This window comes from Aricia agestis, chromosome 3, assembly GCF_905147365.1.
Source record: "Aricia agestis chromosome 3, ilAriAges1.1, whole genome shotgun sequence".
Classification (NCBI taxonomy): Eukaryota; Metazoa; Arthropoda; class Insecta; order Lepidoptera; family Lycaenidae; genus Aricia; species Aricia agestis.
The window spans coordinates 21,355,888-21,626,740 of NC_056408.1; the positions used below are offsets into that span (position 1 = coordinate 21,355,888).

The following is a 270,853-nucleotide window of genomic DNA, read 5'->3' on the forward strand; positions in this document are numbered from 1 at the left end:
AAACGGGTCACCTGATGGAAAGCAACTTCCGTCGCCCATGGACACTCGCAGCATCAGAAGAGCTGCAGGTGCGTTGCCGGCCTTTTAAGAGGGAATAGGGAAGGGTAGGGATGGGAAGGGATGGGAAGGGAAGGGAATAGGGTAGGGTAGGGAATAGGGGATTGGGCCTCCGGTAAACTCACTCACTCGGAGAAACACAGCGCAAGCGCTGTTTCACGCCGGTTTTCTGTGAGAACGTGGTATTTCTCCGGTCGAGCCGGCCCATTCGTGCCGAAGCATGGCTCTCCCACGTATAGCTATACGCTATAAATTTTAATCATTAATCAGTTGTTTAACAACAGTTCTACTCAAAATGACTTGAGCATTTCACGCTTTGTTTCGATTTTCGATTAAAAAAAAATATATCTCTGAAAGATAGTTGGTATCATGGCGTACCGAGGGGGGGCAGGGGGGGGCAGCTGCCCCCCCCTGGATCATGTTGACGTCCCTACTAAGTATATTATCTAGTACTTTTATCTATAAAAATTAAGAATACGAATTTTTGCCATTTGTTTGCAATACAATATTTTTACAACTAAAATTTATTATTTTTTATTCTTTGTAACACCTAGCTTATGAAAAATCTGATTTGCCATGGGTCACGGATGTGACATGGGTCACGGATGTGGTGGTGATTTCGCTATCATTATCTAAAGTAAGACCTATAAGTCTTACATATTGTCTGAAAGTATTCGCCTTACATTAGGCGTCTAGAGGCTATGTGGTCGCTGGCATAACCAGTTGGTCCGACTAGAATATTTTATCCAAAAATAAAATATGGGAGCAATCACTAACCAGTCGGTTAGATTGGAATTATATTCCTTTACATCGAGTTCCATTCTGCACAACCAGTTGGTTAGTTTAGTTGGTCAAAGTGGAAAGACAGGCTGTGATGGGTTTGACGTAACGCGACCAAATTACTTGGATCCGCCATCTGCCTAGGAATCAACTTCTCTGATAGTGCATGCAGCGTGTTAAATCGATGTGCGATGCGACGTATGAATATTTCAATGAGATAGGTTAGCAGCTCTCAGTATCTAGCTGTAGGTCATCCGCTCTATAAGTGTTCCGTGATATAATTATAGTGCATGCAGTTAAGATAATGATTGTCTTAATTATGTAACCATAGCGTTGTTAATTCCACAAGGATTCGTCGTGTACCTACGTGGTAATATTTTATTATTATTTTATTCATGACCCTAATGATTTAAAAATTAAGTAAAAGCTTTTTCACCGGGGTTTAATATTAATAATACAAAGGGTAATCTAATATATTTTTAAGAATTAATGCAAAGATTACGATTTAAATGAATGAATTTTGAAAGAAACTTTATTTGCACCCATACAGTATTTTTATCTATATCTGTATTACCTATAAATCTTCAACGAGGGTTTTTTGTATTCTAGTAATATATAAATTGAAACTACCCGTATCTGTTAAAATATTAAAGTGAATCGCTGAATGTGTGTGTAAGCGCTAATCTCGAGATTTCGCTTAAATATAATTTTTCTACCTCGAAATACTTCCGGAACATTGTAAAATTCATGAGAAACCATCAAATTTTTGATCAGTTTTCAGTTTTTGCCATTTTTTACCACCAAGGACCTGTTTAATGGTAGAAGTCACTAGAAATTATTTTAAAGTAAACCAAATTTGCAACAAAATGAGAATAGTTGGGTCTCGATAAACTGGATAGTTTCAAAGATACAGCTGTTCAAATGTTTGCTCAAAAATATATTTTTTTCCAGTTTTTACTCATGTTTTTAAAAATTTGAACTCATGACTTATGGCATATTTAAGTGACATTTTTTTCTCCAACTGTTGAAAAAACAAATTTCTCTGGCTTCATACTAATCTGATCTTCATAAGAAAATCATTATAACTTCTAAACTATCTGACTTAGAGCATTGAAGTAAAGAATTTATTTAATATGAAAACCTCCTCTATATTTAAAAAAAAAAACAGTTTAATGCGCTAGATTTTTTACAAAAAGCTATTAATTAAAAAATATACAATTTTCTTTTCTTAAACTTTGGTTTTTCTATGTTTAATTCCACGAAATTTATAACATATTGCCTATGTAAGCGTAGTCCACAAGTTTAGCTATCAAATGAGACCTTTTTTATCTTCATAGGATATTTACATGAGAAGTACTGGTCAGATTAGTGTGAAAGCCCGGGAAAAACTAAAATGGCTGCCATTTCACAACCGTGAGAGAGAGAAAAAATTTGAGAGCCAATTTTACGATAAAATATGTCATAGATCATGACATCAAAGGATCGGACACCGGTGTCCGGACACATTGTATACCAAAATGCCCATGTTCCTTTGTAAATTTGTTTTTTTTTTAAATATTATTTACAGTTCCGTTTCTGCATCTGTTTCCGTTTCCGTTTCTGCTAAAATTTACTTTTCTGGTTCCGCTAAGACACTTCCGTTGCATCACTAGTATTAATAGATCAGTGTTGCCAGATACAAATTTTATTTTCCGGGAAGTATACCTATAAAAATCCGGGAGTCTTAAGGTAAGATTACAAAAAAAATCGGGAGATTTTTAATACATATTTTTATTATGTTTCTGTAAAATTTGGTCTTTAATTTCGAAACTGAAGCAATTAGAATTTTTCAAAATGTTTTTGGTATGCAGGACTCCCGATATTACCGAGGTAGAGAGTTGGTTCCGTAACTTTGTTTTCGTTAAATTTATTTGGGAAAACAGCCTTTCCACAGATGCTTGAGTGTGGCAAGCACATAAAACTAAAAACTGTCGAAGTTAAATTTGGAAACATTTTGCTGCCATCACCCAAATGCATCTGGGCTATCTTTTTCCAGAAAGCTCCTACTTCTAAATTTTCATCTTCAGTGTTTAAATTCGTATTCCGAAGTAGCCGCCATTCGGTGTCAAAGCGGACAAAACTTTGCTCACTTCACATGACGCAATCTAATGCTGTTCATTTAAAATACCTTACTTATCCTTACAATTACTAGACTGAACTATGTCTCTTAATTTGATCGTATAATAATGAGAAATACCGGTTTGTCTGGACTCTGGTGTTATCTGAATTCCAAAGTTTTGCTATTTGATATTCAACTTTATTCCATTCTGTCAAGGCATACTTTACGCTACATACTTTACAAACTCATTACTTTTGTTGAGTATTGCAACTTGTGTAGGGTATTTCGTTTCACACACTTAGACGCAGTGTTTTTTAGTAACTGTTCAAGATGTGGAAAAAATCGGGAGGTTTGACTGAGGATCCGGGATATCGGGAGACATTTACTAAAATCGGGAGAACTCCCGGAAAATCGGGAGACCTGGCAGCACTGTAATAGATATACAAGAGCCACTTCTCCTTTGATTGCGTGAATAATGTGAAGCAAATTTATAATTTTTAGGGTTCCGTAGCCAAATGGCAAAAAACGGAACCCTTATAGATTCGTCATGTCTGTCTGTCTGTCCGTCCGTATGTCACAGCCACTTTTCTCCGAAACTATAAGAGCTATACTATTGAAACTTGGTAAGTAGATGTAGTCTGTGAACCACTTTAAGATTTTGATACAAAAATTGAAAAATTATAAAAAAATTTTAGGGGTCCCCATAGGTACAACTCAAACAATTTTTTTTTTCATCTAACCTACTCGTGTGGGGTATCTATGGATAGGTATAACGTGTTTTTCATTATTATTTGAAAATATCCATAGTTCCATAATATCCGCGCTAATATTATTACTGTCTGTCTGTCTGGCGCAACGTGTTATTGTTTGTTGTTGTTTTTTTTTAATACAAGGTAATCTGATCTTAATAAATTATAAAAATTTAGTTTTATTTTTATTTATAAGTACTTATTACTACTAGTTGAAGCCCGCAGCTACGTTGCGCCAGACATACAGTAATAATATTAGTACGGATAGTCTGGAACTATGGATATTTTATAAATAATAATGATAAACACGTTATGCAGTGATTTAGTTTACTAAATCACTGCATAACGTGTTTATCATAAAGAAAAATATTTTGTAGTACGCGTGGTAATTCAAATATAATCTTCCATACCTATGGACGATTGATCAATCAAGAACAAATCAAGAAAAACGAATAGCATATATGAGCCACGACACGAATTTCGCGTTATGGTCTTTTTGTGATTGCCAGAACGCGTCGTGGCCGTTTTCATTAGAGCCACGACCCGAATTTCGCGTCGTGGCTGTTTCACTGTGACCACAACGCTTTGTGAGCCAGTTTTTCGCTCATTGAGCGATTTCGGTCTTTGAGCGTAACAAATATAAATTATAAGTGTATATTGATATTATACATATAAAAGAAACTTATTCCTTTTTATTTCACCACCCTTTCATATCCATTTCTTCTTTATAAATATGAAATTTCGGCGTGTTTCATACCGAACTTGCATAGGAACAATGAAATTTTGTCCGAGTGAATTTTAAAATTGGCGCGTTTATTGAACTTAAAGTGGAAAAGGAATCGGTTCAGGTCTGTACCATGCGTAAAATGTTTGGAACGAGTTTGGAAGTTTGGAACGAATAAACGAGTACTTGCACACATATCAATATTGCAATTTATATTATGATTTATTTAAAATAGACATTATCCTAAAAAATCGGCCAAGTGCGAGTCGCACTCGCGCACAAAGGGTTCCGTACCGTTATAGAGCAAAAATAGCCCAAAAAATGTGATTTTTGTACGGGACCCCCCCTTAAATATTTATTTTATTATCAATTATAAAAGTGCAAACATAATTAAGGACTTTGTAAATATTTCAAGTGCCTAGCTATAGCCATTATTGATATCGAGCAAGAAACAGCAAAAAAATCACGTTTGTTGTATGGGAGCCCCCCTTAAATATTAATTTTATTTGGTTTTTAGTATTCTGTGAAAATTTCAGAAGTCTAGCTATAGCCGTTCTTGAGATACAGCCTGAAAATCTTAAAGCGGTTCACAGTAGTTCAATAGTATAGCTCTTATAGTTTCGGAGAAAAGTGGCTGTGACATACGAACGGACAGACAGACAGACATGACGAATCTATAAGGGTTCCGTTTTTTGCCATTTGGCTACGGAACCCTAAAAAAACATCTTAAATAATTTCATTGGAAAAATTCTCAAAGCCAAGAACTTATTAAATTCTAACAATTCAATAGATGGCGCTATGTTAAAATGAGTGAGGAGGGAAGTGATTCGAATTTCACCAGGTCATCTAGTTGTTTATAATAGAAGATTAAAAATAGTCGCTACTAAAAATTTGCAATGGTGCAGGCTTCGGGGAGACTATTAAAAGATGTTAGGCCCATAGCACACGGCGTATTTTAAACGCGCTGACGACGCGCGTTTCAGGAACGCGCTTCTTCGGCGCCGTAAACGCTGATAGTTGCGTTTGCACTGATAATAGAAACGCGCGCATGAAGCGCGTATACGTGCATTTGAAGCGGTACAAACGCGCGTACAAAGGAGCGGAGTACGGGCAGAGGGGGTGGGGGTGCTCACGCCACCACTGCGCCCGCGCCTCAGTTGCAATAAGGTTTTATTGTGTGCTGCGCGTGTATTTCGTTTAAAATGGAACCCTTCGACACCGACCGCTTTATAACAGAAATAAACAATCGTCCAGCTACATGGAATTCACTACTGCCCGAATATTCAAACAAAGTGTTAAAAAGAAATGCTTGGGATGAATTGTGCCACATTTTTTATGACAATTTCAATGAAAAAACCAGTAAGGAAAAAAACCTGGCAGGTAAGATTTCTTATATTTATTTAAAAATAATGTATTATAGTTTATAGTTCGACGGTACATAGAACAGTAAAACAGTAGAAAATGTAATTAGGTAGGTACCCTAAATTTTAGAATCTTGCCATGGTACTGCACCTTCATCACTAATAAAATAGTCAGCGTACATATTTCGTATCATAGTTCCGCTTAGTTGTCCCTGTGACAGTCTTGCACCAATCGAAATCAAACTTGCATCTTCAGGAGGATCTTCAAAACCAGCTACACTCAAAGAATTATGAAAATTATAACCGTCACGTTCACGTATGAAATTATGCAGTACACAACAGGCTTTCACAATAGCCACACTGAAGTCCACGCTAACGTTCAGTGGCCGATTAAAGATTTTAAATTTGTTGCTTAATATACCAAATGTACATTCAATGTATCGTCTGGCACGTGTCAAGCGGTAATTATATATTCTTTTCTGCCGTGGCAAGATTTTTCCAGCATATGGTCTCTGTAAATGTTGAGATAATGCAAAGCCTTCATCTCCAACAAACGTAAATGGTATTGGTACCCCATTATTAGATATTGGTCTCGCATTTGGTATATTATAATTTCCTTGCCTTATCTTTTTGGTCCATTCACTAAATTCATGTATTGTTGAGTCTGCAGCTTTTCCATAGCATCCAACATCTATATCGATAAATCTGTAATTTGCGTCACATATTGCAAGCAATACGATGGAAAAATATTTTTTATAATTAAAATACTCTGATCCACTATGTTGAGGTTTTATAACTCTAATATGTTTCCCATCGATAGCCCCAAGTAGGTTGGGAAAATTTGCGTATTTCATAAATCCTTCAGCAGTTTTTAGATGTGATTCTTCGGTTGGTTCTGGCATACAGATGTTTTTTAATTTATCCCATATTATTTTCACTGTTTCACGGACTATAATGCCTGCCGTCGTTTGTCCACACTTAAAGTCATAGTGAATATCTGAGAAATAGCAACCCGTAGCTAAATACCTGAAAAGAATAACATTATTAAAAATCACTTATTATCGTAAATTTTACATATTTTAATTAAAATAAACCTACAACTACTTATTTCAAATGAATTAAAATTAACCTAAAAAACAACTAAACTATTAACATTATTTATCGTTTTCAGTCATTGAACTTCAAAGAAAATGGAAGAGTATTAAGGACGCTTATAAAAGAGACAAAGCGAAGAACAATAACTGTTCCAGTGGATCTGGAGCTAAACCTAGAAGACCCTACATATATTCCAATTTGCTAACTTTTTTAGACCCGCTTTACGAAATAAGATCTCCAAGTCAAAATGATGATGCAGCTCTGCGGAATAACCAAGACTGTGATTTTCAAAAACCACATTCACCAAAGAAGTCTAAAAAGACTCCAAAACATGAAGACCCACAAGACAAATTGTATGAAGCACTGACAGCAAATCTCAAACAGTCTAAGGAAGCAAATAATACAATTTTATCTGAAAATCCCGACAAACTGTTCTTAGTTTCGTTGGCTAAAGATTTTTCTGCTATCAAAGAGGAATTTAAGTTAGAGGCCAAAGCTGATATGATAAATTTAATTCGTAAATATAAAAATATGGGACAGTCATCGAGGACATTAAATGAAAATAGATACCAAGGTGCATTTCAATATGAACATCAGTATGGATACCAGTCTGGATATCAGTCTGGATCTGGATATCAGTCTGAATTTCAGCCACAATATCCAAGTAATCAATCAGCGCCAAGAAATGAATCTGTCAGTTCACTCCAAAATTTGGATAGCAATGAATCGGTTACAAATGACTCCGACATCATATCTGACATGTATGATGATATTGAATAAATCTTTTTCTCTTATTCATAATCTAAGTGCACTTATAACAATTTACGGTTGATTTTAAAATGTAACAGGTCAATAAATAAATAAATACATAATAAATAAATACTAGTTGTTTTCTTACCTCAATGTGATGAGCAAACGTTCTTCTGCCGATATACATGATCTCATTGCTGTATTTTGACGAGTTAACTCAGGTTTTAGAATCGAAAGAAGTTCTTGGAATGACGAATATGACATTCGATAACAATTATAAAATTTCTTCCATCTTCTATGTACTAACAATTTTTTAAAAGTTGTATGATAATGACCACCCAATCTTCTTTCACTCGTAAATGGGTCTATCCAATAAATTCGCTTTTTTTTACGTTTTTTACTTTTTAAAAGAAGTACTAAAGCCAACGTAAGCAGTGTTGTCTCAACCGACGCCATTGTACAACTGAAGAAGAGGAGTCTCTGATCAAAACGCAAAAGCTACGAGCGACTACAGCGCGTCTGTACTGCTGTATCTGCGCGTATACGCGCAGTAGAGGAACGTTTTACAATCGCCCCGTGTGCTTAATTACCTTGGTTGCGATCCAATCTCGTTTGAATCGCGTATAGGCGCGTTCTCTGCGCGTCGTCAGCGCGTTTAAAATACGCCGTGTGCTATGGGCCTTATCTTCACGGTTAACCTTTATTGAGTGCCCTTACTAGCTACTTAGCCTAACTTATATAGGGGGGAGGTGACACATACACTACACCTCCCTTGTTTTATTGGAAAAAAAATGATAATTAGAAAATTTATCATTTTTCATTATTTTTTTTCATTTAACTAATAAGTACATAAATCATCAGACATATATTATAATAATAAATGATTTATTATAATATTAAAATTAAACTTTTTATTCCTAGATATACTTAGGTAGGGAATGCAATCCCGCAAGATAATTTCAATCCCGGTATTTGCGGGACTGAACCATCACAATCCCGCTGGATCCCGGTATTTTCGGGATCCCGCAAGGTTGACATAAACTTGTAAAATAAATCGTTCTAATGACTTTGCTTGATAGAACCCGTTTTATTCTTAGAAACTCAATTAAAACAAACTTTGTCAGACACTTTTTTACAAGGGTTTATTAATACTTCATACTTTGGAATATACAGTGTGTAACAAAAATAAGTGATAATACTTTAAGGTGTGTACGTGTTCCTTGTAGAGAGTTCACTGTGAAAGTAGCAGCGCTGAAAGACCAAAATTTTTTTTCACTTTTGTATGGGGAAACTCGTGACGCTCGGGCCCTTGCCCATACAAAAGTGAAAAAAAAATTTCGTCTTTCAGCGCTGCTACTTTCACAGTGAACTCTTTACAAGGAACACGTATACACCCTATTATATTATTACTTATTTTTGTTACACACTGTATAAAAATAAAAAAATAAACTTTTTTTTTGGAAATGGCTACGTAATAATAATAGTTAAAAAAATAAGCTTATTTATTTTCAGCTTTTATAAAAATTATTCAGTTTTTCCAAATATACGGAAAATTGTGCTAAAAGACTCCGTTACATACATACAGCCCAAGCTTATAAAAGTATGTTAAAAAAGTTGTGTCTGCCAAACGACTCCTGATATTCGACACAAGGTAGCCAGCAGCTGAAAAAGTTGGCTCAGCTTCAACGCTGGTTGCAGGTTGCATTGAATTATAGGTGAATTGAAGGTAAATTGTTTAGTGGGCTGCCTGTAGCCAGTTCACGCACCCCCGCGCGCAGAGTTACACGTATGAATCACGCTTCTTTGTAATCCCGCCAGTCCCGCGGGATCCCGCTAGATTTTCGACCGGGATTAGTCCCGCAAAATGCATGCGGGATCCCGGTATCCCGGTATTGCATTCCCTATACTTAGGTATCTAGGAATAAAAAGTTTAATTTTAATATTATTATTTTTTATTCTATTTTATCAATAAATACAAATCTGTGCTTCTCTAATTAAAGTTACATTTTTTATTTTACTTCAGTGATGGGTGGTCGACGATGTAATTTTATAATTCAATAAACAAAAATATTGAACATTATACATTTTCTCAGTATTCAATTAAATATTAGACATTTTCCCAGTTTATAATACTTTTTCGCATGGTGAGTGGTGACACATACACTACAAATTCATCTTCTAATATATCGAATACTGGTTAGTACTAAATAAATAAAGTTCCACGTGATCTATTAGCCAACTAATAAGTGAGAAGTTATCTAATTAGATTAATCATTAATTATTATTATGGTAATTATACTGTCATTAATACAATATTATCTCTAGACTCTAACATAAACAATATTTCCATTAAGATAAATTAAACGTATTGAAAACAATGAGTTTCTAAAATACTAGAGTAGCAATGTCTTACAAAAGATTCTCAGAAATGCGTAACCACTTTTTTGTTCAAAAGACAATGTCAAGTCATATATTCGTTATGTCATTATGTATGTGAGATATGCCTGCAGGCATCTTCGAAGTGGCAACGCGTTGCTACCGTAAACTTCCAATCTAGTTACGTTAGTAACATAGAATATCATTGATTGAAAACGTCAATAATAATATTTATATAGGTACTAATAGTGGCGTGACCCTGCACGCTTGTCTATTCCGCGTATCCCGTGGCTCTGCCTTATGCGGAAAAGCAGGAACACCGTTGGGGTTTTAGTGCGTATGCCGGGCGCGGCCTCACCGCCTCCGGGGAGGCCTACATACCCCGGTGGCCCTCCCTAGACTGCTGGGGATGCGTAAATAGGGTTACCATCTGACCGGATAAATCCGGTCTAGACCGGATTTTTACGTGTTAGACCGGACTCCGCCCAGATTTTATGTCAGACCGGATTTTTGTCATTCTTGCATGTCCTCCCGCCCGCTCAAGCGATGAGTGCCGCACGCACTGAGCCCGGAAGTCCCGGAACGCAAGCAGTGGACTTCACAGAGGACCAAAGAGAGAAACAGACTTTCAGTGGAGTCAGTGAGCCATATTGCTTACGCAATATAACTATAAACATGTGACGTGTGAACAATTTTATTGCGAAATAGCTGGAAATAACAACTTTTTGTATGTAACGGTTGCTATGATTTTTAGGGTTCCGTAGCCAAATGGCAAAAAACGGAACCCTTATAGATTCGTCATGTCTGTGTCTGTCTGTCTGTCTGTCCGTCCGTATGTCACAGCCACTTTTCTCCGAAACTATAAGAGCTATATACTATTGAAACTTGGTAAGTAGATGTAGTCGGTGAACCGCTTTAAGATTTTGATGCAAAAATCAAAAAATTATTAAAAATTTAGGGGGTTACAATATTTTTTTTCATCTAACCTATGCGTGTGAGGTATCTACGGATAGGTCTTTAAAAATTATAATGAGGTTTCTAATAAGTATCATTTTTTTTTTAACCTGAATAATTTGCGAGAGAGACTCTTCCAAAGTGGTAAAATGTGTGTCCCCCCCCCCCCCCCCCCTCTAACTTCTAAAGTAGGGGCATGATAAGTCTCAATAAAATATATGATGTACATTACTACAAAAACTACCAACGAAAATTGGTTCGAACGAGATCTAGCCAGTAGTTTTTTTTATACGTCATAAATGGTAAACCTTAATTTACCTTTTATTAAATCAACTGATATATGAAAATAAATCAAAAACCTCTTAATTTCATAAAAATATACCTTACTGCTGCTGCGGAACCCTGCATGGGCGAGTCCAACTCGCACTTGGCCGGTTTTTATTTAGTACAGGTGTGTGACCGGACTTTTTTTTCAAATTCAGGATTTTTAGAAATGTCAGACAGGATTTAGCATTTTTAGGCCTGGTAACCCTATGCGTAAACGCATTTCCCCAACGGAAAAAAGGTACCAAATTAGCCACACTTGCCGCATATATTGAAAAGCATTTATTTTCTAAGACAATATATGGTAACATTGTAGCTCGAATTCTGTTGTATTTTGAGTTCTCACGGCATTCTTAACTCTGTGTATCTATGCATAACGTGATCATTTTTTTTGTCAGAGCGGGAAAAATACAGAATAATTTATGAATATGTATTTCAAAGTGCCTATCTTACATTAGTTATTATTATTATTAACCTTAAAGCGGAAGAGTTTGTTTGTTTGTACGAACGCGCTAATCTCAGGAACTACTGGTACGATTTGATTTTTTTTTCAGTTCTCGATAGCTCATTTATCGAGGAAGGTTTTAGGCTATATTTTATCAAGCCAAGAGCAATAGAAGCGAAGAAACAGAGAAAAATGTGGAAAAAACGGGAAAAATTATTTGAAAGGGCTTTTCTCACGAACTACTGGAGGGTTATTTGGCACACAAAAAAATAATATGGCAGAATAATCACGTTAGTTGTATGTACGCGCTACTTCCAGGCATTGCAGGCATTTCACACATAAAAATACTTTTAAATATACTCGTTTCAGAGTAGACAGAATTATCTCGTTTGGTCTATTTGCAGAAGCGGGACAATTTCGGCCTCGCGGGGGACAGAGAAACAGACTGCCTGAAAGCGGGACTGTCCCGCCCAAAGTGGGACGTATGGTCACGTTATGTATGCACCTATATTGATCTGAAGTACAGGGTCAAGTCAGAAAACTATCCAGAAGTTCAGATCGTGGAATGTCTATTTTTGAAATGTACCAAGGTTATTTAATCGTGGAATGCCTGTCTAGCGACTAAACACCAAGGTCTCGAAGTATTTCAGTACGTTCGTAGTTGAGGCATCAGTAGCAACTAGTAAATGCTAGTACTACGATAGGTAAGTCTTCTGTTGAACTTTTTGTAAATAAAGATTATGATTATGAACTATCGACCGTGTAGTGCAGAACTATCTCTCAGCGTGATTTTTAGTTGGTTCTTCTTGTCTCTTGTATACTCAAATTCTATAGCTACAAACCTTTTCTAAACATTAATAATTGAATGTATGTATGTAACTGTAGTCTGTATTTTGCACGGTTAATTATATTTGTCACTAGCTGTTGCCCGCGACTTCGTCCGCGTCAACAAAATGTGATAAGTTGGATAACAAAGACAGAACATTTTATACTCTATTACAAAGACAGCAGCAGCCTGTCTGTATGTCCGTCTCTAGGCTGTATCTCAGGAACCGCGCTAGCTAGATAGTTGGCATTTTCATAAAGTACATTTTTCTATTGCCACTAAAACTTCATTATAAAGAAAGTAACGTAAATATTTGAAGGAAGCTTCCATACAATCAATGCCTTTATTCACGGATTTTTATGCACTTTCACAGTTTCACTTTTAAACGTGAGAGAGCCATGCTTCGGCACGAATGGGCCGGCTCGACCGGAGAAATACCACGTTCTCACAGAAAACCGGCGTGAAACAGCACTTGCGCTGTGTTTCGCCGAGTGAGTGAGTTTATCGGAGGCCCAATTCCCTTCCCTATCCTCCCCTATTCCCTTCCCTTCCCATCCCTACCCTTCCCTATTCCCTCTTAAAAGGCCGGCAACGCACCTGCAGCTCTTCTGATGCTGCGAGTGTCCATGGGCGACGGAAGTTGCTTTCCATCAGGTGACCCGTTTGCTCGTTTGCTTTGTTTGTTTTTTTTATTTGTTTTTTGTTTGTTTTTTTTATTAAAATTGTAAAAGCAAATAAATAAATACTTGTAACTCTATTTTCAAGTTAAACGACTGATGTATATTATTGGCCTTGTTTGGAGCTGTGTTCCTTGCAAGGCCATTTGGAAGAGCTTAACAAAACTTAAGATTTTTAAATGGCTAGGTTAAAAGAGATTTATAATATGATACCTTATAAAACAGAGCAATACTTGATAATTTGTTTTCTTAATTTATTTAGTTATTAACTAAATAAATTAAGAAAACAAGCATTTTTCGTTAGAGTGGCCTTACATGGCTCAGGGTCCTTATTTCTATGAAATGAAATGTGATGGTATTTATATTATCAGAACGTCTGTCTGAGTGTTTTCGACATTGTAAAACACAATACTTCATCCTTTCCTTGTTAAAAAAGCAGAAAACACCAATTTATTGGGAGTCTCGTTACGTGTGCACCTGACAAACGCTGAAGGTGTACTGACTTAAGCCCCGCCCACAATGATGACGTCAGGACCTAATTGAAAATCACAGTGCACAGTTGCTTAGGCCAGCTCCTCTTTGTATTAGCTCCGTGCTCTATCTACACGGACTTCTCAAAAGCGTTTGATATGGTTAACCATTCAATACTATTGATCAAAGCACAGATTTTGGAAGTAATTCTGGGTCCGCTGTTATTTTTAATGTTTATAAAATATGACAACGAGAAATGTATATGCATCAGCATGGTAAAAATAAAGGCTGTTTTTTTTATTTCTTAGGAAAAATAAAACACCTCGTATTATTGCACCATTCGCTAGTATTGCTTATTATAAACAATTATAATAAGCAATACTAGCATAACAATATACGATAAAATCCAGGTAAAAGGTAAGATTTTTAAGGTTTTATTGTTTTCTCATACATTTCTTTAAAATATGAAACAATATACGAAAATACAATACTTTCCCCAAGTTTGCCATATACGATTAATTTCCATAAATTATTCCTTAACAGCAACACTATAAAGCGATGCAATAATACAGGATAGAATAGGATGATTTCTTTGTGATTTTGTCTTACCTTCTACCCTCGTTAACTTTTTTCTCCCATGGTTTAGAGATTTTATGTTTTACAATAAAGTACAGCTTTACAAGCGCTTTCATTTGATATATGTCTGGATGTGCTACAGCTTGGTACAGGCGCCATACAAAAATGCCTCTTGTTCTTTGGTTTTTAGTCATTAAAATGTATTGTAACTTGAATTTTTAAAACCATATCTCCTAGTTAAATACTGAATGATAAATTAAAAAAAAACATGTTAAATAATTTCACTGGAAGAATTCTCAAAGCCGAGAACTTATCAAACAGCTCTAGTAGTGACAATTACCTGTGAGCTCTAAAGGATTCTAACAATTCAACAGATGGCGCTATGTTAAAATGAGTGAGGAGGGAAGTGATACGAATTTCACCAGGTCATCTAGTTGTTTATAATAGAAGATTAAAAATAGTCGCTACTAAAAATTTGCAATGGTGCAGGCTTCGGGGAGACTATTAAAAGATGTTATCTTCACGGTTAACCTTTATTGAGTGCCCTTACTAGCTACTTAGCCTAACTTATATAGGGGGGAGGTGACACATACACTACACCTCCCTTGTTTTATTGGAAAAAAAATGATAATTAGAAAATTTATCATTTTTCATTATTTTTTTTCATTTAACTAATAAGTACATAAATCATCAGACATATATTATAATAATAAATGATTTATTATAATATTAAAATTAAACTTTTTATTCCTAGATATACTTAGGTAGGGAATGCAATCCCGCAAGATAATTTCAATCCCGGTATTTGCGGGACTGAACCATCACAATCCCGCTGGATCCCGGTATTTTCGGGATCCCGCAAGGTTGACATAAACTTGTAAAATAAATCGTTCTAATGACTTTGCTTGATAGAACCCGTTTTATTCTTAGAAACTCAATTAAAACAAACTTTGTCAGACACTTTTTTACAAGGGTTTATTAATACTTCATACTTTGGAATATACAGTGTGTAACAAAAATAAGTGATAATACTTTAAGGTGTGTACGTGTTCCTTGTAGAGAGTTCACTGTGAAAGTAGCAGCGCTGAAAGACCAAAATTTTTTTTCACTTTTGTATGGGGAAACTCGTGACGCTCGGGCCCTTGCCCATACAAAAGTGAAAAAAAAATTTCGTCTTTCAGCGCTGCTACTTTCACAGTGAACTCTTTACAAGGAACACGTATACACCCTATTATATTATTACTTATTTTTGTTACACACTGTATAAAAATAAAAAAATAAACTTTTTTTTTGGAAATGGCTACGTAATAATAATAGTTAAAAAAATAAGCTTATTTATTTTCAGCTTTTATAAAAATTATTCAGTTTTTCCAAATATACGGAAAATTGTGCTAAAAGACTCCGTTACATACATACAGCCCAAGCTTATAAAAGTATGTTAAAAAAGTTGTGTCTGCCAAACGACTCCTGATATTCGACACAAGGTAGCCAGCAGCTGAAAAAGTTGGCTCAGCTTCAACGCTGGTTGCAGGTTGCATTGAATTATAGGTGAATTGAAGGTAAATTGTTTAGTGGGCTGCCTGTAGCCAGTTCACGCACCCCCGCGCGCAGAGTTACACGTATGAATCACGCTTCTTTGTAATCCCGCCAGTCCCGCGGGATCCCGCTAGATTTTCGACCGGGATTAGTCCCGCAAAATGCATGCGGGATCCCGGTATCCCGGTATTGCATTCCCTATACTTAGGTATCTAGGAATAAAAAGTTTAATTTTAATATTATTATTTTTTATTCTATTTTATCAATAAATACAAATCTGTGCTTCTCTAATTAAAGTTACATTTTTTATTTTACTTCAGTGATGGGTGGTCGACGATGTAATTTTATAATTCAATAAACAAAAATATTGAACATTATACATTTTCTCAGTATTCAATTAAATATTAGACATTTTCCCAGTTTATAATACTTTTTCGCATGGTGAGTGGTGACACATACACTACAAATTCATCTTCTAATATATCGAATACTGGTTAGTACTAAATAAATAAAGTTCCACGTGATCTATTAGCCAACTAATAAGTGAGAAGTTATCTAATTAGATTAATCATTAATTATTATTATGGTAATTATACTGTCATTAATACAATATTATCTCTAGACTCTAACATAAACAATATTTCCATTAAGATAAATTAAACGTATTGAAAACAATGAGTTTCTAAAATACTAGAGTAGCAATGTCTTACAAAAGATTCTCAGAAATGCGTAACCACTTTTTTGTTCAAAAGACAATGTCAAGTCATATATTCGTTATGTCATTATGTATGTGAGATATGCCTGCAGGCATCTTCGAAGTGGCAACGCGTTGCTACCGTAAACTTCCAATCTAGTTACGTTAGTAACATAGAATATCATTGATTGAAAACGTCAATAATAATATTTATATAGGTACTAATAGTGGCGTGACCCTGCACGCTTGTCTATTCCGCGTATCCCGTGGCTCTGCCTTATGCGGAAAAGCAGGAACACCGTTGGGGTTTTAGTGCGTATGCCGGGCGCGGCCTCACCGCCTCCGGGGAGGCCTACATACCCCGGTGGCCCTCCCTAGACTGCTGGGGATGCGTAAATAGGGTTACCATCTGACCGGATAAATCCGGTCTAGACCGGATTTTTACGTGTTAGACCGGACTCCGCCCAGATTTTATGTCAGACCGGATTTTTGTCATTCTTGCATGTCCTCCCGCCCGCTCAAGCGATGAGTGCCGCACGCACTGAGCCCGGAAGTCCCGGAACGCAAGCAGTGGACTTCACAGAGGACCAAAGAGAGAAACAGACTTTCAGTGGAGTCAGTGAGCCATATTGCTTACGCAATATAACTATAAACATGTGACGTGTGAACAATTTTATTGCGAAATAGCTGGAAATAACAACTTTTTGTATGTAACGGTTGCTATGATTTTTAGGGTTCCGTAGCCAAATGGCAAAAAACGGAACCCTTATAGATTCGTCATGTCTGTGTCTGTCTGTCTGTCTGTCCGTCCGTATGTCACAGCCACTTTTCTCCGAAACTATAAGAGCTATATACTATTGAAACTTGGTAAGTAGATGTAGTCGGTGAACCGCTTTAAGATTTTGATGCAAAAATCAAAAAATTATTAAAAATTTAGGGGGTTACAATATTTTTTTTCATCTAACCTATGCGTGTGAGGTATCTACGGATAGGTCTTTAAAAATTATAATGAGGTTTCTAATAAGTATCATTTTTTTTTTAACCTGAATAATTTGCGAGAGAGACTCTTCCAAAGTGGTAAAATGTGTGTCCCCCCCCCCCCCCCCCCCTCTAACTTCTAAAGTAGGGGCATGATAAGTCTCAATAAAATATATGATGTACATTACTACAAAAACTACCAACGAAAATTGGTTCGAACGAGATCTAGCCAGTAGTTTTTTTTATACGTCATAAATGGTAAACCTTAATTTACCTTTTATTAAATCAACTGATATATGAAAATAAATCAAAAACCTCTTAATTTCATAAAAATATACCTTACTGCTGCTGCGGAACCCTGCATGGGCGAGTCCAACTCGCACTTGGCCGGTTTTTATTTAGTACAGGTGTGTGACCGGACTTTTTTTTCAAATTCAGGATTTTTAGAAATGTCAGACAGGATTTAGCATTTTTAGGCCTGGTAACCCTATGCGTAAACGCATTTCCCCAACGGAAAAAAGGTACCAAATTAGCCACACTTGCCGCATATATTGAAAAGCATTTATTTTCTAAGACAATATATGGTAACATTGTAGCTCGAATTCTGTTGTATTTTGAGTTCTCACGGCATTCTTAACTCTGTGTATCTATGCATAACGTGATCATTTTTTTTGTCAGAGCGGGAAAAATACAGAATAATTTATGAATATGTATTTCAAAGTGCCTATCTTACATTAGTTATTATTATTATTAACCTTAAAGCGGAAGAGTTTGTTTGTTTGTACGAACGCGCTAATCTCAGGAACTACTGGTACGATTTGATTTTTTTTTCAGTTCTCGATAGCTCATTTATCGAGGAAGGTTTTAGGCTATATTTTATCAAGCCAAGAGCAATAGAAGCGAAGAAACAGAGAAAAATGTGGAAAAAACGGGAAAAATTATTTGAAAGGGCTTTTCTCACGAACTACTGGAGGGTTATTTGGCACACAAAAAAATAATATGGCAGAATAATCACGTTAGTTGTATGTACGCGCTACTTCCAGGCATTGCAGGCATTTCACACATAAAAATACTTTTAAATATACTCGTTTCAGAGTAGACAGAATTATCTCGTTTGGTCTATTTGCAGAAGCGGGACAATTTCGGCCTCGCGGGGGACAGAGAAACAGACTGCCTGAAAGCGGGACTGTCCCGCCCAAAGTGGGACGTATGGTCACGTTATGTATGCACCTATATTGATCTGAAGTACAGGGTCAAGTCAGAAAACTATCCAGAAGTTCAGATCGTGGAATGTCTATTTTTGAAATGTACCAAGGTTATTTAATCGTGGAATGCCTGTCTAGCGACTAAACACCAAGGTCTCGAAGTATTTCAGTACGTTCGTAGTTGAGGCATCAGTAGCAACTAGTAAATGCTAGTACTACGATAGGTAAGTCTTCTGTTGAACTTTTTGTAAATAAAGATTATGATTATGAACTATCGACCGTGTAGTGCAGAACTATCTCTCAGCGTGATTTTTAGTTGGTTCTTCTTGTCTCTTGTATACTCAAATTCTATAGCTACAAACCTTTTCTAAACATTAATAATTGAATGTATGTATGTAACTGTAGTCTGTATTTTGCACGGTTAATTATATTTGTCACTAGCTGTTGCCCGCGACTTCGTCCGCGTCAACAAAATGTGATAAGTTGGATAACAAAGACAGAACATTTTATACTCTATTACAAAGACAGCAGCAGCCTGTCTGTATGTCCGTCTCTAGGCTGTATCTCAGGAACCGCGCTAGCTAGATAGTTGGCATTTTCATAAAGTACATTTTTCTATTGCCACTAAAACTTCATTATAAAGAAAGTAACGTAAATATTTGAAGGAAGCTTCCATACAATCAATGCCTTTATTCACGGATTTTTATGCACTTTCACAGTTTCACTTTTAAACGTGAGAGAGCCATGCTTCGGCACGAATGGGCCGGCTCGACCGGAGAAATACCACGTTCTCACAGAAAACCGGCGTGAAACAGCACTTGCGCTGTGTTTCGCCGAGTGAGTGAGTTTATCGGAGGCCCAATTCCCTTCCCTATCCTCCCCTATTCCCTTCCCTTCCCATCCCTACCCTTCCCTATTCCCTCTTAAAAGGCCGGCAACGCACCTGCAGCTCTTCTGATGCTGCGAGTGTCCATGGGCGACGGAAGTTGCTTTCCATCAGGTGACCCGTTTGCTCGTTTGCTTTGTTTGTTTTTTTTATTTGTTTTTTGTTTGTTTTTTTTATTAAAATTGTAAAAGCAAATAAATAAATACTTGTAACTCTATTTTCAAGTTAAACGACTGATGTATATTATTGGCCTTGTTTGGAGCTGTGTTCCTTGCAAGGCCATTTGGAAGAGCTTAACAAAACTTAAGATTTTTAAATGGCTAGGTTAAAAGAGATTTATAATATGATACCTTATAAAACAGAGCAATACTTGATAATTTGTTTTCTTAATTTATTTAGTTATTAACTAAATAAATTAAGAAAACAAGCATTTTTCGTTAGAGTGGCCTTACATGGCTCAGGGTCCTTATTTCTATGAAATGAAATGTGATGGTATTTATATTATCAGAACGTCTGTCTGAGTGTTTTCGACATTGTAAAACACAATACTTCATCCTTTCCTTGTTAAAAAAGCAGAAAACACCAATTTATTGGGAGTCTCGTTACGTGTGCACCTGACAAACGCTGAAGGTGTACTGACTTAAGCCCCGCCCACAATGATGACGTCAGGACCTAATTGAAAATCACAGTGCACAGTTGCTTAGGCCAGCTCCTCTTTGTATTAGCTCCGTGCTCTATCTACACGGACTTCTCAAAAGCGTTTGATATGGTTAACCATTCAATACTATTGATCAAAGCACAGATTTTGGAAGTAATTCTGGGTCCGCTGTTATTTTTAATGTTTATAAAATATGACAACGAGAAATGTATATGCATCAGCATGGTAAAAATAAAGGCTGTTTTTTTTATTTCTTAGGAAAAATAAAACACCTCGTATTATTGCACCATTCGCTAGTATTGCTTATTATAAACAATTATAATAAGCAATACTAGCATAACAATATACGATAAAATCCAGGTAAAAGGTAAGATTTTTAAGGTTTTATTGTTTTCTCATACATTTCTTTAAAATATGAAACAATATACGAAAATACAATACTTTCCCCAAGTTTGCCATATACGATTAATTTCCATAAATTATTCCTTAACAGCAACACTATAAAGCGATGCAATAATACAGGATAGAATAGGATGATTTCTTTGTGATTTTGTCTTACCTTCTACCCTCGTTAACTTTTTTCTCCCATGGTTTAGAGATTTTATGTTTTACAATAAAGTACAGCTTTACAAGCGCTTTCATTTGATATATGTCTGGATGTGCTACAGCTTGGTACAGGCGCCATACAAAAATGCCTCTTGTTCTTTGGTTTTTAGTCATTAAAATGTATTGTAACTTGAATTTTTAAAACCATATCTCCTAGTTAAATACTGAATGATAAATTAAAAAAAAACATGTTAAATAATTTCACTGGAAGAATTCTCAAAGCCGAGAACTTATCAAACAGCTCTAGTAGTGACAATTACCTGTGAGCTCTAAAGGATTCTAACAATTCAACAGATGGCGCTATGTTAAAATGAGTGAGGAGGGAAGTGATACGAATTTCACCAGGTCATCTAGTTGTTTATAATAGAAGATTAAAAATAGTCGCTACTAAAATTCATCTTCTAATATATCGGATATATCGGACCTAAATAAATAAAGTTTCACGAGATCTATTAGCTTAAGTCTTAAGTGAGAAGTTATCTACTTAGATTAATCATTAATTATTATTATGGTAATTATACTGTCATTAATACAATATTATCTCCAGCATAAACGATATACTACTGATAGTTGTTCTGACAGGGTCACGCTTATCTATTCCGCGTATCCCTTATGCAGGAAAGCAAGAACACCGTTGGTGTTGTAGTGGGTGTGCCCGGGCGCGGCCTCTCCGCCCCGGGGTGTCCCACATACCCCGGTAGCCCTCCCCACACTGCTGAGGATGCGTAAACGCATTTCCCCAACGGAAAAAAGGTACCAATGTTGGTTAGCCACAATTGCCGCATTTATTTTCTGACAATGTATGGTAATATTGTAACTCTAATTCTGTTGTATTTTGAGTTCTCACGGTATTCTTAACTATGTGTATCTATGCATAATGTGACCATTTATTTTTTTTGTCAGAGCGGGAAAAATACAGAAATCGTGAAATGTCTATTTTTGAAATGTACCAAGGTTATTTAATCGTGGAATGCCTGTCTAGCGGCTAAACACCAAGGTCTCGATGTATTTCAGTACGTTCGTAGTTGAGGCAATCACGTCGCATCAGTAGCGACTAGTAAGTGCTAGTACTACGATAAGTCTTCTGTTGAACTTTTTGTAAATAAAGATTATGATTATGAACTATCGACCGTGTAGTGCAGAACTATATCTCAGCGTGATTTTTAGTTGGTTCTTCTTGTCTCTTGTATACTCAAATTCTATAGCTACAAACCTTTTCTAAACATTAATAATTGAATGTATGTATGTAACCGTACTCTGTATTTTGCACGGTTAATTATATTTGTCACTAGCTGTTGCCCGCGACTTCGTCCGCGTCAACATAGTATAATAACAAAGATGGATAGTCCGCTAACAAATATGAAAAATGTAAAATATAACCTTCTGCTTTTTGGAAGTCGGTTAAAAAGTAGCCTAAGTTACACCTTACTACATCAGCTTTCTACCAAAAAAAGTCCCGGCGAAATAGCTCCAGCCGTTTCAGAGATTAGCCGGAACAAACAGACAGACTGACAGACATACAGACAAAAATGGTAAAAAATGTTGTTTTGGTGTATGTAGCGTATATAGATTCATATGCATGTAGTAAAAAACGGTTCTTTCAATATTACAAACAGACAATTCAATTTGATTTATATGTAGTATAGATGTTTAGATGTAAGTACTTATAGATAATCGCCAGAATAACATGTAGTCAATTTTTTATTATTATTTTCGGTCAATTTATATCTCCGTTATCTGGTACCCGTAACACAAGTCCTTCAGGTACTGAGCACGGCGTCAGACTGACGTGGTATGAAGCGTCCATAGATATAGATAGATATAGATTGAGAGTACATCCCTCAAAGATGTTGATTCCTAAGCAGATTGCGGATCTGCGTAATTTGGTCGCTTTATGTCCAACTCATCCAATAGTCCATAGCTAGTATTGAATTGAAATAATTCGACCGCATGACGTAGGTCCGTCAACTGCCTAGGAATCAATTTCATCGATGGTACATTATGCACAAAATGTTGCGTTTTCAATAGTTTCAAAATAATTCTTGATTTCAATCCTAGATGTATAATTTTGCGTTAAACATTCAATGTAAAGGTACAAGTTAGAAGCTGCCTACATGAAGTTGCAGCAGACAACATGTCGTCGCGACACGTAATTTCTATGTATTTCTATGAATATGTCGCTAGCTTCGTATCGCTAGCTGCACAGGGTATTTCATAGAAATACATACAACCAGTAGTGTCGCGAGGACACGTCGTCTGCTGCCGCTTCATGTCATCCGCTGCCAACCGGCACCTTAAAATAGTTATGCAATAATTGACCCTTCAGTGAATAACCAAATAAGCCTTCTTTTATTTTGACATAAGAAACTAAATTTATTTATACAGGCTGTAACAAAGGTAAGTGATAATACTTTAGAGAAGCCTTTCCCAAAGTGGGCAATAACGCCTCCTTGTGGGCGCTGAAGGTCTAAAGGGGGCTGTGTGGGACCCAGAAAAAAATTGGGGGCGTTGTGTTGAGGCGTGGAGATTTGTATTTCATCTGAATACATTTTAAATTGAAACAATGGGGGCGCTGCAACATAATTTGTTCACAAAGTGGGCAGTAGACAAAATAAGTTTGGGTACCTCTGCTTTAGAGTGTGTATGTGTCCTTTATATACAGAGTTAATTTGTTAACAGCGCTGAAAGAGCGCTGTGATTTGTATGGGCAAGCGCCCTGCGCCCCAGCGTCAGGAATTTGCCAATACAAAAGTTTAAAACACTCATACACTCCCTAAAGTATTATTACTTAGTCACTATTATTAATTACGTTTATTCCCGTGGTGCTTCCCCCTTCCAGTTCTTTGACTTTCGGTCACTGCAACTTTGTGCTGTCTCCCGCTTTATATGGGGAGGGAATCTGGAATTCTTCCTACTCCTCCTATTTTCTTCTGATTAATTTCGTTGCGGGTCCCAAGACAGCTTTAGCATGTCTCTCGGTCTCCCTGAGATCATATCAAAGAGTTTTCGTGGTTGGATACCGCTGTCGATCCTGGCGACACAGGAGATACAGTGGTGGGAATTTGTGGTGGGCTAAAGCCCGATTTAAAAAAAACACCATATATAAAAAAAATATTATTCCTAAAATGATACACTTGAGTGATTTCACCACAAAAAATGATAATACATTAGATTCAATTGTAATTTTAACAAAAACGAGTTTCGGGTGTGGTAGAGTAAGAGAGAAGGGTATAGGCGCGTATCTATACTTATTAAAATAAATATATATAAGCAATCGCGCGGTTAGTTTAAAAGTACTAAGTAATGTTTGCTTGGTCGAGCAAACATAGTTTAACTTATAAGTGATATTCATATAGAATAATCCATATATTTTTTGTTATACCAAACGGTAATGCATTAACTCATCTACAATTTGTTTCGGATCATCTGATTCATACAAAAACTACCATCTTAAATTTTATATTTTTTAAATAACCATTCGAAGCGCATACAACATAAATTATCGTAATTGCTGTAATTTAACTTAAATTAATATAATTGTAATACCATTCACGTTGAAGAATATGCGGAGAATTCTAATATTTTGTATCGAGTTCCTTGGAATATAAATGATTTCATTACATTTCCATTTTAAACAATTTGCTACTACGTACAATGTGGTCGAGTTCGTTAAGTATATTATCTATATTATTGTTTAAACAAATTATTAGTAATATGGTAATTATTGTTTCAGAAAACGATGAGAGATTATTTGTTTTTGTTGTGTGTGTTCTCCGTGAGCCACGGTTACCACATTCTGAGTATTCAAGGGGGATTGTCTAAAAGTCACTACAATTTAATGGTGGGATTAAATAAAATCTTATTACAAGCCGGACATGAAGTAAGTAAATCCATACTTCCGTATCCATACTAATATTATAAATTCGAAAGTGTCTCTGTTACCTCCTCACGATTAAACCGCTGAACCGATTTTGTTGAAATTTGGTATACTTAGGGCCGCCCTACACCTTTTCACCTTTCAGTGTCATATGATTTTAAACTTTATTACGATACTAAATATTAATTTATTGCAATAATGAAGATAAAGTTCAAAATCATATGACACCGAAAGTGCTCTCCTCGCCGCTGCCATTCTAGTGTGGCGCGGCCCTTGCGTGTACTTATTCCGAGAAAGGGCATAGGATAGCTTTCGTTGTCGAAAAATGTACGGTTTCTGATCAATTATAGTCAAATTTCGGCGCAATTGAGTTGCGAGTTCATAGTAATGCAGCAAAAAATGTTTTTTTTTTGTATTTGAAGATTTAAAAACAAGACTTAATTTTTTATTAGACTAGACTCACTTATTTAACGAGAGCATTCATTTTTTACTGAAACACCCAGCCACCCACCCAGCAGTCATGTCTTATTGATTAAAAATAACTATTAATTATACTTAAGGTGGAGTGCCCTGTCATAATCTATACCTAGATAATAATATACTAATAAATTATTTGCAATTTCAGGTCACTTTTATAACTACATACCCCGATCCAAAACCTATGAAAAACCTTAATAACGTTGATGTAAGCTCCGTTTTGGAAATAGACAAATGTAAGTAATTTATAGCTTGTCAAAAAAGAGTAGACGCTGTACACAATTTTGAAATCACATAAAAAATATAATATTTAAAGTGCTCTGTGGAAATACAAAGAGTAAAAACATATTTTAAGCGTGATTACGTTTAGAAAATTTTGTACTGCGTCTACGACTGTAAGCTTATTTTTAAGACGTTTCTCTCACATAGTAACTCGATTAACAATTGTGCGTTCGAATTAATGCTTAGTTTTTCTTGAAATACATTTCCTACTCATTTTTAATTTTGAACCATGAAGTTTAGCTTTACGAACACGTCGTTCGTTATTCTCAATCTACACATAGTTAGATTTTATCAAATCATCGAAGTATATTCTTATAATTCAATATATTTTCTAAATAATGGTATTTACATTAATATAATTTACTGTTTCCAGTTATAAACGTAACAGATCACAATACGATGGGTATAAAAATAGTTCTAGAATTTGGCAAAAATATTTCCGAAGCAATAGCAGCACATCCGGCGGTACGGAGCGTCTTGAGCGACACCCAATTTGACGCTGTTCTTAGCGAGTGGTTCTTTTCAGATCTCGATGCTGGGTAAGGACCTGCCATGAAGTCTTACTTTACTTTCGCCTCCGTGATCTAGTGGTATAGAGCGCGGCTCTTGACTCGGAGGTCGTGGGTTCGATTCCCGCGTTGGAAACATGTTATTTCCAAGTTTGGTTAGGACGATGCAGGCTGATCACCTGATTGTCTGACAAGTAAGTTGATCCATGCGTCGGATGGGCATGTAAAAAGTCGGTCCTGCGCCTGATCTCTGGCCAGTCGTGTCGGTCTTCCGTCCCACTGGGTTATGAGAGTAAAGGAACAGAGAGTGCTCTTGTGTACTGCGCACACACTTGGGCACTATAAAATTACTCCTGCGTAGCTGGCCTGGTTTCAATGAAACCGGCCACCGTCACCGAAACCGGTGTGGGAGCTATTATTATTACTTTACTTTAACAGCCGCACTCAGCGACATTGTGGTTTAACCATATCAGCAGCTTGTGGTTTAACCATATCAACAGCTTATGGTTTAACCATATCAACAGCTTCTCAAATTCATTAAATTAAGATTAAGTATGTATTCGTTAAATGTATCTGAGTGTGGCCGTTCATTTAAAATATCGTACAAAATTTCGCACTAATAGAAAACATCGTTATTTACAAACGGAAATCATGATTTTTGTATGAAATTCTGGAGCCGTGTTAATTACTGACTAATTACCTCATGGTAAGGCCTCCTCTTCTGGCAACCGCACTATTGACCTTTATTATAATTGGAACCTTGTATGACTTGTTTGACTCTCACAGCGAAAAAAGCCTGGCATGGTAATACTGGTATTGAAAATACCATAGGAAGTGAAATATGGATAGCCATTGTACAGTCTGTCAAAAATGAGTAGACGCTGAAATAAATTTTCTAATCGTAGTCAGTATCAAATGGTGGTTTTTTCGCCTCGTATTTCCACAACGTTTGTACACTTCAAATATTATCTGTCTGGCACTTTTTATATCTGAATTAGGTATAATATTTTTTTTCAATACTTAATTTAAAATTTGTGCTCGGCGTCATTTCTTCGTCTACTCTTTTTTGACAAGCTATACAATAGCAAGATAATAGCTATGTCCACACTGTGCACTTTCATCTTCAATTTTCGTCATCAACTTTCATATTGCCGCATTCAATAATTGAATTCGTCAAGGATCGCAACGCCAATATTGTCATTTTTGAAGTTTTCCAGATACGGTCAGAGGGCATGCGTCGCGGGCATGCTTCACATTCGCTATTGACTGCGCTATAACGCATGCCCTTGACGAACAGAAAAACGCACAGTGCGGATAAAGCTTTTAAGTACTATGTTCTGAGCACAGAATTTTTGTCTCTGTAATTAATTCGTACGTCAGGCGTCGTATTTACCCATGCGTGTTAGCAAGCAAATTAATATAATTAGAATTCTATTACCCCTGGGTTCAATTTATTCATTCTTATTCTAATTAAGTATATAATTATACGTGACAATTATGATAATTAAAAAAACGTTACTTAAAATTAAGTGATAATACTTCAGGGTGTGTATGGGTCCCCAAACTTTGGGGGCTTAGTAACTATTTTTTGTCACCTTTGTATGGGAAAATTCATGACGCGGGGGCGCTTGCCCAATAAAAAATTTGCTCATTCAGCGCTGCTACTTTCACAGTGAACACAATAAGGGACACAATACTCACCCTAAAGTATTATCACTTAGTTTTGTTACACGTTGTACCTTGTGCATTTTGCGGAAACCGTACATTTTCCCGAAAAAATAATTGCTTATGTCCTTCATTGTGGTCTACTCCATCAGTGCCATTTAGCATAAAAATCGGTCCAGTTGTTCGTAAGAAGATTAAAGAGTTCAATAATATTTTACCCCGTTTTTCCTCATTTTCCTATTCCGCTAACATCTTGGAGTTCTATAAGATATAAGATATTAACCTGCAAATAAATTATCCATTTAATTTTTTTTTCAGATATGCAGCCGTTCAAAACATTCCAAGGATATTGCTCTGTGGTACGATTCTCCATCCCCATATACAGCATCTAGTGGACATCGCAAGAGATCTACCCACCACGCCTGTTTTGATGGCGCCTTATCTACCTCCGATGAATTTCGTCGAGAGGGTCTTGAACAGTATAGCTCATCTTCGGTTATCATGGTAGCTGGCCTTCATATTTTTATTTTATTTTCGTTTATTGGGGTCTCCAAACAGTCTTACGTAAATAGTAATACATTACATTTATAAGATTTACTAAATGTAAAACCAACGGCGGTGACCACAGATGAATAATTTGCATAGGAAAAAATAGAGATCTAGAGAGCAGAGACTAGAGAGTAGATTATTATTATAGGAAAGTATATTATGTAAGTATATTATTTTCGGTAGTTGCTTAGGGCCTGTTTCACCGCTTCCTGATAAGGTACCAGATAGGCTTATTTGACAGATCTTCCATACTCTATGTGTCAAGTTAAGTGGTTGATAGCCTTATCAGGAAGTGGTGAAACAGGCCCTTAGTCTTTTAAAAATATAAATAATTAATTATATTTCTCGTATGAATCCAGGATGGCATATTTTGATACAAAAAACAGCTACGAGCGCTACTTTACGCCAATAGCAAAAGCGCGTAACGTAACTTTGGCTCCGTTTTACGAGGCTCGTCAGAACATCTCAGTAATTTTGGTGAACAGCCATCCGACGTTCTCTCCGGCCCACAGCTTACCTCCGAATGTTATTGAAATCGGAGGGTATCACGTGGAAGATAATGTGCCACCTCTACCAAAGGTAATTTCATAGGTTATGACATTAGGAATAAATGAACTATGTAGTTTAGCAGTTGCTTAAAAACACGTCAATTGAAAACTTATAATATTTTAGGACCTTCAAGATATTCTAGATTCATCTCCTGAAGGTGCTATCTATTTTAGCATGGGCTCTAACATTAAGGCAAAGGCTTTTCCTGAAAGGACTAAACGGGAGCTGATAGAGGTATTTAAAAAATTGCCGCAAACAGTTCTTTGGAAATTCGAAGATCCCTTGCCTGACACACCAAAGAATTTACATGTAAGGCCATGGCTCCCTCAGACGAGTGTACTGGGTAAGGTATTATAAAATAGCAATACGTCAGCTCCGCGATTGCACTGCTTAATAAATTGTACCCTTCTGCTATTATAAATGTAAAGTAAGTGGAGAGCAGGGGATGGATGAAGAAATTGCTGGATGAATGACTATTTACTTAAAACTAAAATTTAGAATCAATTTTGGTAGGTATACAATTAAATAATGGATTAACATAGGCAACTTTTATAGCAAGTATATTATTAGATACAAAGTGTTAAAGCGCAGGCGAATGCTAGTAAACACAAAATATATCGTTGTAAATATTTTTCTTGTTGTAATGTATTGAGAAGATAAAAAAGATCTCTTAATTCTTCAGCTCATCCCAACGTGAAGGCGTTCATCACTCACAGCGGTCTCCTCAGCACGATAGAGGCGACAAAGTTCGGAGTACCCACGGTCACAATCCCAGTCTTCGCTGACCAGCCCATCAACTCCGTCACCGCCGTGCGAGCTGGACGCGCGGTGCAGGTCCAATTCTCACCCGACATGGCCGGAAGCTTGGAAGATGCTCTAAACGAAATACTTACCAATAAAACGTTAGTAACAGCTTCGCAATCTCTCTATAATCAATTTATATTGCTCTTTTCTAACAAAAAAAACATAATATTATATTGCCATGTGTAAAAGTTAAATATCTTTGACAAAAATCATTCAATACACCTTAATTATATGTGGCGTTACAAGTTAAAACAATCTTTACGTTACAGGTACTATGTTCAAGCAAAGAAACTGTCGAAGCTTTTTAATGACCGTCCAGTCGAGCCGAAGAAATTGATTCTCCACTACATCAAGTTAGCTATAGAGAGTCAGGGTATGTATTACCTTGATTTTTACGTTTATTATGATTGATACGTTTACATTATCTTATATCTTTAAATGAGCAATTCTTGTATGTAGATAAAGATATAAGATATATATAATTCTTGTATGTAAACGAGAAATGTGATACTCCAGCACCAGCTCCAAAGACGCTGACACTTTATACTGTGGGATCTGGGATTGATCGCATTATGACAGATAATCACCGCCGTTGACTTGAAACCCGACTAACGGCCGTTCCCAACATTTGATCTATCTCTGGTTTTGCCCTACTAGAGATAGGAATAGCTCACATTAGACATTAGAGACATATATTTTAAATCAATTCAATGTTAGCTGCGATTGGTTGTATGTCAAACCAGAGATAGATTGAATATTGGGAACGGCCGTTAATAATGCAGGTCCGCCATCTGTATATGAATTAATTTATCTGATTCACAGCAATGTAATGTGTATTGTGTAATATTTTTTTGCAGGTGCGACACATCTTCGCCTGTCGTCAGACCTGGCCTGGTACCAACTGTGGATGCTCGACCAAATTGTATTTTTCCTCATTTCCTTGTACGCTATGTGTCACCTGCTCTACAAAGCCAAATACCTAATTTATAGAAAAAATATGAAACAGAAAATAAAAAATCAATGAAGTAATATCACGCGTTTCCATTTGTACCTCTTTATTTATTATATTAATTATTTTCGTATCCAAATGCAATAAAATTAAGTCAAAGGAGAGCGATCTCGTCTCGTCTGAAGAAAGTTTGTCACGATATCGTCTAGTCTAAATAACAACAGCCATGCAGCCACACAGCACTGGTGCGACACGACACGACGCGACACTTCACTTCTATACAGTGTATAACAAAAATAAGTGATAATACTTTAGGGTGTGTACCTGTTCCTTGTCGAGAGTTCATTGTGAAAGTAGCAGCGCTGAAACACCAAATTTTTTTTCACTTTTCTATAGGGAAACTCGTGGCGCTGGGGCACTTGCCCATACAAAAATAAAAAAAGAATTTGATCTTTCAGCGCTGCTACTTTCACAATGAACTCTCGACAAGGAACACGTACACACCCTAAAGTATTTTCACTTATTTTTGTTACAACCTGTAGAACTAAATCATGAATGACCGCAAAACGTCCGTTCCTTAAAAGTAAATTGTCGCGCCGTGTCGTGTCGCTCTAGTGCCGTCTTCCAACTAGCTTAGCAAAGATAAATTAATATTAGCAAGTTTTAATAATGATATTATGGAGTTTCGAGACGGCAAGCACGCATATTGACCGTTTATAATGTTTTCTTGATTTTGAGATTCACTGACTTTAGCAGCTACGACAAGCACACGTCCACTCTCGAGCGCTGTCGGAAGCAATATGATGAAATGCTTGATGCTTGAGTCAAGCATTTACGTGCTTGCTCCGCGCTTGATGTGGTTTTATATGTTTTCCAAACTACAAAAATCTACGTGCTCGCCGCCAAGCTGCTTGTTCGCCTCGGAACCACCTTACAGCATAGCCATATCCTTAAGTGTTAGGAAATAATATTTTCTATTTCATACGTCATTACTTCCACAGAGAGATCGAATATTGTCGAGCTTTGTTAGCTGAATTATCGTGCTGTACCAAATTAGTAATTTGAAATTTCCAATGAATAGAAGCTGAAAGTACTTTGTCACGCTTATTACGTGTGACGTGGGAGAGCCATGCTTCGGGACGAACTGGCCGGCTCGACCGGAGAAATACCACGGGCTCACAGAACACCGGCGTGAAACAGCGCCTGCGCTGTGTTTCGCCGAGTGAGTGAGTTTACCGGAGGCCCAATCCCCTACCCTTTTCCCTTCCCCTCTTCTATTTCCTTCTCTACCCTCCCCTATTCCCTTCCCTACCCTCCCCTATGACCCTATTCCCTCTTAAAAGGCCGGCAACGCACCTGCAGCTCTTCTGATGCTGCGAGTGTCCATGGGCGACGGAATTTGCTTTCCATCAGGTGACCCGTTTGCCCCCTTATTTCATAAAAAAAATACAATTTTCAACTACGACTTCCATTATATTTCGTACAGGTCCTCCTCACACGGTCAAAATATCTGTAGACTTGATTTAATGGGGCCGCTTCGGCGTGGTTATGTTATTAGAAATAACTTTTAAGTTTTTTCTTATGACTGGACTAGTTAGTTTACGGATATTTTGACCGAACTGTACGTGATTAGTAACTGGCCCTGCAGTATTGTAATTTAGGTTACATATAAATGGAAAATCACTTACGCTCACTCTATACTTTTATTCGTTGATACTAATATTTTCATTTACATTAAATAATAATATGTACGTTTAAATGTTCGTAAGTGTCACCTGTCTTATCGTTTAACGTTAATTTTCACAGCTTATCGCAACAATTAACCATAGCAGTTAAAAGTGGAGTTAAGACGCACACATAGGTAAGCATTGTGTTGTTTTTGTTGTATCAATATTAAAAAATAACTAGTTTTGATCGTTGTAGTAGTAGGATTTAGTTTGATTACTCTTTGTTATGTTAATAATATAATTGCGTTTCAATTTTGGTATTTGCCGTGTTTTTGTATTATTTTAAAGTTATTCCCATTTGACGTCAACTGTAAATATTCTTGTATCGTTTTAAGTAAGTACATTTTAATTGCTATCAAATTATTTATTCTGTTCTTATACTAAATCTTCTTCGCTATATTTGAGCTCTGGGGTATTTTATACTTGTAACTAATTACTTATAAAAATATTTACACACCGTGTTCACTGATATTTACAGTGATTGCTAGTAGTTCGTTATACGGATAATTAAAATAACTTAATCGTCTGATTATCGGAGGAATAAAATAATTTAATCGTCCGATGACATATATATTTATTGTCAGGGCCAACCCACACGTGCCACAACCACACCAAGTCGCGCGTCGCAACGACAAAATGCCGTCAAGCGGTGGTTACGTGTGAATGATGTCGCTGCAGCTTTTTGTAGTTGCGTTGTGGTAATGTCGACATGGTTGCGTTGTCGCCAGTAGTTGCGATGTGGTTACGTACGAAAGTCAATGAAAAGGAGAAGGGGAAGAGCGCGGGCGGTGTGCGCGCACTGTCATTGCATCGACGCAACGTGGTTGCGATGTGGTCGGCCACTAGTTCGCTTGTGGTTGCGATGTGGTCGGTATTACACAAGTGGTCGAAAACGACTGCAAAATGTGGTAGGTACGTGTGAATAGTCCAGTTCATTAAAATATTAAAATTGTTTTATTTCTGAATAGATTTTAAGAAAATGCTTTCAGAATGTTGATACTACGGTGCCTACCACCGGTTCGGGTACTATCCCGGCAAGAAGAACCGGCGTAAAAAACTCGCACGGGGCCCACTTTTTTACCAAAAAAAAAAGTGAGATAAAAAATTTATCTTTTAAAATAAAATTTACAATGCTGTAACTTTAAACTTTCAGAATAAAATGTAACATCAATAGGTTCTTTTGTATGTAATTGCGAAAAAGGTTACATATTATATCTATGATGATGATGATGATGACAATTAAAAAATACGTCGATTTTCGACACCCCTTGCTCAACAAACAGCTATACAAGTTATTTTATTCTAGGAAAGTTAACATGCAAATATTTCGATAGCTCCAAGAAACAAATGAATTAATAACTCGTTTAGAACAAGAAAAATAATACACCGTTTCTAATATATCTAGAAAATATATTTTTATTTCATGTAAGTACAACCAGTTCTAGTAAGATATCGCAAACCTAAAAATATATATTTTGAGGGTCATTTGATAACAAATCTATCACACGCTGAGAGAATGGTATATCAAGGAAAATCATCTGATCTTGCCAATTTTTTAATTAAATTATTACTTATAAGAAAAGTGGAATATCGCATCCTATACTGACTTTGATTTTTTTATTCTTCTGAACCTCTTCTGTGTCACATCAACAAATCTTATCACACGCTGAGAGAATGGTATATCAAGGAAGATCATGCCAATTTGTAAATAAAATTAATATACTTAAGTAAATTGGAATACATACTGCTTCTACTCTCTTCTGATTACTTTAATTATAAGTCCCAAGATAGTTGGTCTCCCTGAGATCTGAGTTTTTGTGTTTATTATTGAAATACCACCGTTTACAAGAGTTATAGTAGTTGGTGTGCAGAAGGACAATTCTGGTTAAAAAGAAATAATGTCGTATATTCTTCGCTTCGGCACGAATGGGCCGGCTCGACCGGAGAAATACCACGTCCTCACAGAAAACCGGCGTGAAACCGAGTGAGTGAGTTTACCGGAGGCCCAATCCCCTACCCTATTCCCTTCCCTACCCTCCCTTATTCCGTTCCCTTTCCATCCCTACTCCCCTATTACCCTATTCCCTCTTAAAAGGCCGGCAACGCACCTGCAGCTCTCCTGATGCTGCGAGTGTCCATGGGCGACGGAAGTTGCTTTCCATCAGGTGACCCGTTTGCTCGTTTGCCCCCTTATTTCATAAAAAAATAATACAAAATTACAATTTTTCGGGACGTGTGACCTACTTTATTAACTTTATATAGGTATGCATGGTACGCTTTATTCGTGAGTCTAACCTCAACTTGATGAAGTTGTTGGTTACCAGCAAACGCTTAGTCTACAATAAAATATCGGTTACCACGCATTCGCTATTGGGGCAGATTTTTGGGATAAGTTGTCTTTCTAAATATATTGGGAAAACTCATCTTTGTTATATATCGTGACATTTAGGTAAGTCGTACACAGATAAGCTTATCTTAACCGAATTTATCTAATTGTATTGCGGATTTAGGCAGATAAAAACGGGGAGAAACTCGAGGAGAAACTCGGGCTTGCTTAATCTATTGTATCTATAGTAATATTAGCGTCTAACACATAATATCAGTGATGCCATGTTTTTTTTGGTCAACAATAGTATTAATAAGGAAAATACGTTTTCCTCATGAGGTGATGTATACCTAAGGTAGGGTACGCTAAAATGAATTTACCAATGTCAATGACATTGTTAAGATTCGTGCAAGAGTCAGGGTCGATCGCCTGCTGAGGCAGGGGTTAATTATAACACCACGTCAGTCTGGGCACGTGCTAAGTACCTGAAGGACTTGTGTTACAGGTACCAGACAACGGAAATATATTTAATACTTTTATACTATACAGTATACATATTACATACATTTATGATTTTTATTATATCATACACATATTTAATACACATCCAGATCCGGGAACATTGAAAATGTTTTTATTCCGTCGGCGGGATTCGAACCCGCGACCCCCGGCTTGAGCTGCAACACACTCAACCAATTATTGAGCCGCAGAGGTCATCATTACTTCACATAATCCAGATTGATTGTAATGTGTGTCTCCTCAACACAGAAAACATAATATTACACAAGAAATTTAAGCTCGCACAGAAAACATCTAAGAATTTTCGGCTATAATATAAATAGGCTTATATCAAAGGAGAACTATATTTTAAAATATTTTCCTAGTCCGTGATTTTGGGAAAGTAATAAAAATATTCGAATAGCTAATATGCAAATATTTGCAAAATGTATTTCGAATGTATGTAATATATCCCTATGAAGCGTCGGTGACAATACGAGATCGAAGGTTAATCTCTCCGGTTGATCGACACCTCGCACCGACATCTCAGTACCAGTTGGTCGGCGCGGGAGAACGCTTTCCTGCGTCACGCGCCAATACGCGTGTGTTCCTTATGTTCTAATTTTGAATCTACTTTAGCTTTGTGTGGGTCTTTCTATGTTATTAATGGCTTATATGGGTCGCCAATTTAACAAAATAGTGTTACGATATTGGCTTCTATAGCTATCGTAACGTTTGTTTTCAGTGATTTAAAAAATCTCTTCTGATTTTAACATTTTATTAGGTAAGTTTTCATTTTTAACATGATATTTTCGTACATAATAACACGTCACGCATCTACGGGCATACAAACTTGCTTAAATACAGACACACATCGATTTTTGATACAGCAAAAAGGACTAAGAAACTATGAATTAAAACCAAATCAATAGTAGGTAATATTAAAATTTTAATTATAGTTTTATTTATATATCTTATATATCAGTATATTTATATGATAAGTATAGTTTATTACTTATATATTTTATTAGTATAATTTATATATTAAGTATGTTGTTTGTTTGTTTTTTTTTTTCCTCTTATTCTTGTAACTTGACAGGCACCTATACAATTTTGTTCCTGTATCGCCCAAAGATTGACTGATAGATAATGCCATAAGGCATTAAAGTCCACCTTTGTACTTGTATGTGCATAAAGTTTTGAATAAATAAATAAAATTGTAAATGATTTTGGTAGACGCCAGTGGCGAAGAGTCCATATAACCCGATTCCCGTCGGCTTCCCTTTTGGAAAATCGAATCTATGGGCCAAATACATTTTTATCTAATAAATATTTTACATTTTTCTCTCACTTGAAATAGTTTGAATTAATAATTAATCGCCTACAAATTGATATAGGCAATGCAACGTGCAGGCCATCTCCGATAGAAGCCGATAAATTAGCGGGTTATTTCTTCATACAACGATATTTCATAGTAAGCATCTGTCCTTTTCATTCCTGTGAACTGATCGTCATGTTCTGTCTCGTTCTACCACGCGCCAATATACTCGGAAATAAGCCGATACTCGGCGAGTTATTACGGAGAAAGGTTAATTAGCAACGCACAAGTGCGAGCGAGAAAGATGAACTTCATGAAGTAAAATTGTTACGAGTCAAAATATGGCGGATGAGTGTTTGTAAACAACTTGTTTGTTTTGTGTATAAATGTCGAATGTTATTTGTTTTAGCGTTAAGAAGAGTGCAGTGTCGCGAATTTAAATTAATTTGTATTGTGATTTGTTAATTTTGACTCGTACAGCTGAGACTGTTGTCTGACAGATTATTTGCTGTCGAAGGAAACTTCGTTTTCCAAAATTAGTTTTGAATGACCGTATGTGCCGTCACGCATACAACTTAACTCGCATTTTTCAAAAGCATCATTATGAAACTTGAAACTCGAACATTGTTGAACATCAGTGCTGAGCGTTTTGGTAAGTAGATTTTTTACTCCGGCTTCCCTTCCGAAAATATTCACCCTTCGCCACTGGTAGACGCCAAAACCATAAAAAATTGTAATATTACATAGGTATGTATTCCTAGTATTTGACGTCAACTTCATCAAAATATATGAGTCGAAAAGATGTACTCACTCATATAAACGGAACAAAAAGGGAACATAGATTGGATCAAAGATGTTAATCTAAGTAGGACATCATATCAGTATTTTTCCTGACCCTTTCTTTCATATTATGTGTATCTCCCCTCTCTGTGTTTTATTGATAAGGTTTTATCTATAATATAATAGTAAGTGTAATTATTTTAATAACCCAAGAAATCTATTACTTAGCACATTTTATTTCTTTATCTCATTTATTTTTATTTTTGGGTAAAATATCGCGTACGGTGATAACTGGCCAAAAATTCTACTCTTGCAATTTTTATCACATTATAATATTTTTGATCCTTGCTTTATGGAAAAATATTGATCGATTAAACTTCGAGGATAACTAGTAATTTAAATGATTTAATTAGAATACTAATGTCTTACTATGATAATTAATATCTATAGAGCTAACATAATTTTATGAATATATATAATATTATTTTTAAACAAATTTTTATTCTTATCTGTCACAGTATTAAATCAAACTAGTGCCGACTGATTTAACAAATAACCTGTTGACTTGTTGAGCTCAACAGGTTACCTTTTTTTTTAGTCAGTCGGCATCTCCATTAAACAAATACAAACATTTGTATTTGTTTAATGAAGATTTACTGACTAGGCTCAAATATGTGGCGTTTATGTGCTCATTCTTATTCGACACCTTCATACCCTAACCCTTATACTAATAATAAGATCCACTGTACTGTCCACTAAGACGTTGTAGTAACAGTGTTTTGACCACAGACATAGATCAAGATAGATACCGCATGTGTATGTACTTCGCGTGCCATTTCGCGTTTCCAAACGACGAGCAATGCTCGTCTTTGGAAAGTCTGTTCTTTAGTCTAAAAGTGCCGTATCGAGCTGTAGAAATTCAAATAGCAACGTTGGCCTAGGTAATGGACACGTTTCTTACCATCGGTACGTCACAGTAGTTAGGAAAAAAGTGGCACGCTCGTTTTCATACAAATGGAGCGATATGCGGTATCTACCTTGATCTATGTCCGTGGTTTTGACCCTATCTGAAACGTTAGAATGGTTGCTTGACAGACAAGGACTAAACATTTTGTAATTATTACGTCCGTGCAAATAATGTCGAAATAATTAACAGGCTGTTTAAACAAGAAGACCACAACAAGTCGGTGCGTAGTACTCGTATGTCATATACCGTTATTACTAGATTTTTATGAATATCAGCCTACAGGCCAATTTAGTCAGTCGCTTGTTATTTTAGTTGTGCTGACAATGCATCACCTTTTGCTGCTGGTTCTTTCGGTTGTGTCGTCGGCGTGCGGCTACCACATTCTCTGCGTCCACACAATACACAGCCGGAGCCATTTCAACTTGGTCTATGGCGTCGTTAAACCGCTTCTGAAAGCTGGCCACCAGGTATAGTTGCTTTACATTTTTCTTATTCCAATCTACATAACAATCTTTTGACGTTATTATTCTCGTTATTATTTAAATCTTTATTATTGTACCATCGAGGAAATTGATTCCTAGGCAGTTGATAGACCAACGTCATTTGGTCGTTGACTTCCTAGGCAGTTGATAGACCAACGTCATTTGGTCGGATCATGTCAATTCAATGTGGCTGGGTTTGACGTAACGCAACCAAACTACGTAGGTCCCCCATCTGCTTAGGAATCGACTGCTCCGATACTTCTTTTGCCAATTTCTTCCATAATATGGCCAAACTAAATCATTCTTCAGTCTTGTTGTGTTTGTTATTTAAATTGTCAATGACTTTGATAACAATTTTCTTTGTGAAAACCTGTATTTATTTGCAGGTAACGTTCATAACATCGTTTCCTGACACGCAAGCTCACCAAAACTTAAGTATAATCGACGTCAGTTCTACGCAGAAGTACATGGAAGGTTGGAACTGTTGATGTAGTTAAGATGAATTAATACTAAGTACAATTTTAAGACAAAGATAAAAGTAGTCAATCAATTCTGCATAAAGCAATTATCTGCATACGTTGGAAAAGCATACTTAGTCAACTTGCGCTTGCAGTTTCACAGCAAATTTCATACTGACTATTATTGTATTCCATTGAAATATTATTATAATAACTCCCACACCGGTTTCGGTGACGGTGACCGGTTTCATTGAAACCAGGCCAGTTACGCAGGAGGAATTTTATAGTGCCCAAGTGTGTGCGCGGTACACAAGAGCACTCTCTATTCCTTTACTCTCATAACCCAGTGGGACGGAAGACCTACACGACTGGCGAGAGATCAGGCGCAGGACCGACTTTTTACATGCCCATCCGACGCATAGATCATCTTACTTGTCAGACAATCAGGTGATCAGCCTGCATTGTCCTATCCAAACTTGGAAATAACATGTTTCCAACGCGGAAATCGAACCCACGACCTCCGAGTCAAGAGCCACGCTCTTTACCACTGGATCACGCAGGCATTAATATTAATATTAAAAATACTATAAACACACTACCTCATATATTTTGTCACATAGGTTACTATAGGGAATATTTATCTAATCGTAGCAGAAACGTGTGTATTGAGAAGAGTCAGATAGCGTCGATTAAAGAATCATGGCCAAATTTGTATAGGAGCTGGACTCGACTTTTATTTTTGATGTCCCAAAATAAACTATAGTTAGATTTGTTTGTTCTTATGCTCTAAACATAATTCCGTTTGAGAATTATGTCTAAATAGCCACGGTTTTTTACAATTATTTTGAGGTTAGACTTAAAAGAACTACCTTTTTCCCGACTGCGGTGTAGCCTACAAGTGTATATTTGGCGATCTCGTTTCTAATTATTTCAATTTTTCCTAGAGTATTACTCAAAAAATAAAACGACTGCGAATGATCGCCGGCTGTCAGAACATAGGAAAGACAACAACGAAACTAAAATATATTGATATATTTTTTTGGCAATTTAAAGACACATTTCTAATGTTTTTCGATGCCTTAAAATATTAGGGAATTTTTGCTACCAATGGTATATTAGGACGCCACCGCCCACATTTATTATTTATTATGGTAAGATTTGGCCTATGTTCTATAGCACAAAAAGCGAAGTGTGATAAGGTTTTCATCATTGAGAGAATTATCGGCATGTCACATTGACCTGTCTTCTAATCTTTATGTATTTCGGTTTAGTATTTAAATTAATTAAAGCATAATTATTAATTACATATAAGTTATAAAATTGATAACGAGTACTTAAGTGGTTCCTGTTTCAATAATGAACTCTTAATTATTGTTTTTATCAACAAAATTTTTATAAGCAAGTTAATTTAACATTTGCTATTGATAGATAACAACTCTATTTTTACCTTTAATAATGTAATTTTTACTTCGTATCAACATTATTTAAATGTTGTTATCGTCATCAATATTATAAATACGAAAGTATTTATCCATTTTCAATTCAATTAATTATTTCATTAAAAGACAAATTACTTTCACGACTTCGCATGATCAATAATTAATAACCACCGAACCTTTTAATGTTTCACTATAAAGAAGCCTATGTCGTACTCCTATGGCCCTATACCCATCAATATTTAATCAGTGCTTTTGAAGCCTAGTCGGCTCAAATAAAACTTTTTTTTCTAGTATCTCTTTTAGTCAGGGAACCCTAAAAATTTTTTTTTTTTAATGTTAGGTACCACTTTCAAGATTTTTCACAGATAAAAATGTTGTTTGTCTTATCAAAATGAAGCTACTCACAAAAATTAGCTTGATAGTAATAAAAAAATAGGGTACTATATTATGTATTCAATTTTGATCTATATGGGCAAGCGCCCCAGCGTCATGAATTTGCCCATACAAATAACAAAAAATCGCTCTTTCGGCGCTGCTACTTTCACAGTGAACTCTATATAAGGAACACAATCCAAAGTATTATCACTTAGTTTTGGTACATCCTGTAAGTATATAAAGAACGAAATCCCTTTCAGCACTTCACAGCAAGAACCACAGCGTGGAGTGGGAGCCGGTTAAACAGTTCGCTAGAGATGTGAACAGAGAGGTGTTCAACAAGCCAGCTGTCAGGGAACTCCTGCTCCACGGCAAGATAGATTTGGTCGTCACAGAGTGGTTCTTCTCTGATCTAGAAGCCGGGTACGTCCCTTAGAGCACTAATGAAAATATTTCTAGAGAATTCTTAATTCTCAGAACCTGTTTCGCTTAAAAGTTGTTTTTTTTGCGTTGTTAGGTTTTAAAGAGCGAAAAAGATGATTCTGCTAAGATTTATATTTTATCTGATGTGGCGATTGAGTCTTACAAAAAGATTCTTATTGAACCAAATAATAATAATAATTACTTTTATCAAGAGTCCCAGTTCGTTCAGTGATATTTATTTCCGACGTACCAACAACAACAAAATTAATGGCAACAAGAACAATAACCAAGTATGTTAATGTAATCGAAAACTTCGCTTCCAACAATAAGGACATCATCCTTGACATGGTTTTTAAAGTTGGCAATTCTGGTTTTGACGGCGGATAAAATTCACAGATACTCTGCAATAGTCCAAGCGCCATGGATCGTGGTTAGCGGCATGATCTACCACACGCGGTTGGAGTATCTCATGGACTCGGTGCGGTCCGTGCCCATAATACCCACCGGTCTGGGCCGCACCAGAGACTACCAGCTGCCTCTGGACTTTCGACATCGACTTCTTAACACGTTCTCCTTTTTATTTTACATATATGATTGGATGTAAGTATAATATTGCATTTAGGATGACAAAGGCGTATGAAGATTTTGGCTGACCTACTGTTCGCTATTGTGTTTGTATTAATGTTAGCTATTCATTTTTGAAAAAAATATTCGTGAACGCGGAAAAACACAATGGCGGACAGTAGGTCGGCGAGGCTCCATATAAAAATCTTCATACCCCTTTACTAATCCTACAAATATCAAAGTAGACCATTTCTAAATTTTGTTGCGACGTCTGGACGACTGACATGGAAGGTTATTTTACGAAATCGTGTGCGTCCAATGTAATAAACTGCAAATATTATATGAGTAATACTTGAAACTCCCACGTTAAAAAACAGCATAATTTCTTCTAAATTATTTACATACACAATAAAAACAATGTCTCCTTGTCCAAAAATACCAAATATCTCGAATTTCCAGCAAAGATTATCCAATCGACAAGGCCCAGTACGAGGAACACTTTCAGCCTCTCGCCCGACAGAAGGGGATAACGCTGGCCCCATTTTCTGAGGCTATCCACAACATATCGCTGGTGTTTGTGAACTCGCACACGACGCTAGCGCCAGCCATGAGCCTTCCGCCCAATGTGATCGATATCGGCGGATATTATATCGACGAGGAGGTGCCTCCGCTCCCACAGGTAAACTTACTAAAACGAAAATTGATCGTTGATCGAAGATTTACTGTATGACGTAACTACGAGGGTTTACGATCCTCAATAATTGTATCCAGTCTATTCGTATTTCGTTCGCGTCATAAATCAACCAATGAAATTACCAGGTATACTTATTGCAGATCCTCTTTGAAAATCCGTATCTAATAGATGGTATGCCTACGTTCCAGGATCTCCAAGAACTCATGGATTCGTCCACCGAAGGTGTGATTTACTTCAGCATGGGTTCGGTGGTCAAGTCTACGAATTTTCCGCCCTATACTCTGCAGGATATTCTGAAGCTCTTCAGCGAGATCCCACAAACAGTTCTGTGGAAATTTGATATCCCACTGGAGAATCTGCCGAAGAATGTACACGTGCGACCTTGGATGCCTCAAACTAGTATACTATGTAAGTACTCGAGTTCAATGGTCTATAATAACAGTAATTATATAAAATAGACAATTCCGACATAGTATCCAATACTCAAATCAATATGATGCTGTGGCATTTTAACTTGCGAATAAATTAAATCAAATTGAGACAGTAACAATACCAGAATTACTATGGACAAAAACAAACGGCCTTTAAATATTGGCTTATTAGACCGACTTATCTCCAAAGTTAAAACCGACCTTGCATTGTAATGTGCGAAAAGGAGTATGGGCACATTTGGGCTATCGGCAGCCACTGATGAAATTAGTGACAAATGAAAGTACTGATATTAAGAAACAATATATTTTGCTTTGGACGTGCTATTGTATTCCATTTAGTTTAGATGTTTAATGCGGAATAATGTGATCGTATAGAACAATATTGCTTAATAATTATTTATTATTTATGTTTACCTAAATGCTAATGCATCATTCTAAAGTTCCAAATCAATCCAATACAATGAAACCAGTTTGTGCTGCTGCGCACACGTTATGTAGTCTGGTATCTCGGTTCGGTTAGGTTAGGTTTAGGTTAGGTTAGGTTCTAAGGTTACCAGCAGCGGAATTAAGTGCTATGAACACGAGTAAGTAGTTAAGTACTAATAAACACTGGTCCTCCTTATAAAAACCTTTCACCTTACCTTTCCGCTTATGCTCTACACATAAGCTAAGATACTTATTAAATTATGCATATCATCTTGAAAAATAAAAATGTATTTTATCCACTTTTAAAGTATATTTCGGCGATGAGATATCTAGACTGTAATCGTAGAACTGCTAAGTATGAATATATGTTAGAATTGTTTTTGGCCGCGGACAGCTCCATAAAAATTTGCCCATACTCCTTTTTCAATGTGTTTTTTTTTCAATATCTTTATCAGCGCATCCAAATCTGCGCGTGTTCATAACGCACTGCGGGCTGCTGAGTACACTGGAGGCGCTGAAGTTCGGCGCTCCAATCCTGGCTGTCCCCGTGTTTGGAGACCAACCCTCCAACGCCGAAATGGTGGAGGCGGCAGGGAACGGCTTGAGGATCCACTCCTCCCCGGAAATGGGAAAGGACCTTGTCGAACCCCTCAAGAGAATGCTCTCGAATGACAGGTAAGGATGGTGATGTTTTAAAAGCCCGTTAAAGCGAAAAGGGGACGTTCTGACCGCGTCAGAATTGCTTCTGTGTGACTGACCGTTCGAAAGCAGAATGCCAACGCAGAACGCTTGAACGCTCTCGCCTATCGATAGATAGGTCCAAGGTTAACATGAAAAATTAATGTGCGTATTGTTTCAGAACCAAGTAACATTTTAATTCTAAGGGTTGATTCAGTCCGCAACGCGACGCGTAGGTGCATTTCTAAAATATGGATTTGACAGATTCGCAAGACGTCTCACGCAATTGAAATCTGTCAAATCCATACAAATTGATGCCGCTCCGCGCCTCGCCTCGCCTCGTCGCGTTGCGGTCTGAATTGACCACAGAATTGACCCTTAAAGTACTTGTGACATTGACATTCACACTTCAAAAATGCAGTTCTAATCATAAAGTTAATATACCTAGCGGAATAGAGCAACAATCTCGAGCTGTCAAATGAAACCGAAATTGGTTTCATCTGTGTGTAAAAATATGTGAACGTATACACTTACACAAGCATGATTGAACATGATTTCTATGAGATTAAATTGTCAACGTGCGGCACGTGCCGACTGGACGTCAAAATAAGAGTGCTGCTGTCATGTATCACACGTCTCTTTTTACCACGCAGTGTTACTGATAGTGACATCTCTCTTGCTCAGGCCTTTGTTTCTCTATTCCGCTAGGTATATTAACTTTATGGTTCTAATCTTGATTACCCTTTTTGCGATGGTTGCATATTTTAATCGGTTTCAGCTACTACAACCGCGCGAAGTACTTGTCGCGGATATTCAACAACCGGCCGGTGACGCCGACGCAGCTCATCCTGCACTACGTCCACCTGGTCATCGAGTCCCAAGGTTAACTTACCAAAGCCTGTAGCCAAGACTTTTTCTTTATCGCTTCTTCATAGAATCACTGAACATAATGTATGGAATTGACATTAGACGAGTCGAACGTCAACGTCATATTAACGAACGCCTATGTCAACTCCATACATTTTTACCGGCGATTCTATAACGAAGCGATAAAAAAGGTCTTGGCTAAAGGGCCAGATCATTTAGGGCGTTCGCTGCGTTGATAACAATATGTGTGTGTGTGTGTGTGTGTGTATGTGTATTCAGCACACTGATTCATATAATAATAATTATAATCATTTATATGTTTGAAGACTTGAATATAAGGAATAGGGGTACATTTAGAACAGTAATAATATCCAACAAATTCCTGATGTCACGTGGTGACTAACTGGCTACCAAAGGTCGAGGACGACCGCCGGATCTACGTTGCGTAGATTTACTCTCATTAATATTACATTTTGTTTGTGATTATTTAAATTTAGCCCTAGCTATTTGACGTTTAGAAATTATTCTCAACTTTCTTGTAAACACACAAAGAATTTGTACAACTTATATTATTTACTTGTACAAATTTTGTGAGTTGTAACAATTCAATGTTGAAAAAATAGCAAGGGAGGGGAAAGTTCTATTCGTGTAGTCACTCGAGCGCCAGGGAGACTTTTACATTACATAAAACTGATAAAAAAATAATAAGAGCGTTTTATACTTTAGCGGTGGGTTCAGAAACTGCAGCCATTTTAAAGTTATGAAAAAAAATATTTTCAAAAAATTGCTAATTTAGGTAAATTATAACTAGATTTCGACAACAAGGACTAAATCATTGAGTTTAGTGCAACATAAAATATCTGCGAAGCTTAGTTAGGAAAATATGAGCTTTATTTATATATATAAAAATGGATTTTCAAAAGTGTTAGTCGCGCTAAAACTCGAAAACGGCTGAACGGATTGGGCTGATTTTAGTCCTAAAATATTCGTAGAAGTCCAGGGAAGGTTTTTAAGTGACACGAAGTTCACAGGGACAGCTAGTTTTTTTATATTTTAAAATGTCCCTACAGGCAGGCTTACCAAACAGTTTATATGGAAGCTTCTTTAGGGTATTCTAAACATCCCATATCTTAATCTGACAGTTCCGATGAGATTTCAATATTCAAAAATAACTTTTTTTAACCCACCACGTGAGAAATCTGATTTCTATACCATGACAACTAGACACACATCGGAAGCCTATAACACGCTTAATCTGACGCGCTCGAGCTTGTCGCGAAATCCCCTCTTCCTAGTTAGGGAGCTATTATTTTGGTTGCTTCACTGTGACTGGTAACTATAATAAAAACTTGCAATCAGCATCTCGTTTTTTGTCTTATTATAATTCTGTTGTACCTCTGTCTGCTGAAAGAACTTCACCAAGTTATTATTTTTTTTCAGGCGCACCTCATCTCCGGTCGAAGGTCCATCTTTACAAATGGTACCAGATATGGATGATTGACCAACTGGCGTTCTTCGTACTAGTGACTTATGTAACCTACAGAATACTCAGAAAAATATTATGCCTAATATCATTAGTATTTAGTGAAAAACAAAAAATACTTTAAAATATATTTTATCTGTTTTATTTAACGATCAAAACTTTGTTTATAGAGAACCTCCACTATCTATAGTAGAAAATAATTTCAAGAAGTCCTTGTTTTCGGCTCAGAAACGCTAGACATATTTGGGTATTCAGTGGAATCCCAAAATGAAAATGAACTTGGCTCGAAAATATCGATAGTCCTATTTCGTAATCAACTTTACAACAAAGAAAACATTTTGCAAATAAGTTATTCAAAAATACGACGAAACATTTCGAGAAAAGGTAGGTAGTGCCATAGTAAAAGGAGGGGAAGTAAGTTATCTTCATACAAAGGCACCGTGCGCGGCTTGTACGAGTATGTGTGCGCCATAGTATCAATGCGTCGCCACACGGCACACAACAAAATCTCGGACAATATTTCGGCATTACCAGTCGGGGCTAACACTTTACGCTGCCGGCTGCACGCTCGCGCCGCGCCGCGCCACGGCTAAACGAATCAAAAATGTCCGATCATAATCGCAGGAGTAATAGATATTGCTGTGTGTTTGGGTGTTTTAATAGTAATGCAACAATTCCAGAATTGTCTTTGTTTAAATTACCTGTTGAACAGGAAAGGTCAGTACTACTCACTTATTCTAGCATAATATAAGTAAGAATTTTTACTTGACGATCAGATACCTACTTACTTTTTTTTTATTGTATTAGTTTTCTATCACACAATGGAAGTAGGTAGGTAGGTAGATCTACTTTCCCACTAGAACATAGTATAAATAAGATAATGTTTTATGTACTTTTGATCCGTCAACTAATTTGCCGCTATTGCTTTGTTTACGTAATAGTAATTTGCCGATTTCTCTGTGTTGTAGACCGTACCTATATTAACTAACTACTTACAGTCAATTACTTATTTTAAATCGTAATTAAAAAGAAGTAATTGACTAATTATTGTAAATCACAATACACATAAAGCAAAGTTCGAATCATAACAACAGATTTGTTCATAGTATAAGAGACAGGCGTTAGTTTTTAATGTTGTTTTACAGGGTATTTTTATAATTTTATTTAGACATCGGATTAAGTATATTATGCACGATCAAAGTGCCGAAATATGCATGCAAATATGCACGAAAAATGGCCGAAATATGCACAAAATATGCACAATAAAGATTGACTTTTTATTAAAAGTCGGGAGACCGCGACGCGACGTTGCCGCTGTTCATGCGGTTACGCGAAAGAAGCGCGGGCGGCCGCTCCCACACCAACCCGCCTCGCCTCCGTGCCGCCTAAAATTGACAACCCTAAGACAGTAAGTAATTTAATGTAAAGTTATGTGTATTGGGTATTGCAATGTCTATGAGGTAGACTGTTCTATTAATTTTGTCGTGAAGTGTTGTCGGTCTGTTGTGATGTACGGTCTTGTCAGTCAATATTGTCCGGTCCCAGTGGCAGGTATTACACGCATCAATTTCACGATTCCATGATAATATTGATGGTGTAACAGGCCGAATCGCAGTATCACAGTACACTTGTGAATCGCGTGACACTAGAGTCATGATAATATTGATGGTGTAATAGGCCGAATCGCAGTATCACAGTACACTTGTGAATCGCGTGATACTAGAATCATGATACTATTGATGCGTGTAATAGGCCGAATCACAGTATCACAGTACACTTGTGAATCGCGTGATACTAGAATCATGATAATATTGATGCGTGTAATAGGCCGAATCGTGTTCAGTATGGGTAAACAAAAAATTAAAATAAAACCAAATAGTGCAACTCGGAAATACAATACTAAAAATGCTAATTGGACAGCCTTCTTGGAGAAAGTAGCCCAATTAAAAATAGATAAAAATTTAAACACAGGAAGAATAGCAGAAATAAACACTAAAAATGAATTAGATAAAACCGTAACTGAATACAATATCGTCGTGACAAGCGCCTGTGAAGAGACCCTCCCGAAGAAGAAAGCTGCTATTCCGATAAAAAAGCCCCCATGGTGGAATGACGAGCTAGAACAGAAGAAAAGGAAGACCAGGACACTCCGCAGAAGAATTCGTGGTGCTGCACTAGATAGGAAAGAATATGTTGTAAACGAATATCTCAAACAGAAAAAAAGAGTATGAGGAGGAGACCAAACAACAACAGGTCAAAAGCTGGAGGGAGTTCTGCGAAAAACAAGACAGGGAGACAGTATGGGATGGGATATATAGGGTTCTTAGGAAAACAGGGAAGAGACAGGAAGACTTGCTGCTGGTAAAAGGAGGAGCCACACTCACCGCTAAGGAGTCCGTCAAAGAATTGGCCGAGGTCTTCTACCCCCGGGATGATCCCAAAGAAGACACTGAATACCATAGCAGAATACGATCCCAAGCAGATCTCGTGAACCGAGAAGATGATCCTGACAATCATGATCCTCCGTTTACTGAGACCGAACTTAAATCTGCTATGGACAGTTTCAATCCTAAAAAGGCTCCAGGAGGGGATGGCCTTACTTCAGACATAATAGCGCGAACAGTGAACGCTGATCCAGAGTTTTATCTGAGTCTCTTCAACAAATGTCTGCAACTCGGGTGTTTCCCCACCATTTGGAAGGAGGCTACAGTCATAGTCCTCAGAAAACCGAATAAAGAGGACTATACGACAGCAAAATCCTATAGACCAATAGGCCTCCTTCCGGTGATGGGAAAATTATTCGAGAAGATGTTGGTGAGGAGACTCAGATGGCACTTGACTCCTAGGCTGAGTTCCCATGAGTACGGCTTCACACCTCAACGAAGCACGGAGGACGCCCTCTTCGAACTTATGAGCCAGATCAAGACAAACCTGAAAAACAAAAAGATTATAGTGATGGTCTCATTGGATATCGAGGGGGCGTTTGACAGTGCATGGTGGCCGAAGATAAGGGTGAGGTTGGCGGAGGAGAAATGCCCGATCAATATTAGAAAGACGATCGACAGCTATCTGTCGAACAGGAGGGTAAAGGTGAGGTACGCTGGAGAGGAATATGAAAAGGAAACGGACAAAGGATGTGTCCAGGGTTCGGTGGGTGGTCGTTCTCTTTGGAATCTAAAATTAGATCCATTACTCAAAAACCTAATTCAGAGGGGGCACTATGTCCAGGCCTTTGCCGACGACATAGTGCTCCTCTTCTTTGGTATAACTACGGACGTCATAAATGAGGCTGCGAGAGATGCCCTTGAGTATACGCACTCGTGGGGAGCGGAGAACAAATTGAAATTCGCTCCCCACAAGACGCAAGCCATGGTCATCACTCGCAGGCTCAAATATGACACTCCAAGACTAAGCATGGGAGGGGTCTTAATAACTATGACCAACAAAATAAAGTTATTGGGCCTAACCATCGATGACAAGTTGACCTTCAACGCCCATATAGACAATGTTTGCCGGAGAGCCGTGAAGTTACACTCTCGGCTCTCACGAGCGGCCAGAGTCAGCTGGGGGCTGAAGGCCAACGTGTCAAAGATGATCTATAATGCTGCTGTGGAACCCACAATAACATATGCGGCCTGTGCATGGGCGGATTCAGCGAGAAAGCTGAGTGCACGGAAGCAGCTAAATGCAATACAAAGGGGCTTCGCCCAAAAAGCATGTTATGCCTACAGAACTGTCTCCTTGCACTCAGCTCTCGCTATTTCAGGCATATTGCCGCTTGATCTACGAATCAGGGAGGCGGCTAACCTCTACTTAGCCCGAAAGGGAAAAGCCGAGACCATTATCCGGGACTTGGAGATCGAAACGGTGGAAACTTTTAATAACACCCCCCACCCTGCACAAATACAACGATTAGGCTACACCTGCCTGATGGACCAGAACGGGATAGACAATACCAACATTCCGATAAAAATTTTCACTGATGGTAGCAAGCATGAGGGTAAGGTGGGCGCAGCACTGTCAATATGGACAGGCGATCGGGAGACGCGGCACCTTAAGCTCAAGCTTGCAGACCACTGCACAGTCTATCAGGCGGAACTTCTTGCGCTGAGCAGGGCCTCGAAAGTTGCTCTAGATACATCAGATCACAAAATTGGTATCTACAGCGATTCAAGAGCGGCAATCGAGGCCGTGTGCAGCGCCGGAACCATTAATAAGGTTGCCTTACAAACTAAGAAGAACATCGCGTGTGCATTGAACCAGAACAGAGAGATATTTCTGTTCTGGGTCAAGGCACACGTGGGACTAACAGGGAACGAACGCGCTGACGAGTTGGCCAAAGAAGCTGCAGTTGGACTGAGGGTTAAACCCCATTATGACCTGTGTCCGGTCTCACACGCGAAGAGGCTAATCCGTGAGGAAACTCTTCGTGAGTGGGATCGAAGGTACCAAGAGGGTACTACTGGAGGTGTCACTAAAATGTTCGCACAGGATATAGGGGCAGCTCACAAGGTCTTTAAGGAGATTAAACTCAATAAGGAAATAACACAGGCACTGACCGGGCACGGTGGGCTCTCTGGGTATCTGTACCGCTTCAGGTGCAAAGAGAGCCCATCGTGCAGGTGTGACCCTAGTAAAATAGAAGATGTACCACATCTTCTAACAGAATGCCCAATATACTCGAGGCCAAAATATGATCTGGAGATGAAAATAGGACTAGAAATTAATGTTGATAGCATAAAGGAAATAGTAAAAGATAAGAAAAATAGGGAAGAATTTTTGCTATATTGTGTTAAAATAATAAAAGGAGTAAATAGTATTAACAGAACACAAAATAGAAATAGGAGATAAGTGTATAGACATAGGACAGTATAAATTGTATTCAGAACATAAATCCCTCGAATAAAAATCAGGGACAAGAGTATTTAATAATAAAAAAAAAAATAAAAATAGGCCGAATCGCAGTATCACAGTACACTTGTGAATCGCGTGATACTAGAATCATGATAATATTGATGCGTGTAATAGGCCGAATCGCAGTATCACAGTACACTTGTGAATCGCGTGATACTAGAATCATGATAATATTGATGCGTGTAATAGGCCGAATCGCAGTATCACAGTACACTTGTGAATCGCGTGATACTAGAATCATGATAATATTGATGCGTGTAATAGGCCGAATCGCAGTATCACAGTACACTTGTGAATCGCGTGATACTAGAATCATGATAATATTGATGCGTGTAATAGGCCGAATCGCAGTATCACAGTACACTTGTGAATCGCGTGATACTAGAATCATGATAATATTGATGCGTGTAATAGGCCGAATCGCAGTATCACAGTACACTTGTGAATCGCGTGATACTAGAATCATGATAATATTGATGGTGTAATAGGCCGAATCGCAGTATCACAGTACACTTGTGAATCGCGTGATACTAGAATCATGATAATATTGATGGTGTAATAGGCCGAATCGCAGTATCACAGTACACTTGTGAATCGCGTGATACTAGAATCATGATAATATTGATGGTGTAATAGGCCGAATCGCAGTATCACAGTACACTTGTGAATCGCGTGATACTAGAATCATGATAATATTGATGGTGTAATAGGCCGAATCGCAGTATCACAGTACACTTGTGAATCGCGTGATACTAGAATCATGATAATATTGATGCGTGTAATTCCTGCCAGTAAAGCTTGTATTCAGATGATTCTAGTATAGTTGGTAGTGTGTACTTGTAGTATGGAGTGCTGTATGTAATGAGGTTGTGTTTGAGTACATGTGTCTGGTGTATGATTGCTGCCACTTGGTCGTGTCTATGTTTGTAGTCTGTCTGTGTGATGGATGAACAAGCGCCTGTTATGTGTTGAATGGTGTTTGTGGCAATGTCGGCAATGGTCACTATTTGTGTCTGATGATCGAATGATGTATTTCCTGTAATTTTTAGTGTCAATAACCTGATCTTGGATCGCCACCATGAAACCTTCTGTTTCTGGAAATAGCTCACCGCGTCTTAACAATGCATTTGATGCTGTTTTATCTACGTTTGTGTCAGCTAAGTCTGTACGATGGCGTCCATGTAGGGACTTGTGCATCCATGCGTCTATTTTTTCTTGGTTTGTGATATTTTTATGTGTTTGGAGTGATTGGCAAGTGAAAGTGGAGTGTATGTATCGGCTTGGCAAACGGCGTTATGTAGTGGTGATAGTTTGAATTTGGTTCCATTCCGCACACTAAAATATGACAATCGTTTAAACGGTTGAAGTATGGGAGTTAAGTTTCCTTAGTATTTATTGTTCGTAGAAATTAATGGACAAAACCATATATTATAAGGAAACATTTATTTGTATTGTAATATTACAATAATAATAGTAATAGATGACAAGGATTTTAAAAACCATATGAAAATGAATCATGATACATTTGAAGAATTTCTTTAAGCCTGAATAAAAAAGCGATCAATGAGACTTTCTATATCTGCTCAAGGTAGGCTCATTGCTATTTAAAATTATCTGGCGATGGGTAGAGCATATAAAAAAGTCGGTGTCAGTAGGAGATATACAGTGTGTAACAAAAATAAGTGATAATACTTTAGGGTGTGTACGTGTCCCTTGTAGAGAGTTCACTGTAAAAGCAGCAGCGCTGAAAGACGAATTTTTTTTTCACTTTTGTATGGGCAAGGGCCCCAGCGTCACGAGTTTCCCCATACAAAAGTGAAAAAAAAATTTGGTCTTTCAGCGCTGCTACTTTCACAGTGAACTCTCTACAAGGAACACGTACACACCCTAAAGTATTATCACTTATTTTTGTTACACCCTGTATATACTAGGTAGTAGCATAAAGTTAATATACCTAGCGGAATAGAGAAAAAAAAAGGCCTGAGCAAAAGAGATGTCACTATCAGTAACACTGCGTGGTAAAAAGAGATGTATGATACATAGCCGCATACATTGACGTCCAGTCGGCACGTGCCGCACGTTGACAATTTAATCTCATAGAATTCATGTTCAATCATGCTTGTGTAAGTGTATACGTACACTAGATCCATTTTTGTGACGGACACATATTTTTCACACAGATGAAAACCAATTTCGGAGATTGTTGCTCTATTCCGCTAGGTATATTAACTTTATGGGTAGTAGTCAACAAGGCCGAGACTACGTCTGCCTTCATACAAAAACAAAATGTCAAGATAGTAGTAATCTTTATTTTCAGCGTGAAAAAGATCTAATTAAACATCAAATATCGTGGAAAATCTAAAATATATAATAAATATCGATAAATAATAAATTAGCCGATAAAAAATCACAATAGTTCAGTACAAAACACAAACTTGTGCAAAAAACATATTTGGTTGCAAATAGCATAAGTGATAAGACCCTTCTATTTATTAAGGGTAATAAGAATAAGTTCGAATACAGGGAAAATTTAAATATACTTAACGATAAATTTGCGCGATGACACAACAAAATAGCATTTCTCACTGCGGTTCCCTAGAAAATAGGGATTGTTGATGTGAAGTGTGAACGCTCAATGATTTACGGCCGTTCCCAATATTTGATCTATCTCTGGTTTTGCCCTACTAGAGATAGAAATAGCTCACAATTGACATAAAATATATGTATCTAATGTCTAATGTGAGCTATTCCTATCTCTAGTAGGGCAAAACCAGAGATAGATCAAATATTGGGAACGGCCGTTAGTGTTAACTTAAATTCTCCTGTATCCTTACTTACTCCGAAGCTTTATCTAAGATATATGTAGCAGACGTTCTTTTTTTTAATAATATAAAAATTGTATTATCATAAAATAATTGATAATAATTAAAGCTAAAAAGATACTCTTCTATAAAGCCAACGTGTTGATATCTCGTCATTGATATAAATTATAATATAAATAATACTCAATTCTGGTAACACAAAGTCATAGAAAGAAAATAAAATTTGTAAAATTTAACAAATCAATAGTTTTTAAATAATAAATTAAATGAATATATAAACAGTCTTATTGGAATAATTATAATCATACATCTAACCAAATTAATTAATATGAGTAGTTATAACAAAGTTTTAAATAAAACACTATCCTCACCATATTATGACAGTATTTCAGGTAAAACAATTATAATTTTATGAGTTAATGGATAATGAAATACTTAATCTTCACAAGGCAAGTCATGTCATTATAAACATTCATAGTATGAATATAAGTGTAACACACACGTAACAAAAACGCACATTACAAAAATAATAATACTTTAAATATTTGATATGTAAACTTGTTCTTATTGCAGTTCAAGTCATAAAAATGTTTCATAATGTGTGTGTCGAAGTGTAATTAATGCTATTAGTAGACATCAAATTGGCATTGGTATTTATTTAATTTTTATATATTGGAACATACATATTGATGCTGTTGTTATTGCATATTTGGAACTTTTTTATTGACAGTATTTTCGGTCATTATAACACATGTAAGGTAAAATTTTGCTGGTGAAACGTATTTTATTCAATACACGAGGCAATTGAAAAGCTAGTCTAAAACTCTAAATCCATATAATATTTCTTATTGCCGTGTATATTTTGTGCACGTTTCTTTGAAAGCGCTAACCATTCGGTGTCTAATAATAGCATAAATAAAAATTTGAAACAGCATAAAAATAATAATTAATAATCCTAATCTACAATATTTGGTGTCGATTCGGTTTTTGTACTTTGTTGTCGTAACTATTGTTGGTGCATTATTTTTCGCCTGTAGACAAAATTCTCTCAGACTCGTTGCGTTCGCCATTTTTTGTATACTTCTTTTGTTCAACCTGAAACAATAACATTAATACTTTTAACGATACTATCTTGTTCATATTTTATAAGTAAATTATTATCGATAACGACTACATCGTACTTTCGTACAAAGTCATAAGTGCTAATCATTTTCAAAATTTATTATGACCTTGTGCGACAAGGTGCGTAAGTATAGAAATATTTTATGAATTTGAAGTATTAAAGAGGGTTTTGTTAATGCTAAAAGCGATATTATAATAATGTTTTTTTTATTGCGTACTATTTCTTGATTTTCCACATACTATTATTTCTTAATATTAATAATCTAAGGCGACTAACCCCAAAAATCAAACATCGTCCTTCTCTATTCACACTCACGCCCGTCTTTCATATGCCAGGTGAAAAAGAACGACGCGGATTCATCGCCAAATTACAGTCTGTCAAAAAATTCATGAAATTAAAAAGTGGCAACATCGTAGTGTCATCCCTTTCAAATCAATCTAAGAAAAAAAGGATGACACTACGATGTAGCCACTTTTTAATTTCATGACTTTATTTTATTGACAGACTGTAGTTTTTTCTCAATAACGCGATAAATACACAACATTTTAAAAATCCGCTTGGTCGATCTCTCAATGATAGAATTTTATGCAATGTGTTTAAATATTAACTTAGTTCAATGCACGGTTATGGCAATAAATGAAAAATTCGTGAAAATTAGATGCATCTTCGTGATTTTTTTCTATCGAGAAAATTTTAAGATATCGTGTTTTTGCTCAGATCGAATTCTCGGAAATATAATGTAGTATCTAATTTTAGAAAATGAAAAAATTCGGGGCTTATTTTCAAGTATAAAAATTAATTATAAAATCGACACTTTAGGGTTAGTCGCCCCCCTAAATGGTATCTACTTGTATGAAGTGAACAAATTATGCCATAAACAGGATGAAACAAACAAGTACCTCTGGCTCTCCAATGAGCGTATTGGCAAGGTAGGGAGCGCGTAGCACGCCGCGCCAGTAAAGCTTCTCGAGGGGCCGGTTGACGCACCATCCCGCGCACCGAACCCCCAGAGACCGCCAGTAGCTCACCTCGCTCCTGGCAACACAGGCATGTGACGTGTTTAAGTAACAGTATATGGGATGTTCTTATTTATCTACATTGGCTTGTCTTCTGCGCAAAAAACAAATTATATATTTTTCCTAAATACTAGTAGTATTCGTTTAATCTAAACAACATTACAATTATAAATATTTATTGTACGAAATAAATATGGCTGCTGTTTAGCATTGGAGATCTATTCCACATAAAATCGGGTTTTGAGTTAATAATGCAGTTTTATTCTAAGAGAACATAAGCTTTACGACAGTGAAATCCATTTTTTTGAAAACCCACTGTAGCATATTCTAGAGTACAAAAATGGTTAATGCTTATTCCTGTAAGTAAGGTTTTGTATATAGCATTAATAAATTGAATAATTGAAGTAATAATTAAAAAAATTGAAGTAATTGTGCACCTGAAATTACCCGTAAGTTGATTAAAAATAATATTATGCATGAAATGTTTTTAGTTTGCAATAATTAGATTATAGACTAACGAGTATTTCAATAATTACCTATGTCCAATGTCCAATGATGGTAATATGGTAATAAATAAAAAAACTCCCACACCGGTTTCGGTGGCGGTGGCCGGTTTTAATAAAACCAGGCCAGTAACGCAGGAGTAATTTTATAGTGCCCAAGTGTGCGCGCAATACAGAAGAGCACTCTGCTTTTAAATGAAATCAGGCCAGTTAAACAAGAGTATTTTTATAGTGCCCTAGTGTGTGCGCAACACATAAGAGCACTCTGGTTTCATTGAAACCAGAGTGCTCTTATGTGTTGCGCTAAAAAAAACTAAAAACATTTCATGCATACTATTATTTTTAATCAACTTACGGGTAATTTCAGGTGCACAATTACTTCAATCTAATTCATTTGTAATCTGATTAAAATTACTTAGTACTTTTTGACCAACTCTGCACGTGATAAACTAATTATTTCTACATTAACTAAATTTATTCAAAATTGGTTCAGCAGCTTAAATGCAAATTAATAAAGTTTATTGCATGAAAACCGAACATTTTCCATGATAAAATAATTTTTATCATGGAAAATGTTAAATAGGATAATTCCTATGTCCTTCTCCACAACCTAACGTAATATTATTTACATGTCCTTACATACCTACTCAATATCGATATCATAAGCCAAATTCAGTTTTGTTGACTGCGCGGGAACCGCGTGCTCAACGCAATACGCATGCTTATGCGTGCGTACACTCACTCATTTTCTTAAAGGTGGAAGTTTATTTCGCGGAATATTGCTAAAAATAATAACAAACAAAATTTTAAGCTATAGATTTCCGCAAAGTAACGCCTGATTCCATTAAGTAGTTTTGTTTTTATCCATAATGTCATTTAACTCAAAGAGTGGTTGTTCCTAAGTGGCTGAGAATAAAGTTATTCTTTGATTATAATTTTTATGTACCACAAAACTGTAGAATTTGTTTCTTTCATTTATACAATGATAATTAGGAGGTACTTGGTAATATCCAGCAACCGATTCATAGTTTTAATGCAGAACACATTCAGGAATTTGCAATTTTTGCCAATGAAAGACAATTGATCTTAGATTTTTCTAATATAGAAACATTGTCCGATGAGCTTACTATTGGAATGGATTAAGCAAAGAACAATTTCAGCAACTTTATTTAGAGGCATCAGGGATGCAAGCTGTCCATAGAAATAAATTAGCACTTGCCGCCTATCTCATTAAATTGCGAACTGGTGAAAGCGATCAAAGAATTACAACACCTCTGAATATTATGAAAAATTGTAACCTCCCAACTATTTTATTTAATTATATTAAGTTTTAAGCTATATTCTATGTTGAAAATTATTACAAACGAAAAGCAAAGTGTTAGAAACTGTTGTAACTCTTCACCCTTAGCAGTGTTTGTGTAAAACATAAGTTTTTTACAAACCAAAGTTCAAGCCAAGTGCCAACTGTCAACGACTGGACGAATTCAAATTGGAGCTGGATCTATTCCCAAAGACTGCGTAAACCCGGGGAGTATTGCTTTTAATTTTCATATTTAGAAGTCATCTTTTACAATTACAACAATAAAAAATCAACTCCACATCGCTCACCCCTGTGAGCTACGTCCAAAACACACTTGGCAAAGTTTACTTCTCTCTTGGCTTGACGAGTAGTGGAAGCGAAGTTGAAGATAAAAACAACAAGCCCAGACATACACTAAACTCGAATACTTCACACACATTAAACAAGCAAAGAGTCATCCTCAAAAATACTCAAAAATTAAGTTATTAAATATTGAGTTGTACAGTTATTCAGATTTAATAATTACTATTCAATCTGTTTATACTGTCTTCCACACTTTGTTCTTGGTCTCCTTGTTTGTTTCTTGTTTATTTTCAATAGTCTTAATCTCAATTCTATTCATTCCTTATCACTTTGCTTATCCTTTCCATTTTCATAGTAACTGTACATAAAATACACTGAAATATTGAGGCTGGCTTTAGCTTATATAGTAAAAGGTGACTTATAAGTAATTAATTCTAATAATCAAGCCCAGTTTAGCCTAATATATTATAAAACTAATTTCAGTGCTTGGGAATGGACAGCAAAATGATGACTCGCTCAGCCGTGGTCCGCCGTACTGAGGAGCAACTTCGTGTGGCCCTCACTGAACTAAAACAATATAAGGACCAGTGCCAAATGCTGTTAAGGGAGAGAGATGATAATGAAAAAGAAATGCTATCTGTTTTACAAAAGAATAAGGATTTAAAATTAGAACTTAACAAGTTAAGCTTGGACATTGAGGACATTCATAAGCAAAACGTGGAACTACAGGACATCGTTGATGGCTTCGACCAATGCCGAGAGGAGTATGAAGACACTCTCAAGAACTCGGCTAACTTGAAAATTAAATTGAATAATGCTGAGGACTATATTTTAAAACTTAAAGAACAAATACATGTTCAAAGTGCCACCCAAACACAAATCTTGTATGATGAACTTATCCATAGTAAAAGTAAGTCACATTCTATCTCTAAATCATGTAACATTGACATTTCTACTGTTGATTTAACCGGTGATGATTCATTGCCACTGTGTGAAATGAATAGTAGGAAAAAATTAAAGAAATATATTAGAATCAGAAAGTGCATCAAGAATTATTGTAAACTGTCACTGAAAAATAAAAAATGTTTAAATAATTTATCAAAGGTTGTTAAAGAAAACCAAATTTTGAATAATAATTTGCTAAATTGTAAAATTGACTTAGAGCAAATTAAGTGTAGCTATGAGGCCGATGTATGCAACCTACAAGCAGAGATTTCAATACTTCTAGACTCTTTAGACAATTTGAAAAAGAAATATGAGTTGTCACAGCAAGAAATGCAGGGGCATATATCAGCAATGAATGATCTGCTCGAAGTGACTCATTACAATGAGGAGCGGGTTTATTCTTTATTGAGAATCAACGGTTCCTCAGATAAAGCTGATCATTCCGTTTTAAATAATATTGCAGATATATGCTCCAGTCAGAAGGTACATACGGAATGCCCAACAAACATTACTTTAGTCAGTGACGAGTTAGGTAAGGATTTAGGTGTATATTTGAATAGAATGTGTATTGGACAATCTTTTTCTAATTTTTGTATGCCCGGAGCTTCTTACACTGAAATTTTAAAAAGGGCTTTAACTATGACATATTGTCCGAATACTACATTAATACTTTTAGTTGGGAGGAGAGGAAAATTAAACAAAAAACAGATGACTGAATATTTGGACAAATTATTTAATATAAAAAATGTTACAAAAGTCATATTGTTTACTTTTCCCTACATTCAAATGTTGCCAAAGAGATATAATAAAGAAAACATTTCCAGGTATCAGCTGAATAGCCTAATGTATACAGCTGTAAATAATAATTGTATTATTTTAAATGACTCGCATACACAATGTCAGGTTGTAGATATTAATAATTTAGATTTTAAATTATCTACTATGAAAAGAGATAAGTACTTCTTATCTCATTTTTATAAAAGACGTATAGCCAAGTTGCTATTTAACTTTTTGTTTATAAAATCAGCCAAGTATTTGGCTTCCTCGACTACTGCTTTTATTGAGCAGAATATAAGTCATATTTTGAACGAATTGGAATATGTTCCAAATATTTCTTTAAATTAGATAATAAGACAATGGAGGAAATCTCTTGCAGAAATAAATTACCTTTAAATAGTCAAAATCCTACCAATTTAATAGATTCAAATATAGTAAGTGAAAATAATTGTAATTTAATTAATCTGGTGCATCAGAATTTACAAGGTATGGTAGGTAAAGAACTTGAAATTGAGTTATTTTTTAAGGAATTTAACATTGATATTATGTGTATATCTGAACATTGGTTTAGATCACATGAACTCATTTTCAACTTCAATGATCACCAGATAGCAAGTTCGTTCAGTAGAGAAAATGCCATTAGAGGCGGCTCTTTAATATTAATCAGAAACAATTTTAAATTTAAGGAACGTAAGGATATTGTGAGTCTCTCTACTGAACGAATAATAGAAGTGGCCTGCATAGAGCTGAACCATCTAATAATTGTAAGCGTATACAGGCCTCCATCAGGGTTATACGAATCTTTTGAAGTAACTATGGAACAAATTTTGTCAAAAATATGTGCATCTAACAAAAAGGTTATTATATGTGGCGATTTTAACATTAATTTATTAGATTTAACCTCAACTACTGTTAGATTCACATCTTTATTTCAATCGTATAACCTTTACAGTTTGTTTCAGGAACCAACAAGGGTCTGTGAGACTACAGCCACTTGTATTGACAATATATTTACTAATCTTATTCCAGACAAAAAAGAAATAATTAATAAGCTAAGTTCTGATCACTGTGGACAAATAGCCTCTTTTAATATCAAATGTGACAGTGATGCGAAGAAAAATCTTGTGTTTATTCCTGTGACCACAAAACGTATTGAGCAATTTAGAAGTAAATTAAATTCAAATATCCATTTATTGGACAGCTCACATAGCTCTGATGAAGCTTTTAATAAATTATTTAAGGTGATAAGAACTCAATTTAATTCAATATTTACTTCTAAAACGGTTAGAAACAGTAATAAAAAAACTAAATTTATTAATTGGGCAACAAAAGGAATAAAAATAAGTAGGAAAAGATTATATGACTTATATGATGAAAGGTGTATTAACAATAGTGAAGTATTTAAAGCATATGTTAAAAACTACTCAAAAACCTTCAGAAAAGTTTGTAAAGCTGCTAAAGCCCTATATATAAAAAATAAAATTAAAAACTCTAAAAATAAAATCAAAACAACATGGCAGGTAATAGCGGGTGAGACTGGAAATGTCACCTGTCGTAGCTCTGATTTTGAACTATACTTTGAAAATAAAAAGATTACTAATGATCAAGAAGTTGCGACGGTCTTTGAAAAGTTTTTTGCTGACATTCCGGTCTCAACGACAAAAAATTTAAATTCTTCGTCTGAAGCTGCCGAAATGCTACTCAGAGACAATGTAAAGGAATGTGATGTCAATTTTAAGTTTAGAGAAATTAACCCCAGAGATATTATTGATACCTTTAAATTGTTGAGTATCAAAAATACTGCTGATCTCTGGGGCATGTCCACAAAAATTATTAAATCAATAATTGACATCGTAGCTCCTCATTTAGCAATGATTTTCAATGACTGTATAAAAAATGGTGTTTTTCCTGACTTAATGAAGCATAGCAAGATTGTTCCTTTATTCAAAGCCGGAACTAAATCGGATCCCACGAATTTCAGGCCTATATCAATTCTACCGACCTTTAGTAAAATATTTGAAAAAATTATTTTAAAACAATTACTAGTACATTTTAATTCTAATAATTTATTACATGATAATCAATACGGATTTACTAAGGGTCGATCCACAACGGATGCTGGTATAGGACTCCTTTGCAGTATTTTTGAGGCTTGGGAGGAGTCGCACGATGCCTTAGGTGTTTTTTGCGATCTCTCCAAAGCCTTCGATTGTGTTGAGCATGCTACATTGATCAGGAAATTGCGCCACTACGGAATTAAAGACTCTGCTCTCAGCCTTTTGACTTCTTACCTTAAAAATAGGACTCAAAGGGTTGAGGTTAATAGTAAAAGGTCCAAAGGAACCAAAATAGAATTAGGTGTCCCACAGGGATCTATATTAGGCCCATTTCTTTTTCTCATCTATATAAATGACTTACCTTATCTAGTTAAGGATAATAATAATGTATAGTGTAATAGTGCTTTTTGCTGATGACACTTCACTTATTTTTAAAGTGAAGCGACAACAGTCGAACTACGACGAGGTAAACAGTGCTCTCTCAAAAATAGTACATTGGTTTAATGTTAATAACTTACTTTTAAATTCTAGTAAAACAAAATGTATAAAGTTTACTTTGCCCAATGTTAGGCAAGTCCAAACCAATGTAGTATTAAATGATGAGAAGATGAATTTGGTAGACAACACTGTATTCTTAGGTATTACACTTGATAGTAAATTACAGTGGGGTCCTCACATTGTTAATCTTGCAGGTAGGCTCAGTTCTGCAGCATATGCAGTCAGAAAAATTAGGGAAATTTCTGACGAAGATACGGCACGATTAGTATATTTTAGTTATTTTCATAGTAGGATGTCATATGGAATCCTTTTATGGGGAAACGCTGCCGACATTAATACAATATTTGTGCTGCAGAAGCGAGCCATACGTTCTATTTATAAAATGTCTGCTTTAGAATCTCTGAGAGATAAATTTAAAGAAATTGGTATTCTAACTGTTGCTTCTCAATACATTTTGGATAATGTAATATATGTTAGAAAAAATATAAGTAAATTTAAAGTTAAAAGTGACATTCACTCTAGGAATACTAGAAATAAGCACAAGCTAGATATGCCGGTGATCAGACTTAGTAAAGTCAGTAAATCTTTTAAAGGTCAATGTATACGCCTTTACAACAAAATCCCAGAAAACGTTCAAAATCTTTCCATTAATAAATTTAAAAAAGTAGTTAAAGAACGTTTGTGTGCCAAAGCCTATTATAAGGTCAATGATTTCATAAACGATGGCACACCTTGGGAGTAGGATGGCTTCTTGCAAGGCTACTTCTTCATTATTATAGGACTTACAATTATGTATGTGGATATTGTATATAATATTTAGTTACAAAATTGTAAACTTTATTTTAAAAGATTAATTTTTTTCTCACTTTTTTTGGTAAAAAAGTGGGCCCCGTGCGAGTTTCTTACGCCGGTTCTTCTCGCCGGGTTAGTTCCCGAACCGGTGGTAGGCATCATGTAGGACTTTCTGAAAACATTTATTTTAAATTTATTCAGAAATAAAACAATTTTGATTTGATTTGATTTAAAAAAACCTCGCACCATATTAATTGGTAAATCACGTGATGTATTGGAGTGAGATTTTGTCCCAAATAACTTGGGAAGCAATAATTTAACCCGGACTGAGATATCAGAAAGGAATTTATTAATTCCTCATGGGTTATTTGGAGGAGTAAATAGGCAGTTATTATAATTGATGGAACATATTTGTATGTCGAGAAAAGTTCTAATTACATGTAACAAAAAGATACATATTCTTTGCACAAGTATAGAAACCTTATAAAGCCTTTACTTATGGTATGCTCGGATGGATACATTGTAGATGTGTTAGGCCCTTATTCAACTACAACATCGAATGCTAACATTTGAAAGAGTTTTTCAGTTTTTGTTTCTTTTTATTTAATTATTGCCTATTGATAGGAAAGTTATATAGTTTTGTTTTGATAGTAAAGAAATTAACAATAACAAAATGGCAAGAAAAATAAAATTCTAATGTTTATACTGTTTATACTTTCAAAAAAGAGTTTTTTTTACTGAGATTAAAGAGTTATACTGCCTCAAAAGATTTGCTTTTATGTTTTGGACCTAGCGCTTACGAAACATTTAATTTTATAAATGTCTCGTAAGCGTAAAATAACCTTGTTTTTTTTTTAATCTCTTCCCAGTTCACAAAGTGTCCTCCCCTGTATACCTTGTCTCTCCCCAGTACTGTGTATTTCCCCTGGTCACTTATAAAACGATATAAAAACCAATTAAAATGTAATTTATGTGGTGAATTCTTTAAAGTAACATGAGATAATTCAGGTTCATCAAAGCATGTTGATATTAGAACTGCTGCGTGCTCAGGCATTATTGCTAGTGGCATAGGGTATTCGCAGTTTGAAGAAATATGTAGTACTATGGATGTACCAGGATTTACTGAAAAATATTTTGCTAAAATACAAGATCTTAGCAAACCTATGGGAAGCTACTGCTATAGAAGTTATGGAAAAATTGAAGCGAAAAAATCCTTGGTCTTATATTAGAATGGTTCTCTTCCAACAATCTGTTACTCAATCCAAATAAAACAAAGTGTGTCATTTTCAGAGTGCATAACGTGAAAAATAACACTGAAATTAACTTAAAAATTGGTAAAATATTATAGTCATGCCACTGTTTTACGCTTTTTTTAGCTATACTACGCAGCAAATGATGCTAATAGACTATAGAAATGCGCAAATAATTTGCTGTTATTAGAATGTTATTTATTCAAACACTTTTTATAGTGAATTAAAAAAATGTACGTCATTAATTATCAAAATATATACTTACAATAACTTTTTAATATTATGGCAACACAAATACGATAATATGTCTATGTCGCTCCCACACTGCTGTTAGATAATGTTTGTAAACATTTTCTAACATAAAAACATTTACTAACAAATGTTGTCAATTGTTACATTTTGTTACGAACTATGGATTTGTTCATTGGAATAGCATTCATTTTTTGTTTAGAAAAGAAGAAAAAGCGCTCTTATTGGATGCGCCAAACGATACAAGCTAGAGGAAAGTATAGTGCCACAGACTATCTCAAGGATTTGGGCATTGATAGTTGCTTAACTTACGAGTCTTATGGTATGTGGTGAGTCGGAGGCGTTCCCCGACTCACTACCTACGCCGCCGTCACACCGTTTATAAAAAATTAACAAACAAAAGATAACACATGTTTTGTTTTGTTATAATTTGTTAACTTACGTTTACTAAACGTCTTCAAACATGAAAACATTTTTAACATTTGTGATTAAATGTTTGCTAACAAATGTTTACTAACGTTACTAAACATTTTCTAAGGGCAGTGTGGGAGCACCATATGAAACGTCATTCGCTTTGTTTTCGTGCATCGTGAATTTTGTTTTCGTGTGAGATATTATTGCAATTGCTTGGCTTTTTTCAATGGATTCCGACTCTTCTTCCCATTCTGACGACCCTGACACAAATATGGACACCAATACTGCCCTGCACATTGACCCTGGCACGCTTATGGGAACCAAATCTCGCACGAATGATAACCCTGACATGAATATGGACTCTGAACTTCTCTACTCGTTCCACTGAAGTAAGACATCCCAACAATAACCAACCCAGTATAATCTTGCCAATGTACACTAGAGCTTCAGATTCTCAACAGTTTTGTTTAAAAAAATAATAGTTTGTCAAACAAAATTTTTAGATATTCTGATGCTCTTCTGATGCTGCGAGTGTCCATGGGCGACGGAAGTTGCTTTCCATCAGGTGACCCGTTTGCTCGTTTGCCCCCTTATTTCATAAAAAAAAAAGAGGGAATAGGGTAATAGGGGAGGGTAGGGAAGGGAAGGGAATAGGGGAGGGTAGGGAAGGGAATAGGGTAGGGGATTGGGCCTCCGGTAAACTCACTCACTCGGCGAAACACAGCGCAAGCGCTGTTTCACGCCGGTTTTCTGTGATAACGTGGTATTTCTCCGGTCGAGCCGGCCCATTCGTGCCGAAGCATGGCTCTCCCACGTATAAAGTAATATTATATCAAGAAAATATTATATCAATTATTATCCTTGGTGCTTTAACGTTGTTAGTGTCGGCCGAAAAGGAAGATCTTCCGACCGAGCGAGATAGCATGCTCGGTCAGGCCGAAGCCCACTGACGTCATCTCAGACGTTGTATATATCTTGCCGTTCTCCGAAACTTCGATAGCGCGATGCAGGAATGTTAGGCGAATTGTGGGTACCGCCACATCACTCCCCCCCGAAGACCTGTGGTATTCTTCGATGCGCTTGTGTTGTCAGGTGTGGGCCGAAGCTACGCGTGCAATGACCAGGAGAGGGACCCCGTGCTCTGCTTGCTGACCGGTCGTTGTAGCCTATGGCTGCCCCGTTCAAGCCAGACGCGGGTTCGACCGGCGCGGACCTCCAACGCGGCTTATGGTCGAGGCGACCCGGTTATGCTTGATGTCTGCTGACGTGGTGCGGAGGGGCGGGGAGTGTTGATGATGATTGATGTCCAGAAGGATGCGTGTTCTTGTCGGTGGTCACCAATTTAACGTTGTTAGTGTCGGCCGAAAAGGAAGATCTTCCGACCGAGCGAGATAGCATGCTCGGTCAGGCCGAAGCCCACTGACGTCATCTCAGACGTTGTATATATCTTGCCGTTCTCCGAAACTTCGATAGCGCGATGCAGGAATGTTAGGCGAATTGTGGGTACCGCCACAGTGCGAAATATCTAAATAATAAAATAACAAAAAAAAGGATATGGACGAACAGTCCATAGACGGTCCCAATTTTAATAATAAAAAATAAAAAAATCGGTTATTTGGAGGAGTGAATAGACAGCCAGTTATTAAAATTGATGGAACATATTTGTATGTCCAGAAAAGTTCTAATTACATGTACCAAAAAAATACATATTCTTTGTACAAGTATAGAAACCTTATAAAGCCTTTACTTATGGTGTGCTCGGATGGATACATTGTAGATGTGTAAGGCCCTTATTCAGCTACAACATCGAATGCTAGCGTAATAATAAATGTCAGTAAGAAGGTATACGCGGTATGGCATTCCCTGGGAAGGTGGAAGAATTTGCTTCCGATTAAGACCAAGATCCTACTTGCCGAGTCCTGTAGGGTTAGTAATAATACTCGCAATATCTTCTTTACTCAGTTTATTTCAGGTTCATACAAAGAACACATGTACATATTTTACTATTTATAGACTGTAGACATTCATGCGGAACCCTACTATGGGATCGCAGGTAGGACGCGTGGCATCGCAACCTTTATCCCTCCTAGCCAGCTTTTACTTAATGACGCGGGGCATCGATCAAGCAAAGCACTGGACTCTGAGCAGACTACGGGAGCAATCGTACTCGGAGCCGTCTAGCGAGCGACTGACTTACTGAGGTTTTTTTTTTTTTTTTTTTTTTTTTTTCGAATGGGTCTACGCTACCGGCCCTGTGTGAGAGGGCCGTTTCAGCTTCGTCGGTAAGGAGACTGCCGTTTAGCAGCCTTGAGGTTTAGTTTTTCGAAAGGGGTCAGGAGACCCCCCGTCACCCCCTAGTGGGCGACGTAATCCGGATATTGGGGGACAAAGGATAATTTATTTAGGGTTGGTACTAGGGGTCCGACCCCGGCCGCACACGCTGATGTGTGAAGCCGCTCGCGCGCGTAGCAAAACCTAACGGCGTACGAGTGTTTATCGCGATAGAGTAGCTCTGGTATTTTAATCTATTTGACTAGGAGGGCCGGCCCTCCCCCCTCCCGCGTGCGGTCGGGTGGACGCGCGCGCGATTGTCCTTATGTCGAGTAAATTGTCCGCAGTATTGATAGAGCTCTCTATATCAATGTCGCGAACGCGATTAATGTTTAGGGTGCCTAGTCTGGCGGAATCCGAACTCGTTCCCGGTCGCGGGTTCGGTTCCGTGTCAGAGTCGGTCAGTACGTCTGTACGTGTGTCCGTGTTAGCTGTAAGACATCGGAGTCGACGCCGGCGCCGTCTCCGGTGCGTGTGTAACGCGGGTGCGTGTGATTTGTGTTTACGTAACTGTACACAGTACGTTACGTATTCTGTTATCCTGTCTACTGGGTCGGCTAAGATGTGCTTAGGCCGTTTATGGGGATTCCTAAACGTATTATAATTGACGTCATAATCAACTGCCCTTCTAACTAGGGGGTTGGGGTGAACTTTGCCTCTCTCAAAGAATCTTTCTACAAGTTCTTTGATGTGGGCTTTAATAGTGATTAATTCGAAGTCTCTATGCAGGTCGATGTTCCTCATATACGCGGGTGCTCCTGTTGCCATACGCAGGAACCGGTTTTGGACTCTCTGTAGATTACTCATCTGATCTTCACTTATGTGTGCGAAAGAGACACACGCATAAGTGAGTATTGTTCTAACACAAGTTTTGTATAGCGTCAGCTTGTGCCTTAAGGGCATCTTACTGCGTGCATTTAGTAGTGCGTATAATTTGCAGAGTACAAATTTCGCTTTTCGGACCGAGTTTTTAATATGTCTACTGAAGGTCATCAACCTGTCTAGAGTTACTCCGAGGTATTTAACGTGGGTGACTTCCGGAATGATGTTCCCGTGCAGACTGATAGGCTTCAATCGGATATTTGTTCGGCAAAACTGGATTGCTTTGCTTTTTTCGGGATTTACCTCGATTCTCCATTTAGAGAACCATTCACCCAGCTGGGTGACGGCCTCTTGGAGCCATAATTGGGCGTTGCGAATGTGTCTGCTGGCACAGAACAGAGCTGTGTCATCGGCAAACATGGCCCTATGCACCCTAGGGTGTCGGGGGATATCTGAGGTGTACAGATTGTATAGGGAGGGCGAGAGGACCGAACCCTGAGGGACTCCGGCCTCTAAGTCTCTTAGGGAGGACAGTGCGCCTTCGACTCGGAAGCGAAATGTTCGGTTTTTGAGATAGTTGCTGATAATCAGCACTAAACTGTCGGGTATGCCGAGCTGATATAATTTGAAAATTAGGCCTTTATGCCAGATTTTATCGAAGGCTTTTGCGATATCGAAGAATACGGCGCAAGTCTTTTCTCGGTTGTTCTTTTTTTCGAGAATGTACTCCGTTAGGCGGTGTACTTGGGCGGGGCAGCTATGGCGTTCGCGGAAGGCGTACTGCTCATCTGGAAGGAGATTTTTCTCTTGGATGACGTCTTTAAGACGTTTGAGAATTATTCTCTCGTAAACTTTGCCAAGGGAGCTAAGGAGACTGATTGGTCGGTAGCTACTGGGCTTCGCCCGGGGTTTCCCCGGTTTGTGTATGCCTATTACAATAGCTACCTTCCAGATATCTGGGAATGAACATCCTATTAAAAGGGCGTTAAAGATATTCACTAGGAGTTGAATAATTTCGGAGGGGAGCATTTTTAGAACTTTATTTGAGATGCCGTCCTGTCCGGGGGCTTTTTTGGCATGTAAGCCTTTAATGATGTCTTTGACCTCCTCTGAGTCCACCGGTCTTAGTGACTCCGTTGGTGGTCTCGAGAGTCGGTCCTCCACCTCATTTTCGACAATCCTAAGGTGCGTAGGGTCAATCGGGAGGGTACTTGGCCGACACTGTTGTTCGATTGTGTCGGCCAGAACTTCGGCTTTGTCTTCATCTACCAGTGCAGGAGGACGATTTGGTCTGACGAGTGGAGGCATATCGCTCTCCGTGTTATTTTTAAGGGCTTTCGCGAGGGGCCAGTAGGCCACGTGTGAGGGCTTTAATTCGCTCAGAAGTCGGTCCCATCTTTCTGTTTTGCGTTCTTTAATTTTGGACTTTACTTCTCTTTCGAGACGACGGAGGGCTTTCCGACAGTCCTCTGACGGGTAGCGATCATAGGTGCGTTTAGCCGCATTGCGGAGTCTGATGGACTCCTTTATGTCGTCCGGTAGGGGCCAGTGACCTTCATGGTTCATTGACACCTCCCGGGACGACTTTTCTATGGTCGCTACCAGGTGGTCGGTCAAGTCGGATGCGGCCGCTATAGCGGCTTCGCTACTAACTATGGTGTCTGGGATTTTATCGAGGTGAGTCGATTGAAGGTTTTGGATGTTATCGGCTAACGTTTTGTAGTCGATAATCTTTTTCTTTACGTTATTGAAACGGTTAGAGTTACCTATTGTAAACTTTACCGGTCTGTGGTCTGAGTTAAGCTCGGAGAGTGTCTCGGCAGAGATGTCGAGAGAGACATTTTTGCACAGCGCTATGTCTATAGTGCTAGGGTTTAGAATTATGCCGCTTCGGCGGTTGCAAGTGTCGTAGCGGGTGGGGTTTTCAGGAGCGATAATAATGAAATTAAGTGAGTCGGCGAGATTTGACAGAATCAAGCCGTTTGAATTGTTATTTACGTTGCCCCACTCTGTGTTTTTACAATTTAGGTCGCCGGCTATGAACACGGCGTTGCCTAAGTTGAATAGCGCTTGTAGGTCGCTAGGAGGGAAACTACTTTTGCACCTTAGGTAGGTGCTGGCTATTATGATTGGCTCATGGCCTGTCATACTGACATGACATAATGAAACCTCTAACGCCTCTAAGGGAGGCGGCTCGAGAGGGACGCAGTGGAGGCAACTCTTATAATAGATAAGAGTGCCGCCTTTTGGGGCTCGACTTCTGTCGTTTCTTACTAGTCTATAATTAGCAATTTTTGGTGTTTTCATGCTAGGTTTTAAGAACGTCTCCTGCACTAGTAGGATGTCGACTTCGAGGTTTTTGACGAATTCACGGATTTCGTCACCAGAGTCTCTAATGCCGTTCGCATTGAACGACACTACGCGTAGGGAATGAGGTTTTGTTCTGCCCGGGGAAGCCATTAATAATGGACGGTGGTTTGCGCCTTTATTGCGTCGACAAGGCGGGAGTGGGTGATTATTGCTGCTAATCTGTCGTCAAACGATCGGGCAGCTCTTATTTTTGCGGTGAACACATTAAGTTCCTCGCGATCGATATCCCTGAGGAAGTCTGCCGCATAGGCAAGATTCTTGGCATAACTTGTCTCAGGGTACGAGGTGGGAGGAGGCAGCGCCTTCACCACCCGTTTTGGTGGGGGAGGGGGGGGTGCCACCTTGGCTGGTGGGGGAGGAGGGGGGGCCGCCTTTGTCCGGGGGACCGGGAGGGGCTCCGGTTTCGGCGGGGGGGGTCCCCTGCTGCTCCACGCATTTACAGAGGGGAGGGGGGCAGGAACAAGGTTCTGCCTGGGGGGAGGTGGGGGCCTCTTTGGCCTTGGTGCACCTCGCCTCTTTTGCTTGGGCTTGGGGGCGCATCTGCACCCCCTGTAATTGGCCGGATGGCCAGAAGACTTGCACAGAACGCATCTGGGAGGTTCAGTCTCCTCAGCTGGGCTTTTGCGGGTGCAGTCGGCTGTGCCGTGGTCGCCTAGGCATTTGACACAGCGCGGTCTGGCGAAGCAGTTTTTGGCTGAGTGCCCGTACAGTTGGCAACGGTGGCACTGGCCGGGCATTGCCCTTTTCTGAGGGGGCTCAACTCGTATGCCAACGAGGTGGCACACAGATTTAATGTTAAAAATGGCTTTCCCCTCGGGGGTGAGGGGGAGGGTTACAAGTACCATATTGTACTTGTATTTTTTGATCGGGTGGTACATTCTGTGTACCGCTTGGACGGGGAACCCCTGGTTAAGGAGGTCGTCTTTTACTAGACTGGGGTCGATTTCTTTGTCGATCCCTTTTATGACGGCGCGTAGGACGCGCTCTTCCTCGAGAGCATAGGTGTGGTATCCTATTTTGCTCTCTTGGAGAAACTTGGACAGTCTGCGGTGGTCCGCAGGAGTGGCGACCTGCATTACAATGCCGTTGGGGGTGGAGTGGGCAGACGAGAAGCTGATACGCTTCTCGTTTATTGCCGCACTAATTTCATTCCATTTTGCCTTCTCCTGTATAATAAGCGGAGGAGGCAATTTGGGGGTCGGTGGGGCCTTCTGGGAAGACGGGGGGGCCGTCTGGGGGGCCGTCTGGGAGGACGGGGGGGCGTCGGTCATGCTGTCAGTCTGCATGGGGACAGCGCGCGGTGATTCCGGTTTGGGGGCCGGGCCCTCCTTTTTATTTTTGCGTTTAGCCGGTGTGGTGGCCGGCTGGGAACTGTCCTCAGAGGAGGCGCCGTCCGAGCGCTTCCTCTTTTTGAACTTCTTAGACTTCACTTCCGTGAAGTCCCCTTGGTCGTCGTCCACTTCCGAAACCTCAGAGCATTCCATCTCCGAGGTCTCGCTTTCAGCGGACGAGGTGGTGGTGGTGGTCTCGGATTCCGGTGAAGCCGGCGCCGAGGAGTCTACATCCGAGCCATCCGGTGAAGCCGGGGACTCGGTGTTGGCGCTAAATTCTACCCAGGCCTCTGAGGCTCCTGGGAATTTAGCCTCGAGAAAGGCCAGGAATTTGTTAATAATGGATTTCTCCATTATTAATTAAGCCTGGCTATGGGCTCTGCTCTACTTTTTAAAACGGTTATTAATTTCCTAGCTAATTACAACCCCGCCCGCATCACGGGAGGGGAGGTGTGTTTGCGCGGGGGAGCGCAGTGGTGTGTGCCTATTTCGTTCACTCTACTTACAGTTTTTACAATCCGTTCCTCGGACGCAGGAACGCACCGAAAAACACTAACACTGAACACAGACACTCAACACTATATCGGTGGAAAAGTGATACGATAGAACACTTGGCCGCGACGGAACGATATCGATCGCGAACGCGGCGGTTTGTACGGTCGCGGCAGCGGGCGGTCCGCAACGACGCGGCGGATGACGCAACGAGCGCCCAGGGCGGGCCCTGGCGGAGAACGCGCGAAACAGGGCACTCGATGCCGGCAGTCCCGAGAAGAAGACCTTTTTTCTTGACCAATGATTCACTTCACTTATTATATTATAGTGCGTTACACAAGGAAGTCGGAAGGTGGGAGGTCTGTTCATCGGACGGAATCCGAGAGCAGAGTGTTTTTGCTTACTGAGGTGCGGACGCCTCTTATATATACGCAAATTGTGGTGGGGCAAACAAGTTGTACTAGAGATAAGGGACTATGGACGGTGACATCACGATGGCGCGCTATAGTCCTTATTTTTGCCCATATTGGATTATGCCGATACGTGTTTCGTAGATCTTACCGAGGACAAACTTAACAAGCTTGAGCGCCTGCAAAATTTGGCTATTCGCTTTAAGAAAATATGATCACGTCTCGGAATATCGCTCTAAGCTCTCTTGGCTACCTATACGCTTGAGGCGTAATTATCGAGTGCTCTCTTTTCTGTAGGGTCAAATGTTCAACAATGAACCAGTAGTACACAGTTAACCACCGCTATATTTTTAAATTTAAACGTTATTCGAACGCGCTCACTGGTCACACTGAACGCCGACCGACACCCCTCTCCCCCGCACCAGTCGGCGGCGAGCTCACGCGCAAGACGGCTGCGTGACGAGCAATTCGTCATAAACTAGTGGCAAAAGTTGAAAAAAAAAAGTAAGTATTATTTAGTTTTACATATTTCTGTTGCATATTGCAAAATTATTAATAAGTTAGCTATATAGCTATGTTCATTGGCTTGCTTTTGATAATAAAAGTGATCTCGTAGTGATATTTTTTCATAACGTTTTCATAACTTATAAATATTGACGCTAGGGTGTTCTACAGTTAACCATGTTCATATGTTCAACAATGAACCACGGTTCATTGTGTACCAGCTATTGGCTCATTGTGTACATACATGATTGGAGTAGCTGACATCAAATTTTGTTTGTTTTAGATGGGTCGAGTTAAAGTAAATTCACGAAAAAAGGGAGGACATAGTGAAGAATCAATGAGGAAAGCCATAGACTTAGTTAAGGCAGGTATGAGCATTAGAAATGCAAGTAAAGAATGCCACCTCAGTTACCCAACAGTACGAAGGTATGTTGCTATGAGCAAATTAAACCCAGAAATACAGCGAGTAACTCCAAATTACGAGGTTAATGCAATTTTTACACGAGAAGAAGAAGGTTATTTAAAAGAATACATTGATTATTGTGCTCAAATATTTTATGGCCTCTCTTCAAAAGACTGTCGTCGTGTCGCATATCAAATGGCTAAAATCAATAAAAAAAACATACCTCCATCATGGACTGCTGCAGAAATGGCAGGAGTTGAATGGCTTCGATCATTCAAAAAAAGACATCCAGAGTTATCTTTGAGAAAACCAGAAGCCTGTAGCATTGCTCGAGCTACTGCTTTTAACAAACACACCGTAGGAAAGTTTTTTAGCAATTTAAAATCTGTAATGCAGAGACATCCTAGCTTTTCTGATGGCACTAGACTATATAATTTAGACGAAACATCAACCACAACTGTACAAAGGCCAGGAAAAGTTTTGGCACGTAAAGGCATGAACGTCGGAAAAGTTACTAGTGGTGAAAGGGGAACTTTAGTTACAACATGCTTTATTGTAAGCGCGACGGGACAATCTTTACCACCAGCAATGGTTTTCCCACGAAAGAAATTCCAGCCGCATATGTTATCTGGTGCACCATCGGGCACGTTGGGTTTGGCTGCACCTTCAGGGTGGATGAATGCTGAACTATTTTTAGATGTTATGAAACATTTTATTAAGCATACATCAGCATCTAAAGATAATCCAGCCCTTTTAATTATGGACAACCACGAAAGTCATCTTTCAATTGAGGCTCTTGATATGGCAAAATCTTCTGGTGTTACGATCCTAACTCTTCATCCACACACAACAGCAAAGCTGCAGCCTCTTGATGTTGGTTTGAATGGCCCATTTAAGACCTACTACAATGCAGCACTGGATTCGTGGTTATTGAGAAATCCAGGGCGCCCTATAACCATCTACAATATTGCCGAGTGTGTTGGTTCTGCTTATTTAAAAGCAATGACTCCTGTGAACATTGTAAACGCTTTTAAAAAATGTGGCATTTTTCCATTTGATGAAAATATTTTTACTGATGAGGATTTTTTGCCCAGTACCGTAACCGATAGACCACAAAATCCTCTAGTACAGGAAGGTGAGATTTCTCGCATGGACTTAGTGACTGACAATGTAACTGAAGAAAGACCTACATCGCCTTCGATACTTACAGAACCGGCACTCGAGGATATGTCAGCTCAGGAGGTTGAGTTGAATAATATAACACCCCCATTTGTGACATTTACTTCACGTACTCCTTCACCAGTTCCAACAACGAGCCACTTTATCTCACCCATGCAGTTTATGCCACCTATTAAAGCTAAACCTCGCGATTCAAAAAAAAGAACTCTAGGTAAAAGCATGATAGCAACAGACACGCCAGAGAAAGAAGCTATTTCACTGAAGAAGAAGATAAGAGACATTAGAGATATAAAAAAGGTAAAGAAAAATGTATTTACAGAAAAAAAATCCCTCAAAAAGATTAAAAAGAAAGTTTTAAATAATAACATGGAAGAAGATGACACATCAGACGATGAAGAATTTGTGCCCAGTGGGTCATCGTCTGGAGGTGAAGAATATTTGTATGACGATGAAAATGATGTTATTACCTTAGATGATAATTTTAAACCATTGCCAAGAGACCCAAAAGTAGGAGAATTTGTCATAATATTATTTTCATTAAAAAAAGGCACTGTTTACTATGTTGCTAAAATATTAGAAATTATAGACGACAATGATGAGGATACAGATTTTTTCGTAAGTTTCTTAAGACTTAAAAATAGGCTACGACAAACTTTCTGGGAACCCATTATACCTGATATGTCAGGAATCCAAATAAAAGACATTAAATACATTTTGCCAAAACCTAAAGTAATTGGAAGCAGCCGTAGACAAGCTACATTTTCTTTTGACGTAGATATGTCACAATTAACATTGCGTTAAATTTTTCTTGTTTTATTATTTTTATGTTGATTATTTAAATCATAACAAGACTGATTAACGTGCCAACACTAAAAAACTTTTAAGTAAGACCAATCGATCTCTTTTAATAATAATTTAGAATTAAGATATTATGTTTTGTAACTATTAAGAATAAGGTTTTGTTATGTTTTTATTCAAAAATCTAAAATTTATTGAAACTAGTTTTCATTACAAAGTTTAAAATGTTATTAGGTATAAATAAGTACTCTATTTTGATAAAAAACACTTTCCTAAGAAAATAAAGACTGATTGTTTAACGTTTTGTTTTAATATATCCTTTTTAATAATAGTAAATTACTATATGGTTCAATGTGTACTTTATGGTTCATTGTAGTACACCCCCCCGGTTCATTGTGTCCTATGGGATGGACACAATGAACCAAATCTTTTTTTTTTAAAAAGGCTATTTTTCCTCGTTAATAGTAATTAAATAATAATTTACCATATTCCAATACTTAGCCAAATAGTTACTATTCTCACTTAAACACATAAGCATACTTTATTGAAAAAAAAATTGAAGTTATGATGGTTGGAAATTTTGGTGGTTCATTGTTGGACAGGTCACCCTACTCGCTGCTGCATGATTCCAGAACACCTTCTTACCTGAAAGAGAATTTCGTCTTCCGTACATCAAGCGTAAAAGAACTGCGGTCTTCTTCAACATTATTGTTGGACATACCATTATTTAAAACAAACTTTCTTGGGTCCTCATTCACGGTAAAATCAATTCTGCTATGGAATTCTTTGCCTGATAATATCAGACAGGCTAAAAGTGTAGTCGTTTTTAAAAGACTTGTCAAAGACTACTTTTTAAATAATAATAAGTAATTATAATATATAAAATATATAAATATGTTTGGTATAGTATTTAATATATGTATAATGTTGGTATATTGTATTTGTATATTATGTAGTGTATTATTTATGGATTATAATATATAATATTTATTATAATGCATCATATTTATTTGTATAGTTAAGGTTTCTAAATAAGAATTGTTATTATTAATGTTTTTATTTTCAACTTTTTAGATGTAAGTAAATAAGTAATTAGTTGTAGATTGTTTTGTTGTTGCACATTGCCTATTTGCTTTTTATAATATAAAATAATTTCCTGCTTTTTGGTCGCTTGGAAGGAATTGCTGCATAGCAATAAAGCCGCCTTTTGTGTTTATATGTAGTTTACTAATAGTACTAATAAGTTTGTATTTCTTTATATTATTATGTTATGTGTAAATGCAATAAAGAATATTCATTCATTCATTCATTCAATAAATGAATTTAGTGAAGGAACTAAGCCATTAAGGAGATATTTTCAAGCACGAGATGTTTTTATAAATAAATATTTTATAAATAAATAATTTTCAAAAGTGGTCAAATCCATAGATTTTAAAGTAGGTACACAACATTTTTCTTTAGAGTATTCTTCATTGCCTCATAACTTTTATAACTAGCCAAATCCAGCCTAAATCCCTAAAAAATACAAATAAAAACTAACCTTAGTTTCAAAATTAGCCTATTCCACACCGGCTTACTTACAAACATGGTCAAATCCGTATGAGCCAATCACGTCGCTCCAAACCCCGGCCGCCATCTTGCGATCTCCATACATTGAGACAGCGCGTGGGCACCTAACGTTTCTTTTTTGTGTCGTGTTAATTAATGTTTTTTTATTGAAAAAACCTAAATAATAAGTGAATAAAATGGAGAAGAGTGTTGAGGAAGTGCCTAGCCATCAGGCAAAGAAGAGAAAATCTGTCCCAGGACCAAATAGTCGCGGAGAAAAGAAAAATAAGAGGTCAGTAATTTGTCGAACATTTCGTTAGTTTTATTGAAGTTAGGGTTGTGCAACTTTTTCACTTTACACTTTATAATGTTAATATTTTTCAATTAAATAAAATGATTTAAAGTTGGCTGTTTTTTTCGTTTTCAGGTATTCGGCTTTCGATTTGCCGTCGAGATATCCGTGCAGACACAACAGTGAGGCATATAGATGTATAAATATATCTATGCAAGATATGAAACGATTTCATGAACAGTTCTACGCTTACCCTGATAAACGGTATCAAGATGATTTTATCATAAAAGCCTGCAAAACTGTTGTCCCTGTCCGTAAAAGATCAGTAAATGGAAGAGGCAATGCCAAAAATATGAGCATCGTTTACAATTTAAGAGATTCTAGAGGGGCGATGATACCTGTGTGCCGTAATTTCTTTTTAAAAGCTCTATCAATTAAAAAGGGTCGAGTGAGAGGAGTGTTAACAAGACACTAAAAAACCGGATTGATGGCTGTAGAAAAACGTGGTGGGGATAGAAAGTCGATCAAAAACGTGAGATTGAGAGATGAAATTACCTCATTTATAAAGAAATTTAAGGGTGTTGAATCGCACTACTGCCGATCTAAAAGTCGACGTACCTATCCATCAGAGTTAAGCATTGCATCAATGTTCAAAATGTTTATCGAAGAAAATTCACAGTTCTGTCATTGCAAAGAGTCATATTTTAGAAAAATATTTAACACGAAATTTAACTTAAGTTTCAGTCATCCAAGAAGTGATATGTGTTCCACATGCATAGAATTGAAGGAAAAAATCAAAATTGAGAAGGACGATTCAACCAAGGCCCAAATTCAAGTTGAACTGGCAGTTCACGAAGAAAGAAGCAAATCGTTTTTTACATTCCTGCAAGACATGGACCCCACAGTAAAAATATTATCTTTTGACTGTGGTAAAAACCAACCGTTACCAAAAGTACCTGACCAAAGTACTTATTATTCCCGCCAATTGTATATTTACAACTATACAATAGTTGTAGGTCATTCCCATGCAGAACTGACAAAAGAAAATGTATTTTCTTATGTATGGACCGAAGATGTTCATGCAAAGGGGTCAAACGAACTATCAAGTGCACTATATCACTGCCTACAAAATAATGTAGATTTCACTGGTATACAAGTACTCCGACTAATGGCTGATGGGTGCTCAGGCCAAAATAAGAACTCCACTACTATCGGAATGATTTCCAAATGGTTCAGCAGCGGCGCACCAAAGTCACTAAAAAGAGTGGAACTTATTTTCCCGGTCACGGGACATTCATTTATTCCACCCGATAGGGTGTTTGGTGTTACCGAAAAAGAGATCAGGAAGAGAAATACCATTGTACAACCTAATGAGTATGTTGATATAATAAAAAAGCATGAGACTGTTTTTCATCTTAAAGACATTGACGTATGTGATTGGAAGACAGCAAGCCAAAAAATCCATAAGGGAACCCAAGCTTTTCACTTTAAAATAATGTCTTGTAAGAGGTTCGTATTCACAAGAATGAAAAGTGATTCTCGAGGAATTATAGTGAGAGGTGAACCATTTTACCAGAATGATACTGGTTCTCGACGTTCCATAACTAAACCAGGCAAATATGCTTCAGACATATCACCAAATCCTATCACCACCCGACCTAAAATAAAAAAATAAAAAATTGATGATGTAGATAAGCTACTAGCGAAACATTTTGGTAAAGACTGGATGCAAAGAGAGGACCTTGACTATTACAAAACTGTTATAGACTGTCACAGAAATAATGCTAATAATATTAATGTGGATGATGATGAGGAGTTATTATGCGAAGAACATGTTGAAGAACCTTGTGTTGGAGATATGATATAGATATCACGAACACAAGGTGTTTAACCACTTTTTTTGGAATAATTTTATCAAGTTAAATAATTATTTCTTTATTTCGTGTTCACAGAATAATTTTCTTGTTTATAAATTGATCCATGCTAAATATTTAATTTCCTGTAGCATTTCGATACAACTAATTTAATGAATAACATTGATCAAATTATGTTTATCGTAGTGTTTGAAGTGAAGATAGTATTAAGAGTGATTTTAATCTAAGATAGAAATATTTGTATGTTGTGTCATATGATTGTGATATAAAAATATTAGAAAGTATAATAAAAACCGATCTTGAATGAAGATTATTCTGTTTCGTGCTAATAGGTACTATTCGTAAGTTCGTTATCAACGTCAATGTTCTTTAAATAAATAATTTCTTATATATTCATGTCAATTGTTTCATTTAATATTAAAAAAACCTTATAAGTAGCATTTGACAACCCTATTTAAATAGTTTAGTTGGATTGTTCAAAAGTAGTCAAATCCTGACAAATTCTTAACAAAATTAGTCAAATCCTGACAGCTTTTAAACAAAATTAGTCAAATCCACAACTTAGGAACAAAATAAGTCAAATCCGTTTTTTAATCTCAGTTTTTTCTGTAAATGTAAGCATTAACTGTATTTTTGTTATTATTTAATAACCTTGAACCCCATAGTAATCTATACTTAGCATTGAAAGCGTCACAACAACATACCTCATGACGGTATACAAATGTACACTTTTCTCAATTTGACATAAAGTGGATTTGACTGCTATTGAAAATTACCTCCTGTTAATTCTGGATAGGGGTTTCAGAGATGCTGTTCATTGGTAAGACAATGTAATTATTCAGCCATTATGCCTGAATCCTTACAACAAGGTGAAACCCAACTATCAACGTTTGCTGCTAATAAGTCGAGAGCTGTGACGGTTTGTCGATGGGTATTTGAAGTAGTTAATGGCATTTAAGGCAGTCCTTTAAACAGCTTGGGCATGAGTTTTTTAATCGGGCATCCTTACATGCTATGACTGATTTTCGAATAACAGCAGCAGCAGCAGGTTTCATCAATGAGTTAGAGACAGAGGGGATGCAGTGCAAATACTGGAAATAATTAATAAAAATATGTATTAAATAATAATCTAGCTGATTTTGTTATTGAAAATAATGTAAATAGAAGGCAAACAGACTTTGTGTGCATTAATGTAACCTAACCTTTCCATTTTCCAAGGCTTGAATACAGAAAATTAATTCTGATTGCATGTGGCACATATCAATGAAACAAGCACGCTCCTATAATTATGGGGAACATATTAGAGGCGATGGTATCCAGTTACTTGATCAAGTATTACTTACTTATGAAGCAGAATAATAAAATATTCATGAAAAATATGTTGTTTTAACCACTATTTATGATGTTTTTACATAAAGAACCGGCGGCGAAATTAATAAAAGACCCAAATAATGTCTGCCCACCAGTGCTGCCAAGCTTAGAAGCTATCAGAAAGATTAAGTATGACAAAAGACAAGGCAAGATACTCAATTCTCACCCAATTCTATGTATACTTATGATGACACAAATTGTACAATGAAACTTTATACGTGAAATGACATTGATACCACATTTTCATTTGTATTATTAATCTGATCAGCAAATTGATTATTATGATATGTATTATCGTAGTTTCTCTAAAGTAACCATTACTGTTGACGAAACGGTTATTTATTTATATTGCTTTAATTTCCTCAGATTCGAATTACTTTACACCTATTTTTCAAATGATTACTGACTCCCACAGTAAAGGTTAAAAAAATGGTTAGTAGAGGCAAGAAACGCACCACATGAAATTATTAGTGATGACTCTTCAGCATTAATTGAAGCTAACGTTTTAGCTTTTACAAAGTTTCTAGTTTAAGGAGGTCACAATTACGCATTACCAGAAGTGTTATAAGACTTGACACTAGTCATTTTATCAAAACCCTTTACAACTTATGTTGCTTTAAAAATATTGATATAAATGTTATGATGTTTTACGTCCGTTGCATTTTATTTATTTCAACAAATAAAAGTTCTCATCATGTTGTTAAAATTCTCATGATGTTGTTAAAATATGTCTAACTGAAAACGACAATACAGAAAATCCTGTTTGTAAAATCTGTATAAAGAAAATAAAATGTTTACTAGGCAATAGCTAATTATTATTTACTTATTATTTTCTATTTATTTATTTTTCATTTATGTATTTATAAAATTTTTATTCATTCTTATTGTTCACTTTGTGCTCACGCCAGTGTGCATCTGTGGAGCGATTGACAACAAGGCCTTACAGAACACCAGGGATCGCGGTGTAGGTACTATAATGTGATCATCACCTGTGTGGGGTCCTTCAGAATCAGAATCAAAATCAGAATTTATTTATTGCTACAATGAAGTTACAAAGGTCTCAAGATTGATTATTTAAAGCTTTCATTCTACCACATATACATGGTGTGCAATATAGTCTTAAATCTAAGTACATAATAGTCATTTATAACAATTCATTTCAAATTCCTAAAATAATACTATATTATAAAATAAAAAATAAAAAATTACAATTCAATCAATACTCCTAAAATATATTATACTTAATAAATAATGAACAATTAATTTTATACATAGCATGTCAATTTAAAATACTAAAATTAAATATAACAAATACAACAAATTAGAAATTAATCTCATTCCATATGTCATTTTACCATCCTTAAAATAATAATAATAAAAGATAATATATCACAGACGAGTTTACGACTCTAAGAATTCTTTTACACTGTAATAACACTTATTCATTAGCATTTTTTTCAGTTCTCTTACAGATCTATTGTATGTTAAACCTTTTAAATGTGCCGGCACCTTATTGTAAATTTTAACACACATGGAGTGGCTATTTTTAAGGAAAATAGTTGTTTTGGGTTTTCTGTCTATAATTAATCTGTGTTGATTACGAAAATATTTCGTGGGGTATTTATCTAACAATTGTGTAAAAGAATTCTTATTTTTGATGACAAATTTAAATACCTCTAGAATGTATATGCACGGTAAAGGCAGAATGTTAAATTTTTTAAACACTGGCTTACAAGATTCATACGGCGGTTTTTTAGCTATTGCTCTAAGGCATTTCTTTTGAGCTATAAATGCCTTGTCTATATGTGAGGAGTTTCCCCAAATAATAAGTCCATAACTAAGAACAGTTGACACATAGCCGTGATAAGCCATTAACGCTGCACGTTCGTTCACTGTTCTCGTAAGACTACTTAGAACAAACACAAATCTATTAATTTTATTACATACTCTATCTATGTGAGCCTGCCAATTACAATGTCTGTCTATCTGAATCCCCAAGAATAAGTTATCATGAACCTCCGTAATTTGTTGATTTTCGTAAGATAGTTGTAGTCTTAGTGGTTTTTTATTGTAATTTATGAATTGTATGTATTTCGTTTTACTAATATTTATTTGTAAATTATTTAATGTCAGCCAATCAATGATGGTCTTTAGTGTTTTATTAATGTCAGATTCAATTTTCGCTATGTCAATTTTCTTATGTGTAAATAAAATAGAAATGTCATCTGCGAATAATGTCAATTTATAAAGCTTAGTCAAATAGGGAATGTCATTTATATAAAAAAGAAATAACAGTGGACCTAATACTGAGCCTTGAGGCACTCCATAACGATTAAACTTACTTCTAGATTTACATTTATTTAATTCTTTGTATATATTTATATATTCTATTTCAGTATATTGTGTTCTATCGGAGATAAACGATTTTATCCAAGCTAAGGCAGGCCCTCTGATTCCTAGTCGTTCTAGTTTGTTGAGGAGTATTTTATGTGATACAAAGTCGAACGCCTTGGTCATGTCAATAAATATTACAGTAGCATATTCTCGATTATCCATGGCATTTATGATCTGGTTCGTTAGATTGTAACAAGCTTGTAGCGTTGATTTATTTTTTTGAAAACCGAACTGTTCGTTTTTTATGATATCATATTTTTTTATAAAGCTAGTGATCCTTCTATGCATAGCTTTTTCAAATATTTTTGAAAATATAGGAACAAGCGTAATAGGTCTATAATTATTTAGTTGTTTTTTATCACCCTTTTTGTGTAGAGGCTTGATAACTGACAATTTTAATTTATCTGGAAAAGTTCCTTCACAAAATCATTGATTTATTAGATATATTAGGATTGGGGCCAACACGAGTTTACACTTTTTTATTATTTTTGTGGATATCTCATCATGACCAACAGCATTTGTATTTTTTAGAGAGTCAATTATCTGAAGAGTTTCTTTACATGTACACGGATATAAGAAAATACTTTTATTATTATGATTAGGCATGTCAAATTTTCGGTTATTAAATGAATTAGAATTTATGTCCAGATTTGATGTATCAATAACATAATTATTAAAAGCATTTGCTATTTCTTGCGGAGTATCTATTATATTCTTGTTAATATTTATTTCTTTAATAAATGTTTTGTCATTGCACTGATTAGAACACTTTTTGATAATGTTCCATGAGGCTTTACATTTATTTTTCGAATTTTCAATATACTTGCTGTGGTAATTTTTTTCGGCGTGCCTAAAACATGTTCTTAGTATTTTTGAATATTTTTTATATCTATTTTTTGCTATTTCAGATTTACTCTTATAATATGTTACTTGTAACTTTCGTTTCGTTTTGCTGCTAATTTTAAGGCCTTTGGTAATCCAATTAGGCACGGTTTTCTTATTAATAGATGTTTTAAAGCGAATGACAGGAAAGCAAAGTAAGTATAATAATAAAAAGAGGTCATAACCACCTTTTCGGTGGAATTCGCATTACACTGTATTGTAGTTATTATTTGTACCCAAATAGACACTTATCTATAATGTGTCCATCTGCTTATTAATTTAATGTTCTTTTTGTTTTTATATACTTATTGTCTTTTTTGTGAAATGTTTATTGTAATGCGGTGTTATGTGTTTGTACTAAATAAATGTTTATTATTATTATTATAATGAACCTAACCAAGAACCCGACGAAAAGGAAAATATTTATGAAAATATAACCTTTGATGATGAAGATAGATCATCGAAGGGAATATTTGTTACCAGTTCTCCTTCAATCGTTGAACATCCGCTGTGGGTACGATTTTTTGACGATTTGCAACCACTTTACAAGTTACCAGTAAGAAAAGCTATCTCCACAACACATTTGGAAACTATTTATAATGAAATGGTCAATGAAATTACAGACGAACTGAAGTCAATAAATGATTTACATTTGCAGTGTGATGGCTGGAGCAATCAGCGCAATCATCAACTTCATTATTGCAAACCCGAGCCTGTTTTTGTTAAAAGCCTTAATACTCTTACAAACCGACATACGAGCCAATATATTGCATCTCAAGACAAAATCAACATTAAAAACGTGTATGGAGCCCATAAATTTGTAACTCTTATCGGAGATAACGCAAATAATCAGATCATTAAAAATTCATATGCATATATAATACCGCTGAGATGTGTCGAATTTTCTATGCGAAGATTGCTTAAAACTAGAACCTATTAATGGGTTTATATCGAATGCCACAGATACAGTTAAAAGCAATAAAAAGGAACCGATATACGAGCGCTTCATTCAGATTGTAAAAGAAAAAGGTTCGGGTGAAACATAAAAATTGACAGGGAAGAATCGCTGGGGCAGTTACTGCACTGTGTTAAAAAGTTCTAAAAAATCCAAAGTTGCATTACAGACATTAGCTGTTCACGAAGATGCAACTATTGTAAACAAAATAACATTAATTGTAATTTAAATTTCTGGACCCCCGTAGATAATTGTATAAAATTACTGGAACTTATAACAGATAAAATTTTCAAACTTAAAGGCAATAGGATACTAAGTATATCAAACCTTCAAGTTTGAATAAGTCTTATTACTTATAAATGAAGTTTATATGACCTTCAAAGATACGGCACATATGACAATACATCGCGACTGGCTTCAAAACTTACGAACACCATCTGTTAGCATGGTCAAGGCTGCTAACAACAAAAGTCTCCGTTGGCTGGAAAAACTGTTGGGAAAAAAGGGGGGATAGAAAGAAGAGGACTGACGAGCGCAAGGAAGTCATTATTGCGCTAGCTGGGGTCTCCCATGGGTCTATCAGAGACGGTAGCGTGTCGGCGGGCCACGATCCTCCTTGCCCTCGTCCGGGCGGCGCATGCAGAGACCTACTGGTTTGGAGTGGGCGGGGACGCCAGATATAGCATAGCCACCCTGAGCCCAACCCTGGGGTATAGTGCTCACTCCAAAACATGCAAACCCAGGACTTCGCCAATAATGAATGAAATTCAAAATTCAATTTAGAGTTAAATGATAGTTTACGTGTAGTCTTAAAAATATGTTCTTCGTAGCAAAATGACCTTTTTTTAACAATATCCTAAATGTACCTTGTCTCGTTGTGAGTGATAAAGATATTAAAATTGACAGTGACATTAACATTGAAATTGCTAGTGTAGTGTAAAAAAGTTTTGAAAAAAGACAAGTACTTAAACAATTTTTTTAATAAATAGGTACTTAAGTTAACTTTTTTTATACATTGCATGATTTGCTAATTTTTGAAATTTGAAATCTCTTGGCGAAGTCCTGGGTAAATGTCTGGGGTAACTCCACTATGTAGTAAAGTCAGGTTATTTTACGAATAAAAGTTATTATCATTCAGTATTATTTATATTTCTTTTCTAGGTGCAGACAATGTTTATCAATCTACCTGTTTGCATTTGCGCATTTAGAATTTCTTCTTGACAGAAATAAACCTAGAGCTGGAAGACAAAATACCGTAAATACAATTATAAATACAATTCTTCTATCATTCTTTCATTCATTTATTATATTTTTGTATATAGTTCGGAGAGGGCAGGAGATTTAGACACTGTTATTTCATTAATTTTAAATATTAAACACTGAGTGAATGTCTATTTGTTAACTGTCGAACGCAATGTATCAACATTTCTTTTTGTAATTTTCTGTTTCTCATGTAACTTGTAAGTCACCTGTAAGTCTTAGTGAGAATAAAGATCTTTAAACCTAAACCTATCTTCTCAAATCTACTACATCCCATTTTGCCACAGTAACGTTTCCACATTAACACAATAATCAGCAATTTGATCTCTCATAGTATGCGTTGTTCATTGTGATCTTCGAGCAACGACTGTTAATGGCAATAAGGAATTCATTTCGCTATTATCCCTCCTCCATCTTCCAGGTGTTATTATCGCATCTACCTCAATATCAAATGAAATTATGAAGACGGCACACAGTAATCACTACCAATTGTGCCTTTCCGGTTGATTTTTTGGTTTTCTTCATTGGTTTTCTCAGAACTCGAAATATACTGGCCAGAATACCAAAAACGTTTTCTACAATACGTCGAGCCCTCGATATCTGTAGTTAAAATACACGTTTTGTTGATCCTTTGGGATCAGTGTTGCCACCTTGGTGATTTTGTCACTAGATTTGGCGAGATTTTGGGGCCAATAATGAATTTAATAAACAAACAATCACTAAAACAGTATATAGTGATTTTTAGTGAAAATAGAATGTCGAAGAAATTAGAAAAAAAATTTGGCAACAGTCTTTAACCCGTAAGGTAAAATTATTGGCATATCAATTCTCTTTATCCGTCGGGGACTTTCCCACTTTATGTCATAATAGATCTTTTCTTACAGGAGAAAAACGTAAATTATTAGTCGTCTTTGTTTTACAGGATTCCCCTAATAAGAAATATTCGCCGCCGGAACAGTAAGTTTGTATTGTTTTGACTGGAGATCGCGAAAGTTAGTGACATTTGGAAAACATTTTAAAAGTGAGGAGCTGGGGAACAAAAGCGGACTCTTCCACTGTACTCGAATTTTTTATTTTTATTTTTTTGCACTCTTTAAGCTCATATCTATCGAACCCCGGAGTATTGTGTATCAAAAGCGGTCCGATCTTAGAGAAAAAAATTGTTAAAAATGATGATTTCGTTCAAAAGCGGACTTGTCCTGTTAGAAATTTATTAAAATTCTAAGGGATTTTTTCTCCAATCAAAACCGGACAAAAACGTAAGGAGAATTGCCGTTAGTACGAAAAATGTCAAACAAAACCGGACAAGTCTAAAAAAAATCATTGTTTTTTTGTTATGATATCCCTAAATCAGTTGTGGCAACACTGCTAAATTAAAAAAAAGATAATCAGCTGTGTGACGGTCATTGCTTTCGTAATTTTGAGAAGAATTTTCCTAGAAAACCGACAAAATTATGGACGGAATCGAAGAAATAGTGGCCAATATAAATGACGGCTCACGTAAACGAAAAAAAACAGGACGGCAAGCGCAAAACAACAGGGAATCGAAGTGAGTGTAAAATTATACCTACCGGTGCGTGTTTGTTATTATTCTAACCTATGATGAATTTAAAATTGCTATTATTTTGTTTTAGGTACGCAGATAAAGACCCCCTTGCTTTGAATTTCGTGTCTGCGTGTGAACATAACAAGGGAAAATTTAAGTGCCAGACTTTGACATTAAACGAAATTGTTTACAACCGCAAACTACTATATGAAAAAATTGGCAAAAAATTACAGGATATTTACTTGTCACGGCTCATATCACCATGCCCCATAGAAAGAGAAAGATCGAGAGAGGAATCTCGCAAACCGCAGAGGAATAAGTACTTTGTGACATACTTTCTCTTCCGTGATTCAAAAAGGTTAGTAAAAGTATGCAAATCTTTTTTTTTGGCTGCTCTTGGGCTCAGTAAGCACAGGGTAAACTTAATTGCGAGCAAATTATATGAAGGCAAAACGCCACTTGACGGCAGAGGAGGAGACAGGAAAAGTTTCAAAAGTATTGATAAAAAGGAATCTGTAAGAAAATTTCTCGGTGGTTTGCCAGCAAAGGAGTCACATTACAATCGAAATAAATCAAAAAGAGTGTACCTGTCATACGAGCTAAACGTAAAAAAGTTGTGGGAGTTGTACAATAATTCAGCGACTGATGATTTGAAAGTCTCACAAACGATGTTCCGAAATGTTTTTGAGAACGATTTTAATATTGGGTTTGCGTCACCATCTTCCGACATATGTAGTACCTGCGAACTGCTGAAAAATAGGCAGAAGACTGAAAATAATCCTGAAGAACTTCAATCATTGAAACTTCAACTCCGAGTTCATAAAGCTAGAGCCAAAGCGTTCTTTTCCCTTACCAAAGAAAAACCTGAAAATTCTATGACAATATGTTTTGATCTCCAACAAATTCAATCCCTTCCTAAAACGCCAATCCAGGAATGTTTTTATTTACGACAAGTTGGACTTTATTCTTTCTGCATTACTGATATGCCTACAAAGGAGCCACATTTCTTCATATGGACAGAAAACCAAGCTAAAAAAGGCGCCACCGAAATTGCGTCTGCCCTTTTAACATACCTGATGTTTACTGATTTTTCTGAAGTGGAAGTTTTACGCCTTTTTTCGGACGGGTGTGGAGGTCAAAATAAAAATGCACATGTCGTCCACACTTTGATTTTCTGGTTGAGAAACTACGCCCCTCAAAATGTCGCCAAAATCGTACTAACCTTTCCTGTACGCGGTCACAGCTTCTTGCCGGCGGATCGAGTGTTCGGGAGGGTCGAAAAGGATTTGCGGAAGATGCCTTTCATTTTGGATCCAAAAAAATATCATGAGGTTTACGCAAAGCATGGCAAAGTTCATATTTTAGCTGAAAAATGGAACCTTTACAACGTCAAAAACCTTGAAGACTATTACAATAAAGTGGAAAGTATTCGTGATGCAAAGAGAATAATAATAGAAAGAAAGTCAACCATCATCCAAACAGAAACTCCTAGTCAATCTCAACAATCAACACGAAGAAGTCAGGGCCGTAGTCGTGGCAGAGCACGTGGCCGAGGCACTGCAAACATACGAAGAGATCCTACTGCACGTTTAAATCACGTAAACTTTGGTGTGAAAGTCTTAAACACCTATTATGGAGATGAATCATCAGAAAATGCTGTATCATTGTTAAAAATGACAAAAAACCATCCGAGTTTACTACAAAGATTTTCAATGGTTAATGAACTAAAACCAAACAAGAAAAAAGATGTTGAAACACTCTTAAAGAAACAATTCGGAGATAATTGGATGGATAATCAAGAGCTTGATTGGTTTAAAAACAATATATTCCATACCTCACCAGTGGCAATTGCTGAAACAAGTCAAATAAATGACGAAGACGACGACCACAGTGACGATTGTGACTGTTGCGAACCAGATGTGGGAGAGTTCATATAATTTTTAAATAAAAAAATACAATAATAGAATCTAGTTTTCTTTCATAACCGGACATGTCCATAACTCTTTCAATCATAACCGGAGTTGTCCACCTTTTGTAATCAAAACCGGACTTGTCCATTACAAAAAAATAAAAAAAAAATTGAAAACGCATAGTTTTATGACCAACAAGCAGGCTATTAGTTATGTTGTAATAAATACTAATTATACTGAAATGCACAAAATTACAGCCCATATGCATATACCTATTTCAGTTTTTTTGCTCTAGTGTAAAATTTGATTAATTGGACAAGTCCGCTTTTGTTCCCCAGCTCCTCAAGTTTTGTGAGTGTTTTACTTAAGTTTATCACTTTATCACTATGGACGTGCCATTGAAAAAGAAGACCGCCTATGCAAAAATATAGGAAAGAATGGGAGACCCAAGAAGAATTTAAGACTCGGTTACGGCCTGTAAACGATACTACAAAAGCCTTTTGTACTTTTTGTCATTGTGAAATATTTGCAAGATTAGGTGACATTAAGAAACACAAAGAAACTAAAAAACATAAAGATAAATCTGGCTCAGTGTCTAAAAAACGACGAATCGAATTTCTGCCTGATTCTAAAAATAATATATAACAACAAATATACATATAAACATTTTCCAAGTCGTTTTCCCATAGTGCCCCGTGTCCTCCAGGCCAACCTTTTTGCCTATTTTTGCTTTATAATGGTAGGGCTAGGGAAACTTTGTGCGCGAGTAAAACTCTCATAAAATAAAAAATAAAAATAGTAAATTTCTGAATAGATTATAAGAAAATGCTTTCAGAATGTTGATACTACGGTGCCTACCACACCTCACCTAACCGACATCCAAAAAGGCGGAGGTTATATGTTTGGCTGTGGATAGGTATTTTTATTTTATGTTACATAATTATTCTGCAGATGTCCCACCCTGACACAAAAATAGTAATGTTAGGTATGGTATCCTATACATTTTTGACACCTAACTTCCATATTGAAACTAGCAATTTAATTGTTACTAAGAGGTCTATTCATATATAAGTCATAACAAAATATATGATGTATTCCAGATGGAGCCCCAACTGTCCGAAGCTGTCCCGGGGCCATCAGCTGTATTGAAAGATGTCTCAGATTATTTTATTGCCAAAGAGACACGCACATCTAATTTGAATGTACCAAGAACATCTAAAACTCCCGCAGTGGAAAATGTTACTTCTACTAGTAAGGAAACAGGTGTTTATCATGCACAGGAAAAAAGATCTTAAGCACAAGGGAACAAAAACTTTTTCGTAATGCAAGAAAAATGTAAAAAGGATATGGGACCTAACTCAAAGAATAAAAAAAGTAAAACAAAAGCAAGCACTAGAAATACTTAATGAAGATGAGTCATCTATAAGCGAGTGAAAAACTGACACCTACATTTGCACTAATGTTGCAATCGCAGTTAAGAAACTTCAAAAGGAAAGGGAAAGGAAGGAGATGGACTACTGAAGAAAAAAATGTGGCTCTTAGATTACTTAAAAGATCACCAACATGCAACAGATTTATGCGAAGACTATTTCTCCTGCCTGCATAATAAATTCTAAAATCATTATTAGGCAGATTTGACTTGAAAGTTGGTGTCAACAAAATAATATTTAATATCTTAAAAGAATCTACGAAAAAAGAAAAACCATTTGACAAAGAATATATTATTCATTTTGATGAAATGGCCATTAAGAAAAAAATGTTTTATAACAAAAAAAAACTATATAATGGAAGGCTATCAACAATATGTGCAACAGGGAAGAACAAATGTCATTGCATCACATCAGGAGGCCTGCTTAAAATTAAATACTTTTGTTAAATCTCGTATTGAAATAAGTATCAAGTAAGTTACGATTAGATATTGAGAGGCAAAATGCTAAAGTCGATCGCAATAGAAACATTTTTCATGAGCTGATCGATGTTGTTTTCTTTATGAGAAAACAAGAAATAGCTTTTTTAGGGTAATGTTTAGAGGCCGTTGCAGTTTTCGCCTCAGGCGGGTCCAGCGGCTCAGCGCCAAGCGGAGGAGAAGGCACGGACGGGTTTTAGTGGGTAGAGCTGCGGTCAATTTACCACCTTGCCGACCGCAGAGAGCCCCACATATCGCGGCTCAATTTCCCCGTCCCCCGCGGAATGCGTAGGAGCATTTCCCGTCTATAAAAAAAAGGGTAATATTTAGAAATAGTAAATTTATTAGCCAAGTATGATGGACTTTTAGAAACCCATTTAGAGTGCGAGAACCACATTCACGGGCATGTCGAACCGCACGCAGAATGATTTGATCTCGAGCCTTGCATCTGCGATGATCGATCGCGTTAAAGCCGAAATTAAAAGTTTGATTCTGTCGCCGTCATAGTAGATGAGACTCCTGATGTTAGCGGCCGTGAACAATTAATATTAGTTTTGAGATATTTTCGTGATTCTGAAGTAGTGGATCAAATCGATCAAATCAGCGCAGATCAGTCCGCTGTAACCTTGAGTTCTATAATTTTGGAAATTTTAGAAGAGTTCGATTGTGTATCCTAAGTTTCTTTATCCGAGTTTCTTACGCCGGTTCTTTTCGGCGGGGTAGTTTCCGAACCGGTGGTAGGCAACGTAGTTTCTTCGTTCGACATTCAAAAAGTGTATCATGATACCCATTTTGAATAAAAAGATATTTTATTTATTTATAATTAGTTGCACAAACATACAAACGGGGCAGCAGTTTTATCCTCACAAATTAATGGTGTGCAGGCTTTGGTGAGACAAAAATGTAATTATTCACGACAAAAGTGCGGACGAAATTTTTGGATCCGGAGTCCGGGCCCAAAATTTTTCGTCAAGTCGTTCAAGTCCAGTCACCGGACTTGAATATCCCCACTATATACCTATAAACAGTATAAAGAGAGAATGGAATCTACAGAGATTCCTCCGAATTTGGTGGTCAAATAATGGTAGGAAACGAAATAGCATCTTGTCTCATTCAAGGGTTGAAGAAAATTATGAAAATCTTACTAACGTGAGAGAATTAACTCTGTGGTTTGAACTAACTGTGCGAGCCAGAACCGAAATTTGATGTTCGTGATGGCTTACATGATTGCATACATTTGATGAGTCTTTTGTTGCTGGTGATGATGAGGTTTTATCTTAACCATAATTATAATATACTTACTACTTTCTTTTTTACTAATTATTTCTCCTTATTTTGCCAATTTACTTATTTGTTAATTGTGTTTGAAGTTTGAACCAAATAAAGCCATAATAATATTGTATACTGTAAAATTGAATATTCAATCTAAAATCTATCTCACAACATTATCTTCCAGTTTCAATTCTATGTGCAAGGGTGGAAGTAGAACAGTGGCCCAATTGAAGGGACAGTGGAGTCACATAAAATCTAAAAAAAAAAAGAACTTGCAGAAAGCAAAAAGTCCATTTTTAAGACTGGTGGAGGACCACCATCATCAGTAAAAATAATATCACAGAGTGGTGATGGTGAAGACATCACAGAGTGGCTAATCATATATAAATGGTAATCATTTATCATCACTATGATAGGTTTTATGACATTTCAAACAGGTGGTTAAGTAGATAATTCTATAATTTATTCCATTCAATTAATCCATTCGTAACAAACACAGTGACACGAAAATTTTATATAATATTAGATAGTTAGCTGTTGCCCGCGACTTCGTTTGCATGGACTTCAGTTTATAGCGCACAGTGTCAACAAAATTGGTGTCAAATTTCAAATCCTATCATATCATCATAATTCTAGTAAATTTTACAACATGACATAACTAGCTTCTGGGCGTGATTGTTTACAGTGTAAATAGTTTCAGGTAAGTAAAGTAGAAACACATTTAATTAGGAAACTAACTGTAGTTTCCTAATTAAATGTGTTTCTATCAGTGGCGGGGCAAGACCTACATTTTATGTGGGCAAGATGTATCTTGCGAGGCACCCTAAAATATATTATGCGAAGCCCCCTGATGGATGATGCTAAAGAACGGATTTGTTGAGAGAAATAATTTTTGATACCCAAAGTTTAATTTATAAAACGTTTTATTTATGAATATTTGAGAATCTCAACTCGTAAAACCTTTAAAAACTTCGGGGTCCAAGGGGCGCGAGGCCCCTTAGGCCGCGAGGTCTTGGGCGGTCGCCCACACCGCCCACGCCTTGTGCCGCCTCTGGTTTCTATAGTCATCAAATTCTTATTTTACTTCCCTCTCTACGACCCCAACATCTGAGTGCAGTTAAAACTTGCAGTTCAGGTGTGATGCCGCCGCGCAATGGATTTATTCTTTTTTTATATACTTTTTGTCGACGAGGGCGGCTAGAAATTCTTTCAGAAATTGCAATAATGTCAGAAATCGCGATTATACTCGATATTTTCTTAAAATGGTCTTAAAGTAGGTCCGAGGCTTCACTAAAGTTTGCGAACTCCTATTTGACGTTTCGAGCCTAAACAACTGTTAGCAAACGTTTATTCATAACGATTATGCTTAACATGTTCTTAAAATAGGTTTAAACAGGCGCGCTATTTTTTGACAGCTGTCACCTTAAAAAGGTGTTAGAGCACTGTTCGGAAACCTTTATCTATCTATATATATAAAACTCAAAGGTGACTGACTGATTGACATAGTGATCTATCAACTCACAGCCCAAACCACTGGACGGATCGGGCTGAAATTTGGCATGCAGGTAGATGTTATGACGTAGGCATCCGCTAAGAAAGGATTTTGATAAATTCCAACCCCAAGGGGTTCAAATAGGGGATGAAAGTTTGTATATAAGAATACTTCTTAACGCGAGCGAAGCCGCGGGCAAAAGCTCGTTGATAATAAATTTTACAACAGGCTTAAAAAGCTAATTTAAACCCTCGCTAAGTTTTTATTCATACGACTGTTAGTATTTTTGTCAGCCTATTCGAAAATAAACAAAAGTTTTGCTTATTTTCGAATAGGCTGCTAAATTTTACAAGTTTAGAGGAGAGCCAAAAGAAAAATATTTTATCAATATTTTTCTTTTGGCTCTCCTCTAAACTTGTAAAATTCTACATCAGACCTAATGCGTCTCAGGTCGAGAAAGATAACTATAAATATAATTTGCCAATAAAACTTCAACTAAAAACGCCCAAAGTATTATAGAAACAAAGAAGACATTTTAACCCGGCGAGCGTGAGGTTGGAATATGTAGCAAATAGCGCTAGGTGGGTGTGGTACACCCAGATGATGATTATGTGGTAATTTTACACTATTATTTTAAATATCCATTTTTTTTATACAAAACTAATGTTTAGTTATACATATGTTGAACTTATTTAAGAGAGAAATTGTAAAAAAGAATTAAATAATGTAATTTATTTACGAAATTAAGATAATTAACAATTAGAACTCACAAAATTTAGTAGTGCGACCTATTTATGACTTTTTATCGAGAATATGAAAACAACAACAAAAAAGACTATTTCTTCTTTAGATAGACTCAACATAAGAACAAAATAACACATAAACTGGATAATAACACTATTAAAAAAATACTTATTCGTCTTAAAATCTAGATCAGTTTTTACAGACGAAATAATAAAATTTTATATATGGAAAATCCATATACAAAAATACAGAAATAAGTACATTTTCCAACAAATAATAACCAAATATATTGCCTTCACCATTGTTCTTTATCAATCCATTATGCTGTCTTTCATCATCCATTTCCTACTCTTTGTCACTTTCAAAACTTCTTTCGCGGACATTATCAATATCTTGGCCACTACCAGACTCATCGGGTGAACCAACTTCAGTTTCTTCAAAAAGACGTAATTATCTGTTCTGTTTATCTTCGTATGACCTTTCCATAGATTTTATGTCTTAAAAAACCCAAAAAAACTCATAAAATAACTAAAATAAGGTAAAATCTGTTTGATCAAATTCGTTACAAGTAGCGTAAGGCGGGTGTCACGCACCCGCTGACAACTTTAAACTCATCTTCACCGTACCCCGTGCGGCGATCGCCAAAAACAGTGGCAAGGGACGCTTCCGTATCTCCTCCCGCGCAGCTACTCGAGCGCACAAAGCGTAACAACAATTCGTTATTAAAATATTAATCGATTTCTCTAGGTCTGGGTGAATCACTCCCAACCTTACGCTCGCCGGGTTAAAGGATTTAATGGATGTTTTTAGGTACAGACATCAAAATATGGCACATCACTTGTATTGGTATCACAATCTTTGATTTGATCAACCATTTTGACTATGATTCTTTCGTACAAAATTGTTTTATAGCAATTAGTTATGTAGGTATAAGCATTAAGTATACAAAAAGCAAACAATTATTGTTTGGATTTAGGAAGGTTTTCATTTGTTGATTATTTTAATTTATAGTCTTTATATTAACAGTAACCACTAGTTGAAGATTAACTAGTGATTATTATTACTTCGATATTATATTTTATTTTGTGTTTCCGTACTAGGACTACCGTACTCAAAAAACCAAAAGGGAAGAACCTTCTCGCCGAGAGGGCACATTAAGTTATTATTTGGCTAATCCAGGGAATGAAGGAAAAATTTAAGTTTGTAAGCAGATGTTTTTGAGTTCACTGTCTCTGAAGCCTACCACTGATCAGATGTGGGTTAAAGATGCTAGTTTCAATGTGGATGATTTGGATGCAGCCCATCAGGAAAATAGGCAGGGTAAATAGGCAAAATGCAATATTTTAAAAGTACCCCGAAAATACCATCACATTATGCTCCTAACCTATGGTACAGACCAACTTCCAAACATACTTATTCGATCTTATTTAGGTGCTTAGTTAATTTACATCCAAAGTTCGTACATTTATAGTTTTATTACTTACATAGTTATTTTGACGTATCTTTTTATTAATTTTATTCCAGATAGAATATTCAAGATGTTTAAAAATCCTCGAACATTAAAAATACTTCAAAACGTTGATTGCAGTAAATCAGAAGAGCTTTCTACTCGAAACGATCTGAAAAACAATCTAAAATCGTACATCTGTAAGCTGAATGTACTGTATTACTTGCAGGGACGGAGATTGAGTATGAAGTTTTATCAAACAATGATGACGATGTCGCAAACGTCGAAACAGAACTACACAATTTACAACTATATGAAGCATACAAAGATGACTCCTGTCCACGAGAAAAAGCTGAACCGTCTCTGTACCGTTTTTGAAGACCTTAGTATGTCACTGTTTCGACCAAAAAAAAAGATTTGTGCGATGTTTGTGAGTCGTTTAAAACTGGGAATATCACTGATTTTGAACACAAAGCCCCCATAGTGACATGAAATAATCGGCCAAATGCGAGTCGGACTCACGCACGAAGGGTTCCGTACCACTATAGAGCAAAATTAAGCCAAAATTTGTGTTTTTTGTTTGGGAGCCCCTCTTATTTTTTATTTTATATTAATATTATTAAAGTACACATAAAACTAAGGATTGTGTGAAAAATTCAAGAACTTACCTATTGCTATTATTGATATACTTTGAGCAAAAAAAGCCACAAGACCCTGCGCTGGTACAAAAAAGTAATAATACACATAATACAAAAATGGTAAACGGATATTTACTTTACAATGTAAAAAACGTAATAAATAAAACCTCGCTATATACATTTAGAATGAATGTAATGGAAGAATTATTATTGTTACCAATGCCCAATGTATCAGAACTTTCTCGGCCTCTGTCACAGGGAAATATACATTTACCCGCTAACTTACCAAAGAGAGGCAATAATACCCTTAGAAAAAGATGCCGACTATGTTACACAAAAAGTAATAAAAGGGTTTCTGTTATAAGTGGCTGTCCCGATTGCCCTGGTATGTGCCTTAATTGTTTCAGAGAATATCACAAATATTGAAAGTACTAGATTTACGGGATGATAGTGTTCACTGTTATAATATCTTGGATCAGTAATTTAAAGTAATAAAAAAAGTCTTAATCTGAGATAAATGCTTACGATGTCATTCACTGTTTCGCAGAACGTGAACGTAATGGTCTACACCGACCTTAAATGTGTGGAAGCCGGTAAGTTTTACATTATTAATAATCAATTATATACTGCATGTGGATATTGTTATTTGTTATTATTTGACTGTTTAGAACCGTCTGTTGATCAATTATTATATTTAGTTAAGAAGTTTGGTGAATTTCCTCGATTAAATCGTGTTATCAAATTTATGGATACGACACAAAAGTCTTAAAACCTAGAGTGTCAGGTCAAAATTTATTGCATGTTGAACGATATCACAATAGAATAGACTTTACACTTTCAAGGAGATGTATAAACATTTAAATTATAATATCGGTGGAGATTTCTCGATACCACACTCAGCGATCCCAGCCATAAGCCAAAGAGCGAGATTAGATTATCACGCTGAGTTTTCTTAGGTAATAGCGAGAGATTTAGCACAGGGTGAGAGTGCATTCGCTGAAATGGTCAGAAATTCGATAATAAACGATGCAAAAAGGTTAGTAGATCCATCATATAAAACGGAAAAATTAATCATTATGCATAAAATAACCGCAGAAGAGGAGTCGGAATTAACAGCGACATTCCCGGAACTGGTTCTTGAATTCAAGCACGATCTATTTCATCCTCACGCTTTTGCTGCTGCATCTAGAGTGGTGGAAGAGCAAATTAATATTATGGGGTTGGGTGTAAAGAATTCTGCTAAGGTCCCCGATGGATATGATGTATTGGTGAAAGACTCTGGAGGTGATCCTTTCAAACAAGTAAAGAGAGGAAGGTACAACTTTCATTGCTGTTGTCCAATCTTATCAATTTATGACCAGCAACGCGACGCTTCACGAATGGCGTCATTAGCTACTTTTACAAATTTATCTAGTCTGCAGAAGAAAGCGCTACATAAATATAACGATGATATTGTAAATGGTACGAATAAGTTCTGGTGTCGTGAGGTGTCTAAACGATGTACTGTTAGAGCACCGTGTATGACTTTCTTACATTTAACTTATGATAGAACTACTACCGATATTGCCAATGCCATGTCTGCTGCATCTACAAGTGTTGCCACAGGTTCGTTCATTTTTTAAACCCGGAATGTTGGTGCAATCCAAGGGCGAAATAAAATTGCTTGGTGCGTATTACAGTATAATAGTTAAAGATAAAGTTAAATATGTTACTATGAGTTTTCGCGCAGATGTATCGTGGTGTTATACTCACAGATTAGATACCTATATATCACTTTTGGTAAATCCAGTAATAACAGATAGTGATGGTCAAACGTACTTCGTTAATGTCCTTTCTATTAGGAATTCTATAGTATTTTTTAAGATCATTAAATGTGGTTCAAAAGGGGTGTTACCAGGTGTAGTTAATCATCGTATATGGTTGAGCAATGAAGACTTAGTAACTGTTCAGTGTTGTGACTGGTGGGCCGAAGGCTATGATACCACTGATAATCATATGCGGTTGGTTAGATTTGTCGCACCTCGCAAACTGGTCAGTGACGGTATGGGCTACGCTAATGGGCTAGACCATAATAAGTTTTCTGTAGCTTCCATTTTCTTGGCACTGAGGTCGTTTTCAACACGCGCTGTAGGCACGAAAGTGGTCTGTCAAGCGGCATACGACATGCCCCAGAAAAGATTGTTGCAACTGGCAAGTGCAATATTCTTGAAGTGCTTTGTTGATAGGTTCGGTATTACGAAATCCACCTCAGAAGTAACTAATGAAATACTAGAATTAAGGAACCACAATGGACAATCATAAAGATGGTTCTTTGGTTTTGACATCATCTGAAGGCGCGTGCGACAAATTACCCACATCTTTGAGACGTGCTCAGTCCTCATACGTTTTTAAAAATGGCGTGAAGGAACATTTTTTGTTACAATTAGTCCATATTAACTGATAATTACCTATATTGTATTATTTATATTTATTTATTATTTGTATGTATTATTTAGTATGTATGTATGTATGTATATATATTATATATGTATTTGTAATGTACTTATATATTTTAAAAAGTTTACTCTTAAACTGTCTATGTAGTCACCTACCATCTATTACTACTGTTACTTTATAGTTTTACAATAAGGGTTGTTTAGAAGAAATCGCTTGTAGCGATAAGGCCGCCTTTTGTACTTTTTACTTTTATAATTATTAAGTATTGTATGTCATGTTTGTTTTGGTGCAATAAAGTATTTTCATTCATTCATTCATTCAAGGTAAAGGAAGTCTGTAAAATAGGATAGAGAATTTAATTATAACCATGTAACAATGTAATAAAGTAAAATAACGCAGATAATTGTCCTGTATCATGTATAGGGGAAACAAGAGGGGATCTCCGAAAAAGAATGAAGAATACCTTTAAAAAACTATGTTTTATCTGAATTTGGAAAGGAGTATCAATTGATTTTAGAAGTTCAAATTAGATGGAGCAGCGTCGCCAATTTGTTAAGCCGATTTTTAATGCTGCGTGACTGTATCACAAAAGCTCTCATTGACTTACGGCCGTTCCCAATATTTGATCTATCTCTGGTTTTGCCCTACTAGAGATAGGAATAGCTCACAATTTACATAAAATATATGTCTCTAATGTCTAATGTGAGCTATTCCTATCTCTAGTAGGGCAAAACCAGAGATAGATCAAATATTGGGAACGGCCGTTAACCAAAGGATGAAATACATCCCACATAGAAAAGTGTTTTTTTTTTAAATCATACATTGGTATTCTCTGATCCCACAAAATGTCAAATCTTAAAAAAGTATAAAATAGTCTATGGCTTTTTTTTCAACAGTTTTTGACATTTGGTTTTTGATTGACAATTATTTTAAATTTCTCTATGGTACATTGAGCCGTTGTCGTGATAGAATATTGTGAATTTCAAGAGATTCTTATTGCTAAATGCTATGACGTCAAAAAATCAAGCGAGTTGAAATAAATTACTTATATTTGACGTTGTTTATATTAGTTTACCAATATTAAAACAGATTTGTAAAAAAATGACATCTTGTAATGTAAAAAAAAATTTAAAGTATGTGGGAACTATATACATATTGTCCGATCGGTAACTAAATTTTTATTTTGCTTTAGGTGTTCGTGTAAAGAATTTGTTTTTATTTTCTCAACATAAACATTTTTTTTGTCAGATAAAATCATTGCAACCGGGTGAAATAGAAGCTGCGTGAGCAGACATGTATGACTTGTCCCATCAGGATGATGACAATGGGGACGATGAACAAATAGTTTACCGAGATTATGAAAGACCAGATACAAATCAAGCCCTAGATTGTATCGAGCACGTCTATGAAACTGCTGCTGATGTAGAAAACACTTTGATCAGGGAACAAAGTCCACTATCTCCATATTCCACCAATGTTATTGAGAGATCAGAGTCGATGGACCCAATCCCTGGACCAAGCTTAGAAGCCAATAACTCTCTAGATCTTATAATGGAATCGATGACAGAACCTCGACCATTTCCAGCAAGCAGACAAGCCTTCCGATCTTAACAAAGTCCTCGCAATTGGTCTGACAAAGTTACAAATTACACAATTCCTACATTCAATGGTGAGATGACTCCAACCAAAACATATACTCACAGAAGTCAGCCAATTGATTATTTCCAAGATATGTTTTCAGAACAATTAATTCTATTGCTGATAACACAAATTTATATGCAACTGATTGGACTGAAACAAATGGAGCAGAAATAAGTGCCTTTAATGGAATAGTTTCAAAAATGATGAAATAAGCAAAGTTATGCCTCTACAGAGATTCAAAAAAATTTTGCAATATTTACATGTCAATGTTACACTACTGCAGCCAAGTATGGAGAGCCTAACTTTGACCATCTGCATAAAATTAGATTAGTTGTTAATGGGAGGGTGAAAAGGGATTTTAGACTCTTTCATCATGTTTTAACAATAGAGCGGCCAGTCACCTAAAGGATGATTTTAGCATCGCTTGTGCCTTTATAAATAAGTTTCATGTTGTTATAGGAGAATGGAGATCCATCAGAAGCCATGGAAATAAGAATTCTATTGAGAACCGTTGAGCAACTTATGTTGAACAGGCTAATCTCAAGAGAAGAAGAGTGAATTTTCAGATGATTGACAGCATCAATCCACATTTGGATGGATTTCCACAGCTGTCAATAGCTGATTTACAGCGGTTTGCTCTTGAAACCTACCGGCTAGAAGTTATTATGGGAAACACATCCGTCGGACTGGTATTTATTCAGTTGAGGTGAATGATACCATTGATGATGATGTACTTTTGACTTTAGGGCTTAATTATTATCTCATAAGGGGTAGACTTAAATCTAGACCTGTCAACAGTCGTACTTATCACACATATTTATTGATGAGTAGAGACAATGTTGTGGCCAACACATTGGAAAGCATAGTAGGTTATGCTGTAGCTGCCTTGTTGTACATGTAGGCGGACAGTGGGCTGCACATCTGTGCTCGTGTAATGACAATAGTGTGGTTTTTGAGCTGGAGACGGTATAATGATATAACTGCGCCTACGCCGGGTGATCTCTTAAGCAATTTAAGTAAAATTTAAAATTGAGTATGTAATTTCAAAAGGAAAAGTGATTGCGGCCTAAGAAATGAAACCAAATCGTACTCCACAAACTTGTTATTAACAGATGAAAGGTGAAAAATGATATTTACACATTTCTGGAGTTTTTTGTCTGATAGACTCAAAGACTGGCTGGTAAGCCATTCTAAAAAGACGGCTTTAAAACGAAAGCAAACAGATACTGGTAGGCATGCCAACACCTTTACTTACTTTAATAAAACCTCAACTATAATCACCAAAAACCGAGCTTTGCCCTCACACTACTGCAGGAAAAACAGCACAAGAACGTATTTGCCACCGGAATTTCGTTATCTTTCAAAGTATAGAATATATAAAAAGGCTCAGGTTGAAGATGGCAACATCTACGCTGGAGAAAAGCTTTTCAAAATGATTTTTATCACTGAATAAAACATCGGTTTCCATGAAAACGATAAGAATTTTCATGAAGAAGAGAAACGGAAACATTTAATTATTGATAAATAAGAATCAGCTAAAAGGTTTGTAGCACATCGAATTATTTGTCAAGGATGTTAAAGGCTGTTTTTTTATTAATATGGAAAAACGCTGACATGAAAAACCCAGCAACTAATGAAGCAGTAAATAATGGTTGGATTCTGGACAGTGACCAATACCATTTTAAATGATTTGGCTCTTAGACTATAAGCTTTGACGATATTATAGATGATTTTGCAATTAAAAGTCGCGTAATTTTTTTTTATACCTATCCTGTTTCATCTTTACGCTTTTTCTTGTTGACTGATTCATTCGTTTATTTAACGTTAAGGCCTTTTTTGCTGCAAATTCTATGTTAAACACCGCCGCCATTTTCACTATTCGCCACCACCATGTACGGTCAACGAATCGTGTGGTATACAGCATTGCAACAGGAACTCCACAAGATTTTCGCCTACAACTTGTAGGCGAAAAGCAGGCGAAAGTCGTTTGCATACACGTTTGCCAAAACGGGTAGCCTAAAGAAATAGATTTAAGATATTCTTTGTACTTCAAATTTCTTTGGTATTAATTAAGGAATGAATATTATATCATAATAAAGGATTATTGACCCCGCATGATTCTAACCTAATTCTTTCAGTTTAATTATTCCAAATTTAAAACACATAGCAGTGACCTAATAATGTGTAACCTAAAAATAGGGAAACACATGAAATTAGATTTTTTTACTGGTATTATGTCGTCACATCCACGGTAAACTTACGAATCTGCCATTTTATCAAAATCGAGTTTCTAGCAAAAAACTGTCACTTAAGTGGTATTACACACCATGGCAAATTTCTATCTATAACGGTTACAGAGTTCAGATGGTTCGAATCTGCCTTATTATGTTCATACACCTTAAAACTTACGAAATTGGAAATAGGATAACGTATGTTATAATTCGAGTGAATCTTGCCACTGTAAAGTTACGAATCCGGCATATTTGTCACTTAAATTAGGTGAAGTGAGTAGTGACCCACAGCCCATAGGCCACAGCAAACAGACATATCTACCACTTTCTTTAATTTACTATGGCTTTTGAGTTCTGGACCATTCTTTTATGTTCGGAAACTGGCGGTATATAATTTTACATTTTATAGGTTTAGGAATTTGTTTCACATGGTATGAAACCGAGAGAAAACCATAGAAAAATATACACGGGGCAGGGAAAACGTGGGAGTATTGAAATAGCTACAAATGCGTTTATAAACATATTACTATGATTGATAAGACATTTAAAAGAACGTCAGAATGATGTCAGTTGCGGTGGCCAACAGAAAAACTTTAATTTCTGTTGTATTATCTACAAAACATCAAGATATTAATCAGTGAAAGGACAATATAGTGAAGAAAACAGTGAGAGAAACATTGCATCGCCGAATTCGAGCGGCCATTTTACATCTCTTACATCTCTTCGAAGTAACAAAGCAAAGATAATAGACCATCTAAACAGTGTTGACAACCTACTGAAACGAAACGCATATCCGTAAAATCCATAGAGCACACTGCACAGTATATAACCACAAAGCCATAAACAAGACACTCTACGGTCTATCATAAACCTTCAAAGAAATAGAAAAAAGTAAGCTGTCAAGTGACTTGAACAATGACAACCGAACTGTCACCCGAAATGTCACTATTACTTGGGAAAATGACCGAACAATTAAACTTACAAGCGGTCAAAATAACCGAAAATCTTACTTCTGCTGTGCTACAAAAGATTGACGACAAGATAAAACCATTAATCGATGAAAACGAGAGACTTCAAAGGGAAGTCGACATTCTCAACAGCAAAATATTAAACTTTGAAATTCACAACAAAAGAAAAAACTTAATTATCCATGGGATTCCAGAAACCGAAATGGAAAACAATGAAACCTTGAGCTCTCTTGTTATTTCCACGCTCAACGAGATTGACTTAAAAATGGAACTAGGAGAGATAGACAGGTTATTGCGTCTCGGAAAAAGAGACGAGAATAGCAAGAAAGTTAAACCAATTTTACTCACAACTACTACGCAACAAAGGAAAGCACAAATTATGAAAAACAAAAGAAAATTAAAGTCTACTGCTTACATCACCCATGACCTACCTAAAGAAGTCTTACAAAAAAGAAAAGAATCCAGGATTCAGAACAGTAACTGGAAAGGCAATAGCGTGTAAATAGCTAATTGCCTGCGGGATAATACAAAGTTCTCAAAAAAAAAACACTCCGGAATCCGTATCATGCCCGACTAACCTGTTCCATAGTCAGCAGGGATGCTCATCAGGCAATTGCAGTAGCAGCAAGACCGTTGGATCTTGTAGGAGCAAGATAATTGTCTTCTTTAGCGCGTGGTCCGCTCCGGAGCGTAGCTGAAGTACTCTTGAATTTTTTGATGCACTTTGGTCGGCCGACCACACAAAAAGTTCACAGCGATTATATTGAAAAACCAAAAGGGAAAGAAACTTGAAATTCCAGCTGGATTAAGCCTTTTCAAGGAAAAATTATCAGAACAAAATTTTCTCGAATACCATCAAGCCCGGTCCGCGACAAAAAGCGCCAGCAAACACTTGTCATCTGTCAAGTGTCAAAGATATGTATTCCTCGTCTTCTTCCGACAGTGGTGAATTGCCATATTATGTTAAAGGTTCATCCAACGGTTGATGAACAGAAACTCCCAAACTGAGCTACATCCCAACAGTGGAAATCAAACACAACACAAATCCAGAGTGTAATTTGAGAACTTATTATTTAATTATTAAGGAAATTGAGGAAATATAATATATTAAATTATAACAAAATTAAGTGCACAACCAGTAACAAAACAGAAAACGAAAAAAGGAAGAGGGCTGACACTCCTAGCCCCAAAAGTCAGAACGCTGCAACTTCAAAGGTGCCTAAAACCACCAAGAACAACAACTTTCAAAAAGAAGCCAACCAAATTGATGCATTCCAATACATGTGGGAGAGATCCTACTCCTTCTCGGATAAAAACACCTACAGAAATTAACAACGGACATAACAAACAGGAAGCGGAGGCAACTCCTCACAATATATCAAAGTCACAACAGTACAACAAACCTCTCCCACCACGGCTGGTCACCGCGGGAGATAGCGACCACGACCCTCCAACAACAATAAAGATTGAAAAACAGAGATTATATATTGCTGCTCTTAATGTGCTTACTCTTAAAAATGACGAAAATCTGGAAGAACTTACATATGCTTTAAATCAATTAAAGTGGGATATTATTGGCCTCAGTGAAGTAAGACGTATTGGTGAGAGAATAATTTCCTACCCAGACTTCTTGCTATACCATATAGGAGAGACACCAGGCAAACACGGGGTGGGCTTTATAATCAGAAAAGAACTTTCGAATTACATACAAGGAATCATCGCAGAACGCATATCTACTCTGAACATAAAATTACCAGGCTACAAAAATGCTTGGTCAATCATACAGGTATACTCACCTACAGAACAATCAGAGACAGAAACAATAGACATGTTCTACTCAGACCTCAATAAGGCTATTCAAGAACATGCTAATAAAAATGTGATAATAATGGGAGACTTCAATGGCCAAATCGGTGATCGGTGAATAATCGAAAAATATATACTGAAAACCGGTGGCATCAAAAAAGCTTACAAAGAATTAGATAATTCTAAAGATTGGATCGTAAAAATGAAAAACAACTCAAGAAAGCAATGTCACGACCGGTCTGAAATACTGTCAATTGCAACAGAATACTACAAAATGTTATATGGATGTGAAAACAGTACCCTGGAAGACAGCAATATAATGACCACCGACAATTGCAACAACCTCTCAGGCCCCAGCCCACCGGCCCTAAACGTTCCCAAAATATTGCAAGTAGAAGTAGAGAATGCTATAGATAGCTTAAAAAAAGACAAAGCACCAGGCCCTGATGGCATAGATAACGATATCCTCAAACACAACAAGGAAACAATTATACCTATATTGACAGAGCTTTTTAACGACAAACTGGTCACCGAAATTATACCTCATCAATGGACCGAATCTAACATTATTTTACTACACAAGAAAGGGGACAAACATGACATAGGAAATTATAGACCTATCAGCCTCATGTCGAATACCTACAAAATCTTTGCTAAGATCCTACTAAACAGAATGGAAATGACATTAGACGAGCAGCAAACAATCGAACAAGCTGGATTTCGTAAGGGCTACTCAGTCCTCAGACATGTAAATTTTTAATTAGTTTTAAGTCACAAAATGTATTTCTCGTAAGCGATTTTGTAATCTTTTGAGAAATAAATAATCTTTAAACCTACCTACTCAGTCCTCGATCACATCCACGTGGTCCGCCAAACCACGTTACCTATTATATTGCTTTTGTTGATTATAGTAAAGCTTTTGATTCTATATCACATTCAAGCTTATGGAATTCACTAGCAAGCCAAGGAGTCGAACAAAAATATATCCATATATTAAAAAAAATTACAACAATAGTACAGCCAGAATCCAACTAGAAAAGGCGAGCATACCATTTAGCATTCGCAGAGGCGTAAGACAAGGGGACCCCCTGTCACCAAAGCTATTTGCAGCTGTGCTGGAGTCAGTGTTCAGGCATCTGGACTGGGACAAATTGGGTATAAACATAGACGGTGCAAAACTTACCCATCTAAGATTTGCAGACGACATCGCGCTCTTCGCCAAAACTCCACAAGAAATAAATAAAATGATACAGGAATTATCAAAAGAAAGTGAGAAAGTAGGGCTAAAATTAAACCCTGAGAAAACAAAATTAATCACAAACAGTGAGAATTATCCCTTACAGATACAGAACACACAAATAGAATATGCTGATGAATATACTTATCTAGGACAACTGATAACACCTATCGAACCCATACGCAAAGAAGTAGACAGGAGAATAACCAACGGATGGAAAAGATACTGGAGCCTGAAGGAGGTAATGAAAGACAAAACTCTACATACAAAAACAAAAAGCAAAATATTCAACTCCTGTATTCTGCCTGTGCTCACATACGGCTGTCAAACCTGGCCTTTAACACAGAAGACAATTTCAAAACTCAGAACATGCCAACGAGCAATGGAAAGAAGCCTTCTAGGAACAAAAAAATCAGACAAACTGAACAGTTATGTTATCAGAAAAAGAACGAAAGTAACAGATATAACAAACAAAATCAGAAGCCTAAAATGGAAGTGGACAGGCCACATGATTAGACAAAAAGATAGATGGAGCAATATGGTATCTCTATGTTATCCCAGAGATGAACAAAGGAAAAGGGGCAGGCCCCAAAAGCGATGGGATGATGATATCCGACTAGTAGCTGGAGTGACATGGCATAGAGTAGCACAGAATAGACAAGAATGGAAAAGATTGGAGGAGGCCTTTGCCGACTGGCAAACTGATCTGCAGAGATCAAGCAAATTACAAATATTAGATACCTAGGATAGTTAGTAATAAATATAATTTTGTTATTATGTTATGATATGATATAAATTATATCATAACATATTGCTATCTAAGTTAGCACCACTTTAAACCGTAATATTTTGATAGCCATGATTTAGTATTTAGTGTTTAGAAACTTTAAATTGTAAGTAAGCAAATCTGAATAAAGGCTTTTATTATTATTATTATTACATCTCGCGGTTGTGTATCCCGCGTATCCCGTGGCTCTAATTTTGTTCTATAACGGTACGGAACCCTCCATGTCCGACTAACACTTGGCCGACTATTTTGTTAATAATATGCTTACATGTTTTGTCAATCGTAGTGATTTATTTGGACAGAATTATTGCATTGATTTGCTCACAAGGATTTGGTGATCATTTCCTATATTTGGTGATCATTTACTATATTTGGTGATCATTTACTATATTTGGTTATCATTTACTATATTTGGTTATCATTTACTATATTTGGTGGTCATTTACTATATTTGGTGATCATTTACTTTATTTGGTGGTCATTTACTATATTTGGTGATCATTTACTTTATTTGGTTATCATTTTTTACTATATTTGGTGTTCGATTACAATTTGAAGTGTTGTCATGACTAAAATAGCTGGTAGTATTGCAATTTTAGACTTTATTTTTTTGGTGGTAATTATCTTTTTTTGGTAAACAAGTTTAGGGTATCAGTTAATTTTTTGGTGGTCATTATATTTGTTCCCAAAATAAATTATATCATCCAGTGCGAGGCACATTCCGTTCATAATCCTAGTGAAACCCGACGAATTTGACAGATATTGAAACCTGTCCGTTTCTTTGCAGTCGAACTACTGGTAGTTGTATATTGTGCCAGAAGGATGGACACAAGTCATAACAATGGCTAGGACAAATCCTCGTCCATTTAGTGTAACCGTGTTTTCTCATGTGGAGTTTTTCTCCAAGACTGAAGAAGACGAGGCTAAAATATCACGTCGCTATCGACGCCATAAGTTAATTAGATGGCATGGCCCATGATGCGATGACTACTGTAAAACCCATCCCGAATCTATATACAGGGTGAGTTTTAATGACAAAAATTGTCACGGACAATAAGCAGCTGTAGGTATTAACCTACAGCTGCTGCATTACCTACTTGTCATTTTAACCCTTAACCGCGCAAATTGCATTTTTTAAGAACCTATAATATATAAAGAGCCTAAAGCATCAGCCAATTATTACAAAACAAAGCTAAAGGTGCACAATTACACAATCTACAACCTTAATGATAGAGACGTTGATTGCTTTGTATGGCATGTGTGGACTAGAGAGTGAAGTTTTTGCATCTATCTTGGTAAAATTTTTACAATCAGAAATTGAAAAACGTAATCCTTCAAGAATGATCGTATGGAGCGACAGCTGCTGTTACCAAAATAAAAATACTAAACTCGCTAATGCTTTGCTAGAGTTGGCCATGCAAAATAATGTTCTAATAGAACAAAAATACCTCGAAGTAGGGCACACCCAAATGGATGCAGTCCACAGTATGATCGAAAGAAAACTCGGAAGAAACAGGAAAATTTTTGTTCCAGCTGACTACATATTCATGTAATGAAATCTGCACGTGAAACACCTGCACCTTTCTATGTTACATTTCTAAGTTACGACTATTTTCTGAATTACAGCGACTGGAAATATTCCAGCGTGCGACCGGGATACAAATCCGGGTATCTGTGCGTAAATGACGTGTGTGCTTTTTAGTACGAGCCCATTGGAATAATAAATTATAAATATATTTTATGACTATATACTAAAAAAGTTATAACGTTTTATGTTCCTCCTGAAAAATTGACTCCGTCAGACATGTGACATATTGCAGTATCAACGACGATATGCTGTACCACTGCTGGGCAAAGGCCTTCCCAAGTTCTTCCATTCATCCCGATCTAACTTGAAAATTCATTGATTGTATCTAAAACATACAGCATTATGCAAATCAAAAATATTAGAGTATTGATTTCAAAAGCGCAACTATACTTTTAATTATTATTTTATGGTTTTGAAACGCTCTTCTGTAAAATTTGTTTTGCAAATTTCACAGAAGAGCGTTTCAAACCATAAAATCAAATTTTACAGAAGAGCGTTTCAAAACCATAAAATAATAATTAAAAGTATAGTTGCGCTTTTAAAATCAATACTCTAATATTTTTTATAGTTTACAGTAAAGGTGGCGGTGTCTCTCCCTAACAATTGTATTGGCTATCATCAAAGTACTACTCTTAAAACTCAGCAAAATTATGTTAACTCTAGCATAGAAATTGGAATGCCTGATTTCAATTTTATTTAACGCGGTATAATAAAATCGCATAATATGATCTCATTTTTCAATCCGCCATGTAGTAAACACGCGCGTCATATACAACGAACTTACAGGAAAAAAAAATGACTGTACTGCAAGTTCAAGAAATAATTATTCGGTCTTGGCTCGGAGAAGCAGCGGCCAAAAAGCACCGCCCAAGGCCTCCAACGCAAGGAAATACGTCCATCGCAAGTCACCAACTCAGAAATCCCAAGGAATGACGGAAAACTAGTTCGGAATGTTCTGTTATTTCAATATAAAAGCAGCTCAAGGCAATCCCCTTCGTGTCAAACAAGTAAACAAAGAGTGCTAGATGTGTGACAAAGCCTTCTGCTTGAGCTGTTTCAATGAAAACCATAAACACTGATGTGTATTTTGTCCAAATACACTTCATCAATCATCTTTATGATGCATTAAAAAAATAACTAAAAGAATGGTCAAAGATAGAAAAGTTGGTACTTTGCAAAATCTTTTGCAATCGTTTACAGACGAATTAAAACAATTTAAGACACATTCATACAATATAATACACCAATATAAAGAATATCAACGCTGTATCAAAAATCTCGATAATCAGTCAATAGCCATACATATCGACTTTTCTGAAAACTATTCGTGCAAATTAAGTACTGAAATTCAAGCCATGCACTTCGGTTCCTCCCGTCAACAATTCACGCTACATACTGGCGTTATATTCAGCAAAGGGAGAGACCCAATGTCATTTACTTCCATTTCACCTTGTAACAACCACGGACCAGAAGCTATATGGGCCCACCTGTCTCCTGTTTTACAGTTAATTAGACAGGAATTTCCTAACGTACATGCATTGCACTTCTCAGATGGACCCAGTGGGTCCATCAGTACATCGGTGGTGCGATAAAAAGAAAATTGGATTCTATGGTCTCCTATGGTTCTGACATAACCGATGCAGAGTCTGCATATCGACTGTTAAGAGAGACTGAAACAAAAATAAAACTATTTTACATTCCAGAAATACTTCAAAATGTGAATGTCCTGTACCTGGAACCATGGAACTCCATCAACTTGTTGAATCTGGGAACAAAATAAGTTATCGTAGTTTAAGTTGCTTTTGTGACAAAGGATTAAGTCCTGGATATTGCCAATGCTTGGATATAAAAGAACATAACTTAGAAATCATTCATAAACAAGACCAGACTGTTGCAAAAAACCCCCCCCCCCCCCCCCGCCTTCCAAAAACAAAGGGAAAAAAGAGGCCCCTGCAAAGGAGTGTCCTCCCTCCGAAAAGGATCGAAAGTGCGATGATGACGGGTTTATAAGAGTGGAGAGGAGATAAGAAACCCGTCGTCCGCAACCATCGCGGCACCGCACCCGAAGGACCCGAGCAGCTGTTGCGGCGTGAGACTCCCGCGACGCCGCTGTACGTGTCCAGGCTGCACTGGTCCACGACGGTCTAGCAGGTCGTGGACTACATCAGGAGCAAGACCCACTTCGTCTTGAGGGTCGAGCGCTTGGAGTCCCGCCACAAAGTGAATTTTAGCTCCTTTGTGGTGAGAGTCCCGTCGCACCATCTACCAACCTTCGAGAAGGAGGAGTTCTGGCCGATTGGAGTCGTCTACAGGAGGTTCCGAGGAAGTCGTCCTCGAACACGTTGCGCCCCACGTCGCAGACAATACGTGTTTAGTGTTTTAGTGTTAGTTTTTAGTATAATTGTATGTATGTTAGTCTATAAGGTATTTATAATATGGGCCAAGATGCCTGAATTAAATAAATAAAATAAAAAAAGTTGATAGGTGTGTGCACAGACGGCGATGCTTGGATCTCGTTCAGGATTCGTCCATTTGGTCAAAGAAAAAAATCCCAACGTAATTATTATTCACTGTTTTATACACCGGCAAGCCTTGGCAGCTAAAACACTTTTAACTCTATGACGTCTTAAAATTATGCATTAAAATTGTAAAATATGTTAAGAAGAGTCAAGAGTGCATTAAATACGCGTCTTTTTACGGCTCTCTGTGAAGATTTGGGCACGGAACACAAGACATTATTATTTTATTCAGAGGTGCGCTAGCTCTCAAAAGGAAATATGTTGGACTGGAACCTGGAAGATTGAACTGCGAGATGAAGTTATTCAGTTTTTAGAAATGCAAAAACAAACAGAATTGTTTGTGGAATTTAAAAAACCATGGGTCCAAGTAATATTTGCTTATCTATCAGATATTTTTGACTCATTGAATACTTTGAACTTTAAATTACAAGGCGGAGATTCGAACATAATTTATCATCGGGATGCTATCACGGTATACAGTGAGAAGTTACAACAGACGCAAAATTTTAGCTTCCAACTATTCCTGCTTTCCTAAACTATTTGCGATCTCAGAAGAAGCGTGCTTTAAGGAGATTTAGGATGAAATTGATACCAAGAATAAAATATCAAACCATTTGCAGCAACTCACGGACGAATTCAAGCGCTACTTTCCCGATTCGTGCGATAATATTATTATTATCGATTAGCGATCGATCATTTTCACGTTGACATAGAAATGCTGCCAGATGCATTACAAGAGCAAGCTTTAGAAATCAAAAATGATTCTGCTGCCCAATATGATTTTGAGAAGATGGATAAGGCACAATTTTGGGTTAAATATCTCAAAGTTTATCCCAGCACAGAAGAGCAAGCACTAAAATGTATACGAATAAACGTTTATTTATTTATTTAAATATGTCCTCACAGAAAGGCTCATTGCACGTAGATTTTTCTGAAAATTACAATTGCAAGTATTCTTCGGAAATACAATCAGCCCATTTTGGAGGATCCAAAGATCAGTTATCACTGCACACAGGGTTATTTTACTATGTTGACGAAAATACAGATGAGAAACGCATAATTACAAAGTCATTTTTTACGGTTAGCGAAAATTTAAATCATAGTCCTACACACTTGTGTGCTCACTTAAAACCAATTATTATCATGATAAAAACACTCCTGCCCAATCTGACACGTCTTCATGTTTTAAGCGAAGGTCCCTCGACACAGTACAAAAATAAAACTATGTTTCATTTAATTGTCGCTTACTTGGGTGTACAAACACAGGAAAATAATATTTTGTGGCACTTTAGCGAGAGTGGGCATGGTAAAAGAACAGCTGATAAGCACGTAGCTAGAGGAAATGATGTTAGCAACATTGAGGGTTATATCGAATGTTGTACACATTCGATGAGAACTGTAAAGGAATTGACGTAATAAAGGTCGACGTTACTACAGCAAAAGAAATTAAAAACGAAATTCAAAACTGCAATATCCGCCCTTTTCGTGGTACTATGCAGGTACATCAAGTAATATGGAACAAACTTAAACCAAAAATCCCCCACTTCCGAAGACTAAGCTGCATTACTTGCCATCCAGGTGCTTCATGTCCTCACTATGATTTTGGTTATAAGCCTTGACTTACCATTGCCTAACTCAGGGCTTCCCAAACTTATTTGTACTGTGACGCCCTTCGGACTCAAATACAAGAAGAGCTCAATCTGTAGGCGTGGGGAGGAAAGAAAGTTGCTAACGTTTAACTGTTTTTTGGATGATATTGATCGCTACCGTCGCATTACAGACGTAAGGAAACAACTAAATTATTTGTAGAACCATCTTTTCGCTCAATGGCTGATCTATATAATACAAACAAAAAGTATTGTTCCGAAAGCGCAGAGCCGACCGTCTGTAGGTTTACATTTCAAAAAGCATTTAACGAGAAAAAATTGTGAATATATAATTATATACCTTAAAAATAAAAATAATAAAATATATGTGCGACGTATGTAGCAGTCATGCGGTTGGTAATTTAAGCACAGATGAGTACGTACGTCATATTGATAAAAAAAATCGGCCTTAAATTAATCTTTTAACGATGGATCTTGAGGCTGTCAAAGTTTGTACCTACACTTTTTTTTTACTTGACTGCCAGCTCTCTTTATTTTAAGACCAAACTTACTACTCACAATTTCATGATTTATAATGCAATAAGTCACCACACTGTCTGTTATTGGTTCGTTGAAACGGCGGCGGATTTGACGGCTAATGTACTAGCCTTTGAGGGTACAGATGGGCAAAGCACCGGGTTTAAACCCGGTGCTTTGGTAAAAACCCAATAAACACCCATAAACTCCCATAATCACCCAAAAAAATAGGTTTTTACGTATTTTTTTGAAAATATGTAAGTAATACCAATAAATTATTTTTATAAATTGTATTGATGAATTCTACAATATTAAATAAAACGTTAACTAATAATATTTCAGGAAATTTTAAAAATCTATATATAATAAAATGAAAGTAATTAATTTTCAGTGTTTTCATGTTGCAGTTGATCAACATGTTGGCCTTTTGCTTCCCGTAGATACTTTAAAATTTCTTCATAACACCTCGTTCGCACACATGGCCGTATATATTTAAATTCTTGAGCCACTAACAGTCCGAAATACTCATTTCTTTTATCCTCTTCTCCATAAATTAAGCATTTAGAACAGTTTGTTTCTTCTTTCAGTAAATTTTCTTTTACTTTATCCTCGTTTTTTTTCTTTGTTGCGACGACGCTGGGTAAATCATCTGGACACTGGGTCTCACTATCGCCAAATATATTTGGAGATCGGCTTCGGCTACGGCTTGGCAGACATTTTTTTCTTTCTACAATTTTAAATTAAATTTATTAGAATAAATGCTTCGAACTCACGCGATCTAAGTACCTTTTGTGTTTATTATACCTTAACTACCTAGGTATAAAAAGAGTACTTACGTAGATTTTCTTTTAATAACTGTTTTATACGAAGATCTTGATCTCTCAAATTAGCATCCATTTTACTTCCAGTGATTATCAACTAAATTAATAATCCACAAAGTATTAAATAACGTTTTTATGAAATATTTAGCACAAAAACAATACCCTTTAAATATCGATCGTCAGTAACTGTGGCTGACTTACCTATATTCTAGCAAGCAGGACTGCCAGATGTGAAGGGGAAATCCCCAATAAATTGTTGCATGTGACTGATGATGTGAGCATGTTCGTTTCATAATAAAAATGTTGCCAGGTAACCAAAAAGTCGTATGTTTTTGTGCGAATTACGATCATAATCTTTACGATCGTACATTAAAAAATAGACAAATAATAGTATGAGTACGATTTAAATCGTATATCTGTCAACCCTGCTAGCAAGACAGCGACAAAATCACGTTGCATAACAATGTAGCCCAAGCTTATATCTTATGAAATATACGGAAGAGATACGGACTTAGAAAAAACAGAAATGTTGTTCTTTGTGGAAGTCATTGATGAAATTCTATGTATTTTAGCCCGCAAACTTTCTTCAAACAAAAACAGCGCCATCTAGTATCGAGTTCTGTAATTATCTCTTTGTTTATGGATTTGAAGTAAGACCGCCACGCATGCAATACATTATGACTGGGGATTCCCCTATTCGTCGACGCTGAATATGAGGCGACGACAATCACTGTCAAACGTGTTCACTATTACTCTGACTCTGATAACGTGACTTCCTGGTAACGTGTTAGGTAGGAAAAGCAGTAAAAAAGTGCATATTAAGGGAGCAGATTTGAAATAATATTTATACTTAACAAGAAATAATTAAAGGTAAGTGGATTTTTGAATGATACAATTATATCATGATCACTTAACAATTTTAACTTAAAATTAGATGTATTATTACAAGCTTTTATTTAGCTTGCGTTATGTAAATAAAAGTATGTAGGTATGTTCGTATGTTGATGCAATTATCCTCAATCCTCAACCGACTGGGATAAAATTTTCCATACACGTTTATTTTGGATGATAGTGCATAGTTAGCTGAGAGTCGTCTTTGGATAATAATGGTGGATAGCCTAAGATGTGTACTAGATATTTATTTTTAACATAATATGCGTAAGTACCTAATCGAATTAAAGAAGTTGCTGAGAAAAATACAGAACAATACGATAATAAACTAGCGTCTGCGTTTAATCCTCCGAGGAGATGTAACTTTACAAAGGTTTTTTGTATTTATTTTAATTTTTTTTTAAAAATTTATTGTAAATAACAAGAAATAATCATTGTAAAAAAATAGGCACTCTATTGTTGAATTTTCGTCAGACCAACTAATCATCGTTCATTTTTTTAGGTTCAATGGGGAGACCTAAAGATTTACGCATATGGGAGCACTACCGTACTTTACCAAACAAGTCTGTTTCTTGCAAGCTTTGTAATAAGGTCTACAAATTCAGTAATGCTGCCAAAATGCTTCAACATCTTATCACTTGTCCAAAATCTCCAGAAACATTAAAAGACTCTATGAAACTTATAAAAGATAGCTCGTCCAAAACCAAAATGTCTGGACTGTCAGAGATAGAGACAAATGATTCTTTTATAAGCCCCTCGTCGTCTGCTAACACTACAATAAATGCTGAGTTTCAAGACACCGATGATCATATAAAAACAGAATTAGCGAGAGCTATATTTGTAACAGGGACGCCACTATCGATGGTGCAACATCCTTTATGGATACAATTTTTCGAAAAATTGCAACCAAAATTTAAAATACCTTCACGTAAAGCTTTAGCGACAAAATACTTAGATAAAATATATAGAGAAATGCGTTTTGAGTTAAATGAGGAACTAAATGCTTGTAGTTACTTACACCTTCAGTGCGATGGCTGGTCTAATTTAAGAAATGAAGGAATAATAAACTTTCTTATATCAAAACCTCAACCTGCATACGTTAAAAGTTTGAATACAGAAAGTAATCCTCACACTAGTGAATACCTTAGCCAAGAAGTTGAAAAAGTAATGAAAGTATATGGAGCAAATAAGTTTCTTGTACTTATTGGCGATAACGCTAGAAATATACAAAAGGCATTCGAATTAACAAAACTCAAATATCCACATGTTGTTCCTCTCGGTTGCTGTGCACATATCCTTAACTTGTTGTGCCAAGATATTGTAAAGATACAAGAAGTAACTGTGTTTATTATGCAAGCCATAAATATAATAAAAACTGTTAAAAGGAGTCAACGATTAAGTTCCTTGTTGATAAAATCAAGGCAGGGTGAAGATTCTACACAAACACTAAAATTGCCTTGTGCTACAAGATGGGGAAGTCATGTTACTTCGTTAAAAAGTTTGAAAGCAAATAAGATAGCTTTGCAAATATTAACAGTTAAAGAAGATGTGGTAATTTCAAGAGATATTAAAGATTTAATTCTAAGTGATGATTTCTGGACGAAGACAGGGGAATGTATAAGTATTTTGGAACCAGTCACTGAAAGCATATTTTACTTAGAGAGCGACCAGAATCGTTTGCATCGCACATACATTACATTTAGAGATGTACAAGCTAAGATACGTTTTGCATTAAATGAGATTTCGACATTGAGCGAAGAAAGCAAACAGCAGATTCTAACATCAGTATCTTCAAGATGCAATATGGCAATGAGGCCAATACATTTTGCAGCATATATTCTAGACCCCAGGACTCTAGGAGTCGAACTTACTCAAGAGGAAGAACTTAAGGGTATGGAGTTTATCTACAATTTAAGCCAACACTTAAGTTTGTCAAATGTAATGGCAGATTTGGCGTGTTATAAAGCTAAAGAAAACTTTTGGGCCAGAGGATTTGTATGGAGCTCATTAGATAGCATTGAGCCCCTAATATGGTGGAAAGGTATTTGTGGTTCCACTGAGTTAAGCAAAGTAGCGATTCATATTCTATCAGCTCCCTGTACTTCGGCAGCCACTGAGCGTTCCTTTAGTATCCAAGGCTACATACATAATAACAAAAGAAATCGACTTACAACTGAAAGAACTGAAAAAATTTCATTCATTTGTTATAACTGGAATCTTAAACATAAAGCTGAATGCGAGGACATTCAGTTTAATGAAGAAAATACCTTAGAAGCTTTCATTGAGCAAGTAAATGAACATAACAGTTTAGACGAAATAGAGCCTATCGAACCTATACAATTCATCGCTTGTAATAACTCTGAATCTGACAGTGATTGACTGTAGTTTTACATTTTACTTTCATCTCTTTCTTAATAAACTCAAAATCAAATTAAAAGTTTTTTATTCTGTAGGCTGCATAATAATATTGTCTATGTCCAGTATAGTGGACGTCTTGCGGCTGAGATGACGATGATGAAGTACAAAATCATAAACACCCAAAAATTTGGGTCTTTATGGGGTTTAAACCCAATAAACCCAAAACACCCGGTTTTTACCCACCAGACTTTAAACCCACCCAGGTGGATTGCCCATCTCTATTTGAGGGTGTCTAGCAGTGGGAAGCAACTGCTAGACATCAAAAGTCTCATCATCAAAGTCTAATACTTGAAGAAAGTTTAAAAGTGGGAAGCAAGCAAAATGTCCGGCACTGGAAAACGAGATTCCTCCACTTACCGCGAAAAATATAAGCTATGAAATTGAGCTTTACTCCTTCTCGAAGGTCAGGTAGACCTTCAGAACTGGATACCTCCGGTAACCGCGATCGAAACTCCATAGTTGCTGGTCTTACCGCTGTAAAGGTCACAAACAGGTAAACTTTCAGCTTTAGGAAATGAAGGAAGGTCTGACTCTCGCGGGTGAATCGGACAAGGTATGAAATTAATTTCAAGTAATTAATTTTATGGGGCATTCTACGCGAAATGACCACGCTGCTTATAAGTAATTATTACTCATGATTTGGATTTTTGCAGGCGTTGCTAACTCAATTAATAAAAGACAAAATTCATCTAGTAGAAAACAAGGATGTCTCCAAAAACAATAACCAAATAAAAAAGTCTGCATGGCAAGAGATTCTACAAAGGTAAAGACTGCGGTTGGATTATCTGATGCCATAGTTTTGTACTGAGTGATTTTATTACGTTTATTTATTTTAGTTACAACGCAATCTATATCAATAAAAAGAGATCTGCCACAATTGTTGAACCAGTGGAGGAACACAAAAAACAATGTTAAGAGCGCTCCTGACTCCAAAAATCAAACATCGTCCTTCTCTCTTCACACTCACGCCCGTCTTTCATATGCCAGGTGAAAAAGGACGGCGCGGAATCATCGCCAAGTTAGTTTTCTTTGGATAAAAAATAAATATTTCCAACAATGTGAAATGGCCCAACATGAAAATAGAGATGCGAAAGATCATCTCTGTTTTAAAAACTATAATGGACCTTCAACGGGAATGGAAAGCCGAATCTTAGTAAATGGTTTTAAAAATTCTATCACTCAGCATGGTTTAGTGTACGGGAAACTTATTTGTGATGGTGATTCAAGTACGTACTCAAAAATTTTACAAGCACGACCTTATGAAAATATGACCGTAGAAAAAATAGCGTGTAGTAACCACGTGTTACGAAATTTTTGTAACAAATTTCAATCATTAGCTACTAGTCTAAGCGATAAGTTGAGAATGGCGAAATATAGAGATAAGGGTCATAAAAATACGTGCGATAGCTCATTAGATTCGGGAAGACGTCTAGAAAAATGTATCGGAAGCGTGTATTAGCACACAAAAAATTGCAAAAGTTATAAGCAAATTAGGTTGCAAAAAAAAGGTATTGTTTTTTGTTAAAAACTCCGAAACTATTAATATTTAAGAAATTTAAAAAAAAGATTCGTCTAGTATTTAAATAAATTTATGGACAATTAACATAGTGCCATTTAGCCCTAATCTAAGCAAATCTTGTACTATCTGTGCTAGATAACTGATATAGGTACTACTTTTTTTATGTATTTTTACCCGACTTCAAAAAAAGGAGGTTATAAATTCGACGCGTATGTATGTATGTAATCGACTAAGAGATTACGAACAAATCGGTCATGTAGCTTCAGCTGTATTAAAACTCCGTTCGGTACTTCCCAGAACAACCCTTTCTGATCATCTGCGTGCTGGGCTGCTGGCAGGCCGTGCGCGGTGGGTATGGCAGTAAAAGGAAAAAAAAAATTAGGTTCAGCAATTTAAAAGCTTTTTGGAAAAAAATTAAAGTTGCAGAACCTACATTTTTTTTCTTTTTTTTTCCCCACCCTACCTCTCCCACACCCACCGCCCACGGCCTGCCAGCACGCAGATTGTCAGTAAGGGTCGTTCAGGGAAGTAGCTTACGGAGTTTTCATACAGCTGAAGCCACATGACCGATTTGGTCGCCAGCTCTCCGTCGATAATATTTGCAGAACCGCCAAGTTTTTGTATAATTATGTTAGTCTACATAAGTGTCTGAACAAATGTGCCAAATTTGAAAAGTGTATGTATATGTACATTATTTTTTACAAAAATAGTTTATAGTATATAGTAATATAAAACTATAGTTTATAGTATATAGTATATAACAAATGTCTTTTTTTTCAGTTGTAGAGCTACAAAAGAAGTGGAAGAGCATAAAAGATTGCTACAACAGGGAAAAGGCAAAAGTCAGAAACATTTCAAGTGGATCTGGAGCTAAAGCAAGAAAACCCTATGTGTATTATAAAATTTTGACATTTTTAGACCCAATAAATGAAATAAGGCCAACAAACCCTTCCCATAATCATGACGACTCTACTGATGAACATAATAAATATATTAATATAACTTCAAATAACCCACCGAAAAAGGTTAAACGATGTAAAGACCCGCAAGAAAAGTTGGTTGAGGTTTTAACTGATAACCTGGAAAAAATTAATGCAGCAAAAGAAAGCAAGGATGAAAATCCTGACAAACTGTTTTTGCTGTCGTTGTTTCCTCACTTTAATGCAATTAAAGGTGAGTATAAATTAGATGCCCAGGCAGATATGATTAACTTTATTCGAAAGTACAAAAACATGGGGCACAATTCTAGATGGAACATAACGGAATCGGACTACAATATTATGTCCCCCTCAACTCCCTTTAATACTTATGGTTATCAAACTTACTAACCAACTACTACAAGTACTACAACTGGAACGTCTGCAATGACATCAAATATAAGTGCTGGTAGCACTTCGTCACAATCGCAAATCATGCATTATGATTCTCCTAATAATTCCAAAATTATTATGGATATAATGGAGCAATCAGCCCGGAAAATGACAATTAATTTGACAATTTGATATTTTTTATTATACTGTACTCGGCGCAGACTTGGGCATTATTCGAATATCTTGTTATCTAGATAATTATTCGAATAAAATTTTATTCGCAATATAATTATTCGCGAATAATTCATTCACGAATAAATTATTCGTAAATAAATTTCGTACAAATAAATTATTCGTGATTTTATTCGTTATTTTAAATAACTCTATATTAATACACGAACGCAAAACTTTGGACCCCTTTTTACGAAAAATGCGGAAATGAAATCGAATAGTGATAGTTTATATTGAGAAGGAGTGCATCGAGCTAAATATTGTTTTAAAATTATTATGCTTTTTTATACATTTTTAATAAATAAAACATTATACACACCAATGTGCACACTTCCACCTTTTTGAATGACAAGCATATTAGTCTCATGATTTGGTTTATGGTTGAAGTCTGTGATCAAATTGACTATGAATAGTAGTTTTTTTTTTATTGAATCTCAAACACGATAACATTATCTTTGACAACTATGCACCATGGTAACCGTTATCGGTTACCATGGTGTCTACTTAGTTTATAATATTTTTCCATAAATATTATCGTGATGACTACGAGTACAAGATCATTGCGAACTAATAGCGTGTTTTGGTAAAATTGCAAATATTCTGGGTACTCTCCCCAGTTATTTGGAATCTGTTTACCAGAGCGGTGCGGCTAATCAAATCACAAGTATTATATTGTGGTATTTTTGGATCTTTAAAGTGCGTGGTTTGTTCATCGAAACTATGGAGTTAGAGAGTTTGGACTCTCAGGATGATTCTCAGTCGATTGGTCGAGATGTAAAAACGACATTAACTTTGTTAGATGGCAAGTTTTTTAAGTATGACTCTTCGTCTTCGAATGGAAAAAGCATTCTGATGATATGTGTGAAGTGTGAACCTAAAGTACCCGGTACCCAGTAACCTATAGTGCCGACACTGGAAGAGAATTTTTTTTATCTTCAAAGTCAAACACAATTTCCCAAACAAACTTTGAACATGATTTGGTACTATTCTTCATTAATTCAATGATTCCAGTGAATGTAGTAGAAGATCCATTTTTTATTACGATGTTAAATAATTTGGGGTTACAAAACCAGGGAATAATTAATGTAATCAGCCGAAGAACATTGAGCAGAAGAATTGATTCTGAACATGCGCTGCAAATGTCCGCGATCACATCGATGTTAGAAGCTGCACAATATATATGTATATGCACTGTTGTTGATATATGGTCAAGTCGTAAACGAAGTTTTCTTGGAGTAACTGCTCATTGGATAGATGTGGATCTCAGCCGACAATGCAAAACACTAGCATGTAGGAGGTTTCCTGGAATTCATAATTATGAACGAATTGCCATGATACTTGATGAAATTCACACCGAGTTTAATCTGAACTCCACGAAGATAGTCGCAACAGTTACTAATAATGGTTCCAACTTCATCAAAGCATTCAAAGAGTTTGGTGTATCAATTTTAAACTCAGATTCGATTGATTTAGAAGAAGATGATTTGGATGATGAAGGTGGTGATTTCCGAGAGATTATTGATCGACGTGATTTTCAATTAGCGTGTCATTTCAGATGCGCTGCTCATACTCTGAATTTGTCTGCTACTACAGATGCTAATCGAATACTTAAAGTAGATAATAATACATCATTATCTGAAATGGATCATAATGCTATTGAAAAATGTAACATATTGTGGAATGCTGCTGGACGTCCCAAGACAGCAGAAATCATTCAAGGTGTTTTAGGACATACACTTAGCAAACCTGGCGTTACAAGATGGAATAGCTTATATGACGCTATGAAGCAAATTTACTCCATCAAAGACAAGAACATTAAACTTCATAGAGCTTTGTGCCTCAGAAATTATATCAGTGACCGCGAATATGAATATATAAACGAATATATCACATGTTCATGTCCTATTGCCGTTGCTTTAGATATACTGCAAGGAGAAACAAAAATGCATTATGGACTTCTGATCCTATGTTTAATGTCTTTACGCAAGAAACTACAAAAATTAGAGAACATTCCATTAACCTATTGCCATGATTTAGCAGCAGCATACAGGCAAAGCGTTGAAAGAAGATTCGACGAGTTTTTTCAACTGTTTACGCCTAAAGGTCAACATGCTATAATTGCGACGTTGTCCTATCCGAGATTTAAGAACAAATGGTTTAGTTGCATTACACCACACGAACAAAGAAGAATCAAAACATTATTTAAACATGAAATAGCAAAAGAAGTGTCCAAAAATCTTTCGCATTCTGAAAATGGAGTTGCTGCTGATCCAGAAAACTCATTTTTTGATTTCGAATCAGACTCGGGAAGCGAAGCTGACACACAAAAGCAGTCACCAAAAACCAGGGCTGATGTAATAGTATCTCAATATTTTGCTGAAGAAGATCGCACTTTCAATGTTTTAGATCGCTATCCTGAAATAAAAACTATATTTCATAAATACAATACACCATTGCCTTCATCTGCATCAGTAGAACGTGTTTTTTCTTACGCCACTATGATAAACCTGCCAAAGTCAAGCAAATTGTCTGACAACATGTTTGAAGAAAGAGTAGTGATGAAAACGAATATTAAGAAATAATTATAACTAGTGTAGCGCCTAGAGGTTTAGAACTCCGAAAATTGTTTCAGTGAAAGATTTTTTTAAGTGTCATTTTCTTTTTTACATTTTCCTTTTTAATTTTCCCTTTTTTTCCTTTTTAATTTTCATCTACTATAACGGAAATCGGAGGTTTGCATGATTTTTACGCTCTAGGCGCTCCACTAAACTGTAAATCTTATATCTTTAAACGATATATATATATATATATATATATATATATATATATATATATATATATATATATATATATATATATATATATATATATATATATATATAATTGGAATCTCGGAATCGGCTCCAACGAATTTCATGAAATTTAGTATATAGGGGGTTTCGGGGGCGATAAATCGATCTAGCTAGGAATCTTTTTTGGAAAATGTCATTTTCATCGAATACCGAGCAAAGCTCGGTCAAATAGCTAGTACAATATTATGATAATTGAAAGAAAATAAATATTTAATTTAAAATCCATTATTCCTTGTTTTATTTTTATTCATTATCCAACTAACGAATAAAAAAAAATATTCGTCATTCGAATAATTTTCCTTTGAATAAAAGAAATTATCTATTATTCGTGAATAACCAAATAGCAATTTATTCATTCGTTATTCGTCATTCGAATAAATTTTGCCCAATACTGACTCGGCGGAACATGGCGGTAGCGGTCTGCAATCTACCCCGAATTCCGGCCAGCTCCTCCTTCAGGAACCTGATGTCCTTCAGTAGACTGACGACCTCGACGTGGTCCAGCGTGACGGGTGGCAGCTTGTGCAGCTCTTTAGCCACAAAAGCCGGCACCTCATCCGGATCCGTCTGCTTCAGCAGGGAGATGATATCCTGCACACTTCTTTCCGTTCCGTCTCTTCGTCGCGACGGCATGTTGGCGCTCTGGCCGAACGTCTCATACAGCAGCTACTTCCCCTTGCAAATCTCCTCACTGGTGAAGGAGGACTTACAGATCTGCATGATGCTGACTTCGTCCATGGTGTCTATGGCATGCTAGATAAACGCCAGCAACTCGTTGGCCACGAGCGCCATGGTCACGTGCAGCGGCAATGTGCTGCGCGATTCGCAAAAATATTAATTACTTTTGCTGCGCGTGTAACGCGGAGCACGACCGGTCGCTAGATCGACACATTACACATAATTGGAATCTCGGAATCGGCTCCAACGATTTTCATGAAATTTAGTATATAGCGGGTTTCGGGGGCGATAAATCGATCTAGCTAGGAATCATTTCTAGAAAATGTTATTTAATTCGTGTTTTATCGAATACCGAGCAAAACTCGGTCAAATAGCTAGTTATTTTGAAGAGAGTTACATTTTGCAACGTTGTATTTATAGACGAGACATGGTTAAATGCAAACCACACGGTTTCACGGGCATGGACTGATGACACAGCGGCCTACACCATTATTATAATTTATTTATACATTTAAGCCATTATTAATATATATAATAGGATTTGCTAGCCGGTCCTTGCCAGAAGTGGACGCGTTTCGCTTCGTTATTCAATTACTAGTAATCGTATCAATCTAAATAATTCCTTACTTGTTAAGTAATAAGTGCTAGTTTCCGTTTGTGAATTATAACGCTTACGACATTTAAAGTGTGCAGTGACTTGTGTGTGACAGTGAGGTGTAAACCCCGCTCCACCTCGAGTAAACTGGACAGCATCTGTAATAATACCCATCCCGCTCGCACGCTCGCCTGCTCGGACATTCAAGGACGCCCGGACGCTCGGACGCTCGTGCGCATGCACGGTGCACCGCACGCTCGTTACGATCACCATCATGACGACCCGCCATCGATCACCGAATCAATCAAGATCTGGCTCACCTTATAGCTCAACCACTGAATCAATTGCAGATCCCGACAATATCACTCGCAGAAAAGGCAAACACCTAACCCGAAATATGCGGGATCTGCTTCGCAAGGTTTTATTCCAGACTGTCTCCTTGCATTCTTCTCTAAAACAGAACTTGAGGTTTTTAAAGAGTGGTTTCAGAAGCTAATTATCAGTTTAGAAAACGCTTCTAAAATAATAATGGACAATGCGCCGTACCATTCAGTGCAGGTTGACAATCCACCAACTGCAGCCAATAATAAAGAAGAAATCGCCTCGTGGCTAGTAAGAAATGGTGTGAAGGCTAGTCCAACTTTATTTAAAGCAGAGTTGCTTAGGATGGTGGAAGTGACTAAGCCGTCCAACATTCGCTATGTGATTGATAAACTAGCCGTAGAGCATGGATATGAAGTTATTCGATTGCCGCCTTACCATTGTCACTATAACGCCATAGAGCTTATTTGGGCACAAATAAAAGGTTATGCAGCGCGGAACAATACCGAACCACCATTCGGTACTAATAAAATGATGACTTTATTACAAACTGCATGTGCCGAAGTCACTACGGAAGACTGGAGAAAAGTAGTCGACAAAACAAGACAAATTATTTTAGAAGATTCTGAAAGAGATGTAAGAATAGAGAATATTATTGAAAATGAGTTAATGATATCTCTGAGTGCTGACAGCAGTGATGACGATTCTAATAACAGTTCTGATATTTCAATTGAATAAACGCATTTTTTCTCTTACACTATGTACTTGTTTTTATTTTGCTCCTTAAATTTACCAAAGTGAAAGCCACGCGTTAATGATGTTTTTAAGCAGGTCACCTCACTATGGTGACAAAACTGACATAACCTATTAAAATGCCCCGACTGCATTTGAAGATTATTTTAATTTATTTCCAGGTACTCTGCAAAAACCTTGCCAGAAAAACCAAAGTCACAACAAGAAGAGTATGTACAAATGTGCAACGTTGACTTGTAATGATGTTTTTTTACTTCCGCAAAAAGTTTTACCGTAATCCTGACAAGATAAGTCAAGATAATTAATTATATTTTACAAAATATGCTATTGGCTCCTGTTAAAAGAAAACGCCCTAGAAATAACAGTCGGAATGGGCGCGCTTTCTCAAAGCAGTATTTTGTTACTAAGCACAGTAGTAAAGTAAAAGTTCCTGCCTGCCTCACTGCGTTCTGTGGAATTTAAAAAATCAAACAAGGCCTTATTAAAGGCCTTTCCAATCGATACGCAGCTACAACAGAAACAGCTTTCGAAAAGCGTGGAGGAGAGCATAAAAGTCATGCTTTTCGGTCTAAGAGAGAAGCTGTACAAAATTTCATAAAGAAATTTCGGCCATCAGATAGTCACTATTGCAAAGAACATATTATTAAACAAAGAATATATTATCTGGATCCCAGTCTTAATATATCTCAACTATACAGGATGTATGAAGACGAATCGATACCGGGATATGCAGTGACTAAAAGTTTTTTAGGAAGGTATTCAATACCTCTTTTAATATTGGATTTTGGTCTCCGCGTCAAGACGTCTTTTGTAATATTAGGCTTCTTAGTTTAACTTCTGATACCTCTTTCCTTAAGGGGGCGACTAACCCTAAAGTGTCGATTTTATAATTCATTTTTATACTTGAAAATAAGCCCCGAATTGTTTCATTTTCTAAAATTAGATACTACATTATATTTCCGAGAATTCGATCAGAGCCAAAACACGATATCTTAAAATTTTCTCGATAGAAAAAAATCACAAAGATGCATCTAATTTTCACAAATTTTTCATTTATTGCCATAACCGTGCATTGAACTAAGTTAATATTTTAAACACATTATATAAAATTCTATCATTGAGAGATCGACCTAGCGGATTTTTAAAATGTTGTATATTTATCGAGTTATTGAAAAAAAAAACTAATTTGGCGATGAATCCGCGTCGTCCTTTTTCACCTGGCATATGAAAGACAATAGTGAGAGTGAAGAGAGAAGGACGATGTTTGATTTTTTGGGTTAGTCGCCCTCTTAAGTCAGAAATGTGATTATAAAAGAAAAAGCTCACGGCCTTAGTACGTTTAGAGCCTTTTTATACGGATCTTAGATTTTTGATCTTTGAAAGTGTAAAATTAGTGACATTCCTGACAATTGTGGTTCTAGTGACTTGTTAAATTAGTTAGTAAAATCTAGTGCTTAGTAACAAAAGGTCCACCTTTTACGCAATCCTTTGTTATATTTCGTGGCACCGAAACACGTTATCGGTCATGTCGGCTAGTAATCCGAGCTCGCAGCGCCGGCGGTTATGCGCAATTCCCCAAACTCGAAGTAGATCTCGGTCTCGTTGTCGATCGCATGAAAGAGATCGTTGTTCTTCTCGTAGGTCTACGTCATCGGAACAAATACTGACAAACACTTTGGGTGACGCGTTACGTTCAATTAATACTGCTGGGGGCCTATTATGAGCTCTTAAATCCATTCACTTTACGTACTTTTACTGACTGTATAAGGACGTAAAGTGAATGGATTTTAGAGCTTATAATAGGCCCCCTGTACGGTCTAATCCGCCGTATTATATTTCTAGCTTCGACCCATTTCTTCATAACATTGAAGTTTGGGTGTCAAGAGGTTGACCGGGCCAAAACTATTAATAATTGGAGTGATAACGAATGTTTTTCTAGAATCGGTAACTGTTTGAAAGGTGGTGCTCGAACATGGTTCAATAATTGGGTCACAAATGATTTAAAAGGGAGTTCAAGCCTCGGCAACATGACTAATTATTCTGTGGCAACATTGCGAGGAAACGCCGATTTGACAACAATTTGTGTTTTTCGTATGGACAACCCGGACACATTTTAGCTAACTGTTATAAGAGAGCGAAACCTAATTCCCTATGGCGACTCAAGTATCCAGTACTCAAACGACGGCTCAATTTAGAGCAGAAACCTGTTCTTTTTGTAAGAAACCAGGTCATAAAGTGGATATTTGCTTCGCTAAAATAAGATCCGAGTCTCGTAATAAAAACAATGTGAATTTCGTCGTTATTTTTGATGGATATCCATCTGATGGCGCAAAGGAAAATACAAAGTCTGCAGAAAGACTACGACGATCGAAGAAACATATATCAGCAGATGTACATTTTGATGAAACGATGGCAGCTCAAGTATCACAAGAAAGATTTTTGGCTAATACTAACAACAAAAGCCGTCTTATAACAATGCTGAAACAAAAAATGGAACAAGCCGCTATTGAAGTCAAGCAAGCTGAAGAAGATGCTGACGTGCTAATCATCAATACAGCAATATCTTTGTGTGCAACATTTGAACATGTAATTGTCGTTGGCGAGGACGTTGATCTTCTTGTTTTGCTAACAGCACTATCTCCACCTCAAAGCAACATATACATACAAAAGCCTGGTAGAGGCAAAACTGCTGAAAAATTATACTCAGCTAATTGTTTTAAATACAAAGAAGCTGCAAAGAACATTCTATTTCTGCATGCTTTTAGTGGCTGCGATACGACATCGTCTCTTTTCAACCAAGGGAAAATTAAATTTTGTTCTCTTGTTGAGAAAAACCCACAACTTAATGCTATCATCAGCGTCTACAAAAATGAAGCAGCAAAACCAGAAGACATCGAAGACGCTGGAGCACGTTTTCTAGTTACTTTGTACGGAGGCGACATGGAAAAGGAATCCCTAGAAGAAATCCGGTATCAACGATTCGCACAATCGACATGTGGCGGTACCCACAATTAGCCTAACATTCCTGCATCGCGCTATCGAAGTTTTCTGAGCGCGTCGGTATATATACGACAGCTGCGATGTATCACGTAGGCTTCGGCCTGACCGGGCATACCACCTCGCTCGGTCGGAAGATCTTCCTTTGGCCGCCACGCATATTCCCACATTGGTGACCCTCGACAGAACACGCCTCCTTCATCATCATCACTCCCCGCCCCTCCGCACCGCGCCAGCCAGCATCGCCTCATCGGGTACATCGTCCACTAGCCGCAATGTACCGCAGCCTGGGCGACTCCGCATCGGCATCATCGGGCTTTCTCACTATTTTTTTTTTTTTTAACGGGCTTTGGCCCACCACACATTCCCACCACTGTATCTCCTGTGTCGCCAGGATCGACAGCGGCATCCAACCACGAAAACCCTTTGATATGATCTCAGGGAGCCCGAGGGACATGCTAAAGCTGTCTTGGGACCCGCAACGAAATTAATCAGAAGAAAATAGGAGGAGTAGGAAGAATTCCAGATTCCCTCCCCAATATAAAGCGGGAGACAGCACAAAGTTGCAGTGACCGAAAGTCAAAGAACTGAAGGGGAGAAGCACCACGGGAATTTAACGTTAATAATAATAGTGACTACTATGCTACAGCTAAATTAATTTATTGTGTTAGACTGTTGCCAATAGTAATTGTGACAAAAACGCTTGAAGGCACGGAAGTTCCTAGCGCTGTCCACGAGATCACCGTAGTATGCGACACCAGATGTGCAGAGTAGGTTGTTTAGCATTGTAGTTCTTTCGTCCTGCCAGAGACTGCACTCCCAGAGAACATGATGAGCTGTTTGTTCAAACATGTTGCCTTCGGTCGAGCACTCGCACATGGGTGATGCTACCAGATTAAATCCGTAGAGTTTGGCCTTAAAATTTCCATGACCGGTCAGGAATTGAGAAACGCAGTGATCAATATCCATCCAATGTTTGGATAGTCGTTCACGAATATTAGGGAAAAAATTATAAAGATGTCGCCCTTTGGTGGAACAGTCCCAACGCGTCTGCCATTCGGAGATTAGGCTTTTCAAAGAGTTTTCTAAAGGTTCAAACAATCTTGCTATTTTATTTCTATCGCGAGCGCTTAAAAAGAACGGGTTGTCAATGTTTTTGTTATGATAGTACATTGTCGCACGACGCTGAATCTCAAGGTCAACGGGTAAAACTCCGGCTAACACGGGCAGGGCTTCGGTGCTTGTGGTTCTGTAAGCTTTGCACAAGAATATAAGAGCAAGACGTTGGCTTTGTAGCAACTTGCGACGAGCCGCGCCGATAGTTGCTCTGTCGGCCCACACGGGGGCCCCGTAGCAAATGCTACCAAGGTAAGTAGCAGTGTAAATTAATTTTAGGGTTTTGAATGAAAGGCCCCATGTCGAAGTAGATATTTTGGTAAAGGAGTAAAAGTTGCGTTTCGCTTTCTCACCGGTTTGAATTATATGTTCTAAAAATGTAAATTTATTTTCTAAGTAAAAACCAAGATAACAGAGCGACTGTTTGCGTTTAACGTTAATATTGTCAAGTTTAATGCTAGGGGAAGATATAAGGGAACCTTTTAAAAGAATTTGGTAAGTTTTTTGCGCGGCGAATTTCAGACGATTACGCTTACCCCAGTCAGATATTAAATTAAGACTACTGTTGGCTTTAGACTCAATTTCGGAACGCGAGTTTGCTTGAACGATAAGAAACCCGTCATCGGCGTAACCAACTAGTATACAAAGCGGTGGAAGTGGAAGACTTAACAAATCGTCGAATCCGATGTTCCATAATTTAGGCGAAATTACCGATCCTTGAGGGCAGCCGCACGTTAAATCTTTGACATGTGTACAATGTCCTAGACGAAGCTTAGTTTGACCGTTAGAAAAGTAAGAATGTATTATAGAATAAATATTGCAGTAACACCCTCGATTTTTTAGTTTTAATAGCACCATCGGCCACCAGGCATGGTCGAAGGCCCCGGAAATATCTAATGAAATAGCGACCACGTATTTAGTTTCCGACAAATTAACTATTTTTCTTACTTCTAACGCCGCGTCCACAGTCGATTTCCCGGCGGTGAAACCGAACTGGTGGCTATGGAATTTAGGGCCACCGGGTAGCAGGCGAGGTACGATGAGACGTTCTAGTAATTTACCTAAGCAAGGCAGTAACGTTATCGGACGGTAAGATTTTGGGTCGTCAGGAGGTTTGTTTCCCGCTTTAGGTATTAATTTTATGCAACCGGAACGCCAAATTTTTGGAAATATACCTTCTGCGATACATCTGTTGTAAACATATAGAATCTTTCTCACTACACCGACCGGTCAGCAAGCAGAGCACATCTCTCCTGGTCAGCACGTAGCATCGGCCCCGCACGGCAACTATCCGACTCACTGGATCCCGTGCAGCAGCTTACAGTTCCGACTCACTGGGACTCACTGCAACAGTTCCGACTCACTGGAACTCACTGGCATTGGCGACTCAAGCGACAAGACTTCAAGATTCGACCTCCGATCTTCGGGGGGGAGTGATGTGGCGGTACCCACAATTCGCCTAACATTTCTGCATCGCGCTATCGAAGTTTTCTGAGCGCGTCAGTATATATACGACAGCTGAGATGTATCACGTGGGCTCCGGCCTGACCGAGCATAACACCTCGCTCGGTCGGAAGATCTTCCTTTGTGGTGGCCACGCTTATCCCACAGACAATAAAAAGTAAATTTAATCTTGCTTCGTTGCCACCGACAAAGGACGTTGCACGATATCATGCGTTCAGAACATACCATCAAGTTCAGAAATGGTATGGAATTAAAAAAAAAACCAGAAGACTGGGGCTGGAAATATGACAACAACAGGCTCATTCCAATAAAACCAACAGAGAAAGCAGCACCCCAGGCGCTTTTGAAGATAATTTCTTGTCACTGCAAAAAAGGATGCAGTGAATCATGTAGCTGCAGAAAAGCTGGACTAAAATGCTTTGTCTGTCTGTGTGGATTCTGTAGTGGTCAGTCATGCGGAAATGCGTTGGAGATTGTAATAGATGACGAGGACTGTAATGATGAAATTTCATCATTAGAAGCCCGGATTGTCACAGATAATGAGACAGAAAATATCGACGACGACAAAGTAGTTGTAAACATTAATCAACCCGGGCCATCAAAACGGTTTAAAAAGTAATTTTGAATAATTTTATATAAAAAATTAAGTAAGATTGATGATTATCGCAATTTTGTTTTTCTGCTGATAGATGTAACTTTTTATCTATAAAACTTACAGAATAAATATGTATGAGAAAAATGTTGGTAATTTTGTCTTCTTTCTACTTCCCATAGACTATTTTGGCATAAAGTAAACGGTTGAGAAATTATTTAAAAAAAACGTAATTTTGGCACATTAAATTCAAGATGGCGGTTCGCGCCTTTTCTTCCCAAGGTCGAAAATTTGGATTTTTATTAGGCCTTCATACCTTAATAACATAACATCATAAACGCTTCTACTCCACCTTTTGTACGGCAAAGACGTTTATAAGTCCCCACAGACTGGATTATATACTTAGCTTTCGTATTTAAAATAAAAACTTCATTGTTTGTGGCAGCTGAACGGCTGTCAGCCGTCGAGTCGGAGCTGCGGAAGGAGCGGCAGAGGTCTCCCTGCACGCCGTGCAGGGCGCCGCCGCAAAAGACAAAGGCTAGGCGCCCAAGAGCAAACACCGAAGTTAAAGAAAATTCTAACATAGGAAGAGCAAAGATGTGAGGATATATTCAAAGCTACAACCACTAGATCAAACGATGGTCGTTACGTCGTCAAATTACCGTTTAGAGACGAAAACTATGTTTTTTTTCTGTTATATGTGGTAAGGCCTAGTATGCTTTTTTTTTTGTTTCGTCTTTATTGCTGTATGTGTGCTTGTGTACTGCAGTGTATTGTGAATTTGATGTCGAATAAATGTATATTATTATTATTAAAACCGTGCTTGCAGATATGGCGATTCACGATGCATTGCGATAGCTAGACTGAAATCATTAGAAAAAAGGTTCGCAAAGGGTAAGGACTTAAAGGAAAAGTACACAGAAGTCATTAATGAATATTTCAAATTAAATCACATAAGGAAGGCAAGCAGTGACGCAGAAGATGCCAGGACATCAGACAAACGGCCGCGTACAAGGAATGCCTCAAACCAAGAGATAATTAGGAGACTAGCCAAACAAGAAGAGACCCTACAAGATATACTAAAGTCGATAAGAGGGCTGGCCATTGAGAACCTTAACACAAAGAATTACAAAAAATTCTGTCGTATGCAGTCGTCAGTTCGAACCTTCCTGCTTTTATACTGCTAATTCCCGGCAATTATTAAAAGCAGATGCTGTACCTACGACCTCTCCCGTGGTAAGAATATAAATATTACCTTTTATTACCTACCAGGTTTCGGCGTAATTTTGGAACAGGCTTTTTATATTAATATTATTATGTCTTATGCTGTTTGTACTTGATACATTAAACTACATTGATATATTTTTTCGAGTTAAAATATGCCTAATATATAATTTCATGTTTATTTTACAGGCCAAAAGTAAAAAAATCGTAGTTCTCAGTAATATATTGCTACAAGAATCACAATGAGACAACTCGGAAAGAGAAGCCCTAAGTCCTACTACTGCTTTATCAACACCTATTGCGGGAACTAGTTTAAGCGATACAGAAGAACCTCAAAGGAAGAAGCTCCGTCTTAATATTCAAGAAGTTGCTGTTCAAACAGTACCTTTTAAATGTATTAGCATTGTGGAAGATGAATTAAAGAGGAAGGTAAAAATTTTATCACAAAGGCTAAATAGGCGTGACGCAAGATGAAAAAAACTTGCAATCACTTCTATTGTTACTGAAGAAAAAATGTAAAAATTTTGAAGAAGTGGAACAAAATATAAAATTTAATTTTAGCAACATTCACGTATTGAATACGGATAAAAGCAACAAAGGTCTAAGATATTCAGACGAAGTAAAAAAAATTGCTTTGTCTCTATTAGTATAGAGACAAAGCAAATTTTTTTGTAGGGGTAGAGGGGGAAAAGATTCAAAAGCTCCAGTGTCCAGTTTTTTACCCAAAACGTTTTTAGATTAATGGCAACACATTGCATGTTTGTCTGTGAGCAAAGCCGTCTCTATCTTATACTAAATTCAATTTGAAATCCTCGGTGAGGTGCAAAAACGCCTCTATTATTTAATGTAGTAACAAAAGCGCTTGTATTCCGCCGCGACCAATCACAGAGCCGGGCTGTGTTAGTTAGCTTCGGGGGCGATAAATCGATCTAGCTTTTTTTTACGCAGTGAAATGCTGTGTCGCATTCGACGCAGGGGATGAGGACTCCCGCTGCGGACATGTGGGGCTCGTCGCGGCGAAGATGGTGAGTGCCGCGGCCCTACCCACTAAAACACTGCGATGTTCCTGTCTTCTACTGACAGCTAGCGGATGCACGGGTATTCGAGCGACGAGCAAAATTCTTATCCAATATTTAAAGATACTGAAATATATATAAAATCCTTAACGATAAAATATGGTAGAGGTATTTTATATCACCCTAGAAAAACATTTGCATTAGGGTTTTAATGAACATACATTGTTTGCCATTACTTGTTAATGATGTGTACACTGGAGCAAAATCCATTAAAATATAAATCGATCTAGCTAGGAATCATTTTTAGAAATTGTCAAATATTAATCAGTTGTTACTTGTTACTTACAATAAAGACATTTTTTTTACTTACAACAAAAAAATGTTTTTATTGACTTTTGTTTGTTTTTATTGTTATCTTTAAAAATGGATCATTTAGATCCAAATTCCATCCAAATTCCAAGCAGAAGATGAGGGTGAAATTAGCTGCTCAAGTTATGAGTCACCCAGTTACAGCTGGAATGATGGCAAAAATTGCAAAAGGTAAAGTAGATTTTACCTGGCCTAGCCGTATATTAAATGATGGTTTGGTGTTACAAAAGTATATTTTGTTTGATATATTTTACTGGAGCTTGAGGAACTCAATCTATACTAATATTATAAATGCGAAAGTATCTCTGTCTGTCTGTCTGTCTGTCTGTTTGTCTGTCTGTCTCGCTTTCACGCCAAAACTACTGAACCGATTGCAATGAAATTTTGTACACAGTTATTCTAGAGTCTGAGAAAGGACATAGGCTACATTTTGATGTGGGAAAATATCTTATTTCCATGAAAATATCCATGAAAATTACTTCGCATTGCGCGTGGCCAGCGCTCATCCCGGGGGTCCTGGGTTCGATTCCCGCAGGCGGAACAAAAAGTTTTCAATGTTCCTGGGTCTTGGATGTGTATTAAAATAATATTTCAAAAATCTTAAATATATTTTATGTATAATATTATAAAAAATCCAGAAATATATCGACGCGATGCAATGAACATTTTAGTTCTAATACGATTCAACAGATGGCGCTTTTTTTTTACTTCGTTGTAACATAGAACTAATCATACTTATTAGTTATTATGTTTTTGTTTATAGTTTTTAATACGTTAGAATATTATGTTTAATAATATTATCACTTGCTATAATAATAATCAATCTATCTTATCTTAAAGAACTCCTACTGCATTTCTAAGGAGTTCGAGTGTGTTGTGTTGGCCTATATTCCATCCAGAAAATATTTTTACATTTTAATTCTAATATATGAAAACAGATGGCGCTTTATTTTTTACTTCATTATTATAACAGAACTAATCATACCTACTTTATTATATATTATTGTTTTTATTCATAACTAGCTGTTGCCCGCGACTTCGTCCGCGTGGACTTTAGTTTATAGCGCGCGGTGTCAACAAAATTTGTGTCAAATTTAAAAACTTTTTAAAACCCTGGTAAGTGGTACCCCTCTTAGGGCCGCGCAGCGCGCTACACCGGAATGGCAGCGCTGAAAGTTCTCGCCTCGCCGCTGCCATTCCGGTGTAGCGCGGCCCTTAATTAATCAAAATACCCAAAAACAGCTGTGCAGTGTGCACATAATCTGTACTAATATTATGAATGCGAAAGTATCTCTGTCTGTCTGTCTGTCTGTCAGTCTCGCTTTCACGCCAAACGCCAAAACTACCGAACCGATTGTAATGAAATTTTGTATACTGATAGTCTAAAGCCTGAGAAAGGACATAGGCTACTTTTTTACTGGAAAAAAGGGTTGTAAGGGTCGTAAATTTGTTCAAAAAATTCATAATAGATGGCGCCGTGCGTCTTCTACATCGCGCTGACGCTTGCTCAAAAGTCTTTCTATAAGAGGTGGTATCATCTTACATTTAAGTCTCGATTTTTTTCGATTGTTATATCTATTCTACGGTATTAAATAACTCAGTACTTCATCTGTGCAGGCAGTGACGTAACCTTAAGACCAAATTTCACCAACGACTGTTAAAGTTAATGCTCGAATTAGTATCACGTTAGCTGTTTCGTTTTTCATATGAATGAAAGAGAAGACAGGATATTTTAACAAGCTGTTAACACTAACAGACGTTGGTGAAATTGGGGCTAAACCTATCAATGATAAATAGTTTATGGGTAAAGTTGTGTAATTGGGGGGCTAAATAAGCTTTAAAATTTGGCATAATATATAAAGTTTAACATACAAAAATGAAGTACTTATTGTTTGCACACTGCACAGCTGTATTGATATAAGGGGTACCAGGGTTTTTTTATAAAAGCTTTTGACACCAATTTTGTTGACATCGCGCGCTATAAACTGAAGTCCACGCGGACGAAGTCGCGGGCAACAGCTAGTAATATTATATTTATGCCTATTTATAACTAACTGTTAAGAACTTTGTCGTCCTAACATGGATTTGCAAATTAAAAACCTTTTGTGACTTATGAATTTTGTATTACAAAGATTACAATCGATAATTATTCAACTTGCTTGTGCGCTTGAAAATTGTACAAGAATCATGGACAGAGTGACAGCTGACAGGTGACAGCTGTCAAAGGGACGGGAAAGGTTCGTGAACAATAATTATTATCTGTGGTCGTGTACGTCGGATCTATCGCATAAACGCCGGAACATGGCCCCGGCCTTGAAAGTTGTGACTTTCAATTATTCTCGTCTGGTGTAAACAGAGGGCAAATTTTTGTACATGCTCGCCTGATAATCCCAGATGCCGTACGAATATCAGCAACTCTAGTGATGTTGTCCTTCCCTGGAATCAGACTAACGATTCGGCCCAAGTGCCACTTTAGCGGGGGAAGGTTGTCGTCTTTAATGACAACTAATGTGTTAGGTAGAAGATGGTCATCGTTTGCCTTCCACTTTGTCCGGGATTGAAGCTCCGAGATGTACTCTTTCATCCATCTTGACCAAAAATGCTGCCTCATCTGCTCCACTCTTTGATAGCGAGTTAGCCGTAGAGTATTAGCTTCCATCAAGTTTTCACACGCTGGTGAAGTTAGGGTGCGTCCGATAAGAAAATGAGCTGGACTCAGAGGTAAAAAATCATTAGGATCAGTTGACATTGGCGAAAGAGGGCGAGAGTTAAGAACAGCTTCGATCTGTGCCAGGACTGTACTCAATTCCTCATAAGTGAGATTCGCATTTCCGACTACTCGACGAAGGTGGTGCTTGCATGAGCGAACTCCAGCCTCCCAAAGACCCCCAAAATGAGCAGCATAAGGTACGATAAAGCGAAATTTAATTTGTTCGTTAGAAACATAATCTTTAATATCAGAACTACATTTAGACAAAAACTTGGCGAAATCGTTCATAAGACCTACAAAGTTACGCCCGTTATCAGAAAATATCTCGTATGGTTTTCCACGGCGAGAAATAAAACGTTTTAAAGCTAATAAATAGGCATCCGATGTAAGATCGGTTACAAGCTCCAGGTGTATGGCCCGCGTAGCAAAACATACAAATAGACAAATATAGCATTTAACCTTACGAGCTCCTCTGCCTTTATGGTTTAACATGAAAATTGGCCCGGCGTAATCCACTCCACATTTGGAAAATGGATATGTAGGACTTATGCGCTCAGTGGGTAAATTTCCCATCTGAGGAGTGAGTCTTTCCTCTGAGGCGTTTACAAATAATACATTCGTGTACTACCTTTCGAGCTAAATTTCTACCTCCTATCGGCCACCAATTGTCACGTATGTTAAACAATAGCGCTTGAGGACCTGCGTGTAACAATTTAACATGTTCATAGCGAAATAACAATTTAGTGAAACTATGATTACTACCTAACAAAATAGGATGTTTTTTGGTATATGAAAATGAATTGGAATTAGTTAGTCTGCCTCCAACGCGCAATATTTTATCCCTATCCATGAAAATATTTAGTTTTGATAAATAGTGATTATCTTTTACCTTATTTTCTTTTATATATAAATTATACTCGACTGGAAAAGATTCTAATTGTGATATTTTAGCTAATAAATTTTGAGATTCTATAATTTCATTAGTACTTAAAATATCCGTACGTTTATTATTTTTATTACGAACATTGTGCAAAAATCGTAACATATAAGCTATAGCGCGTACCATGCGTAGAAAATTTGAAAACCTTTCAAAATTAATAAATATTGTATTTGTAGCGATAAACGATAGATGACAACTACGTTTCGTCTCCGGCAACAACTCTGGTGAAACATGAGGAGGGTGAGATATATTAGTGCTAATGAAGTGTTTATCATGTAGAAACTCAGGCCCTGACCAATATAATCTAGATTTAGCGAGTTCATCGACTGTCACGCCACGTGACACTAAATCCGCCGGGTTGTGCTTCCCGCTAACATGATGCCACGGCAAGACTCCCGAGAGTTCATGTATTTCAGCTACTCTATTTTGGACAAATGTTTGTAACAGATTAGGAGACATGCGCAACCATCCTAATACTATTGTTGAGTCTGTCCAGAAAACAACACAATCGAATTTACGATGAATTGATGAAATTACCTTATCATATAATCTAGCTCCTAACAATGCACCACACAATTCTAAGCGCGGTATGCTTACCGATTTTAGAGGTGCAACCTTACCCTTAGCGCATAATAAACGCACAGAAATATTTGAATTATCGCTTATAGTGCGAACATAAATACAAGCACCGTACGCTAATTGTGAAGCGTCCGTAAATATGTGTAGTTCAATAGTCGTATAATTTGAACTATCACCTAGTACACAGCGCGGCACCCTTATATTATTAAGAACGCTTAGCGACGACACAAATATATTCCATATCGCAATGACATCAATTGGAACTGGATCGTTCCAATCAATTTTTAACAGCCATAGACGCTGCAAAATAATTTTAGCCTGCATGATACATGGACTAATTAATCCAAGAGGATCAAATATTTGTGATATGTGTGACAAAATATAGCGCTTAGTTATAACTTGCGAATTACTATCAAAATCATAAAGCGTATTGAAATAAAATTCATCTGACATATTTAGCCAGCCTATGCCTAAAGTTTTAGAACTACTGTTATTATTTAAACATAAATGCTCAAGCGAATCATGAGATGACATTAAATCATTGTGCATAAAATTGAATGTCCACTTTCGAAGTGGGAAACATCCTGACTGTAATGTTTGAGCGATTTCATTACATAAATACAATAACCTAGATTTATCATCATCTCCCGTTACTAAGTCGTCTACAAAGAAATCCTCCTTGATAATTCTCTGAACGTCGAGATTGTTAGATTCAACGCCTAACTGCTTTATACAGCGTACACTAAGAAAGGGAGCAGATGCGGTACCGTAAGTGACTGTATTTAGACGATATATCCCTAGAGGCTCCGATGGAGTGTCTCGCCAGAGAATTAACTGCAGGTGGCGCTGTTGCTCGCGCACCAGGACTTGCCTATACATCTTCGCAACGTCGGCGCATGCCACGAAGCGATGCTGCCTGAAACGTAGAAGAATGGCAAATAAATCACCTTGTATAGGTGGGCCTACACGCTGTATGTCATTGAGAGACAGCCCAGAACTGGAAGCTGTGCTAGCGTCAAATACCACGCGTAGCTTTGTGGTCAAACTAGACTCACGAAGAACTCCATGGTGGGGCATAAAATAATAAGGTTTGTCATAAGAGGAAATCCTGGTCATATGACCCAAATTCTCATATTCATGAATGAAATCAGAATACATTTGCTTGTATGTATCCGAGCGTTGTAATCGCCTTTCTAGTGCGAGAAAACGTCGTTCTGCCTGAGGAAAAGTGTCTCCCAAAAGCTCAGGTGACTGTTTAAAAGGAATAGAAACACAAAACCTACCATCACTGTTTCGCGTAGTTGTAGTGAGGAAGTGATTTTCGCATATCTGATCCTCATCAGTCTGCGCATCCTGACGCTTGGGTGGCTCCTCAAGTTCCCAAAATTGTCGTAATAGCGCATCCATCGTTTGTGTATAATTACACTGGATATGACCAGCATTATCATTTAGTGATTTATGATATATTGCACCGGATATTATCCAGCCGAATAAAGTATTATGCAAATAAGGTCCATTAGGTAGCCTTATTTTTCCGTGAGTGAGTAGATCCCAGAACATCTCTGCGCCAAGCAAAATATCTATATCTTGTGACTCCAGAAAGTTGGGATCCGCCAGCTCAATATTCTCTGGAATACAGAAATTTTTATGTGTGAGATTATATACCGACAATTTAGATGTAATTTGAGGTAAAACAAAACATTTTATCTTTGTAGTGTAACTATTAATGCGAGATTTAATTATTAATTCACAGAGTTGGCTAGCTTGGGTAATTGAATTACCTACTCCTCTTATTTCGTGAGTGGACTGTATTAATTGCGCGCCTAGTAAGTCACAAAAAGATCTTTTAATAAAACAATGCTGACTGCCACTATCGAGTAATGCACGAGCAAAATGATATTTATTATTCTTATCAGCTACCTCAATAAGCGCAGTCGATAGTAAAACAGGTTGCAGTAATGAATGAGGCTTATTATTTTTCTCAATAGATAAAGTTTGCGCATGTGCATGACTTACGGATGAGTGTTCTGCAGTTTGAGCGGGCACGGAGGGCGTGTCAAGCTCCGCAGAAGTTGAAGCTTCATTATGCGATACCGAGTTTACTGAACTAGAATGAGAATGAATTAATGTATTATGTTTTTGATCACACCTTTTGCAGGTTCCGAATCTACATTGGTTTACTGTATGTCCTGAACGCAAACAATTTGAACACAACTTATTATCACGTATGACCTTTAATTTAGTGTTATAATTAGCTTCTATAAATTTAGTGCAAGAATAGAGTGGATGATTTAATTTGCACATCAAGCACTGCTTATAATTATTAATCTTGGTGTTTTGCCGATCATGCACTTTACTAGAAGTAACATTGCAATGTGATTTATTATGAAAGTTACCGAAATTGTTTGGTTTTTTAATATCATTTGATGTCTTAGTGACTGACGCTTGCAATGTTTCTAACATATCAGCTCGACCCTTTAAGAAATCTAACAAAGAATTAAGAGTTAATTTTAAATCCTTATTATTTGTGAACAAATTACCTTTGTGCTGTTCCCATTCACGCTCGGTTATTTTATCAAGTTTTGAAACAACAATGAATATGATAAGAGCATCCCAGAAATTCGTGGGCTCGCCCAATATTTTCAGAGCTCGTAAATTCCTTAATGTGCTGTCAATTAAATTCCTAATTAATAAATGAGATTCCTTGGTTATTGGTTGCATATTAAATATAGACTTGATGTGATTTTGAATTAATAATCTATTATTGTTATACCTGCTTTGTAAAAGTTCCCATGCAACAATGTAATTATCGGAAGTTAGTTCTAATGAGTTTATAACTAATAATGCACTACTTCTCAACGAAGATCTGAGATAATGGAATTTTTGAATGTTGCTAAGCTCTGATGAATTATGAACTAATGACATATAAGTGTCTCGAAACTCGAGCCAACTCTCATACATACCATCGAACTCGGGCAAAGTGATAGTAGGTAATCTTATAGTTTGTAATGGATTATTATGCTGGCCTTGACACTGAGAGCTTGTAGCAGATGTTCTAGCATTTAATAAGGACTCGGCACTAGCCTGTGCACTGTAATAATTATTCTCGAATTGTTCACGCTGCAATAATTGTTCTTCGAGACAAGATTCGGGCACATTTTCCTCAATTTTGCTCTGCACAGAATTAAATTCGTTAAAAATTGCAACTGCGCCTTGGATGCGCAACTTAATATCTATATGCAAATTAGTAGGTGCTTCAGAAACGCAAGTAGTTAAATAACTGGCGAACTTGGTAAGTCTCGCCTTCAAAACGCCACGTTTTTTGATTAATTCGCGAAGTAATGTTTCGGTTTTTTCGCTTTCTATACACCTGTAAGGAGATTTATCTCGTTTACTCGTACCCCCTACGCTCATAGTGGAAATCAAAGAAAGAACCAGAGTACTCACGCGAATGCAACGTATCTGTATAATATCAGTCTATGCTTGCGCCGGCACACAACTGATGATCCTCTTTAGTATCCTTGATTCCTTTGGATCCTCCCTCGCGTAAATTGAGTATATCCTTGGGATTATTCTGCATACGCGCCTTCCTCCAACCACGCCGGTCTCCAAAGTTCGCTGGTTTCGTTTTGTGCAAGTAGCAGGAATCCGTCGAAGAAGGTCCAAAATATGTTAAGAACTTTGTCGTCCTAACATGGATTTGCAAATTAAAAACCTTTTGTGACTTATGAATTTTGTATTACAAAGATTACAATCGATAATTATTCAACTTGCTTGTGCGCTTGAAAATTGTACAAGAATCATGGACAGAGTGACAGCTGACAGGTGACAGCTGTCAAAGGGACGGGAAAGGTTCGTGAACAATAATTATTATCTGTGGTCGTGTACGTCGGATCTATCGCATAAACGCCGGAACACTAACAAATAACATTTCGAGTTGCTTAGAGCTTTGCAATGTATGTTAAGCTGTAGTTTCCAACTTGACAGCTGGGACTTACAGCTTAACACATACTCTTAGGCGGTTTTGTAAATCTGACACCAGAAATGGTCATTTACAAACACAAGATTTACAGAAAAGCAAAGCAAAGTAATTATTTAATGTACTAAATTATTTACTTTCAGGTTCATTGTCTACTGCCACTGTCACAGCCAATGTCCTGGAAAATATGGACAAAATCTTCGATACCCTTAACAGTGACTCTACTGATTTGAGACGAGGAAAAATATTTTCAACTAATTTAAAAAAATAGCACACCTCATTAGAATTTCATAAGTAAAATGAAAATGTTTTTATATTGGATGCAGTCGTGCACCACCTTCATAGGAAGGTTGAGTATGGACCCTTAATGCAGTTGAACTGGTTTGGAACAATCTCATTAAAAAACATGAAGATATAAAGTCTTGCCACACGGAGGTTGCAACAAGACCCTCTAGAAAACCTGTTCGGCTGCATTAGGGGTAACTGTGATGCCAATATATACCCAACAGCTGGACAATTTGATGCTGCATTAAAAACAGCAATTTTAACAAATTCAGCGCAGCAAGGCGCTGGTAATTGTGAAAACGATGATTGTGTGGCAATTATTAATAATTATAAAATGATTTTATCCAAACCAACCACAAGCATATGCACAGGTACAGAAACCTCCACCGAAGATGACTATGATGTAGAAGTAGAGGGGCATTTGGAAGAAATTATTAATGGCGAAATTAATGCCTGTGCATAATATGTTCGTGGATTTCTGTACAAAAAAATTTAAAACCGAATGTCATTAATGTCATCAAATATTAATAAGCAGTAATAAAACCAACATTCATATTTTCACCTCTTTTAAAGAATATAATAATGGTAAAGACAGTTTAAAATATTGTACTTTATCTATGATTAATTATGTTAACCATTGCACAACAACAGCTAGCAGTATGTTAGGAGAATTAGGGCACAGCACACATATTTATAAAAGTTTATTTAGCGAGCTGTGCAAAGCAGATAACAGCTGTAGATGGCGGAAAATCGACTTCTTGTCTATTGAGTAGTCATTCTTCTCGCTAGAATAAAAATTTAAAATTTTCTTTGGCTGAAAGTGTGGATAGATTAACAAGACAGGTAACGTAAAATTCTTGACTTAAAAAAGAACATAAAAAATTAAGCGCAAATTCTTTTTCACATCCTTTCTTAAAATCATTTGCAAGTATCACATTATTATTCACAAACATGTTTTGTAGTTTAAGGCTTCACCAAGAGAAGAAAATTAATAATTTTTATATAAATATAACTTGTTAAGAATAACGTAGGTATAATGGTGTTCAAACTATTTGTAATACGGGTTATGATAAGAATTTTGTGGTAACTGTACGTTCCTTTGATGTAATTCTAGTTTCTGGTAGATTTAATTGTTAATTTACTGATTAATGATTATTTACATTTATATTAAAATAATTGGTATGTGGTTGTGTTTACTGTGTTCCTCATAGTGCTTACATAATATTAATTTGATGACTGAATATTGTACAACTGGCAGAATTTTTATTTGACTTAAAATTATGTATTTTTATTTCATAATATAAATGTGGCTGTTAGAGATTCCAAGACCCAGGAACATTGAAAACTTTTTTTCTGTCGCCGGGATTTGAATCCGCGACCCCCGGCTTAAGCTACCAACTCGCCCACCAACTGAGCCACAGAGGAAGAGGAAGAGGTCGTCAATCGTCGTCAAATCGTTAAATAGGTATTTTGAAATTGAGAGTCCTTGAATGCGTTTTGTATTAAAAAACAGGCCAAGTGCGTGTCATGCCACGCGCAATATAGGGTTCCGTAGTGCCGCTAGTTTTTGATAGTTTTTGTATGGTCAATGAATGCACATTTATAACTTCTTTTACACTACTAACAATATCATCTCAGTTACGTTCAAAGGAATTTGAACGAAAAGTTCCTTTGTACTTCTACGAATACATTTTTTAGATGATCGACTATTACTCAATAACTTATAATTAGTCTTCTTACCCGTGACAGTTTTCTTTTTAAATTAATCATATTTCCTACTCCAGTGAATTTTTCACATTTCCAGAAGCAACCGTTTAGCTGGTAGAAGGGGGGGGGACACTGGACTCTTAACGATTTTTTTTACTTTAAAACTTCATATTTCACAAATGGATCTATTAATCGAAAAATGATCTATGAATACTCGTAATATTTAAAAAAACCTATCCAACGACACCCCACACGGTGGGGTGGACGCGAAAAAAAAATCACCCCCGCATTGATGTTTGGTTATGCTTAAAGATTAGACAATCTGATGTCTACGTACGCAATTTATAAGACGTTGAAAAGACACTACGGAGAATGATGAAGAAAACACACCTGAGGATATAATTAAGCACATTCCAAAACGAGGGTCCTCATTGAAAAATGTTTTGGAGTGATGAAAACAAGATTTCGATGCATTCACAAGCACAGGACCTTGCATTATGACCCCGTGAAGGCATCGAAAATTGTAGCAGCTGTGGTTGTTATCCATAACTTGGCAATCAAGAGAAATGATCCTTTACCAGATGAGTTGGAACTCGAAGACAGACGGCGGCCATTGGATGATCCTCCCAGGGATATAAATATTTTAAACGTAGCACGCAGTATTAGAAATAGGATCACAAGAAAATACTTTGCAATGGGTCTCAACCGTAGACGATAACATAATTACTTGCAGCATTACATGAAATGGTGCCATTGTTGTCACACATTTAGATATATTATTTTAAAATAATCAATTTAAAATAAAATAAATAAACAAATAAAACTAATATTCTGTACTATTTTTATATGCGCTGGCCACCGTGAGCCATGGACGCCATTACGTGTTTTTGTGTTATTGATGTCACACGTTTTTTTCGTTTAATATTTTGATAAAAAGAAAGTGATTACAATAGAAATCAAAATAAAGAAGCTAGATGATAAGTTGAAGAAAAGACGGCGTTTATCATCGGAAAGTCAAAGTAACCTACAATGTTCCGCTACTTGCGAATACGACGCCTACCAATTTGATAAGGAATATTGCAAGGCACGCAATTAATATTTTGTCTGATCGAACTAACAAAGTATAGCTTATATTCATATGGATCACCCCGAGTTGTGTACATTCGGTGCTTTCTTAGTTACAAAAAAAATGGCGGCGAGCCCCACTATTGTCAATAAAACATACAAAATATGCACAATTTTAATGCATTGTTAGTGTTGATGTTTATTCTCCATGTAAATCTTGTTAAGGTTAAGGCATATGCTCCACGTAGATTGCGTTAAGGGTACCTATTTTTTTATGAAATAAGGGGGCAAACGAGCAAACGGGTCACCTGATGGACTGTATTTAAAAACAAGATTGGTCCATTGCAGGTTTATTTTGATAACATTGCATTTATTTTTTTCGTTAGTAACTTGAAATAGTAGGCTTAACTCTGTTTATTACATAGTTTCAGATGCAAGCGTTACCAATGTTTTAATAAAGTGTCACCCAGAGATCGTGAAATGATACTTGCCAATTTCAATAACCTTGATAACAAGACAGAACAGGACGCGTATTCGATGGCTTTGTTATGTGCAGCTGCTCTGACTCACAGTTTCTAATCGGCGAAAATTCAAAATGAGTTCTTTCAAATATAGAGTCCGCCTGGGACCGGAAGAAATAAATCAGGGGCGTAAATCTTCGAACAATCTTTTTTGTATGGGAATTTAAAGCGACGAAAAGCTTCCTCCTCATAGCAGTAGATGGTGCTTTCTTCTTCTTCTTCTTTTAAAAATGGCCGCCTCGGTGAGTTGCCAATGTCAGAGTGGCTTAAAGGACTTTGCTCTATGTAGCGAAGGTCTGGTGAAGTAACAAGACGTGTACGGTTACAAAACAAAATTACATATTTACAGGAGTTGATTAACCTAAAACAAACACAAACACAAATGTTAGTAGAGACATCACAATCTTATATTGTTATCACGAATATATGTACACAAAATCTCAATAAAAGGGGTATTTACATAAGATAAAACCGATTTAAGATTTATAGGGCGAGGAATGGAATTGGGAAGACAGTCATATAAGGACGATTGGTTTCTAGGACAAGAAAAGAAGATGTGATCTAAGGTACCCTCATCTAGACCACATTCGCAGAGAGAATGATCCTTGACCCTAATTTTAGCAAGGAACACTGGTGAGCAACAATGACCAAGTCTAACACGGCAGATTGTCGAGCATATTAGTTTGCTACACTGTGAATATCTAAAGAACCATGGTCTTACTGGTACACTACTTTGAATATCATGGTAGTGCTTGCCTTTGATGGTACTTGAGCCGTCCCATAGCGTATTCCATTTGCTAGAAAGTTGAGATTTTGCAAGTGGAATTAAGTCCTGACAATAGAGTTGGTATTGACTGAGTCCACCTGATGTTATAGCGGCTTTAGCATATGCATCCACACTCTCATTACCAGTAATTCCACTATGGCCAGGTATCCAAGCTAACACAACATGGATATTACGGACACGACACCTAAGGAGAAGCTGTCTTATCTTAAGGATTAAAGGAAATCTAGACTTTGAGCGGAACTGGTTAGCAGATATACCCTCCAAAACGCTCCTGGAGTCCGAAAGTATAAGCGATTTACTAAGATCGTGAGACTCAATAAACGAGATGGCCTCAAATATAGCAAGGGCCTCTCCTGTAAATACAGAGGAGTGAGGAGGCAATTTAAAATTTAGAATCACATTTACTCTCGGAATCCAGACAGCTGCACCCACACAACCATCCACCGAAAGTCTAGATGCATCCGTAAAGATAAGCACCCAATCCCTATAGTGCTCATTTATATGCTGATTAAATTGAGTATTTGCTAGAGAGGAACCTTTATCGATAGGGAAGTTAAGGATGATGTTAGGAGAGAATGTCAGTGCTTCGTAAGGGGTGGAAAATAGAGGGTTGAGTCTGCACTGGACAATAGGACAAGGAAGTTGGGTTATCTTAAGGTAACTGATCAGGAGACAAGGGAGATCTTTATGCCGCCAATACGCAGATGTCGTCAACTGGGATAATTTGTGTAGTTTGTCTAACAGCGGGTGTGAAGAATTCTGGAATGCCTTAGATAAAAACCTATCCGCAAGATACTGCCGTCGGATGTTTAAAGGCGGATCGACACATTCAACTTGTAGGGCATTGATTGGAGAAGATTTCATTGCCCCAAGTATGATCCTAAGAGATTTTGCCTGAATTTTGTGATGGTGCTTTTACGTTCATCTGTCAGATGCCAAATCGAGATGTCAAACTGAAATATGTCAAAATTGTTTATTTTCTAAAATTCCATCCGCCATCTTGTTGTTATTCCATCTCCTGTTGTGGTTTGTGAATGTGCTCTTCTGGTGATATTTTTATTTTTTCAACAACTGCTTACATCCCGGACTTCGAAGATTGCCCATACGCTGACTTACGCTTGCCCCCCGGACTCTGAAGATTGCTTAAACGTTTAACCTGTGGACGCTCCCTGGACTCCGAAGATTGCCTATACGTTGAACTTGTGCTCGTTTACCTGGATTTAGAGTTGCTTTACGATTTGGTACTTTTTGACCTGGAATATGGGTGGTTCAGATCGATCTTGCTGTGTGCCTACATGCGGTAAAACACGTAAGTAAACTGAAATATTTTAAAAGATATAATATCCTTAATATCATAAATAACCACCTTTGAATCTTTACAATGAGTTTTTGTCTTGTACCATAATCTTATTTTACATATTTTTATATCAGTGATCCATAAGATCAACTGAACTATTCAGATATACAATGATTATAAAGGGGCCATGACTCTAGAAAAGCCAGACAATGTTTTTTCATTGCCTGTCTTTGGCTTTGCATCTATTAAGTGATAAATTCTACTGTCCGAAAATTTTACATTTTATTTGTATTGTACTTGAAGACCACACAGGAAAAACAAGGAATGTCAAAAAAGTACAATTAATGCTAAGTACTCACTACTCACATATGGTTTTGCTCGATAGTTTTACTCCAAATCCAGCAATAACCACCGTGTGGACCACAAAACTGACAGCTCGAATGCTCGCTTCGAGCCGGCTCGATGGAATTAAATATGTCAAATACCTATGTCATTTCCTTTGATTCGGAGTAAAACTATTGACCGTATGTGAGTACTTAGCAGAAGAGAAAAACTGATTTTTAAGTTTGAAAGTCTATATTTCTTTCATTTCAGAGTCTTTTGGCTTTAACTTCTTAAAACAAACAAAGTGTTCAATGACAACAATGGTTTTTAACATTTGACGCGCGGACTACGTCGGACGGACGACTACTATTGTGACGAGTTTATATGACAGTAAGGTGATTGTTAATAACCAAGCACTATTTCTTTTAACAGAAACTTTTTTTTTTCAGAAAAGAATATATTACCGGAAGACTGTACCCAGACTGCAGATGTCATATTGTTACCCCCTTTTTCTTTGTAACTGGTGCAGAGATGTTAATAAAATAATAAATGGCACCAGAACGGAGGTGGAGAATGACGATATTATAAAGATTGGAGCTTTGAATTTGTTCAATAAAAGAAAGCATTTCAAGCATTACATGGTTCTTTTATTTATCGATTCCTAAGTAAATCCCAAAGTAATTTTCATAGTCAAATTGTCTATTATTATTATTATTATTAAAGTAATATAAAGACATTATTTATTTGACTGTCGAAAATTACTATGGGAAAAGCCAAAGCAAATAAAATAATAATGTATCCCCTGTACTGCTACTGGTTCAAAGTTGGAACCATTTACCACCAGACGGCGCCACCTTCCATACATTTTTAAGTTTTACCTCTATACCTATTATATTTAAGTTACTCTATGAAATAAATGTTTGCATGCGATCGTTTTACAGTTGTCATGGTATATCTGTGGGTCGCGTGAGACAATTACAAAGCTTAATATCTGCAAACATATTGACACCAAAGGATCAACGAGGCAAACACACAAGAAATAGAGTGAGGAAAACTCCAGAAGTTATATTTGATGTAGTACGTGACCATATTCAGTTACAGGTATACAGAATTTAAAAAGAATAACTTTTATTAAAACTATTAATAAAAGAAACCAACGTCAATGTCACATTAAAACTTTTGAAAATTACATGTTTATATCGGATGTCGAAAATAATACAAAATTAACCCTTTTTAAACGACAAACAAGTCGGGTTAATCTTGATTTAACCGAATTGGTAATAGAAAAACACCTGACTTTAAAAAAGAAAAATGATGTAAGAAACCTGCTTGTGAAACAATTTGGTGAAAATTGGGCAGAAAACCAGGAGCTCTCCTGGTATGTCAATATTATAAATGGTTGCAATAATTATTCTGATAGTGATGAAGAAGATGCTTGTGACAATGATGAACAATGTGATTGCCTTGAACATGAAACGGCTGTTAGAATTTAAGTAAGTATAAAATAAAAAACATTTTTTTAATATTGCATTAGTTTTATTTATTTTATTTCAAGATGAAAATGAGGTTAGTGAAATAAAATATTACTTAGTAAAGAACGATTTTAAATTAATGTGAACAAAATAAGATTAATCCATAATGGTTTGAATCAAAACTAGATTATTCCTATAGAACACATAACAAAACTTGATTATTCCAATCAGCCTCGTCAAAACTTGATTATTCCATTTTAAGATTCTGGATTTATTCAATATTATAATAATGCTAAAATTTTGAAACTCATACGAAATTTTATTTTTATTTTATTTTTATTTTATTGATTTTTGGAAAACTTACAGCTAACATACACATAGAATCTAAATATACAATACAAGAAGGCCAATTAAAAGTTTCCACAGATAGAAAAATGCTAATAAAAACAAAGCAGCGATACGAGTAGACAATGGTCACAATTATTTAGAATTTTAGAAAAAAATTAGAAAAACAGAACAAGAATTATTGTAATAACGTATTAAGTAATAGAATTGCGCAGGTTACAATTAAAATAGAAATTATTAAATTCTTTCTTAAAAGTTGTTACATTGGTAAAGAATAGGTCCACATCAATTATTCGAGATATTTCATTAAACATTCTACTAGCCCTGATCATATAAGAATTTTGGCGATAATTAGTACTATAGTGTTGAATATGCAGTAGGTCACGCTTTCTTCTCGAGGCTGCTGGAACGCGAAGCTGGATTTTGCTGGTGAGATCAGCGCAATCCGCTGAGCTGTTGGCTAAATTAATAAGAAGAGCCAGGTCTGATACTTTCCGTCTAGCAGATAAAGGCAGTAGATGGAATTTTTTGCAGCGATCGAAATAGTTGTTCAAGTACGTTCCAGATCTGAATTGCACGTATCTAAGAAATTTCTTCTGTATGTTTTCAATACGGTTAATATATATGTCATAAACTGGGTTCCAAACAGACGAGCAGTACTCGAGATGGCTGCGCACAAAACTACAGTAAAGGATTTTAAGAGTTTTAATGTGTCTGAAATTAGCCGAGACGCGTATTATGAATCCCAAAGCTTGAGCGGCTTTTTTAATGATATCGTCTATATGACAATCAAATAAAAGTTTTGAATCAAACGTAACGCCCAAGTCTTTTATCTTGGTAACTCTAGTTAAGGATATATCTGTAATTTTGTAGTCGTAGTAAATGAGGGTGGTCTTACGAGTAAAGCTACATACGTAACATTTGGTGATATTTAGATCTAGTTGGTTACGACGGCAGTAGTCAAGGAGTCTATTAAGATCCTCCTGGAGGCGAATAGCATCGTCAATGGTTGTGATTTGGCTTAAAATTTTCAAGTCGTCAGCAAATAGGAGTACCTTTGAATATTTGAAACATTCGATAATATCGTTGATAAAAATATTAAATAACAAGGGTCCCAATAACGAGCCCTGAGGTACGCCTGATGGTATGAACATAGGCCTAGAAGTGTAACCATTAAGAACAACAGATTGACATCTATTGTCAACGTAAGAGGAAAACCATCTAAAGAGGTTACCCCTAATTCCTATCGCAGACAATTTGCGCAGCAGTGTGTGATGATCCAGACGGTCAAAACATTTCGTAAAATCAGTGTAGATTATATCGACCTGCGTGCGCTCAGACATACACTCAGACAAATAGTCGCTACAGAGTATGAGATTGGTAGCAGTGGACCGCCCACGCATAAATCCGTGCTGACACGTAGTGATAAATGGACTTAGGATAGGATACAGCTGATTATAAATTATTCTTTCAAGCAGCTTTGCAAAAAGACACAACTTGGATACAGGCCTATAATTACTAACTACGTCCTTCGGCCCTTTTTTGTGTACAGGCGTTATGAAGGCCGATTTCCAGATAGACGGCACGACTCCCTCGGTGAGTGATCTTCTATAGAGTAACGTGAGCGGAGGGGTCAGGGATTCAGCGCATTTGCGAATCAGGATCGGTGGAATGTGATCTGGTCCCGCAGATTTGTTTAAATCAATCCCTTTCAATAGTTTACATACTTCCGATTCACGCACATCAATAGTATGGATGTCAGACACACATATCGAAGTGTCATTCGAGATCGAGGAGCGTGGGTGATTTAAACAATTACTAGTGCTGGGCCGAGATAGAAAATTTGAGTGAAAGTAATTGCTAAACATGTTTGAGATATCCTCGCCGTCACTGGAACTTATGTCTCCTAATTTAAATAATGCTGGATATGCATTGTTTATTTTTTTAGATTTTACATACGACCAAAAGGACTTTGGAGTTTTTAATATGTTGTCTTCAATACTCGTAATGTAATTGTTGTACATGTCGCGTTCGATATCTTTAGCGCGCTGTCGTAGTAAAATAAATGAATTATAGTCAGAAATGTTTCCGTATTTTTTAAATTTTTTATGAAATTTTAACTTCTCCTTTAGTATTTTTATTAACGGTTTCCTGTACCAAGGAGGATATCTTTGACCAGGGGTTACAATTTTAGTAGGTACGTAAGAGTCCCGAAAGTTATAAATGGTGTCATAGAAAAAGGAGACGGCACCTTCGAATGACCTCGAATTAAATTCATGTCGCCAATCAATTTGGCCAATTCTATCGTTTATCGAAGAAAAGTCGGCGGAGTAATAAACATATTTAACGTAAGATTTAGTAGGCAAAAATGGTACTTCAGCAAAGTCTACTTGTAACGTAATAGCCCTGTGGTGTGGGTCCTCGAGTACCAAGGGGTCTGTGCAGTCATTTACTTGCACTACATTATTGCAGAAAACTAGGTCCAAAAGTCTATTAGACGAATTCAGGAAAGAGTTGTATTGTAAAAAATTGCATATCGCCATGTTATCAAATAAATAATTTTGTACATTACCTTGTATATTATCTGGTGAAAGAGAAATCCCGTCGTCCGAAGCCTTCCACTCAATATTCGGTAAATTAAAATCACCGAGCACTAGAAACTTGTCTAAGGAACACGCACTAACAATGTCGAAAAGATTTTTCGAAAAGTTATAAAGCTGGGTTGACTGCGAATTACCATAGTTTTGGTTGCAAATATACACAACACAGACATGAACTTTAAACGAAAGATTCACGTTTTTGTTATTAAAATATAGCGAGATCCACAAGTCTTCGGCACTAGAAAACCACTCACAACGGATATCACAAGCTAGTTCGCGACGCACTGCGATAAGAACACCACCTCCCATACTTTGATTGGTACAAGCATAGTCCCTGTCACGTCTAAATACTATGTACCTATCATCGAATAGTTCACAGTCCTTAATATCTTCAATAAGCCAAGTCTCCGTCAAACAAATTATGTCATATGAGTTAATACAAACATTACGATAAAACAAGGAGGTTTTCGTGCGCAGCCCCCTAACGTTTTGATAATATGCACTAATCGGTGACATTGTTAAATAAAAAGTTAATTAGATTAATGTGTACCATATTGCGTAAAAATGTGTTAGAACAAATTATGATTTTAACATTATACGTGCAATTCAAATAAAGTAGGTAGTAACAAATATTTCTGTCACGATCCAACAAAGCTGCGCGAGAGTGGGCATTAAAGCAATAGCAATACGATCTATTATAGTAACTATTACGTTGAGTAGCTATAGAAGACAAAGCGAGAAAGCGTGGCCAAGCAGATTGGAGCCTTAAATTAATACTCGGTAGATACAAAGTTAGTTTTAAATAAGTACGTAACCGAAAATCGTTTAAACAATGTCCAATGGTTCTCAAAGTGTATAAATTTTTACAAAATATAATTTTGATAAGCGACATTGACCATCGATATAAAATAAAATAGAAGTGAAAGGTTATTGACATTAACGAATAAACTTTTGCAGATCCTTTTCCGTTTTGATGTGGAATGTCGGTGATGTTGCATTCTTTTTGATGAGGATTTTGCACCCCGACACCCAGACATATAAAAAATCTTTCTGTTTAGCCAATGACTTCGTTTTATTTAGAAGAATTTTATTCTCCATAGTTAAGTGGTCGTTAACATAAATATGGGTGTCCGATTGAAATCCTAAGATAGTCGCATTTATGCCTGCTTTCAATTTTTTTGCTGCGGCCACGAAGTTGTTTTTTATGTAGCGATTGTGTACTGAGCAGATGATGTTCTTATTCTTGTCGTTGTTGCGCATTGGCACGCGCGCGATATAGTTTATTTGCTCCTTTGGTATAGTGCATCCAATTGTGTTACCGATCTTCTCGATGATAGTAAAAAGGTTTTCAGAGTTGGTCATCGGTACACCCTTAATTTCAATGTTGTTCTGCCTCAATTTTTGTTCTGACTCGTTGCGAAGATCCTCGAGCTTGGAGCAGCGTTCTTGGAGAGCAGATATGTCCGTTTTTGTTTTTTTAAGCGAGTCCATTTCGCTTTCCACGTCGGACAACTTGCTGCTGAGAGAATCCACTGAGTGGCTGAGGAATTCCACACTAGATTTAAGGGTAGTACACTCAGCTTTGAGGGTTTTTAGGTCAGCAAGTTCCACTTGAATAGCCTTGACGTTTTCAAGCAATGCAGGTAGGCTGTTGTCCATACGTGCCGCTAGGGCCTTAAGCTCCATCATAATGATGTCCATGTCCAAAGGGTTTGTAGCGGCGCGGGCAGGCGAAAGGCGAGGGCTGGAAGCTGCCATTGCCTTGCAGCCACTACACCTCCATGTATTTTTGCGATCTCCTAGTTTTCGCCAACCACCTTCGGTAATGCCGGCGCAGGGGAAATCGAATTGACCTTGACATTCGGAGCATTTGACGCCATCCATGCACTCATTTGAACAACGTTTGCAAATAAACTGCATATTAAATAAAAATAACTAAAGTTTGAGAACCGTAATCGAACGAGCACGAATGCAGACGTGCGACCGATTGGCTGTCTACCGCCAGACTGAAATAATCACTATTCTTGTTGTATATTATAATTCACCAACATTTTATGTTAAACATGTAACTCTGTTCTTAAAATTATATTTCTTTAAATTATACAAAGATCCAAAAAGTGGAATAGTCAAGTTTTGAAAAGAACCTCCTCATTGCATCATTTAAATCCAGATAGTCACATTATTCACGCCGTGATAACCCCAACACATTTTACTTGCCAGAAGACTTAAGTGTAACAAAGATGCACAGGTTATTTTTGGAAATGTGCCAAATAAACGTAAGCTATGTGGTATATTGGTCTGTATTTAATAATGAGTTCAATCTGAAATTTGGGCTGCCTAGAACAGACACGTGTGCTGTCTGTGATAGTAATCGATTAAAAATTAAATGTGTTGTATTACCAGAAACAAAGAGAATATTTAGAAGTTTAGCATAAACTTCATCTAACTAAAGCAGACAAATTTCACCAGATAAAAAAGAAATATAAACTTAAAGCACAGCAAGATAATGTGATGCCTATTAGTTCCGACTAAATGCAGAACCTGCCGCTGCCACATATTCGCACAGAAGATGTTCTCTATGCCCTTCAATTATTATGGATGTACCTACTAGCTGTCCCGATGAACGTCGTGTCACATCAAAACCTTCCCTGGACTTCTACGAATATTTCAAGATTAAAATTAGCCCAATCCGTTTAGCCGTCTTCGAGTTTTAGCGTTACTAACACAATTGAAAATCCATTTTTATATATATAGATGTATTCGGTATACATGATATTGGTAAAAATAAAGTACGCATTATACCTCGAAACAAAGGGAAAAAAGAGCAATGTGATGTCACATCTCTTTTATTACAATATTTTAATGAACACAGTATTACCAATGAGCATTTTATAATCTTCAGTGATGGGTGTCCTGGTCAAAGCGATTCAAGGACGAGACATCAACCCTCAACCATCAGCCCCATTTTATCTTCCAGGCCTATCTGGGCTGACGATAACTCAGGCACCACAGACTCCATGCACAAAACCAATAGCAAAGGATGTATCGTATGACATTATCTAGATTTATATAAGAACCTGACATAGTCCTCTCAAACAAGGGCTTTATTATAGGATAAGGTACAGTTAGTCGAATGACAATACCAAAATATGAAGACAATACTAGGTTTAGACATTAGCAGAAATAACGACACAACGAATGTAGTACCAATTGTGTACATGCTTTTGCCCAACTAATCTCAGGAGACGTACACCAGGATGTTCAATCTGTTGAAGGATAGACTGGGTTTGAGAATAGAATTATTTAAGTGTGACTTCGAAATCGCTATAACCAATGGCGTTAAAGAGGTTTTTCCGTCTGCTTTGATCAGCGGCTGTTACTATCATTACAACAGAGCAGTATGGAAACAATATAAAAAATTAAAGATAACCGCCACTATGGAAAATAGAGCATTAGTTAGAATGTTTGCTAATTTACCTTTATTACCAAAGGGAAAAATTCAAAGTGCATGGGTATCTTTGGAAGCTCTGTTCCCCCAATCTCCAGAAATTATAAAACTTCAAAAGTACTTTTCCAAGCAATGGATGAGTTTGTATGCGCCTTTTGCTGGATGCGGAGATGATAAGCATCGTACGAATAATGCTGTCGAGGGCTGGCATAGGAGGTTGAACGCACGTATGCCGCACAAACCTACCCTGGTGAGATTTTTGTATAAACTAAAAAAGAGGCGAAATTTCAAGACACTAAAATTAAAAATTCATTGTTTGGCGGTGTTACTAAACGACGGCGGGACATTTTATTTGACAAGAACTATAAAAACCAGTTGAATGAATTGCAATCCGGTGAAATAACTGAAGTCCAATTTCTAGAAAATATCACTACATTAAAAAAAGCGTCTACACCATAAACCTATAACAGTATATATTATAAGTCTATGGTCTACACTAATGTAGCATTACATTTAAATAGTTTAAGTATAATATAGGATTTGTGTTTTTGTTTTGTTTTAACTTAAAAATAAAGACAGTGACTGTCCGCAACTGTACATAAAGTCAGTTTCATTTCCGACATCTATATAAAACTCAAAGGTGACTGACTGACTGATTGACATAGTGATCTATCAACGCACAGCCCAAACCACTGAACCGATCGGGCTGAAATTTGGCATGCAGGTAGATATTATGACGTAGGCATCCGCTAAGAAAGGATAAATTCCAACTCCAAGGGGTTAAAATAGGGGATGAAAGTTTGTATATAATAATCCTTCATAACGCGAGTGAAGCCGCGGGCAAAAGCTCGTTTAATAATAAAGACCTATAGAAAATCAGTCATTTTGAGATTCAGACCTAACCACCCGGACACGACGTGCCATTGAAAAAGAAGACCGCCTATATGCAAAAATATAGGAAAGAATGGGAAACCCAAGAAGAATTTAAGACTCGGTTACGGCCTGTAGCAAACGATCCTACTAAAGCCTATTGTACTTTTTGTCATTGTAAAATGTTTGCAAGATTAGGTGACATTAAGAAACACAAAGAAACTAAAAAAAACATAAAGATAAATCTGACGCAGTCTCTAAAAATCGACGAATTGGATTTCTGTCTGGTTCTAAAAATAATTTTTATCATTCAATGTATGCTGATCAGACGAATCTCCTTTATATATGCTTTTTAAGAAGCATTTTCGACGTTCAAATTGGAGTTAAGAGTTTCGAAAGTGAAGATTCAAATCAAGTTGCCTTACTGAACACATTAATGACATTGCTTCGCTCTGTTTGCAATAGAATACTCAGGCCAACGGCTGCAACTGAAATTGAAATTTGATTGTAACCAAATTTCTGATAGTGATGATGATGATTAATCTGTGTATCACCTAATTTGTTGTTTTTTTTTATAATACTTACCTTATTCTATTTTTAAGTAAAAAATATATAAGTACTCTTTAAAAATAAATCATTTTATTACAATATTTGTTTTGTTTTCACCCAGTAAAATGGGTAATAACCGGGTTAAAACCCTATTCACCCAGTTTAAACCCAAATGGAATGAATGGGTTTTTAAAACTCACTACCGATCTTCAGACATAAACCATTTTATGTTATGCACCCAAAATTGATCAACAGCGATACTTGTGTCTCTATGGCACGCTAACTTGACATTTGAAGTCAAAAAACTCAAAAAATTAATGTTATTAAAACCTACTTGGACGATTTGGTTGATCAAATTACATGTAATGTTGATACCGATAAATGAATGTACCATCGAGGAAGTTGATTCCTATGCAATTGACAGACCAACGTTATTTGGTCGAATATGTCAATTCAATGTTAATTGTGATCTGTCAGCTGGGTTTGACTTAGGTCCCCGATTTGCATAGGAATCAACTTCTCTGATAGTACATAAATTGCAGTTTGTGTAAAAACAGAGAACCTAATTTAACAGAAATAAATGAAACAGAATGTAAGTAAGAACTTGGTTAGCATGGGCAAGAAAAGAGCACAGGTACAAAATAAAAGACAAAGATTACCATACCTCAAAAGTAATGAAAACATAAAATACGAAAAGGTAATAATTAAAGCAACCACTGGCAAATTAATACAAGAATTTAAAAAAGATTTACAGCTATTCAAAAAACACTATTATTATAACATCCGGCGTCAATATACTTGCTATACACTTAAATACAGAATAAGTTAGAGTGGCTTTCGGATCTTTGCCGCGAGCAAACGCGACCAGTGAAAATTCAAATAAAATGCTACTTTATGTTATAGAATATAAGTGTCATTTTCTACTGACATTTTGGTAGCGACCCACGCTGCCGCCGCCGCTAGTTGGTAGAGTAAAATGAAACCTATCGCCTATGTCATAAAGTGGCATTTCGTTTGAATTTTCGTCGGTCGCGGTCGCTCGCGGCAAAGATCCGAAAGCCACCTTAAGTGTCATTATTGTTTTTTTCCGAGAATTTTTCGTGTAAGTTAGGATAAGAAATCCAAGCTTGCATAGCTTGGATTTCTTATCCTTTGGTGCCTCAAAAGCACACATTACCAGCGTTGCCATCTGGCAACTTTGGTTGCCATTTTGGCAACATTTGACACTTCGTGGCAACCAAATGGCAACCGAGCCCAAATGGCAACTTTTTAGCAACTTTTCGACTTGTCGCGCGTCACATATTTAAAATTAAAAATGCTTCAAATAACTGAGCATTCCCCAATTTAAGGAAAGTTGTGAACTTGCTTTTCGTTTTGCCTTTTTCAAATGCCTGCGTGGAACGTATTTTCAGTCAACTGAAACTTATAAAAACTGATAACAGAAACCATCTAAATACAAACACAATATCGTCATTAATGGCTGTGAAAGCATTTGTTAAAGACGCAGTTACATTTGAGCCAACAAAAACTATGTTGGATAGGAAAATAAAATACTAACCACTAATTAAAGGTGCTGGGAAATATATGTTTATTTTTTGCATGTTTTTATATTTCGTCCGGATTTCTGGATGTATTTTAATATTGTTGTAAAATGGAGTCTAAATTAATTTTTTATTTTAATTTTTATCTTTTTATTTATATTTTATAATGCTTTTATTTTCAGGAAAACATGATTTTAAATTTATGAGGAAAAAAAATTGTGAAATCAATTATTTATCAACCAAAAGGATTAACATTCTTTGAAAACATGATTTTTTCGATTTAAATTTTGCAATAAAACAGTACTCAATAGGTAGGTATAAATATTTTTATATTACTAAAAGGCACAGCGCACAGGACGTTTTTTTTACAGGTTTTTTTTTCTAATGGCAACATTTGGTTTCAGATGGCAACATTTGAACCTACAAATGGCAACCTGGGCTGAGTATACTCTGGCAACACTGTAACATTACGGCATATGGGCTATTTGGCCTGAAATAAAGATATTATTATTATTATTATTATTACACAACACACGGGTGTAATTTACCAAAATAGTACACATGTTTCCAGACGGACCGAGCACCCAAACGGGTGTAATTTACCAAAATATGTAGTATAGTCCGTCAAGAAAGTAAAGAAATAAAAAAGTGGTTATTCACTTTCTTGACAGACTATACACATGTTTTCAGACGGACCAAGCACCCAATACAAGCAAAAGAAGGCATTTTTTGTATTTGGTAAGTTAGTAGAAGAACATAAACACTATTGCACATGGTTGTATTTTGAATCATCACAATATGGTAAAGGAGCGGCGGACAAAGTTGGTGGCACGTTGAAACGGACTTTATACAAGCAAATAGCTTTTGAGAGAGATGTGTGTAATATTCGTAACGCATTTGATATTCTGTCAGCGACCACAAAGGTAAAGTTGTTTTACGTGAAGGATGCTATCACAAATAATATATGTGACTCACATGAGTATAAAAATACAGGTAAGTATGTCACAAAACAGTTGAGTCACAATTTTGAGCATGTTAGTCACACGTACATTTTATTTGAAAATGGCGCAAACACATTTTAGTTATGGTATCATAAAATAAAAAAATTAACTTTTAAGGGTTTGACGAAGGTAATTCAAACTTATCCAATATCCATACTAATATTATAAATGCGAAAGTGTGTCTGTCTGTCTCTTACCTCTTCACGTCCCAACCGCTGAACCGATTTAGGTACGGAGATATACTTTGTGTCCTGGGAAAGGACATAGGATACTTTTTATCCCTAAAAAATGTACGGTTCCCGCGCGAGGTACGAATTTTGGCACAACGGAGTTGCGGGCGTCATTTAGTCTTATATTATTTTGACGGTGGGCCTGAATTTCAAAATGTTACACCACTTTGATATTCACGCGGGCCACTGATAAAGTCCCGGCGGGCCGCAGGTTGAGTATAGCTGCCGTATAATGCGCTCTACATTATACGGTATTACGGTATAGTGCACAACGTAGAATGTAAACTACTAAAACACTTCGCACAATGAAGCACATTTCGGTAAGAGCCTTATCATACAAGCTGTTGGCGAGTGGTTTCGGGGCGGAGCGGGCGCGCAGTGAACACGTCGCGAACAAGCCGCGGTTGCGCACCGAGGACGTTGCGGACACGTAGCGGATACTCAACGTTTTTAACGATAAGGCCCTAAGAACCTGTCCAGATGAGGCGTTTTACGCGTGTAAACGCGCGTACTCGAGATACTAGCTCAGCTACATATTCCGTCCAGACGACTACGCGCGTTCCTTACTCGTGCGTAAAACGCGTGCAATGAGCGGGACTCTCGACTCGCCCGTTTAACGCGCGAGCGACGCGCGAGTCGAGATATTGGGTACCATTGCTAAGGTACTAGTTATGTATTCTGTGCCATTGCAGCGTCCAGTACTATGCGCGAGTCCGTGGCGAATGGATGTATTTGATTGTATTTGTAGATTAAAAACTAATTGGATGCAATAGAAATTGAAACGCGCGTATAAACTTCGCTCGTAAAACGCCTCATCTTATAGGGCCCTAAGGCTGTGTACTCACGGGCTGACGATGTCCTTGTGCACGAGGACGGCGCTGGCGGCGCACCACCGCGCCGACCACCGCCACAGCAGCGCGTGCGCGACGTCCGCGCCGCGCGCCGCCATCTGCAGCGGCAGGCGGTCGCCGAACCTGCCGGTTATATGTTAGTATCAGTGGCGTAGCAAACCTTAAATTAGGGTTACACGCTCAGTCTAGTATCAGTTCAGAACATCAGTATAAGTACGTACGCGTTCACTGTTCACGCGGATTCCGCGCGGGTCGCGTGTTATCCTAAAAGCTGTAGCAAATGACACGCGCCCTTAGACGGACACCAGAATAATGGCTCAAAAGTACGTAATAAAAAATAGACCGTGAAACAACCGGTTTTTTTAAACAACAATTCCAGTCATTCTGAACAAATTGATGGACTGAACTGTTGCCAGATGTAGCGTGTAATTCTAGTCTTAGGAAGCTCAGGGTGGGTGGGTGACGGTAGTCATGACTAGATGAGCCTGTTACCAGTTTCTATTCTCATGTCAAAGCAACATATGATTAAACTTGCCTTTGACGCATATAAGCTTATATAATTAATAGGAATGTGACTGGATCAAACAAGGAACGAAGCCATATAAATGGCACATAATGTGGTATACAACAAGTTAATGAAAACCTATTTATTTTTATTTTAAGTGTGTGGTTTGTAATAATTCCAAAAGAATGGCCAGGCTAGTGTATGTAGTGCCATACGTTTCATCTCTGTTTCCTGTCAAAAAAAAAGCTAAAAAAATGTGAAAATGTAAAAGTCATAAAATATTAAAGAAATAAGAATAACTACCTTGGGTTTGTTGGTCCATTCTCTGCATCATAATTCTGTGCACTAAAGCAGTATGGCCTATAACTGATCGCTCCCACGATTTTGGGATCCCTTCTGCGTATCTGTAAAAATACATAAATGCTTTTGAATTTGACAAAACACATGGGTATAGATATCACCATAAAATACAGTAATAATTGTATGCCTAACTCAGTTGTGTCTATGAAATTAAGAAAATGTTGATGCTAAACGATTAGCACCAGAACAAAATAGTGTTATATACTAAATTTCATGAAAATCGTTCGTTATATATATATATATAATTGGAATCTCGGAATCTGCTCGAACGATTTTCATGAAATTTAGTATATAGGGGGTTTCGGGGGCGTCAAATCGATCTAGCTAGGAATCATTTTCAGAAAATGTCATTTTATTCGTGTTTTATCGAATACCGAGCAAAGCTCGGTCAAACAGCTAGTAATTAATTAAGTACGTAATGATTAAATATATTTACCTGGTATAGTATAAATGGGTTGAATGTAGTGACTACTGCATACTTGTACAGCACAGGTCGAGAGGCAAACACTGTTAGAATTTCATTCACCATCTAAAAACCACATCAAAAAGCATTCTGTCAAAATTTAAGTTAAAGAAAACTGAAATTACAGCATTGAAAACAATAGTTAGAACACAATATATTAAACAGCAGTATGCCAACAACAAGTTTTCATGAGTATGTAATAGGTTAAAACTTATTACAGATTAGCAAAAACTTTGCAACAAAATTAAAGGGTAATGTAAAATATTACTTTAAAAATCATTATATTATGTTGCACTTTTAATTAATAGCACTTTAAGCTACAAAGTAATAAAAAAATCTAAAGACAGTTTCCGTCAAATACATAGTAGAATACATAAAGTTAATATACCTAGCGGAATAGAGAAACAAAGGCCTGAGCAAGAGAGATGTCACTATCAGTAACACCACATGTTAAAAAGAGACATGTGATACATGTCAGCAGCACTCTTTTTTTGACGTCCAGTCGGCACGTGCCGCACATTGACAATTTAATCTCATAGAAATCATGTTCAATCATGCATGTGTCAGTGTATACGTACACATATTTTTACACACAGATGAAACCAATTTTGGTTTCGTTTGACAGCTCGAGATTGTTGCTCTATTCCGCTAGGTATATTTCTTTTTATGGTAGAATACAATAGACAAGCTAACCTGTTGACTTTCTCCTTTAACATCAATTATCATCCTGACTTCTTTGGATAGAAGATATTCAATTGCGTCATCGAGAAGGCATAAGCGGACTTCTTTGAATTGCAGTCTGGTGGGGGGGTAAAAATAATATTCATAAAATGCTCACATTAAATAGAACAATTTAACAACATAATGAAACTTAATTTCAAGTCATAAAAAATCTGATTTAAAAATACATGTTTCATTTTCTAATCAGTATTTTTTTATGTGTCGTAGATGGAACAAAGCGCAGAGGAAACTTTAAAAGTATTGAACTAAAATATGATAGGGACTCCCGAGTATCTTCGAGGATGCACTACCATTTCTTCACTTCATTCAAGCATTTATGCACTTTGGTTAAATAATTACGACAACCTCTGAACGAATTTGACGAACTCTGTGGCTCCGTGGTGAGCGCGTTGGTAGCTCAAGCCAGGGGTCACGGGTTCGAATCCCGCCTATGGAACAAAAAAAAGTTTTCAATGTCCCGGGTCTGGATGTGTATTAAATATGTGTATGATATAATAAAAATCTTAAATAGATGTATAGTATAAAAGTATTAAATATATTTCCGTTGTCTAGTACCTGTAACACAAGTCCTTTAGCACAGGGCCAGACTGATGTGGTGTGAAGCGTCCATAGATATTATTATTATTATAAAGTTTATTTTCAAGTGCGTAAATGAATCCTCTCTGCTGCATTCCATTCTATCTGCGCTGAGCTTAACTATAAGGAAAGTTAAGCACCAAAAAAACTAACCTATTTGGATGTGTAGCACCAACATCAATATTTTTAATGGTCTCCCAGTCCACAGTTCTGATGTTGGCCACATCTGTCCCCGACAGTCGCTCCAAGCCCTGGTCATGTAGAAGAACCAGCTGACCGTCTCTAGACAGCCTCACATCAAGCTCCACAAAACCGCATTCATTTTCAACACACTATAAATACAAAAAAATTCATGTTTCAAAAATACTCTGTACCCGGGATTTAGGTAAGAAAAGAATATTTTTAGGTTAAGTATAAGTTTCTTTCTTCTTCCATTTACATACCAAATAATGTATAAATTCTAACAAATGTTGCTGATAAGACTATTTCTTAGCATACAAGCTTGTCTTGTTTACAGCATAATAATACATTGCAATAGAAATACATAATTTAAATCACTCTGTAGGAAGATTCCTCAAAATACCCACTAAGTAAACTATAATTAATAGCTTGATACTTACATATTTAAAAGCTTGTAAAGTATTCTCTGGAGCGTCTAAGCCCGCACCTCTGTGAGCTATACATCGTACAGTTTTCTGTGGATGGAGCTCACTCTCTTTCGAGCCAGGTTCTGGTCCGAATATGTGTATAACATTATTGTGATTTGGCTTTCTCAACCTCGTCCAGTGGTACACGATCACTCCAAATATTCCAATGTCGATCACAAACGGCAAAACTATGTGCAATATCCAAATAAAACCATACAGAAAAGATGTAACGTAATATACGCTGTTACAGGCTAAAGAAAATGTCGTAACAAACATCGTTCGTGTCGTTCGATATGTGGTTAAGTTATTTTATGTTAAAATCTTCGAATTTATTGTGTTAATTAACTAAATTAGAGCTTTTTTAGTCATGATAAAACTTCGTTCCCAACCCCAACAAACTCAAATCACTTGACAACAAATTGACAATTGATACTTGTTAATGTCAATGGGGTTGGCAACTGTCAAAGTGGCGCTGTAATAGCTTTTACCTTGTTTTTGTTTTATTGTATGGAAATTTCAAGGAATTTTCAATTATTTTATATAAATAACATGCCTAAGATGTGTGAAGTCCCGTTTTGTAAAGAAATAGGTGCCCACAATTTCCCAAAAGATCCTAGTATGGCTAAGGTGTGGCTGAAAGCTATAAGAAGGAAAAACTTTAAGCCCCAAAGAAATTCAAAATTATGTCGTAAACATTTCCATGATTTCGACTTCCAAAACATAAGTATTTATACAGGTATGTTATTATTATAACTATATTTTGTATGTAAATCATATATATATAAGTAGACGTACCTAGTTTGTTTAGATATGGATGATTCTACAAAAATTGGGTAACTCGCTGTCACCAGTCAATATATTATGTACTTACATGTTTTTATAACATAAAATTATAATTTTAGGTCTCAAAAATCAACACAGATACCTGAAGAAGACGGCTATACCATCGATCTTTCCGTGGAGTAATAAAACACTCTCAGCAGAAGCTCAACAACGAGATCAACGCCTTATTAATAGAAATATTAGAAAAAACTTGTTTGAAGTGCATCAAACTGCTGTTACAACAGATTCCACTGAGTGTAGTTCGGGTTTATCTGGTCAAGAATATAATATAATTGAAAGTCTTCATTCTGAGTGTGATGATATATGTATAGAAGTTGAAGCAACAGAAGAAATAGAAGCAACAAACAACTTTTCAGAAATTGAAAGCGGTACTACTCATAGTAGTACCTATAGGTCTCTTGGCACACAAACGAGTGTAAGCTTAAGAATATTTTGTACTGATTTATTAGAAAGTGATGATTCATTAGTTATGTTTTACACTGGTCTAGAGAACTATTCAAAATTTATTTTGGTCTTAAACACGCTATTGCCTATGGCTAATAATTTGAAATATAGATGGAGTCAGGTAGTGGGTGTGTCCATTGAAGATCAATTTTTAATGTTACTTATAAAATTAAGGAGAAATAAACCAGACATAGAAATAGGGACTATGTTCAACATATGCAAAACAGAAGTCTCTAATATAATTGTAACGTGGATACATTTTGTGCATGATATGTGGTCCCTAATTGATATTTGGCCAGAAAGGGATTTAGTGAACTATTATATGCCAAAATTATTTAAAAAAGAAAATAGTAGCACAAGAATAATTATTGATGCTACTGAAATACCTATCAACAAACCAAGCAATCACCTGTCTCAAAGAGCTACCTACAGCTCATACAAAAACAAAAATACTATTAAATTTTTAGTAGGCTCAACCCCAGGTGGTTTGTTTTGCTATTGTTCTCAAGGGTACGGTGGAGCAACAAGTGACCGTCAAATGATAGAGAGAAGTCCTTTAATAGATAAGTGTCAAAAAGGAGACTGTATTATGGCAGACAGGGGTTTTAATGTTCAAGACCTATTTGCAATAAAAAACATTTCTATTAACATACCTACTTTTTTAAAAGGCAAATCACAAATACCAGGGGTTTTGCTAAAACGTGACCAGAAGCTTGCAAGGCAACGTGTGCACATTGAGAGATTGATAGGATTAACAAAAACATACAAAATTTTACAAACATCATTAAACTTTTTTTATGTGCCTTTAGCATCAGAAATATTTTTTATTTGTTTTATGTTATGTAATTTTAGGGAATGTATTGTTGATAATAAAAAGTAAAAAATCAATGTATTTTTTTATTTATGTGATCTTATGTTATAACAGATAACTACTACAAAACTAACAAAGTATTTATAAACATTGCTGTAATTCTGAAATATATTATTATTATTATGTTATAACAGAATGCTTTAGTCCATTTTCATCACATTGATGCTTTATAATTAACATAATATATTATAGATATAGCTAAATAATAAGTTTTTGTTTCTAACAACTAAACTTGGCAATTTGTGACTAAACTAATAACTAAACTAGTAAATGTGTATAGTTAGTAGAAACAAAACTTGTTTTCAGTTCGAACACAATGAGGTAGATGGTTCACTGACTGAAGATGTAGTGGGTAAACAAATTAAGAAATGTTTGTTTTTTGCATAAATTATGGCTTTAACCTGGAAAATGATTTTAAATAATAAAAAAAATCCACCCATGTCACGAATATTATGATTCGGATAATCAAGATAATTAAATACATTTTTTTATTAAATCATAATCATTATATAAACATTGATTAAAAATCGCAGCCTTAAAATAGTTATTATAAAAATCATCGACTTTTGTTAACATAGAGTTAATGAACTCGTCATTTCTTGAAATATGAATTACTTCTAAAGATTTATAAGTATAAACAATTAAATTACAATACAATCTACCTGTACAATAAAGCTGGCCTTGTATTTGGTAGTAATATGGGCTAGACTGCTTTAATGTGAGCATTTGACTTTGAGGGTCCTTTACAAGATATGGTACAGTAACAGGTGTAATGAATTCATTCCTTGAGGAAAATGGTCATTTTACCTCTATAATTGTCTCTTCTCCTAACAGTCCGTCGGGGCTAGCACCTAAATATGGCTTGTCTTTACTAATGAAAAGTCCACAAGGAATTACATTTAAATCATAAACAGCCATATATTGATTAAGTGCAATGGCTTCATTTAAAATGCCATGTGTCGTGGCCCTAGACGTAAATAATTGTTGATTTAATATTTGGTGGCAGTAACTTTTTTTTTAAGTATCTTTTAAATGACACACTGTGTGAAAATTACTTGCTGCAATTCGATACTTTCTTTCAGTAAGCCATTTAGGACAATTTTTTTGTCCCCTTGTTGTTTCTTCAATTTCAACTATGGTTTCATCATTAATATCATTTAAATTAAGTTTTTTTAATAGTTCTTCTTCAGGATCAAATTCAGTATATCTATGGTCAGATATAACTACATAAGGGTTCGCTGGTTCATATAACTGTTTAATAGGCATTTTTGAATTTTGAAAATTTAAAACCAGATTTCTTATTTTGTTATTGTAACTATTTTTATCTACTTTTTGTATGGGGAAAGGACAAAATCTTTTTTTTGCCTTATTTCTAGGTAATTGGTGAGCTGCTATGGGAGAAGAAGTAAAACGTGTTTTGGGCACGTGAAAGTCTTGAAGTTTTTGGGTGCAGACTTGGTGTAAAAGTAATATTTTATTATGCACCATATGTTCCACTCCATGAAGCAGTACAGCAACATGCTTGCATTTTGCTTCTGTCCCACTTCCCGCCGGGCACTCACAGTTCGATTCCTGTGGTATTCCACTTTTGTGAAGCTTTAAATTCACTTCATACTGCAGCTGCTTCATAGTTTTCTTGCAATATCCTTTGATGAAGGTATTTTCCCCCACATTTGACACTCTTGCCAAAACAAGGTATCGGGACTCATACAATGCCTTAGCTTCTTTAATTTTCTAGTCATCACTAAAAAATTGTATAAAGTAAGTATATTAAGTATAATATTTGATTGAATTGTAATAAAAAACATTTGTAAGTACTTATGTACATGGGTTATGCGTACTTACAAGCAAAAATACTGTCGTATGTGAGTTTGGGTTAAATGAGGTAACAATGAAGTCGCATTTATGTCCCGATATGTCCTAACATCAGGAACTTCCATTGCATCGTCATCGGACTGATTCTCTGCACTTCCAAAATTAAAGTTCCGGTCGTAAAGTTCCAATCTACAAGGTGAAATAGATAAGAATAAATAACAACAACAGAAGTTACAATTTAAGCTCCAAATTAAATATTTACTTAATATTGTTACGTAACTTAAAAATATTTGTAAAAAGCTACACATTTTTTTCATTTTTTGGCTATAAGTACCTAATTTTATTGAAAAAAAATGCAAATCAAATATTTTGAGGTTATACCTTTCGACTAATTCTGCCTTTCTTCCTCTAAGCGATGCGCCTCTTTTCGTTAGCTCAGCTTTTAGTTCACTTACACGCCAAGACGAATACATAATGATTTTAATTTATTTAATACAGAAATTATGCAAAACTACTAAATTAAATTGTTGTTGTTGCTTGACACGATCATTGACAGGTAAAAGTTATGGTGGCGGCATCTACTAAAAGTTTCGACCGGCCTTCCCCATTGTCAATAACGACCGATGTCACGTGTTATTTTTTATTTTTTTTAATACGGCTTATAGTATAACGAAAGGCGCGAAAATGCAGTTCTTGTAAACATAGATAAAGTAAGTATAGTATGTAGTCTAAGGGCCGTTCCCAATATTTGATCTATCTCTGGTTTTGCCCTACTAGAGATAGGAATAGCTCACATTAGACATTAGAGACATATATTTTATGTCAATTGTGAGCTATTCCTATCTCTAGTAGGGCAAAACCAGAGATAGATCAAATATTGGGAACGGCCGTTAGCCCGTCATCGCGTGGCCATTTTGTGCTTATTTTCATACAAGTAGTGTCTACAGTAGTGTGCATTTATTTTCTTGAATATTTATATTTGTCGATTATTTCGAAGCACATTATGATACAGGAAAGAAAGTCAATCTGAAAATATCTATAGTTCAAATGATGAGAATCCGTAAATACACGTAAAAAGCTATGCAATTTTTATAGCCAAATTATTAATTGATGTGACATTCTTAACACTAATGCCTTGTATAGCACGAATAAGGGATTAATAAACTTATGAATTATCTTTATAGCTTACAAAAATACCGATTGCAAAGCCCAAAAAACATTGTTCAAAACTTACATATTTAATGTTAAATAAATCCACGTGTTTTAGACATTCTTTGGCCATTCTTATAGTTTATTATTTAGCGGAACCACAAAACACAAAACTCAACAATATCTAGCATTAAATGTTCACTAAAAACCTTTATTAACACTTTTATTACATGAAATATGCAGACCGACTCCTTTGTTATGTCCTAGTAAGTAGGACATAACATTACACGCTTTTGACGCTTATACACCGATATAAGGTACAGTCTGTCAAAAAAGTCATGAAATTAAAAAGTGGCAACATCGTAGTGTCATCCCTTTTTTCTTAGATTGATTTGAAAGTGATGACACTACGATGTTGCCACTTTTTAATTTCATGACTTTTTTGACAGATATACCTCAATGCTTGTAAAAGTATATTTAAAGTCTTGTTGATTTTTGGTAATCGTATTTATATTGCAAAGTTTAAATAAATTAACCAAGGTACATCAAACAATATTTAAAAAATTATTTACTTTAAAATAATATAATAATATTAAAATATGTAAAATATTCGTTTTTTCCAAGCAAGGTTTAGAATAAAGTGATACCAAGTTTACCGGGTCATCTAGTATATTATAATTATAATAATAACACTACTGTCTACTTAAATCTCAACAGGTATTTACGATAAATGAATGATACGATATGTCGGACGACAAACAAGATCGTTTCGGCGACAGTCAAAACACTGGCGCCAACAAATAAAGCCGTTGTCCCACCTAAGGATGCTGCTTAAAAAACATAGGGAGGTTAATAATTGTTATTATTAATTATAATGTAAGTATCTAAGCATATTGATAAGTAAGTAATATTATTGTGACCGCGCCGGCAAAATAATACTGATAACGTACAGAACAAGTCGTCGAGACTGAATATGATGTCGCGATGTAGGCGGAACTTCGGCGGCATGAGGCTGAACTGCACCTTCGCCTCCGCCGCCGTCTCGCTTTCCGTCTCGTTCATGTAAGTAAAAAAAAATGTTTAGGAGGCGTCCATAGATTACGTAAGAAGTCTTCGGAAATTTGACCGCTGCTAACATTTTTACAGTTCTTTTCTACAATTTGCTAAGCTTACACCAAAAAACTCGACTCACTTCTTGGTTTGAGAGTACTAATTCATTACCGTACGCGAATCGATAAACCAAAAATACCCTTAAATGCCTTGTTTGAGCGCTTTTAATCAATGGCCCATGATGGCACGCAGAAAATTGCCTACTTTGGCAGTTTTTTTTATGTCATACTATTTACCCACAGTCTTCTTTATGTATTTAAATTTTAATCGGTGCGACCCGCGGAGGCTATATATCTACGGACTACGACGCGATCGCTACAGTTTGTATCATTGTTATAAAATCTCTTACCGGACATTGACCTTCTTTGTGTGCGAGTAGTAGTTGAGTTCGTCACACTGAGGCATACAGGAGCACTTAGCGAGGTTCTTGGGCAGGTTGACGAGGATCTCCACATTGCGCCCGATACACGCCATGCCGCGTGCGTCGCAAATGTCGCCATCTGTGTTTATGTTGATCAGTTGATAAATTGTTTTATTCCGGATATAATATACTTATATCTATTTTATTTATTTTAACAAAAAACCCGTCTAAGTTAATGCTAAAATACTGATAAAATATCTACAAATCGGTGTATCTTTATATTTCTCTATGCTACAAATACGGCTTGTTTGACGAATCAAGAAAATACTTAACGTTTTTTTACAACAGCTTTGACGTGACATTGACGGCACAGATTTTTTTAAGCCTACCTTATTAGCAACGATGTTATTACTTATTAGCCCATGACATCGACATTGTTCCATATCCAAGTTCTACCCATGTTCTACCCATAAAGTTAATATACCTAGCGGAATAGAGAAACAAAGGCCTGAGCAAGAGAGATGTCACTATCAGTAACACCGCATGTTAAAAAGAGATGTGTTGAAGAGTTTAAGCGGCAGGGTCACGAAGGTGGTAGGGTCACGAAGACGACATGGTCACGAAGATGCAGACGGCTTCAGGAAGATGCAGGCTTCAGGATCTTGATAGTAGTTTTCCAGTCGAACTTTGGCTGCAGGGTCGCCATGAAGAGTTTGGACTTGTAGAGTTATTAAATAAAAACGACTTTTCTCCTCCGATGCATCTTTATTAATAATTAATCTCACTTAAAATTATTACTTAGCTTATTCTACTTGGGTGGTACAATAATTATTAAGTTACGCCACAATATTCGGAACAACATTGGACGCATTGGGAAATAAGCATAAAGTTAATATCATACATTAAGCTATACCAATACTATACTATAATATATTATAGCATAGTATTAGAATATACTAAGATATAATTATCACACTTCAGTGTGTTACATGACAGCAGCACTCTTTTTTTTACGTCCAGTCGACACGTACCGCACGTTGACAATTTAATCTCATAGAATTCATGTTCAATCATGCTTGTGTAAGTGTATACGTACACATATTTTTCACACAGATGAAAACCAATTTTGGTTACGTCTGACAGCTCGAGATTGTTGCTCTATTCGGCTAGGTATATTAACTTTATGGTTCTACCCAAGTTCTACCATACAACGGTTAGGAAGATTAAAAATCGGCCAACGAAGGTTTCCGTACCGTTATTGAGCGAAAGTTGGCAAAAAATTGTGAATGAATTATAAAATTTAATTAAATAAATATTAATTTTATTGTTAGTATTAATTATTAAATACTTAACAAATATAATTAAGAATATTGTGAGTAGATCAAGTAGGTAAGTACCTAGCTGCTACCATTACTGATTACCAGCAGAAAAGGTAAAAAAAAATCATGTTTGTTGTATGGGAGCCCCCTTAAATATTTATTTTATTTTGTTTTTAGTATTTGTTGTTATAGCCGCAACAGAAATAAGTACACAATCTGTGAAAATTTCAGAAGTCTAGCTGAGTCTAGCTACTTATAGTGGTTCTTAAGTTACAGCCTGGAGACAGACGGACAGATATCGAAGTCTCAGTAATAGGGTCCCGTTTTTACCCTTTGGGTACGGAACCCAAAAAAGCAAATGAAAAATATTTTAATGAAAATTGGGTTCAAAAAGGACGGATGCCTTAGAAAAAGGATGAATTTTATCCTTATACATTTGGGAATTGGGCGAGCAAACATCAGGAAAGGCTAACTTAAGCTTAATTCGCTATAACAAGCGTTTCTTACGGCATTAATTGTAAACACACGACGTCTCACCTCCCTTTATGTGGAAGTAGGGTCTGCACCCGCAGAACATGACTGCCATGTGTGTTCGACACTGCATCTGGCACAAGCTGAAGCTGTACGCCTGAAAATATGACAATGATCCTACTAATGTTGCATAAATGTGCAAGATACTCGATAGCAGGTAATCGCAGCGAACTCAAAGGCAAACGCCCATACAAACTAAGGGCTTAATTACATCTACCGAGTAGATTGGCGACATGCACTCGGCCAAGCACGTCCATAATACCGAGTGCTGTCTCGCCAATCTACTCGTTAGGTGTAATCAAGGCTTAAGTAACGTGGTAAACTAGGTACCCGACCTTAATGGATTTGGCAAGCCACTCGTCGGGGTAGTGGCAGCGCCGCTGCGCCGGCGATAGACCCTTGATGCGGCTCGCGGCCTCTATCTCCACAACCTAAAAAAACACACTTTTTCACCAAAATCTTTATATATAAAACTCAAAGGTTTATTTTAAAGTTACTTTGACGACCTCCGTGGCTCAATGGTTAGAGTGTGTGGCAACTCAAGCCGGGGGTCGCGGGTTCGAATCCCGCCGACGGAACTAAAAGTTTTTCAATGTTCCTGGGTCATGGATGTGTATTAAATATGTGTATGATATAATAAAAATCTTAAATATATGTATAGTATAAAAGTATTAAATATATTTCCGTTGTCTGGTACCTGTAACACAAGTCCTTCAGGTACTTAGCATGGGGCCAGACTGACGTGGTGTGAAGCGTCCATAGATATTATTATTATTATTATTAAAGGTGACTGACTGACATGGTGATCTATCAACGCACAGCCTAAACCGCTGGACCGATCGGGCTGAAATTTAGCATGCAGGTAGATGTTATGACGTAGGCATCCGCTAAGAAAGGATTTTGATCAATTCTACTCGAAGGGGGTTAAAATAGGGAATGAAAGTTTGTATATAATAATACTTCTTAACGCGAGCGAAGCCGCGGGCAAAAGCTCGTACCAAATATTGCTGGAATTTGGAAATTAATCCCAGCAGAGTATAAAAAAATACCGAATGCTTGCATCGTCTTAAGCGGCTCATAGTTTTTGCTGAAGCCAAGTATAATCTCTACGTCCCGGCAAATATTGCTAAAAAACTTTTCTCAATACGTTTCAGGTCGAAATGCTTGACTCAGCAAAACACAGCACACATCAGCTCCTACCTTAAAGTCAGTAGAGAGTTCATCCCCCGGATATATTTCACCGGTTGGATTGGATATAGCCGTTGATATCTCGTACGGAGAGTGGATGAAATACTGAAAATAAAATATCTATTGAACGTTTTAGCCCCAATTTTAGCCCACATCCTTATTAAGCATTAGATGACGCTCCATTACTCTGAAATTCGTTTGAGTTTTTTTTTTCGTAAGAATTGAGTGGGCCGGCGGCCGAAATGTGTAATGATGACTGCTTCCCAACCATGATTGCAAAACAGTCTAATGAGAACTCACCCTCATGGCATTGGACATAGAGTTTATTTTGACGTAGCAGTTCTCGCTGTGGTAGTGGCAGGTCATGAGCGGCTCCTCCTGCCAGGCGTGGTCGTCGGTGACCTGGTACTGCGCGTACGCCGAGTTGAAGGTCTGGCAGAGACCCTCCTCCGTCATCACCTGGACCCATCGGACCTACAGGGCGCTTCACGATTACCGACACGGATATGGAAACTTTACCGTGCGGTCATTGGTCAATGCCTAGCGCGGCGAGCGCTTATGACTGCCATACCTACACGATACGGTCTACCGGAGAGGTCACCTGTGCAGTTAGCCGGCGCAGGTGTCAGTCGAAAGAATTGATTTTCGATTGAATCCAAATCCAAAAAAACGTCCAAAAAACTGCACACGTCTATTCCCACACACATTCCAGTCTACCTGCGCAGGCATACCTGTCTGTCGGAGAGGTCCACCTGTACCTCTCCGATAGACCGTAGAGTGTATGGCAGCCATTACATTATTTGACGTAGCGCGATGAAGTTTCCGAATCCGAGTTGAATTGCGCATGGTGAATCAGGGCCATATATTATTATGGTGAAATGTGAAGCGGCATGATGTCCTGACTTTCAGGACGGTATCACAATAATAGAGAGTTTGTGCAATCAAAGTATTGTGTAGTGACATAAACCGTATGATTTCCACCACGCAGCTGGGCGTATTTTAGCTAACGCCGCGCCGTATCAATTAAACGGGGCCCCGGTCCACGGCACAGTATTACAATATTATCACGGCCACGGGGGCTACCCAATGTGCATAGGTTACCATTCCTAAATATTTATAAGGGCCAAGGCCCAAGGCACGCTACGCTTTCCAACATGCTAGACGAAGACAAAGAGACGTATTAGCCCGGGCGCGCACTAGCGGCCAGCCCGCGGCGGCTATCGAAAGTATGGTGTGGCCGCTTGACAGCGTGCGGCCAGGTGCGCGTGGTCTATGGCGGTTTCATACTAAAGCATCTATCTCGATGGCCTCCGATGTTGAGTCAGAAGTAAACTATCTTCTTGAAGTAAACTATCTTCTTGAAGTAAACTATCTTCTTGAAGTAAACTATCTTCTTGAAGTAAACTATCTTCTTGAAGTAAACTATCTTCTTGAAGTAAACTATCTTCTTGAAGTAAACTATCTTCTTGAAGTAAACTATCTTCTTGAAGTAAACTATCTTCTTAAAGTAAACTATCTTCTTAAAGTAAACTATCTTCTTGAATTGAACAAACAGATTTTAATCCGCATAAGTGTCAATATCGTTTGAATCTTACCTCTAAATTCCTCTGCGAGGTTTCCACCTGGAGCTCGAACGGCGGATGCACCTCCCTCGCCAGAGCGGTCAGGTCGATGTTGTCCACGCTGTCATCGCCCTGGTACTTCCAGAAGTTCTGGATGTTCCCGCGGAAGGAGATCTCCGCGACCAGCTCCACGAACTCGTAGTAGTATTGATACTTCTCTGGGTCTTCCTCCTCGGTGATGTTCCAGATCCTGGGAGGAACAGGCGAAAGAGTTAGAGCTGGAAACTTATAATTTCTCATACTTGATCTTACGATGTGGACACTGGACAATAGACATCCACTAAGAAAGGAAAGGAAAATCCACCACTAAGGAGGTTACAGTTTGTATGAAAAAGACACAAATTCATGCGAAAGATGTTGCGGGAAAAGCTAGTAAATTACAAGAGCTTATCCCAAAAATCTAGAATGTAGAGCATTGAGTCTATTACAAGGTGTAACAAAACTAAGTGATAATACTTTAGGGTGTGTATGTGTTCCTTAAAATATATAGAGTCTAGAGTTCACTGTGAAACTAGCAGTACTGAAAGAGCATTGGTGATTTGTATGGGCAAGCGCCCGCGCGTCATTAATTTTTCCATTTAAAGATGAAAAAAATTACTCTTTCAGCGCTGCTACTTTCATTGACACCCTAAGGTGTATATGATATATTAATTATTATATGTATGAAAACGTATCGTCTAGTCACAGCCTTTGGTCACAACTCATACCCCATAGGCGTCAAAGCCTAACCTAACCTAAAAATAGCCGCTCTAGCCTTGTCCTGTTCAACGCGCTCCAGCAGGCAGGCGGTGAGGGCGGGGAAGGCGGTGGTCCAGCCGCGGTAGTCGCGCTGCAGGGACACCACCACCGGCTCCGAGTTGTACCGCCCCAGCTGGTTGAGGGCGCAGTACCCGGCGCCCGTGAACGCGCACACCGTAAGCACGAACCAGAGGAATCTAGAAAGTTCCTAGAGCTCCCGTCAAAAAGAAGATTCTCAAGTTCTTAAAGCGTCAGAGGATTCCAGCTGCAATTTGCAAAATACGCACTTGTGCAAATAGATCTAGAAAGTGCCGAAAGGATCTTTGGGAATGTTGCCAAGTCCCATCAGGGATTTATTACCATTTTAGACCCCATACTGGTATGCTGGGTTCGTGAAAAATTGTAGACAGTGCCAAATTTATATTGGTTAAGAGAGTAGGCCATGTCTTTATTTTTTCTGCCCCTTCACGAAATCAGTAGGGCCTCTATGGACATTAATACTGAGAACTAGATGTGGCCAACGACCTATTTATAAATCCGGGGCTGAATTTCTATTCTAGTCAATACCATAGCCAAATAAAGCTGGTTTATAACTGTCAGAAAATTAAAAAAAATTACCATCTTTCTTGATGAATCTAAATTGTCATTTTCTGTGATTTCTTTACAAATACCTTTCGAAGACGTTAAAATTCTCAGCGACAGTATGCTTGAGGCCGTGTAGAGTAGTCTCGTTGCAAAATTTGGAGTAGATCGAGTAGACCGTCGCGATGGAAGACTGGATACAGCCCATAGCAGACTTCATCCGGGATAGGCAACTCAACATTGTCGTAGGTTCCTTGTCTTCTCTTTCTGATCTTTAAGTATAAGAAAATAATATCGGATCAAGGTCAGCTCTAGCTTAAAAGCTTAATTGATTCGAAAAAGTAAAATAAGAATTCAGATCGTAATCTTCTTAAAAGGAAAAAATAAAACCTCTATAATTCTTACCGCATCTTAAGAGATATTTAGCAAACAGATTAAGGTATGGTATGTCTTAGTAGCAACTGCAGTACTGCGTATTCCTGTAGGCCGTATTCCTAACTATATAACAGAACGAAACTATTACAAACTGTAATGTTACATTTAGGCCAAGATACGTAATTGGAGACATTAAAAGTAACAATAAAAGCTTTTAGCGAGGCTTTTATAGGACCAAACAAATTAGTGAGCGCCTACAATTTACAAACAAAAATATTAGAGATTTTATCTTCCCCACGATCAAAATTACCGCACAAACTTATTTCATCAGGCAATCCATTCGGTTTGTTTTAGTTTTCAATTTGAATTAAATAAAACATTAAACCTGCTAAACAAATTACATCTGTCCAAAATAATCTTGACGGGACTGCTAAGTAATGCGTTTTCTTGCGCGCCATATAATGAACCCTCATGGATAGAAGTCCACAAATAAATTATAAACCCGAAGAGGCAATAGCTAGAAAAAATAGGGAGCTCTCAAGTGCACACTACCCTAACCTGCCGAGTTTATAATGGCAAACTTGAGACTGGCAACTGCTTGACAAGTTGACACTAAGCAGTGGCCAGTCTGCCATTATTAACTCGGTGGCTATAACTTCTTTACCTTAAGAGGATACAACAGGGGCTAGAGAAATGAAAAAAAAGTACGTGTAATATCTATAGCTGTCTCCCTTACCTCAAGCCTATACCGCAGAACGCGATAGAGACAACTGCAGAAAATCCAGAAAATCAACGATTCGTTGTCCCCTGATTCCTTCTCCAAAACTTATCCGATTTAAGTACTTTTTTCATTAAAGATTAAAAAAAGGCTTGAGCTGTGTTCCTATGTTTTGCTTTTTGTGTATAATCTAGCCAAATCTGTTTTCTGGACGTTTGAACACAGTGGAAAATCTGGCCATTTTTTTGGGTTTTTGAACGTTCATATCTTATTTAATAATTAAATTATGAAAAAAAAGAAAACATAGGGACATTGTATTAGTGGCCGTAGATATTCAGGAAAAAAATTATAACTCTACAACTCGGGCGAGTTAAGAGGATACCACAGCAGCTAGAGAAATGAAAAAAAAGTACGTGTAATATCTATAGCTGTCTCCCTTACCTCAAGCCTATACCGCAGAACGCGATAGAGACAACTGCAGAAAATCCAGAAAATCAACGATTCGTTGTCCCCAGATTCCTTCTCCAAAACTTAACCGATTTAAGTACTTTTTTCATTAAAGATTAAAAAAAGGCTTGAGCTGTGTTCCTATGTTTTGCTTTTTTTGTATAATCTATCCAAATCTGTTTTCTGGACGTTTGAACACAGTGGAAAATCTGGCCATTTTTTTGGGTTTTTGAACGTTCATATCTTATTTAATAATTAAATTATGAAAAAAAGGAAAACATAGGGACATTGTATTCGTGGCCGTAGATATTCAGGAAAAAAATTATAACTCTACTAGCATTATCCAGGGAGGAAACAGGGGACAGCGTTTGTATGGGAAAAATGGCGGTGTGGAATCCTCTTAACTTGACACCTGGCTTAAATTTTACCCCTCCCTCGCTTCCCCGCGCAGCACCCCGCTCTCGTCGTACGCGTCCAGTAGCGTTAGCATATTATATCTGTTACCGTTACACGTGTGTTATTGAGTTTGCGTTTCGGAGTTATTTGTTAGTAGTTAATGGTTATTGTTTTTGGATTTTTGTTGAGTTTTGTTGTGTTATTTGTTAGTTGTTACGTTTGAACGTTAAATTTGTTAAGTTTTTGTTATTCGTATTAACGTTTGAACATTGCCGTGCGTCTGTGGTATGAATTAGCTACTCACGGAATATATTAATATGAAGCTAGATACAAATTATCGGACGCATCCATAAACCTCGTATTCCTGCTGGGGAACCCTTGGGCGAGTCCAACTCGTACTTGGTTAATACTGTGGTTAGTGTAGCCCTATAAAAATAAATAGTTCCGGTAACGTAATTTTTTTTTGAAATAACTTAAAATAAAAAATCTTTTTTTGCACTCAGTACTTAAGAGAAACGTCAATTGAACCAGGTGTCATGTTAATTCGCCCGAGTTGTACTAGCATTATCCAGGGAGGAAACAGGGGACAACGTTTGTATGGAAAAAAGGGCGGTGTGGAATCCTCTTAAGGGTCAGTTCACAGTGCACGTTACTAGGCGATACAATAAAATTTTGTATGAGCGATTTAAAAGTGATAGAAATAGGCATTCTTTTGTAAAATGCATTACATCGCCTCTTTCGTGTTGCAATGTAAAGTGGACCCTGGAGCATTTGAGATTGTCTTACCATTCCCCACACAGGTGGCGGCGCTGATAACCCTGGGCTACTTCGTATACCAGTACCGTGACCTGATCTCCACGAAGGTGCACCCGCTGGGGCGTGGCAGCAGCCATTCTATCAGGATTTCTGATTCTCTGTCCAGGTCGGTTCATACATACCCGTTTACTGCTTTATATAATAAAAGATGACGCCCCGGGCAACTGAACCGCCCGGGCAATATTATTAGAATAGAATAGAATACGTTTATTTTTTCCAACACACAACATATACAGAATAGAAAATAAAAAGTAAAAAGGACTTAAGCTATGTACAATTATAATTATAGGTATATGTTATGTGATGTCAAAAATTGGCCCCAGCTCAGCTATACGCAGCAAGCAAGCCTACTGCACTGGTATTCTGCAGGGGCCAAAGAGTGACTTCACAACGTAACATGCAGGGATAAACAATAAATAATTATGACTACAACAGCTACAACAGTAAAAATAATAGACAGAAAAAAGAAAGAACAAAGAAATAACTTATTACTTACTTACTATAAATAAAGATACGTGACAGATGTACAAGCATAAGAACTAAGATTATATTACGCCAAAAACTGAACGGAACCGTACATTTTTCCTATGTCCCGGGGGCCGGGACTCAAAGTATCTCCTCAGCCAATTCAGTTCAGCGGTGTGAAGAGGTAACAGACAGACAGACACACTTTCGCATTTATAATAGTAGGGTCTTTCCACTTCTTGAACTTGAAAATATATATTAGGTTGGGGAAAATGTTTCTTCGCATTTTACATAAAAATTCTAAAGGTTTTTTTTATAAAGTTTATTTACAATTGGCTAAAGTATACCTATAGGTGCCATTTTGTTCGATAACTTTTTGCCAACTTGTTGGTAGGAACATGATCCCATTGCTATAAAAAATTTGGGGCTTCTCATGAAAAAACTGCGACTTGAGTGGTTTTGGCAGTCCTTGTAGTGAGTTAACCTGGGTTTCGCCACAGTCTGTGAAGCCTGACCGGCCTTTGACCACGATCTTTTTCGCACGTTCTTGTCGTACCTGTAGGGCTACTACGAAACTGTTTTGAGACTCAAACAATCGGACGAGAATGCTGCCTCCTGCTCTAACAACGGCAGTTTCCCGTTTGTTACAGTAGGACGCGGCATTCTCTTCCGATTGTTTGAGTCTCAAAACAGTTTCATGGTACAAGGCCTGATCCACTTTTCATCGCCAGTTATCAGCTTCTTCAAAAATGGTTCGGTTTTTTATGAGTGTAGGGCAACTTTATTTCCGCCGCCCCATGTACGTAATCTGCCGCCCCCTAGGACGCTGCCGCCCCCTAGGACGCTGCCGCCCCCTAGGACGCTGCCGCCCCCTAGGATGCTGCTGCCCCAAGGCCGCAGCGTCTATTTATAAATCCAGGGCTGATACCTTATACTTTTTGTTTCAGACACCGCTCTCAGTCGAGGTCCAGGTCTGAGGACAGAAACGAGAAGCGTGTACCGGACGGACGCCGTCGGGGACGGAAGACCAGGCGAGGCCGCTGTCCGGACTGCGGTGATGATCATTAATCCTCGCAACTTCATGAGGACATCAATTGTTTGATGTTTATGCTGCTTCTGAAGTTTTAATATTAAACCTTTATAGGTTGGTGACAATAAATAATTATGACGTTTTGTTATTTTTATCAAGCACTTTATAAAATTATTTCTGTATGCACATATCTAGTTGTTTAATTTCTTTTATATTATTCAATTTTGAGTAATAATCCCATCTTTTGGTCAGAAATAAAACGCAAAAAAAATATTCTTATGTTATTTAAAATACTTATATTTACAATATAATTGATCTCACAATAATTATTCACAGAATAGCCAAGTCGTAACGTAAATTGGACATCATCATTTTTCATGACATCATTGGTGACTTTCTTACAGAACAAGCATTGCCAATGAAGAATTTAACATGGTGTTATTTCGTCCATTTCTATATTTTGCACTTAGGCTGGACTTATATGCGTCCGCGCGAACAAGCGTTTTTGCCGCTACACCGCGAGAGTACGGTACGTAACGATTTATTCTAGAATAGCGGCGCGGTCGCGCTGTCATTTACATACAATTGCTGGTCGCAAGTCGCGGTGTGGCGGCCAAATCGCTTGTGAGCGCGGACACATATAATCGAGATTTAAAATAACTCTCTATCCTCGTATATTTCGAAAAACGAGTCCCAAAACGCCAATCTTGTTTCGAAAGGTTTTGTTTTCAGCGCCAAGTCCACGTCCATGTCGAGATAGAAGCGCTCCGGTTCAGACAACGGCACCCAATCAACAGGGATCAAATCCGAAGGTTTGGGCACTGGTTTCCTGAAAGAATTTGTATCGATTACACATTTCATTATTATACTGGGGGTAGGTGGGAATAGGTAGTATACAAGCAGTAAAAAATAATATTGTCCCCAATTGCCTAACGTTGACTGCATACTGTCTTGTGTGCAAGTTGTGTTGTTGTGAGAGAGTTGTGAGAGTTGAGTTTGTAGTTGGAATGCTTTTCTGTATGTAGCTTGTGACACAAGCTTGCACAAGCTACCATTTAGGATGCGCGATCGACGTCGATCTTGGGCAATTAAAGAAGAATATTAAGCCCCTTTGCAGGATCGTAATCGCTTAACAGCTAATTGTATAATACCTAAGTTCATTATCATTTATCTAGCTCTAGCTCGGCATAGGCCGATTGCAGGTCTGCGATGTAATGTACAAGCACATACTCCCCTTTACCTGTATTTTACAAAGTTAGTCCAAAGCGTAGTAATCCTGTCTATCATCAACTGATCGTCCTCCGTCGCATGCTTGTCGTACGATAGATCGAATATGTAGCCTATCTCGTCAGCGTGCGCCGCGCCGTAATCCGTCACGTTCGATATATTCTTTAGGTAGTTCCTTGTGCCGTTATACGAAAATAAATATTGATACACATCTGCACCATTATTTAAAAAGTTAAGAAGACTGTTCTGCACATGATAGCAACTTTTGAAGTCTGATAAAAAGTCGATAAGATTAGATTTCACAGCCTCTGAAATTTCCGCCTCGCCCAAGTAGAATTTGTGAACGGTTTCCACCATTTCGTCGTTTACTTCAAACGATAATTCGAGGAAGTTTCGGAAGAATCTTTCGGTGAGGAATGTTTGCGGTTGGTCTGTATACGTCACGAGCTCCTCTTTGCTGTTGAAACCTCCGAGAATCGGGACGACTTTGTCCGGGGAAATCTGCGAATCCTTGGGATGCTCGGTAATAAATGCTGTTGTTAAATTTCTCTCAATACAAGGTATGTATTTCGTGTTCAATTTTAGGGAAACGTCGATAAGTTCCAGTGGATTCATCTTCGCGAGAAACTTAATTATATCATCAAGATTGTTTCTCTCGTATCCCAGTTTCTCACTCAATTTAAGGGCTTTTTCTACGTTCGCTTCTACTGTTGTGATCGCACCGGGTGCGTTGACGGAGCCACTCTGTATGATGGCTGCGTCAAAAAGCTTCTCGAATTTGGATAAAATGTGAAGTTCCACCGATATGGCTCCGGCACTTTCACCCATCACTGTTATTCTATCTGGGTCCCCGCCGAAGGCTTGGATATTCCTCTTGATCCATCTCAATGCGAGTAGCTGATCCTTTAAACCCTGGTTCCCCGGCGCCTCCGGAGTACCCAGGCATAAAAACCCGTAGGGACCGAGTCTGTAGTTAAGAGAGACTAATATTACACCGTGTTTTACCAGGAACTTCGGACCGTAAACAAATCTTCCGCCATTTTCTCGTTTGAAGACACCCCCGTGTATCCAAACTAGGACTGGCAGAGTCCGGTTATTCTGGATGTTAGGAACGTACACATGTAGGCGTAAGCAGTCTAGAGTCCCCTCGATGTTTTGGCTGAAGTTGTCTCTCTGTGGGCACTTGGCTGAGTCATTGCTAGCATCATAAATTCCCTGGAAGGGTGGATGAGGGGTGGAATCCTGAAAGATAGCCAGTGACAATGATAACATATTTTAAAATACTTTGATCGTAAATTTGATTAAATGTTGGCATGATACTCACGGCAAAAGGCGTGGTCTCGTTAACATCAGCGTAAGGGATTCCAAGGTACATGGAGTAGTCCCCGTCATCAGCCAACACTCCCCTGATCAGACCGACTTTAGTCTGGACGACGCTTGAACCAGCGGACCGAACCGTTAAGAGCGCGAACACGCAGCATCTCCACATGTTACAACTTACAAGTTGTTATCACAAGCGCGACGGGTTTGGTACTAATAAAAATATAAAATAATATTTTCGGCGGCATTAGACCAAGGCGGAGTATTATTTTATAATATAATAATATATTCTGTGACCAAGGTCGACTTCTAGCTATTGACGAGGTGATATTCGATAAACAAAAACCGGAAAGTGTGAGTCCGTAATTATAAGAGCTTAGCTTAGCTTAAAACGAGAATAGCTCACACCGGATTACCATGCCCCCAACACAAGGAAAGGAACACAAGGATGAGTAGTGCAAGCAACCTTAATGGGATTCAGAGTGGATATAAAAAAATTATTATCTGTAAAAATATCTATTTATTACACTGTGCTTAAAGTTACACTGTGGCCCAATTCCCTTCCCTATCCTCCCCTATTCCCTTCCCTTCCCATCCCTACCCTCCCCTATTACCCTATTCCCTCTTAAAAGGCCGGCAACGCACCTGCAGCTCTTCTGATGCTGCGAGTGTCCATGGGCGACGGAAGTTGCTTTCCATCAGGTGACCCGTTTCCTCGTTTGCCCCCTTCTTTCATTAAAAAAAAAAGTAAGGTCGCGTCCCCATCAGACACGGCACGACGCGACGCCGCCGCCACCGGGTTACGGTACGGTGCCGCAACGTGTCACAGTGCCGCGTATAAATATATTCGCCGCCGTAATTTCCCCCGTTTTTCCCACATTTTCCTGAGTTTCTTCGGTCGTATAATTAGTCTTAGCATGGATTATCACGCTAAGATAGAGATATAGCCTATAGCCTTACTCGATATCTTAAGAGCCCATATGACCCTAACTTGACTACATACTTTAACCTAGATCTCAAAATCTGTAAGGTCTAGAAAACTGATTTTTTGCCACAAGTAACTTCAGTTCATAAAGATTAAATGCTCAAGACGAAAACACGATTACTCAAAAAATGCTCGATAGTTTCTTTTTTACAAAAAACCTTGTTTTAGATACATTTTTGCTTGGATCTTCGAAGTTTGCTGTCTTTTCTTTAATATTTTTTAATATCTAAAAAGGTATTGATAAAACCTAAATTTTCTCAAAACACTTTTTTCATAAATTCAGGAAGTAGGAAGTAGGATAAAGCTTCATATTTTCCTAACTAAGCTTCGCATATATTTTATTTTGCACTAAACAAAATGATTTAGTCCTAGTTGTTAAAAATATATTTATAATTAACCTAAATAAGCAATTTTCTGGATATATTTTCTTTTTCAAAACTTTAAAATGGCTGCAGTTTCTGAACCCACCGCTAAAATAAAAAAACGTTCTTATCATTTTTTTATCAGTTTTACCTAATGTAAAAAACCTACTAGGTCTCGATGGACCATGACGCTCGAGTGACTACAAAATTAGCACCTTACCCTCTCCTACTATAACTTCTAAACTATTTGACTTACAGCATAGAAGTAAAGGAATTTATTTACGATAAAAATCTCCTCTATATTTTTAATAGAAAAAAGAATCAGTTTGTTGATTAATGATTATAATGCGTTAGATTTTTTACAAAAGTTCACAGCGAACCGAATCGAGACAACCAGCGACTTGGTGATACAAAATGCAAAAGTAGTAAAAAATGCAAGTACTTTAATAAAATATTGCACATAATATCTACTTACTTGTTTAATTTCTTCAGCAGGTATGATTTAATTTACTGTGTAGGTTAATCCTATACCCTTTCAGTCAGAAATAAAACACAAATAAGTAATTATTGTTATATTATAACTACTTACTGTCATATTTATAAGAAAGTAAGGTAAAAGCACTAATGGCAGACGCTATAAGGAAACATAAAACATTTGAATGTTCTAAAATATATATTTATGAAAATAGAGGATTGATAACTTCTTCCATGTCTTCAGTAACTCTTACAAAATAAAAGTATTATAATTATTCTCTGACAAATCAATAAAAAATATATACTTATATTATTATTGGTCTTTCTGTAAACTTAGGGCTGATTTTTCAATCGTCAGATAAATTTTATCACTGGAATAAATTTGGCGTTTTGACAGACTTTATATGAAAAAAATGTCAAAGTGTCTTATTTATTCTTTAGGTAAAAGTTATCTGACGATTGAAAAATCGGCCCTTTTTTTATGAAATAAGGGGGCAAACGAGCAAACGGATCACCTGATGGAACTTCCGTCGCCCATGGACACTCGCAGCATCAGAAGAGCTGCAGGTGCGTTGCCGGCCTTTTAAGAGGGAATAGGGTAATAGGAGAGGGAAGGGAAGGGAATAGGGGAGGACAGGGATGAGGGAAGGGAATAGGGTAGGGGATTGGGCCTCCGGTAAACTCACTCACTCGGCGAAACACAGCGCAAGTGCTGTTTCACGCCGGTTTTCTGTGAGAACGTGGTATTTCTCCGGTCGAGCCGGCCCATTCGTGCCGAAGCATGGCTCTCCCACGTATATGTATGCCCTTAGTCATAAGTAAGTACTAATAGATGACATCACAAAAAACGAACATCACTAATAGTAGACACCAATTTGAAATAATAGTTTTAATAATTATACTAATAGTTATACTAATAATTACCACAATAGACATAACTACCAGTAGTTCGACTGCAAAGAAACGGACAGGTTTCAATATCTGTCAAATTCGTCGGGTTTCACTAGGATTATGAACGGAATGTGCCTCGCGCTGGCTGATATAATTTATTTTTAAATATTTAAAATAAAGATTTCAAAATTGGACTCTGTCAATTTTAATCGCATGTGCCAAAACACAAACAACAATACGACCAAAGAGGAACACGTCCAGCGAATATGTCATATTTTTAAATTCGTAGGTAACAAGTTAACAACCCTAGCGATGATTTTCGTCATAATACGTAAAATTTAAAAATTTCAATATCAGTTCTAAGTCGGCATACTCTATCTTTCTGTCTACTCTGACATTACATTACATTTTACATTTTTCCTATTATTAGGTCTTTATTTGCCGTTTTTTTTTAAGATTTCATTTACTTCATCATAGTAACTACATGCATATGAAATATTATCCACGTTGTCTCGGACAGATTCTATCCATTCTTCTTCGATGCTGAAACTGGCAATGATATTCTATGTTACTAACGTAACTAGATTGGAAGTTTACGGTAGCAACGCGTTGCCACTTCGAAGATGCCTGCAGGCATATCTCGCATACATAATGACATAACGAATATATGACTTGACATTGTCTTTTGAACAAAAAAGTGGTTACGCATTTCTGAGAATCTTTTGTAAGACATTGCTACTCTAGTATTTTAGAAACTCATTGGCTGAAACTATCTTTCCTCTTATTTTTATTTTTCATATTTTTTTCCTAGTAAATTTATTTTCAGTCTTTAGTCTCCATTCTTCTCTTGCCTCTTCTTTTTTCTTCTTTCTTTTCTCATCTCTCCTTTTACTGCTAAAAAACTAAAGCAATCGATGTCCATTTTTAGGTACAGTAGTTCTAATTTGTTAGTTTGTTAATAGAATTATATTTTCAAAGAATAGTGGTGATATTTGCAGTAGAATAACAACTACAAAATAACTTTAGTATGTATTGCAAAACTAAAAGATGAGATCCATGTCATCTATTAGGTTTTTTACATTTATAAGAACTAATAGTAGACATCCTTTATATTGTTAAGGAAAATTGAAAAAAATCATAAATAAACATTAATTAGTGTATACAACATGACCATTAATCCAATGAAATCAATAGTAATTACAAAAAATCAAATAAATGTAAGTAAGTATTCAAAACTTACGTGCAAAATTTCGCCTTCCTTAACCTATTTGCTAAGAAATTGCCGAGCGCGTGTTGACGCGGTCACATTATTTACGAAAACTGATCCCATTTTCAAATTTTGTTCCCGAAGGCGTCCCAAATATATTTTTTCACATCAACAGATAGCTTGAGTAGCTTATAAACTTTATAGTGTTGAGAAAAAATTAGAGTAATTCTTATTTTTATGGTATTTTTGTCGTAAGTGTCATCTATTAGTTCCGAGTCTACTATTAGTGCTTTTACCTTATTTACAATTTAATTATTCACAGAATAGCCAAGTCGTAATGTAAATCGGATATCGTCATTTTTCATAACATCATTTCGCCCATTTCCTTTTGTAGTTAAAGTGTCTAACCACACTAGGCCGAAAATACGCGGCCGAAGTTCCGCATGATTACGCCTTCAATGTATTTTTAATTATAGTATTAGATCCGACCGTAAAATCCTGCAGGAATCGTTTATTTCGATCAAATTTATTTTAAAATAATCTTTAGAACGTATTGAATGGATTTATGTTGGATTGCCTTGTCAAAAGTAGCCGCATATACCTCTAATTAAGTTTAATGTTCATGAGATAAATGCATCATATGTTTGAATATTTTTTTCAGTAAATTTTACATTATTTGAAAGAAAATGACGAGACAAAATAAGGTATAAATGGTTGCCAGCTCTAAGTTTTATGCATTTTGTGCATCAATATCCGTGGTTGCCAGTTGCACGATAGCCGCAAACTGGGGTTGCCATCACTTTTGTTTAAGACAAATGTTCAGGCCTACAATTATTAGAATTTGAGGACGTCAAGAACCCGCAAGATTGCTATTTTTATTTAACAGGCGTTTTTATTTTTATGCGTAGTGTCCTGTCAGTCCTCAATGTCATTCTTTCTTAGTTCTTATTTTTCCATTGAATACACGCAAGTTTGTATTGCGGGCTTTCATTTTACTCAATTAGAGGTACTTGCGGCTACTTTTAACAAGGCAACCCAACATTAATCCATTCTATACGTTCTAAAGATTATTTTAAAATATATTTGATCGAAAAAAACGATTCATGCAGGATTTTACGGTCGGATCTTAGGATATTACCGATGACACACCATGCCGAATTTACGTCGCGTTATATTGTATGCGTTTGACATTGCTGACGTAATTATGCGGAACTTCGGCCGCGTATTTTCGGCCTAGTGTGTTTAGACACTTAAGGCTGGATTTATATTATGCGTCCGCGCGAACGAGCGGCTTGGGCGCTACACCGCAAGATCACAATTCACAAGCAATGAGGGTGTAAGATATTCTATCTATCAGGTGCCGGCTGCCGCTATGTAGCCAGGGTCAATTAAGACCGCAACGCGACGAGGCGAGGCAGGGCGCGGCTCGGCATAAATTTGTATGGATTTGACAGATTTCAATTGCGTGAGGCGTCTTAGGGTTGATTCAGACCACAACGCGACGCGTAGATGCATTTCTAAATTTGTCAAATTGCGTTAGATGTCTTGCGAATCTGTCAAATCCATACTAATTTAGAAATGCATCCACGCATCGCGTTGCGGTCGATTGATCTTAAGGTCTATCGTGTCAAATAAAGTTCGACAAGTCTGTTTATGAAAGTGGCGAGAAAAGGAACTAACGCTTCTATCATACAAAACGTCATTTTTGACGTTTGACTGACATTGACGCATTCAATTAAAGCCTTGTCGAACATTATCGTGACACATGACAGCTATATCATCGTGACATAATATGACAGAAATTTGAAACGATAGCGAATAGACCCTAAGGGTACATACACATAGCGGCACGGTGGCAAATAGAATATCAAACACTCTCATTACAATGAGAGATTGTAATGAGAGTGTAAAAAACGTAACGATTTATCCAAATAGTGGCGCGATCGCGCTATCATTTACGTAAAGTCGTACAATTACTGGATCTCGCGGATTGGCCAAATCTCTTGTTCGCGCGGACGCATATAAATATAAAGAGATTTAAAATAACTCTCTATCCTCGTATGTTTTGAAAAACGAGTCCCAAAACGCCAATCTTGTTTCGAAAGGTTTTATTTTCAGCGCCAAGTCCACGTCCATGTCGAGGTAGAAGCGCTCCGGTTCAGACAACGGCACCCAATCAACAGGGATCAAATCCGAAGGTTTGGGCACTGGTTTCCTGAAAGAATTTGTATCGATTACACATTTCATTATTATACTGGGGGTAGGTGGGGAATAGGTAGTATACAAGCAGTAAAAAATAATATTGTCCCCAATTGCCTAACGTTGACTGCATACTGTCTTGTGTGCAAGTTGTGTTGTTGTGAGAGAGTTGTGAGAGTTGAGTTTGTTGTTGGAATGCTTTTCTGTATGTAGCTTGTTACACAAGCTTGTACAAGCTACCATTTAGGATGCACGATCGACGTCGATCTTGGGCAATTAAAGAAGAATATTAAGCCCCTTTGCAGGATCGTAATCGCTTAACAGCTAATTGTATAATACCTAAGTTCATTATCATTTATCTAGCTCTAGTTTGGCATAGGCCGATTGCAGGTCTGCGATGTTATGTACTAGCACATACTCCCTTTTACCTGTATTTTACAAAGTTAGTCCAAAGCGTAGTAATCCTGTCTATCATCAACTGATCGTCCTCCGTCGCATGCTTGTCGTACGATAGATCGAATATGTAGCCTATCTCGTCAGCGTGCGCCGCGCCGTAATCCGTCACGTTCGATCTATTCTTCACGTAGTTCCTCGTGCCATTATATGAAAACATATATTGATATACATCTGCACCTTTATTTAAAAAGTTAAGAAGACTGTTCTGCACGGGATAGTAACGTTTGAAATCTGATAAGAAGTCGATAAGATTAGATTTCACAGCCTCTGAAATTTCCGCCTCGCCCAAGTAGAATTTGTGAACGGTTTCCACCATTTCGTCGTTTACTTCAAACGATAATTCGAGGAAGTTTCGGAAGAATCTTTCGGTGAGGAATGTTTGCGGTTGGTCTGTATACGTCACGAGCTCCTCGTTGCTGTTAAAACCTCCGAGAATTGGGACGATTTTGTCCGGGGAAATCTGCGAATCCTTGGGATGCTGCGTTATAAATGCTGTAGTTTGATTTCTCTCAATACAAGCAGTGTACTGCACGTTCAATATTAGAGAAGCGTCGATGACTTCCAGTGGGTTTGTTTTTGCGAGAAACTTCATTATATTATCCAGATTGTTACTTTCATAACCTAATTTTTCACTCAATTTAAGGGCTTTTTCTACGTTCGCTTCTACTGTTGTGATCGCACCGGGCGCGTTGACGGAGCCACTCTGTATGATGGCTGCGGCAAAAAGCTTCTCGAATTTGGATAAAATGTGAAGTTCCACCGATATGGCTCCGGCACTTTCACCCATCACTGTTATTCTATCTGGGTCCCCACCGAAGGCTTGGATATTCCTCTTGATCCATCTCAACGCGAGTAGCTGATCCTTTAAACCCTGGTTCCCCGGCGCCTCCGGAGTACCCAGGCATAAAAACCCGTAGGGACCGAGTCTGTAGTTCAGAGAGACTAATATTATGCTATGTTTCACCAGGAACTTCGGACCGTAAAGAAATCTACTGCCGTCTCCTCGTTCGAAGGCTCCTCCGTGTATCCAAACTAGGACTGGCAGGGACCGGTTACTCCGAATGTTGGGAACGTACACATGTAGACGTAAGCAATCTAGAGTTCCCTCGATATTTTGGCTGAACTTGTCTCTTTGTGGGCACTTTACTGAGTCGTCGTTGGCATGATAAATGCCCTGGAAGGGCGGATGAGGGGTGGAATCCTAGAACAAATAGTGCCAATGATAATATTACTATATTTTGATCATCGATTTGATAAAATATAGATAATTTTAAATGTTGGGATTATAACTCACCCCAAAAGGCGTGTTCTCGTCAACATCGGCGTAAGGGATTCCAAGGTACATGGAGTAGTCCCCGTCATCAGCCAACACTCCCCTGATCAGACCGACTTTAGTCTGGACGACGGTCGAACCAGCGGACCGAACCGCCAAGAGCGCGAACACGCAGCATCTCCACATGTTACAAGTTGTTATCACAAGCGCGACGAGTTTGATACTAATAAAAATAATATTTTCGGCGGCATTAGACCAAGGCCGAGTTCTAGCTATTGACGAGGTTATATTCGATAAACAAAAACCGGAAAGTGTGGGTCGGTAATTATAATATGAATGGTTCTGTTATTTTCATATTTTGCAGTGGTAAAATAAAGTTTACCACACCAGAGGCGTGGTTAAAGTTAAAGTTATGGTTATAGTTAAGGCTAAATTTAACTTTAAATTTAACCTTAACTTTGACCGGAGAAATTGACAGATGACAACTGGTCCAACAACGTTATAAATGAACGTGGGCGGGGGCGCTGCTGGTAAAGGAGAAATGTCAAAAATGGCGTTTTTGTATGATGAGTTGATGATAGCGTTAGTTCCTTTTTTCGCCACGTGCATTTAAATGCACGAAGGTTTTAAAACCTTGTCGAGCTCTATGGCTATGGTTAAATATGCCGATAGCGTCCATTTTTAACTTTAACCAAAGATTTGACATTTTGCATTGTAGTTAAAGTTAAAGTTACAGTTATAGTTAAAGTTAGTTGGTGCAACCCAACCTAAATATTAACTTATGACCCTTGAACTTCCACGAATATTCCAAGACTAAATTTAGCCAAAGCGGTTCAGCCGTTCTCGCATTTTAACATGACTAACAGAATTTGATAAACATTTCTATTTAGGTGTAATAAACTAATGACTAACCATCATTAGATTATATTGGATACCTTATTAATTTATACAGGGTGTAACAAAACTAAGTGATAATACTTTAGGATGTGTATGTGTACCGGCCACTTCCATAGTCGCCGACTAGTCAGCGAATAGTCGGCAAAAAGCACCGACTATCCGGCTTTTTACTTTTTTGCTATTAGTGGAATTATATTAAAGAAAAACCTTGATTATTATTTATAATGTGTTCATATCACTCAATCAGTCTTACATACACATCCTACTAATATATTACACGGTTTTTGACGCAAATGAAACGCACGTTTCTATCGATACAAACGCAAGTTGAACGCTAATGAAGCGCGCTTTTAACGCGCGTTTGTATCGATACAGACGCAAATTGAATGCTATTGTAACGCGCTTTGAACACGCATTTGTATCGATACAAACAAACTGCGACTCATCACTCAACAGGGAGCGACGGGTGGAGGAGGGGCGCGCGCGCCGCGCCGTATCCCCCACCGCGGTCCGCGACACGAACGCGATATTTAAAACGCGATACAAGCGCGCGCTTACAGCACGTCCTACTTGGTACAACCACAGAATAGATAATTGGTACAACTAATATAATAATTATATTCTTTGGTCCTACTTGCGTTCGAAAAACGTGCGTTTGTATCGATACAAAAATAAGGATCGTGTAACGCTTCCTTGCGTTTGCTGAGCGTACAACTTACGTTTGTATCGATACAAACGAGCGTACAAAAACGTCGTGTGGAAGGGCCCTAAATAAAACAAAACAGATATACGAAACAATATTTTGTATTACAATTATTTATAAAATTGGCTCACTTAGCAATAATTTATAATTATTTCTTCTTTTTATCTAAATTAACATTTGATTTTCTGAAACACCTACAGATAAGCCTTAAAACTGTTCTTAAGATCAAGTATAATACGACTAAAATGAGGAGGACGGCAGCCATCACATCCAAGTTTTGGATCTCATACCACGAGTACAGCAACGCCTTGGATCTCAAGTGGAAGGCTCCTGAAATTAAGACAAACAATTGAATAAAAATAATCAGGGCCCCCGTAAGGGATACTGGCGCCTGTGTGCAAAAAAGGACTTTGGCGCCCTTTAAGGCATTTAAAATCTTTTTTATGGTAGGTAGGTGAAATAAAGCAAATGAAAATCGGCCAAGTGCGAGTCGGACTCGCGCACCAAAAGTTCCGTACCATTAAAGTGCAAGAAAAGACCAAATTTTTTTTCTTCTAAAAAATGTTTGTCCCTTAGTTTTGGCGCCCCTAAAGGATGAGGATTTGGCGCCCCTAGGGGGTGGTATTGCACATATGGTATCGGGGGCTCTGAAAATAATATTAGATCCGGCAAAATATATAGTTTTTGCAATAACCAAATTGCCATTTGCCAAACTAAATTGCATCAAAATAGGTTCGGCCGTTTTGCCAACAAACGCCGTGAGTCGTGACTCGTGACACGATAATTTTGTCATAAAAGTTGTGGCAATATGCCTCAAAGGAATGTTACCAAGCGAGTTGTGTTGTTAGTGGTGCTTAAAATGTCTACTCCCATCTAATTTTACTATCGAATTTCGTTGTCACAATAATTTAGGACTCTATCTTGGCTAAATCACAGAATATATAAGTGATATATTCTGTGATTTAGCCTGAAGTCCGCGTGGACTTCAGTTTATAGCGCGCGATGTCAACAAAATTGGTGTCAAAAGCTTTTATAAAAAAACCCTGGTATCCCTTAAATCAATACAGCTGTGCAGTGTGCACACAATAAGTATTTCATTTTTTTATATTAAACTTTATATTTTATGCCAAATTTTAAAGCTTATTTAGCCCCCCAATTACACAACTTTACCCATAAACTATTTATCATTGATAGGTTTAAGGTTACGTCACTGCACAGATAAAGTACTGAGTTAATTAATACCGTGGAATAGATATAACAATCGAAAAAAATCGAAACTTAAATGTAAGATGATACCACCTCTTATAGAAAGACTTTTGAGCAAGCGTCAGCGCGATGTAGAAGACGCACGGCGCCATCTATTATGAATTTTTGGAACTAACTTAATTTGAACAAATTTACTCATTTTTACCCCCTTACAACCCTTTTTTCCAGTAAAAAAGTAGCCTATGTCCTTTCTCAGGCTTTAGACTATCTGTATACAAAATTTCATTACAATCGGTTCGGTAGTTTGGCGTTTGGCGTGAAAGCGAGACTGACAGACAGACACACAGACAGACAGAGATACTTTCGCATTTGTAATATTAGTATAGATTATGTGCACACTGCACAGCTGTTTTTTGGGTATTTTCATTAATTAAGGGCCGCGCTACAACGGAATGGCAGCGGCGAGGCGAGCACTTTCAGCGCTGCCATTCCGCTGCTAGTTGCCGGTGTAGCGGGGCCCTAAGAGGGGTACCACTTACCAGGGTTTTAAAAAGTTTTTAAATTTGACACAAATTTTGTTGACACCGCGCGCTATAAACTAAAGTCCACGCGGACGAAGTCGCGGGCAACAGCTAGTTATGAATAAAAACAATATAATAATATAATAAAGTAGTTATGATTAGTTCTGTTACAATAATGAAGTAAAAAATAAAACGCCATCTGTTTTCATATATTAGAATTAAAATGTTGATTGCACTGATATATTTTCTGGATGGAATATAGGCCAACACGGTACACTCGAACTCCTTAGAAATGCAGTAGGAGTTCTATAAGATAAGATAGATTGATTATTATTATACCAAGTGATATAATAATAATCAACAACACCAACATAATATTCTAACGTATTAAAAACTATAAACAAAAACATAATAACTAATAAGTATGATTAATTCAAACAGATAGGCACTTACAATTTAAATTGAAAGTAGCTTTTTCTTAAAAACTAAATACATTTAGACTCAGATATTATATATAAACTATAGATACGGGATTAAACCTACGATTGACACCATAAATTTCTAATTTCGACCGGCGGAAGACGTCTAAAACACTAAAATAAAAGACGAGGAACGAGGCCCAAAAAGCCGAAAGTACATAACTGACCAGACTGTATCCTTTTGGAGCATCTGCTAGTTTAGTTTATAAAACTGTGATAACGAAGTCCTTAATTAACTGAATATACAGTTATAGGTACTTACCATTACTTTAATAATTAAATTAAGAGTATTATTACAGGGACAAAGATAAGAAAATTTTACTAGTTAAATACTTATATTATATACACATATTAATCATATTACAGACAAAAATATACACATATTTACACACTATAGACCTAGGACTAGTAACATCACAGTTATTATTAGAATATAGACCGAGTGCATCATTTTCGGTGCATTCGTTAGGTTAAGGTTTTATTTTGACATATTATATTACAATTTACAGACCGAGTGCACTATTTTTAGTGTGCTCGTTAGGATTAAGGTTTTTAAAATTGACAGACTGACTGAAAATAGTAATTACTATTAAAACAATTTGACAAATTAGTATAATTTTAAACGTAAAATATAAGGAGATATTGCTATTGTAAATCAGCAGGGACTTAAAATCAAACTAGTAGGAAACTCGAGTCCCTGTGAAAAAGAAAAAGCAACAGAATTTTGCGTGATCGCGTTCTGCTTTTGAAACACAAAAGTTTTATTCTAGTCATCTTTACACACTATAAACATTTTAAAAATTTTATAAAAACCTTAAACCTAGTTTAATTTATTTTAGTTAATATTTTAATATTTTATTTTTACAATTTTACTATATACAATTTTACAAATAGACGCATTCCCCCTTCAAATTAGTTAATTAATATACTTATAAAAACTTACATTTCTTTTCAACAATAATGGCAATGGTACATACTCCAAAATGCCCTACAAAGAAGCCCAAAAATAGACCATCCCTCGACGCTCCCGCCGGTAGCGCGGGCGGCGCAAGTAATAGCTTAGCCGTGGAAAATAACCCAATAGAAAATTGGGACGCGGTGCTGGAGGAAACGTCGAGGAAAGTAAAGAAAAGTATTTATCTGCTAAACCAAACGAGAAATATGAAGGGTGAGCTGAGGGTTGGTATAGCAGATAATCTTACTGCCGTTTTAAAACAATTACAGACAATAATAACGATGGATGATAGACAAGAAAAAAGGACAATAGAGATGAACGATGTAGAGACACAGTGTGAAATAAAATCCGAAACACAATATGAAACGCGAATAGAAAGCAACTGTAATTGTTTTGAAAAGGTAAATACGGTATTAAGTGAATTTAAGAAAGAGTATAGGCGGGACTTAAAAGAGATTAGGGATTATTTAACAGAGGTGGCAATAAGGAATGTGGAGAGTATACAAACAAGGATAAAAGAGGAAAAAGGAAAGGTAGCGAAAACGGTAACAAATGAGGTAGGGAAAGCGGTAAATACACTGAAAGACGTAATCGGGGAACGGGAAGTCAGGATGCATGAGCTTAGGGACTATTTAACAGAGACGGCAACTAAAAATGTAGAGCGTATCCATACAAAAATAGAACAGGAGAAGGTAAAAGTAGTAGAAACGTTAACAAAAGAGGTAGAGAAAGTAGTGGACACTTTGAATGACGCAGTCGGGGAGCGGGAGGTCATGATGCGGGGCGAACCGGAACGGGAGACACCCCCAACATATGCGAGTGTCGCCCGGGGCAAGCCTAAGTACAGGACCCTCCACTCCCTGATTGTGGCAGACAAGGAAAACTTTATGCCGACTACTGAAATAGTCCAGGAGATGGGAAAGATAATAGAAGCGAGAAAGGAAGGCATACAAGTTGACAGGATTAGGAAAGGGAAAGGAAGAAAGGTCATTGTGGGCTTTAGGGACAAAAAAGATAGGGATAAAATTTTAAATAAAATAGAGAAATTGGAAGGAAAGTTAGAGGCACAGAAAATAGAGAATAAGGACCCCCAGGTTGTGTTGTACGGGGTGCTTAAAAACAACACTGATGACGAAGTGTTAGAGGCCATCAGGTCTCAGAATGGGCACCTCGTGGAAGACATCCTGGGAGGGGGAGAGGATAGGATGAAAGTAAAGTACAGGAGGAAGGGAAAAGATGATCACACTGAGCACGTGGTGCTCACTGTGTCTCCGGGGCTGTGGGCGCGTTTCACCGAGGCAGGACATCTATATATAGATGTCCAGCGCGTCAGGGTCGCCGACCAGTCCCCCCTAATCCAGTGCTCGCGCTGCTTAGGGTACGGACATGGGCGGCGATTCTGTAGTGCCACCGAGGAGAAATGCGCACACTGCTCCGGGGCGCATCACCAGTCTCAGTGTGATGATCGTAAGGAAGGTGTCAGGCCGTGCTGCACGAATTGTCAGAAGGAACATCACTATGACACAGGCCATAACGCACTTAGTGCGGAATGTCCGGTCCGTCAAAAGTGGGATGTCATAGCGCGCGCAACAGTCGCATACGATCCCGACTCTAAGTGAGATATGGTGTTAAGTGGTTGCAGAAATTGGTAAATTGGATGTAATTAATTATGTAATTAAAAACACCAATGCAAATAAACAATTTGTAAATGTGTTGTGAAAAAAAAAAAAAAAAAAAAAAAAAACTCTTTGCACCTACATGACATTATTGATAAAGCAATAAGACAAGCATGTAAGGCATAAGATAAGATACTAAAAAACAAAATAGCACAACACATAAGACGATCTCTCTGTAACTGCACACTTATCTATTACCTGTACTTGCGCGCGCTATGACAACACCACAAAACTGCACTTCTGTTATGCTTTATAACACAATGCAACTAAAAAACTGGCCGGGGTTCCGGACTGGATGCTAAAGACAATTGTTAATATGGAACTGTACCTTATTTTGAATTGTAAAATTGTAATATTGCACATAACGAAACCTTATGAAACGAAATTGTATATTAATATGAATGTAACATAAAAATAATTGGAAAAAATATTTTGAAAAATGGATTAATATAAATAAAGAAATGTAAACTAAGCAAGTCACGAAAAGAAATGTAAAATTGCAATATGAATAAATTATGTTTTGAAATTCTATGTAATAAAAATTTATATAAATGTGAATGTATCAAAAAATTAAAGAAAAATGTATCATCTAATAAAAATGTATAGTATAGTAATATAAATATAAAATAAATGTAAAATTAAATATAAGTAAAATAGGATCTTACAGAAATAATGTATGATGCAAAGAAATTGAAATAGAAAATAAAACTAAGTTTAAAATATTAGTAAATAAAACATAAAAATTAATACGAATGTAAAAAGTTAATAAATGCAAGCAATTGTCCCTTCTTATGGAAGGGGGAACAAGAGGTCCCAAGTGAGGGGCCGTATTAAAAAAAAAAAAAAAAAAAAAAAATAAGTATGATTAGTTCTATGTTACAATGAAGTAAAAAATAAAACGCCATCTGTTGAATCGTATTAGAACTAAAATGTTCATTGCATCGATATATTTCTGGATTTTTTATACTTAATATTATACATAAAATATATTTAAGATTTTTGAAATATTATTTTAATACACATCCAAGACTCAGGAACATTGAAAACTTTTTGTTCCGCCTGCGGGACTCGAACCCAGGACCCCCGGGATGAGCGCTGGCCACGCGCAATGCGAATTAATTTTCATCGATATTTTCATGGAAATAAGATATTTTCCCACATCAAAATGTAGCCTATGTCCTTTCTCAGACTCTAGAATAACTGTGTACAAAATTTCATTGCAATCGGTTCAGTAGTTTTGGCGTGAAAGCGAGACAGACAGACAGACAGACAGAGATACTTTCGCATTTATAATATTATATAATATATAATATAATAGTATGGATTAGTACCTTATGGCTAAACGAAGCGTAGGTATGCCGGGTGTAACAAAATAAAGTGATATTACTAATTTAGGACGTATGTGTCCCTTATATAGAGTTAACTGTGAAAGTAGCAGCGCTAAAAGACTAATTATTTTTGTGATTTGTATGGGCAAGCGCCCCAGCGGCCAGCGCGATGGATTTTCACATGCAAAAGTTTAAAAAAGGTTGCTCGTTCAGCGCTGCCACTTTCACAGTGAACTCCAACAGGATATGTAATATGTTTTGTTACATACATAATTTATATACTTACATCATACATACCCTGAAGTATTATTAGTTATTACCTTGTATCATAATGTGAATACATCGCGTTCTTACTGACGAACGGCACTTGTCGACGGCACTTATCGACGGCAGCCGTTGACAGTAATTGACGGCAGCCGTCGACAAGTGCTGTTCAGCTGAAGAAGCCTTACCTCTGCTCTCGATAGCCAGTTCAATGTAGAAGGACACCGCCCTGGAGGGACTCACGGGCCGCGCCTTAAACAACCTCGACAGGTGCTGAGTCGTCTTGTAATATCTGAAAATATTGGTATAAAGATTAGTCACAGTATCTACCCTGATTGTTTTAAAAGATGCCCAAAATAACGCAGTACGGTAGGAATTTCATGCAACATTTGATTCATTTATGTACTATCAGAAAAGTTGATTCCTTTGCAAATCGGGGACCTAAGTAGTTTGGTCGCGTTACGTCAAACCCAGCTGACAGATCACAATTAACATTGATTTGACATATTCGACCAAATAACGTTGGTCTGTCAATTGCATAGGAATCAACTTCCTCGATGGTACGTAGTTTTACGCGTTTGAACTTTATCTTAATAATAAATACTTACTTATAAAAAAAGTGTGACAATCGGAGTCTGCGCGGTTAAGCTATTTCATATAGCATACAGTTTTATCAACTTATGCAATAATTATAATTCGCATGCGTCTAGTCGCATGCACACTAACACCGTGCCGATGCACGGCAAGGACACAACGACCGTTGGAGTAGTCGAAAATAAACCTAACACGGTGTTAGGATTATTTTCATTACGGAATATCTTGATTCGGTCGCCAGTCGGCACGCTCAAAGCCCAATAGTACCTACGGGAGCCCCAGAACATTTTTTTTTAACTTGATGGTCCTAAAATATGGATTGTTCTATTTGTAGGACAATGTTACTCTTAAATTACATAGCTAGTAACCTATCAATATACAAAAAATCAGCTTGTTAGGGTTCCGTTTTAGGCTGCGTTTCCACTGAAGCGGAGCGGAGCTTAGCGAGGCCGAATTGACCAATCACCATGCTCGACATCTCGCTGACATTCCGCTGGAATAGCACGATTGGTCTATTCGGGAACCGCTAAGCTCCGCTCCGCTTCAGTGGAAACGCAGCCTTAGGGTACAGTAGTCAACCAAGCTTAAAAATCATTTTTTTTCAGACCAGTAGTCGTGCAAAGACTTCAATTTAAACCTCAGTTTAAATAGAAGTCTTTGTAGTCGTGACGTCCTGCCGCCTGCTCCACGAGACAATAATAATTACAAAAACGGCCCAACTTACGAATCGTTCCTAATCATTTCCCTTAGCGCCTCCTCTACCTTCGGCGCCATGTCTGGTGCCAGGTCCACCCTCAACGCCCGACCCTGGCTGACGGCGTCCTCAGCGTTCCGCGGCTGGTCTCCGAACACCGGGATGGCCAGCATCGGTACTCCGAAGTACAGAGCTTCCAGGGTACTAAGCAGTCCGCAGTGAGATATAAAGATTTTGACGTTCGGGTGAGCTGAGGAAATAAGAATGTTTGTATCACGGGGAGTGCTCTGAGGAATTGTTCGGAATCATAGCTCCTGCAACTTTTCGCCATCGATCCACGCGAAAAATATACCATCCTCATCACCTTGATGAGTGGCAGTCTTCCACCGTGCGTTTCTCGCCAGTCACCAGTAATATTTCCGGACCTATACGACCTGCAAACCTTCAAGAAGAGAGCGTATTCCGTCTTAAAAGGCCGGCAACGCACCTGCAGCTCTTCTGATGTTGCGAGTGTCCATGGGCAACGGTATTTGCTTTCCATCAGGTGACCCGTTTGCTCGTTTGCCCCCTTATTTTATAAAAAAAGACAAACATGTCTGCATTTAAGGACAAGGGTTTCAACATAGTAGGCACACGAAGATGGACGCCGCCGCCGCGCCGTGGCCGGCCTAATAAAGGTGACAAGCTAGAGGCATACCAGCCGGGCTGGCCAGCAGTGGCGCAGGAGCTAGAACAATGAAAGATCCTAAGGGAGGCCTTTGCCCAGCAGTGGGACAGTATTGGCTAACAAAAAAAAAACAAAGATCGGAAGAATGGAGATGGAACCCAAAAAATCCAGACACATAACAAAATATCTAATTGCATAATGAATGCATCAGCTTCATAAGACATCAGGGAAGAAACATTTTTCCCGTTACGTTTCTTTTTATACATTTCCTGCAATTTCTTTGAGCAGATATTTCTTTGTCCCGCGAGAACCTTCAATTTTTCTGGAATAAGAATTCTCTTTTTTCCTTTCCCAAAGTATGCCAATTGCATGAATTTCATCACAATTGGTTCAGTGGCTTGAGTGTAAAGAGGGAATAGACGCAGATACACTCTTGCATCTATCATAATTCATAAATATGATAGATGAGGAATCCTTAAATATTATAGATGCAAGAATAATGATACTTAGATGAAAATATGTAATTTTGTTAACTTACCGAGTATGCTGTTTTGTGGCAACCAATTTCTAACGTAAACATTTTTAGGTAGATTTTTCATTTCTTCGTCGGATTTCCAGATGATAGTGTAGGGTAATTTGCTAAACAAATTGATCAAGTATTCCTTTGTCGATTTTGATAGAGTTGACATTTTTAGTATAGATCCCATGCTGAACAATATGGCGCCTTGTTTCGAAGAATCGAGAATGCTTTGTAGATCCTGAAAAGATTTTTATACTTACCTATTTTAAATAAAGTTCATTGTGCTAATAACAAGAACGGTCACATCATCAAAGTTATGCTGTTAAAGCAGCCTTTCCCAAAGTGGGCGATAACGCCCCCTTGTGGGCGTTGAAGGTTTGGGCGTTGTGTAGAGGCTTGGGGGGTGATTTATGTCATCTGGATGTATTTAAAAATTGAAACAATGGGGGCGCTAAAACATAATTTGTTCTCAAAGTGGGCAGTATTTGACATTAGTATTCGCTAACGAAGCGATGACTTATGTCAAATCGCATACATTTTGTTAGCGTTTACGATAATCGCTTGCCACTTATCTACTAGGGCTGGTCTAGGCGGTAGCGACTAGCGTCCTATGGCGTCCTACGATGGCAGCAGATTTTTCGTACATGGGGCGGCGAAATTAAAGTGGACTATACCTACTCATAAATCCATTACCCGGCCCTGCTCGCTTAGGCAAAAAATACCTTAGGCAACGGAGGTACGTCCTCGTCTATATGAAATCCTCCGACATCCACAACGTTAGGCGGCAGACTCTGTGTGTGCGCAATGGAAGGGTGAGAATTGACCAGCATTATGGAGACGTTGCGAATCGCCGCCGACAGAGGGGGCAGTTCCACCCCCCTCGCTTCGGCTAGCGGACCGAATTCTTTCTTATAGAGAGCCTCTCTGTCGTAACTGTCTTTCCTGAAATATCAACCTATTTTATTAAAACAATTTCTACCACAGACATAGATCAAGATATATACCGCATGTGTATGTACTTCGCGTGTCATGTCGCGTACCCAAACGACGAGCAATGCTCGTCTTTCGAAAGTCTGTTCTTTAGTCTGCTATCGGAATCGGACGTCAATCGGAATTTTAAAATTCAAATAGAAACGTTGAACTAGATACCTAATGGACACGTTTCTTATCGTCGGCACATCACAGTAGGTAGCAAAAGAGTGACACGCTCGTTTTCATGCAAATGGAGCGACATGCGGTATCTATCTTGATCTATGTCTGTGATTTCTACTCATATTTTTATCAGTGAACGGTAGTATTACAAATGCGTTTGTCTGTCTTCGCAGACAGATACTTTGAGTACTTTGAGGTACTTTGAGGTACTTTGAGGTACTTTGGACAGTAAAGGACAACGTCCCTTTTTCGCAATAAACGAATTACAAAACGAAAAACGCTTAGTGCATAGGAAACATCTACTTGTCTATAAAGGTGGATTATATTGGACTGCATCTTTGCATAATATTTTTTATTGCACTGAATATACGTTCCCTAAGGTCTAAGCGATAAACGTATTTCTATACGGAAAATGATCAATTTCAATGGACTTATAATATTATCTCCACATCAAATTACATCATATTAGCCCAGCGGTGTAAGCTTGAAAAGGTAATGGCGGCCATACACCATGCTTCCTATCGTCCAATCGGCATGACGCTAACGATTGGATCAGTTAGAACTGACAGTGTGTGGAAGTGGATTGGCATAATAGTCCGGGAGCCCTACAACAATTTTTTTTATTACTAACAAGCTAATTTTTTGTAGGTATCTTCATTTTGATAAGACGAACAACATTATTATTTTGGTAGCTAACAGAGATAGAAAGGATTTCGTACTTTGACTTGATGGTCCTAAAATATGGATTGTTCTATTTGTATAGGTACATACAGTACTTTCGAGATTTTTCGAAAATAAAAATGTTGTTCGTCTTATCAAAATAAAGCTACTCAACAAAAATTAGCTTGTTAGTAATTTAAAAAAAATGTTCTAGGTCTCCCGTACTATAACAGGGCCTAGAGACAATTAGTGTCAAGCGATTATCGTAAACGCCAACAAAATGTATGAAATTTGACATTAGTATTCTCTAGCGAAGCGATGACTTAATATGTCAAATCGCATACATTTTGTAGCGTTAGCGCTTACGACAATCGCTTGCCACTTGTCTAGAGCCGCAGTTATACTTAACGGCACAATCCACTCCCACACACTGTCAGCTGTTCTAACTGATCCAATCGGTAGCGTCATGCCGATTGGACGATAGGAAGCATGGTGTATGGCCGCCATAACAAGCAGACAGAGTACAGACACACCTTCGCTTCATTTTATTTATAAGTACCGCATATTAGTCAGCACCTAACTTACCAGTAATCGAGCATCATGACCCAATAAATCATGGTGTTAAGGAATCTCTCGGAGAAGGTCATGGGCACGCTGTACCGAGTAACCACCATGGGGATGGTGGAGACGGACTTGACGCTGTCCACCTGCCCCTCTAGGTGCGGGTGCATCACGATGCTGCTGAGGATTATCCAGGGTGCTTGTTGGACTGCTGCGAAACTGTGAGACAAAATGGGATATGTGGAATAGCAGAAACTCATGTTTCCATAAACGCTCCCAAACTTGTTTACCTAAAGGCTACATAAACATTACCAAAACATTCCCAATGGAACTGCATCTTCCGACCGAGCGGTGAGGCCACTACCTTTATGGTTGGTCCGCCACACATGCTACTTGCATACCCTTACTGTGAGTTAATAGTCTGCATAACGCAATACCCTGGATAGGATCCTGAATCTAGAAATTATTAAGGATGGATCATAGAGCTAATTTTCCAAAATGTCATAACGTCTAAAAATATTTTTAGATAATATTATCTACATTTTTTATGTTAAGAGGGCGACTATCGCAAAAAATCAAACATTTCAATTTCAAAAACATTTCAATCAACAATTGTCTCTTCACACTCACGCCCGTCTTTCATATGCCAGGTGAAATAGGACGACGCGGGTCGCGGATTCATCGCCAAATTAGTTTTTTTCTCAATGCCTCGATAAACATTGTTACGGATACGGACACACAGTGCCATCTAGCGTCAAAGCAGCGGAACTTATCGGGGAAATTCACACTCACGCCCGTCTTTCATATGCCAGGTGAAATAGGACGACGCGGGTCGCGGATTCATCGCCAAATTAGTTTTTTTCTCAATGCCTCGATAAACATTGTTACGGATACGGACACACAGTGCCATCTAGCGTCAAAGCAGCGGAACTTATCGGGGAAATTCACACTCACGCCCGTCTTTCATATGCCAGGTGAAATAGGACGACGCGGGTCGCGGATTCATCGCCAAATTAGTTTTTTTCTCAATAACTTGATAAACATTGTTACGGATATGGACACACAGTGCCATCAGCGGAACTTATCGGGAAACACAGACATTATAATTTCCCTACTCGATACTAGATGGCGTAAGGTGCGCGAGTACATGCGCGAATTTTGTAGAAACATTCCACGCTTGTTTACGCAGGTAGACGAGCCAGTCAATCAGTTCAGTTAAAGCGATCGTCAAGGCGACTTCGGAGTGAAAACAAATGATCAATAGTGAGTGAACCAGTGAAACCTACGACTTGGCTACGCCCTAGGCAGTGGCGGATTAACCCTTTATCAAATTAAGCAATTGCCTAGGGCATCACGTCTGAGGGGGCACCAGAGGAAGCACAAAAAATCCACCTTAGGGCACGTTCACATCTCACTCTCACGTCACCAAAAACCACACCAAAAAAAGTTTCTAGAAAAAAAACTAATGTTTTTGGGCGGTAAAGGCTTAAAGACCGATTCTATAGTTGACATACAGATAGGGGGGCCCATAGGTATGGATTGCTTAGGGCATCACATACCGTAGTCTTAATCCGTCACTGGCCCTAGGACAGTGATAGTGCTTAGTGTTTTGGACCTAGTGTTTTGTGTTAGACCTAGGGCTAGTGAATAAAGTCTTCAAGAGAGTCAGTAGGTCTTTCTCTCCAAGTCCTTCGATCCCTAGCACGAAACAAATATACAACATTTTAAAAATACGCTAGGTCAGATTCTCAATGATAGAATTTTATACAATGACGTGTTAAATATTAACTTAGTTTAATGCACGGTTATGGCAATATATATTTTTATGAAAAATTCGTGAAAATTAGATGCAACTTTGTGATTTTTTTCTATCGAGAAAATTTTAAGATATCGTGTTTTCGCTTGGTCGGATCCTCGGAAATATAATGTAGTATCTATGTTTAGAAAATGAAACAATTCGGGGCTTATTTCTAAATATAAAAATGAATTATAAAATCGACAATTTAGGGTTAGTCGCTTCCTGATAACAAAACGTCTGAATTCACATCCGATCCAAGATATCTTGATATCTTTGGTCCAGGAATATGACCTTACTCACCAGCCCACTTTGCATGGCCCTGGTAGATTGGTTTTCAGTCTTCGTGGAGTAGAAATAACTATAGTTTCTTAAATAAAAGTTCTGTTGTCGTTGAATTACGAGCTACGACAATATATTATTTACTTTGAAGCAAGATCTTTTGTCCAAGAAACTATAGTAATTTCCCTACGAAGACCGGAAAGTGGAAACAAATCTTAAAGGCCATGCTAGCCCAGCAGACCATCGAAAAAAGAGAAGTTTTAACCGTACCCAGCCTCTATATCGTTCATGAACCACTCATTGACGATGGCATCGAACTGCTGATGGGTGATCAGCTCGCGGACCGCGGGGTGATGCAGGTTGGCCAACGAGATGTTGCGCGTCAGCTCCTTTACCTCCGACCAGCCGTTGCCGCTTACATCCAGAGCTCAAAGAAGGGAGACATCGGTTAAAACTTCATGGCGCCTCTTCACAATCGGCGATCATATGCGATTACGCGCGAGCACGATTGTGTAGAGGGGCTACTCGCCTGTAGTCGGCCATGATCGTCCATAGTCGCCGTCGTGATCGCCGCGATCGGTGACTTGTCGGTTTTTTGGACACGCATCAAAGGGAATCGCGTGTAGTCGGCAGCGCGTGCCCACACGATCGCCGATCATTCATTCACCGGAGGACAGCGGAGCCGTGCGTACGTCCGTCGCGTCGGCTTTTGTTTATAAAATAAAAGTTAGTGCAAGTGCAAAACCATGGCTACTGGGTGGTCAAATGAAGGGACATTTAAGTTCATAGAACTTTATCAAAACCACCCAGTAATATGGAATCCCAAACATAAATTTCACAAAGATAAAATAAGCCTCCACGTCTATCTTGATGGCTTGCCGCTCAATGAATGAACGCGGACGATCTTGTGGATGCTTGCACGATGATCGTGGCGATTACCTTGCCGATCACAGGCGATCAACGAGTGCCGATCATCGCCGATTGTGAAGAGGCGCCATCAATGCCGGCCATGGACGGACTTGACTCTTGCAGTCGAGACCGACTGCATGATGCGGCTGCCACGCGGCGATCTGCAGTTTCCATACTAAATAAACTTCATATCTGCAATTATACACGGACCGCTCGAGCAGTTCTTGAGTGGTCGGAGCGAACGGTCTATGCGACCGCTCTAGAGCAGTCGGTCTGAAATATGCGGTCCGTCTATGGCCAGTCTAACTTAAATATGAGTTGTATAACTTGTATTATATCAAGGTTCTCAGTAATTTTTGGGGCTGGCAGTGCTGGCATCGACTTCAAAAGTGAAGATTGATTAGGGAAATCGCTGAATTGGAACTTGTGGTTTTGCCGGAATTCAAGAGTTTTTGCCAAATCGACATTTAGTTACTTGGTTTTTAAAAACATTTGAAGTAGGTACCTACATCATATTTGAAGTACGTACTTACTTAAATCTTGTCATAGATAAGTATAAAATTCTCGGGTCGCAATGTTAGTCACCGTACTCCTCCCAAACGGCTTTACTGATTTATAGTAAATTATTACAACTCGAGACTGACGGCGACCATTGTTTGTGCGACGGGATAGCGATAGACGTTGCCATGGTGACATACTTATTTAGTCACTTCAATAAAATAATACGAGCGAAATACTTTATAAGTATGGCAAAGAAACGTTTGCCGGGACAGCTAGTATCTAATAAATAAAAAAAACCGGCCAAGTGCGAGTCGGACTCGCGCACCGAGGGTTCCGACAGCTTAAAGGTATTATAGACCTGAGTATTTGGTATGAATTTCAATTTAATACCTCTACGCGTTTATGAGGAAATGGGTAGTAAGTTTAAAATTATTAAAAAAAAAATATTATGTGATGTAACTAAAAATTTATGGTTTTCGTAATTTTTCCTTTATCTATGCTATAAGACGTTGCTTCGTACCAAATTTCAAGATTCTGAGTTCACGGGAAGCACCCTGTAGGTTTTGATTCCCTTGCAAGTGTCGAAAATTTGCGGCATAAACGGCTGTATCTTTTGATTGCGTTGGCTTAGAAGTTTGATTTTTTCACAGCTTCAAGGGACAGTAGACCTGAGTAATTGATATAAATTTCAGCTTCATACCTCCACGCGTTCCTGAGAAAAAGGGTCTTGACAGACGGACGGACGGACAGACGGACAACAAAGTGATCCTATAAGGGTTCCGTTTTTTCCTTTTGAGGTACGGAACCCTAAAAAGTAAATAATACTCACAACTGACTTCATCGAGGATAGAGCTAACATCCACGATCGTCAAACCCTTCACTGACTGTTTTTCAGGGAACGGCGATACCCACGTTACCTGGAATATTATGAAAGATTGATTGAACAACGATAGGGCTCCTATACAAAGTTTTTATATTAACATCTTTCACTTGCAGTTGCGAATTAGCATCGCATCGCATATTATATTATCTGCGACAAAACTCACAATAAAAACGTCATTGGTCATTGCGATGCGAATTCGCACGAATTCGCAGTTATGTGTGGGAACTGAGAACTGGGAGCCCGTAATGGTTTATGTCGAGCCCAGCGAATTCTATAGGTGATCGCACATCACTGACCTCTATAATACACAGAGGTCAGTGTCGCACATGTATCAGCACGCACGCGCCGAACGTGCCGCATTTTAGAATTCGTTGTAAAATGATGTGAAGCCTCGCGCATTCGTGCGCACCGTACGCGCCGCATTTCGTAGACGCGCGTATTCGGTGCTGAATAATTTCGGTGCTAAATGTGCGATCAACTTATTAAAGTGCACTAACAATTTCTTTACTAAAATTCAATTTTCGTAGAAAGGGAAAGAAAAGGAGAAAAGTTTTATTTTTCAATCCAATAATTTTATCATTGTTTTGAAAAAAAACTTCACTTTTCAGTCAGAACTTTCATACCGACCTCATGATTAGCTTTCAGCAGCGACCTGACGATGCCCTTGCCGAGGTGATGATGGCTCTTGGAGGGGAGAGGAGTCATCACCAGGATCCTGTAGGCGGACGCCGTCCACAGCAGGGACGCCAAGCAGAGAAGCAGCTTCATGATTGCCCCAAGTGTTTCTATCATCATTAATATCGTCAATTCTTTAATAAAGTATTTACTTATGTGTGATATGTAGAATGTAGATATAAATAATATATACTTCGGTTAAAATGAGGGTATATTACTAAAGCGCCGATTTAAATCATAATTATTATTTTTAACAAAAAAATTAAAACCGACTTCCAAGGTAAAAACAATAGTAATATATGAACTAAAAAGTTTTAAATTCTTTAATAGTGCCTTTTTCAGAATTCGTCTAATTCTCAACTATTTATACAGATTACAGTACAAACCACAGTCTTCATTATTTTGAAGTCGGTACAAACGGTTAAAAAAAAAAGATACATACAACCGAACGTATTACCTCCTCCTTTTTGGAAGTCGGTCAAAAAGAAAAATCCATACTAATATTATAAATGCGAAAGTATCTCTGTCTGTCTGTCTGTCTGTCTCGCTTTCACGCCAAAACTACTGAACCGATTGCAATGAAATTTTGCACACAGTTATTCTAGAGTCTGAGAAAGGACATAGGCTACATTTTGATGTGGGAAAATATCCTATTTCCATGAAAATATCGATGAAAATGAATTCGCATTGCGCGTGGCCAGCGCTCATCCCGGGGGTCCTGGGTTCGAGTCCCGCAGGCGGAACAAAAAAGTTTTCAATGTTCCTGGGTCTTGGATGTGTATTAAAATAAAATTTCAAAAATCTTAAATATATTTTATGTATAATATTATAAAAAATCTAGAAATATATCGATGCAATGAACATTTTAGTTCTAATACGATTCAACAAATGGCGTTTTATTTTTTACTTCATTGTAACATAGAATTAATCATTTATTAGTTATTATGTTTTTGTTTATAGTTTTTAATACGTTAGAATATTATGTTTAATAATATTATCACTTGGTATAATAATAATCAATCTATCTTATCTTATAGAACTCCTACTGCATTTCTAATATATGTGACAAGTTGACAACAGAAGGCGCTCTAAAATAAAGGAGTTGTGTACCGTGTTGGCCTATATTCCATCCAGAAAATATATCAATGCAATCAACATTTTAATTCTAATATATGAAAACAGATGGCGTTTTATTTTTACTTAAATATATTTTATGTATTATATTATAAAAAATCCAGAAATATATCGATGCAATGAACATTTTAGTTCTAATACGATTCAACAGATGGCGTTTTATTTTTTACTTTATTGTAACATAGAACTAATCATACTTATTAGTTACTAGCTGTTGCCCGCGACTTCGTCCGCGTGGACTTCAGTTTATAAAGTGCGATGTCAACAAAATTGGTGTCAAAAGCTTTTATAAAAAACCCTGGTACCCCTTAAATCAATACAGCTGTGCAGTGTGCACACAATAAGTATTTCATTTTTTTATATTAAACTGTTTATTTTATGCCAAATTTTAAAGCTTATTTAGCCCCCCAATTACACAACTTTACCCATAAACTATTTATCATTGATAGGTTTAAGGTTACGTCACTGCACAGATAAAGTACTGAGTTATTTAATACCGTAGAATAGATATAACAATCGAAAAAAATCGAAACTTAAATGTAAGATGATATCACCTCTTATAGAAAGACTTTTGAGCAAGCGTCAGCGCGATGTAGAAGACGCACGGCGCCATCTATTATGAATTTTTGGAACCAACTTAATTTGAACAAATTTACGCATTTTCACCCCTTGACAACCCTTTTTTCCAGTAAAAAAGTAGCCTATGTCCTTTCTCAGGCTTTAGACTATCTGTATACAAAATTTCGTTACAATCGATTCGGTAGTTTTGGCGTTTGCCGTGAAAGCGAGACTGACAGACAGACAGACAGACAGAGATACTTTCGCATTTATAATATTAGTATGGATTATGTGCACACTGCACAGCTGTTTTTGGGTATTTTGATTAATTAAGGGCCGCGCTACACCGGAATGGCAGCGGCGAGGCGAGCACTTTCAGCGCTGCCATTCCGGTGTAGCGCGGCCCTAAGAGGGGTACCACTAACCAGGGTTTTAAAAAGTTTTTAAATTTGACACAAATTTTGTTGACACCGCGCGCTGTAAACTAAAGTCCACGTGGACGAAGTCACGGGCAACAGCTAGTCTATACTAATATTATAAATGCGAAAGTATATCTGTCTGTCTGTCTGTCTGTCTCGCTTTCACGCCAAAAGTACTGAACCGATTGTAATGAAATTTTGTACATAGATAGTCTTAAGCCTGAGAAAGGACATAGGCTACTTTTTAACTGGAAAAAGGGGTTGTAAGGGGGTGAAAATGCCTAAATTTGTTCAAATTAAGTTAGTTCCAAAAACTCATAACAGATGGCTCGAAGAGTCACCTAGATCGCGCTATCGCTTGCTCATGTGTATTTTTATAAGAGGTAGTACCATGTTGACAGTTAAAGTAGGTTTTTCGATTCTTTCGATTGTTATACACGTTATTAGATATCAGAAACAACAGCGCCAAAACTACTGAACCGATTGTAATGAAATTTTGTACACAGATATTCTAAAGCCTGAGAAAGGACATAGGCTACTATTTTACTGGAAAAAGGGGTTGTAAGAGGGTGTTTATGCGTAAATTTGTTCAAATTAAGTTAGTTCGTTCCAAAACTCATAACAGATGGCGCCAAGAGTCGCGTAGATCGCGCTATCGCTTTGCTCATATGTATTTCTATAAGAGGTGGTACCATGTGGGGCTTAGTTTTTCGATTCTTTCGATTGTTATGCACGTTATCGAATAACTCACCTACCAACATAGATATCAGAAACAACAGCATACCAATAATAAATAACATACCATACCAATAATAAAAAAACTAAATAGTATATGGGTAAAGCTAAAGTTGTGTAATGCAGCTAAGTTGTGTAAAGCTAAATAAGCGCCTTTAAAATTTGGTATAAAAGAGTTTAATTAAAAAAATAATAATATTATGTGCACACTACACGGCTGTTTTGGGTATTTTGATTTAAGGGGTACCAGGGTTTTAAAAAGCTTTTGACACCAATTTTGTTGACACCGCGCGCTATAAACTGAAGTCCACGCGGACGAAGTCGCGGGCAACAGCTAGTTATCTAATATGTGTGGGTTAATAAAATCGTACCCTACTCATATGAACTGTGATTATTATGAACGCTGTGAAATTAAAAAATATTATTTTGGATTTCATAATACAAAAAAATGTTAGGTACCTTGGCGCCTTGAAGTAATATTGATTTGTTGGAAATCTCTTTCAATAATGTCCAAATAGACAGCTCTTACACGACACATAACGTTGAAAACATGATAAATTGTAATCAATGTAATACGACTGCGAAATAAATACCGCTGCAGGCTGCTGTAATGCAAATATAATCATAGTTGATTGCTTTAAATGTATATTTTCTTGCAATTCATGCTGACTATTTATAATTTTTTATAACCATTCCGATAATGCAGCCTACATCGATATCAGTGACGATGGCCGGTTCGAACTTGGAAAGAACATTTTTCAACACGGGAATCGAACCAACGACCACTAAGACTTGTGAGCTACGTCCTATGGCGCCATGGTCCACAAAGAGATTAAGTATTACGTTAATTCAACTTATCTAAGTAAGACGTAATCTCAAGGCTTCTAATACAGAATCACTTGCTCAGACACTTACAGAATTGTCGCAAAAAATACATAACCGATAACGTAAGAGTTCAACTCAACGATAACAATTATTTTAAAACAAATAAATACCTATAATAGCGGAAATAACTTCTTCCACCTATGATAATAATTGAAAAATAATGTACTTACCTATTAACAAATCGGTCCAACTGATAGTCACTATGACTTAAATCTAATCATTAGTCATTACATTATCACAATATTTTTATTATCAAACAATAAACACGTATGCTTAAATGATTATAGTTGATTCACGTATACTTAAATGATAATAATACTTACTAGCTTCTTTATGAAACGTTTACCAGAGAGGACCTTCAAGGGAATGTGCCCTTTAATACTAAGAACATGAGGATCAATCTCATAAAATATCTGAGTAAAACAAGTATAAGTAAACATATTAATATAGATATACGATTTCAATAACTAAGTTATTTCGTTAATACGAAAGGTACTAATAACTATGAAAGGCGACCCCCGGGGGGTCGCGACCCACAAGTTAAAAAACACTGTATTTGGTTATAAGTTACATTACTGATAAAAGTTTCGGAAATCGACAAAACAATAGGACTCAGCTGGGCCTTTGAACCCTGAAGATACTATAAGTCAACTCTAATGTACTATCAGAGAAGTTGATTCAGCAAAGGGCGACCAAATTAGAGCCATGCCACACCGTGCGGTGCGGCGCCGCACCGCGTCGTGTGGCATGGCTCTAATTTGGTCGCGTTACGTCAAACAAATCCGACCGATCACAGCTAGCATTGAATTGTCATAAGGCGACCACATGACGTCTAGGTGCGTCAACTGCCTAGGAATCAATTTCCTCGATGGTACACATTCAACTTATAGATTGGGTATTATTTTAAGTAAATCTTCTGTTATGTTGCTAATGCAAACTACAAAAGGTACAATAATACAAGGAATCAATAAATGTGAAATATATTTATTGCTTACTTATGTAAATAGATATAAAATATTCACAGACGATCAACATACACCTGAAACAGTCCCAGGTCGTTGTTCTCTCGGAGTTTGTGGATTTGGACCTCGTTTCCCGTCGTTACTAGCGCCTGTAATATCAAGAAATAGGAAATAACCACCTTTATTAATAAAAACGTCTAATTCCAGTGATATTCCAATCCATGTTCCTGTCTGTCTATCAGTGCACAGTGTCACTTCCATTAAACCAGACAAAAAACAGGAGTACCGGAAGCTAAGTGTAATTTGTTAAAACAAGGCATGCATTTACTAAAATTATTTTATTTGGTCAAACAAAAATGTATGCTGATCAACGAAGATTTATTCGAATACTTAATACTTTTCTTGACACAAATAATAAATATTGTAGTTGAAGTTTAAATTAAAAAGTAATAAGTTAACAACTTACAAAGGCCTTGTCGCTAGCAACGCACGCTCGGGTGGACGCGCGTTCGCACTCGGCGTATACGTCGCTGTGCGTGAGCCGCCAGACGCACACGCTGCGGTCCAGCAATGCGGTGATACAGCACGGGTCTGTCGGCGACCACAATACTGTCCTGATGGACTGAGAAAGAACGGCGAGTATTAGATAATATTAAAGTAAGTATGCATTGTCAAAATAAATATTATTTCATCGAAATATCTTAACACGCAACAGCTGCCTCAGTCTAGACTCTAGAATCTAGATGTTCGGAAAGGTTTTAATGCAATGCTGATGTAAGCTCACAATCTAAGAATTTTGAATTGTTTTGTATACCTACTGAAAGATTTATCATTATGTAATGCTGTTGAATCTAACTGCAAAAACTAAAAAAACCGGCCAAGTGCGAGTCGGACTCGCGCACCGAGGGTTCCGTACAAACCTGCGGTTTTAATTCCCTTGCGTGTAGTTGCGAGTTTCAAAATATGCGGTATCAATGGTTGTACTTTTGCGTTTTGCGTTTTTGCGTTGACTTAGAATTTTTTTTTCACGGGTTAAAGGCAATTAGATCTAAGTATTTGATATGAATTTCAACTTGATAGCTCTACGCGTTCATGAGGAAAAAAGTAATAAGTTTATATTTATTAAAAAATATATATTTTGTAATGTAACTAAAAATTTAAGGTTTTCGGAATTTTTCCTTTATGTGTGCTATAAAACGTTGCTTCATGCCAAATTTCAAGATTCTAGGTCGACTGGAAGTACCCTTTAGGTTTTGATTCCCTTGCGAGTACTTGCGAGTTTCAAAATATGCAGCTTAAATTGCTGTTTCTTTTGATTGCGTTGACATAGAAGTTTGATTTTGTTACAGCTTAAAGGTATTATAGACCTGAGTATTTGGTATGAATTTCAATTTAATACCTCTACGCGTTTATGAGGAAATGGGTAGTAAGTTTAAAATTATTAAAAAAATATATATTATGTGATGTAACTAAAAATTTATGGTTTTCGTAATTTTTCCTTTATCTATGCTATAAGACGTTGCTTCGTACCAAATTTCAAGATTCTGAGTTCACGGGAAGCACCCTGTAGGTTTTGATTCCCTTGCAAGTGTCGAAAATTTGCGGCATAAACGGCTGTATCTTTTGATTGCGTTGGCTTAGAAGTTTGATTTTTTCACAGCTTCAAGGGACAGTAGACCTGAGTAATTGATATAAATTTCAGCTTCATACCTCCACGCGTTCCTGAGAAAAAGGGTCTTGACAGACGGACGGACGGACAGACGGACAACAAAGTGATCCTATAAGGGTTCCGTTTTTTCCTTTTGAGGTACGGAACCCTAAAAAAACAAAGTGATCCTATAAGGGTTCCGTTTTTTCCTTTTGAGGTACGGAACCCTAAAAATAATCTAGTATGCATATTGAAGAAGAATAGTGGGCATCAAATACAATTTTGAACAACGTTACAAGTCTTTTATGTAGACGATATCTTGGACAGAAATTACCATAAACCTATAATGCTAAAGACCAACAAAGAGTGCGAGAGAGAAGAAAATCCTTTATGGAATTATAACAAGATGAAAAGAGAGAGGCAGTCTAATGAAAATTGTAACCACTTTTATTTGACAGGTCGTCAAAAGTCGTCAGTCGTTTTTATGCCCTTTCGGTATTTCCAATATATTGTTCAATTTGTTTGTTATTTTTAATAAATATTATTATATTTAAAAATGGTGACTTGTGCTGTAAGTGTTTGCAGTGTAAATCATAAGAATAATCCTGAAAAATATACATTTCACAGGTAATTAATCTTCATGTCCTAATTGCTACGATGTGTTTATTTTTGCTATATTCTGTCTTTAGTTCTCTATTTCAAATAAAATATTGTGAATCCTCCCTTTTACTTTCATATTTTGCGTAACTAAAGGTAGGTACTATTGTTCTTATATTACACAAATTTTGAAGAAAAATTTTTCATCAAAATTTTTTACATATACGCTAGTGCTTGAATCAAATTTATCGATATGCTTATCGATATTTTACATTAACATAAAACTAAAATAAATTACCTAATATACTAAATATCATTTACCTTTATATTTATCAACTTAAGCCCGGCCGCACATTATCCGAAATTTCTGATCAGCAAAATTCGGACGCCCGGCGGAACGCACTCTGTTCATACATTTTGTTGTAGACCCATCATACTAAAAGAATTTCTGACGTGTCAAAATATATGAGCGGGGCGGGGCGTCCGAATTTTTATTTATTTTTATTATTTATTTATTTAATAGCTAATATAATATAACTACTATAATATAGAGTGACTCTAAAACTAGAGGAAGGTTTATATTTATATATCATAATCATTTGTTTTACAGATTCCCTCAAGATCCTCTAATAAGAGGATAATGGCTGAAATTGATTGGGCGTGTTGGTTGGAATCCTAAGAAAAATTCAACAATATGTAGCAAACATTTCATTGAAAATTTTTAAAGAAAAAGTAGAATAAATACTATTATGGTTAAAGGAGCTATCCCAACTTTATTTGTACCAGTAAGTTTGACATACTGTTGCACTTGTTACTGAAGCAATTATTAAAAATAAGCAATAAGCAATTATAAGCAATTATTGCTTTTTAGTTCATTTAAGATTATACTTAAATGAACTAAAAAGTATTAAATAATCCTTATTCTGTACTCAATCTTCATAATTTTGAAGTCGGTACCAGTCCTAAGTATATAAGTTGCAGTTATACCTATTCTGTCCGAGAACTGCCGATTAGGTTAGCTGGTACCGATTGCAAAAATAATGAAGATTGAGAACAGAATTAATACTGAGTACAGAATAAGAATTATTTAATACTTTTTAGTTCATTTAAGTATAATATTACTATTGTCATTACCTTGGAAGTCGGTTTTAATTTTTTGTTTAAAAAATAATAATTTTACTCTTTTTAGCTGTCCTTAACGTTTTCTATACTTACAGTTGGTGTTAAAAAAAATCAAAATCAAAATTGCTTTATTTCTGAACAAATCTTAAATAAAATATATTTTCACCAAACCAAAAAAAAAAAATTTTTACCAAAAAAGTGAGAAAAAAATAATATTTTTAATTAAAATTTACAATGCTGTAACTAAAAATTATACAATGTAAACATAGATAGACACATAATAATTGTAAGTCATGTAGAAGTAGCCTTGCAAGCAGTCATTCAGCATTCTACTCCCAAGATGTGCCATCGTTTATGAAATCATTGACCTTATAATAGGCTTTGGCACAAAACGTTCTTTGACTACATTTTTAAATTTATTAATCGAAAGATTTTGAACGTTTTCTGGGACCATATGTTCCCATTTGAATATCAAGGAGTCACCTCGATTTCTCATGGTTTCCATCACCAGACCACCACTTTTGTGAACATGATACCTACTCGGAACAATACAATGTACAACAAAAGAAAAAATTTGATAATCGGTTCATAAACGGCGGAGTAATCGTTGAACATACATCCTATCCTACTATCCTACTATCTGCTATATATATATTATTATATTATATATATTATTTATTTATTTTATTTATTATATTATAAAGGCGAAAGTTTGTTTGGATGTATGGATGTATGGATGTGTGGATGTGTGGATGTATGGATGTTTGTTACTCTTTCACGCAAAAACTACTGAACGTTCGGAAGGTGCTGAGAGAACTCCTGATTCTTTATAGATACAAGTTTGGGAGTTTCGGCGTTGATTTAATAATGGAAAGCATATGCTACTGTGAAAATTACATTCATCATCATCATCATCACTACCATATTATACCATGCATCGTCCCATGGTTATGACTTATGAGCCTATAATGACCCTGTTATTGGTACTTTTCATAGTCTTTTAGATCGAGACTCGAGAGAGTCAAGCGATAATTAAAAAAATTTGTACCTACCTAATATTATAAACTTGAAGAGTATGTTTGCTTGAACGCGTTAATCTCAGGAACTACGATGTCCGGTTTAAAAACTTATTTCAGTGTTAGATAGCTAATTTATCGAGTAAGACTATAGGCTACATATTATCACGCTAAGACTAATATGACCGAAGAAACGCAGGAAAATGTGAGAAAAATGGGGGAAATATTAGAAATTACAAACTACTGGAGCAATTTTTATGGCAATATTAAGCACAGATATAGAGTAGACCAAGTGAAGGGGGTAGGGACATAAGCTATTTTTTATGGGAAAATGTACGGTTTCTGTAAAATTCCTAATTTACGCGGGCGAAGCCGCGCAGGACATCTCGTAAAAAATATATCCACAGCCGAACGCCTAGACTCCTCCTGTTTGGAAGTCGGTCAAAAATAATTGTAATAAAAAATATTATGATATTTTATGATATGTATTTAATTTAAGAATAAAATATAATATACTATGTGTGTTGTTTACTTTCAACGTTTACTTTCAATGTAAGGGCTGATTTACCAGATAGATTTTACCTGAGTAATAAATAAGTAACTTTATAATGTGTTATGTGTATATTATTTACCACTATAAGAACCTCATGTCATAACATATCCGACGATTGAAAAATCATTCCAAAAGAAAATGTGTATCTACTTTTCAATCGTCACCAAAATTTATGATACCTAATTTGAAATACAAATCTGTCAAACTTGCATATTATTTATTTCTTATAGAAACTGAGGTAAAATAACTCGAACGTACTATACTATCGATAGCAAAATACTATACTATCGATAGTAAAATATACATCACTAGCACACGCACACATTGACAGATCGAAAATAGTCACGCATTTTCGGGCTGTCAGGTGGTCTATACGACAGTATATATTAAGTCTATGGAAATTACTAATTATTATAATATGGACGTTTTAGCCTCTAGTCACTCTAGAGTCTAGTGTGACCAAATATATTAACATTGATTTCGGAGTTCACAACTTCATTGAACCACTTAAATCAATTGATAACTGATAAAAAGAATCAACAGAAAAATATTTCACCTCTGGCGATGTCATTGCCGCATAAAATATTCAGGCAATATTGATTCAATGTCAGCTGTTTACTACATAGTACTATACTTTATACATCTGGTATTTGCTATAGAGGTATCCAAATGAGTAGGCTTAGCAACTGATACGAGAACACTTACAGTCTAACGGCCAATCCACACGTACCACAAGCACACCACATCGCAACGACAAAATGTCGTCGAGCAGTGGTTACGTGTGAATGGTTTCCCTGCAGCTTTTTGTAGTTGCGTTGTGATACCGACAAAATGCCGACGTGCCGACGTTGTCGCCAGTGGTTGCGATGTGGTTACGTACGAAAGTCAATGAAACGGAGGGGCGGAAGAGCGCAGGCGGTGTGCACGCACTGTCATTGCATCGACGCAACGTTGTGGTTGCGATGTGGTCGGCCGTGGTTGCGATGTGGTCGGTATCACACAAATCAGTATCAAAATGTGGTCCAGTTCACTTACAATACGAAATATACGCCCGACTACGTGGTGTGGTTGTCGTGTGGTGGGTTGGCCCTAAACAGTCACCCTTCACCTACTCGTTAAAATCATAATACAAGCGTTTTTCCGCCCTGACTTTAATCTGTTTTGTCAGTGGATCATTACTTATTATTTTTACTGATATTATTTTGTAAAACTTACCTTCTCATCTTTGCCAAAGATTGAGATATTCTCAGATAAATATTTTTCTGCAGCCGAAGATTGAATATTGCTGCAAATAAAAAAATTTCAAGATAAGCATCTAAAACCTTTATAATTGTAAGGGGAGCGCCCTAGGAGAGATTAATAAAATGAAAAGTATTATCGGACTTCATTTATTGCGTTAAGATTAAGTGTTCACTAATACAGGTAAGTATAGGTGCCGGCAGGGCGACAAGCCCTTACGGAATCTTATTGTAGACTAAGTAACTAAAGACTAAAGGGACACCTGACACGTATATGTCAATGATGCACACACACAACATAATTATTGCGTATGTGCATAACTGCATATACTGCACGTTACATTACTCCCCCCAAAAATTTAAAATTTTTTCAATAAACATTACAATGTCATTACATACTAATAATTCCTAACTATAAACTTATGTATAAGTGCAATATGCAGTGCATGCAAGTGACACTCGCAGGTGTCAAATATTATGCTTAACTGCACAACGTGACAACTTCCAAGACAAAACAAGTAACATTATAACCAAGATACAATTACAATAGCAATTGTAAGAATGCATTACAAATGCATTACTGATACATTGAATAAAAAAAATAAAAATAACATAATATATTTTGATCATGATCATTTCGAACAAAATTTTCTATTTCTAAGTATAGTTAAAGTTAAACATCACTAAAGTGTGTTTCACTAAAAAAAAAATTTTTGACATTTTAGAAAAGCACTGCACTGACACACAAAAGACCCAAAAACGCGGAAAAATTAAAAAAATGTAGCACTTATGCCCTAGCATACTTCGATATGCGTCTGCGCTGGTTTAGCGGCCTCGCTGTGGCTCTGGAAAAGTTGGATAAGGTGGAGTTCTGCATGGACTCTACCTGTTCCAGCAGCCATTTCTTCGTCCTATTAACGCCATAACGACAGAGAACGTAGGCGATAAACCGCGACGCCTAACACCATCAACACTACTGCCCATCCGATATACGACGCTACCATCGCGTTGTGAATCTCATTTACTTGGACTTCCGATTGATTCACCACTATGTTATCTTTAGTTGATTGATTTCCCATATTTTATGAAAAAAAAAATGTAAATAAAACTTGTAAAAATGTAAAAGTTAAGTTGTAAAAATACTTATACGCGACAGTAAAGTTATCGATAGAATAAAAATAAATGTATTATGCTACTTTAAATATAATATTCCGCGGTGCTAAAAATTGAAACGTACGGGCTTTTTAACTAATCGGCCACAACGCGTTGTGTGGCGGAGCGGGCTAGCGGCAGGCAAATCGCTATCCGCCGACGCTTGTGCAGAGTTCTCCTGCTCACTGTGATTTTTGCTATGACTTTCGTCACTACTTTGGGGAGTACTTAAAAAAATACTAGTGAATGCAGGTTTTAAACGATCAACTGAAATATAGCTATCTCGACCAGACATTTTAATTAAATATGTTTTATCCTTTCGTTCTAGAACTTTAAAAGGTCCATCATAAGGAGGTTGAAGTGACTTCCGAACTGAGTCGTTGCGCACGAACACGTGTGTACAGCGACTCAGGTCCGGGTGCACGAACAACGTGCTCGCGCCCTTATGTGACGTCGGTCGAGGTTTGAGATCGCGTATCATTTTTCGCAACCTTTCCACGTACTCACTTTCGTTTAATATTTTAAAATTTATATTGTGGTCTAAAAATTCTCCGGGCAGTCTTAATGACTGACCAAAAGCAAGTTCTGCTGCACTAACGCCGGTGTCAGATCTAGGGGCAGCACGAAGTCCTAGCATGACTATAGGCAATTCTTCGACCCAAGTTTTAGTATTTAATCTAGCCATAAGAGCGGCTTTGAGAGATCTGTGCCATCTCTCTACCATCCCATTACTCTGGGGGTGATAGGGAGTGGTACGAGTTTTATTAATACCTAAATATTTCATGAGTTGCTGGAAAATATTACTTTCGAATTGTCTCCCTTGGTCACTCGTAAGCTGATGAGGGATACCATAACGAACAATCCAACCTTCAAATATTACTTTTGAAATGGTCTCAGCAGAAATATCTCTGACGGGAAAAGCCTCTGGCCACCCGGTCTCTCTGTCTATAATTGTAACGAGATACCTGTAGTCATGCAAGGATATCGGCAAAGGACCTACAATATCCGCGTGGATATGCGTAAAGCGTTCTGTTAAAGGGAAATGTCCTAGCTTTGATTTATTATGACGATGAATTTTAGCTTTTTGACACGATATACAACATTTCGACCAACTACCTACGTCACTGTTAATATTTTCCCAGAAAATTTTTTCCTTTAATAGCTTTCGCGAGGTACGAATTCCGGGGTGACTAAGGTTGTGAATATTATCAAAAGCGATTTTTCTAAACGCCTTAGGTAAATAAGGTCTAGCTCTGTCGGTGGACATTTCACACCATACGGATGAGTCACTACCAGGTAAAATTATCTGTTTGAAATTGAACTTACTATTCTGCCGTAACTTATTTAATTCATCATCATCATTCTGCGCACGGCTAACGGCGGAGTAATCTAAAATTCCTGAACAAGATATACTCTCTACGCGAGACAACGCATCAGCTACCGTATTTTCATCACCATCAATATGATGAATGTTTGTAGTGAATTCGCTGATAAATAGTAACTGCCTAACGCGCCTCGGCAATTCGTTGTTACTGCCGACCTTAGAAAAAGCATAGATAAGAGGTTTGTGATCGGTATAGATCACTAAATTTTGACCCTCTACCATATTCCTAAAATACTTAACGGCTAAATAAATCGCTAGTAATTCGCGGTCAAAAGTGCTATATTTTTGTTGAGTAGGTGACATTTTCTTGGAAAAGTAACCAAGCGGTGTCCACGCGCCGTTCAAGCGCTGTTGCAACACCGCTCCCACGCTCGTATTCGATGCGTCAGTCATAAGTGCAAGCGGAGTATTAAGTTTCGGATAGGACAAGTTAGCTGCTTGTTGCAACTTATTTTTACATTGTATAAATGCTTCATTAGATTTTTCGGTCCAAATAATTTTAGTCTTGTCCTTTTTCTTAGAAGACTTTAAATATTGATTAAGCTCGTCCTGGTACTCTACTGCATTCGGCAAATGTAATCTATAAAAATTGACCATACCTAAAAATCTACGCAATTCCTCAACCGTTGTGGGTCGGGGAAAAGCGCAAATCGCAGCAACTTTTTCTTTAAGGGGGCTAATCCCTGTCGAGGAAACTTCGAAACCTAAAAATTCTACTTTCGATTGTCCAAACGAGCATTTGTTCAAGTTAATAGTAAGACCGAATTTATTTAATCGCTCGAAAACTAAATTTAAATGTTTTTTATGGGTAACTAAATCTTCGCTTGCAATTATGACGTCATCGATATATGTAAATAAAAAGTCTAAGCCTTCCAAAACTGTGTGGTTCATAAACCGTTGAAAAGTTTGTGCGGCGTTACGAAGACCAAATGTCATTCGTGGAAATTCGAATAAACCAAAAGGTGTAATTATAGCAGTCTTTGCAATATCTTCAGGGGCGACCATTATAAAATGATACGCGCGATTTATATCGATCCGCGTAAATATATTTTTGCCCTGTAATATATATGTAAAATCGTGTATACGAGGGATAGGATATCTATCGGGCTTAGTGATAGCGTTAAGCGCTCTATAATCTCCACAAGGTCGCAACTGTCCATCCTTTTTCGGGACAACATGAAGAGGACTGGCCCACGCACTTTTCGACGGTCTACAAATTCCAAGTTCCTGCATGAGCTGGAACTCCTCCTTGACCTTGGCATACCTATGTGGTGGCAACGGCCTCGCTTTTGCATGAACGGGCGGGCCACTGGTCTCGATATAATGATAAACCGAGTGCTTAGGAGGTTCTTTAAACGAAACGGGCTTTGTGATGTCAGGGTACTTAATTAAAATGTCATAATAAGGATGACACTCGTCAACAGTTTTGACCGATTGTTCGTTACATTGAACAACGTCAGCCAAAACATTTAAATGCGTAACTTCGTCTAATAATCGACGTGACGCTATATCTACTAACAATCTATATTTTAATAAAAAATCTGCACCAATAATTGGTTGGCACACGTCAGCCACAATAAATGTCCACTGAAAATTTCGGCGCAAACCCAAATCTAAATTTAAAGTTTTTAATCCATAAGTTTTAATAAGAGTTCCATTGGCGGCATACAAATTGTAATTATTATTTTTAAAATACTCGCTCAAAACTTTAATTTTATTTCGGGGAATAACAGAGACATTTGCGCCAGTGTCAATTAAAAATCTTAAATTACTAAACTTATCTTTAATGAGTAGGCGGTGATTCACTCCTATGCAGCTGGCCACCGCTGCTGGCTGCACGACGGAGAGTTTCCCGGCTCGTCCTTCCAGGCGCAGGGTGGGACGCACCGGTGAGCCTTCTCCTGGTACTTGGCGTGGTAAAAGCACAAGTCCTTGCGGGCTGGGGATCTGTGCCGCGAATCCTGACGACGGCGGGAACGGGAACGGAATCTGGCGCGACCTCTTCCACGGTAGAATCCTCTTCTCGAGCGTGACAGCGTCAGCCGGTCGAGTCGCTTATTTAATTTAGCGATCTCGGCTATTATCGAGTCACTGGTTGCCGATGTGACTTCGTCTACTCCAGACGGTCTGACAGTCTCCATAACTTTGTCAGCTATGGACGCTAAGGTATTCAGCTCCTTCGTGTCGGACACCACCAATACTGCACGAACTGATGCGGGCAGATGATTTTGCCAAAGAATATTCAGGGTATGATTATTGACCTTATCCCTGGCGAGCTCACGCATTCGCCTTAAAAGGTGAGACGGCTTCTGTTCGCCGAGCTCCATCTCTCCGATGAGCTTCTGTATTTGGCGAGACTCGGACTCCTCATAGATGCTTAGAAGAGTAGTCTTCAGCAGCTCATATTTACCATCATCTGGAGGTTTGATCAAGATGTCCGTGATCTGTGACACAACGTTCTTACCGAGCTTCGCAATGACGAGGTGGTACTTCGCCTCATCAGTCAGCCGCTGCTTAAATAGCACAGACTCCAGTTGAATGAACCAGGTCCGGGGCTGGTCCTCCCAGAAATCAGGAACGCGCGAGGAAACGGTTATTTGAGATATCTCTTGAGCGGCAGCAGGATCACTTCCACTTTCCGTCATTTTAGTTTTTTAAAAATTCACAATAGTCCGATATTTATTTGGCAATAGTCCGATTAATTAATTAAAACGCGCACGGCACCTACTTACGAATTTAGGGGTCACCAATGTAAGGGGAGCGCCCTAGGAGAGATTAATAAAATGAAAAGTATTATCGGACTTCATTTATTGCGTTAAGATTAAGTGTTCACTAATACAGGTAAGTATAGGTGCCGGCAGGGCGACAAGCCCTTACGGAATCTTATTGTAGACTAAGTAACTAAAGACTAAAGGGACACCTGACACGTATATGTCAATGATGCACACACACAACATAATTATTGCGTATGTGCATAACTGCATATACTGCACGTTACATAATCTATGGACTAAACAATATAATAAAAGAACACTATGTACGAATTACATACCTACAATCCAGTCTCAGTAGAACTCTAAAAGTGTCGAATGAGCACAAATTAATGGTTCCATCATCTGTGGCAGCTAAGAAATACGGCAGGCCGGGAGGAGAAACCGAAATTGATGTTACTGATGTTGTTGGAGCTGAAAAATAAATATAGAATTAAACACTGGAAATATAAACATAAATTCAATACCAAGACAGATGGACCCTCTGGTCTATAAAAATCTCGTAAATAAAACACTTACTGCCGACGTCAAATATATCCACTTTGGCAGCGGAGATGATTCTCGAACAACAAAGAACTTCTCCACAATTTTTCGCTATCAAATAGTAAACACGATTTTTGTGATGCATCATTTTTAGATCATGGCAAGAAGTTTTGTAATCAAAAACATTTTCTGATAAACTTTTGGACGTTCTCACACTGGCAGCACTGGTCGGCCTGTCAAATTGCTTTGACGTACTCGGTCGGAGTTCTATTTTCAAATTCAAATTCCTCTCCATTCGTTTAGCGGCCAGTCTTTTTTTCGCGCTATTTAAATTAAAAATGGTGTCATCGAATACTCTTTCGTAAATATGAATATGATCACACAAATTCACGATCTTCCTCTTTTCGAGTTTCATCTTTGACCAGTACGCTTTACCTGGATCACGGACATACTTTTTAGATTTTTCTTGTATTACAGACCATACGGTCAATATTCCCAATCGTTGTAATGCAAACAACTAAAATTTAACAACAATATTTTATAAACAACAATTTTGATATCATCAATTCATTATTTACGGTTAATGATAAAATTTAATTGAATCTAACATGAACAGTCATGCAGCTTATCGAGAGTCCATGCTTTTTAAGTCTTACATAATGTTATGCAGCTATTCTACGTACGACAGGTACGTACCTGTCCTAGTATTTTCTGATTGCCAGAATCAGTATCGTTTAATTCCTCTTCTAAATATTCTAATGCGACCAAAGAATCAGCTTCATCCTGATGAGAAATGTTAGCTGCACTGGTAGTGAAGGCGCTTGTCAAAAACGTGGCCTTGCTAGAGTCCTAAAGACATTAAAATTGTTACATTCGGCTAACGACGAAGCTGCATTTATTTTTTAGAAATACATCAACTTTTTGTAAGTTACCAACTTTACCAAGTTTTCTGCTGTGTAATTCGGAAAGGAAAGGATTTTTTTTTCGTTCTATTAACACGTTTAACTTACCGGAGTCAAACCGATATCCCGATTTTTTGAATCCCATCGTCTATCTCTTTCAGTTTCTAAGAGATTGTCTTCTTCAATTTCGTGAAAATTCTTTGGTTTTGTTTCTTCAGCATTTTCCGTGGACCAAGTTGGCGTTTCCGTCAAATCCCAAACATGAATTGATCTAAAATAAAGAATTCCTCTTGCTTCAGTAGAAAATATACTACATGCTTGGTAAAATATAAATAAATGTAAATAACCTTACCCGTCTTCTAAAGCTCCTATGAAAAATCCGTCAATGGATCCAGGAAACACACCTAGTTTCACATTATCTACAGCTATCAGTACTTTTATTGGTTCGATCATAGCCATACCCAAATCCCACAAGCATAAAACGCACTTGTTTGCTGTAACACCATTTGAAATCTTATTATGTATCGTTAAAATGAGATTACTCTTACTTTTAGAAAAAACAGTCCCTATTACATTACAATTTTTTAGGTAAGAAAATTTCTTATTTTGCAGTTTATTCATCGTCAAAGGTAGATAGCCACTACTGAATGGGTAAGGTGATTGTTTCAAATCTGACGAATGAGTAGTACCGCTAGTTATACTTAATACATTAATAACTCTTCTCTCGGCCTTCTTTAAAAACTTTGCCAGACTGTTCATATTTATATCTTTACATTTCAACTTATTTGTGTACTGTTCATGGGACATTATTTTATCAGATCCTGCACCATCTTTCTGTTCTAAATATATTCTAAGATTTTTGTAATCATTATCGTCATTTATTTCAGTTTTATCTTCGTCGAATAAGAAGCTAAACTCTTCTTTATTTTTAGCATTTTCTACATCTTCCTTTAAATTAAGACATACGTCATTTTTAGAAAACTTTACAGGATGTTGTATCCACTTGTTATTATACTCGATTTCGTCAGTTTGAACTTCTGTAGATATACCATCATCATAAGTCTGTACCGCTGTCTGTGTGTAGTTTGATCTACCAAATGTAGCCATAAACAAATCGTAGGGTATCGGTTTCATTTCGAATAATGAGTACGTTATTTCATGCAACGTCACTATACTCAGTATGTCTTGTGCTCTTTGTTTTAATCTTTCAAATACACGACGCTTTCTGCGATTATCTCTAGATTTTGTGAAATCTATGAACAAAGGTCTGAAAATAGGATTTTCGAGATTTAAAATGCATCAAACATTGCATGCCTAGTCTAACGTTACAAATAACGGTACAAAGAACTTACCTCTCAAAAACATCAACATGAACCGTCTTGATGCTAGGTAGTCCACTGGAGCTGGACATCTCTTGGAACCCTTCATCAGTCAAAGAAGTCTTTTTGTCCGCTTCTTCAGAGGTTTCGGTGATGTAGTCCATTGGTGTAGTTTTGTGGGCAGAACGAGTATCACGCAATTCGAAATGACCTGTATTATGTTCTAAGTTATTTACATGATCATTCGGAAGCACTTTAACTAAAATAAACAGATTAATAATAGAATCGTAAAATAACGAAAATTATACTATACCAGAATCAAGCATTCGTTCTTCTTTAGAATTTTCTTCATCTTGAACATCATCCCCCTCAGACTGAGTAGACTCACTTGCTGCCTCACTTGGTGTACTCTCGTACGACTCAAAATCAGATTCATAACTTTCGAAATCGTCTTCATAGCTCACCTCATCCTCACTTGAATGTTTTCTCTCTTCCTATAAAATAAAATACTCTAGAAGGAACATGAACGTTAGGTAAATGCTAGGCTTTTAATTTATTACAAACTGATGTATTCTTCGCAGAAAAATCCATACCTACAACATTATAAATGCGAATGTGTGTGTACACAGTATGTCTGTTATCTCTTAACACTCAAATCACGGAACCGATTTCACTCAAATTTGGTATATATACTTGAAATCCCGGAAAAGGACATAGGATACTTTTAATCCCGAAAAAATATACGGTTAACGAATTTTGGCGCAACGGAGTTGCGGGCGTCTATTGGTATTGCGAATAATACTAATTATTTTACATACCCTATCTGCATTCAAATTAACGTAGAAAGCTTTAGGTGCAGCTGTTAATTTCTTTGACAAGTTAGCCATTTCTGAGTTGTTATCCACGATTTCTGGAGTTAAAATCTTGACTTCACCTTCATCCAAAGTTCTCGTTTTCGTTCTTGGTCTTTCATTTGATGTCTCTTCTATCTGTTTACATTCTTTTATTTTCATTTTAATATTATCATTATCGTCAACGCTAAGCTTTTCTTCCAATTTTCGCTTTTGAATCGGCGAGTTTACGGTTACATTAATGGGTAGAGATTTCTTTGCCTTTTGAGTAGGTTCTAATTTTTTAACACTTTTTGTAGGTTTTACTGTATCGAGTTTGCTAACTATCTTTCGTGCGCTAAGAGGCACTGGAGCTGTTGACTTTACTCCATCTTTACTTCGCTGTGGAGCCTTGACTGTATTAGTTGTACTAGCTTCTTTTGGCGGAACGTTTTTAGATACTTTGAGTGTTTTATTTTTATCGTAAATATCAGCCGTCGTCGTCTTTTGCACAAAGTTACGAGGAGTAGAAACAGTGTATATGGATTTTTTATTTATTTCTGCTGCCTTACGTGAACTGATAATATCTTTAGATTTTTCTTTAGTGAGCCTTTTCTCGACATTGCTTGTGCTTTCATTTTTATAATACTTATCTTTTTTATTTCCCGCATCTGTATTTCTTCTGGCACTATCTGTTGCGCTTCTTTCAGTCGATTTCTTCAGAGCGACATCCTCCTTCGTTTTATCTTTTGTTTTTCTTTTCTCATCTTTCTTGGCAGTCTGCATTTTTTATTCCTTTATTTCTGGAACATTTGAATAATAAAATTTGTGTTTAATCAATGTATTAAGCACACATTTCAATTTAGAACTATGGACTATCAGCGTGGTTTTTGGGCAGCATCAGTATCCATGGAAAACGGTGACTCGGGTAAGATAGAAAATTGATTTGAATTGTTTTGATAATAAATAAGTTCAAATAGGTACGTAAGTATGTATTAGGACTAATTGCATTACTTAAAAGTTGAAGGCTGAAGCTTTTTTTCAGTAGTTTAAAAAATACCTTAGCAGCAAACTGAGAAATTACGGTCCTTAAATTTAATTATTTTAGTAAGTACCTAAGTAGGTACCTATTTAGAAATTTGGCGCGGTATTTTTACGTAGGCGCTCAATCAGAATAAGCTGTATCTAGTACATGCAAGTAATATAGTTACGCAGTAAATGTATAAAATTACGTCTCATATTAAACTTACCACGTCATTTTATTCAGGTCAATAGGTCAAACCTAGAACTTGAAGTGACACAAGACCGTTCAAGGAATAGTACTTATAAAATTATGTGTAAGCAGTAGGTATCTATTAAAAGTACTTAGGTAAATTAAAATTGTATTAATTCTACAAAAGAGTAGTATGACTTTATAAAAGTAGTATTATTAAACATAATGGCTCCTGACGTCTACCTACACAAAGTTGTGAAGTTACAAACTTGGTTACAAAACTGCGTCAAAAAATTGAAATGTTTAATCCCAGTTGCCATGGTTATCGTAGTTGACATAACGTTTTTTTAACTAGCATAACTCGGCTACAAGCTACAGTAAAGTGATACTTACATAATGCGGTTTTCCAACAATTTAACTTAATAATATGGACACTTTGCTACTACATGTGGGTAATTATTCTTAATAGTACCTAATATATTTCATAGATACCTACTCCATACACTAAGATACCTCTCGACAGCCGACACTGTGAAAATTATGGTAAGTACTTCCAAAATATCAGATTATCTTTAGAAAAAGACCGCGCCGCAGGTGCCCGGCGGGCACTGGCGGCGCATGTCCGCCATGGATGCGGCGGCGCGCAGCCGAAGACATCGACGGGCGTATGCAGCGAAGTTGACCGGCCCGCCCCGCCCCGTCGCGTCGTCTGCACGGCGCCTAAAGGTCACAGCACACATATCAACTCGGAGGGATCGTCGCCGCATCGCTTTTCGCCTCGTCGTCAACCTAACGTAATGCACGTAACCAAAGCATATCAGTAGCGACTAGCGCCTGCACGTCAACTCGGTTACGGCTAGGCGACGCCTCGCTTACCTACGGCTCGGAGAAGGGGAAAGGGTGGACGAAGAAACGTAAGCTTGAGTACGGAGAGACGTAAGCACGGGGACGACGAGCCGTAAGCGGGTTGACGGCTAGTTGACCACGCGTCGCATCCCGGTTCGGAGCCTGTAGGCCTACTACGAAACTGTTTTGAGACTCAATCGGACGAGAATGCTGCCTCCTGCTCTAATAACGTCATATTTTCACGTTTGTTAGAGTAGGACGCAACATTTTCGTCCGATTATTTGAGTTTCAAAACAGTTTCATGGTACAAGGCCTGTTCCGAGGCGAATACGTTACAGTTCCGCTTAGTGTGCGTTGCAGTAGGGAGTTTCATACAATATTGAACGGCTCGAGGCGATACGGCGCCGATCACTTTCCGAGTTGATGTGTGCTGTGACCTTAAAAGTCCTTTATTTTGACCTTGTGGGCAAAGGGGGCAGTCCCATAGAGAAATATAAACATACATGGGCAGTCCTAAACAGGGAAAATAAAAAGAAACGTTAAAATTCCTGTACTTTATTGAGGGTTGTACATTCAGGTACAGCAACACTAAAGTAGGTATCGATATGAAACCGTTGTGGTTTTCAATGAAAAGAAAAAATAATATACAAATAGATATTTAGAACTCTGTCTTTGTCACATACTCGTTTAACTAAGGTAAACTGCAATAAAATTATTACTTCAGAGGTAACATACTTTGTTTAATTTAAATTTAATACTTAATTAACGATAAATAATTAATACAATACGATCGGACGTATTTAAAAATACAAAACAAAAATAGGCGCGAAATCCTCCGCTCACACTACAGCTCCTCCCACACATGACAGCTCGAAACAAATTTAATTCAAAGGAATCAAATGTGGCGGGAGCTAGTTTACATGCCAGCGACGATGGACGCGGGGTCCTCCACGCCCTCCTTGATCTTCCGGAGGAAGAGCACCGCCTCGCGGCCGTCGATGAGCCTGTGGTCGTACGTGAGCGCGATGTACATCATGGGGCGGATAACGACCTGCCCGTTGAGCGCGATCGGCCGCTCGAAGATGCCGTGCATGCCCAGGATGCCGGACTGCGGCGGGTTGATGATGGGCGTGCCCATCAGCGAGCCGAATACGCCACCGTTGCTTATCGTGAAGGTGCCGCCGTCCATCTCCTCGATGGTGAGCTTGCCGGTCCGCGCCTTCTCCGCGAGGCCGGCGATGGTCAGCTCGATGTCGGCGTAGGTCATGTCGTGCACGTTCCGCACCACCGGCACCACCAGCCCCTTGGGCGTCGCCACCGCCACGGAGATGTCCACGTAGTCCCGGTACACGATCTCGTTGCCGTCGATGACGGCGTTGACGACGGGCTGGTCCATCAGCGCGTTGGCGGCCGCCTTCACGAAGGGCGACATCAGGCCGAGCTTGACGCCGTACTTCTTGGTGAACGCGTCGAGGTACTTCTTCCGGAACGCCATGATGTGGGACATGTCGATCTCGTTGAAGGTGGTCAGCAGCGCGTTGGTGTTCTGGGCCTCCTTGAGCCGCTCGGCGATGCGCAGGCGCATGCGGTTCATCTTGACGCGCTGCTCGCTCCTGGTGCCGACGATCTCCTTGCTGTAGTCGGCCGGGGGCACCTTCACGGAGGCGGTGTCGATCGCCTGCGCGTGCCTGATGGCCGCCACGGGGATGGAGGCGGCGGGGGCGGCGGCCGGCTGGGGGGCGGCCCGCGGCGGGGGCGGCGGCGGTGGGGGCGCGGCGGCAGCCGGGGGCGGTGGGGGAGGTGCGGCCGCGGTCTTGGGCGGCGGCGGAGGCGGAGGCGGCGCCTCGGTCTTGGGCGCCTCTGCCGCCGGGGCCGCGGCCTTCTTGGGTGCGCCCGCCGTGATCTCCAGCCTGAACAGCTTCTGTCCCGCCTTCACGGTCTCGCCGTCCTTCACGTATAGCTCCTTAATGATGCCGTTGTCGGGCGCCATGACGGGGATGGCGGTTTTGTCGGTCTCGATCTCCAGCACGACCTCGTCGGCGGCGACGGCGTCGCCGACTTTCTTGTCGAGCTTGACGTCGCCCTCCGACACGGAGTCGGGGAAGCCCGGGGTCATGACGTCCTGCTCGGCGCACAGCGGGTTGCTGAAGTGGATGGGCGCGACCTGATTGCTGGCGCCGAGTATCCTGGGCTTGACGAGGCGTGCTCCCTGCGGCAGAACGCAGACCTTGGGCACCTCGGATGACCTGAACCGGAGGCCCTGGCCTTGCCTCCGGTATATAGTCTGCAAGTGCTTCGAACAGCGTCGCAGCATGGTGGAATCGTTAGCCCTGAAATTAGAAAAAATTAAATGTTAGATTATAACTTTGTTTAATTCACTTTGCTTTAGTTTGCAATTTGAGAAAAGTGAGAGATATTTTCATCTCTAGAACTGTAAAAAAACTGATTAAATTACCTAATATTTGATAGTTGCTGTGGTCAGTGACAAGTTGACAACTGGCAACCACTACGGAACTAATCTATATTAGATAGTAAAAGATATACTGATGTGAATACAATAATTATCATATCATAGAAACAAAAGTTATGTCATATCATTGCAGAAAAAATTTCGATTAAACAAATGATAAATTCTTATCATCAGGTATCTTATAAATGTGCAAAATCATGGGTCACTGATTTTTCAGCATTACTTATTTGCGACGACTTTTTCTTACTGTGTGTTAAAAATAAGGTCGGTCAAGACGGCCATAGATGGATATATGCGTTTGCCGCACGGCGATCTGCAGTCCTCATACTAAATCGGTCGGTGCAGAATTAAATGCGACCGCTCTATAGCAGTTAGCTGTCCCTTTTAACTTTAGTTTTTCATGTGTATAAAACTAGCAGATGCATACAAAAATCTAGTCTTTAAAAGCTCTGATATTCTGCCTCAGGTAACTTCACTGACACCACTAAACATAAGCATTCATTTATGTTTTCTATAAAGTATAAAGCAATGGTATTTTTACTTTATACTTTTACTTATGATTTAGTTATTAAGTATGTCACATTATGTGACTGTGCCTATTATGAAGATTGTTGTCTGCCGTCCTTGCTACATATTACAAAGTACATTACATAATCAGCCACACCCGTTTAAGGTCAATAACATTATTGCACTTATCACAATGTGTTCTGCATTTTGCAATAATTATGATCACAGACGACTTTGGGCATTGTCTTTAAGTTCATTTCATTAAAGGAATTTAAATACTGTTTCCATTTTTATAGCAAAACAACATGCTGGTTTTCAAATAATTACACTTATAATAATTACAGTCATATCAGCTCTACTCATTTCATATATTATGATTTTGAATGTACGGTAAGTTCTTGGTGGAAATTCATGTTTCAATGCAATAATAATATATGAGGAGCTGGCGAACAGAACCGGATTAGGCCATGAGAAAAAAATGTACACAGTGGCTAAAAAACTAGTATCAACTATTACTACTAATACTGAACTAATCCGGTTTTGTTTGAAAATGGACTTTTAAAAAGCCTTTTTAACTGGTTTTGATTGAAAATATTAACAGGGATTGACGGAGATGGGTCAAGAGAAGACAATTGGAAAAAAATACTTTCGCACTCTGGTGGACTTGTCCGGTTTTGTTCGCCAGCTCCTCATATACTTTTCTTGCACTTATTCCACTTTATTGGTGTGACACTTGAAGATGATAAATTTTTATTTAAATTTCCTCAGGTGTCACACTAACCGGTTTCAACCAGTTAGTGTAAAACATAATTAAGAAGAATAAGTGCAAGAAAAGAGTATAATTTCTGTATATAATACAATTTATATTATTATATATACCTAGGGTTGCCAGGCGTCCGGGATAAAGCCAGACACCGTCAGGCTTTTCGCTTGCGTGTCCGGCCAAAATTAAAGGGAGTCCGGCTTTGGTAGAGTCTAGAATCTATAACTTTATATAAAAGTCCTACAAATTTTAGATGATTGACCACCTAATCAGATGGTAAATTGTAGAGCTATTAGATGTTAAATTGTTTTAATAAAACAGAAAATCTGTACACACTACTGCGGGGCTAAAATGGTCACATTTAGCAATTCCTCTCAATCAATTCAGCAAATGAATTATCAAAACTGTCAAACTGACAAATGTCAAATCAGTACAAAAATGAATTGCAAGCAGAGTTGCATTTTGTGATTTTAGAAAAATGAATCATATTATGATTCATGTCATGATTCTTCAAAGCGACCATTTTAGCCCCGCTGAACATAATGCTATACTAAAAGTTTAGATTCTAAGTACCCAATAGCAAGGTTCCAGCTTTTTTGTACTAATGTCCGGCCAAGCTGACTGCTTTGTCCGGCTTTTCGGTCTAGCAACCCTATATGTATATACCTAATACTAATTTCATCTAAAAAACTTATTAGGCTTTTAAAAATCATTTGTAAATGTAGTTTAGATAGAAACTGAACTCCATACTGAATTAAACCAGAATTTTAAAATAGCGTCTTATACAGTCTAGTACCAATGATAACTAATAAGTTATTTTTACTGGCTTCGAAAACAAACATGTTATGTTTTATGTTGTAAAACTAAAAAGTCATATTTTGCTGTGGATATTATTATTTCATTTTTGCCTTTTCTCATATTGTAAACAAATAATTTTTACCATAAAGTATTTTTAGCAAATTTAATGTATTTATTTATGATACAGGTTTTAATACCTTGATTGTGGAAAAACCTTACCCCAACAATAGCTTATCTATTGTTATTGCGGTCGCCGGAGACCGCTTGGGGCTTGAGGCATTAAGACAATACTAAAACATGATTTTGTTAAATAACATCTACCTAGCTTGAAGAGTAAGCATCACCATCCAGCAAGATAATTTTCAAAAATTATCTTGCTGGTGTGTATAGTGGCAGATGGCAAAGAACTCAAGTTCTCTGCCATCTGCCACTAGGCATACTGCATAGAAAACTAAGATAGTATTTTTGGTAGGTATTTAGCTTTCTTTTCACCACTCTTTAAGGTTTTACATCAGTAGGAGAACTTTAATCTTAGTCTGCAAGTGATATAGGTATAGGACTAAAGTATTGAGACCTATCAATCCAAACTGGTCTAACTCTCAGTGAGTACCTATATTCAGAAGAGTTGTGACTAAATATTTGTTTACAATTCAAGGGTAAAAGCACGCAATATTTAGGTTTAACTTAATTTCGATGGCCTAAAGGGTCACATACTTGAAATAACATAACTATACCTAATATGGTACGATTTATTTTAATTAATACAACTATATATGTGCATAGTAATTGAACATGCATAACTGTGTACCTATGAAGGCTTATATTTTTATTCAACTCTGAAGTCTTGCTTCTACAGTTCATAAAACATAACGTGTTTGTTTTAGTGTCATAAAACCAGGTAACAACAAAATTGATAAAGTGCAGAGGTATTTAAGGATTTATATACATAAATATTCAACAAGTGCTCTTAGTAAAAAGTTGTTAAAGTACAGAATATATAGAATAAGCGATTAGTTGATTACAAAACGTGTTAATAATGTCTACATAAGCGGCCAAAAATTAAGGTTATTAGTGAGTGAAGTAAAAGTTTAATGTGATAAAAAGCATTACCTTACCTCTGCTGTGGTAAACAATCGCTAACAGTGAACTGATAAGTTATTTTCAGACAAAAATGTTACATAAGCTCGAGCCTCATGACAAGTTTTAGTTGAGAAACGAGACTATCGATTTTGGAAGGTTATTCAAAGCATAGCTAACCAGTCTTGCACATATATATCACAAACTAATACTTCACTTTAATTTTAAACGCTGCTTCCTTCACTTTTAGTACTGAGGTCCCAAGATCTACATTAAAATCCAATTTGGTGGAGCCTTTGGTTTTCGACACTTCAAAATTTGTTGGCGGCTCCTGTCATGTGGTTTATTTCGTAAGTCGTGACGTTCATTTGACGTTCCACATAAAATAAAAAATAATTTAGGTAAAAAATCTTTACTATTATAATAAATAATTAATATTATTTTGTTTCCTAGATATTTTTATCAAATTTTTGAATTTATCTTTTTAATAACGTCTAATAATAAAGATTTTTTAAATTTGGAAACAGAGACATCTATCGGCACCTGAAAGAACAAGTTAGTTATTTGGCACTTTAAAGTTTACTATATTTAAACATAGATGACGCACTTCACCAGTTTTTAAACTTGAAACCGTAACAATTTGAAAAAAATTATGAAATGTAGATGCATGGGCGTACCGAGGGGGGGGGGGGGGCAAGGGGGGGCAAGCTGCCCCCCCCTGGATCATGTTGACGTTCCTACTAAGTATAATAACTAGTACTTTTATCTATAAAAATTAAAAATTAAGAACGAATTTTTGCCATTTGTTTGCAATAAGTACAATATTTTTACAACTAAAAATTATAATTTTTTTATTCTTTATAAACACCTAGCTTATGAAAAATCTGATTTGCCCCCCCCTGGCCCAGAACCTGGGTGATTTGCCCCCCCCTGGCACCAGAACCTGGGTAATTTGCCCCCCCCTGGCCCAGAACCTGGGTACGCCCATGTGTAGATGTACCGAAAAAATGAGCCTACATTTTCCGGTACCTACATACAGGCTCGACCGGAGAAATACCACGTTCTCACAGAAAACCGGCGTGAAACAGCGCTTGCGCTGTGTTTCGCCGAGTGAGTGAGTTTACCGGAGGCCCAATCCCCTACCCTATTCCCTTCCCTACCCTCCCCTATTACCCTATTTCCTCTTAAAAGGCCGGCAACGCACCTGCAGCTCTTCTAATGCTGCGAGTGTCCATGGGCGACGGAAGTTGCTTTCCATCAGGTGACCCGTTTGCTCGTTTGCCCCCTTATTTCATTAAAAAAAAACATTATTGCCTGATAGTGAACGATTGTTGTAGCCATAGCCCATAGACACAGCAACCACGAAGCTGACAAATTTACAATTTATAACAATTAGCATCTAATTTTATAATGTATTAAGCCTTTATGATAATGTGGTAATTCTTAAAGGTATTCTGAGTCATTTTCTGCCACAGCCTTTTTTTACACTGCCACTAACCTGAAGCCAATGTATCTTATTGGAAAAGGGTTTTGGTAGTTAGTGTCACAACCGGCACTAAAAGTAGATTTTACTGAGCGAGCGATGTCACTTAATTTCATGGTACAGTTCGTTCACTTTTTATTTAAAATATTATTATTGATACTAGAGCTGTTGCCCGCGACTTCGTCCGCGTGGACTTTAGTTTATAGTTGTTCCCGTACATCGATTGAATCGTTTATGCGCAAATCAGAAAAGTATATTGTGTGGGAACCGCACATTTTTCCGGGACAAAAACATTCCTTGTCCCAGATTCATATTAGTATCTCCAATCTCCATGCCAAATTTCATAAAAATAGATTAAATAGTTTAGGCCAGGGCTTCCTTAACTGTGCGTCGCAACATTGTCCCAAGGGCGTCGCATGTCAACACAACCAAATCGAGTAAACGCCTCGCCCATTATGTCTTTCATACATCCCGGGCAGTCTATATCCCCGGTTTCAGTAGCTATGCTCAGAAAAGCAAGCGCATCCTTCACTTTAGCCAGCCTGGCTGGCTTATGCTTGTGTTTTGATTTGGTAATTATTTCCTAATAAAAATAAATGTCCAAATAGTGTTTTATGATAACCTATGTTGGGTAGGCTAGTTCTAAAATTAGAAAGTATTCTTGGGGGGGGGCTGGGTTGAGGGGTGTCGTAAAGAAATGGCAAAATCCCAAGGGCGTCACAGTACAAATAAGTTTGGGAAGCCCTGGTTTAGGCGATAATCATAAAAGTTTATTGTGCGGGAACCGTACATTTTCCGGGACAAAATTAGTATTTCTTGTCCTTTCCCGAGACTCAAAAGTATCTCCATACCAAATTCCATCAAAATAGATTGAATAGTTTACGCGCAAATCATATAAGTATATTGTGCAGTAACCGTACATTTTTCCGGGACAAAATGTATCCTATGTTCTTTTTCGGGACTCAAAGTATCTTTATACCAAATTTCAGCAAAATGGGCCCAGCCGTTTACGCGTGATGTCGTGACCACGCGAAATATAACGTTCCGCGCGGCTTCGCCCGCGTAAATAAGATATTTCACAGACAAATTAGTCCACAAAAAATAGCCTATGGTCCTTCACGTGGTCTACTTCTTATCTGTGCCAAATAACAGAAACATTGCTCCAGTAGTTCTAGATAAGCCCTATCAAATAATTTCCCCCGTTTTTTCCACACTCTCCTCTATTTCTTAGCTTTTATTAGTCTTAGCGAAATAAAATATAGCCTATAGCCTTCCTCGATAAATGGGCTATCTAATACTGAAAGAATTTTCCAAATCGGACCAGTAGTTCCTGAGATTAGCGCGTTCAAATAAGCCCTTTCAAATAATTTCCCCCGTTTTTTCCAAACTTTTCTCTATTTCTTCGTTTCCATTAGTCTTAGCTTGATAAAAAATAGCCTGTAGCTTTCCTCAATAAATGGGCTATCTAACAATGAAATAATTTTTCAAATTGGACCAGTAGTTCCTGAGATTAGCGCGTTCAAATAAGCCCTTTCAAATAATTTCCCCCCGTTTTTTCCACACTTTCCTCTATTTCTTCGCTCCTATTAGTCTTAGCGTGATAAAATATAGCCTATAGCCTTCCTCGATAAATGGACTATCTACCACTGAAAGAATTTTTCAAATTGGACCAGTAGTTCCTGAGATTAGCGCGTTCAAACAAACAAACTAACAAACTCTTCCGCTTTATAATATTAGTATAGATTATAATATTAGTATAGATTTGGCATACCTAGGCAGTAGCTTTGTAAACGTATGTAAAACTTGTATTTTAATGAATCGTCTAGGGGCCCACTTAGTCTAACATTATTTTCCAAATTCTTATGAAACAGTACCACACATTAGTCTTTAAGGCCCTTGGAATTTAAAAAAACAACGAATGTTATGAGCATAAAGTTAGGTATTTTAACTTTATCGTAATGAGTAAGTGCCGAAGGTGTGGGCAGTGGGGTGTGAATGCACCTTCCCGGCGCAGTCGGTAAAACTGTCAAATGCAGGGCCCATACAATTGATGACGTCAAAGGCGCTAGGGCGCGTGCACTCAAAATCTGAAATACTTACTCTAATCGCACGTCTGTTAGTTACGTAGTTTATAACTTTATATCCTCTTTGCGCACGTCGAAAGTTGATGAAGTACCCCCTATACTTAAGGTAAAGTCCTAAATAATATTATAAATAAAACCGACTTTCATAATTTTACGTAAATTTTTTAAGAAAATTTTCCCGATCTCAAAACTTCTGAACCGATTTTGTTCAACCTAAGGGCCCTTCCACATATTATATTATGTGATTATTTTAATATTTTTAATAATATCTATGGACGCTTCACACCACGTCAGTCTGGCCCCGTGGTAAGTACCTGATGGACTTGTGTTACAGGTACAGTGAGGTACCAGACAACGGAAATATATTTAATACCATTTATACTTACTATACATATATTTAAGATTTTTATTATAATATGATACACATATTTAATACACATCCATGACCCAGGAACTTTGAAAACTTTTTGTTCCGTCGGCGGGATTCGAACCCGCGACCCCCGGCTTGAGCTACCAACGCGCTCACCACTGAGCCACAGAGGTCGTCGATTTTATATATTACTAGCTGTCCCGGTGAACTTCGTGTCACTTTAAAACCTTCCCTGGACTTCTACGAATATTTTAAGACTAAAATCAGCCCAATCCGTCCAGCCGTTTTCGAGTTTTAGCGCGACTAACACATTTGAAAATCCATTATTATATATATATATAGAAGATTATTCCCTATTTTTTGCACACTGACGACGCGCGTTTTTGATGCGCTCGTCTTCTGCGCGTTTTCATCGCGTTTTTCAGATAAAAAGTTTAAAACATGTCGGCTTCCTTGCGTTTGCTGAGCGTTCAACTTGCGTTTGTATCGATACAAACGAGCGTGTTGAATGTCTGATTTTGTGCTTTTTTCGAAATTTCAAGGTCTTTGAGCGAGCCAAAAACGTAAACTTACTCAGAAATAATAAATGCAGTTATTATTTTTACGGACAAATACAACTTTATAAAACTATTAAGTAGGTACATATAAAAAATCAAAAGTTGGAAAAAATTACACACCCTATTTACTTAATAATATGTATATAATAATATTATTGTTTTTAAATCCGCTAGTGGCAGCCCTGTCGTGACTCGTGTGTCGTGTCGTGATCCTGTAGTATTTTTTCGGTAATTTGCTTATTTTCCTGTTCTGAGGTAATTTGGGATTCTGGTAGCCTCTTTCAGTTACAAGCCGCAAGCGTCAAGCGTGAGGCTGCTTTAAAACATAGAAGGTAAGTACTGCAGAAGTGCAGAGTGCAGATAGAGAATAATACCTCTAGATAAGAATCTTCTACAATTTTGAATTTACAAATAATTATAATACCTAAAGTAAGTAGCCCCTGGCGGCCAGCGCGTATGTAAACAAGGGTTCTAAGTATACAAGGTGCAATTAAACCTTCCTGCCAAATTTTTTCCAGGGCTTAGGATTTATTAGGAGAGTCCATTTAACCAACAAAAATTGGGTGTTTTTTTTAAGACATAATATTTAATTCCATTTAAAATCATTGCAGAACGATCACTAGCGGCGCGGGGGAATGAGCCGGGGTGACGCGGGGGGAGGCGCGCGCCCCCCATTTTTTTGTTTATCTTTTACGGGTTTCCCACAGCAATGCGGGAATGCCGACATTATATTCTGTGTTTATGTATCAACATGTTATAAGTAATTACTGTCGTAATATTATGTAAAGAGACTTATTAGTTATTTGCCAAATACTTGATCCTTTTTCAGTTTATATAATATGAGACGGGAGGTATACTTAACTGTAATTTAATCTTATAATATGTAAAATTCTCGTATCACAATGTTAGATGGCGAACTCCTCCGAAACGGCTTTACTGGTTTTTACCAAATTTTATATGCATTTTCAGTAGGTCTGAGAATCGGCTACTAGGTACTTTTTATATTGATAAGTGCAATTGTTGAATAAATAATAGTAAATTATTACAACCTGAGACTGACGGCGACCATTAAGTTTGTGCGACGGGATAGCGATCAACGTTGCCATGGTGACATACTTATTTAGTCACTTCAATAAAATAATATGGTATTTAAATATTATCGCAAAGCAACGTTTGCCGGGACAGCTAGTAATAATATAAAATACATCTGTATTTTGGAGCTTTGAGAACATTTGGAGGAAGAGAAAATTTTAGGGTTCCGTACCCAACGGGTGAAACCAGACCAATAGGGTCTGGTTTTCTAGTTTTACTTAGACTTCGATGTCTGTCGGTCCGTCTGTCTATCCGTCTGTATGTCTCCAGGCTATATCTCAAGAACCGCTATAGCTAGATATCTGAAATTTTGACAGATTGTGTAGGTAGGTATATCTGTTGCTGCCATTATACAATATAAAATTATCGTGTCACAAATGTTAGTCACCGTACTCCTCCGAAACGGCTTTACTGATTTTTACCAAATTTTATATGCATGTTCAGTAGGTCTGAGCTAATCGGCTACTGGGTACTTTTTATATTAATAAGTGCATTTGTTGAATAAATAAATAATAGTAAATTATTACAACTCGAGACTGACGGCGACTGTTGTTTGTGCGACGGGATAGCGATGGACGTTGCCATGGTGACATACATTTATTTAGTCACTTCAATAAAATAATACGGGCGAAATACTTTATATGGCAAAGAAAAGTTTGCCGGGACAGCTAGTATTACATAATATAATATCATTTTCTGCAATTTCCAGGAGGCACCATCTCCCCGACCCTGAACTTCGTGGACCTGCTTGTGATCAACAACGCGGAGTGCGCGGCGTACTACGGACCCTCCGTGATCGTCTCCTCGACGCTGTGCACCAGCGGTGAAGGGCGGAACATCTGCACCAGCGACTCCGGTGGACCACTCACTATTGGCAATCAGCTGGTAAGAAAACTTCCGTCATTGAGTACAAAGCGCCAGCAACGAAGCGCCGATAAGAGTGAGAGGGAAGCCAAACGTTGCTTTGTTCCATTGCGTAGTCGGTTGCGAACAGGTAGTAGAACTTTCGTCATTAACTCCAGAGCGCCTGCAACGAGGCACCGATAGGAGTAGGAGCCAAATTGATCAGCTGCGTTGCGACTTGCATCTTTGGAGCTGGATGAAGCATTGTATCATCTGCAACACAATACAAGAAAGTGACTGCACGGCACGTCATTTAGCCACACTACATCTCTTGTACGTTGGTCAAATCATTGCATCCGACGATAACAGAGGTTCCCAAAGTTCACACACGTTAAAAGTGGGTCTTGTTTCGTGACCCACTTTCACGTCAAGTTAGGCTAGGGGCATTATAATATTTTTAAATATGCGCGTCAGGATTCTACAAAATATTGTTTGATGGCACGTCTATGACATCTTTACCAAATTATCCGCCTATACCAGGGATGGCGAACCAATGGCACACAACTTAAAAGCGTCAAGTTAGGCTAGGGAAATTATAATATTTTTAAATATCGTTCATCATTTTTAGAAAATGTCATTTTATTCGTGTTTTATTGAATACCGAGCAAAGCTCGGTCAAACAGCTAGTTAGTGATTATTCAAAAAAGTGGCACGTTGATAAGGCAGGGTTCTCCATCCCTGGCCTATGCTTTCTAATTAGCGAAATCAAGCTTACACAAAAGTTCTTCACTGCTAACCAAAAATAATTTACATTGACCGCCTACAATTATTGTGGACCTCAACTTTTTGTCGGGACTCGGGACCAACGTAGACCTCCGTCTAGTCTCGCGTGGACCCCTGGGGGTCCACCTGGACCACTTTGGGAATCACCGATCTACAATCTATATGTACCTAGCTTTGAGATTATAATATTTTGGCGATGTTGACGTTGCTGCAACGCAACTAATGAAGTAATTATAATATGGCCATGAGCGTTGGACTGATAATGGCTGTACATGTACATGTACCATTCCTCCCTCCATTTCGGCAAAGCGATCTTTAATTTGTACGTAGCCTACCTTCTTCTTTTCTCCTCTTCTTCGTTTAATCTAATCTTAAAATGTTGCGTGTTTTACCCTCTCTCCTTGATTACGCTTAATCTAATTTTTATCTTTCAAGGTGGGTGTGGTGTCTTTCGGCGGGATTTTGTGTGAGGCCGGGTTCGCGGCGGGCTACGCTCGGGTGACGGCTTTCGCTCCTTGGATACGATCTCTTATGTGAATCGGAATATTATAATAATTAAAAAAAAAGTTACGATTTTACTTTTTTCGCTTTTACTTCCTCCCGTCTTTACAGCGGCGGATTTACAAATTTGTCGCCAGTAGGCTATTCATTTTTTGCCGCCCCTACTGACCTTTTTTAACTGACTTCCAAAAAGGAGGAGGTTATAATAATATGTTCGTCTGTTTATTTCAATGTAGGAAAAAAAAGGACTTTATCGTAGAACGATAATGCCGTCCTTATAGATATATTATTATTTTTTAACAAAAAATTAAAACCGACTTCCAAGGTAAAAACAAAAGTAATATTCTTAAAAATAATCTAAAAAGAATCAAATAATTCTTATTCCTTATTATAGTGCCGTCTTCAGACTTCGCCTAAACCTCAACTATTTCTATTTTCTGTACTCAATCTTCGTACTTTTGAAGTCGCTACCAGCCCGGAAAAGTTGTGAGATCCTTGACATAGAACTTACGCTAAGGTTAAAGCTGGTACCGACTTCAAAAGCATGAAGATTGAGTACAGAAATAGTTGAGGTTTAGGCGAAGTCTGAAGACGGCACTATAATAAGGAATAAGAATTATTTGATTCTTTTTAGATTATTTTTAAGAATATTACTTTTGTTTTTACCATGGAAGTCGGTTTTAATTTTTTGTTAAAAAATAATAATTTTACCCTTTTTAGTTACCTATGAGACCACAAGGCTATATTATAGCTTGTTGTCTAAAGGAGTGAGCACACTGAGACGGGCCGTGCCGGGGCTCAGCATGCCGGGGCTCATCGCAAAAATCCGCCTCCATACAATTTGTATGGAAGCGGAAATCCGCTGCGCCCCGACACAGTGTGCGATACACGCATCCGCTTCCATACAAATTGTATGGAGGCGGATTTTTGCGCTGAGCCCCGGCATGCTGAGCCCCGGCACGGCCCGTCTCAGTGTGCTCACTCCTTTAGAGTTGTACCTACATATTATTACTAGCGGTCGCCCGCGGCTCCGCCCGCGTGGATGTCGGTTACGGCTGCAAAAAGCCTACCCAGGAAAGACTCGGTCAGCAAAATGATTCCCAGGTTAATTCACAGACTCCAACACTGACATCGACGACGCGGACGCAGTCATTATCCGAAGGGATACATAGTGCACACTGCACAGATTGTCTTCCTCCCGCACGCGCACCCCCGCTTGGTGACGCCTACTATCGTTATATTTTAATTTCGCCATAATTTCAAAACTAAACGTCCAATTTTAATCATTCAAAGACCAAATGTTATCTACATAAACTGTACTTAGTGATGAAATAATTTATTTTCATAAGGATTAATAGCATAAGTAAAATAAACGCTTTTAAATGTAGTCCAAAAAAAATTCAAGATTTTTAAATTTTTAATGGTTATTGTGCCTCACTCGACATAGATAAGTATAGTGTGTTGTTTTTTTAGATATTTATAAGATCTACAATTACTTGGAACATTTTATGGTTCTATCTTTTATAGTTTCGGCAGCGTACGCAAAATAAATAACTTTTCTGTTGATTTTACACCTGGCGTCCGAAAAACCCAAATATCTTACGAAACCCAATTTTTTCCAAAATAAAATTTAGCCTATGTTCAGCAGAAATAATGTAGGATTCATTGGCTTTTGCTTGGAGTAGTTTAAATAAAGCCAAAATCCTCGAACTTCTATCTATAAGGATTTAAAAGTTCTGTTGGGTGCCTTCGGAACCAGGGTACATCCTGGTGCAAAATCTTACTTTTTGGTAGTATATGCCTGAAACACTTCAGAAAAAATCGAAATCACTATACGTTTCCATATAAATTTTGAGAGGTTCCCTCGATTACTCATGGATCCCATCATCAGGTCACCTTTTTTATGAACATGGTACCAAATTCGAGTCAAACCCTATACAACACAAAAAGAATTTTGTAAATCGGACCACAAACGGCTGAGTAATCGTTGAACATACATAAAAAAAAATACATACAGCCGAACGTATTACCTCCTCCTTTTTGGAAGTCGGTCAACAAATTACATAATACTTATATTACATAATATTTATAAATTAAATTTCCCCTACTGACCTTTGAAATTCTATACGTTATAGTCCGGGAGCCCTAGAACACTTTTAGGCAAGAAAAAGTTCAGAAAAGTGGTGATCTGATGATGGGATCCATGAGTAATCGAGGAAACTCCTCAAAAATATGGAAACATATGGTGATTTTGGTTTTATGAGAAGCATCCGCATATGCTACCAAAACGCAAGATTTTGCACCAAGGTATACTATGGTTCCGAAGATACTAAGAGAACTCCGGATTCCTTATAGATACAAGTTTGGGGATTTAGGCGCTGTTTTAAGAACTGGAAGCATATTACGCTACTATGCAAATTATATTCATCATCATCATCATTACCACATCAGGGTCACCAATGTCACAAGGTCGTTTAGTGTATAATATGGATACAATATGCCCCTACTACACCACAATTATATTACCACTTTATGTCCATAATATATTGGTACTTTTCATAGCGATTTTAATAAAAATATAAAATTGTTTCAAAATAAATGATTCAAGTTCTAAGTTCTAAGTTCCTCCTTATTACAGATCGAATTTCTATGCAAAGGGGTTTGGGTAATATTGGCGTCATTTTCAAATTTCGCGGCCACTCACCAAACTGGCATATTATGAAAGAACATATCAAGGGGAGTAAACTTTATTATGGGGGACATATAGCTAAACTATATCGGAGCCGAGATATTAGACATTTTAAGTTCGTATTTTCAACTAAAAGTAAATTCAATCATAACATGAATACTCAGGAAAATAAAAAAAACGGCATTATTTATTAGCTTAAAGCCTTCCTCGATATATGGCCTATCCAACACAAAAATAGTTTTTAAAATCGAACAAGCAGTTCCTGAGATTAGCACTTTCAAACACACAAACACTTCGGCTTCATAATATTAGTATACAGGGTATAACAAAACTAAGTGATAATACTTTAGGGTATGTACTGTGTATCAGTCTCGTGTATAGAGTTTAGTGTAAAAGTAGTAGCGCTGATAGAGAACATTATTTTTTTCACTTTTGTATGGGGAAACTTGCCCATGCAAATCACAAAAAAAATGTCTTTCAGCCAGTGCCATAAATAGGGCGGTGCCACCGGTGCCCAGGCACAGGGCGTAGACTCTGGGGGGGTGCAAGAATGGCCAGGTAGACTCTTATTTTTTTTAATTGCTCCCGATAAGTACTTCCCGCTGCGCCCCAGAGATGTTTTCCAATGTAGTAAAAAAAACATATCCACAGCCGAACATATTATAATTTATAACCTTCTCCTTTTTGGAAGTCAGTTAAAAAACAAGGGTGCAGTTATATAAGCTCGCACAGGGCGCAAAAAAGGCTATTTACGGCACTGATTTCAGCGCTGCTTCTTTCACAGTGAACTCTATACAAGGGACACATAATATATACTCTAACTAAAGTATTATCACTTAGTTTTGTTACAGACTGTAGATATAGATACAAGTACAATTCATTTCATCATTTATTTTTATTTTTAGTTATTCGTACATTTTAGAAGAATGACTTATAGTAGGGGAGGGGAGGGTGCTATTTGTGTAGTCACTCGAGCGTCATTTAGACCTAGTGGGTTTTTTACATTAGGTAAAAGTGATAAAAAATAATAAGAGTGTTTTTTTTTATTTTAGCGGTGGGTTTAGAAACTACAGCCATTTTAAAGTTTTGAAAGAGAAAATATATTCAGATAATTGATTATTTAGGTAAATTGTAAATATATTTTAGACAACTAGGACTAAATCATTTAGTCTAATGTAAAATAAAATATCTGCGAGGGTTAGTTAGGAAGATATGAAGGTTTATTTTTTTATATTTTAAAATAATATTTCAAATTTTTTTTATATTTTTTTATATCCCTACAGGCTTACCTTACCTTTGAATCGTCAGTGCTTTTTATGGAAGCTTATGTGGGATAGTGCGTGACGGCCACAAAGGAAGATCTTCCAACCGAGCAAGGTGATATGCTCGGTCAGGTGGGGGTCCTCTCTTCCCGGGTCCGCGGAAGAGCAGGGCTTCGGTCTTGCCAAAGCGTACCCGAAGCCCCAACCGCTCTATGCGGCTGACAACGAGGGATGCTCCCACCTCCGCCAGCCGCGCAGCCTCCTGAAAGGTTCGTCCCCGAAACAGTGCATAAGTATCGTCGCAATAGCAGACTAGCACCATTCCGGGGAGGAGACCGCTCCGCAGGACCCAGTCGTAGCCGACGTCCCATAAATCTGGGCCCACATTTGAGCCCTGAGGGACGCCACACTCAACGCTCTGCCTCTTTACTCAACCTCCCTATCGGAGAGATACTCGTTCAACAGCCTCCCGAGATACGGGGGCACTTCGAAATACTCCAGTGCCTCCCGTATTACGCTGTGAGGGAGGCTGTTGAAGGCGTTGGCGATGTCGAATGACACCGCCACCACCACCTCTCCTTGGCGTTCCGCCTCTTCCGTCACCGATTTAAGACGCCTAATGGCGTCTACGGTCGACCGACCGGCCCGAAACCCGAACTGATTATCAGACAGTCCGTCCAGGGCTTTCCTCCAAGTGCTGAATGAGGCGGGAGGCAAGTATACGCTCAAACGCCTTGCCCACCTCGTTCAGCAACACAATCGGCCGCACCGCCGACGCACAGTCCGGTGATGGGTGATCACCGGACTGTGCGTCGGCCCTTAGGAATAAGGACAAGCCGACCTTTCTTCCATGCTCCCGGGAACTGTCCGCTCTGAAGGCAGCGGTTAAACAGTTCCCGGAGCCTATCTTCGAGGTGCACGAGAGCTAGAGCTAGAACTATACCATGCACCCCGTCCGGACCAGGCGCCCTCTTCTTCTTTCGGAGACGGAACAGAACCGTCTCCATTTCGGCATCGGTGACGGGAGGCGGAACACCCTCCTCCATCGAGTCCAGCGTCCGCCGGGCCATCCGCGGTGGAGCGAAGCCTGCTTGGGGGTCCGGGAACAGCTCCCGGACGATATTATCCAGTAGTTGCGGCTGGAGTGTCTCCGTTAATGGGGCCGACTGGGCGCGAAGTTTGTCTCGCGCCCGTTTGTACGGTCGGCCCCAGGGGTCGTTCTCAAACCCCTCCACCAGCTCCAGCCAGTCTCGCTCCTTGGCCCGACTGATGGCCAGCTGCAGAATCTCCCTTTTTGCCCGGTAGACCCTGTACAGCCGGTCTTGGACTCCACGTCCTGGGGGTGGCGCCGCCTGCTGCGACAAAAGGCGCGGCGCGCTGCATTGCAAGCGGTGCGAAGGACGGCCAATTCTGTCGACCACCAGTAAACCGCCCGCCGAGGCGGGGGAGGACTCCAAACTCTAGGCATGGCTGCTCGGCAAATACTATGTAGAACTTTGCCGAAACAGCCAGCCATTTCTTCCACCCCCATGGTCTCAGACGACGGGAAGCTCCAGCGACCGACTATAGCCGCCTCCTCCGCCAGTTTCCGGTCGAGCTTTGAAAGAGCCCAACGCGGGAACACACTACGTCCCCCGAAGCGCGATGCTGGACTCGATGCGGAGGCCGAAGACACCTCGAACCGTATGTAGCGATGGTCCAAGAGTGTCTCCACCTCCGTCACCACCCTCCAACCCTCCACCCTGCGCGCGACAGCGGGAGTGGCGAACGACAGGTCCACCACTGAACCGCCCGTCCGCCGCACGCAGGTCAGGACTGTCCCTGTATTGAGTAGAGACAGTCCCGAGGCCAGCGCCCACTCCTCCACCTCTCTCCCCTTCGGGTCAGTGACAGGGGAACCCCACGCCGAGGACTTGGCGTTAAAGTCCCCTGCCACTATCACGGGGAGGGGGGCTAGCCTTCTAATTAGCGGCCCTAGAGCATCGAGGAACTGCTCTAGGGCAGCTAAGTTGCGGTTCGGGGAGAAATAGACTCCGATTATAGCGAATTCTCCCCAAATCGCCACCACGTACCCGGGACCCCTCATTCTGGGTATGAGGGGAGGGCCGGCGCCTGGCCTTACCATTATGGCCACGGAGCCCTGATCATCCCCAGCCCAATGCGACTGAGGAGGAACATAATAGGGCTCCGCCAACACTGCCACGTCGATATTCCACTCTGCCATCGACTGCAGGAAGAGGTCCTGAGCCGCGGCGGAGTGGTTACCATTACCCTGAAGGAAACCCAAATGTCCAGGCATTAGTCGGACATTTGGGCCTCAGGCGACGCCGCTTCTCTCCCCGTTGGTCTCGGGGTGGAGGAGAATTTACCACGCACAGGTGGGGGGTCTACCCCCCATTACATGATCCGAAGGACGGCCTGCATCTGTACAGACCGCACACTTCGGCTTGGCAACTTGACACTCGGACATGTTGTGTCCGGGCAGACCGCAGCGATAACACAAATTGCTGCGGTCCTTCATTGTTGGAGGACACAACGCGGCGAAGTGTCCCATTCCCAAGCATCTGAAACAGTGATTAGGACGTGCGTCAACAAGGTGGAACATGGCTTTGCTCCACCCAACAGCAATGCTGCCCAGTGATACTAGCTTTTTAGCCGCTGTCACTGGGCAACTCATGCGGGCAAAGCCCGTGCCCATCGTGCCCCGTTGGATCTCTCCCACCCATACCTGAGTGGAGAGACATCCCCCCTCCCTAGCGACGGCGGATTTTACCGACTCCACTGTCGCAGCGTCAGGCAGGCCCGTGATTTTAAAATCGGCACATTTCACGGGCCTGGAAACGTCCACTTCCTCCGCGAGGACCTCGGAGAGGCGGGCCGCCAACGCGTCCGCCTTTTCGTGGCTGGTGGAGCCAGGGATCTCAATGACCCTGGCTCCCGTAGCTGCCTGTCGGATTCGGAGAGGGCCGATACCCAAGTCGTCCAGCTTGATGGACAGCTCTGCCTTTTGCAAGACAGAGCTGTAGGTCGAGCCGCTGTTGACCGCTTCCGCCTTCAGCTTAACAACAACGGCCGTGGAGCGGGGCATGACGACCTTGGGCGCCTTCTTCACCGGTTTCGGGGCAGGCACCGGTGCCGTCTTCTTCGGCGCCTTCCGGCGGACAACCTCAGTCCATTGGGCCGGAGACTCCTCCGAGGGACTCGCAGCTGCTGCTGTTGCTACAGGTGCCTCAGTCAAGACACTCGTTGACGTAGTGGCAGCCGTTGCCGAAGCAGACGGGCCAGTGTCGGATCGCTCCCGAGACTTCAACCCCTTACCCTTACCCTTGCCCTTTTTAGACCTAGCTGGGGCAGGGGCCGCACGCAACTCCGGGCGTACCGGAAGAGCCGGAAAGTCCTCACGTGTCCCGCAGTGAGTCGCAGGTATCGACATCACCGATGAGGCGTCCTGGGACGGCAGGGCAACCAGCACTGGATTAGCAGCATGTAGAGCACCCTCTTCCTGGGCAGCCCTCCTTTTGTCAGCCGCCAGGGGTGGGCGCATGGGAGCAAGAGGAGGCAACCGCTCCTCCAATGCTGCCAAGCGCTTGTCCACTAAACTGCCCACTAAACGGGCAACATTTCGCTCCAGGACGCCCAGCTGCTCGGTGGACATCGGAGAGCGCTTCTCCTTAGCTGCCTCCGTCCGGCTCTCTTCAAATTCGCGCTTGTAGGCGCGCACTTCCTCTCGGAGATTCGCCAACTCTCTTTGAAGCCGACTATTATCAGCTTTGAGCCGGCGAGTCTCCTCCGCTTCAGTACGCGCCCCAAGCGTGTCTAACACCAGCCTCACTGTAGACGTGGCTCGCTTGATTTTATTGGCATAGCCACCCTTCAGATTGGAGGATTTGTTTACAAGGCTGAGAATCTCCTGGAGATTACTCTCAGCAGCGCGCATCAAATCCTCCGGCCCCATCACCTCGACATCTATATCGAGGGGGCCTGGTGGAGTAGGTTCCACCTCAACCACCACCTCTTTTCTGGACCTCCTATCAAGGGAGGCAAGAAAATCCGCCTCCTTCGCTCTATCTCTGAGCTCCATACGAGCAGCAGAGATTCTACTCGCAGAACCACGAGTTTTCCCTCGTTTGGCGACATGAGGCTTAATTGTCTTGTCAGACCCCGCACCAATCGGAACCCCTCCGTATCGGAACCAGAAACCTCCGAAAAAAGCCGCTTAGTCGCGACCAATTCCGACTCCGACATGGAGGGCATGGACTCCGTCCCTAAAAGCTCCTCGATGGATATGCCCGCACGGGCCGAACCCTTCGAAGGACCATCACTCCTTTTCCCCCCATCCTGTCCATCCTTACTACGAAGCCCCCTATCATTCCTAACCTCCTCCAAGATCTGCTCATTTCCAGACCTCTCATCGCCATAAAAGGCCAAAAACTCCTCATCAGAAGATCTGTCCCCCCCTCCAGCCCCCCCCACCCAGTGCGCTCCTACCGCAACTGAGTCTGAACTTGACCAGCCCCCCCCCCCCCCCCCCCCCCCCCCCCGACCAGTACCATGAGCTCTTATAGCAGTATTACTATATTATTACTTTTGAATTTCGTATAAACAAACATGATCTCTATGTATATAGACAAAACGACGTATTTTGTTTGAGCCAAATCTGAAAGTAATATTAAAGTAATACTGCTATAAGAGCTCATGGCTGGTAAAGGTCATACTGCCGGTATGGCTCTATCTGGCTCTATTATGATTAATCTGCTTGTGCCCAGGTAAAGGTCAAGATGATCTTGATTATGATGAATCTGCAACTGTTTCTGAGGATTTTGACAGTGTCTCAATGCCGTAGTTGATACGTTAACTGCAGTTTCACGTTAACTAATCAAAAGCCCTAGTAAAAAGATGAAATTTCTGAAAAAAAAACAGAAATCTAGCAATAATGCAATATTAGTGCTAATTTTCAAATGACGACTGGCAACCGTTATAATAATTATTTCTGTTACCTTAGGTTACAATGATTATCACCTATTGTTATAAGTACTTAATATATATTAGTTATAAGGTTGGTCGCTTCGTACAAACAACAGAAACTTTCGCCCCTTCTAAAAAGATCTAATAAATGTGTTCATTTATTAGGTTTTTAGCATTTTGCCGGAGTCCGGAGAATCCTATAGTAACAACGAGCGACCAAACTATAGTTATACTACTGAATAGTGAATACTACTAATTCTTTTAGCCTAAAATTACTAACTACTTATTGATTTTACTATACCTTTCTCCTGTCTAGATAGCCTTATTTTACCAAGTGTGAGCACAATCCTTAGACGGAACGTCACGGGGTCACGGGAACGTTTATGGCGGACAAACGCGAGCACGCCCGACGCCATGTTTGGCAAATGGCACAGATACACCTGATCATGAGTCAAATATCTTCTAGATTTTGATTTAATAGCCTTTATTTAAAGTTTAGGGATCCTACTTTAAAGGTAAGTACTATTATAGTAATGATTCCCACGCCGCGCCGGTTTCCGTGACTATAGTAAAAGGAGGGGAAGTAAGTTACCATCATACAAAGGCACCGCGCGCGGCTTGTATATGTGCGCCATAGTTATATCAATGCGTCGCCACGTACGGCACACAACAAAATCTCGGCGAGTTTTAGAGGCTGCACTGGTACCGCGCGCGGTGCCTTTGTATGATGATAACTTACTACCCCTCCTTTTACTATGCCGTGACGGTGATCGGTTTCATCAAACTAGATCACATTCATAGACGTGATTTTACGGAAAGTGAAAGGACCACCGCAGGCAGGCAAATTTCAGGAAAATCAGGTTTGGGCGTGAAGGGATAACAGAGTACAGACAGACACATTTTCGCATTTATAATATAAGTAGGTATAGATAGATGAATTATATTATAAAGAGGCGCCTATGCCCCCCCCCCCCCCCCCCTTTCTAGAAGAGACGAAAACAATGTTCTTTCATGTCTTATCAGTAGCGAGTTGCGAGCAGAATCGGTCTCTGTCTACAACATTGACCCAGTGTTTTTAGCTGCTGGCAGAGTCGGAATACCGACATTTTACTGTGACTGGTAAACGTTAAATTAAACAGTCCGAACAAAACTGTACGATATGTTGTTGTTTAGATAGGACAATGCAGGCTGATCACCTGATTGTCTGACAAGTAAGATGATCCATGCGTCGGATGGGCATGTAAATAGTCGGTCTTGCGCCTGATCTCTCGCTGGTCATGTCGGTCTTCCGTCCCACTGGGTTATGAGAGAGGAATAGATACTGCTCTTGTGTACTGCGCACACACTTGGGCACTATAAAACTACTCCTGTGTAGCTGGCCTGGTTTCAATGAAACCGGCCACCGTCACCGAAACCGGTGTGGGAGCTATTATATGTCCCATTTCAATTTTCGCCAAGCCCGGAAACATCCTTGCAGGGTTGTTATTTATAGTCACCTTATTCACATGCTACACTTTTCGCTAAGTCTTTAACGGTAACATGTTAATCTACATCAATGTAACCTTTATGTTATCAAACGCCGCCGTTTAATAATTATCCGCTGATAAAATAATGTTATGTTTGTTTATACTTACTTCATTACTTAATATTATGTGCGTACATTTTTGCTTAACTTTTTAATAAACGCGTATTTTTTATAAAAACTTAATAATATTATGTAATGTTACAGTCATGATTTCTCTATGATAATAAAGATGTCGAGACTCGAGGCGCTTGAAAAGCGTAGTCTGTTACTGGCCCCACTTTGGGGTTGTTACCATTGGGGTTTGGGGATTACGTTGGGGCCATTTTGACAGTTTTGGTACATGGTATTGTAATTTTTTTTCTATGGACGCTTCACACCACGTCAGTCTGGCCCCGTGCTAAGTACCTGAAGGACTTGTATTACAGGTACCAGACAACGGAAATAATATATTTAATACCTACTTTTATAATAGTACATATAATATATTTAAGATTTTTTTTATACACATCCAGATCCGGGAACATTGAAAACTTTTTATTCCGTCGCGGGCGGGATTCGAACCCTCGACCCCCGGCTTGAGCTGCCACACACAACCAATTGAGCCACAGATGACAGAGGTCGTCAATGGTTGGTATTGTTATGGTCCCATAGTTTTAAAATCTGTGGAAAGGATAAGTACATAATACCTATGTTATTACAATATTTTGTTTCCGCTTCATGTATGCTACGCAGGTTCCATGTTTTTCACAAGTAAGCTCTATAGTAATTAGTATGCCCATTGCCCACAATTAAGTGTGTCTGTCTGTCTATCTAGTACATTTGGGATGTAGTTCGTCACCATAGCAACGTGTGATTGATGGTGAATTAAAGAGCAGACGGGCAATTGTCTGGTAGCTGATGTCGGATCGAAAACAATCAATATTCATTGCCCGCTATTGGTGTTGCCAGCCGAGGACCGTTTTAGCAATTCCCAGCAACGCACTTGCGACTCGTCAGCCACGGCATTCACATCATCTATAGGGCACATCTCTTATGCGACGCTTTGATAATTTGGCTGCAGCGAGGTCGATTTTTCTCAGCAATGACTAAAGCTAAGAAATTAAAGTTCATTGTCAATATTCATCATGTCTTTGTCTTTGAATTATCCATAGCATAACGATTGGTCAACTTTTATAACACAGAATAATCAATCAAAAAGACCTCTGTAAAAAAAGGGATTCTAATTTTCCCAACAGAGGAGAGTGATTTAAGCTTCCAAAATTTGTACATTGATTGGTTCAAGCATACACTTTAATTTGCCCATAGCTTATATGAAATATATTTAAGGTTTTTAAATTACGCGACAAAAACCATTTTGTCGCTTACGCCCTTTCCATTTCTTGCTGTTCCATTTCTCGTTTTCTATGAAAGGCCTGATAGAAAACAAGCAATCTAAAACATATCCAACATGGTTTTTTACTTTAACGCGGCGTCACCTTAAGATAATAATGTTATCCATTGTTTTGCACGCTAGCGGCTGCTCTAGCATAGACGGAAAGACGGTAAACAAAAAGTTTTGACAACGTTTCTATTCTTGGTAAAGGTATTTAGATTAATCTGTGGTTTCTATTAACATTCTGATATGACCTGTGCAACATGTCTGATTTTAGTCGGATTATTTACTATATGTGCGAGTGGCGCCCTCTGCTCAGAACTTTTCGTAATATTCCCTATTGAGATGTTACACAAAAAATTACATAAGCATCGCTACCACGACGCTAGCTAGCTCTTTCGTAGTCCTAGCAATATGATATCATTCAAACCTGCCTGCTACTTTAAACATCCTTGTTCATAGCAAAATGTAAATAGAGCTATATACTTATAAAATATGCATAAATTACGTAATAATAACATTCTCAAGATAACCTCAAGTTCTTAAAACCATTAAACTGAACAGCCATATAATGGTGGCACAAAGGCCCTCGAAATTGTCACCATAATGACGGCACAAGTAGCCCGGTCAGCTGCGCCCTGCGCAGGAGTCGAGGGCTCGGCAAATATAGGGCTACCTGGGCGGCCCTTCAACGTACAGGGTGTTACGGTAAGTCACATTTTGGGTAATAAATACCGGAATGTTTTTTGCCCGCGACTTCGCCGTACGTCGCTCGAGAACCGATTTGATATTGTCGCACTAACAAACGTTGTTATCTAATCCTTATCCACAGGCTTTTGCGTTTGCCATGGTTCAAATATTATTTATCAAATAGTTTCAGAGACGTCGAAGGAGAAGGAGAAAACCAGAAAAAGTATACTGTATTATGTATAGCATGTTAAGAGGATACACCAGGGGCTAGAGAAATGAAAAAAAAGCACGTGTAATATCTATAGCTGTCTCCCTTGCCTCAAGCCTATACCGCAGAACGCGATAGAGACAACTGCAGAAAATCTAGAAAATCAACGATTCGTTGTCCCCTGATTCCTTCTCCAAATCTTAACCGATTTAAGTACTTTTTTCATTAAAGATTAAAAAAAGGCTTGAGCTGTGTTCCTATGTTTTGCTTTTTTTGTATAATCTAGCCAAATCTGTTTTCTGGACGTTTGAACACAGCGGAAAATCTGGCCATTTTTTTGGGTTTTAGAACGTTCATATCTTATTTAATAATTAAATTATGAAAAGAAAGAAAACATAGGGACATTGTATTAGTGGCCGTAGATATTCAGGAAAAAAATTATAACTCTACTAGCATTATCCAGGGAGGAAACAGGGGACAACGTTTGTAGGGAAAAAAGGGCGGTGTGGACTCCTCTTAATAACGAGTAATAATAATTAATAATTAACTACTCGCGCATTCTAGTGTGCTCTATCATAATATATTGTTATACTGTATAGTGTATTTATTTGGTATTTATAACATATTATGTTTGTGTTTTGAAACAAAACAATTTATACTTTTAGTGATATTAATTAAATTATGTAGCTAAATTAAAAGCTGTACAGACACTTTTCCGACGTGCCTTTAAGAAAAAAAAAATTTTTTCAATCATAGACTTATAATATACTGTCGTTTTAAATCAACTTTTAACCTTCTTAACTTATAATTATTCGTAGCTTACAAGAAAGATCGTAGATTTTGACCAAATATACATTTGAAACAAGTATCACGCTGTATTACGCCATGACATTGCTAGTCATTTCACCACCCCACACAAAAGCTCGTGAGAAGGTGTCAATTCTTTAATAATAATTACCTGCGCTCGTCCACAACAACCTATAGTAAAAAAACGACCAAGAATTGTTTACCAAAAAGAGGGTTCCGTGTGAGATTTATTTTAACCGCTTGTTATTACGAGTTACAAAAGCTAAAGTCAGGTAAATTTAGATTTAGATTTTGGTTTTAATATAACTAAAAATGTCTTTTAGTATAACTATTTAGCACACACATTGGGCACTATCAGAAGACTCCTGTCATATTGCTGGGTTGTTTAAATGTAACCTAATCGGTTAATCGAAAATCCCTCTGATATTCTAATTCCTCTAACCATGCTTATGCCAATATTAGTTGATTCTAGAGTGAACATGACTATAGGTGATTGGACAGTAATAGACATTGGACAGAGCACAAAACCACTATATTTATTAAGGTTGCCTTAAAAACTACCTGTCTTTCTTTAAAATCAGGCGTTCTATTACTTTAAAAACAGGCAGTTTTTAAAACAACCTTAAATTGTGTTTTTGTGCTTTGACCAATGACTGATACCGACCAATCACTAGTCATTTACCGTATTATTTTCTTTTCTGGCAAATAAAGTTGCGAAAGTCGAAATACATCAGCTAGTATGTAAAAAATTATAAACCATTAGTGCTTCTCTTCTACGAAAGCAAAATCCGTAATATTAGGACATTACCATAAGAAATCGATTCAACACACTCTACGGGAGGGAACCCTACTTTACTGGCAAAAGACGCCGCGGGAAAAAGAAAAAAAAACAAAAATGGCGGGCGCAGTCAAGTGGAAGCATTGATTGTGTTTGAAAGAGATCGGGGATCTTTGTCTGTTTGTTATGAATTACCCTACGAAATTGTTACACATTTCATTTAAAAATTACTTTTTTGTGTCACTTTATTGTTGTACATAATTATTATTAATTCATTAAAAATTATAATGCACTATGTTGTTCGCACTGAAATGAAAATGAAGGTTCTTCCGTGGAGAGTATCTTTTGGCGCCAATGATATTCTACTTATACAGATAATTATGTTACGTCCATACTATTTTCCGGCTTAAATCTCTTCCGAACAATTTTCAAATTCAAAATTGCAGACATTGACAAATTTGACAGATAAGTGAAACAAAAGATACGAAAAACCTTTTACCTACATAAAAGAGACAGTTCTATTTTTAAACGTCGAATCGTATCGCTGTCTCTTTCTTCGCCTGAGCTATGACGAAAATTAGTTTTTTTCCAGATTGTTCGAAAAAATAATTGAAAATGTAAATAATCGAGGTATTTATTGCAATCAAGACATGTGGTAAGAGATTCCATGTGTTTTGTTTACTTTCGAGTCATTTTCGAAACACGCACGACGTCATTTTCAATTTATTTAGGTAAGACAAGAGGCGGCACGTTCGTGACTGCGCTCGATGCAGACTAAACAACAGACGGCCCAATTGGGCCGTATTTGAAGCTTCACAACGCGTGCGGTAGTAACATATCTGGTTTGAGTATTCCATCATTGTTTGGCACCAAAATTGTGTTACTACTTACTGGTGGTCAGAATTAATGGAATCTCAGTGCATTAATGATAAAATCGCCAAATTCAACGCTACGATTCAAACTCTTTACGACAAACATGCCCCTGTTAAGCCTGTAAAGATGAAACATCATCCTGCTCCTTGGTTGTCAGACGAGCTTAAAGCATTGATTAGTGCTAAGCACGCAGCGAAGGCCAAATACAAGAAGAAAAACACCGAAGAGTTTCGTGATAGATATGTAAAAATACGAAACCGCTGCAACAGAATATGTCGCGATGCCCAGCGACGTCACATCCACAGCTCAATTGAGAATGGTGATCCAGCCAAAACGTGGAAATTTCTTAAATCTCTCGGTGTGGGCCATTCTGAATCACAGGATTGTAATACCATTGATTTTAACCTATTAAATAACCATTTCACCTCTTCATCTAACCTTGATCCAAATATTAAATTACACACCTTGCAATTCATATCCTCATTACCCTCTCCTAATTTTGAGCCTTTCCTTTTTGCCCCTGTTACTGAGACTAATGTCAAACAGCATATTATGTCCATATCTTCGAATGCTGTCATCGACGATGGCATCAGTCGTAGTATGATAGTTCCTATTTTAGATATCATTTTACCAATTCTTTCACACATATTCAATTCCTGTTTAGAATCATCTTCCTTTCCTGATGCCTGGAAATCAGCTTATATTGTTCCCTTACCCAAATCTTCCTATCCCAAATCTCCTTCTGATTATCGTCCTATTTCAATCCTTCCCTATTTGTCGAAAGTACTGGAGAAGATAATCCATTGTTAGCTTACAAATTATGTCATCCGCAATAATCTGCTTACACCGCTACAGTCTGGCTTTCGTACTGGTCATAGCACGACAACCGCCTTGATAAAAGTTGCAGATGACACATATGTCATGTCATAACTAGGAATGGACCAGAAGAAGCTTACAGTTCTCACATTACTAGATTTCAGTAATGCTTTTAACCGTATCGATCACGACATTCCCTTAAGCAGACTCGCGACCTGTAACCTTTCACCATTTGTTATTGATTTGCTCCGTGCTACCTTACCGGAAGACGACAGAGAGTCAAGCTATCAAATAGATTTTCTGACTGGAGTGATATCTCGGGCGGCGTTCCACAGGGTGGAGTATAGTCGCCACTTTTATTTTCTCTATTTATAAATTCTATTATAGCGTCAATTTCATCTTTTTACCACCTATATTAATCCCATCAAAACTCAATTAATTTTAATTGGCAGCCCGGGACTGGTCTCCAGGATTGACTTCAATTCCCTACCCCCCGTCCTTATCAATGGTGTTACAATCCCTTTCAGCAAGATCGTTAAAAATCTAGGGGTGTGCTTCGATGAAAATTTAACTTGGAAGCCACAACTTCAAGAAATTAGTAGGAAAGTGTTCTCAACTTGGCATTCTTTAAAACGTCTCCGGTATGTTCTTCCCACACGAACAAAAGTAGTATTAGCACAATCTCTTTTCCTTTCTTTACTAGATTACGCTGACGCATGCTTCACTAATCTTACTGAAGAACAACTAATTAAGCTTGAATGCCTACAAAATCTATCGTTGAGGTTCATCTTTGGTTTGCGTAAATATGACCATATTACCGAATACCGTCTCAAGCTTGAGTGGCTTCCAATCCGTCACCGTCGCGATGTTCGCATTCTCTCTCTACTCTATAAGATTCTATTTGGCTTCCATTATCCAAGTTACTTAAAAAACTGTTTTGTATTTCACAATTATAATAGAAAAGAGCTCCGTTCCTGTTCAAACCTTGTCCTTAACGTCCCTATCCATCATACAAAATATTTTAACTCCTTCTTTACCGTTACGTCCATTTTACTCTGGAATTCTTTACCCGCCCATATAAGGCAGGCGAAAACTTTAAATAATTTTAAGTCATTGCTATTTAATTACTATTTTAACTTATCTGTCAACGATAATAATTGTTGTCCTTTGTAACGTTTGTATTTATAGTATGTATTGTATTGTACTTATTAGTATATTTATATTATATTATATATTTTATTATATAATATTATTACTTTATTTAAAATCAAATGTATTGTATATATATTTTGTTTAATTTAGTGCTTTTGTTAGATTCTTAATTAAAATAATTAATAGTATACTTTTGCACATCACCGTGTTCCTGGATTTAACACTGTTAAGAATGTTAAAAGGTTGCCTGGAAGAAATTGCTTCAAAGTAATAAGGCCGCCTTTGTGTACATGTCTGATTTATGAATATTGTTGTTTATCTTTAAGTTTATTTTCAAAAACCTTACTTTTACCATTATGGATATAGAGCAAAAAAGGGCAAAAAAAAACGTGTTTGTTGTATGAGAGCCCCCCCCATTAATCATTAATCATAGCCGAGCCACTATTATAATTATAAAATAAAGAAAACTATTGATAAATTTACTTAATGTTGATTTAAATTACACAATAAGTTGAAGGCTTGGCTTGAATGTGATCTGAAAACTTTTTACGATAGATATAATGCATGGCTATGCAATATTTTGCTTGGCTCCTTTTTACATTTAATGTTTTGGTGGGATAATAATTTATTAGATACTGCAATAAAAGGGCCGTGGGAGAGCCATGCTTCGGCACGAATGGGCCGGCTCGACCGGATCACAGAAAACTGGCGTGAAACAGCGCTTGCGCTGTGTTTCGCCGAGTGAGTGAGTTTACCGGATGCCCAATCCCCTACCCTATTCCCTTCCCTTTTCCCTTCCTTACCCTCCCCTATTCCCTCTTAAAAGGCCGGCAACACACCTGCAGTTCTTCTGATGTTGCGACACTTGCGAGTGTCCATGGGCGACGGAAGTTGCTTTCCACCAGGTGACCCGTTTATTCGTTTGCCCCCTTATTTTATAAAAAAAAGAACTGCTTACAAGTTACAATTATTATAATTTTTTTCATATTGTCAAATCCTTTCTAAGAACTCTACATAAAAATATTTAAAAATTAGTAAAAGTTTTTATTTATTTATTATTTATCCAATTCTCAGTATTCATGTACATACATTAAACAATACACGTAGATATAAGGCGTGATCTAGTGTTATTCTCATCTGTATGTTTTATAGCATTACATAATAGCGATTATACAGAAATTGACGCAAACGGATACATTACAGTTTGAGCAAAAATAATAAACACATTTTCGTTCGAAACCACATGAGTCAGGCACAGCTCGCACATCACTAGGCGATTCGTAAAAGTTGTAAAATAATAATTATCGTAATGAATGGTCTGCCGTCTCAGAAAACGAAACGGCATGCCGTTTCGTTTTCTGAGAACTATAGACTTTAGTCAGGTGAAGATGGGTTGTTGCCTAGTGCCTACTGCCTGGTAGCTAGCACTAATAACTTACAATAATTTTAGCGCTAGATTTACACGTGGGAGAGCCATGCTTCGGCACGAATGGGCCGGCTCGACCGGAGAAATACCACGTTCTCACAGAAAACCGGCGTGAAACAGCGCTTGCGCTGTGTTTCGCCAAGTGAGTGAGTTTACCGGAGGCCTATTCCCTCCCCTTCCCTATTCCTTTCCATTCCCATCCCTACCCTCCCCTATTACCCTATTCCCTCTTAAAAGGCCGGCAACGCACCTGCAGCTCTTCTGATGCGAGTGTCCATGGGCGACGGAAGTTGCTTTCCATCAGGTGACCCGTTTGCTCCTTTTCCTCACTTATTTCATTAAAAAAAGCGTTTATTATTGTACTAGATGTCGCTTGCTTCTTTGCTGCGTAATTAGTAATAGATATTATCACATTACATTTTTAAATCTATCCAGTCCTATCCAGTCCTATCCAGTCCTATCCGGCGTAAAACCTATCCAGTATGAAGTATCCTTTCCCGGAACTCAAGAGACTCCATACCACGAAAATGATGTTCTATTTTATCTTCGGTTATGACATTTTCTTTGAAGGCCCCCATATACAGGGAAGCGGATTGATTCGGATTCCGGTTTTACTGATCGTAGGCCGAACTGAGCGGACCAGACACGGGCACACAAAACAAGTCCGGACTCCGATCAGGTCGGCCTGCGATCAGTTCGACCGGATCGATCAGTCCGACAAGTTCGATCGTGAAAAGTGAAAACAACGTGTAAAGAGGCATAATAATTAATAAATAAGTATAAAGAAAACACTTTAAATTTATATAAAAATGTAATACAGGCTTTGAATAATTTATAGATGTGGCAATATAATATGTAGAGAATATAAAATTGTAAAAGATCGAAATTGTGATTGTAAAATACATAAAATAGCATCATAATAATTGTAAATCGTTAATATAAGATACCGTTTGTAATAGTTATTATAACCAATTTAAAGGATTAAATCAGACTTTCCCGAAGTGGGCGATAACGCCCCCTTGTGGGCGCTGAAGATCTAAAGGGCGGTGTGGGACCAAGAAAAAAATGGGGGCGTTGTATAGAGCCTTGGGGGGTGATTTATTTCATCTGGATGCGTTTTAAGTTAAAACAATGGGCCCTAAAACACTTTTTTTCCAAAGTGAGCAGTAGACAAAATAAGTTTGGGAACCCAAACTTAATTTGCTCTTCCCTTCGGAAGGGGGCACAAGAGGTCCCATATAAGGGGCCGTTTAAAAAAAAGGCATAATTCTGGAAGCAATAGACAGCTTCGCAATCATGTTGACATTCATTGGTTGTCTATGCCCCATCGTGAAGAGGAACCTCAATGTCTCAAATCGTAAACCCTACTGATTACAGGTTGTCTACGGTAAGTCGTGGCAAGTGGCAACAACAGAATGCTATTGTGAGAGGACAATAGCTCATGTGGCTTGTCCAAGCTAGTGATGTGCTAGTAGCAGTGTCAGATTTATTTTTTTACTAGCTGTCCCGGCAAATGTTATTTTGCCATATAAAGTATTTAAAGTTATAATGTAGTTCTTTATATTTTGTAAAGAATATTATTTTATTGAAGTGACTAAATAAGTTCATTTCCGTAGCATGCAAACAATGGTCGTCGTCAGTCTCGAGTTGTAATAATTTACTATTATTTATTCAACAAATGCACTTATCAATATAAAAAGTACCCAGTAGCCGATTCTCAGACCCACTGAATATGCATATAAAATTTGGTTAAAATCAGTAAAGCCGTTTCGGAGGAGTACGCGGCCTAACATTGTGACACGAGAATTTTATATTATATAAGATGAGTGTAAGCCACTTTATTTCTACCGCCCCATCACCCATGTACGAAATCGGTCGGCCCCATATGGACGCTGCCGCCCCGAAGCCGTGGCCTATACGGCCTATGTATAAATCCGGGGCTGGCTAAGGTTACACAAAGTGATAAAAATCATGAGTCCTATTCACATCCTAACGCTGACTAAAAAAGAGAGATAAAACTAACCTATCTGATATTTTCTTTACCGGCAGTCGGCACTCTATGTAACTCCGTACCGAATGTCATAAAAATCGGTTTGGTGGCTTAGAAGTAACAGAGAGAGACAGAAACGCTTAGATTTATAATATTAGCAAGGTTGTTGGAGTTCGGCTGATGCTGCTTCACCACTCCTGGCTGGTTGTAGAGTTACAATGTACTATCAGAGAAACCTATCCATAGTCGATACTCAGATGACGGACCCACGTCATTTCGTCGGGTTAGTCATGCCGAACATGAATCAACTATTTCTCCGACGGTACATATTTCACATTAAAAATTATTGTTTTTCAGACCTTGGAATTCCTTCCGAATATTAGGAGGCAAAAGGTATGATGACGTCACTAGCGGCCGGCCCACGCGTGCCGAATAGTTCAATACCCCGTGCACTGGGTCAGCTGTGCAAAAACTGAGCAATTGTGAGCATTTTTTGTTGGAATATGACTAATAATGTGAATAATTAGCTACTCTTATGTCTGTGGTTGCCGATAATTTTAAGGCCCCTTTTCACGTTGGGCTGATGAATGACCATGATTGCAAAGCTATCTTAGATACTATGGTCTATGCAAAATCGACGCCAATGGAGAATCATACACGAATATGCCTCTATATTTGCCTAATATTGTATTGGTAATATAATGTGCTAAGACCAACTCTACCTTTTCAACACAACAGCTGGAGGAATCTATCTTATCGATTTTGCTGAAATTTGGTATAAAGACACTTTGAGTCCCGGGAAAGGACATAGGATACTTTTTATCCCGGAAAATGTACAGTTCCCGCGCGGTTAACGAATTTTGGCGCAACGGAGTTGCGGGCGTCATCAGCTAGTCTCCTATATTTGTCAATCATCATAGAATACCAAAGGTCACCGTTAAGAGGGCACATAAGATAACAAGTACAAAGAAAGTTGTTTATTTCATAACCGGTATTATTTATCAACAAGGTTTCAAAGAAGTCTCGACTGGATTTTCTTTTTCAGGAAATAGTCTGCACTTTCTATTCAGAGGAATCTAGAATTATACACTGCCACTTTTTTATACAAGGTGTAACAAAATGATCTTCGTTCATCTTAGGGCTTCAACATCTCCAGGATTTAATATCAATATTTCACTCCAAACTTCAGAGAGATAAATAGTTACAAAAAAAAATGGTTACTCTGATATCTAAAAAATACCTTTGTACTTTCCGTAATTACCTTTGTTTAATAATTTTTTATATAAAATGTGTGGACCGCGAAGGTCATTAATTCATGTCTTAAAACGGACCCCGAGCGAACCCTGTACTAGTATATAAGCCTAAGAAATCATCATAATACTTTAGGATTATGTAGAGTTCACCGTGAAAGTGGCAGCAGTGATAGAGTTTGGTTGCACATGTGCAACCGACAGCTTTGCAAATTGCAATCATGATGACAATCATTATTCGCACCATGATTCATGGTCTAACATGTAGCGGGGCCTTTAAAGAAGAAATTTTGTTTCTTTACTTTCTTATTTTTATTTAAATACCTTATAGACTAACATACATACAGCCGGGGGTCGCGGGTTCGAATCCCGCCGACGGAACAAAAAGTTTTCAATGTTCCCGGGTCTGGATGTGTATTAAATATGTGTATGATATAATAAAAATCTTAAATATATATGTATAGTATAAAAGTATTAAATATATTTCCGTTGTCTGGTACCTGTAACACAAGTCCTTCAGGTACTTAGCACGGGGCCAGACTGACGTGGTGTGAAGCGTCCATAGATATTATTATTATTATTATTATTATTATTTAATTATACTAAAACTAACACTAAACACGTATTGTCTGCGACGTGGGGCGCGACCTGTTCGGAAGTCGTCCTCGGAACCTCCTGTAGACGACTCCAATGGACCAGAACTCCTCCTTCTCGAAGGAGGATTTAGGTACCTACCTATTAATATTCTATAGAAGAAATTACTCGTAAAGTAGCCGTTTCCTAAATAAACAGTAATTAGTATTTAGTAATAGTAGATGTCATTATTGTTCAATAATTGTGTCTAATTATAAGCAACAAAAGTTTTATGTTATCGATCTTCGATAATTTGTTAATTGTGTAAATAGACTAGATATTATAGAGAAGAAATTGAAATGTAAACAACCATAGACATAATATATACTAGGTTTATGTAAACAACCAATATTTACCTATTTAACGCACTTCAACAGCAACTAGTGTTATTTTTTAATACATTGTTAAGCCCTTTCGCAGGATCGGGAGTATTGTTGTACCAAAAATATATATTTTATAAGTATAATTATTAATTAATTATTAAGCTTTATACTCACTTTGATTACAAACGTACTGAGCTCTATCGCACTCATAGACGAATATTAATAACTTAACTGCTACGAATAATAAAAACTAAGGAAAAGTAACTCCGTCAAATAACATGCTCCACAATACTTGTCAAAAATGTGTACCATTTGCAATAAGTATTTAGGTGACCTTGAGCGGTACTAGGCTGACGTTACATGACAGATCAAAAGGAACCAAATTTAAAACGATAATGGGAGTTACGACTCCTTAGTTTTTATTATTCGTAGCTTAACTGTAACTAAATGAATATTTTGATTTTTGACATAAGCCCCAAACATCTGTCAAACTCTTCATTAAATTAGCGTTCATACATACGTCATTATTCATTAAATCTCTGAGTGCGTGCGGCCGTTAGTCTCTACCACAATGCTCTACGACGTACAGACATACATACCGTTACATGATAAGCATCAGACTGATACGTATTATAATAATTAGCGATCTCGAATCGCCACATTTTAAATTACGCCTGAGAAAAAGACGCGGGCGAAAGTTTGCCGTTCTGTAGATATGTAGCCCAAGAGCCAACGGCTAGAGTAGTTGCTACTTAATGGCCTTGATAAATATCTCATATTAAAATTAATAATTAGCCTTCAGGTTAACTAAAGCGTAATGTGTAATGCCAATTGAAAAATGTATAAATCGATCTAGCTAGGAATCATTTTTAGAAAATGTCATTTTATTCGTGTTTTATTTTATCCCAGCAAAGCTCGATCAAATAGCTAGTGTTATATTATATAACCTCAATTATGTTAATGACACAAAAAGAATATATGTATTACTTAAATGATTATATGTGTTAACAATTAATATTATACATGACATACTTATAAATTATAATATGATGTTAACTATTTCATACCCAAAGTTTGTTGTGTGTGTTAAATTTTCTTTATAGTGTTTAATTTTCTTTTTGTTTTCTTTAAAACTACTCATAAGTAATTAATGACTAGAAAATGATGTTTAGGTGTTTCACCTTGAATTTAAAGTTATTTAAATTTTATTTCATGATAATCATGTTAGCTCGTACAATTAGACAGTAGACACCCGAAACGAATAATATGACGTTGTATGGCCTGATGAATTAATTTGGTTATATTTTATAAATCAAGTTGATATTTGCATTGCAAGTAAAACAAAATGTGGGTCGTGTATTACATTTCAGCTTTAGGCTGCGTTTCCACCAGAGATGTGTTGCGAAGAAT

At 37.6% G+C, this 270,853-nt stretch overlaps 11 protein-coding genes and 1 long non-coding RNA gene across 22 annotated transcripts; 4 read left to right on the forward strand and 8 right to left on the reverse strand.

The window, feature by feature from the left end:
• Nucleotides 1–1,059: 1,059 nt before the first annotated feature.
• On the forward strand, nt 1,060–30,566 carry LOC121740376 (UDP-glucosyltransferase 2-like). 4 transcript variants are annotated; one of them, XM_042133058.1, is made up of 10 exons: nt 1,060–1,207; nt 24,560–24,706; nt 25,329–25,416; nt 25,836–26,001; nt 27,955–28,140; nt 28,545–28,764; nt 28,858–29,077; nt 29,417–29,636; nt 29,808–29,911; nt 30,396–30,566. In XM_042133058.1, exons 2-10 carry the CDS (start codon nt 24,566–24,568, stop codon nt 30,560–30,562), a joined length of 1,512 nt encoding a protein of 503 aa, XP_041988992.1. In that variant the 5' UTR covers nt 1,060–1,207; nt 24,560–24,565; the 3' UTR covers nt 30,563–30,566. The 4 variants fall into 4 exon arrangements, with proteins under 4 accessions (XP_041988992.1, XP_041988990.1, XP_041988989.1 ...); XM_042133056.1 differs by having other exon boundaries at nt 1,060–1,202; nt 24,559–24,706; XM_042133055.1 differs by having other exon boundaries at nt 1,060–1,198; nt 24,558–24,706.
• LOC121740387 lies at nt 5,368–7,712 on the forward strand. Its single transcript, XM_042133075.1, has 2 exons — nt 5,368–5,788; nt 6,941–7,712. The coding sequence occupies exons 1-2, from the start codon at nt 5,611–5,613 to the stop codon at nt 7,642–7,644; spliced, it is 882 nt and encodes a 293-aa protein (XP_041989009.1). The 5' UTR covers nt 5,368–5,610; the 3' UTR covers nt 7,645–7,712.
• On the reverse strand, nt 5,790–8,292 carry LOC121740382 (protein ALP1-like). The gene is made up of 2 exons (XM_042133068.1): nt 7,763–8,292; nt 5,790–6,795 (listed from the first exon to the last, which is right to left on the reverse strand). Exons 1-2 carry the CDS (start codon nt 8,068–8,070, stop codon nt 5,889–5,891), a joined length of 1,215 nt encoding a protein of 404 aa, XP_041989002.1. The 5' UTR covers nt 8,071–8,292; the 3' UTR covers nt 5,790–5,888.
• Nucleotides 30,567–35,587: 5,021 nt separating the features above from the next.
• Nucleotides 35,588–46,551, forward strand: LOC121740373 (UDP-glucosyltransferase 2-like). Of its 4 annotated transcripts, none has more exons than XM_042133050.1 (10): nt 35,588–35,822; nt 38,416–38,570; nt 38,972–39,059; nt 41,118–41,280; nt 41,677–41,880; nt 42,304–42,523; nt 42,727–42,946; nt 43,851–44,070; nt 44,852–44,955; nt 46,381–46,551. In XM_042133050.1, the coding sequence occupies exons 2-10, from the start codon at nt 38,427–38,429 to the stop codon at nt 46,545–46,547; spliced, it is 1,530 nt and encodes a 509-aa protein (XP_041988984.1). In that variant the 5' UTR covers nt 35,588–35,822; nt 38,416–38,426; the 3' UTR covers nt 46,548–46,551. The 4 variants fall into 4 exon arrangements, with proteins under 4 accessions (XP_041988984.1, XP_041988987.1, XP_041988985.1 ...); XM_042133053.1 differs by lacking the exon at nt 35,588–35,822 and adding an exon at nt 36,989–37,008; XM_042133051.1 differs by lacking the exon at nt 35,588–35,822 and adding an exon at nt 38,299–38,323.
• Nucleotides 46,552–54,502: 7,951 nt separating this feature from the next.
• Nucleotides 54,503–179,234, reverse strand: LOC121725488. The gene is made up of 16 exons (XM_042112491.1): nt 179,127–179,234; nt 178,441–178,652; nt 177,680–177,896; nt 176,385–176,558; nt 176,097–176,189; nt 175,232–175,327; nt 174,903–174,993; nt 173,035–173,185; nt 166,427–166,760; nt 165,960–166,138; nt 165,183–165,288; nt 164,463–164,555; nt 163,970–164,070; nt 163,156–163,284; nt 56,182–56,317; nt 54,503–55,254 (listed from the first exon to the last, which is right to left on the reverse strand). Exons 1-16 carry the CDS (start codon nt 179,232–179,234, stop codon nt 55,180–55,182), a joined length of 2,295 nt encoding a protein of 764 aa, XP_041968425.1. The 3' UTR covers nt 54,503–55,179.
• Nucleotides 116,512–119,239, forward strand: LOC121740368. Of its 2 annotated transcripts, none has more exons than XM_042133042.1 (2): nt 116,512–116,584; nt 117,108–119,239. In XM_042133042.1, exon 2 carries the CDS (start codon nt 117,113–117,115, stop codon nt 118,982–118,984), a length of 1,872 nt encoding a protein of 623 aa, XP_041988976.1. In that variant the 5' UTR covers nt 116,512–116,584; nt 117,108–117,112; the 3' UTR covers nt 118,985–119,239. The 2 variants fall into 2 exon arrangements, with proteins under 2 accessions (XP_041988976.1, XP_041988977.1); XM_042133043.1 differs by lacking the exon at nt 116,512–116,584 and having other exon boundaries at nt 117,041–118,496; nt 119,087–119,239.
• LOC121740390 lies at nt 141,664–144,200 on the reverse strand. Of its 2 annotated transcripts, none has more exons than XR_006037636.1 (3): nt 143,737–144,200; nt 142,830–143,463; nt 141,664–141,917 (listed from the first exon to the last, which is right to left on the reverse strand). It is a non-coding gene; the product is annotated as an uncharacterized LOC121740390 (long non-coding RNA). The 2 variants fall into 2 exon arrangements; XR_006037637.1 differs by lacking the exon at nt 141,664–141,917 and adding an exon at nt 142,349–142,396.
• Nucleotides 179,235–183,924: 4,690 nt separating the features above from the next.
• LOC121725489 (cholinesterase-like) lies at nt 183,925–185,989 on the reverse strand. The gene is made up of 3 exons (XM_042112492.1): nt 185,825–185,989; nt 184,514–185,742; nt 183,925–184,102 (listed from the first exon to the last, which is right to left on the reverse strand). The coding sequence occupies exons 1-3, from the start codon at nt 185,987–185,989 to the stop codon at nt 183,925–183,927; spliced, it is 1,572 nt and encodes a 523-aa protein (XP_041968426.1).
• A 5,787-nt stretch (nt 185,990–191,776) lies between these two features.
• On the reverse strand, nt 191,777–193,853 carry LOC121725490 (cholinesterase-like). The gene is made up of 3 exons (XM_042112494.1): nt 193,689–193,853; nt 192,367–193,595; nt 191,777–191,954 (listed from the first exon to the last, which is right to left on the reverse strand). The coding sequence occupies exons 1-3, from the start codon at nt 193,851–193,853 to the stop codon at nt 191,777–191,779; spliced, it is 1,572 nt and encodes a 523-aa protein (XP_041968428.1).
• A 1,545-nt stretch (nt 193,854–195,398) lies between these two features.
• On the reverse strand, nt 195,399–215,514 carry LOC121725552 (UDP-glucosyltransferase 2-like). 2 transcript variants are annotated; one of them, XM_042112561.1, is made up of 10 exons: nt 215,491–215,514; nt 211,542–211,699; nt 210,861–210,948; nt 208,892–209,048; nt 206,569–206,763; nt 204,894–205,113; nt 204,190–204,409; nt 203,015–203,234; nt 201,885–201,988; nt 195,399–195,597 (listed from the first exon to the last, which is right to left on the reverse strand). In XM_042112561.1, exons 2-10 carry the CDS (start codon nt 211,680–211,682, stop codon nt 195,416–195,418), a joined length of 1,527 nt encoding a protein of 508 aa, XP_041968495.1. In that variant the 5' UTR covers nt 211,683–211,699; nt 215,491–215,514; the 3' UTR covers nt 195,399–195,415. The 2 variants fall into 2 exon arrangements, with proteins under 2 accessions (XP_041968495.1, XP_041968494.1); XM_042112560.1 differs by lacking the exon at nt 215,491–215,514 and adding an exon at nt 214,895–215,014.
• An 824-nt stretch (nt 215,515–216,338) lies between these two features.
• On the reverse strand, nt 216,339–232,784 carry LOC121725311 (cytoplasmic dynein 2 intermediate chain 1). The gene is made up of 12 exons (XM_042112203.1): nt 232,548–232,784; nt 231,286–232,100; nt 230,781–230,961; nt 230,501–230,678; nt 229,501–230,415; nt 229,257–229,419; nt 228,943–229,095; nt 228,283–228,763; nt 228,045–228,177; nt 222,434–222,503; nt 216,749–216,904; nt 216,339–216,431 (listed from the first exon to the last, which is right to left on the reverse strand). The coding sequence occupies exons 2-12, from the start codon at nt 232,081–232,083 to the stop codon at nt 216,339–216,341; spliced, it is 3,321 nt and encodes a 1,106-aa protein (XP_041968137.1). The 5' UTR covers nt 232,084–232,100; nt 232,548–232,784.
• A 1,111-nt stretch (nt 232,785–233,895) lies between these two features.
• Nucleotides 233,896–239,324, reverse strand: LOC121740613 (dihydrolipoyllysine-residue succinyltransferase component of 2-oxoglutarate dehydrogenase complex, mitochondrial-like). Of its 2 annotated transcripts, none has more exons than XM_042133345.1 (2): nt 239,189–239,324; nt 233,896–235,686 (listed from the first exon to the last, which is right to left on the reverse strand). In XM_042133345.1, exon 2 carries the CDS (start codon nt 235,668–235,670, stop codon nt 234,273–234,275), a length of 1,398 nt encoding a protein of 465 aa, XP_041989279.1. In that variant the 5' UTR covers nt 235,671–235,686; nt 239,189–239,324; the 3' UTR covers nt 233,896–234,272. The 2 variants fall into 2 exon arrangements, with proteins under 2 accessions (XP_041989279.1, XP_041989280.1); XM_042133346.1 differs by having other exon boundaries at nt 239,010–239,321.
• Between the last annotated feature and the right edge of the window lie 31,529 nt (nt 239,325–270,853).

What these genes read in the sequence shown, in the direction of transcription:
- LOC121740368 (XM_042133042.1), top strand. Translation starts at nt 117,113, where the DNA reads ATGGGGAGACCTAAAGATTTACGCATATGGGAGCACTACCGTACTTTA.
- LOC121740373 (XM_042133050.1), top strand. Translation starts at nt 38,427, where the DNA reads ATGCATCACCTTTTGCTGCTGGTTCTTTCGGTTGTGTCGTCGGCGTGC. An exon ending in TTCTCTGATCTAGAAGCCGG is followed by an intron (nt 41,281 to 41,676) that starts GTACGTCCCTTA and finishes TAAAATTCACAG; the next exon opens with ATACTCTGCAATAGTCCAAG. An exon ending in AGGTGCCTCCGCTCCCACAG is followed by an intron (nt 42,524 to 42,726) that starts GTAAACTTACTA and finishes CCTACGTTCCAG; the next exon opens with GATCTCCAAGAACTCATGGA.
- LOC121740387 (XM_042133075.1), top strand. Translation starts at nt 5,611, where the DNA reads ATGGAACCCTTCGACACCGACCGCTTTATAACAGAAATAAACAATCGT. An exon ending in TAAGGAAAAAAACCTGGCAG is followed by an intron (nt 5,789 to 6,940) that starts GTAAGATTTCTT and finishes TATCGTTTTCAG; the next exon opens with TCATTGAACTTCAAAGAAAA.
- LOC121725490 (XM_042112494.1), bottom strand. Translation starts at nt 193,853, where the DNA reads ATGTGGAGATGCTGCGTGTTCGCGCTCTTGGCGGTTCGGTCCGCTGGT. An exon ending in ACGAGAACACGCCTTTTGGG is followed by an intron (nt 193,596 to 193,688) that starts GTGAGTTATAAT and finishes TATTTGTTCTAG; the next exon opens with GATTCCACCCCTCATCCGCC. An exon ending in ACTAACTTTGTAAAATACAG is followed by an intron (nt 191,955 to 192,366) that starts GTAAAAGGGAGT and finishes AAATTCTTTCAG; the next exon opens with GAAACCAGTGCCCAAACCTT.
- LOC121725552 (XM_042112560.1), bottom strand. Translation starts at nt 214,973, where the DNA reads ATGTGTCGTGTAAGAGCTGTCTATTTGGACATTATTGAAAGAGATTTC. An exon ending in TATCCTCGATGAAGTCAGTT is followed by an intron (nt 209,049 to 210,860) that starts GTGAGTATTATT and finishes CCCTTCTTTGAG; the next exon opens with CTCTGGATGTAAGCGGCAAC. An exon ending in ACGTACCTCCGTTGCCTAAG is followed by an intron (nt 204,410 to 204,893) that starts GTATTTTTTGCC and finishes AAATCTTTTCAG; the next exon opens with GATCTACAAAGCATTCTCGA.
- LOC121740382 (XM_042133068.1), bottom strand. Translation starts at nt 8,070, where the DNA reads ATGGCGTCGGTTGAGACAACACTGCTTACGTTGGCTTTAGTACTTCTT. An exon ending in CGTTTGCTCATCACATTGAG is followed by an intron (nt 6,796 to 7,762) that starts GTAAGAAAACAA and finishes TATTCTTTTCAG; the next exon opens with GTATTTAGCTACGGGTTGCT.
- LOC121725311 (XM_042112203.1), bottom strand. Translation starts at nt 232,083, where the DNA reads ATGCAGACTGCCAAGAAAGATGAGAAAAGAAAAACAAAAGATAAAACG. An exon ending in TCTTTGGCAAAGATGAGAAG is followed by an intron (nt 216,905 to 222,433) that starts GTAAGTTTTACA and finishes GTTCTTTCTCAG; the next exon opens with TCCATCAGGACAGTATTGTG. An exon ending in TTGCTAGCGACAAGGCCTTT is followed by an intron (nt 216,432 to 216,748) that starts GTAAGTTGTTAA and finishes TTGATATTACAG; the next exon opens with GCGCTAGTAACGACGGGAAA.
- LOC121740376 (XM_042133058.1), top strand. Translation starts at nt 24,566, where the DNA reads ATGAGAGATTATTTGTTTTTGTTGTGTGTGTTCTCCGTGAGCCACGGT. An exon ending in CGTTTTGGAAATAGACAAAT is followed by an intron (nt 25,417 to 25,835) that starts GTAAGTAATTTA and finishes TACTGTTTCCAG; the next exon opens with TTATAAACGTAACAGATCAC. An exon ending in CCCTCAGACGAGTGTACTGG is followed by an intron (nt 29,078 to 29,416) that starts GTAAGGTATTAT and finishes TTAATTCTTCAG; the next exon opens with CTCATCCCAACGTGAAGGCG.
- LOC121725489 (XM_042112492.1), bottom strand. Translation starts at nt 185,989, where the DNA reads ATGTGGAGATGCTGCGTGTTCGCGCTCTTAACGGTTCGGTCCGCTGGT. An exon ending in ACGAGACCACGCCTTTTGCC is followed by an intron (nt 185,743 to 185,824) that starts GTGAGTATCATG and finishes GCTATCTTTCAG; the next exon opens with GATTCCACCCCTCATCCACC. An exon ending in ACTAACTTTGTAAAATACAG is followed by an intron (nt 184,103 to 184,513) that starts GTAAAGGGGAGT and finishes AAATTCTTTCAG; the next exon opens with GAAACCAGTGCCCAAACCTT.
- LOC121725488 (XM_042112491.1), bottom strand. Translation starts at nt 179,234, where the DNA reads ATGGGCTGTATCCAGTCTTCCATCGCGACGGTCTACTCGATCTACTCC. An exon ending in GGCTTGCCAAATCCATTAAG is followed by an intron (nt 174,994 to 175,231) that starts GTCGGGTACCTA and finishes TCATATTTTCAG; the next exon opens with GCGTACAGCTTCAGCTTGTG. An exon ending in ACAAAGAAGGTCAATGTCCG is followed by an intron (nt 166,761 to 173,034) that starts GTAAGAGATTTT and finishes TTTAACATAAAA; the next exon opens with TAACTTAACCACATATCGAA.
- LOC121740613 (XM_042133345.1), bottom strand. Translation starts at nt 235,670, where the DNA reads ATGCTGCGACGCTGTTCGAAGCACTTGCAGACTATATACCGGAGGCAA.